The 288,358-nt window shown below is 38.7% G+C and overlaps 12 protein-coding genes across 22 annotated transcripts; 5 read left to right on the forward strand and 7 right to left on the reverse strand.

The window, feature by feature from the left end:
• The first annotated feature begins 7,544 nt into the window (after window positions 1-7,544).
• On the forward strand, window positions 7,545-28,902 carry zdhhc7 (zDHHC palmitoyltransferase 7). Its single transcript, XM_028474556.1, has 8 exons — window positions 7,545-7,708; window positions 11,298-11,399; window positions 17,938-18,288; window positions 20,404-20,528; window positions 21,478-21,574; window positions 23,345-23,426; window positions 24,140-24,270; window positions 25,807-28,902. Exons 3-8 carry the CDS (start codon window positions 17,944-17,946, stop codon window positions 25,987-25,989), a joined length of 963 nt encoding a protein of 320 aa, XP_028330357.1. The 5' UTR covers window positions 7,545-7,708; window positions 11,298-11,399; window positions 17,938-17,943; the 3' UTR covers window positions 25,990-28,902.
• A 2,428-nt stretch (window positions 28,903-31,330) lies between these two features.
• On the forward strand, window positions 31,331-41,240 carry terfa (telomeric repeat binding factor a). Of its 4 annotated transcripts, none has more exons than XM_028474528.1 (13): window positions 31,331-31,582; window positions 33,461-33,556; window positions 35,196-35,323; window positions 35,487-35,570; window positions 35,669-35,809; window positions 36,156-36,271; window positions 36,413-36,964; window positions 37,071-37,175; window positions 39,627-39,731; window positions 39,814-39,957; window positions 40,102-40,184; window positions 40,260-40,303; window positions 40,887-41,240. In XM_028474528.1, exons 1-13 carry the CDS (start codon window positions 31,432-31,434, stop codon window positions 41,043-41,045), a joined length of 1,908 nt encoding a protein of 635 aa, XP_028330329.1. In that variant the 5' UTR covers window positions 31,331-31,431; the 3' UTR covers window positions 41,046-41,240. The 4 variants fall into 4 exon arrangements, with proteins under 4 accessions (XP_028330329.1, XP_028330345.1, XP_028330337.1 ...); XM_028474536.1 differs by having other exon boundaries at window positions 31,333-31,582; window positions 36,416-36,964; XM_028474544.1 differs by lacking the exon at window positions 37,071-37,175 and having other exon boundaries at window positions 31,332-31,582.
• nip7 (NIP7 nucleolar pre-rRNA processing protein) lies at window positions 41,232-45,353 on the reverse strand. The gene is made up of 5 exons (XM_028474561.1): window positions 45,193-45,353; window positions 45,016-45,102; window positions 42,587-42,725; window positions 41,645-41,785; window positions 41,232-41,537 (listed from the first exon to the last, which is right to left on the reverse strand). Exons 1-5 carry the CDS (start codon window positions 45,246-45,248, stop codon window positions 41,418-41,420), a joined length of 543 nt encoding a protein of 180 aa, XP_028330362.1. The 5' UTR covers window positions 45,249-45,353; the 3' UTR covers window positions 41,232-41,417.
• LOC114480441 (CDC42 small effector protein 2-like) lies at window positions 45,340-56,243 on the forward strand. The gene is made up of 5 exons (XM_028474574.1): window positions 45,340-45,431; window positions 50,624-50,876; window positions 51,121-51,222; window positions 51,315-51,393; window positions 53,831-56,243. Exons 2-4 carry the CDS (start codon window positions 50,823-50,825, stop codon window positions 51,387-51,389), a joined length of 231 nt encoding a protein of 76 aa, XP_028330375.1. The 5' UTR covers window positions 45,340-45,431; window positions 50,624-50,822; the 3' UTR covers window positions 51,390-51,393; window positions 53,831-56,243.
• An 845-nt stretch (window positions 56,244-57,088) lies between these two features.
• LOC114458185 (interferon regulatory factor 2-like) lies at window positions 57,089-62,756 on the reverse strand. Its single transcript, XM_028440498.1, has 7 exons — window positions 62,386-62,756; window positions 62,162-62,261; window positions 59,943-60,122; window positions 59,742-59,864; window positions 59,614-59,666; window positions 58,473-58,560; window positions 57,089-57,568 (listed from the first exon to the last, which is right to left on the reverse strand). Exons 1-7 carry the CDS (start codon window positions 62,473-62,475, stop codon window positions 57,474-57,476), a joined length of 729 nt encoding a protein of 242 aa, XP_028296299.1. The 5' UTR covers window positions 62,476-62,756; the 3' UTR covers window positions 57,089-57,473.
• Window positions 62,757-64,707: 1,951 nt separating this feature from the next.
• On the reverse strand, window positions 64,708-74,194 carry LOC114461321 (uncharacterized). 5 transcript variants are annotated; one of them, XM_028443329.1, is made up of 10 exons: window positions 73,826-74,194; window positions 73,681-73,742; window positions 73,002-73,125; window positions 70,606-70,754; window positions 69,475-69,617; window positions 69,232-69,397; window positions 66,609-66,705; window positions 66,419-66,494; window positions 65,788-65,861; window positions 64,708-65,695 (listed from the first exon to the last, which is right to left on the reverse strand). In XM_028443329.1, exons 1-10 carry the CDS (start codon window positions 73,837-73,839, stop codon window positions 64,858-64,860), a joined length of 1,743 nt encoding a protein of 580 aa, XP_028299130.1. In that variant the 5' UTR covers window positions 73,840-74,194; the 3' UTR covers window positions 64,708-64,857. The 5 variants fall into 5 exon arrangements, with proteins under 5 accessions (XP_028299130.1, XP_028299127.1, XP_028299129.1 ...); XM_028443326.1 differs by having other exon boundaries at window positions 73,660-73,742; XM_028443328.1 differs by having other exon boundaries at window positions 73,681-73,745.
• Window positions 74,195-81,244: 7,050 nt separating this feature from the next.
• On the forward strand, window positions 81,245-87,455 carry ddias (DNA damage-induced apoptosis suppressor). Its single transcript, XM_028439467.1, has 5 exons — window positions 81,245-81,606; window positions 82,662-82,823; window positions 84,190-84,298; window positions 84,695-85,005; window positions 85,888-87,455. The coding sequence occupies exons 1-5, from the start codon at window positions 81,485-81,487 to the stop codon at window positions 87,218-87,220; spliced, it is 2,037 nt and encodes a 678-aa protein (XP_028295268.1). The 5' UTR covers window positions 81,245-81,484; the 3' UTR covers window positions 87,221-87,455.
• Window positions 87,456-93,397: 5,942 nt separating this feature from the next.
• Window positions 93,398-97,587, forward strand: LOC114480056 (uncharacterized). The gene is made up of 3 exons (XM_028473850.1): window positions 93,398-93,403; window positions 93,859-93,998; window positions 94,125-97,587. The coding sequence occupies exons 1-3, from the start codon at window positions 93,398-93,400 to the stop codon at window positions 96,238-96,240; spliced, it is 2,262 nt and encodes a 753-aa protein (XP_028329651.1). The 3' UTR covers window positions 96,241-97,587.
• A 2,598-nt stretch (window positions 97,588-100,185) lies between these two features.
• Window positions 100,186-105,626, reverse strand: LOC114460099 (uncharacterized). The gene is made up of 7 exons (XM_028442135.1): window positions 105,451-105,626; window positions 103,823-103,945; window positions 103,600-103,716; window positions 103,396-103,452; window positions 102,987-103,151; window positions 100,991-101,104; window positions 100,186-100,908 (listed from the first exon to the last, which is right to left on the reverse strand). The coding sequence occupies exons 2-7, from the start codon at window positions 103,943-103,945 to the stop codon at window positions 100,858-100,860; spliced, it is 627 nt and encodes a 208-aa protein (XP_028297936.1). The 5' UTR covers window positions 105,451-105,626; the 3' UTR covers window positions 100,186-100,857.
• Window positions 105,627-112,981: 7,355 nt separating this feature from the next.
• Window positions 112,982-128,162, reverse strand: LOC114459228 (uncharacterized). Its single transcript, XM_028441560.1, has 7 exons — window positions 128,036-128,162; window positions 122,846-122,968; window positions 122,638-122,754; window positions 119,929-119,985; window positions 115,072-115,233; window positions 114,107-114,220; window positions 112,982-114,024 (listed from the first exon to the last, which is right to left on the reverse strand). The coding sequence occupies exons 2-7, from the start codon at window positions 122,966-122,968 to the stop codon at window positions 113,974-113,976; spliced, it is 624 nt and encodes a 207-aa protein (XP_028297361.1). The 5' UTR covers window positions 128,036-128,162; the 3' UTR covers window positions 112,982-113,973.
• Window positions 128,163-133,843: 5,681 nt separating this feature from the next.
• On the reverse strand, window positions 133,844-156,245 carry lpin1a (lipin 1a). Of its 4 annotated transcripts, XM_028435349.1 has the most exons (24): window positions 156,056-156,245; window positions 151,302-151,332; window positions 149,139-149,339; window positions 148,467-148,562; window positions 146,198-146,294; window positions 145,894-146,104; window positions 144,258-144,305; window positions 144,004-144,096; window positions 143,172-143,283; window positions 142,823-143,024; window positions 142,112-142,255; window positions 141,924-142,017; window positions 141,625-141,824; window positions 140,636-140,729; window positions 140,201-140,270; window positions 138,634-138,726; window positions 138,466-138,530; window positions 136,893-137,031; window positions 136,001-136,149; window positions 135,831-135,917; window positions 135,595-135,747; window positions 135,300-135,414; window positions 134,284-134,387; window positions 133,844-134,211 (listed from the first exon to the last, which is right to left on the reverse strand). In XM_028435349.1, the coding sequence occupies exons 3-24, from the start codon at window positions 149,328-149,330 to the stop codon at window positions 134,040-134,042; spliced, it is 2,730 nt and encodes a 909-aa protein (XP_028291150.1). In that variant the 5' UTR covers window positions 149,331-149,339; window positions 151,302-151,332; window positions 156,056-156,245; the 3' UTR covers window positions 133,844-134,039. The 4 variants fall into 4 exon arrangements, with proteins under 4 accessions (XP_028291150.1, XP_028291158.1, XP_028291143.1 ...); XM_028435357.1 differs by lacking the exon at window positions 151,302-151,332 and having other exon boundaries at window positions 143,172-143,280; XM_028435342.1 differs by lacking the exon at window positions 151,302-151,332.
• Window positions 156,246-166,383: 10,138 nt separating this feature from the next.
• On the reverse strand, window positions 166,384-194,419 carry greb1 (growth regulating estrogen receptor binding 1). The gene is made up of 34 exons (XM_028437153.1): window positions 194,351-194,419; window positions 186,769-186,929; window positions 186,047-186,151; window positions 185,572-185,748; window positions 185,260-185,442; window positions 184,298-184,408; window positions 184,052-184,153; window positions 181,263-181,424; window positions 180,965-181,087; window positions 177,923-178,108; window positions 177,566-177,702; window positions 177,110-177,386; window positions 176,415-176,543; window positions 176,108-176,320; window positions 175,767-175,964; window positions 175,494-175,677; window positions 175,221-175,392; window positions 174,949-175,085; window positions 174,512-174,863; window positions 174,304-174,419; window positions 173,980-174,185; window positions 173,289-173,862; window positions 171,831-171,987; window positions 171,632-171,734; window positions 171,320-171,472; window positions 171,055-171,191; window positions 170,812-170,973; window positions 169,484-169,688; window positions 169,226-169,388; window positions 169,027-169,145; window positions 168,713-168,945; window positions 167,713-167,913; window positions 167,504-167,642; window positions 166,384-167,301 (listed from the first exon to the last, which is right to left on the reverse strand). Exons 2-34 carry the CDS (start codon window positions 186,920-186,922, stop codon window positions 167,138-167,140), a joined length of 5,934 nt encoding a protein of 1,977 aa, XP_028292954.1. The 5' UTR covers window positions 186,923-186,929; window positions 194,351-194,419; the 3' UTR covers window positions 166,384-167,137.
• Window positions 194,420-288,358: the final 93,939 nt, after the last annotated feature.

The following is a 288,358-nucleotide window of genomic DNA, read 5'->3' on the forward strand; positions in this document are numbered from 1 at the left end:
CCCTTTTGAATCAGTCTGCTCGGCCATTAGCTCAAAGCTAACCCTTCGACGAAGAAGATGGCGAAAAGAAAAAAAGATGATGAGTATCGTACATTTCAGGACGAATAGACTGAAGAATACGCCTTTGTGGAGAGAGCAGGTTCTGCGGTGTGCCTAATTTGCAAAATTTTTGACAAAATCGCATCGATGAAATGGTCGAATGTAAAGCGGCATTTCGACACATGCCATGCTACCTTTGCATCAAAATACTGGGAAGACAGCAGGAAGAAAGCGTGCCAAGAGCTACTGAGCAGGGTGCAAGCTAGCCAGCAGCAACTCCGCCTATGGACCCGGCAAGGTGAGGGGGTCGCCCCCTGGACTGCTGGGGGGTGTGGCTGGTGCCTGGCCGCGTCTGGGGGTGGGGGTGCCGCCGTGCCCCGTGGGGGCGACGTGGTCTGGGGGGTGCCGCGGGGTGGGTCTCCGGCCGTGCTGCTTGGCACGTCCCTGGGGTCCGCTGTGCCGCGTGCCCGTCTGCACCATCTACCCTCTCCGGTGGCCCGCCATGTGGACGGGCCGGGCTCGCACCAGACAGGCCTCCTAAAATGAACACCTCACGTCACTCCCAGCTGGTCTGGCTCACTCACTTGGTGCACCACCCACCAAGTGAGTGGCGGAGTGCGCCGGCTCCTTGGCTTCTGGGTGCTTTCTCGGGTGTGTATGTGGGGGGCGGTGGCTGCCTCTCGGCTTGGTGTCTTGAGGGCATCTGAGGGGTTGCTCGGCCGGGGGGGGGGTTGCCTGGGCTCCCTGGCCCCCGCTCTTTCTGCTATTCTGGCTGCGTACTCGAGTCCAGGGCAACGCTTGTGTTTACAGCGGCAGTATCTTGCACATACATCGGTCTACGATGCACTAGCATGCCTTGGACTGCGGGATAAAACTTGTAGTGGGCTTAACTTTAGACACTTTGATCCCAAATACCTGTTTCAGGTATTACTGGAAGTGAAGCGTTACACATTCTGAGATATGTTTAGCTCTGCAACACTTAGGAGTCTCTAAATCCTCCAAAATGTCCATGAGGAAGTTCTGTTCCCAACACCGGCTAAAGCGAAAAGGACACGTTTCGGATGCACAGTTGGAAGCAGTGATCTTGTCATGCCAAACTGCCGTTAGCATAACCGTTAGCGTCGGATGAGAGTACACTTCCGGGTCACGTACTTTGGCCAATCGGTAATGGAGAAAACGAATAAAGGTGTTTGTTTTTCGTTTTCTGTACCGAAGCAAAAGAGCTTGAATTTGAAAAACAAGGCATTTTCCGTTTTTTCATTTTGGTTTTGGAAACAAATATCAAATAATGAGTGTTTTTTTTTTCGTTTTTCGTGTTTTTGTTACATAATGAAAAACGACTGAACGAATGATACACGGATTACGGATACCATCAGTGACCCAAAAAGTGTTGAGCCTTTGACTCCTGCCACTTCCTCCTCCTAAATTTTTTGTCAGAGCAGATCTGTATTCCAGGGAAAGATGGAAGAGAGTCCAATTTCCGACAGAACAATTCTGGAACAGATGGCGCAAAGAATACTTGACTAACATAACAGAGGAGAGGTTCTCATCTATTTTGCTCTTACAGGTTTAGAAAAGCCTTAGATTGCCCTTCTCAGAAAATCCCCTTTAAAAGGCTTCAAGGTTGGATTTATGTGGGTGGAGGAAAGGTGGGTGCATCAGAGATAAGCTTGCATATAGTAGGTCAGAGGCCACTTTATCTTGTGCTATGCTGCTGTATTTTATTTTCTCATTTGTTGAGAAGTTGATGGTGTTATAGTTAGACTGAGTGCTTGTTCTTGGATAGTTATTGTGTTGACAGATGGTTAAGTACTGCCACCTTCCCAAGCCCAGTTGTGTGGGAAGCATTAACAGAATTACACTTTAAAAGGCCCTACATGCATCATGTGAGGTAATGCCATGGACAAATGCATAGATGTAGATTTAGAGACTGCTTCCTGTGCAAACACTGTTTTTCTAATCAAGGTAAAGAACAAGTCACACATCTCAAAAGTTATTCTATGCAAATTTTGTTCATACAAGGTCACTAAAACTGAGAAGTGTGAAATGATGGATTATATCAAGTAATAATTTAATTTTGATATTTACAATATTATACACATATAACAAAAGTTAAAAGATAACAAGATTCTAAAAACGAAGCACATTACAATCACAGTGCAGGAAAACCTTGTGATTGATTAAATAAAAGGCAGTGGCAAAGTGAAAAAGCTTCAGCCTTGATTTAAAGGGTTGATTGATTTGATGTTTAGCAGATTTACAGTTTTCTGGGAGTTTGCTTAGGAATGAGCAACATAAAAGCTGAATGCTGCTTACTCATTTTTAGTTTTGACTAGGGACAGGAAGTAGACCTGAGTGGTCTGGATTGTTCGTAATGTTGCATAAACTAACAGCAGTGGCCTACTTGAAAGTCAGTTTTTGACAAACAGAAGGCCAGAGTAAAGACACTGCAAGGAAACTGTTATTGTGACTGTTTCTGAATACTTAAAGTAGTCTGTGGTGGTGCAGGTGTGCAGCTCAATTGGTATATATACACAAGTTTTCAGAATATGCAGGGCTCGAAACTGCGACCAAATTTGTTTGGTATTTTGTCAATGTGTGCGAGTGAAAATTGAATCTGGTCGCATCCGTGCAAGTGTGTAGGATGACCTTATTTTGAAAATCCAAAAGGATTAAACGGGAAGTGCGTGCTGAAGTGTTCGGGCACACGTAGCAAGAGAGCGCATGGCGGGGCGCACCTAGCGAACGTGGAGTGGGGAGGGGGGTACAGTGCACGCTGATGACGGAGCGCATGTGGGGCGCACTTATTGGATCTGGGGCGGGGGTGGCGTGGAAGAGCGCGCCGAGCGAAGTATCAGAGAGCGTACACGCACAGCTTCCAATATCAGCTGCAGTCTGCGAGAGAGGCTTCTCAACACAAAATGGGATAAAGTCAGATATGAGGGCCAGTCTTCATTTACATGATCAATATAAATTAAATCAAACATTATTCTTTATAAATGTATAGAATTGAATACACTGTATTGTTTTAATTGAGAAAGTATTTTTTTCGGCTCCGGGAAGACTTTAATCCAAGTGAGATGAGGTTAAATGGCTCCTTTGAGAATAAAGATTGCAGACCTCTGTCCCATGGGAAGAGGGTTAGGAAACCCCGCTAAAAGAGCTGGCCCCTCTGAATCGAATTCCATGGGGTGAAGCAATGCAGATGCTAAGTTGGTTATACAACTGTTAAGTACAGCATTTCTGCATTAAAACACTTTTTGGTATGCCAGTAAAGTCAACTATTCATCAGCATGCATGTCTATGCTGGAGATTTCTTCCTGTTAAAAGAAAAATTGTTAGAAGGGAGTTTTTCTTCCCACTGTCACTTATGCTTGTTCATGTGGATTTTCTTGGGTTTTTTTTAAATTTTCCTTTTTATTACAAATGTAATGTTTTGATAGCACTTTGAAATTATTTTTGTTGTAATTAGCACTATATAAATAAAGTTGAATTGAATTAATTGGAATATTAATAAAACAAGGCTGGAACTGTTTATGCTTCCATGTTGGAGGAAAAACAAGCCCTAGAATGGGCCTTTCTACTGATTCATTCTTTTGCACTTCTTTTATTTGTGTAGTTGTATGTAATGTATTTTCCATGTTCTCTTGTGCTTTGTGCTCTAACTCAAACCCAGCATCATATTTTCTCCCTTTCTATTCTGCAGCACAGCAGACACAACCACGTGTACACAAACAGACATGGGGGACCAGCTTGAGTCACATCACATATTCTCTCCAAACCCCTCTGCTCTCAACTCAGCTTTGCAACACTTCACTTCACTCCAAAAATGTTGCATGTCGACAAAGGCTAGTGGAGGGGACAGCACTGAAATTACAATGCATATGAAAAACCAATGGTTGCCCCATTGGGAAACATTATTTGTTGCACGAGCACTTAGCCTTTATTATTTAATCTGACAAGACTCCTGATTACATAGAGATGATATCAAGCAACCTGCATGTCTTGGCTGCAGTTCACAAGTCTCTAATGCTTTTTCTAATTCATCCAATCAGGGATGAACCAGACAGGGGATATGCATCAGACTGGGAAAGCCTTTAGGACCTCAGTTGCTTCTTTGGCAGTCTGTCAGATGCTCATCTAGCCATAATGGACAAAGAAGCAGTTCTGGAAATGGAAAAGGCTTCAGTCCCCAGATTCAGCCTTTAAGCTGCTTTAGAGGATTGCTGGGTATTTTTTCTCTCCCTCCCTCTAAAACAGACAGCTGATATTGGCTCAGAATCAGAGTAGGGGGGTCAGGAGCCTTAAGCGTTCACTGCGCAGCTGCAGATGCAGAGCAAAGAAGATCCAAGCTGCTTGGTCTTGGCTTTATAATCTACTCTTGGGAGACACGTGACTGCAGAGATTGCTGCCAGGAAGGTCCTGCCGCTCCCTGCTGGGAATGTCCTACCATAACTGGGCAAGTTATCCTCAGCTGACCACAAGATTGTCAGTTCAGGTCAAATCAAATGGTTTTTTAAAAGTGTCTCTCATGGCATCACTTGGCCAAACCAGAAGTGTGCATTCAAAGTTTGTACCTTGCAAATCAGTTCTAGTAATCTAACTTGTTCTAATGAGACCACAAAGTTAATCGGAATATTTTCAACAGTATTCATTTTATTTGTTTGTTTATTAGCAGGATTACGTCAAAACTATTTAATGGATCTAGACAAAATTTTAATCAAAGATAGACCTGATGCCATTGAAGATTCCATTAAATGTTGGAGGGGATGAAGATCAATATACTGATTCTGGATCAGTTTGAAAAAGCAAATAAATCCCTATTCCACATTGATGGCCATGTTTTCATGGGAGCTCTAAATCCCCTTTAATTCAGAATAAAATTCAAATCCTCTTTAAACTGACCTTGTAAACACTTAATTCCAAATGCAATTGTAATTCTGAATTTAACTTCAATCTGAATTAAATGGCTGGTTTATTACGATTTTAATTTTAAATTAAATAATTCCTCTATCTTGTGAACACTTAACTTAATTTCGGTCGTTCTGTGCATGCTCCTCCTGTCGCAATAACACGCTGCTCATGACATAATCCAGGATGGCTGCCCAGACTCGGGCCGAGACTATTTATTTACTAGGAGCCTAAGCAGACATGGACATAATGAAAAGAGTGGATGGACAGAAGCATAAACATGCGGACATTCACACGGATTTATTACGCACACAGAGACATCAGCAAACAGAACAGGCTTCATCGGGGGTCATGGAGCCTTGCACCAGACTCACAGAGAGTCACTAATGACGAGCTGACCATCATAAAGTTCTCCTTTAGTTCTCAATGTCCTGTAGAGTGTAGGACGAGCAGCTGTTGCACTTACCGCTGGTTTGGATTGGCCAAAGCATGATGTTCTATCTGCCATCTCCTGCTCTGCTGACGAAATTGAAACCGTGTGTTATTGTCAAGCTGCCGTTTCAAAACTAAAAGTGAAAACAGTTGTTTTTATGTGGTCTTCTATGTTGTAGCTGAAAAGAAAAGGTTAGTTGTGTTTTTTCCCTAGAGACGTGATACGTCCCTTTAGAGGTGATACGTCCAATTGGGCCCTTCTCAACCCCAAGACTAAAGCTGAATTGAATAAAGGCGAATAAACCTGTTTTCCATGTAGACCTCAATTCGGAATACTATTTCCATGTAAACACAAAGCCGGACACTTCATCATCAATTACTCCTTTTTGAAAAATGTGAGGGTGACCATTCATTTGAACCTACTGCCCCCCAATTGATATGCATACTCTTTTTTGGGAGCAAGTCCACTGAGAAGTTTTTGTCCCATTGTGGACGTAAAATAGGTTTTGATATGTTTAAGCCTTGAGAAGCCCTGCTCTCAATGCATTATTTTGCACGTAAGTCTGCCGAGGACCCCGCCCCACTTTGCACACGGCACAAGTGCAGGTCAGGTCAGGTCCAAGCAGGGTGCTGCTAGGGTTTTTAAGACACATGAAAAAAAGACACTCACTGAACCGGCCGGCTGGAAATTTTGATACTGTTTTATTTAAAACTATGTATTTCAAAGTTATTTTTGACATTCATTAATTGGTAGGGGAAGCACTGAAAATACAATAAGATTTCTTTAGATTAAATTATTTGCTGCAACCCTGATACTCTGTAATCCAAAATCGATGTCTTTCTTTAAAAACAAAAACATATGTTTCATAATTTATTATTTTTTTAGATTTTGGTAAAAAAAAATTAAACAAACAAGTCATTATCAAAAAAATATATATAATTTCACATCTATACTTTGTGTTTTCAGGCTTTAGGGATTTTGAAATAATTCTGAAATAAATACAGACTATCATCTTATTTTTAACTTCAGTGACCAGCAAGGCGCCCACCAGGAGATGGTGGCCCTAAGCAACATACCCAGCTATACCCAGAAATGGTCCTGATGGGATAAGTATTTTACAATCATTTCAAGTGTGAATGATCAATGTAAAATAGCTGGGTTTCCATTGCAGATTTTTGTAAAATAAAAGCGATATTTCTAAATGACGACAAAGTATAATTGCGCTTTGAATGTGTTTCTATTGAACGTTGTTTTGGGCAGGAGCCTCGTAACTCCCGTGAAATCTCATCCCGCGAGACTTCAGCGCAGGAAGACGAACGCTCTAAACTTCTTTATAACATTTTTGTTGTTTCATGCCAACTGTGGCAGTAAGATCTTTTCAGGCGTAATGCTAAGAAATGTCCCGATCTCTCTCTCTCTCGCTTCTGTTTACACGTACCGCGTCATATTTTCTCGGAGAAAAGTGGTCATGTGACCACGTATTTGCGGAAAAAGTGTTTCCTTAGCGCTTTTGCGACACATTTCGTTATCAAAATGTCTGAAATACCTCCTCATGAGAGCGTAAAAACTTTTTTGCGATATTTGAGTGTGAGACAGCAGCAGGAAACCATGTCTTTCCTCAAGAGAAGATAACCAGAACAAAAACACAAGAAAAGGAAGGAGAGGGAGAGAAGGTGAAATTAGGGAAACAAGCTGCTTACTCAATTCTTCAGAGGTGAGCATTAAAATGCTCCCATTTTTTTGAAGGCAATACATTATTTTGATTCAATTTTTGTTTTGTTTTTTGGTTATATACTGTATATAAGATATGCACTTTATTAATTGAGAACATAATAGTAATTGACTTTCTGGGGATAAAAGAACAGGTACCATGGAATGTAAAAAAACTGCAAACAACACATCAGCCAAGACGATATAAGTAGAAGCTGCAAAACAAGGAAAAAACTGAAGTAAACTTTACAAAAAGACAAATAAATACATATAACCTCAGTTGAATATACACGTACAATCCTGATATTCTGATTTTTCACAATGAACTAACACCTCCCACTAGTGGATATCTGATCTTATCGCAGTTATGGTCATGTTTTTGTCCTTTTCGCCACACGGTGACGCTGTTGGAGTCCTTACATCCACGCCTTACTGCTTCCCGGACCTTTCCGAGGCACGACGGATAAACTCGAGGTGAACCCCGGAAACGTCATCACTGCCCACGGATCAGCCCGTTGTTCGAACGGACCCCGACACGGTCGCTCCCAGACACAATAAAGACGTCAAAATGCGTCACGACTGGGCTTCATAGAAGATGAATCAGTAACATTAAAGGTAAGTGACTATATTACCACTCGGCAGCACCTGTGTCTGTACCACTGGTTTGCACACAGTGCTTTTTAGCATGCTAGCTGTGTTAGCCCATTTGAGAAGCTAGTCGGAGAACGAGATTTTCTAGCCAGTTGTGTCGCATGTGAAAGCGCCATACAAACCTACTGCTGTGTGTTAATGTTGGTGTGATGAAGACTACCCTCGGTCACGACCACGACCTCTGCCCGTCCTCCTAACAACACCAGATACACTGATGGCGACTGATAACAAGGACAGGGATGTTTGGGACTAGGCAGTGAAGAAGAAGAAGAAGAAGAAGTTCTCCTTGCTCATGGTGGTGTGAGGAGAGACAATGCACTGAATGGGGAAGTCAGGAGTGATTTATGAGTCTGAAACCCGTGTAGAACTACAGTTAGGATCACCTTTGACTGATGTCATCTGTACACATGGACAGGTGGTCTATGATCATAAAACAGGGTGGAAATGAGAAAGTAATCAGACATGTCTGAAGTTATTAAAAGCAGAAAACTCTTGCTACAAATGAATACCAACAATCTCAAAATTTAGCTCAATTAAATAGCACTGAAAATACATTGTACTGGTTACTTTAAATCCACCACATTTATTTTTGGAAATAAATGTTGCCACGCTTCACTTGCTTACGGTAAACATGAATTTTTACTCTGATCAAGGTTATGGTTGCCACAACTTGATCGTCAACAATATTTACATTTAAAATACATACTCTGCACTCTGTTATATTGTATTTATTCAGTTAGCCTTTAGTACATTTAAAATTTTTGGGGTAATTGTTTTTTTGTTTTTTTTTTAATTCTTATTATTTTTCATTATAATTCCATTTAAAGCTTAATTTTGCACCGTAAACTGTACACATTATTTATTTAATTGTAGTGCAATAAGAACAGATTTTTCCCTCATGATAAATCATTTTGATTACAATATTGATAAAAAAAAATAATCGTGATTATCATTTTGGCCATAATCATGCAACACTAATCTCATGTATAAACTTAAAAAGGAAGAGGTTACATTTTGCACATTTGGAGCATAATTTATTTTCCACAAACGCATCTGTATAAAATAAAAGGTTTGTCAAAATGTACAATTGTTTTTATTTTATTTTATTTTAATAAAATAACACCAATGAATTAAATTCAAAATAATAAAACATTCTCCAGCTCTAATTATAGCTAAATTTATGAACTCTAAAACTGAGAAAATAACCAGCATTTAATGCTGTTTTTGTGCCGTGCATTATGTTTAATGTGATTGGTCGGCGATGATGTGATGCATTGGGTTGTTGTCTGGTCATTTTTTTTTTTAATTTTTAGTTTCACAATGTCCAATGATCATTTTGAAACAAAAATATAATAATTAACTTAGTAACGGTTGGGTGTAGAAATGTAACTAATTACTTATTTTAAAACATACTTAAAGTACAAGTAAAATTACTGATTTGGAAATATACTCAAAAGTACCCATAAAAGCAACTCTATTACAGTAACGTGAGTACTTCACCTCTGCAATTGAGCTATTAATAGCTGAAGAAGAAAAAAAATGAATTTGGGAAAGAAAGAAAAAAACAGATTTCATAGGGCCGTACTGTAAAGATTAATTTGATTTGTTCAGAGTTGCTTCTCAGCAGGTATCCCCTACCCAATAATAATTGGACCTGGTTCATGCTCTGATTTGCAAATGCTAGAGTGACAGACAACGTGCACAAAAGCCATCCCAGCGCACGCGGAGCTGCTGATTGTGTTACAGCAATGCTTAAAAAGAATTTCAGGGCTTCAGATGGTTCAATATAATCTGCATGGGTCATCAGGGATACAGTTACGTACTGGAGCAGCACTGCAACCAGGCTGCATGTGTATGTTCAGAAGTATCCTTGAACACACAATAGTTCTGCTAAAAGGCCGATGGCTGTGACTGTTCAAACTGAAAAAGTCTGCCCAGCTGTGAGTATGTCCAATTTTGTTGTACTCATTCACATTCTAAAGTGCATTAGTACGAACAAGTTAAGAACCAGTTCTATGCTGTGGACTTCTGAATTGACTTTAATCAATAAGTTCACGGATTTAAAAAAAAAATCAAATTCAATTATTTTTTTTAATATTTTTTACCAAAATGTCAGGAAAAAAATTCATAAATAGAATAAATTCTAAATTGCTGATACACAATACAGTTAAGGTGAGTGTGCTAAGATTATGAGAATCAGTGGAAAACACAGAAGTATCATTTTCAAATTGCTAAGTTGGCTTTTTATCAATTACTTTTGGGCTTATTTGAGGTCCTTGTGTTTTGTTTTTCTTATCAATGATGTCACTGTAAATACGTTGAAAAATTACTGAAAAGGTCTTGGCTTAAGGGGCAACGGCCAAAAATGTGCCACTTCATGTGCTACCAGTGGAAAGTTAGCGTTGAGCTCTATAACAAATTGATTAGTTTTCTCATACAGTACATATTGTTGTTCCTTGTTGGAGTAATACCACTTGATCAAGCCCTTTCTTACATTTCACACTACAAAAATAAGTAATAAATGTATTAATGATTCATGCTAGGGCTGGGCAATATATCAAGATTCAAGATATATCGAGTTTTCTATTTTGGCCAAAATTGCCAATATATCACTGTATATATTTTTATATCTTATTTTGTTTTAATACTTGGATTACGAGTCCCTGTTTTGCTACTTCTCAAAAGAGCATTAAAAGCACAGTTGGATGGATCACAGACCTTCCCCTAAACGAGCCACACTACAGAACTCACTCACATGTGCTGTCTCTTTAAATAGAAAAGGCCAAAAGTGGCACACAATGTGCAGCTGTTTATTAATAAATGTTCCTGTGTGGTATTTTGCATCAGAGAATTTAACCCAGAATTGTCTTCCTGGTCAGGCTTCATTTGATATAAAATTATTGAGATTTATATTGTATATCGCCATTTTGAGAAAAAATATGGAAATATGAGTTTCGGTCCATAATGCTCAGCCCTAATTTATGTTAATGATGTATTCGGTCAATTCAATATCAGCACTTCGCTTTTATATCAGAAGTGGAAAAAGTTGTTGGACACCCCTACAAGCAACCTTCAATAAAATGCCATGTATCATTTATAACTTCTTGACACACACACGCACACACACCAACATTAAGAGATGTTTTGGTTAAGACTTAAAGCAAAATTAGGCGTTTGGCGGAAGCCCACACATGTGCTGCAAGAAATGCAAAGCCAGCATTAAACAACCAGGGTGTGACCAAAGGGAATGCTGGCCCAGTCATTCTCTGCTCCACAGTGCAGCTTTCAAATTTAACTGGGGATTGTTGGTGGTGTACTGTACATATTGCTGTGCAGTGTAATACACCGATTATAACTGAGGCAATGACTCATCGATAATAAATCCATCCCCAAATTTTACATTAGTTGCTGTGCTAATTCTGTCTGCTTTTTAACTTTTCATAATTTTTGTTTTGCACATTTTTAAGCTAAAACAATTATATATTAATTTCAGAATCTATTCATCAGGTGCACGTGTACACATTTAAACCCCTGTGTGTGTTTTGTTTTGCAGGTCTCATCCCAGTCTGTAGTCTACATATGTTCTTCATCCTGACCGCAGGTCCAGGAGGCACACACCTCAGCATGCTGATGTTGTGAAGCTGATCCACATTAAGTATGTTGACTCCTTAGTTTATGAGTTCTCTGTCTGTATTTGCATTGTTTTCACAACCCAGCATGCCTGTATCGACAACTATTTGTCTTTCATGCAGAAGCAGGTGTAGCGGCATTCCTTTTTTTTTCAAAACCCTTGGAAAGAAGCTCTATTGTACCAGTCAACAAACATGTTTTTTTATCTACCTTCTGAATATTGTTGCCAAAGCAGGATATTTACTCGTGCAGAAAATGTTCAAAATTTCCTCCTGACTTTACTCTCAAGTTAGTTTTACTAGCATGTCTATCAAAGACAAAATCAGCTTTCTGAACTTCACACAGAATCTTTTGTCCTTAAACTAAGCAGTGGTATTGCCTAAAGCTAAAAATGTCTGTGGTTTTATTTCTAGTTTTGTGACGAGTTTGGTTTGAGTTCAGTTTTTGCGCAGTCCCATCTTTCAATGCCTAGGGTTTTCTGTGCTGACTTACAGGCTTATCAAGCTGTTAGCTTTAATATTTTTTCGAGAAAGTTTCTCTATGGTGTGTGTATTTCAATATTAAGTCAACAGAGAGCATCAGATCTTCTTCAGTAGTTTAGATTATTTACTGTATATATCAGCCTGTCAGTGCTCAGACCATACGCCGCACACTGCATCAAATTGGTCTGCATGGTTGTCGTCCCAGAAGGAAGCCTCTTCTAAAGATGATGCACAAGAAAGCCAGCAAACAGTTTGTTGATGACAAGCAGACTAAGGACATGGATTACTGGAACCATGTCCTGTGGTATGATTAGTCCAAGATCAACTTATTAGGTTCAGATGGTGTCAATTGTGTGTGTGGTGGCAAGCAGGTGAGAAGTACAAAGACAAGTGTGTCTTGGCTACAGTCAAGCACGGTGGTGGGACTGTCATGGTCTGAGGCTGTATGAGTGCTGCTGGCACTGGGGAGCTACAGTTCATTGAGGGAACCATGAATGCCCACATGTTCTGTGACATACTGAAGCAGAGCATGATCCCATTTCTTCGGAAACTGGGCCGCAGGACAGTATTCCAACATGATAACGACCCCAAACACACCTCCAAAGCGACCACTGCCTTGCTATAGAAGCTGAGGGTAAAGGTGATGGACTGGCCAGCCATGTCTCCAGACCTAAACCCTATTAAGCATCTGTGGGGCATCCACAAACGGAAGGTGGAGGAGCGCAAGGTCTCTAACATTCACCAGCTCCTTGATGTCGTCATGGAGGAGTGGAGGGGGATTCCAGTGGCAACCTGTGAAGCTCTGGTGAACTCTATGCCCAAGAGTGTTAAGGCAGTGCTGGAAAATAATGGTGACCACACCAATGCGGACATTTTTACTTAGGGGTGTACTATACTCACTTTTGTTGCCAGCAGTTTAGACATTAATGGCTGTGTGTTGAGTTAATGTGAGGAGACAGTACATTTACACAATTATACAAGCTGTACAGTGACTAATTTACATTGTATCAAAGTGTAATTTCTTCAGTGTTGTCCCATGAAAAGATATAATTAAATATTTGCAGAAATGGTAGGGGTGTACTCACTTTTGTGAGTAATATAACAGGTGTCCAAACAAAATAAAAAATAAAAAAAATCCTCTTTTACTCGAAGCTTGTTACCATGACATTATTGTGAAAACTGGCATGGATGGGGGTTATTTAGCTTGCTTTTATAAGCACCAACACCCACCATGATGGAGGGCTTTCAAATGGAAGCAGAGGCAAGCTTTGATGAGCAATCTGTCAGAGAGCCTGATTGTCTGTCAGTGTGCTAAAACCATCTTATTTACTCTAAAAGCTGAGTGAAAAGAAGCTCAAAAGCACTTAATCATGTTGGGTCAGTTCTTCATACCAGCAATAGATACTACTTTATTAGCTCAGGGCCAGTTTAGCTAAGAGATGTTTATCACCATTGGATTCTGTCTAGTTTGAAGGGTTGAATGGTTGTGGTTTCATTACAGATGGTTTCATAGTGACTCATGAGTCATTTCATAAAGCCTTTTCCGCTTCGCATATTGGAAGACTAAAATAGGCGCACTTACAGGAATCATACCCTTAGCATCACCAGAGTAAGCAATAAACTTGTGCAGACAATTTTTTGGAAATTTTATCTCAGTGTAATTTTCAAGATCTCAGGCCTTTGTGATTGAAATCAAGATGTGCATGCTGTGCTCTTTTAGCGCAATGGATCATTAATCTCTCATAAGTAGTGTAAATGTAAGGGTAGATCAGTGGTTCTCAAACCTTTTTGGCTCAAGTACCCCCTTTCTCTTATTTCTGAATCCAAGTACCGTCTTTGTCTGTCTACTACATTTTGCTGAGAATAATTTGGGGGGGAAAAACTCAAGAGCGTAATGATGGAATGAACGAGTGATAACACACATTTCAAAGAATCTTATTTGTAAAGTGGAATGAAATAGTATTTAGTACCTCATAAATTGATTTATTTTTATAGTGTTCATCATTTCTGGTCATCTCATGCCTGGTGTGGGACCAAGACTGACTGAGAATATTATCATCATCATTTTTGTGGTTATCATTTTAACTAAAAACAAACATTATAAAACCCCATCTTTTTAATGCTTTTATTTGTAAATTTTACACTTTCTCTCTCAAGTACCCCCTGTCAGGGTCCCCACGGACATGAAATTTGTGGACAAGTTATGGAATTTGAAAAAACGATTTTCCAGCTTTGGAAAGTCATGGAATATTTTAACTGGTTTGGAAATATAGCCTATTTCATTTTAATGTTTAAAATATGTTAAATCCCAAAGATGTTAAGCATTATCTCAAAGTGAAAATGCTGCATACCGGCAGCATAATTGAGCGGGAATCACAAGATCTCACAAATTCAGTCTCTGCCTCATTTATTAAACTGTGCGTAGGTAAGACCACTTCAGCTGGCGTATGCTAAAAACCAGGAAATGCGTACGCAAAAAAAAGATCTTAGGGCTTCAGAACTAAGTCATGGAATTTTGGTAAAATATTTTGGAAAAGTTTTGAAACCCTGCCCTGTAGTGCCATTGCGTACCCCCATTTGAAAAACACTAATCTAAAATATGTCTAACACACAAAATTGACTTTTAATATATATGAACGAAGAAGTGTTTCTTTCTTATCTTCCTTTACAGCAAATATACCTTTTTAATTTATAGTTAAATATTGATTGTTTAGATTTACATTTTGTATATCATAATGAAGCATAAGCAACATGGAAGTGGGTCCGAAGATTATTATTAGCCTGTAAGTTACATACATAGCTAGGCTACAGGATCAGTTCCCCAAAGGCACCGTGATAGCCATTGATTTTTGTCCCTCCAGATGGTCTTATCTCATGACCTTGACTTGAATACAGAATTCAAAAGCTCTATTTGAATCTTGTCTGGTTGTTACATGCTCTGCTGTCAGTCTGCCACTTTCCTGACCCAGCAGGCCATGGCCTTTTCCTTGCCCAGCTGAAGCAGGTCATCTCTTTCGATTGAAGACAGTTTGAATTATAATATATATAATTATATTCTTAAAAGTGCAATTTTAAGAGCCTGAGGCGTATAGGTAGCGTTTTTGCGGCCTGAAGAGGGTTTTTCGCAAACCTTTGTTGATTTTGCCAGGGAGAAATGTGTCACGTTTGATCAATGGTGTGCTGCCTGCAAAGTTGGTGATTTATCCTGACGAAGAGAGCTTGTTCTGATTGAGGAATTTAAGAATTGTTTTACCGATCGAATTGCAGTGTACTTAAACGAGAAGAAAATCTCCACCCTGCAACAGGCAGCAGTGCTAACTGATGAGTTTGTGCTTGCGTAATTTTATGAAGCGTGACACTCCATCCCATTGTGAGGTCCTTCCCAAAGATGGTGATCAGTAAAAGGTTGGGCAGGCATCTTTCCCTAGCAATAGGTCTGAAAGAAAATGTTTATATTGCCTCAAACCTGGACACAATTGCTGAAAGTGAGACAGGAAAAAGTGCTGGGTCCTGGGCATGGGATTGATCGAAATGGTGAAAGACCAGTCGCTAAAGTGTTGTTCCGCGATTCCTAATAGTGGTGAGATGGTTGGAAAACGGTCATTTTTTATTGATGGTGGGGTGCCATATGTTTTGTTTGCTGTACGTGATGCAAAACAGGAGTCGCTTGGTCTCGGTCCTGCTGAGTATGTGTTTGGCCACAATGTGCATGGCCTGCTAAAGGTGATGAAAGAGCAGTTGCTGCGCAAGTCCTCTAAAACTGAGCTGTCGAAAGTTAGTGACTCAATGTAAGGAGCGTCTGCGCTTTGCCACTTCCCATGCAAAAGAAGCCATTTTAGTCACCCAGGCTAAAGGAAGCAACATTTTGATGTGAAAGCGTCAATGCCAGCCTGGTGACCAGGTGCTTGTACTGTATTCAGCATGCAGTGCACGGTTCTCAGGTTCCTATAAAGTGATGGGAAGAGTCTAAAAAACAGGTTACGTCATCAGTACCCCTGAGCGTCGTCGAAAGACGCGCTTGTCACATTAACGTGTTGAAGCCAGAGCTGTGGAAAGGAGATGAAGCCGGAGGCTGTCACGTCTGCTTCTTCACCTTCAGCTATCTTGGCCTGTATGGCTACTGATGCGTCTATAAACATTGACGTTGTTTGGCTGCTCCCATCAAGCAGCATGCCTGTTGCTGCCCCCCATCGAAAAGGGAGCGAATGAAAAGAGGTCCAATACCACCATGTAGGTGGCATGACTTCAGGTAATGTTTGAGTTAAGTGATAAATATTGTTTCCAAACTGGGGTTTGGATTTTAAAGTCTGTGTAAAGCAGAAATACATTTGTTTTATGAGTTTGTCACACCACAGAAACATGTCATTGACCACTGAGCCAAATTTGAAAGATGAAAAAAAAAAAATTGCTAAGTATAAAAAATTAGGCCTCAAAACGCTGGGGGCGTGTCAGTTAGAGGAAGCGGCTCCAGCGTCGATGCTTCCAGAAGTTTTCGGATTGTGCCAAATGACGTATCAGTCAAAAAACAAAATTGCGGTGTATAAACATGCTCATTTCTTGGAAAATGTGGCACCAGCGGACTCGTTTTATTCCAGAGTCCAAATATGTGGTTTATTTTCAGCTAGGGGCCGAATTGCACCCGCTGGAGGCTGTGGAAGTTCGGTGTGCTTCAGCAGCAGGGTCGGGTTTATGCTAATGAGGGCTCCGTTACATAACACGGTCCTGATTTCTGACCCACCCAATAAATCCACAGAAACTGGGAACACAGTTTTTGAAGCTGAGCTCCACATTTAAATTATAAATGGTTGAATGGCTTTGTACATGTTTTAAGGAATGCATTTATGGCCTATTTAATGTGTTTAGAAGAAAATGGTCTTTAAGTTGGGGGGGTGTTACATGCTCTGCTGCCTGTCTGCTGCTTTCCTGACCCAGCAGGCCACGCCTTTTTCCCCGCTCAGCTAAAGCAGGTGCAGCTGATCAGCTGGTGTTTAAAGGCCAGCTGGATATCTCACTCAGCAGTGTGTGGCTAGTGAACGCTCAAGGGCCGTTCCTCAATCTGTGTACTTGTGCAGACTTGTGTGCTCGTGAACTCGTTAAACTTCATCACGCACGGCCCAAGTCCTGTCCCAATTCCATGTCCGCTTCTCAGCGAGTTCGCTGTAAATCCCCGGATGAGAACTTGCTCCGCCCGTTTTACCGAGCATGCATCAGAGGAGAGCCAGCTATATTTTCCAGCATGTACTTCGAACAAACACATTATTCCTTTATTATTATTACCATGTAAATTATTTGTTCCTTTTCTTCTTCACTTCTTATTGTTATTTTTCTATTATTATCATTAATCATTCAATTAGTACTCCACACTGTTGCTTTGTCCCAAAACGACAAGTATGCTAAGTTTGCGCACAACGCAAGTCCGTTCTCCAAGTTTGCTCCCACGAGTCCGTACCCAGAAGTTCACAAGTACGGAGTATGCATACTAATAATTGAGAAACGGCTAGGGTCTGTGGTCTGTCTGTCATCTTGTGAGCTTCTGTGCTTGTGATACTCCTGTGAGAGGAAGTTGTTTGTCGTCGACCTTTGTGGATTTTTAGTTGGTAGTTATTTGTTGGGTTTATGTTGGTTACGGTATGTTGTGTTTTATTGAAGATTTGTTGTAAACCTTTTTCTTTTAGTTCAACTGTGAATATTTAATTTGATGGAGTCTTTATTTTGTTATAACAAATAAACACAACCTTATTTCTGAATTACATCTGTTTCCTTGTCTTTTATCTTCGTTTTGTTATTCTTCCTTTTCCTTACTCCTCGATACCACCACAAAGAACAGAACACTGGTCTAATCACTAATCTGAATTGATAAGTGCACTGTTGAGTCAAATTGATGGTAGGTTACCTGGGCACTGCAGTGTTTATATCTGTTTAAGGTTTTGTTTGAAATGAGCTGTAAGAGCAGTTGGTCATGAAGCCAGAAATGACTACAAGTTGTTTAATTACATAATATTTTAAAAAGACATTAACTTTATATATAATCTTCTAAATGTCCCAATATGAATTCCTTCCTAATATGTCTCTCTCTTTCAGGGCAGGATGCAGTCTTCAAACCACAGACTACGAGACATGGAGCAGCACCACCCGCTGCTGTCAACAGGTGTAGATGTGGAGGCAGGCAGCCTGGCAGCCGAAGTGATGGGTGGAGGGCACCATGGCGGCCACACGGCAGGGAATCGCACTCTGTGGTTCATTCAGGATGGCTGCGGTATGGTGTGCGCGACCATCACCTGGTTCCTGGTGCTGTATGCGGAGTTTGTGGTGAACTTTGTCATGCTGCTGCCTGCAAAGAGCTTTTGGTACTCCCTGCTGAATGGTGCCACATTCAACTCCCTGGCTGTGCTCGCCCTGGCCTCCCACCTGCGTACCATGTTGACCGACCCGGTAAGGCTGTTGGAAACAAGGTGGAAAGGTTATAAAAGGAGAGTGAGTTTTGAAAAGTAGAGTTAGATAGAAGAACTATAGGACAAATGGCATCAGTGAGTTACACAAACTCATTACAAACAAGAGCACTCAGAGAGCACAAACCTCTGCTAAGGGCTAAATAGTACATTTTTATAAAAATCGGTTAATTACACACCAAGGTATGAATTTTCTAAATTTCACTGTTAATGAATAACTGATCCAGAATCAGTATATTGATCCATATCCCCTCCAAAATATCATGGAATTTTCCCAGGCATAAGGTTTATCCTTGGTTAAAGTTTGGTTCAAATCTGTTTAGTACTTTTGATGTAATCCTACTCACATGAAACAAATGAATAAATGCTGGTCAAAATTATACCGTACTTACATGGTAGAGATGGGAAAACAAGACTGGGCTTTGGGCATAATTTTACCTGAAAGAACATCAGTATTGTTGGTATGATCAAGTTTTTCCTTTCAACTATAATTTATTTTGTATTCTAACACTTTAAGAAATAACTTTGGTAGGTTTTTCCATTTCATGTAACTCCAGACAGACTTGTTGATGCCATTCCATCACTGCTGGCTGCACACACACATGTTTTCAAGCTCTTCTGCATTACTGGAACACAAGATCCTAAGAGCCCAGTTTACTGTAAAAACCAAACTAGACAGACAGACTACAGCGAATAATCAGGTCTGCAGAAAAGCTCATCGGTGTCGAACTGCCCCCCATCCAAGACTTATACCTATCCAGATTCAGAAAACGGGCAGGGAACATCACTGCTGACCCCTCTCACCCTGGACACAATCTGTTCAAACTCCTTCCCTCCGGCAGACGCTACAGATCACTGTACGCCAAAACAACAGTTTCTTCCCCCAGGCTGTCACTCTGATCAATGCTAAACAGAGTGTCAGAGCTGTTTGTGTGAAATAACCCTGGAACTTAACATGTCTCAACCCTTGAACAAACTGTCATTGTGAATGTACATGTATGTATAGTATTTAATTTAAATATTCACCTGCACTACTCATCAGTGCACTACTGCACTATTATTCTATTATTATTATTATTATTGTTATTGTGTTTATTATTGTCATAGTTATTATTATTATTATTTAGTTTAGCACATATTAGTCTTTAACCACTGTTTATATTTTTTCTAGTTGATTATTATTTAATTGATTTAATTAATTATTTAATTTACATTGTTAGAGAGAGCACAGTTCACCAAGTCAAATTTCCTGTGTATAACATACATTACATGGCCAATAAAGTTGATTCAGATTTTGAAATGTTGTCTTGATCAGAAATGCTGATGCTTGGAACCTACAGGAGAAGTTCAAGTGTTTAAAATAATAATAATGGCTTGGATTTATGCATCACTTTTTATAAATGGACAAAGCACGTACATAAACCATTATTCATTCAAACCAATCACTCACATCAGTCATACCGGTAGTGGTAAGCTACATTTTAGCCACAGCTGCCCTGGGGCATACTGGCAGAAGCTGCCATTTTGCGCCTACACTGACCATCACCAACATTTATGCAGAATTCATACCCATTCATACGAGGCAATGTGGGTAAAGTGCCTTGCACAAGGACACAGCGACAATGACTTGGATTGAACAGGATTAGAACCCCCAACCCTTTGGTTATTGGACGACCCACTCTACCACTAAGCCACGGTCGCCCCGATTGGCCGAGAGGTCAATCAAATACATAATTATAATCCTATGAAATACAACAATAGCTTGAATAGGTATTTATATGGCAAAATGTAGGAACTCTAAAAATGTATTTGATTTATTTCATCTTGAGTTGCATTTGTCATAAGTTAACAACAAATATTTTTCTCTGATTTTGTATAAACAAATATTTTGCTTGGAGGTAATTCTGTTGCGTTTCCCTCCTCTAATAGATTCTTCTATGTCTCAGTAACTGTTGTATGCCTGACGGCTGAATATTCCTTTTTTAAAGAAAATTAGATTTTTGGAATTGAATTTTTTCACCTGAGGAAGCAGCAGTCGTCTTAAATAATACTATGTCTTGCCTAACACTAACCTTTCCTGTTTATATTTTCCTATCAGGGTGCTGTTCCTAAGGGCAATGCCACTAAGGAGTATATGGAGAGCTTGCACCTAAAGCCTGGTGAAGTCATCTACAAGTGCCCCAAGTGCTGTAGCATCAAGCCTGAGAGGGCACACCACTGCAGGTCAGTGTGGATAGGTTTAGCTTTTTCATTTCCTCTGCCATCATGTGACATTGAAAACTTGCAGGACTCTGTCTCTCCAGGACCAGAATCCAACACTTTTATGTTGAAGCTACTTTATAGTCGAGTAGAGCCGAAACGATTCAATGATTAAACCGATTCACATGCAGCGTGTCGGAAATAGCAGCAAAAATCAAAGTTTACCGACAAGGAAAAGACGGCGACTGAAAGTGTGGGGTTATTACGCACTGAACAAAAAGAGAGCAGTGTGTAGTATAGCTGTAGATATGGGAGTTATCAACCCAACTTATAACAATGGAGCAACCAGTAAATAGAAGCTCTGAAGATTAGAATCAAATGCACCCTCTATAATTTGAATAGTTTCAAAACAAAAGGTTTGTTGATTTATTAACAATACAAATGGGAACATAAAAAGGGAAGTGTAACCGTATACCTGTTAATTAAAACAAAATAATGTTTTGTTATTTTTTTAATATTTAAAGGGAACTGTATTTGTTATTGAGGACACGCCTCTTAACAGATATTAGCATTATATTATTTCTTTTTGACTTACTTTTCAAGTTAAATACAGAATTTTATTGTTAAACTTTAAGGGAAAAAGCTTTGTTTTACCTATTTTTTGACCTAAACACTGTGGTTGTGTTTAAGTAATGCCTATATAAAATATCATGTACAAGTAATTCTTTATATTCTTCTTTTTTTTGTACAATAAGAAGAGCTGAAGGATTTTTGTGTTGTGTAATTTTGTTAGAGAATATTATATCATTAGGTCTTAACACTGAAGAACAGTCGTTTCAAAAGAAATGGATGGATTAATGGATTACAAAAATAATTGCTTACTACAGCCCTAAAGCAGTCATTTTTTATTGCCCCATGATGTCACATCAGAGTTATTTTTTTAATAATATTGATCTTTATCCTCTGCCTACAGTATTTGTAAACGATGCATCCGCAAGATGGATCATCACTGTCCCTGGGTGAATAACTGCGTTGGAGAGAAGAACCAGAGATTCTTTGTTCTTTTCACTGTAAGTACATATAGAGTGCACTGTGTCACGGCAAATTTGCGGTTGACCTCATTTGGAGACATGATTTATTGCTCTGATTGAATGATGGAGTCCAGTCGAAGCGTGATGATTTTATAAAAAAAGAAAGATTTATTATAAACTAAATTAAAAAGTGTACAAAAGAAGTGTCCCATCCTGTTGGGATTAAAGGCGGCAAGAAACAACGCAGGATAGTCAAAAAGCTCCGGCCAGAGGAAAAAAGCAAGACTGACCAACAGTTTCACAGTTTAAGCTTTATACAGATATGAGAAAAAGTCCCAACCCTGAAAAAAAGAAAAGGAGGGAGTCAGATGCTCCCAACAGTGGAAACATTGGAGGATGATGAAGACGTGTATATTATGAGGAAGGCCTGCGCCACTGGTATCTGTCCTTGATAGTGTGTGTGCGTGTATATCTGCATGTGAGTTTGAGTTTGGCCTTCAGACAGTCTTGTGTTGCACTGTGGATACAATACGATCTGTATTGTTAATCTAACATGACTCAGCTATTCAAAAGTGCAAAGAGTAATGCAGTCATCATGTATTAAAACATGACAAATTGTACACATGAACACACATTTGATGATATGATGATGAATATAATAATTGCCATAACAACTGTTTGTTTGCTTTATCCAGAAGTAGTAGTTATGTATGTTTGATATGCTGAAGGATTCTAGTTACTGCACACTGACGCAGTGACTATACACCTTAAACATATTTACAATCTATCTGTAAAAAAAAAAAGAAAAGCTATTCAATTACGTGTTTTACTATTTGAGCAGAAGTGTCTTCAAACATCAAACAAAGACTTGGGGGAACCTTTTTTTGATTATTGCATTCATTAACCTGAGTATTGGTGCTGATATTATCTATCCCTTTGACCACACTGACAACTCACAAGTTGTAGTTTTGTTTTTACTTCAGACTAGTCACCAGATCTCAATTAAGGCTGAATGATTAATTGCAAAAATTGCATCGCAATGGCTGCAATTTTTTAGCAATAATTTATTTTAATTTTGTTGGGAGTTTGATTTACCTAAAAAATGTCCAATTGGTTTAAGCAGATATTAGCTCTCCTTGCTTTTCCTGCACTTTAGTATGTTTGACGTTACTGACTGGATAATAGTAAGCTTTATTTTATTTTTTTATATCTGTTTATTTTATTTATTTATAGACTGTCCTGTTAAGTTCAGAGTGTGTTTAAGTAGTGCAGTCCACAAGTTAGTTAGATATGTTGAAGAAGTAAAGCCACAGATTTGTTTGTTTTATTGTTGTAATCTCTGCTTTAAAATGTAGATTCTATATTTATTTAAAGTTTAACTAAATCTGAAATAGTTCATTATAAAACGCTGATTTATTGTGTTCATTGAAAAATACATGACAACAGGCCCTTGGAAAGATTATTGCATATTTAATCGCAATATTGAGGAAAAAATTGCAATTATATGATTTTCCAAAATTGTTCAGCCCTAATCTCAATGCAAAGGCCCACCTTTAGTGGTTAGAAACATTTACTTGTTTGATAATCAGCTGACAAATCTGACCGTCTGTCAGAACCAAACTCTCCGAGGAGGTTTTCCAGCACCTTGTTGGATTGATGCCATGAAGAATTTAAACAGCTGTGATGCCACGTCTAGCCAAGCTTTTTACCATGATGAGTTTACATGTATCACTTAAAGGATGTGGTTAATAATACGTGTTAACATTACCTGTGCTGTGTGGTTTCTGACTTGTTTCACTCTTTCCACAGATGTACATTGCCTTGATTTCTGCTCATGCCCTTGGCCTCAGTGGGATGCACTTCTTCACCTGTATGAAGTCTCAGTGGAATGGTAAGATCTGTCTTTCAGCGATTAGATTAGTAAGTGTTAAAAACAGAATGGAAAAGTAGGTTCAGATCATTGGTAATGGAGGCTTATAATTGAATGTGTGTGGTCTTGGTTCCACTCTGTTGCTAAAATATAGAAGGTGAAACTGCTTTTATTGATTGGGTCCCCAGGGGCAACCGGAATCATCAATTAGTCTGGTTACAAACTGTGTCACCACAGCCAATATGACTCTTCCAGGCAAAATAGCTGCAAACATGTCTCACAAATTAAAGCGTTAATTTATCTCCTGCTGCTCTAGAAAGGCTTTTAAAGAACGTTACCTAACAAAACCTCTACTATGATCAACAACAGTATATGTAGCAAAAGTCACGAATATTCTTAAAGGAGAAGTACCACTTATTTTGGGATGTATTTTAGTAATTTTTTTATGAATGATGAATAGCAATTTTCCATTAATTTCACATAATTTTAAGGAAGAAATACTATATTGGGATATAGATAATTATCAGGATATAAATCTACCTATATCGTGATATTAAATGTTCTCCATATCTCACAGCACTAGCTGACAGTGTTATCAAGTACTTTAATAAAGTTTAAAAATGCATTTTACTGTTTTGGACATCATTTTACTGTTATCTTTTTTATTTCTTTTTTTAAATTTCGATCACTCATTCATGCATTCTAAAGTTATTGTAACTCCTCCCTATCACCAGAGTGCAGTGACTTCTCTCCTGGGGTGTCTGTGTTGCTACTGATCTTCCTTTGTCTGGAAGCCATCCTTTTCCTCACTTTCACAGCAGTGATGTTTGGAACACAGTTACACTCCATCTGCAATGATGAGACGGTCAGTAGCCACTCTAACCTCCCATTAATCTTTGTATGTCTACTATTAAGTATGATTGCACCTTTTGGGTGAAAATCTTTGCCGTAGCTCAGACAATATGATTGGAGATCTTCTTCAACTACAAACTGCATTTTCTCTCGTTTGAATGCTGTGGTTACATTATTGATACAGTTGCATGTATAACCCCGGGTTTCCACTGGATACGTCTCCACTGCGCCACGGCACAGATCTGGTTTTTCACTGTTGTCCGCCGTCCGGTAATTCCCACCGGTTGCGTTTTGAGTGAGCCACGGTGCACTCCGGTTGAACGACTGTGACGTCATGAGACAGAGCAGTTCTCACGATATTTATATAATCACTTGAGAACGCAGTTAAATGTATGTGTTTTAAATGCAACAATAAACAGATAAACAGGTCAGAGTTCCTAACAAAGGAGAACAAGAAGGTTGGACTCTCTGAATTTGTCAAAGCCACATTTTTTAGCAACAACCAACAGAGAAGAGATAAAACTGCACCAGTAAAATATGAACTAAATCAAAGTTGCCGCAGTTTACAGTGTAGTTACAGTATGAGAGGAATCAATATAGTGGATGTGATTTTTTTTTTACACATTATGATGTTTTGGTGATGTAGTTACTTGAAATATAATCTGAAGTGTTTTATTTTGAAAAGTAATCCGATTATTTATTGCGGAGTACGTGCTTAATTTCCTGTTCAGCTTAATTTGCTCTGAGCTGATTGATGCGTCGTGCTCCGGTGTCCGCCAGAAATAGAAGCCCTGTGTATATCTGGCGGAGGGCACCGGAATACCGCATCTGGGAAGGAGCAGACACGCACCGCAGCGGACCCGGTGGAAATTAACACATAGAATAAAGTGGAAACCTATCAGCTCCAGTGACGTGGCGGTGACGTAACGCAGCGGAGCAGCATCCAGTGGAAATTGGGGGTTAGTGCACCACATCTGTTGGTTTCAGAAATACTGGTATAAGTACATTTTAATATCAATCCTATCATATTTATGAAATTGATTATGATAAACTACCTTTTTGAGGTGACTTAGTCTAAAATTAATATTTTCAAGGGTAGATATACACATTATATGCATGTATACGAGATCTTCTAACATTATCCTGTAGGAACTTCCTGTGGTCTGAGGTAAGCTAAAAGTGAATTTGTCATGAGCTCTGAAACAGGTCAGGGCCGAAAATGGTAAATATTAAACTTGTTTGATATTTAACACTAAACTCCTGGTATGTGGGGAAAATTGATGATTCATGACCCTTTGATTTGTGACATGGTCCAAATGTAGTCAATCAAAAAGTGGAGAAACTGAAACACGGTAACTCGGTACGATCAATTCTATTTTTTTTATCTTCATGTGTTAGGTCTGTTCACATAATAATATCTTCAAATTTAGAAATGTCTATGTTTGTACCTCATTCAGGATCATCTGTGATGTGATGTGACTGTGACTTGAATGCAAAAATGTTAGAAAACCAAATCTAAGGCGATGTGATGTTTTTGTGCGTCTTGCAGGAGATTGAACGTCTTAAAAACGAGAAGCCTACATGGGAGCGTCGTATGAGATGGGATGGAATGAAAACTGTGTTCGGGGGTCCACCGTCCCTGCTGTGGTGCAATCCTTTCACGGGTCTTCGTCTGCGCCGTTTGTTGCTGTTGACACAGGGTCGCCGCAGCGGGTCAGAGTTTTCAGTCTGAAAACCTGGAATACTGGCGCAGTACACCGAAACTTGACCAATCTCAAGCCAGAGTTCTTGCATGCCTGCTATGGCTAAGAGGAACCTTTTTCAACCCAAAATCTCCTTTACTGATTGGGTGACGGGGAGACTTTCTGTTGCACCTCAGTGCATCACATTTATCACTGAAGTCGCTATTCTCTGCCTCCGATGCTGATGTAGACCCTATTTGGGGTTGTACTGCAGAACAGCTGCTATATATTTTGTTGACGTGCAGCTTTTTTTTGGCGTGCGTGCGTGTGTGTGTGTGTTTTAATTTATGATAGGAGGGCAGTATGTGTCTCAATCAAGTCTTTTTATTTCTGAAGGTGCTGTCAGACTAAAGTCATGCACCCTTGGTACATCGTTTTAGCCTTTTGGTTTCTTTTGCACACATGAGATTTAGGAGAAGAGTTTTCAAGGAAGGACCATCATCATCATCATCATGTCCTTTGTCATTACTGGGCCACAGCTCTAAACCAGGAGGGGCTTCAGACTTGTTTAGTGGGCCCAGCCAAAGGAGTCGCAGTGGAGTACACGTACTGCTTTCATGACACAAGTAAACGGGCCCAGATATTTAGAGCACAGCAGACATCCGGAGATTGAACTTTTACTGCATCAATCTGCATGAATAACAGGATAACACCACTCATGAATTGCAACAATCAGCCAGCATCTCGGCCTGGAAAGGAGGCTTTCATCAGTCAATTGATAAACAAGCTACTGTGAACATGGGCCTCATTTTTATTCAAGAGCACAAAGTGGCTCTTCCTTCTTTTGTTTCCCTCGGTCATATTTCTCTCTGTCAGAAGTTACCTTTAAAAGGAATTGGTTTCTCTTTTCCATCCTGATGAAACTACAGCTGTGAGTCCTCCTCCAGAGCACTTCATCATTAGTGATTCCTTTAGTTTGTTTCTGGTCTTTCCTATGGATGAACCTCGATTTGTACACATTGGTAATTGGTATTTGCCATGACTTTCACTCCTACATGCTGCTCAACACCTTAAAATCCACACCACTGATATGCCTCATTGTGTTTTTATATGAGTGACTTGTGTTAAAGACTGTGTTTGAGTCTGTAATGTTTGACACTACTTCTCAGTTTGGGCGGGAAAAGGGAGGTTAATTCTATTGCTGGAAGAAACTCTTGAAATCAGGGGTGTGGCTGCGTTGCATGATCTTTGACCTCTGTGGTGACACGTTTAAAATAGGAAGACCTGAAAGAATAATGTCATTACTCTGGCTCATTGGGATCTACGCAGTTGAGTGAAATCACAAAAGTCCACCTGTAGTTTTGATAAGTGCTTTGCTGATGAAGGCTAAGGAAAGCCACGGGAAGCTCTTGCTTACTTGAAGCAGTTGTCTTGAAGTCTTGTTTATCTTTTCCTTTCTAAAAACATCAGGCCCGTAGATTTTTGCAGTGGAACAGCAGCAGAACCTTTGCTGTAACTCTCTAAGCACTGAAATTAACCCGACCAAGGGATTTATACAATGAAAATTGCCATTTTTTATTACAAAAAAAGTATTGATTCTAAATGTGTTAGTTTGACTCTTTATGAGAACGTGCCAGTCACCACTGGTTAAATGTGGCGTTTTTAAACTACAGTTTAAATTTGAGGTCTTAATCAGTTTTTTTTTTTTTTTTTTTTTTTTTTTTTTCCCATCATCAAAGTATTGTACAATCTATGGTGGATGATGTGCTGCTGTTTGTTCCTTTCTGTGGTTGTCAAGAGATGAAACTCCCATCTTCACTATTTAAACTAACTTATGAATTTGTACATGTACTCTGTCTGTAATGCAGTGCTTCTTCTTCTGTTCCATTCTTGTGACACCCCACCTCACCCCGTTAAATCAGGGCATCCCGCTATTAAAGAGCTCTTATTGAAAGATTAGTTGATTTTTTTTATTTAGGGACTAAATGCCAGAGCACTGAAAGCTATCTGATATCAGGGGACGTTTTTGTGTTTTTTTAATCAAAGCTGGCCTAATATTTTTCTCTAAATGACAGCTTCACCTCAGCAGCTCTTTTCTGCTGTGATTTTTTTTTTTTTTTCATTGAACATTATGAAGTTTTCCTTTTTCCCCAGCCGTGGACAAGGTAAATCAAATGATTTATTTAACCTTTCAAAGGTTGGGTCTGTATAAACTAAATATGAGATTTGGGAAGTTGCTGCCTTTTAAATGTCTCCAAAAGCCCAAGCAGCTTGTATTAAATGGTAGCTGTGAGTATTTATGGCAGAAACACAAGCATCAATGAAATGTCCCTACAGTAGAAGCAGGACTTCTGGTCCAATAAACTAATGCAGTGTTAAGCTTTTAGAAAACATCTCCTCTGGTTCATGTGAACATGGTTGCTTGCTGTCCATAGGTGTTTTTTTTTTTTTGTTTTTTTTTGGGAACCTGCTTCATGTCCAAGCAGATCGAAATAATGTCTTCAGTTAATGTTTTGGGTTTTTTTAATCATGCACTATTACAAACACTGGCTTTTTTCTGACTACACTGCAATATGATATCAAGCTATAATCACAGCAGGAGAGAGACCTGTTGAACAGGTGGTTCAGGCAAAGCAACAAAGCACTGTTCTACCTAACTTTGTAGTTGTACCAAATGACAGATTAACATATTACCTATAGAAAGATGAGATCTTTGAGTTATAATAATGACATGCAATGCAACAGATGTTTTATTACTGATTTAACTTTTAACTCCACACAAGATTTTATCCTACCCTATCATATGAGAATGTTTCCCTGAGTCTGTTAGCGTTATAAACAAAGTATCATGGTTACTATAACCAATATAGTGTACAAATTGAATGTTTTATTCAAGTTCTTTTTTTATTGTCCTATTCTTATAATGTGTCGTCCTTTTACATAATAAACTTGATTAAATTGAAGCTTTAAATCGTGATCAATCATTTGATGTAAAGGTATTATGGTGGGTTTCTTTTCAGTGTGATGTAACGAGCTCTATTTGATTCTGAAGCAAAGAAGAAGTACAGTAATGGGTATTAGGTGGTATTTGGAACTGAGGGGTGATATACATTACCACGTAATTTCCAATAAAAATTAAAAAGTATGTTTCACATTCTTTGTGCAATATTAATGGATTTTTTTTTGTTACATCTTTAACACAGAATTTTACTTTAATTTAATACCAAAACCTCACTTATGGTCTAAACTGCAATGATGGGCTTGATTTGTCCTCACAGGCCATTATTTTGGCTCTTTTTGGTGACATGGATCAAGCATATGAGATTTGTTTTTTCAAGAATTTTGGATGCATAAACCATATAGGTCTATCCCCTTCTTTTTCCTTTTCTCTTGAACTCACTCCCTCCCTCCCTCCCTTTCCTACTGGTATCCTGGTTTGAGAGTTTACACTAGTGTCTAACCTGTGGTGGACCTCACCATCCAAGCCAGTTCTGTTCTGTTTTCTGTGGTGATAGGACACAGTATGACTCAGAGTGAGTAAACCAGACATGCAGGCTTGTGTATGTGGTATAGGTCAGTGGTTGTCGGTGGTTTGTGAATCCAAGTACCCTTTTTGTCCGACGACAACGTTTTGCTTAGAAAATTATTTAAAAACAACTATTGAAGATAATGATGGAAGGAACTAGTGATAACACACGTTAAACAATCTCGTTTTGTAAATAAGTGGAATAAAATGGTATTTAACGTAGTGGTTACCAACCCTTTTTTTTTTTTTTTTTTTGCATCGTGACCCCATTTTGATGTCAAGAATTTCTGGGAACCCCAAATTCTTTGTAGAATCAGTTTTTGATCTTGTTTGAGCTCAGATATTTATTTATTTTTAATTTATTTACTGCATTTTAGTTGAACTGCATTCACAAAGTGAGAGTATATAAATACAGTTGTTTAAGATTTTGTTGTTTTAATTAAAATAAAATAAAAATTACAAAATTCCTTAAATCTATTTTTTTTATTGTTATTATTTCTGACCCCAAGGTTGAAAAAAGAGTCATTTAGTGACTCCTGAATAGATTTATTTCTATTCTATTTTTGATCCTTACCAGACCTGAGTGTGTTTACCCCCGTTTTAGAAACACTGATGTAGGTGATGGATGAGGAGTGAATTATCGTGGGCCTTTGCCATTGATCGGTTGAGACAGTAGTTCAAAACAAGATAAATAATAGATTGTGTTGAGGGTGGATGGCCTGCATCATGTGTGCTTTGGATTTATTTATTTTTATAACTGATTACACACATTAAAGGCTTATCTGTATCAGGAAACATCTATCTATTATACCAATTATGTTCAATACCAATAAGGTGTGGACAAATGGTATTATCTTATTAATATGTATGACTGTATATCAAAGTTTCCTTTTTTATTTTGTCTTCTTAGTCATGGTTTGTTGGTTAACATGATATTAGGGAACTTAGACACAATAAGGCTGAGGCATTACAGATGAACCCATGGAGATAGAGGAGGGAACAAGCTGAGCAATGAATCATTGGACGCCATGCAGTCAAAGGCCCAAACATAACAGCAAAGTGACTCAAACATTGACCAACTGAATAAAAAAATTAGAATAATTAATTAGATAAAAACAACTTTATCCCAATTTGTACGCTGTCTAAATCTACTCCTGCCTCACCATGAGTGTCATGAAATAGTTTATATGTTCATATCCAAAACATGAGGTTCCCAACCTTTTTCGGGTCGTGACCCCATTTTTACATCACAAATTTCTGGCGACCTCAGAGACATTTTTTTAAATCATGTTTGTTATACAGGATTAGTGCACAGAGATGCACCAGCTCAGATTTATACAGTTTTTTTTTTTTTTTTGAGCTACAATTGAGAAAGTATATAATAATTCTGTTTGATAAAGAATAACAATCAAATAATAATTTATTAATATTTTAAAAATATACAATTTTAATTAGTATATTCTATATCCCATTTTAATTCCAGACGACCCCAAGGTTGAAAAACACTGTCTTAGTAAAGAAAATTACACCTCATATATTAAAATTCTTAATTTATTTATTTTTACATTATTTCTTATTTTTCTACTTTGATACATGAAATGATATTAAATATTTTTGGCGTTATATTAATAAAATCCACTAGATGTTATCTCGTCCAGTCCAGCAGAGGGCGGTGTCTGCTATAGCAGAAAGTTGTTACTATATTTCCTCAGTACAGCCTGTCAGGTAGACATTAGACAACCTTCTTGGTTATTCTTTATTTTTGCTGTGTTATAGATTCAATTTACACAAACCTCAATTTAATGTACTTGTCCCTGGTTGAATGTTCTTAAGTTAATGACTTACAACGCCCCGTAACGTGAGGTGGTGTCGCCTGTCAGGACAGACTGTGGGATTACAGCTCCAATAGCACAGCTCAGCCTAGGTAGAAGCAGAGGTCCTCCGCTTCAACCTAGTGTTTGTCATCATGGCGGCAAACACGGTTGTAAACATCGACGACTTGGAGGTAGAAGCACTGGTGAACCGCTGGTTGTCAGAGTACTTTGCTAGTTTAGCGGTGAAGCGTTTTAAGGAGAACAAATACGATGAGTTTGACGCCATTAGGTCACAACTTGACTGTAAGTAACTGATTTCCTGATTGTCTTCTGCTAAGCTAAAGTCGGCTAACTGTTAACTGCTAGATTCACTTTTGCGTTAGGATAAAAATGAATGAACCTGAAACACTGTCAGTCAAATAAATATACTTGATTTGTCTTGCGTTGCCAAGCAACCAATCTTCTTTGCAGTTAGTGATCAAGTTAAAAAAGTTTCAGCTTGAAAACAGAGGAGTGTTTATAATTAGCAATGAGCACATTAAAATGCGGTGAATTGCAGGCTAATGATAACAGCTTTTACGCTTTGTTAATGAGAAATTTCACTTATTTGCTAATTACAAAGTAATTATGTTGTTTTTTTATACAAATGTACAAGTCAGAAGTGCACATTAAACAAAGATACAGAAAGGGAACAAGCGAGCAATTTACAAACAGAATTGAAAAAAAAAACAATAACAGGGGTAAATCACTTCTAAAATATTGTTGTATATTCTCACAGTTTTGATGCTTTTCTTTGTATGAATAAGGGACAAAGTCTTGATGTATTCACACAGAAAGCTTACAAAGAGAGAAGAATATTTGTTGGATTTACACTTGTGTATGTAGAATTTACCACATAAAATAAAGACCGTGGCTATTGTTAGGGAAACGTATGAATAGACAGTATGTCTATTCATACGGAGCGCCCCTCATTGGCCAGTTTAGGTGACGTAATAGGTGGACCACGTCTGTTTTACTTTAGCTCATATTTATTTTTAGCTACACCGCTAACCCTTTCATTTAGGCCCTATTCCTAACCATAACCCAGGAAATACCTTAAAATGTAAAAAAAAAAAAAAATAATTGTATATGTATTTTTAAATGTGTTAAAATTAAAAAAACATATATGACAAAAGTGGGATTCGAACCGACGTTAGCGGAAGGAATAATTCTTGAGTCGGGCATCTTAGACCACTCGGCCATTACGATTATGTAGAAACTGTATCTTTCCGTATCAATAGACACTTTGTAAAATAAACCGGTTTACAATGGAATCAACTTGGATTTTCTTAGGTTCAAAGTACATAATAATATGTTTACAATCAAATTGAATATTATTAATCATGTGCTTCAAGTAATTTTCCATTTGAGCCCAGAAACCAATTGAATGAATACAGTAATAAAATAAATGTGTAAGGGATTCTAGTTTGTTATTGAACAAACTGCATTAATGGTCTGTTTCTAAAAATTTGGAGAAGTGCAAGTTGGTTGGATAAATATTGTGTAGGATTTTAATAGGATTTTTTAAATCCTATTGTTATTACAACATTTGTAAGGCAATGTAGATAAACATAGCTAAATAAATAAATCCGCTGCTCGGAAGGGAGTGGGATGAAGATTAGAGGATTACTTTTGCCACACCTCTCTGATAATCTGTCAGAGTTTGATATTGTGTTTGTCTATGTTTTTCTGTATAGCAGAGTTGGGCAACTTTTATCACAGCTGGGTAATTCAAATGTGTGTTAAATAAGATCCATATGAAGTCCATATTATCGACATTAAAGTCAGCATTTAGAATAATGACCAATCAGCATTAATACAGGAAAGCACAAAGCATGTTTGTGCTTTTGTTGTTGCCTATTTTTCATGTAGTTTTCTGTGCATTTGTTTTGTTTTTGCAATTATTTTGTTTATCTTTTTTCCAAGTTTACATTTTTTGTTATTAGTAGACCAATAATCTGCACACCAAAAAGGGCTCCCTTTGAAATATTTATTGAAAGAAGTGACGTTTCAGGCTCTATATTGTTTTTCTTTTTTTTTTAAATGTTCTCTGCAAATCATGAAAATATTATATATTGTTTTCATTGTCTGAGAATGTTGTCTGTTGTTCAAATGTGAATCAGGTGTACTTTTGTGTCACAGATGTCTTAACACTTCCTGTGGACATCACCTGCATCCTACCTTCAATGATTCAAGTTGTGCATTTCCTCTCTCGGATAAAGGGGGGTGAAAACCATGGTGAGATACAACATATGACACACCTTCACAAGCTTTACTCTGCTGTAAATGGACAGGTTGTTTCTCTGCATGTGAAGTATGAGAGTGCATTTTTTCTTAGTCCTTTGCATAGAAGTGTATTAAAGGTCTCATATTATGAAAAACATGTTTTTTTTGGTCTCTACATTTATAAACTGGTATTCCTTGAGCCTGCCAACTCCCAGAATGAGGAAAACAAGCGATTCCTGCGATTTCCTACAGGCTGTTCAGATTCAGCTCCAGTCGTGACGTAACCAAAGGTGTAATTTACATAGGCCAACATCCTCTGAGCAGTGATAGACTCCACCCCCAACCTGATGAAAACATTTGCGAAAGTCCGCCATTGTTTTTTTTTTGCTTGCAAAGGAGTGATGGCTACTGGTAAAACTAAATACAGAACTTTCCTGCTACCGGTGCTGCGCCTTCACAGTGAACGTAGACTGTACTGTATGCACTATTTGTTCATGCGGAGGTGTACTCTGCTCTTGTGGTTTCCAGCGCATCTTGTGGTTCGGTGCATTGGCTCAGTGATATGTGTTCAGGCACTTCTGTGTAGCCTGCCGTTCTAGTTAAAAGGAATATGTATTATAGTTTATTGTAGGGCTGGGCAAAAAAATCGATTTATCGAATTTGTAGATAAAAACTATTCTTATTTTGCAAATTTCAGTTTAAAAAAAAAAAAGAATTTACAATTTTTTTTTTATTTAAATATTTGATTTTATTTTTTCCACCACAGTTTTTTTTTCGTTCCATCCTTGTGCGTTACCATAGCGCGATGTGAGCCAGCCCCCTTTTTGTTTACCCTTTGAGTAGACTGTGTGCCACAGGCATTTTTTTACCACCACAGTTTTTTCGGACTTTGTTGCGTTCCATCCTTGTGTGTTACCGTAGCGTGATGTGAGCCAGCCCCCTCTTTGTTTACATGTGTTTACCCTTTGAGTAGGCTATATGTGTGCCACAGGCATGTTTAATTTTTTATTCACACTATGCTGAGATGCTAAGGGAAGAGTTTATTATTATTTTTAATTGTAATGTTATAAAATATGAAGTTATCTGATTTCTTAATCAGATAATTTTAAGCTACTGTGAAGTTGCTGTTGCACTTTTGCTTAAACCTGAGTTAAAGCTTGAAATTGTTGAATGACAGATGTTTTTTAGGCAAAATCACCCCGCCTTACTTTACTGTCATATATGTAAAGCTACATACACAAAATGTGTTCTCTGCATTTAACCCCTCCCTGGGGAGCAGTGGGCAGCCATGGTGTAGCTGGAGCAGACACATTTTTAGTACCTGTTATATTGCCTCGTATCGCTGATCTGACGTGTTTGTGACACAATGCGACGCAGCCGTTGGACTAAAACTCTGGAAAACCGGCGAGTTCGGGAAAATTAACCTCAAATACTATGTTGTTGTGGTTGTTAGAACAAATGGAGATGGGTGAAAGATAGCATGATATGGGACCTTTAATATTAAAAAGATCCTGTTGAAATGCTAGCTGCTGGTTGTTAGGGATAATTACAATGGGCTCCTATCACATTTTAGAAATCTCAAGATATTAAAAGTTAAACTTCAGCTGTGTTGGTTCGTTCCTCTTACCCCATGTTTTGTTTGTTTTTACAGATCTGGCTTTTGAGTCAGCAGATATTACTCCTTTGGAGTCTGCTTTAATGGTTTTGGAAGAAATAAGCCACAATTGTCATATTCCCGTTCAGGATTTAAAGGATGTGTCCACTTCAATTAAAGAGATGGTAGATTGTTTTTATACATACATATTTTTACAGCATTCTTACAAAGTTACAATCCTAAACTGAGCATTCTCACTGTAAACTATGATTTTGTGTTTTTATGTTTGTGTATAAGTAGCTAAATCATGACTGGAATTGTTTGTTTGAATTGTTTTTTTTTTTTTAGATTATTCGACTTTTCATAAAGAACGACAGGTTTGACAAAGCTCAGGAGATGCTCAACAAACATTTCCCAACATCAGTTGGCAAGGTGAGTTCATTCCATGAAACATCACATCCAGATGTTCAGAACGTTTTATTTATAGATATTAAAACTGAATCCTACATGCTTTTTAATGGCCACCATAGGAATCTGTATTCAGGAGTCTCATCAGGCAAAAGAGCAAAGCCCACGAAACCATCGAGCAACTGAACTTTCAACGGTTCGCAGAGGAGATGGTGGATTTTTGCCAAAAAAACTTACCATCCAGGGATCCATTTTTGCACAAGGTATGAAATAAGTGATGATTGTGGCTTTGTAATAATATTCAGACACCATAGGTTAAAATGGCACCACACAAGCAGCAGCCAGTCATGTCCTGTAAATATGTATATATCTATATTCTTATCGGATAAGAAAATATATCTATATTCTTTATACATATTATATTATTTTCTTATATGTATTTGGGTGTCTTTTGGGTATTCTGTGTGTTGCCTTCTGTTGTTCTTTTGTACTTTATCTGAGCTGTAATAACAGTACATTTCCCCACTGCGGGATCAACAAAGTTACTCTACTAAATTATATTCATGATTTTTAAAACTGGAATAAACAGCTGTGCACTTTATGTGACAGGCTGCAATGCAACTTCTTCAGGAGAGAAAGATCAGAGGACAAGCAACTGAATGCAGTGACAGAAATGATCCAGTACTGTCCTGCAGTCAGGTTCCTTCAGTTCAGGTGGCGACACGGTAGGCTCAGTCTTTCACATCACCACATCCTCTGTCATCATTGGTTTGTTTAAAATGGTTGTTATTGTGAATTTGCTGAAAATTTAAAGGTGTTTCCAAACCCTACTCAGCATTTTTTCCCCTCATCATTCTTTGCTGTAGCAGGTTTTCAGTTATCCAGAAGACCAGACTTGAGTTGGCCTACACAGCACTGGCTGCAGACATGGATAATAGAAAAACATTTACTCAGCTAGAGGAAGAAGTGGATCTAGAGCGGGAAGAAACAGAAGAACCTGGCTTGCAGCCCTCACCTGGACCTGAAAGACACATCAGTGTGTGCAATGAGCTGGAGTGCCGACTGCAGAGAGATGCTGGCAGCCCGATGGAAGCTTCTCCCGCAGACCAGCCACAGCAAACACACGCTCTCCCTGAAACGCAGGCAGGTTCACTCTCAAAGACCCCGCCTGTGCTGAGAAGCAGGAGGCCTTACAGTGTGGCTCGGCTGGTGATGGAACCAGACAGCCAGCCAAGCTCCCAGTGCACCATAGCCTCCGAAACACTGGTAGAGCTCTTTGGTTCTGAGATCAGCACTGAAGACCAACCTCAGCCACAAGCTACTGTTGATGAAACGCCTCTGGAGTGTTCAGAAGATGAAATAGAGGTCACCGTTCCCACACGCAAACGTCCCAGATCTACCAGGAAACCCCACACACGGTACTGGGAAAAATGGATGTTTTTCAAGTTTCAGTGTCCCATTGAACTTGGATCGTAGTAGCCCAGTATCATTGAGTATTGAAAGGCTTTTATTGATTTCAAACAGGGCTTCAGCTCACCAAGGTGTTTTGTCAACAGCCTCTGAGGAGGAATCTCCTGACTCCATGACCAACAGGGAACCTTTCAACCAGTCCACCAGTTCAATAAGGGGGTTAGTCTTTATGTAAAAGATGCAACAGGTTATGTTTTTGAAAGTAAATCCAAAAATTAGTTATAGAGTAACTAAACCCCTGCTTTCTCCTGACCTGCCACTAGGAGGGAAATTCAAATAATGCCTTGATTATGGGCGGGGCTCCTGGAGCAGTTAAGACAGTCTATACTAAAAAATCTCCAATCAACAAACCATGCTATGTTAACTAGCTACTCAATATACCTCTCTATTCACTCTTCTCTTAATCCAACTTACTCACCGGACTAAAAACGCCACTCACTTTGTTCTTGTTTTTCTTGTTCTTCTTGTTCTTCTTGTTCTTGTGTTCTAAAATCTGACACCAGATTCTGAAAGATTAAAGTCACTAGTTTCATCAGAAAAAATAATTTTGTTTCCAGCTTGTTTCGTTCTTCATTATCAGCAGTTGAATAGAGGCAGGTTTCACACAAATTGCCAGTTTGTGACAAAAAGCTGAGAAAAATGTCTTTTTCTGAAAAAACCTATTAGTGACTTTGAAGCATTATTTTTTTTTTTTTTTTTTTGCTTTAGTGACACCTCAACATTAGTTTCCTACTATCAAACTGCAATTACAACACAAACTGGGCTTTTGATGGCAAAATTATCATTATTTTGCTATCGAGGTCAGAGTTGAATGGATTTCTTACTGTATTTTGGTCATCTTCTAAGTCTCTCCCCCGCCATTCTCCACACACGCAACTTCCTCCTCATCCTGGACATGCCGAGTCTCATCACTTGCCCGTTTTTTGATCGTTTTCCTTCACCATCATGACACACTCAATTGTCCACTTAGTTCCACACATGCTCTGGTTGAGTGTGCGCTGCTGTGAGCTTTAGCATTAACTCTGGTAGCACCATTTTTTGTCTTGCAAACTCCTTTCCTCTCCCTCTGAGCTCTGCCCAACTCAGGTGATCTCTCATCCAAAGGTACGTTGCTGCCACCTACATGGCACCAGTTGGTCACTACATCATAATACAAGTTAGATATTCACAGGAGAGCTTCGTCACACTGTCTCCTAGCAACCCCAGCCGAAACACACAATAAACATCTTTGGCAGTCAAAACCAAAAAAACGTCTTTAGATGTTTTTAGCAAGCAATGAGTTAAAATCGCTGCTACTCTGTTATTTGTGAACGGATCGGGCTGAAATTTGGTAGGTATAATCTATAAAGGTGTACGCATCTATTCTCAGAGCCCGATTTTTTATTTGGGGCCCCAAAAGAAGAAAAAAAATGAAAGTCAATTTCTCATTTATTTTCGAGTCAAATATTACGACAGTTGGTGGTACCGAATCATTGGCACATACCAATATATAAATGGGGACCATTGCCTCGTGCGTGTCACGGGGGCACCAAATGACTACTCTATGAATGAATATGGTGAGACGCTTGGAGCCCATTTCCTGTAATTTCCAAATTTAGGGGAACATAGTCGTGTGATATGTCGTTTTAAAGGTAATTCAACGTAGATTATGATTGTGCCTCGCACAATTTGATTAGGGGACCGTGGGCCCACCCCCATTTCTTCTGCTATTTCCATGAAAATTGTTTTCTCATTTGTTTGAGTCAAATATTGTGACAGTTGGAGGTACTGAATCACTGACACATACCAATATATGAATGAGGCCCATTACTTCGTATGTGCCACGGGGGCGCCAGGGGGCCCCAACTTTAAATGACTACTCCTTCGTTAATGCTCGTTGAATAGGGTTGTAATTTGACATGGATATTCTATGAGCGGATGTCAAGAGCCTCTCGGAGGGGGGGTAACCTCTTTTTCCGGTATTTTTTTTTTTTTTAATTTATCAGAACATACGTAGTCGTGTGATATACTGTATTGTGTCAAAGGCAATTCAACGTAGATAACAATTTTACATCGCACAATTTGATTTGTTTTACTTAGTGGAACCAAGCCATTTGACTGAATTCTTGGGAAAGTGGTACGTGCTGTAGTTCATCAGAACTTGTTATCAAAGGCTAACAGTGCTTGTTTGTGATGCAAGATGGTTCCAAAACGTCACATGATCTTGTTCTCAGTTAATAGCAAAAATCTATTGTAATAGCCAGGTTTCAATAGAGGGTTGTCACTCTGACATTTTACAGCTAAATATGCTAAATTTAAATACTTTGACTAAAATGTTGAGAATTGAACCAAGATCACTCAATACCCAAATACATTTGTATACACCAGAAAAGTGGTTTTTGGGGTTTAGTTACTCTTTAAGTAACTTTGATTTTCTATTTCCAAAAGTGGTAAAAACAACCTAATCAAACGTCTGGTTTGAAAAACCCATTAAATCCTAACTGCAAAGCCAATAATGCAATGTAGATACATTGTTTATATGTGGAAACCAAATGATTAATATATAGTGAGTGATAAGCAGTAAAGCTTCGGAGCACATTTGTAAGTTTGACGTGTAATCTCCTCATGTAGAAACTCCAGGCAGACAGACTCATCGGTGGACGAGGAGGAAGACCCTCAGGAGATGGTCAGAACTCCAGAACAACCTAAAGAACCGACTGAAAATCCTCAAAACCAGTAAATCAATTCATATACGTTGTTGAAACTTTGAGCGTATTAATGTGATTTACATTTAATTTATTATTTTTTATTTCCACAGGAATCCCAGCACTACAGATGAAATGCATATCAGCGACTCCTCACTGGATAGTTCACCCAATGAAGACCAACCGTCAGTCCCTCAAAAGAGCTCCACACCTCACAAAGCCTCAGATCGAGGCAAAGGACCTAGCTGCTCTAAGTGGTTTGTAAACATGACGCCTGATTCAGCAAAGAATAACTCAATATGAAGCTTTTGTAGCACTTCAAAATAATTTGAGTTTTTTTTTTTAAACTTTCAATGTGTTATGTCTGATAAACAAAATGGAACTCATGCAATCTTCCATAGGAAAGTGTTGTACAACAGTGCAAAGGAGAGTAAGGAGACATGGAGTGATGAAGAATCTTATTTCACAAGCAAAAAGAGCAAAAGTAAGACGTCAAAGTTTTTGATCCTCATCAATTTTTCCCACACGTTGTAAAGCAGTTTGTTTTTTTTTCTTTCAGAATTAGACGAGACCACAAGTTCAGTCTCAGGCCATAAGAGGAGGGTAAGAATAGCAAAACTGAAACTCAACATAATTGTAATATTTTAATAGTTTTTGTTTCATGGGAGGTTTGGTGTAGGGCTGCACGATTGATTATCATGTTATGGAAAAAAAAAATCTGTTTATATTACACTACTTTTAAACAGTACGTGTACAGTTTACAGTGTAAAATGAAGCTTTAAATAAGAATTATTCTAAAAAAAAAAAAAAATTTAAAAGTTATCCCAAGAATGTATCAAAGGCCAATGAAATACATTAAAATGTAAATATTGAAGACAATCATATCTGTTTAATCGTCACAACCAAAATCATTTCCCGATTACAATTTGATCAATTGTGCAGCCCTAGTTTGGTGGCAAAATGAATGATTCTTTTGAAATTTGAAGTCTTTAAGTGAAAAGTGTTTTTTCTGTCACTGGTGCAATGAAAAGAAAAAGCAGTTGGAGCATTTAGTGATAGCATGGTCTGTTTAAAAAACTATTTTCCATCCATGGTTAATGTAGATCTGAAGCATGAGTTTAAACTCTGTTGCCACTAATAAGTTCCTGTACAAAAAGTTACATGTTAGGTGCCTGTTGTTTTGCAGATGTGGACTGAGAGTGAGACCCAGATGTTAAAAAAAGGTGTACAAAAATTTGGTGAAGGTAACTGGAGCAAGATCAATTCACATTACTCATTCAATGACCGCACCAATGTTAACCTGAAGGACAGATGGAGAACAATGCAAAAGCTGAAACTTGTGTAAACTAGATATAGACCAATCATTCATTTCATTACAGTTTTGACTTATGTTTTTGGTGATGTGGTAGAAGTGAGCCTCTGGTTGTTGCATTAATCATGTTTACAACTAGTTCAATAAATGCTAATGGTTCACAAATGTGTTGACTTCAATGTATCTTCATGACTCACATTAAAGGCAAAGCTGTCACAATTGAATTAATACAAAGTTAAGAATTTATTTGATGGATGAGACAAAGTTACTTAAACAATTGAAATGAGATTGAAGAGTTCCAAGCAAACAGTCCCACATTTGAACTTTTATGAGATGTTTGTTTACTGGTTTTAAATGGTGCAGGAGAATATTCAGAGTCCACTTTTCTTAAATTTTTCTACATCTTTATGTTAACGTGTCTTCACTCCTGATGAACTCTCCTATATCAGCTTGGTGGAAGACGACAATAGACATGGGATCCACTCTCCGACATTCCTGGGTCGTCTTGGCTGCCACTCCAAAACCCTAAGAAACAAGTAAAGGACCAAAGTGAATTTAGAAAAACTGCTCATCATAGAAGGAGCAACACAACCATGATACATGCTCATGTAGAATTCGCTTCTTAGGCTCACCAGGGGCACATCAGCCATGGAGTAAACAACCACTCCCTGGTACTGATTGGTGTTCTCAGTGATTCTTCCAAGGCCAGATTTTAGCACATGGTTCCCGTACAGGTAGGACTGCTCTGCTCCAGGCTTCACCCACACTTTGAACTGCACACAAACAGCATTAGGTTACGCTTATATTCAAGACAGCACCAAAGTCAATAGTGACATGAATTTACCAGTTGAGTGAGGGCAGACACAAACAGATGGATCAAAAAAGCCTCACTTAATTTGTTCAATTTATTTTAATCAGCTGCACCAACTTTAATTGATACCTTACAATCCTGATGTAATGAACTGACTGTTTAGAACACACCTTGAAACCTCTCATCTTTGACTGGAGGACCTTGATAATGCCGTGTAGCTTGTTGCCAAGCTTCGTTTGCAGTGATATGACTTTTTTAATAAAATACACTACATTAATTGATATAGCTGAATATATTTGTACGTTATCCTAGACTGCAGGTGCACAAAAAAAAAACATACTAATGGTAAAATATAGTAACAATACTGATTTGACTGCTTTATCTTGCTCATTCACTTTTCACTTTGATAATAAAAATTATTGTGAACAAATAAGCTTTTATTGTTTAGAGCCATATTAGTCATTGTGAGGGCTTTTACTTACCATTGTTTAAGTACTAGGCTATACATTTTGAAAGGTCCAAGTGTCTGGGATACCAAAGTTTGTCTATTCCTGGAAACGATAACCTTCACTCAATGTGGACTAAGAGGTGTGAACAAGACAAGTAGAAGATAGACATGTATAAACAGAGTGCAGCATGTATAAGTCCTTTCTTAGGTGCTCAGCCCTTACAGCTATCTTTATCCTACTACATCATCTTCTATGTTTGGATAACAATGTAGGCAGAGATGCACAGGACAGTAAACACGTGTACATGTTCTTACTTTAGCATAGGGCGCCAGAAAGTCCAAAGCTGTGATGTGCAAACGGAACTTGTTGGTCTTTGTAAACTTCCCAAAACACGTTCCCACTGAGATGAGCTTGTCTCGTGAAATATTGGTCGCCAGTTTAAGAATCTTCTCACTAAAGGGGAGAGAAAGAACAGTGAGAATGAACGCATCAAAGGACAGCCTGCAATAAAATAACCACTACTGGTAGTTAGGGGTGTCCCGATCCGACATTGATATCAGATATAGGTCCGATATCTGCCAGAAAATGAATATCAGATTTTATCGGACTGCATCTAAAATCTCCGATATAAGTGCTCCAGTAAGTTTTTGTTCCCGCCCTCAGTTGTTCCCATCATATACTGATAGTAAAAAAGAACTGAAGTGAACTTGAATTGTTGACTATTTTTCTCTGAGTAACATCACTTGATCAAGCCTTTTCTAACATTCCACACTACAAAATAAAGAATAAAAGTATGTATGATTCGTGCTGATATTGTATCGGATCGATATTGGTATCAGCCAATACTCAAGGCTGCAGTATCGTATCGAAAGTGAAAAAGTTGTATCGGGACATCCCTACAGGTAGTAGTGGGCAACTCTAACCTACCCCTCTCATCCTGCTAGTCTGGAGATTTGAACCAACAACTCCTTAACAACAGACCTGAAACCATCCAGGCTCTCCTGCACCAGTGTGCGATTGTCAACTGAGCATATAAATATTCAATACTAGAGCTGGGAGATATCTCGAGTTTTCTATTTTGGACATATAGAAAATTACAAAGCCTATATAAATATACTGTATATTATAGCTTGTTTTGTATCAAAATACTCATTTTAGGCGTCGTCGTTTTTGCTACTACTCAGAACAGCATGAAAAGCACAGATGGATTCCTGAGTGCATCCTAACCCAGACCTTGCCCTAAACAAGCCACTCTACAGAACTCACTCACACATGCTGTCCCTTAAAGGTAAAAAAGACGAGTGGCACATATTGTGCAGCTGTTTGTGTTTGTAAATGTGCCTGTGTAGCATTTTGCATCAACAAATTTAACCCAGAATTGTATTTCTGATCAGACTTTATTTGAAGTAAAATTAGCTAGATTTATATCGTATATTACCATTAGCAGAGAAAATATAGAGATGAGTTTTGGTCTATATCGCCCAGGCCTATTCAATACTACCCCATACGTATTACTTTACGGTCATACATGTTTTAACTCAAATGCATGCACCACAATTACAATTTCATTTCATTTCACAAACCACATTAGGGCTGGGCAATATATCTAGATTCAAGATATATCATGTTTTCTGTTTTAGCAATATAGAAAACGACAATATCGCTTATATTGTGATTTTTTTTTCCTTTTTTTTATATACAATTACACAATACAAAACATCATCATACTAGAATTTAATATTATTCTTAGCATACAGTCAAATAGTGTCCATAACAAATTTTCCATATTTCTGAGACATATTTTACAAAGTGTCTCTAGTTCCGGACCCGGAATTCAGACAAATCTGATTATTGTTCTGGTACTTCCTGTGCGCATGGGCAGTTCCATCACTGTCGGACCTTCTACCTAAGCGTAATGTGCCTGTGTTAACAACGTGTTAGTATAGCTGAGTGGTCCAGGATGCTAGACATAAGAATGTTTCCTTCCGCTGATGTGAGTTTGAATCCCACTTATGACATTTTTTTTTTCTTTTCATTTTAACATATTTAACATGCAAATTCCACCTTTAAGAATACATATACAAAAAAATAAGAAATAAATTTAGAGTATTTCCTCGGATAGGAATAGAGTTAGGATTAGGGCTAAAATAAGACTGACGAAATGAGAGCTAGAAGGATACGGGTCCGGCAGTGACGGAACTACCAGCATTTGGCGGACGCATGCGCACAGGAAGTGCCGGAACTATAGCCAAGATTGTCTGAGGTCTGGACCAATAGCAACAGCCTATATTTGATTGTCTATTTTGTAATAAAATAGTTGTTTTAGGAGTAGCTGCTTTCGTTACTTCTCAGAACACTATGAAAAGCACACTTAAATGGATTTTTAAATGCGTCCTAACCCAGACCTTCCCCTAAACCACCCACACTACAGAACTCACTCACACGTGCTGTCCCTGAGAGGAAAAAAAAGCCAAACGTGGCACATATTGTGTAGTTGTTTGTTTGTTAGTAAATGTGCCTGTATGGCATTTTGTATCAGCAAATTTTACCCAGAATTGTCTTTCTGGTAAAACTCTATTGAGGTAAAAAAAAAAAAAAATCGAGGTGTATCGTTTATCGCCATTTTGAGAAGACAAATCAATATATGAGTTTTTGTCCATATCGCCCAGCTCTAATCCACATCATAACAAATGCATACTAACTAATTAGAGGTTAACCTAAGCACTGTGTGTAGGTTGATCACCTCATATAGTAGACCCGGTCATTGTGTAGTCTGAAGCAGTACGATCCATCAGGTCTGTCCACCAACAGTTTTATATTTTCACCAATGCTGTTGAAAAAGGAAACCCAGTTTACACACAACACGTACACGGAGTATTGGTAAAATGCACACGTGCGAGCTCAGTTATCATTCACTTACTATTTTGACAGCTTTTCAAACATGGTTTTAGTCTCTTCTTCTGTTAGTGGCCTCATGTTGAGACTCAACGTAGTCACTTCGTGCCGGACGACGTTTTTTCTACGTCTCAAAAAACGTGGTCAAACCCGGAAGTTGTCACTCGTTAAAGTGGAAGTGGACTGACGTCATTGTGACCGCAGTTCCTGGTTTTTTCGTTCAGTCCAACGGGCGATTTTCTCTGTCAAACCGGACACAGTCTGGTAAGTTCATCCTCAAAATCCTCACTCGGGCTCAAACAATATTAGTTTATTAATTGACGGCTGTTATTAATAATACAAAGTGTGCTCGTGTTTGCGCTTGCTAGAAATGTAGGTTTCACTTTTCGTTACCTGTGTAAGCTAGCTGTCATTACGAGAAAAAATTGCTAGTGAGCATTAGCACAGGAGCTAAATATATTAGCAGCTGCTAATGCTAACTAGGTTTGGCTGCAGGGGACGACCTCGTTTCATTGAAGCTATTCAGCTGCAGTGAATTGAAAGGTGGAGGGAGTTGAGCTGCTTTTAACCAGGATAGCGTTTATTGTTCAGTCCAGCAAAGATTCACGGTGTGTCTGCCGCAGCGGAGCCAAGTTACATAACGCAAATTTGTTTGTAAATGCCGTTTACGCCCTAATTTAGAACCAGAGGCGCTATTCATTCATTGTCATTAAGATGGGTCTAAAACACGCTCAACGTAAACCTGCTGAAAATGACAGTTTTCCTGGAGCAGTTTCTGCCTTTGACACCTACTCATTATGGCCTCCTGTCACACAAGACCCCAACCCTGGAGTAGGGTTCGTGCTTCTTTCTTGTTTGCATTGTACAAGATCTTAACATTTTTATTTTTTTATTTTTTTTATTTTGGTATATAACCCCCCGAGATTTCTATTTTTATTTTAAGACTGAGTATACATGTTTAATCATTAAACATTGAAATATGTGCTGTTAGCTAATGTGTCAGTTTGATGGTACTTTCCCACGCAGAGCTCAGTACAGTATCTAACATATGGCTAATGAACCAAAATCTGATTTAAAAGTAAGTGTCTACATATTTGGTGGCACATCTTGTTAGTTTCTAACAAACTGTTTTTTTCTTAACTTCTGCTGGATTTTATTTTGAAGGGGGGAGGGAATTAATTTTGAAATCAACATGGCTAGAAATGGCAACATTTCTTCTCGTGCTTAGACTTTACATGTTTGTGATACATTATTTAGTGAAAATAAGCTATTTTAAAAAGTCTCCCTTCCTATCTAACCAAGAAAAACTGAGATTAATAAGGTAGTTGACCCAGGGCCAAGCCCAGCCGTCCATTGCACATGGATCTAGGGCTTCTCGATTATGGAAAATAATAATAATCACCATTATTTCAGTCATAATTGAAATCACGATTATTCAGTTATTTGTCAAACAAAACGTTGTTTCTTTTTTGTACAAAACAATGTAAAATATATTCTTTAAACATATATAAAATCCTTCAAACACTAAAATCAAGCATTTTTGCAGTGTTTCTCCTGCAGTGTTTCAAAACCACTAGCAACAACTTTCCTTGTGCAAGGTAGGCTAGCTTTAGCTTCAGTTTTGAGAGGGGTGGGCAGAGGAGCTAGCATGCACGTGCACTAAGCAACTCAAAGTTCATATTAATAATCTGTGTTTGCCAAACTTTGTTCTTTGTAGATATCCAAAATCATAGAAGTTTGTTTTATTTAGCAAATAAAACATGTAAAATTAAAAAATAAATTAATAAATAATAATAATAATAATAAGCGTTTATTCTTCTCTCGATTATGTTATTTTTGTAATCATTGAGTGTAATAATCGGATTTTGATTAACAGCCTTACTTGGTGTGTTCGGCTAGCCCCCTCATACCTCTCCTAATGTTGGATTATTGACAAATTTGTTAAAACGGTTCTTGATGCCTCAGATTTAGTGTTTTTCACATTCAATACATATCTGTTTTAATCCTACAGACTATACAATAATGGAAGAAGAAAAAAAATCAATGACTACATGCTAATGCTACCAACCATCTGAAGTTTTTTGGGTGCTGTCTCATCATCGTCATATATATATAATTTTCCTAAATTAATGACTATTTATGTAAAATAGTTAAGTGCAGCAAAGAAAACTGTACAGGGTTCCAATCAACTTCCAAAGGTTAGTGTTATGTAGGGCATATAATCTAATCTTGAGATTTTGTTTAAAAAACAAAACGTAAATTAATTACAGTATATCACTGGTCAAAAATGGTTATAACGTGTACATGTTACTGTTTTTTTTTTTTTTTTTTTTTTTTTTTTTTTTTTTTTTTTTTTTTTTTTTGAAAGCTCACCAAGAACATTGTGTTTTACCATCAAAAGCTACCAAAGTATATCAGTAGTTTTGTTGGGGTTATTGGCGTGTTCGCCTCAACTCTATTGTGTCTGCAGCAGCTAAGACTTAAATTAATGCATTAGTGTTTTCCTGACATTTTGGCTTATGACTAAATATTTATACAATTGATTTAATAATGGATTCTTTTGTCCAAATTAATTATTTTGTGAAAGATATCATAAAATAACTAGGAAAGGTGTATTGATCATTAGAAATCAAATTAACTAATTATTAATTTAGGGCTATATTCTTCCATGTGCGTAACTTCAAAAGCTGTACAGCAGCGCTGTTTTTGGCTGTGTGCTATTCTCACCCTGTACTTAAGTCAGTCGCTGCACGCCTTCATCCCAGTTACGCACTGTGGGTGGAGCAGCCCTGAAATGTGGGTCTTCCCATTCAAATCTGGCTTCACGTGCATTCTACGGTGTGCGTAAGTCCTTTCCCTCTTACGCGCTTCTAACCCTGGAATAAGTGCAGCGCCCCAATAAGGTGAAATATTATATTGCACTAGAAATATGGACTGGGTTACATTTGAAGCCACACGGACTCATGCGTCGCATCAACTGTGATCACTCAGCTGCTGCTGCGCGATGAATTAAAACTCTGACAGATGCAGACTTTTGTCCACGTTGGTCACAGTGATTCAACTTTTCATACTATGTCCAACGTAAAGTCACAGTTTGATTCACTACAGAGTCAAACAAGCTGTCATATGCAGATGAGGATTGACCAGAAACTGTTCCCAAACATATTTTAATGATGCTCAGCTCATGTCGCTTTAAACTATTTATATTTAAAACTATGTATTATGGAAGCCAATAGTTCTGTTTCACTGCAAACATCCCTCTGTATTAAAGCAGGATGCTCTGTGGCCGGGTTATTTCCTCATATCTCCAACGCATCTAACTCATTACTCTTTACAGCGATGATGATGATCATGATGATGATCATGATGATGATCAAGGAAAGAGATTTGGACTGTGACTCAGTCACACTGCAATAATCTGATCAAATCAACCTGTTATATTGTTTATCAAGGAAGGCGTTTCAAATTAAAAGTGAACGTTTATCATTTTCAAGGATTTCAATGACATTTATAAGCGTTGGGAAAACTCCATGTTCCGTGATTTCTAGACAGCCCCCAAAAAATGACATCACTGCCTCCTTTCCTTCAGCCCGCCTTCATTCACACAGATGCGCTTTTGGTCTACCTTACGTGTGGTGGGCGTGTCAGCATCCTACACACAGGAGAATACGCATAGGAGAGAAGCGCGTAACTGCAGGCGCACAAAAAAAAACGCTTAAGTCCAGATGGGAGAATAGACCCTTTAATATTGTAATATTGGCTGGTGAGTGACGGATGGTAACCGAGAGCTGACAAGAATTTTTTTAAACTATACATAACCAACATATTTCTGATTGTATAACTATAAAAACGGATGCATTTTAGGCCAATTTAAAAAACTCTTTATAAGAAATGAAAAAATGATACATTACAATCAATAAACTGTAAAAATAATACTTACCCGGTCTTTTATATTTGTGTTCTTTGTTTTTATTTATACAAATGATTCAGCAGAATAAATATCACTGAAAGTATTGATCAAATTAAACAAAACAAATTGGTACTAAGAAGTGGAACATTTTGTACTAGGTTGTACATCCGCCGATTCCCCCATCCACACAAAAACATAACCGTATGAAATTAAATCAAATACAGGTGCCTTGTGACACACGCCCCCTCCAGTGTCCACCAACCCCCATCTATGGACGGAAATGTCCGGTGTAAAAAAGAAGTAATATAAACTTAGAGTACATGGATAACCTGCTCTGAGCTTTGGGGCTCAGTACACATATAGTGGTTTGGTAAAAGTGAGCCCAAAAGTCCAGGTTCACTGCATCAGAGGCTCTAGATCAGCATGTAGTGCGACTAGAAAACTGAGTCACGTGAGAAAGCTAAAGTTCATAATTATTCATGACTGTATTATTATGTCATGTGAATAAATATTAAACCTTTGAAGTTGCGCTAATGCATGTATTTGAGGGATTTCAGTAAAACATGGCCCCTGAAATAGTTTGTTGAATTGCTAAATTTACTTCTACTTCTTTAGGTTTATATCCCTCTTTCTTATGCACTAAATGCAAACAGACAGGGTATTGGTTGTTTTTGTTAAATCTGTGGTAATGTGGTAAATAAGCCAACCAGAAGTAGTGTAAGTAGGAACTTTGGAAATGCCAATGTCAGTTCAGACTTCCTCATTAATATAGGTGGTATAAATCATTGTTAATGACTAAATGTAATACAGAATTACTCAACTTTCATCATGTAGTTGTCTGAAACCTAAAATAATTCTGATTGCAAAATTTAGATTGAAACTGCATTACATTTTTATTTACATTGTTAAATTTGACAATAGTACAGTTAAGTACTCATTTATTACCAAATTTAAAGAAAATTGGTGGGCCGATATTTGCCTGAACAATAATATAAAGGGTGGCAGTCCTTGGAACAAAAAAAAATCTCAATAATATTAACTTGAGGAAGATGGTGCTTAACATGACTCGTACTTGTTGAAAGAAATTGTGCAAACAGCCTGCGGAATACTGAAATATGGTGTGATCACATGCCTCTGAGTGCACAGGGAGATATTCAAAAACGCCATTGTTTACCCCAGGAAACAACAGCAAGAATGTCAATGTGCCACTGGACATGTTGACTTTAAATTGTGTCAGCATTCGCTCTTCTATTTATTCTCTTTATTTTTTTAACTTGTTTTACAACACTTTTATTGTTATGGTTTGTATTCATTACAGTTAGTAAGTTTTTACAATCTTGAAGGTAAAGCATCAGTAAATTTACTTTGAAAGTGAGTAACGGAGAGGGATATAAGACCCCAATAAAGGATCAGGTACACATACTTGTCCATGTCAGTACTCATGTGGTTAGTATCATAGATGTTTGATGAAAACAATAAAAGTAAATGAATTGAGTTCATACTGAGTTTTAATGTTCTGTTTTGTACTTGATAATTGTGTTTACAGGTGTGTGCTGCCTGCGCTGTGTTAGCAGAAGCTTTTTTGGCGACAGTTTTTCACCAGTGAAGCCAGCAGCAGCCTGTGTCTGTGCCTGTCAACAGTTTCCTGTGTTTCTTTGAGGCTTTGCTAGCGCAGGAAGACTAACACGGAGCAAGAAGTCTGAGCAGAGAGAGGAAACTGCTGTGGCTTCTCCGGCAGCCTCAGAATGACTGAGTTCTGGGTTTGTTTCAGCTGCTGCATTGCAGAGCAGCCACAGCCTGTAAGTATTAAGTAGGATTATTATCACCTTAGATTTATGCTGACTTTTGCTATAAAACATCTGGTTTTTTAAAGTTTTCAGACATTTTATGATTTAAGTAAACTGAGGCTAACCACAATTCAAGTGGAAATGGCTACCAGTGTTATTTAATCCTCATCACAAGGACATTGTTAAATGAAAGTGTTCATGATCCACACTGACTCATAACTTAATGGGTTAATAGACGCTTTGTTAACAATTTCAGAAACGACGACGACGTATTGACCGCTCCATGATCGGCGAGCCAACAAACTTTGTTCACACCACACACGTCGGCTCAGGAGACATGGGCATGGGTTTAGCATCGGTGTGTTTCCCCTTCTCAGAATTTAAAACCCAAAGAACCAACAGCTGTTTTTCACTTGATTAACATGTGCTGCTGTTTTTGTTTTGTTTTAGGTGGATCTTGTTCAAGCTCAGATGAAATCCAAAGGAGGCTATTCACACGGAGGGTCAGAAGGTTCTCAGTTGTGACGAGGTAAGATACGCTTTGTCATCTTTGTTACCACATACAATTAGTCAGAGATTTTACTCCTACTAAAGAGCACAAGCCACATTGAGACATTCTTTTAAAGAAGTTTAGGTGAAGATTTTACTTGGTTGTCTTTGTGGCTTATTGTTTTTGCTAAACAATATCATCAACACATTTGATTGGAAAACATGTTTTCTCTGAAGGAAAAATAGAATCAAAATGAGTAGTTTATGAATATGAACACATAACAAACATCTGTTGCTTAAGTTGCACATGATGACTCCACCCACGTTGGAATCAAACTTATCATGTTGACATCACCAGGCTAGTCTTATGTGGCTCAGAGCAAAGTACAGAGCACACATTGTTGTCTGTGCTCCTGTTTTTCAATGGAGTCGTTGCTTCCTGTATATATGGAGGAGTCTTCATCTTCTATTCTCAGCTGGCTTTGTTGTCTAAAAGACATTACCTCACTGTTTATAAATACAATTTAGCTTTCAAGTAGGGCTGCTCAATTAATCGAATTTTGATTGAGTTTGGTTATTACACCCAACAATTACAAAAATAACAATCGAGAAAAAACGATTATTAAAAGAAAATAATTTTTTTACGTTTTATTCACTAAATAAAACAAACCATCTACTAATAATAAAGCTATTACATATACATGCTATTAATACTTACTTTGAGTTGTTTAATCTACGCACATGCAAGCTCCTCCCCTCCGCCCCACCCCTCTCAAAGCTAAAGCTAGCCTGCAGGCCAACATGAGGAAAGTTGTTGCTTAGTGGTCTTTAAACATGGCAGGAGAAACGCAGCAAAAACGCTTGTTAAACAAGTGGCAAGTCAAATTCTCTGATATGGGAACATTGTGGGTTTGATGATGACGACCTAGAGCAAAGACGCATCACGTGCAAGAAGTGTTTTGTTTTGTGCAAAAGTGAACAGACTTGATTTTAGTGTTTGAAGGATTTTATTTATGTTTAAAGAATGAATTTTATGGGGGTTTTTTGTACAAAAAAATAAGTAACTTTTTGGTTGACGAATAATGATTTCAATTATGACTAAAATAATCGTGATTAATATTTTTTCTATAATCGAGCAGCCCTACTTTCAAGTGAATGGCTAACTTAAACGGACTTATTTATGAACCAGAACAAAGATTTACATTGAATTGAACAAACAAAATGAAAATAGTTAAGTCATTCCTCTGTACAAAAGTGGGAACAAACTCCACTTCACAAACTCTAGACCTGTTTCTTTACTCCCACAGTTTTCCAAAATACTCAAAAAAACTCTTCAACAATAGTTTAGACAAATTCATAGACAAACACAAATTACTCACTAATAGTTAATACGGGTTCAGGTCAAACATGTTAACAACACATGCATTAATAGAAAGAATTGAGGAAATCACACCATCAATGGATCACAAAAATATGCAGTGGGGGATTTTCATTGATCTTAAAAAAGCTTTTGATACAATTGATCATAATATACTTATTCATAAATTGGAATGGTATGGCACCATGGGAGTGGTTTTAAAGTGGGTACAAAACTATATAACTAACAGGCAGCAGTTTGTGAAGCTGGGATGGTCCTGTTCATGTCTGGACATTGTTTGTGGAGTCCCCCAGGGGTCAGTGTCGAGATTAGATCAGTGACATCACTGACTGTCACTATTGGCACCGCCCCTCCTATAAAATATGGGAGGAGGGACTAGGTTTCCTCCTCTCACAGCCCTCAGTGAGCATTGATTGACAGCTATTTGCAGAACTGTGCAGCGCTGTAGGGGCGGGGCTGCTGTGACTGGGCATGTTTTAACTACTCTAGGAGGAACGCCCATAATCAATTCTTTTTTTTTTTTAATTACTCTCTCGTGGCAGGTCAGCAAAAACCTGGAAGTACCCCTGACTGCAGTCCGCAGTTCGGGGCGGAGCTTAACGCTGCTCAACGTTGGCATGCTATTGGCTTTCAGTCCGCAGTTCCGGGCGGAGCTCAATACGGCATGCTATTGTGCTGTGTAATTCTTATACAGTTGAAAATAATCAACCTCAAAATAAATAAATCGTGCCATATAAATAATTGTATATGTTACATAATTCTATAGGCATACAAAACAGATATGGGTTAGGGTTTGAGTAAGTCTGAAGGCGATTGGTTTATTGATCGTTGAGCGCCGCCCCAAACTACAGGCTGCAGTTAGGGGCTTCTCAAAACCTGGGGGTGTACTTGCACTTTAAATCCCATGTGTCAAACTTAAGGCCCGGTGGACAAATCCGGTCCTTTAGAGCGTCAAATTCTAAATATATAAATTCAATGAATGTCTAAAATATTTGTCAGTATTTACAGTTTTCCCACGCTTTTATCACGACGTGAAAAAAAAACTATCTTTTCTAAAATCCTGCAATTTGTTAATCTCTTTCTCCTCCTCCTTCCACAGCTCTTCAGTTCTAAGGAAACTACTGTTTGTCAATATGAGGAAGAATTTTCACAAAAGCAGTCGTCTGTAACACAGGACCAAAAGATGAAACTACTGCTTCTCCATAATGTTGTATATTTTTTATTTTTCTTTATTTTTAAATGAGAGCACTGCTATCCGTTTGCTGCCATATTGCACTGTAAAGAGTATCGCATTTGGGAGGTTCAGAAAGCTCACATTCTCAGCCAAACGTATGCCTGTGTGTATGCATGAGGAAGATGTTGTCATAATAATTTGCTGTTGTAGCCTTTGGAATGCCTGTATTTATTATCTGATCGATAAACTGACCTCATGGTGGCTGGGCCACGCTGGAGATGTGGAACCTTTGGTTTCCTGCTTTATTTTCAGAGGTTCATCAGACGACAGGTCGAAGGTAGCAAAGCAAAAAATAAAAATAAAAATCAATATTTTCATTGTTTCATTCTGCAAAATGCTCTCCATCCTCTGAGCTTTCAGGGTTGAAGATTGCTGTTTTGTATTTAACTTGAAATGAGTAGAGGACACTGGACCACATATTGTATATTCACACGTGCTTAGGAATTTTGCATTAATTTCAACTGTTTTTATTAGTCATTTAAATAGTTTTAATAAACTACACGCGTTTTATCTGCCTTCTGTAGTAGCGTTTCTTATTTGCTTTAATAGTACTATTTAGAAGCTTATCGCTGCCAAGGGCTGAGCTAAGTGTTAATTAGAACATTGTATGTGCTTTTTGTGTTATTGAGGTTTGTGTACCGCCAACAGAAAGCCACGTGAAACCTAAATCATTTCTGCAAACACTGCCACAAACCTGTGGTTGGCAGATTTCCTCTTAATGTAGATCCCTCTTTCTTTGCTTTGTTGTTGAGCCTACAGTGTGATACCAGTAAATGTTTTTCTGTTTTTTTAAACTATTTGATGTTATCCTATGGAGTTACTTTTGCTGCATTTCATTACAAGTGTAGTTCCCAGGTGTATAGTTATACTCTATTCATACTTAATCAGGACTTTACCTTTTGAAAACTCTGACACATCTTAAATACAACACTGGTTATCAGAGCTAAAGCTACATTAAAATGTTATTAGGGCCGTGGTAATTATAATGTTTTGCATGTTAATTTGTTGAATGAGAATCATACATGGGAATTAGATTTTTTGCCCTTTTTTAACCACAGTCATGCCGTCTAATTGTGTGTGACAAACTGGTCATTTGGTTTTGCTAAAGTACAGTAAAAAATTTTCTTAGTCATGTTTTACTAATTCCTACGCCCAGTGAATGCAGCGTTAGTGCTCAGTAGTGAACTCTTAAGACTCTTTCCCTGAAAAATCCATCTTTGTCGCAGTTTTTGTGGTCGAGCTGATTGAATTTCACTGGCTGCTTTTATAAGATGCCAATGCTATGTATAAGACATTCGTATCAGCTTTGCACCCTCTACGAACATTATGTTATTCCCCGTTTGCCAATGTTTTGCTTTTTTTGTACAAAGGCTTTCTATTTTTCTTTAATCACGTAGTAAAGTTTTTCTCTCGGAAAAAGTGCAGCTTCGATTTTACCCATCAGCTGATTGTCAATCAGAGCCAAGATCTTTATTGATCAAAGCATTTTCATCTTTTTTTTGGTATTGTCACAGTGTTGTCCAAATGTTTTATGAACCAGGAAATTAGTCAAATATACGTATCAAATATGTTTTAGGTGGATAGCAAACCAGCAGGCCTGGATGTTTGAGAATGTGGTTGTCCTAAATGTAAAACCTATAAAGGATTTATTTCAACAAAGAGAATCTGTTGAATGTATTAGGTGGAGCATGTACATTGGTGTTAATGCGTGCTAATGTCAAACTGGTTATGGTACCAAGAGAATGACGTTGATCAGCTATAGAAAAACCCCATTGGATGTATAGTCACATTTGTAATATTAACAGCCTTAACACTATTTTTGCCCGTAGACAAGTTGATACTTCACAATGGTGTATTGTTGCTGTTGCTGTGCCGTATCTCTGTAGTTCCTCCTGTTGTAAAGTCAGACCCATTCATTATGTTCTCAGTCCTCTGTTTTCAACTCTTTGTTTAATGCTGCAATTGCTGGTTTTGCAGCAGTAATGTGACCAGCAGGCTGTGCTAGTAGACTTGGTTGAATGTGACTTAAACTGTTTCACCTTGAAATGTCTCTCAGAGGACTTATTTTGTGACAATGTTGTAAATATAAGCGATGGATCCATGCTTTGTATGTATTGAGATTTCTGGTTGCTTTTCTGTACAGCAGTACAGGGAAGGTACACGTTGGCACACTGTGTTTTTCCCCCTCCAACCTGCCTGATAAGTAGTTCCCACTTTGAAGGGAAACCCATCTGTCTTTTCTGCATTTTTTCAGAATAAAACGTATCTGTTCAACCATTATTGTGTTTATTGATTTTCGTCATGTTTTTTTTATTTTTATTTATTTTTTTATTTAACTGCACATTTATCTACACAACTTCTAACTCTTGTGCCTGTTAAGATACTGGTGCCAACACACAGATGTAAACAAACAACTTTGAGTGCATAATGGGAAATTGTCACGATTGCAGTTTTTCATTATTTTGTGAGACCACTATCGAGCCAGTTTATTTTTATTTAAATCACTTCTAGAGCCATCCCTGATTTTAAGTAACTTTTAACATGTTTTTTTTTTTTAAATCTCTGACCAAGACTGTATCTTTTCTTTTCTACATTTATCTGCCTTTGGAAAGCACTGTGTAACGTGTTTCGAAGCGTGCTATATAAATATACTTCTTAGATATGAATCTGGGAGGCAATAAGCTCAGGGAAAAGGTTTTCTTGGGTGAGAACATGTAGGAAGTAGAACTGTAAAAATATAAAAATGTCTAAAGGGGCAAACCACAGTGTGTAATTCACTAATACATTATTTCTGTTCGTCTTCACTGCTTTTGACAACATGTAATGTTGAGATAAACTGGAAACAGTAACAGTATTTCAAACTGAAGATTTATTCTGTAGCTTTAAAAAGAAGGCGGTTATATAAAAATCTAACATTGAAAAAGTGTAAATCTAGAGAAATCACACAAATGACAAACTATTATGGGAATTGTAACAGTTCATTTTACCATCCTTGTGTATGGGACTGAGATATGTTTTAACAGCATAAATTCTAAGATTTTCTTAAATGCGTTCTGTATATAACTGTTTTCTCAGTTCCTTACACATTCACACTGAAAATGTAAACTTTTCTGGCAAACCTGTAAACTGTCTGTGCTGCACTTTATTTCCTATCCATCAGACAAACATTCAGAGAAGCTACAGAGCATAGACATAGACTGATGCTTCACTGAGGCTCAATCAGATCACTTTACTGCTAACCATAGCCTTTTAGCCCACTGTCATGTATAGCAGAGGTTGAGTCATGAACTGAAGTGAAGCGTGGCTTGGAACTGAAGCTTCAGCAGGAAGGCTGACGCGTCGACAAACTGACAAAGCAGTATTTATTATCTAAACTTGTGTCATCTCATGTTTCTCTTGTTCTCAGCAGAAAGACAACATGAGTAATGGAAAAAAAAAGAGGAAGTGAAGCTTAGCCAGAAAGCCTAAAGACGTGAACATATCCCCAGTGGTCCCATAGACACAGAGGCTATGGGACCAGTGTCTGTTGGAGTGTGGTCCAGTCAGAAAAAAGATCTAAGTAGTTTTCAGAGGGAAGCGGGAGCACACAGTCATCTCCAGAACCTGAAGGAGAAAAACCAAAGTGTATGTAAGGACGAGCAGAGAACGGCTATAACGCATTTTATTAACTTTAGCTCCAAACCACTGAGTAAAGTGGGATTTTGTTCCTTTTCAAAATCTGCTGTGGATGGTTAAAAATAAAATGAGAGTGCATTTAATAATAGGATAGTCATGAGGGTGGTTCACAATATAATGGTATAAGTAAAAGTTTTCTAGATTTTGCCTTGTTCATATTGACATTTTGGATGTTTGTACCAAAAATGTAGCCAATATAAAAAAGTGTGGCACACTTTTTCACAATTGTTATTGCTCAACCGAAGAATGCATAACTTTTGACTTGAACGATATAAAGGTAAGTAATAAGTACGGTCATTGATAGTCTCTCCCTGTGTTTATACTAAACCAGTAAGAACATTAGAACAGTTCAAACACTAATCCTGAAAATAGAAAAAAACATCACCATTGTGAAAAAATGTGCTTTTTTGGTACTGATGTTTACTTTGAAGTGATCCAGCAAAATTTGGTGAAAATTATTTTTGTGAACCACCCTAATAGTCATACATAATATTACATTATTTTGATCTTTCTAATGCTTATATTTTCTTGTACAATGACTTTTAAACTGACAAATAACAGACTCCCAAGGTCATTCAATTACTGATGGTTGGAGGAAATCAGCAAATCCAGGATAAAGTGCCTACATGGGTGTTACATGCAAACCCTGCACAGAAATATAATCAGTCCTCTCAGTCGATCCCAGACAAAGGTGGAAACCACGGCGACATCTGTGCTGCCATGTTTCCTTCAGCTGCTCTTACTAAGTTCATTTCAAAGGTTGTGTGTGTGAGTGAGTGTGTGTGTGTGTGTGTTCTAAATATCATGTGTTGTACTGAGTCATGTGTCATACAGTTCCAGTGGTCCCACAGAGTGTGTGTCTTCCATCCTCTGGGCTCTGTTGGGTTCCAGACGTCAGCACTGCTCAGGTGATCCATCAGCTATGAGAACCAAAGCAGTAAAGACACGTCTGATGACAATATCAATGGGAAATCATCATCATGGTTGATCATTTTAAAGAGATCTGTTGAAGCAAGAGGGCTCTTATAATAGCACACAGCTAAAGTTGTCCAAACTCACACTTAAAGGTGCAGTCTGCAACTCTCATAAAAGTGACTTTTTGTCATATTTGCTAAAGCTGTCACTATGTAAGGACAGCTTTACATGAAACTAGTAGTTTGTGTGAAGAAAACAGGCTCATTGAGTCCCCCCTGCTGTTCCTGTAGCCTTTGGCAGACTGCCAGAATGCACCGCGACCAAGCAAAAAGAACCAATCAGAGCCAGGATTGCGTTTGATGGGCTGTCTGACAGCTGTTGCTCACTTGCCCCACCCCTTTCCCGGAGCTAGAGCGCCGTCTTTTTTACAGTGTATGGTCTGGAGGAGTAGAAGATGGAATTGGTGACAACAATGGCGCCTACCCCATATTCAATTATCACTATAAACATACAAATAGCAACATCAACAAGAGAAAAGTTTCAGTACATTTTGACATCACACAGTAATATCACAATCTACACACATTATATTGATGTTGATGATAAAGCATTTATATTGATTCCGTTCAACATTTACTAATGCCATCATCCCTGATAATCACCAAGCAATTGATCCTTTCACATTTTTGTACTATTTATGGAGATTATTTACTATGTAATTATTGATATTGTAATTATATCATAATCAAAGCTATAATCCTTGACTCATCATAATCATCACTTTTGTTATTGTTTCTATTATTAATTGTTAGTACCATACTATGCTATAATTTTATTAATATTAATAAACACTGTCCTAATCAGTTATAATCATCATTAATATTATCATATATTTTACATTTGTGGCCGTACTAGTTCCCTGTCATTGCCACAACCACTGCAGTGATTGAACATTTGATTCAGGACTTTACTGTATTTTATCTTTAAATCCTTGTTGGCCTCTGAACTCCTGACTGATCCATGTGATATTCCTCGTGTCATAAAGAAAACAAACGTACCTTAAATACAGCCTCAGTCTGTTCCTGCTCCTCACATGTGCTCTCCCATTGTCCTGCACAGTAAAAACAACCATTTGCTTGTTTCATTGTGTCACTCAGCACTAAATGACTTCAGCAGGACGTCTAACCAGTGCTTTGAGAGGTGCTGAGTGTGTGTCCTGCTGCAGTGTGTGACGTGGGTTTCCATGAGTGTATGGAGCTCACATCGTCACCAATTTGCCTCTTTCTGTTCTTGTTGAGCGCCTGTGCCCCTGTGAGGAGAGACAAAGCAGAACATTACTAACAGCCTATGTCGTAGGATATGTGAACGTATGAGTTGTGTTACTGACCCCTCCTGCCTTTGTGTGCCTGTGACCTGGGCAGCATCCTGTACACTCTGGAGGCATTACTGCCTCTCTTCCTGCTGTGCTCACGCAGCTCACTGATGTCAGGCAGGGAATTCAAGGCACAGCGGAAGTTCGCTTTCCACGTTTTGGGATCAGGTTTGTCTTTGCCAGGTTGGTATCGACCTAAAGTGCATAATACGTAAAGAGTGATGACATAAATGAATCATAACACAACCTAACCGCTCTCAGTTTGCTGGCCTCTAGAAGTAGAACAGGAGGAAGGGCTTTCAGCAACCAGGCCTCTCGCCTTTGGAACCAGCTTCCAGTCTCAGTACGGGAGGCTGCTACTCTCTCCATCTTTAAGGCTAAACTCAAAACCTACTTATATGCTGAAGCATATACCGTATAACAGCATTACCTTAACCACTAGAGCGGACATGGGCTCTTCTATAAACGGTTTCATCAATGATAAAAGGAGGAGGAGACGCTTGTATCAAAGAAGCCCTCTATCGACTCTCTGATGCTTAACAGAAAGTCCCGATTATAAGTCCGTAAAGCCAGGACACATCAATTTGTTATTAGGGCTCATATGATCACATATGCTGAAACAATGACCATTAAAAATCTACACAGCAGGAGACAAACTGTGGCACTGGCGCCATCTTTTCAGATGTCAAACATCTGACAAGATGGCATTATATTAAGTATTGACTAGGTCACTGGGAGTGAGGCCCAAGGCCAAGGCAGGCTGACTTGATGATAGTGTATCATGTTTTTCTGCAGTCAGTGCCTTCTCCTCACCCTTCTCTCTCTGCTCTGTTTCAGCTGTCGTGAAGCTGATGATGGCAGTTCCTGATCTGTGGTTCACAGCTCAACTAGTCTGGGACTCTGATGTTCTATCTCTCTATCCTGTTCTGTTGATCCTTCTGTCCACTAACCCCAACCAGTCACAGCAGATGGCTGCCACCTCTGAACCTGGTTCTGTTAAAACAGAGTTGTTTCTTTCCACTGTTGCTAAATGCTTGTTCATGTGGATCTTGTTGGGTTTTTTCTTTCTTATTATTCATTTTATATTTTGATAAGCGCATTGAGATGACTTTGTTGTAATTTGCGCTATAAAAATAAAGCTGAATTGAATTGAATTACATTAAGACTAAATTTAAATCCTGATATTTTACGTCCTACTTTTTTTCTCCTGTTGGATTAGATAAAGATAAACGCAGGTTTAACAAGCGCTCTCAGAGAGTGCAAACCTCCACCAAGCACCAAATATCCTCTTTTCCAGATACTCAGTTATCGGCATCAATGATCCTGATCATGTTACAATTATCATTCACACTTTAAAGGCTTGGTAGACGTTTCCGACTTTTTTCTGCTCCTTTTCATTCATTTTTTTCTCTTGAAGTTTTATACATAAGGCTGACATTACGCTGTCATTATTATGACATGACACCTGTCATTAGCATGAATACAGTTTCATGAAGGCTGTCATTAAGTGTTGTTCGTTACCCTAACCTGAATAGATCCCTCCACCTAACCCAAAAAATGCCAACATACTGTAGCTCCAAAGGCGAACGACACTTAATAACAGCCTTTATGACACCTTATTCATACTAATGAGAGTGTAATGGCAGCCTTATATATGTATAAAACTTCAAGTGTTACCAAAATTAGTTTTAATGTCTTGAATGGAATAAATAACATTTCTATTCCCAACCACTTTTCTTTTTTTTAAAAAATCACAGCTAAATATGCAGTCTGGATTTGATCTGGATGAAACTCAGTCAGATAATTGAGAAACCAACCTGACATAACGGAGTCAAATTTCATAAAGATCCATCAAATATTAACTTAGATATGAATTTTTTTAATTTGCCTACATTTCTGCTGGTGTCAATGGGCGTTAGGTTGGGGTGCACCCTGGACAGGGGGGCCAGTCCATCGCAGGACAACACACACACCACTGACATTCACTCCTGTGGGCAGTTTGGACACTCCAATCAACCTAACACACAGTTATGTTTTTGGATTGTGGGATGAAACTGGAGTACCCACGCATGTACAGGGAGAACATGCAAACTCCACACAGAAAGGGCCAAGGTGTCCACACCAGGGCCTTCTTGCTGCGAGGCAGACGTGTTAACCACTACATCACCGTGCATGCCCCCATGGATCACTCATGTGAAGTTTAAAGCCCATTTGAACATGTGGGTGACTCCCACCAGTGTGCATGGCCCAACTCCTGAAGAGCGTAGCGTCCCTGTCGATGCTCCAGCCATGACGAGCCGCATGCGTCCATGGGATTTGGAAGATCTGTGCCGACTGTAAGGAAAAACATCAGCGTGTAAACTGTCAGTCAGTCACACTGTCCTGTGATCTCATCCAGAGAATCTGATTTTACACACATTGGTGAGTGTGTGTGTGAGAGGATGGGTGCAGGGTTTACCTGATCCAGCCAGCTGACTCCAGGAAACTTCCCAGAGTGGATCTGCTGCTCCAGCCACGGCCTCAGCCTCAGTCGGACTGGTTGCTGCATGCTGCACAAACACCTTTAGAAGCTCAGCAGAGAACTGTCACCCACTGCACACCAGTGAGAACAGCAACCTGCTCAGATGTTTAGAGTAAATCACATGGTGAGCCTTCCTCCTTAGGTGTAATCCTCCAATCAAAGCCCTCACAGGTATAAGACATCCTCACCTCCTCCCATTAACCATCTTTACAGTTGAGCTAGTTCAGATCTCTCGTTACAGGAAATGCTGCTTAAAGTAAGCTAATGGTGATATGGTGATACATCTTCATTAGTTGGTAGAAGATGAGCAACGCAGCAAAAAAAAAATGGTTGAGTGTGTGAACTTGTTTGATCTGTATTCTCACATGTTGCATGGAGACAAAGCAATGAAAACTCCCACTTTAAACGTAGAAACAGGAGGGAAAAGGTTTGCATTTGTGTCCAATGACGGAGTGCAGTCGCTGAATACTTCCGTCATGTGTTGTGTCAACGTGTGTCGTAATGATAAACTGTTGCATCACATGAATATACTTTTAATTGTTCCAGACCATTTTTTATTTTATTTTTATTTAGTGCATCTTCTCCGTCTATATGTATGTAAAGATTCTAAAAAAATAATACAAAACCATTAGAACAAACACCACAACATTATTGTGTATAATGTGGAGACTGTATCGACACATTTCTTCATTCTCACTTGTGAAATGGACATTTTAAAGTTACCAATGTATTTACAGTCTATATCAGTGTCACAAATGTTTCAGTGGATATGAAAAAATAAACAAAGTAAAAAATAGGGAAATATTTCAAAAATAGTGAATTACCCCAGCTCTTTTAGACTGGTTTTAGTTTTTAGTTGTAGAATCCTATCCCACTTTACAGTTTGAAAGCATTTTTAATTGATAACCGCGACTTTGTTTTTTTTGCTGTTTGTCTGTTCTTTTTATTATTCAGTCTATTTTTCACTTATTTTGTCACGTTTTTGTCTGTTGTTGGTAGTATTGAAATTATTTTATCTCAGTGTGTGTGTTTTTTTAGTGTCCTTTGGTTGTTTTGTATGTATCTCTGTTATTTTTGTGTATTTTGTAGTGATCTTGTGTATTTTTCTCTCATTTAGTGTCTTTGTTGTTGGTAATAATTACAAGTTTTCTTTTTTAGTCCGTGTGTTTTTGGTGTCATTTATGTGTATTTTGCTGTTTGTTCTTTTTATCATCAAGTATATGTATCTCTTGTTTTGTGAGTTGCTGGTAATATTCAGTATGATGGATGTTATCATTTGTAACTAAAGATAAACATTCTAAAACCCCATATTTTTGAATGCTTTTGTTTGTAAATGTTCCTCTCGCTGAGGAAACTGAACTAGAGAACATGCAAACATCACACAAAAAGATCCTGCATCCATCCCGGGAGTCAAACCCAGGTACCCAAGCACTAATCACATTACTGTGGGTCTGATCTATCTATCTAAAAAGCAAGGAACGTCTGTGTGTGGAGCAAATATATCCCCGACGCGGTGCGAGTTCGACCAAATACCCCAAGTGTGTGTATCTGTTAATTGGAAGCTAAGCTCTGACCACTCGGTGAGAAGGTAAAAAATGATTGTTTTAAAAAAAAACGACAGCCGAATTGTACATAATACTTTAATTTACTTACTCATATGAGTAAAATAAAACACAAAAAAATGTACAAAAAGACAACTGAAAGATAAAAAAAATAAAAAAAAATACACGACTCCAAAAAATATACATTACAATGAGTAAAATAAAACACAAAAAATGCACAAAAAGACAACTGAAATATAAAAAAATACACAACTCCAAAAAATATACATTACAGAAAAATACAACAAAAATATGAAAATGACTCAAATAAAAATATACTAAATGAGTAAAATAAAAAAACTAAATATTTATACAAAAAGTACACAAAATGACTCCAGAATCACTCTATAATGGCGACCAAAAAACAGTTCTACAAAAAGACAACTGAAAGATTAAAAAAACACACATAATGACTCCAAAAAACATAGATTACAAAAAACATAAAAATGAGTTAAAAAAACAAACAATTTACACAAAAAATGCACAAAAACACAACAGAAAGATACACAAATACACATAATGACTCCAAAAAAACATACATTACAGAAAAATACACCAAACAAAAAAATATAAAAGTGAGTAAAAAAAAAACAACAAACACATTTATCATGTTCATGTCCCATAGAATTAAACCAGGGAAATCACACATGCTGTTTTATTTTGCACCCGCAAATAAATCCCTTTATAACACTACAGAGTACAGAGAACTTCAAACACATACTCATTTGGCCATAATTAACTCACATCAATGCATACTTCTGACGGGCACTGTACTAGTCTTCTTAAATACAAGACAACTGCCTTTGAGCTACACTCTGTGGTAGTCGTCAACAGTGATGAGTGGCCCAGGCTGACCAGTGGCGATAACTTGAAGAAAAGGTATTTGTTCAGTCTGTTGGTGGTTATTGAAGCCTATAAAGGAAAACACGTTGTGAGAAACATGTGGTGACGTGTCCTTTGTCAGACTGTGTGATGTCTTATTGTTGACATCCAGTGCAGAAAAGCTGTGTGACCCAACAGTTGGATTTTTAGCACACCCTGTAGTCTCTCTATCACTTTGCTTTTGATTGACAGATGTTTTACTCTCCAGGTTTGATGTGATGGCACTGTTGGTGGGACTAGAAAAGGATGAAGAGCTAGAGTCATTGGTAACCCTCCCAGAATCTACAGAGCACGGCTGATAGGACATGTCAGTCATCGCAGAGGATGAAAATAATGAAGATGAAATAAAATCTTGAGGAGCAGGAAGGGTGAAAGTCGATCCTTGTTGAAGACAACAGGCTGTTACATCACTGTCAGTAAGACGGTAGGCTGGGTCACAAAGCATCTCAGTCCTCCACTTTACCTCTGATGGATCCACAACCATGGGACGTGTGCAGCTGGTATTAGGGAGACTGCTTGAATATGTTTTATTAAGAATCTGACATGATCCAGAAGGCAAGCTCGGGACTTTGTTCTCTATCCGAAGGTCAGGATCCAGGGGTGACATCAGGTTGATGAGGGGAAATGCTTTCACTAGAGCTCTCTGCACACACTCTATAACATGAACATTATCTGTGCTTGAATCGCTGGGATGTGAAGACCCAGTGCTGATTCCACTGTGCTGAAAAATTCCACTACTATTTTCCGATACAGACACTTTGGACCTGGATGAAAGGAAAGTGACACTTTAAGCTAGAATGAAGGAAAAATCTTGTGCAGTAGACTACTTTAGATCCACCAGTGCAGTCATACTAACCATGGATGATAGTCTTCTGAATCTAAAGGATACACACAGACTGAAGAGATGAGAGGAGGCACAGGCTTCAAGACCTTTAAGAGGAATAAATTCACATCAAAACCAACAAACAGCTGGAAGCTTGTTCTGGCAAAAAAAGCTCTCATTCATCCTTCATCTGGTTATAATGTACAGCAGGGTCTTCATTCCTGTTCCTGTATTTTACTGAATCTAATGAAATCGTAACTAAATCCACATCAGATCCAGATGCAACTCCATGGGGTAATTGAGAAACCAACCCGACATAACTGAGTAAAAATTTCATAAACATCTGTCAATTACAAACAGAGATATGATTTTTTGGAAATTTCAACAATGATGATCGAGAGGGATATTCAGGAGTTCCTACTGATCCAGAATGACTATACAGTATTGAACCAGATCTCCATCAAAACAATTTTCTCCAGGCTTTTAACTTCAGGATCCACTCATACTGACCATCAGATTATTAGCTTTTGCATTGCATCCATTCATTCTTTCCCTATAATGCTTCGACCAGATGAGTCCCTCGAGACGCCAGCGAAGTAAAAGCCCTGGCAAGCAACACCATGTACATACAGCGTTCAACACTAATATGACTATTACAGCTCACCTCCTGCTTGCTTGAATGTAAAAGCAATAGTCCGGAAGTTGAATGGACCCCTGAGTACCACCAATTTGCTTTGAACCTAAACAGGAAAATAAGCAAAATAACAACAATGAAAGCAACAAAAAACAAAAAAAAAAAAGTTGTCTTTTTCTGATGAAGAGATACAGAGATGTGGTGACTGTGAGTGACTTACTTTACATAACAGAAATAAGCGCTGAAGATCACTGCAGCAACGCTGAGGCAGGAGGCAACAATTATGAGCAGGGAATCAGAAGAAGAAGAAGAAGAAGCTGTAACAGAAATACAAAAAAAGTTTAAAACTTCATTTTCGACATTGATTTAGATCAGTGTTTCTCAAATGGTGGTAAGTGTACCCCTAGGGGTACGCGATGGCACTACAGATGAATAAATTAAGTGTCAGTCTTGGTCCCATCCCAGGCGTGAGATGACCAGAAACGATAAAAACTATTGAAATAAATCTATTCAGGAGCCACTAAAGGTTGAAACCTTGGGGTCGGGACCCCATGAGGGGTTACCTGAAATTTCTGATTTAAATAGATTTTGGAAATGTTTTAATTATTAAATTATTATTATTTTTCTTAAATTAAAACAACACAATCTCAAACAACTGTATTTCTATACTTTCACTTTGTGAAATATAAATCTAGTTCAACAAAAATGCAGTAAAAAAATAAATATATATATATATCTGAGTAAAAAACATGACCAAAAACTAATTCTAGGGTCACGATCCAAAAAAGGTTGCAAACCACTGCACTAAATACTGTTTCTTTCCACTTATTTTCAAAATGACATTCTTTAAAATGTGTGTTATCACTTGTTCCATCCATCATTATGCTCTAGAGTTGTTTTTAAATAATTTTCTAAGCATAATGTTGTAGTCGGACGAAGGGGGTGTTTGAGCCAAAAAAGTTTGAGAAACACTGATTTAGAGAAAAGGCAACAGTTACACTATAAATGTACCTTATGGTGCCTCTCTGAATAGTCATTCAATATGAAAAATTAGCTAAAATGTGAAAGCCATAATGTTTTTCAGATACAGTATGTAAAGCCTTATGTCATATATCTACAGTATCTACATCTTACATATATTAATATAGAGCTGTACGTTATGACTAGGGGTGTGTATTGCCTGGCATCTGGCGATACGATTCATATCCCGATGCATAGGTCATGATACGATACGAAATATCTAGATATGAAAGTATGAGGCCATTATTTTTTATGACTTAAGAAACAACTAATCTGTAAATGTGTACACCTTCATGAGAACATTATGTATTAAATATATTTTATTGGCATATTTTACACTAAAAAAAAAGAAAAGAAAAGAAATAATGTATCTATTATCCTGATCCACTATCTATCCTTTATTTATCCTTTACGTTATCATTAGGGTCCGAAGGCCTAAAGGCCGTAGGAACCATCTTCTTGGGTATTATTATTACTTTTTGGAAATGCCCCTTAGGATACCTAAAGTCTCACCAAAATATGCACGCACCTCAGGCCTGCTGAAAAAAAGGTATTTTAGCAAAATGGAGAAAAAAAAAAAAAAAAAAAAAAAAAAATCGCTAAAAAAATGGCCGCACAGCGCGCATTATAGAAGCCAAAAATACGATGGAACCGCACGACCAGCAGGTTTGCCCGATTCATGCGAAATTCGCCACATGAATTCTTGACCCTAAGATGAGCAAAAAATTACATTTTGACCACGCCCAAAACCAAACAGGAAGTCGGCCATCTTTGATCAAAAAATGGCGAAAACGCATTTGCACGAAGTGGTCTGAGGGGCTCTAAGCGATTCGCTTCAAACTGGGCCAGAACACTTGAGACCCACTGAAGAATAAAAATCATTGAAATAATTTGCGTGTCTCTAACGGTTTGGTCGTGCACGCATTACAAACGCAACGCAAAAACGGGCACAAACTGTGATGGACCCGCACGACCAGCAGGTTTGTCCTATTCACACAAAATTTGCCACATGTATTGTTGACCCCAAGATGAGCAAAAAGTTACGGATGACTTCGCCCCAAAACCAAACAAGAAGTCGACCATCTTGGGTTAATGGTGTTTCGCTTTTGCGCAAACTATTCAGAGGAGCTTTACTCAATTCGCTTTTAGTGGCGTCCGACGCTAACAGACAAGACGATATGTTGTGTTGACTTCAAAATAGTGTTGGATGGAGCTTATAAGATGGGAGCAGGTCGAAAACCGCTATAACACTCAAATATGAAGTTCAAACAGTCTCATATTTGATACACATGGGTTACCGACCCCGGACGCTACGACGCCGCTCGCTTGTGTTTTGTTTTTTCTGTTCTGCGAACCGACTACCGACTCAAATTCCCTGTGCTGTTTTTAAAACTGTACTTAGCTAAATAAACTTTTCTAATTCTGAAAACATTGGCTTTAACATGCCGTGTGCCAACAACTTAAAATAAAAAAATAACATACAGTCTGCCTGTGGCTTTTAAACCAACTTTGACTTTAGTGCAACTTAACTGACGTACAGTATATGCCTCGAACAACAAATAAATGCAGAAAGTTAGTTCTTTTTAGATTCTATTGAAAAAACACAAGCTGGTCAACATGCCCAGGTTTCAGAGCACGTCTTTGTGCAGTTCCAATGTCTCCTGCAGTGGAAAAGACTTTCCTGGTTAAATAAAGGTTGAAAAAACGATATGGAGGCATTTTGAATCCAAGAATCACGCAACGTAATATCGCGATGTATCGCCAAATTGATTTTTTTTTCATCACCCCTAGTTATGATGATATGAAGAGGAGAGAGCACTAACAGGTGTTGAACTGCCACACTGGGCTGCTGTTGCTCATCTTGCCGCTCCAGTTTGAGATGCTTCTCACACTCAGCACGTACGTGGTGCCCGGCTCCAACTGTCGCCCAGGTAACTTGTAATAGTAAAGCCCGTTAACTGTGATGTGTTTCACAGGTATGTGGTTCTGCTTGGGGGAAAAAGAAGAGTCAATAATAGTTGATTAAATAGGGATTATTGATGACAAACTACCTGTGAGGTGAATACCTTTACTGTGTCTCCTTCTTTATAGTAGGTCAACTCTGATCTCAGACTGTCCTTGACGATGCCTCTCATATTGCTCTCCCACATGATGTCAAAGTTACCATTGGTTTCATTCACTGAAATAATTGTTGGCGTTTTGGGCTTCACTGTAGGAAACAATGATCTGATGAATGATTCGTTTAGGACAGATATGGGCAACAGACTGCCCGGGGGCCACATGTGGCCCTCTATCTAATTCTGTGCGGCCCCCAAAACAAATCCCCAAAAATTGTATCTCAAGAAGTTGGAAGGAATATAAAGCCCGACAAAATACACAGAATAACTTCCAAAACACACAAATCGACATAAAACAGAAAATGACAACAAAGACAGACGCAACAACCACTTAAAAAGACTAAATGACGTCAAAAAACACATTACAGAATAGCTCCAAACACGCACAAATCAAAAACAAAAATGCAGAAAATGACAGAAAAATACACATAATTACAACAATAACACAACAAAAAACAATAACACACAAAATGACTAAAAACTGATCACACAACAAAATCACTGACAAAGACAAAACCCTTTTTCCCCCTGTATTAATGCTCAGATTATTCTAAATGTTGACATGAATGTGGCCCTCGGAACAGATACAATCACATTTTTGTGGCCCCCGCTGTGATAGAGATAGGGCTGAGGAAAAAAATCGATTTAATAGATTAATCAAATTTGGCGATAAAAACTATTTTTATTTTGCAAATTCGAGTTTAAAAAAAAAGTGAGCCAGCCCCCTCTTTGTTTACATTTGTTTACCCTTTGAGTAGGCTATATGTGTGCATGTTCAATTTTTAATTCACACTATGATGAGATGCTAAGGGAAGAGTTTATTATTTATTTTAATGTAATGTTATATTATAGAATATGTAGTTGACAAAGCCTCATTTACTTTTTATTTTGGGATTGTTCTATGCATTTTAACTCTTGAGGACAATCTCAACAAAAAAGTTGCACTTTTGACGATATGTCTGCAGTCCTTTTTAAGTGCATTAAAAACATTTTTTTTTTTTAACGAAAATCAAATCGAAACTCAAATTTTCTTTAAAAAATCTGAGATTTGTTTTTTACACTCTTAACGTGACAACATACCACTCTGCTCGACTACAAAGGTCTTCGACCCCATTGGTCGTCCTCGTTCCCAGACTGTAACCACATGATCGTCTCCGTATAGCAGTTTCATTTGTACAGAGCAGCAGCACCAGCCACTACCGCACTGCTCTAGGCTGCAATTCTCTACCCTGTTGAGTACAACACAACATCATTTACAACATGCTATGATCAAATGATGATGTTACATGTGATATTTACCTTGGTTCATGTTTAATTGTTTGTCTGTTAGCAGGATTACATCAAAAGTACAGGACTGATTCTGACAAGACTTTAAACAAAGACAGACTTTACACCGTCGAAGACTTGGCTGCATTTTGGAGGAGATCCGGATCAGTACACTGATTCTGGATCAGGGTGAGAAATCTAAAAATCCCCATCTCTCATCATTGGCAAAATTTTATAAAATGCATATTTCAGTTTGTGATTTATGAACATTGACTCAGTTATGTTGGGTTAATTATCCTAAAGAGTTTCATCTGGATCAGATCCAGATTGCGCATTTCGACGCAATTTTTCAAAAAAAATTGAGGCGCTCATACATTTGGTCATACTGTATCGTTATTAATGGGGATACAAATGTATTCCTAGCCTTTAAAGTGTGAGTGATCATGGTACCATGATCAGGTTCATTGATCCAGATAACTGCCAATATCTGGCAAAGAGGAGATTTGGTTCCAAAGCAGAGGTTTGTGTTCTTTGAGTGCGAATGTTCTAAATAATTCTGTCTTAATGACATAACGACAACAAAAAACGCCTAAACACTCACTTCTTACTAAACTAAAAATCCTAATCCTGAATATTTCATGCCAATCAAACACAAGATTATGACAGCTCTGACTATGACAGAGAAGCTACAAATCCACTAGACCTTTAACTGTGTGCTGTGGTATCTGGTTTCCAAATATTTATGGTAGTCTTATTAAAGCTGCTGGAAAGGAATCTTTCATATCAATAAATCAATTATCGTTTCCTCTTAAAAAGATGTAAAAGGTTGAAATTGCAGCTCGAAAGTTTGCTTTGAGCTCCACCGTTTGTTGACATTGTCGGAAAAGTTTTGTGCATTGCATTGTGGGATATGAATAGCGGAGAGCATCCAAGTCGGCCCACAGGAAACAGTAAAAATGACAGAGAAAACATGCAAATAATTCACTTGTAGATATCTGAGCTCCTTCAAATACTCAAATTCAATGAAACTCTATAACAGCGATTCTCAACTGGTGGGTCGGGACCCAAAAGTGTGTCGCGGACCTTTACTGGGTGGGTCGGCAACAGTACAACTATGTCATTTCCAATATGATACCAATATTGCAGCCTTGTGTATCGGCCGATACTAATATTGAGCCGATATCAGCATGAATCATACATTTAAATTATTTTTATTTTTATTTACTTATTTTGTAGTGTAGAATGTTAGAAAAGGTTTGATCAAGTGATGTTACGCAAACAGAGAACAATAGTCAGCAACAGGAGGTATGAGAAAAACTGACCCATTTGTTATTAACCATTTGGTTACATAAGACTTAACCTTCAAAATAATATCTACAGTATTCTATCAGTAAATAAAATAAATAAAAATGGGAAAAAAATGTAAATAAATATCGATAAATCCAGAAATTTTAATCCGATATTCGTTTTAAGGCTAATATCGGATCGATATCGGATCGGGACACCCCTAAATTTTATCTTTGAAAATAAAAATAAATCAATAACTTTCATAATTGGTCTCATCATATTAATAGCCAAATTCCATATTCATACATTCAAATTCTCAAAATCCCTTCCAAATTTTTATTTTCTTCTTAATTGAGTGTAATTATTATATGAATTCTCTAAAGTTTTTGAAAAACAAACAAGGTGAAAGAATTCTGCTTTTATATAAAAAACTGTTTGCTTTATTCTAGTGATGTTTTCCCTGACCTTGTTTTTTCTTCCCTATATGATGTTTTACTGATCTGTAAACTATACTTGCAATTTGTCAATAAATTTGGAATAAAAGATTAAAAAAAAATCATAATAGTAGCATTTTTAATCACAAATTGTTGAAAGAACTCAAATTTCCAGCCATTTTACTCAAAATTTTCCTCAAATGATATAAAAAGCTGGAGCAAAATTAGGTAAATTTGAGTGAACATCCTACAGGGACTGATATCTGTCATGATGTTTGGTGCCTTACTTTACATGATCATTTATTTACTTTGAATCAAACTGGTTAATATTTGGCCCCGGAACTAAAATGAGTACGACACTCCTGATGAATGTGATTCCATTTGTTCAGAATCACACTCAATAATTAATTTCCTTGTTTTCGTCATAATCAACCAGCCATTAGCGGGTAATTGTGCATTATCAGATAGAGAATAAAGAAAGCATCTTACTCCAACCAGTTGTTCTGCAGAGTCAGGCTGTGTCCAGTACAGTTTGGATGTTCCAGCTGACATGAGATCAGCTCATTGAAGTCATTGGTGCAGTTCAGTTTAAAGCCTGCTGTGGTTTCATCTCCTGTACAACACAAACAGGACGACACTGATGTAATGGTGATGATGGGGAGTAGCTGGGCTCATTATAGGGTCAATTTTCTACATGTGGATGCCAGTGTTGGGAGTAACTAGTTCTTTTTTGTAATATATTACAGTAATATATTCATTTTTGAAGTAACTCAGTAGTGTAACTCACTACAAAGGTGAAAAGTGGTAATATATTATTACTAGTTACAATTAAAGTAACTCAAGTTACATGCATATTTAATTTAAGTGCACATTTGCTTTGTTTTCTCACTGTTTGCAGTTATTTGAGGGGAAAAAAAGATGATGATTATAGTTAAATATAACAAAAATAGAAGTATTTGAAACTAAACTTAGAACGATGTTATTAGAACACTATCAGTGTGATATAATTAGTGTTCTGGACCAAAAGTAACTCAAAAGTACTAAAAAAACCCAAAAAAAACCAACAGTAATATTGTAATACAAATATATTACATTTTGATCCCACTAACTAGTAAAATAAATATATGACAAGTTTAGAATAACTTACCCAACACTGGTGTATACACACCTAGGACACATGGAACAGTAAAAACATATGTGATGAGAAGCAGGAGAATCTTGTTGTGAAAACTGCTGTAACACAATAGAAGATGAGTTTACTGCTGCTAAAACAAAGCCTGTACACTACTACATTAGCATTAGCATTAGCATACCTGTTAAAGTCCATTATTTACCAAAAGCGTTAAACATTCGCGGTACTGAGTACTTTCGGTTGGCAGATCGATCTAAAAAAAAAAAATGAGAAGGGAAAACCCTATACACACGATAATATCGATACCAAGAATTTAACAGATTAATTATCCAAAAGAAAAAACCAGGAGAAACACTAAAATGTCACGAAAACGCTCTATTATCTATCAATATAACAATGCATTCACGGTCCCTAATTATTACAAAGTACTGGAAACAGATCGATATCGACGATAGTCCCCTAATTATTCGGGCTGATCTCGATCCTATACATTCTCCAGTATCGCACAGCGCACGCTCGCTCTTCCGGAAGTGCAGAAAGTTCTCTGGAAATGTTGCGCCACTGATTCTGTGGAAATTTAATTCCACTTCTATTTCCTGAAAGAGGCGGAGAAACACGCACAGAATCACACGGAGGTATTTCATCATGTGCGTGTGTGTGTTTTCTATACTACTATTACTACTGATAATAATAATAATAATAATAATAATAATAATAATAATAATAATAATAATAATAATAATAATAATAATAATAATAATAATATAACTTGAACAACAGTTATCAACATTATCATCATGTAAGGTACAAGTAATAAAAAAAAATGGCCTGGTGTATTTAATAACAATCAAGATACTACAATCCAATTAATAAAATAAGCATCAAATTCACTTAGGTATTATAAAAACATAATTAAATCACAATAAAAACATAATTAAATCACATGCTTGTCTGACTGCAACTTTCCACACTCATATAAAGACGTTCACACGTTTTTTTAGTCTTTTTTTTTATTTTAGTTATTTATTTAGGCTTGGTTCTACATTATTTTGAAAGTCTGACGTGTTTCCGGTGTTTAATAATCAGTCGCAGCTGCTGCTTGTCTCACAGAAATAAAATGTCGCTCCTTAATTCAGATAGATCACCTCCTGTCTCCAAAGTCTGGATCGCACTGAGACGACTTGACAAAAACGGTGTGTACTTTGAATTTCTTTTTTTTTTTTCTTTTCTTCTTTTTTTTTTTGAAAAACAACGATCTTTCTGAAGTATCACAGATAGGGCTAAGCGTCTGTATCCATGGTAACTGACTATATTTAACCCGCTGATGCAAGTATGAGGCGTTCACACTAATAACAAAGAATCAATCATTGTAATGTTTTACTTTCTTCTTTTTTGTTTGATGATGATTTTATTCTACATTAGGGTTCAGCAGTTTGAGGTTTCGTGTCAGCAGTTAATTGTTTTGTTTTAGTCAAATTAAACCACATTTATTCTGATTTACAACTGTTCAAGGGATTATTGTCTATGAAAGCTTTTTTTTTTTTTTTAGTCACATTTTCTAAGTCAGAAAAGTATATACCATAATGGGGCTGGTTTGAGTTCTAGTAGTCTTGAAATCTGGCCCAAATGTAAACATGATTGAATAGCACAACTCAAATGTATTAATGAATCACCACATTGATTTTTGTGCTGTACTGCATGTGTTTTTATATTGTTCTTTGATGAATGTGCTACTTGTTTAGGGCATATTTACTCTACATTCTGCCCTGGCTAATGATATGTTTTCCAACAATGACTCTGAACCATAATCCACACAAATAATGGTTGGCAGAAAACAAGGCAGTTTTACCACTTTTATGTTTAAAAAAAAAAAAAAAAAATATATATATATATATATATATATATATATATATTTTTTTTTTTTTTTAAATTTATTTATTTATTCATTATTTTTTCTATTGGATGCGTATCCAAAAAGTTATCCAACATATCATTCAGAAAATGTATCATGGCATAATTTTCGTGTTGTTGTTGCTGCAGATGAACGAGTAGTGGCTCTTCGAAATGTATCCATTCCTCAGGCTGATAGTACTACAATAATCCAGGCATGAAAGATTATTTTATCATTATTCTGTTGGCGCCATAATCTACCAAAATTATGAATTCATGACAATTTTTTTTTTTTCTTTGTGTCTACTTTTTAATTTTTTTTCTTTAATTTTTCTTTAGATTCTTTCCGATTCCTTTGGGTTGAACACTTCTAATGTCGTATTCAAGGTACACCTTACACACAACATTGTAGACAGTATGTGTCTGTGGTTAAAAAAAAAAAAAAAAAAAAGAAATAAATCAAGTTTCTACAAATAATTGGGAGGAATTGTTTATGTAGATTAGGAACCACCGTGGACGTCTGATCCCTATAAATAGCTCCATACCTGCCAACAGCAAGCACATGTACGTACAGTTGTGTGTGTGTGTGTGTGTCTTCTGTTGTACCCATACAGTGCACACACTGATTGTGTATTTTACACACTTTGTTTCCTACAGACCTCATGTGTTGGAGCTAACCCGAATCTTTCAGCATGGTAAGAGCATGAACACTACCAAACCAAACGTGCACATCATCATCTTCAATGATGAAATCCATTCAAACGTGCATCATTTTCATAGAAAATTATATTTTTGTGATGCATCCTTCAATAATGATTCCAGCCTGTTTTTCGAGCTATAAATAAGCTTCTTTTTCTGTCTCTCATAAAAAATAATTGATTGATTTGATTTGTCTTTAGTTTGATCATGTAAAATGATAAAAGAACAATAGTTTAGAAAACAAAACAAAAAAATGATGAAGTGTAAACTTACAGTATTTAATCCCCTTTAATCACTACCGATTTTTGCTTTTTTAGTACAACTAATAATACAATGAATTACCCATATATCATTAAACAAACAGTACATATTCAGAAATAGTCCAATCATCAAAACAGGAAAAAACAACTGGTGATTAGTGATCATTCATTCCTGTCCTTTGCGAAAATAATTCATTTACACCAGTTTTTATGTTTTGAACATTGTTTTAGCCCTACACTCATTCTGTTCCATAACTGTACTCCACAAATTGACGTACAAACACTTTTCAAAGTTGTTCAAACACTTAAAATCTATAAGTTTAACTTTCCGATTATTTCTGTCTGAGTAGCGTTTTCTGTTTAAACATATAGCAGACATTTTAAACTAGTGAGTGCATCTTTTATTCACGGTTGTGTTATTTATTCTTCAGTGCAACCTAAACCCAGGAGCATTCCCATGACTGTGATCAACACCAGTATGAAGACGCGTCTGCAGACCATTAACAGGAGGGTGAGCTGCTGTAGCCACGTACACGTAATGATTAGAGGACGAATATGAAAATTGGTAGAATTAAAAATAACTTTAATCAACATATCTCAGGACAAATGTGTGGTTGAATGATTTAACTCCATGGGGGGTCGCCTGAGATGTTTGGTAATTAATAGTATTGTTTTTCCTTTTGTAATTTTTTATTATTATTTTTTGTGCAGTGCATATTCACTCCTTACTTTCTTATTATTTCTGTTACTCTAAACCTTTTTAAAAGCCTCTTGTGGACATGGGTCGTAAATTAGCACATATGCTAACACACAATACATCTGGGTAACTAATGTAATTGTGATCAAATAAAGGGAATAATAAAGATAAAATACAATAAATTACTGAATAAAATTCTATTTATTTATCTTTTTTTTTAATTCTTATTGTTGTTCAAAGTAAAACGCAACACACAATGTAAAACAACTGTATTCTGTACTTTCACTTTCTCAAATATAAATCTAGTTTAAATAAGATACAATATAAAGAAAATAAGAAAGGGAGGGGGAAATAAACTGAATAAATAAATAAAAAAATAAATAAAATAAAAGTTGGGAATCACTGATTTAACATTTCCATGCTTTTCTCTCATGTACACTGTGATGGATTTTTTTAATATTTTTTAAATGCAGATCCAGAGACTGAGTGACCATCTGCCTCAGATTAAACTCCGGCACAATGAAAGACTAACGCAGGTATTGATAATTAAATTAAACACAATGCTACGTTGGTATGAGAAATATCAAAATAATACTAAAAATGTCTGGGGTTCCTAAAGATTTTCATTTTGTTGGAAAACAAGCCTAAATGTATAATATAATCTTGTGTCAGGAGATCGAATGCCTCAACCAGAAGTTGAGTTTTCTTCACAAGAGGATGCAAGTGAGTCTTTCTCATCAAATATTTAGATTTTGATCAATTCTGGTCAAACAAAATTGCATTTATTGTTAAGTTACATATTTAGTACCGTTACCATTTAACACGTTTTAATGTCTTGTCCATAAGAAGGAACATATGCTAAGGTCCTCCAGTTGATTCACTTTAAACATGGCTGACATGTTCCCAAAAATATATACTGTAATACTTGTTTATCTATTTGTTTAAATCTTCTCCTTTTTTTTTTTTTTGTAAAATACACACCATGTTTCTAGAGGTTCTGACTGATTTCTGTGACTGCAGGTTGCAGATTCCCACAGTTGGAAAGGAATGCTGACCAGAGCCCCTTTCTGGTAGAACAAGAAAACTGTTGAAATCATTTATTTATTAGAATGTTATTCTATTATTTAGTTGTTGTTTTTTGCCTAACAATTAATGAGTTATTCACTTGAAGTGTGATAATTTGTTACTATCTAGATTTAAGTTTAGCTTTATGGTGTTTCAATAAAATGTACAGTATGTTGTAAATGTTCGTATTATGACAACAAATTGTAGCATCCAGTGGTCTGTTGCTTCCTTTCAACGTTTAACTGTTGTTTTCACCTTGGAGCGTGACTCGTAACATTGATTGTACAAATGTAGCGTGTGTTATTAAAAACTATTTGTGACAACAACAAAAAAAATACTTTTTAGTGTTTGTTACATTATTAAAAATCACCTTTTTTTATGTTGTGAGGAATTACACATTGTAAGACAGGGATACATGCCTTGGTAAATAGACAGGGAATAGGTCTGTCACAGGAAGGAAGTGATGGACACTGACAGGATATGGAGGAGACACGTTGGAAAGAGTATTTTTTTGAAATGTTATTTATTAAAGTGATGATAAGTTGTATCAATTTACATAGATATTTAGTATATATTAAAAAAAGAATCCCCTCTTTTGCACCTACACACATACTGCACCTACACATGTACGCCCACACATGCCCCATTCACCTTCTCACCTGTACTCATTCCTGCATACACTCAGTCAGATTTGCACAGCAACCACTTCCCCCACTATATGTTAAAAAAACAGAAATAAAACAAGCAAACATGGGGGAAAAACAAATAATCAGACCATAAACAGATAGGCACAGTGCTGCCATTAATGGGCGATGCTGATCAATAACAGACCACAATATTGTTTGGATTAAAAATACAAAAAATTCCCACAACTCCCTTACAACCTCAACGTGCAAAGTTAACACTGGTTCATGCTGTAAACAACACATTATTAAATAAATACGTAAGTACGGGTCCCAGTGGCCCAAAGCCTTATTCCTTCAAAGCAATTTTTACAAATGTATTATGGAAAAAAAGTTCATTTGGCCAATTCTGGAAAAAAAAAAAGGTGTAACACATCCCTTCTGCAATAATAGTCCCCAATAAAGCAACTGTTTTATCTTTAGGAATTTCCAAAAGATTCAGTGAAGCTCCAAAAAGTCTCTGTCTAGGTTGATTGTCCTTTATCAGTCGTATCAGTTGTTCAACACATTGAACCAAAATGTTCAGCCCTTGGAAATAGTTTTCATACCAAAAAGAATATAATGAGGAAAACTTGTACTAGAGTTTTGACCTTGTTTTACCTAAAGTCAAATAGAAAGCTGAGCTCTATTCCCTTATCATATTATATACATTATTTATAAAGTAACTGTAGGGGTTAATGTAATATTTAGTGATTGTTGATCATATCTATGATGTACTCTGCTTTACCAGACTTTAATCCTCCTATTATCCTCAAATATGACTAACACATTTTACCCATGGGGTCAATCTGACCCCAGGGATATTTGCCTTCAGAAAAATTGTTGATCAAGGTTTTTGTGTCAGGCACTTTGTTTATTTGTTGAATACATTCATAACCCTTTGATAATGAAACCTCGACCTGTTCTCTAGCGCCATCATCAGGCTAAACTTTTAAATTAGAATGAATGCGTGTATTAACTACATTAATGACTGCAACAGTATGCATACACACACATTCGTGCCCATGGTGTACCCCTACATGTCATATGTGAGGCTGTGATGTCACACATGGGTCACACACAGACAGATGAGTTTTACAGAGATAAAACAGGTCAAATTGACCCCAGAGGAACACCAATGTGTGCAGTATGTATAGTAAGCATTAAAAAAAAAGTCAATTGTAACCATCAAATTAGGAAAAGTCATGAAATATGAAGCAAAAAAAAGAGGAAAAACTAGTATTATTTTAATAAACATTGGGGTCAAATTGACCCCAAGGATAATTGGAGGGTTAAAGCCCTAAAAATGTGAACAGGATGCATAATACATTATATATGTATGCTACATGGAGTTTTGTTCTCATATGAAAAATGTATTTTCTATAGCTTAAAGTCAACATTTATCCCATTTAGGGTCAATGTGTGTGCAACTTGTAACTGGAAATAAATGAACTCACTTCAACCTGTGGAAAAACCACCTGATATGTCTTATTGATCATTCTATAATCAGTTTTTGAATGTAATAAATCTAAGAAAAAATTATGATGATTACAGTATGTTAAATGTATATGTTTTAAAAAAAATGTTCTTGCTAACATTTCTGCTAAGATTAGCCATCAGTTATTTTTCTTCAAGGGGTCACAAATTTTGAGCTCAAGAAAATCCTAATATATGTGAATGAAATAAACCAATTATACAAAAATGTGCAAGTTTAAAATCACTACACGTGTAAATGACTACTGTGAGATCACAGGGGATCTATGGAGGACATACCAGGTATTGATCTCTGGGACATTGTATGGATTCTTTAATATTTCTCATTTATTTATTTATTCATTTTTACAAGTACAAATACAAGTAAATAGGCCCCTTTCACATTTCTACAGATTAGAATAAAGACAAGGCTAAACAAACTAAATAAATGAACCACGGGGCAAAACAATGTACTAACAATAAAACATCAAAGTGGGCGAAAAATATCAAGTTTTTAATAAATGAATCAAGTCTAGAGGCATTTCTGTCATGAAGAAAAGAGAAAGAAATGGGAAAGAATCTAAGTTTGTTCCTCCAGTGGGTTAAGTTAGGCTTGGATTTAAAGAAACAACATTTATGAATATAGTATCTTCCTAACAAAACAATATTGTTCACACCAAAATCAATTTTACATCAGCCACATTTTACATCTGCGTTTATATTCAACGTATGATCGTTTCAGCCTCAGATGTAATCATCACTTTATATATATATATATGTATGTATGTATGTATGTATGTATGTATGTATGTATGTGTCCAGTAGGGGGCGCTACTCATACCAGCGGCGCGTTAATGTCTTTAAATCAAAACATGAAGAAGACGCAGAAAGTCCCAACTTTTACAGTTTTATAATTATTTCACTTTTAAATGCTTTCGATCAAAGCTACTTTTGTATTTGTTCAACGTTGTTGCTCCTGAAACTAGGGGCTTTAGATTAGCTTTAGATAAGTAGCTAATGATACATTAGCTTTAGATAAGTAGCTAATACATTAGCATTAGCTAAGTAGCTAATGATACATTAACCGTTTGTTGATGTCGGTGAGACGGGTTCTAGTGGACTGTGCTGTGCTGTCTGTACAAGATTCCTGTGTGTTTTATCCAAACTGTAGAAGCTGCTTTTCTAGACTGGATATAGAACAAGAGGAGAACAACAGGTAAGAACATACTAAACACATTCAAGTAACCGAATGAGTGGATGTGGAGGCTGCGATGGAAACACTGTTGCTATTACCCATAAATAATATCATTTAGGATAGTGTGTAAATCATATTAGTACTTTAGGTATGTGCAGTAACGGGCAAATATCAACACTTTCATGAATTCAGGAATTAGACACATTGTATTTGATAGGCACACACATACTAGTGCTGGGCGATATGGACCAAAACTCATCTCAATAATTTTTTTTCTCAAAATGGCGATATACGATATAAATCTCGATAATTTGAATTCAAATGAAGTCTGACCAGAAAGACAATTCAGGGTTAAGTTTGCTGATGAAAAATGCCACACAGGCACATTTATTAACAAACAGTTGAACAAAATGTACCACTTTGGCTTCTAGTCCTCTAAGGGACAGCACGTGTGAGTGAGTTCTGTAGTGTGGATGTTTAGGGGAAGGTCTGGGTTAGGATGCACTCAGTAATCCATCTAACTGTGCTTTTCATGCTGTTCTGAAATAGTGAAAGCACCAACTCATAAAAAAAGTATTTTAAAGCAAAATGAGCTACATACACACACACACACTATATATATATATATATATATATATATATGAGTACACACACATAAATATGTTTTTGTACGATTAATGTTTGACTATTTGCATGTCTATACAGTTTTACATCAACCTGCCAAGGATCTAGAGAACTGATTATATAATTAGCCACAGGTTACAGTCTAACATATTTAAGCCAAAATGCTTCCACACTTCTGATTTAAAACACGGTGGTGCGTCCTGAATTTCAGCCCTCTGCTGTTAAAAACTAAAAATAAGTCAAAAAGTACTGTGATTCAATTTCAGAGTATCAATGTGAACCGTGACACCTTTGAATCGATTTTGAACTGCCTCACAATTCATCTTTACATTCCTACAGCACAGTAACTATTGTTACTTATATCATATTCATAGAGTTAACCTCAAACAGGTGACTGTGTTATACTTAAATGTTACAAACTTTATGTTTTTTTTTTTCTGTCTTCTCCACAGATGCAGATGTTCCAGATGTGGATACATGTGTGTGAGAGAACAGGTTGACTACAGATACCGCCTCTCACTGAAGGTGGAGCGGAGTAGCCGAATATTAGGGATTACGGTGTTCGGAAGCAGCTTAAATCAGTTCTTTGGTGTTCAGGCCCCTGCATTACAGAGGTGAGACATGACCTGAGTAGAAATATAATTTTCTAAGAAATACATCATTTACATCCTTATTCTGAGGCTATATATAGGACAGTTGGTCCGTTACCTTTAACTCCTTCCTGAGAGCAGGACTTCTTTTATTCGTACGATCATTGTGGGTGTCCCTGAGGAGGATAGTGGTACAATGCCCCGCAGACACATCCCCAACACAGTCAAAGCATGTATATTGGAAAAGACAGTGATTCAGTATATGCGACATAGGCCGTTAGCAAAAAACAGCACTTCCTTTGTTTACCCTCTCTCAGTTAAAACAAACCAAACGACAGGTGAAAAGCTGATTTCACCATTAACGGTGCTGACGGACCACCACCATGTGACTCACATCCCCATGTGTGTCCATACCGAAAACGAATAAACTATAAAAAACGATAGTTTTTTGGCTCTTTGGCCAAATCCAGGTGTTTAAATGAAATGATCATATTGTCTCTGCCCATGTGAGCTCACGTATCCTGGTGTAAAAGCAGCGTCATTTAAAGCTTAATAGACCTGTATGGGGACTTAGACAATACAAAAAATATATATATTGGTAATTAGGAGTGTAACGATATCTCAATACGGCAATATATCGCAATATTTTTTTCGCACAATCGATTATCGATATGCTCGCGCTATCGATTTAATTTTTTTTTTTCAAAACCTTTTCTGCTTTTTCACTAAAATGTGCAGGTAGGTTTTCACAGAAATTTTGTCACTTGTTTGTTGAAGAAACCAATATATTGTTTACTGGAGTACTGCACTATAATGGTGTCACTGGTAAGAAAGACCCTATTTTTCATTTACACAAAGCACTATTGGAGATACTTATTTGTTTACATTGGTATGTTGACACTTATTTACAGAAATGTTGTATTAAAATAGTGTCACTGTTCAGAGGACACTTTTTCAATTTATTGTCTTTCAGAGATAAAAAATAAAAATTGTATTTTTTCACTTAATCTTTTTTTTTCTTATGTCATAGATTATCGTAGACTGATTTCCGACCAATATGTCGATAATCGCAGTATCGTCATATTGTCAGACAATCGTAATCGTGAGCTTTGCGTCCTGTATCGTATCATATTGTGAGATACCCAGAGGTTCCCACCCCTATTGGTAATGTGTGTTTCTCATGAAAAGTTGAATATTTGTGTCACTACATTGAAAATTAAACTTTGATAATAAACACATAACTAATAAAAAAAAAAAAAAAAAAACGATCCTTGGTATTAACGACACAATAGACCAAAATAGCAGTGTATTGCGTTTATATAATGTGTATATGTATATATAATAATGTAGCTTTTATGCCTTGCTCTTGTTTGTATGGGTTTTATTGTAGAATAGTGGAACACCAGGACGGACCAATTGAACCATCAGCAAGAGTGAAATTGTTGCTGAAGGCGACTGAAGACTGCTTCATTGGAAGACACTTCATCTTTGGTTTAAAGGTAAACAGAACGTTATTTGTGCTTCTGGTTTCAGATCAGGTATCAGATGAGCTGCATGTAGTAAATACAGGGTGAAGATTTCAGTGGGTTTCTGTTCAGAACCCAAAGCTGCAAACCTGAGGGAAAACACTGTAGTGGGTATGGCCATGGATAGATACACATGATGTGAGGATTATTGGGTTTTGAAGCTTTTTTTGTTGTTGTTAATTTAAAGGACAATATTTAGAAATCACATATATAGCTACACAGAACTTTCAAAATGCATGTGTTTTTAAATCATAACTGTTTGTGTTATTCAAGGATTTGTATTAAGTGTAACATTACAGATGTGATAAATGTAGCTGTTTCTAAGCAGGTTTGTGTGTGTGTGTTTTGTTTGTTTGCACACTTTTTCAGCTCAATGACAGAGAGAATGGACTTTGGTCAGAAGGATCTTTACCCAACAATGGCTCTACAGACGTCACCCAGTTTGTTGCCAGTCAGATGATTCTTCCAGATGCTTCAGGCCTGGGGGGATCCACAGTGGTCAGGTATTATCAAGCTCTTCTTCACAAAGCTTCCCAGTACCAACTGGGATCCCCCTACTTGAGTAAAGGATCCAGGTTTCCAGACACACCCCTGTTGCTGGATCCTACCTGTTCTCCATCCTGGAGCCTGGATGATGTCAGACTGTCAGACTTCAGGCTTCTGTCACAGTCGTGTAAAAGGTATCTATGATTTTCTTTTTTTAAAACTGTATTTATATTTTACAGAGTTGGAAAAAAAAGGAACTAAATATCAGGGTTGGGGTCAATTGTACTTATAATTGTAATTTATTTATTTTTTTTTTCTGCACAGTAACATGGATTATCCTTATCTTTGATACATGGATTATGTAAATAGATTCGATGGGTCTCTTGCGTGCACTGCACCCCTGCTTGCTACCCGTGCGCTGATCTGATGTTGACATTAACAGTTTGTTAATAAAATCGGTGCTTACCACGAAAACAAACTACACAAAAACAATAAAATGAGGTGTTCACTGTTGGGTCGGACTCGGACGAGAAAATACGGCCCGATCTACACTCTAACTGTGACCCGGTTATTTATTTATTTACTCTCTGTTCATGTGACTGTTTACTGCAAGACCTGTGCACATGCCTCTGCATACATCTGTGGAACCAATCAGTAGTTTAGTCCACAGTGCTTGTCTTCTTTCAGTCTCCAAGTGTCTTCTTCTCTGTCTTTTTTATTTTCGGCAGAGTAGACTCTGCTCCTAGCTGTCGAGAACGCGCACCAGCGTCATTTGACGTCACGTCTGCAGAACTGTTCAGGAATAATGTGCTCAGAACAGCAGTACAAAATGTATCACACAATCAGTTTAGAGCTCTTCATCGCCCAGTAGTGTTAAAAGCCTTAAAATGAATGTCCTGCCCTATGCTTCTGTAAGTTGTAATGGAACATGGATGATTGAAGACGTAATTATGATAAAAATGATAATTGACCCTAACCTTGCTACATGTGGTCACAACAACAGCATGCCTCCAAATGCAGCTTTCCCATGACATGTTTCTATTTTTCTGAATACTGTATTTATGTGTCTATTGTAGAGCACTGAATCGTAGCTGCCCACTCAGTCCCACTCCTCCATGGCAGCAGTCACTGGGAGTGATCACTTCATCAGCAGAGCAGGAAGAAGAAGGTGAGGAGCAAAGAGAGGTGTTAGAGAGTCACAGCGTCCCAAAGCAGGAGCTCAACTTGTCTAAAAGTCAGTCCTTTTCCAAGAATCTGGACTCAGCTGTTGTTAACAGGATCATTTCCTCACAGCCTGTTTACAAAACAAACAGCTTTGGAGAAGTGTCTTCCAACAGTCTGACCAACTCCTTTTTGTCGAGCTCAGCAGCTCAGTGGGTAGATTTGCCTTTTTCTGAGAGTCTCACTGAGTTTATTGGTGAAAAAAATGAAAATACACCCAATTTTTTAAAGCAAACTGAGCACCATCTACATGTAATCTGTCAAAGAGAGACAGCAGGAAATAACCCAGGAGTGCATTCGCCTGCTGCGGGTCAGAAAAACTCCCAGATGTTACTGGACATCACAAACACACCTGCATCAACTGGAAACAATGGGTGCTATGATTTCCGCAACGATTCCAAACCATCTCCTCACAAGAACAAGAGTCAAGCTTTGAATACGTTTCACTGCAATCAGAAAGATGAAGAAAGTAACCTGACATTTGAAAGGAAACTGAAAGAGGACGCATACAACTGTTCAGCAGACTTATTCAGTGGCTCATTGATGTCCAGCACCAGTTATGATGTCATACGTTCATCTCCAGATAGTTCTGAGCCAATCAGCACTGAAGGAAACAAAACAGACAGTTTCATCCCACAACACGTGGACTTTGTTCCTCCTTCTCAGTCGACCCCTATCGTAAAACCTTCCAACTCCTATAAGCATGAATCCAGTTGTCGACGCAACAACACAAAACACAACCTGGAAGATTTTCGCAAAACTCTGTTTAAACGGAAAAAGAGAACTTCTTGGAAAGATCTAAACTCCGTTTGTTCCATCCAGCGGTTGAACTGTACACCAGTGAATAGGGTTTGGAAAACAATGAAGTATAAGAGGTCAGCAGGAGCGTGTGACGATAGCATGTGTGATGGTGACAACGGAGAAATGCTCGTCCCTCCAACTCCTGCTGGGAAAAAGGAAAGCAGTGAAATTAGACAGACTGGGTTTAGCAGTGGAGACCTGACTCCTTTTAAAGATAAACAACGGGACAATGATTACCGTGAGAAAACACCGTCCACTCACAGTAACACAGGTGTGGAATCAACAGGGAAAAGAGACATCAGAGCAGGTGATGATGATGATGATTTCATCACCAATGAAAATGTAGCTTTTGATGGGTCGAGAGATTTGTTCTCCGACTCACTCTGAGATCGTCATACTTTATTTATTATTTTATGTTCCGCAAAATGTTCCTTATTTTGTAAATTTGTGAAACATTTTAAAAAACACAACCTGAACACTGAAAACAGAAACTCACACAATGTGTTTAGATTCTTCCTCTTTATGCACCTATTTATAAATTAGACAGGAGATGTTATTGATTAACCATGTCTCAACACATTTACAAATACCACAACAAATTTACAGTTTTGAAAACAAATACTCATAATTATCTAAAAAAAAAAAAAAACTAATAGCAAAACACTTTTACTAATTTCACAACAAATTTACAATTTTGGAAACAAATTTACATAATTAGCCACAAAAAAAAAAGAATTCAAATAGCAAAACACTTTTTCAAATGTTGAAACAGATTTACAAAGGCAGTTTTACAGCTTGCTGCACCTACAGTACCTCCAACGTCTTGGACCCTCCCTTTCCTTATCGTTTCACGCTACAAATTAACAAACGACCTTAACACTTTTACTAAAAGGTCAAAACAAACGAACAAATATGGAAACACTTTTACACTGACAATGCACCATGTTAAATCTGTATCAACATTTGTAAAAGTGTTTGTTTTTAGCTAATTATGTAAATGTCTTTTCAAAATTGTAACTTTGTTGTGGTATTTGTAAAAGTATTTTGCTATTTGTCATTTTTTAGATATTAATGTAAATTTGTTTACAAATGTATAACTTTGTTTGCAGAATTTGTAAATGTGTTTTGCACTTCTCAGCCACCGTACTTAATACATTTAGATATTTTTGACCTTTAAGTTAAAAAAAATGCACTATAATCAATTCACATAAGATGCACTAATGACACTTTAACTGTGTGAGATTTCTTTGTTTTATATATCTTGCCTTAAATATCAACCCTCATTTTAACCATTGAAGCTTTTAACTAACCACTAGTATAAACAAAAAGGCTTTACTGGATGTTAATGTTTAGACCATCAATAGGGCTTCAGTGTGGTCTGTATTAGCCCAAATCTATTTGCCCTGTACAGTATGTTATAATTCTGTCCATTTGCAGCTGACTTTATGTGCATTAAAGTCATGTGACTGGATGATACCAAAGAGCTAAAAATAAATGTTGTGGATGTTTTCGTCATAGGGGTAGTTGGTAGTACCCTATGTGCTGCAGAGAATGGATGGTTGTAGAAATGCAAATACAATACTATGTAACAAAGTTTAGCATTAGCAAGCGTCAAAAAAGTGTTGTGAAAACGGTGACATAATAAAAAATAATGTTGAAATAAATATGGTTTTTGAATTTCTTTATTTGCAAAAATGGAAAGTGTGCAAAGCTTTTTGAAAAAGCTACCTGGCTGAGGCTATGGGAGATTTGATTTTTTTATTTACATCATTTTGAATTGTTTGATTAAAGTAGTTGAACATGTGCTTATAATTATAGGTAGCGATGGGTGATATTTATCGGCTGATATTGGTCATAAAATGTAATTGTTCTACATCAGTATCGGTTTTTCCACCTACTGTACGTTTAGTGTTTTTTGAGGCAATCCATTACTAAAGTTGAATATGTATTCTTGTTTTGCACAGATTGTTTTATGTGGTCTACATCTAGTGGGACATCACATTAAAAGTAGCCTTAACCTATTATTTCCATATAGAGATACTGTATTATGTGGCTTAAAATTAGGTGTGAGGGGAGGGGGTAGGGGGGTGTCTGTGTATATATCGGTCTCGGGTAATACCAGATATTGGGAAATATCGGATATCGGCAGAAAAGCTAATATCGAAGTATTTTTGGGTGAAATCACAAGTTAAGGAAATTGAGTATGTCTCAAAAAAAAGACAAGGTATTTACATTTGTTAGGTTACCTGAAAAAAACTGATGAAGTGGAGGAGGCCTAGACTAAATTGACTGAAGGTCACAGGTTAACTATCTATCCTAGATCCTCTGACACAGTGGTTCCCAAAGTGGGGTAAGGGTACGCAACTTGTCATGGGGGAACACGTGAATGGAAAATAAAAACAGCGTGACAACATTGGAAACTATAGCATGTAAATATAGCGGCAGTCAGGAGAATCCATGCATTGTCACTAATAACTACACATAGGCCTGTGTAAGCCTACACTTTAGTGGTGAGCAAATATATTAACATTGTTTATTGTTGTTTATTCTCACTGAAAATGCCAGTAAGCTATTTAATTACAGAAGCAGTGATGTGCATAAGCATTATTGGGTTACCGTAGTTCACCATAGCAACATGCTAAGTAACACAACCAATAGGAGAAATCTGGCTGTTCTCTGGGTTCGTTTGCTTCCTTATTAGTGTTCGTCATCAAACCGTACAGATAAATATCTCCTTGTGTCTCTGACTATTGTAACCCATGCAGATGCTACGTGCAGTAGCTACAGTCATTTCGATACATGATGTGTAGTTTCCAGAGAATGTTGGCTCAGTTTATGTACCTGGAAATAAAAATGTATATGTGATGTAAGGGAGGTTGAACTGGTCCTGGAACAAATGTGACATGCACGTGCAGTCCTAAAAGCTGCTGCAGTGTCTGTGCCCAGGAGAGACGCTCCTTCTATTGCATGCATGTGTAGTTACAGTAGCTACGTGATCTGAACCACTGCTCACGGACGGAAGGAAACATTCATGGCAGCGGTGTGCCAAGTGTTCAAGTGACACACGCATACTAACACATTTGAGGGCCACATGCCTGCATGGCTCACAATAGCTTTTTGTACTGGATAATTAGGATGAGATTATAGTTTGACTGTAGCATGACTTTAGATAACTGTGACAAATTACACCTGGGAAAGTAATTATTATTTGTATATTTATTTAGGAAATTTGAGAAGTACAGAATGACAGGGGACTAAATTTCAATTCATGATGGTTCAAACCTGCTGGTTAGTGTCACTGAATGTTCTCAGTGTTAATGTGTGAGCATCTACAAAGAGGGGAACCGACTTAGTGAAGAAGGACACAAACTGTCCAGAGTAGCACCTTTATTTTAGGGTTAAAACAAACAGGTCAGAACCTGTGTTTGTTGTAAATAACATTCACCTGCCCATACCATAACCCCACCATCACCATGGGCAACTCGATCAGCAAACCGCTGACCCACACAACGCCGCACACGCTGTCTGTACAGTGAAAACCAGGATCCATCCATAAAGAGAACACCTCTCCAACGTGCCAGACGCCATTGAATCCGAGCATTTGCCCACTCAAGACGGTTACGATGACAAACTGCAGTCAGGTCGAGACTCTGATGAGGACAACGAGCATGCAGATGAGCTTCTGACAGTTTATGCAGAATGTTTTTGGTTTTTGGCTGTCCGGGTGGCTGGTCTCAGAAGATCGTGGAGATGAACATGCTGGATGTGGAGGTCCTGGGCTGGTGTGGTTACAAGTGAAGCCACACCAGGATGTACTGCCAAATTCTCTGAAACGCCTTTGGAGACGACTTATGGTAGAGAAATGAACATTCAATTCACAGGCCACAGCTCTGGTGGACATTCCTGCAGTCAGCATGCCAATTACACACTCCCTCAGAACTTGTGACATCTGTTGCATCGTGCTGTGTGATTAAACTGAACATTTTTAGAGTGGCCTTTTATTGTGGCCAGCCTAAGGCGCACCTGTGCAACACTCATGCTGTCTAATCAGCCTCTTGCTATGTTACACCTGTGAGGTGGGATGGATTATCTCTGCAAAGGAGAAGTGCTCACTAACAGATTTAGACACATACTGTATGTGAGATCTTTGAGTTCAAAACGGGAGCGAAATAAAAGTATTGCATTTATATTTTATTTCAGTGTATATAATTGTGGCACAAAACATTTTTTTTTGTTTTTCACTTGTTTTTTAAAGTTATTTTAAATTTTTAGGTTCATAACCCTAATACCTTGACTATTAAACACGATGTATTGAATTAAACTACAACCCAAAGCTGAGTATACATAAGATACATGTAGGTTTTATTAATTTATTTTTTTCAAACCTTTTTTAGGAATTTTATTTAGTTTTAATTTTGGTAATCCTCAGACTTTTTAGGTTAGTTTAGCAGTTTATGTAGTTTAATATTAACACAAAATATTCTGCTATGCAATTATACATTTTAAACTGCTCTAATTGTTTGACTAAAAGTTTGAGTTTGTGTCTTAAATCTTTTTGAATGGTTCACTCTAATGTTTCCATTGTACAGTAACAGTCACCAGGGAAAATCTACCAGTGTGAGACGTACTGCTGTAATATTAGAGCGGGTGCAGAGAATAACGGGCATGACCAGCACATGGTGTGGAAGGGTGGAGAGATGACATAGTTTGTAGTAGTCAACAAAGCATCAGCTGATGCAGAACCGACTCATAGTAACACCGGAAAAGCTTCCACTGTAGATATACAACAGATAGAAAAGCTCATGACGGAACACATGCACTGGTACACTAAGTTCATATTTCTGTGGATTTCACCCAAATTACATTTTAAACTCCATGTGTCTCCAAACAGGCTATCGGTGGGTGACCTTTGACCTCCTTTAAGAAAAACACCGTAACTTTGGTAAAGCCCATCAAACAAAGTCTGAATAGCTGTTCACAATGGGGTTGAATTATTTGGCTTTTTTTTCTTAACTATAAAAACTAAATGAAAATGCTCTTTAAGACTTATTTATCACAACTAATATTGTTCAAATAGTGGGATAGGGTTTACACATGAGAATAAAAGTGTGGGAAATGGGTGATGAATGTAATTCGATGTATATTTCTGTCAATTATGGTAAATCGTCCACACATAAAATCTTGAAACTTCATTTGACTGAAACTTGATTATTGTTTTTTGTATGTGTTTTTGTTTTTTAAAGACCCAAAACAAAACAAAAAAAACTATTTTTAAGGCTAATATGCATTTCTTTCCAAAGTGTAAGACAGAGTCAAAATTTGCTGTAAAAAACAATGAATTAACAATTGTTTTTTCATATTGAATACATATTTATATATTTATGTGTATCTTAATGACGCTCTATTCAGACGTAGGAAAGCACACACGTCTATTTACCACAGCTCTGTGTTGGCTCACCCCAGTGATCCTCCATAACGGGCCATGGAGACTCTATCGTCAGACGCCCCGGCACTCCGTATAAGCACCTGTCCCACTACGTCATGTCACGCTCCCAATATGAACAGTGTCTGATTGCGAACCACAAGACACAGTGTGCACATTGGAAACTAGGGACATATAAACCTTCTCAGGAGTCCTCATCTTGTTCAACTGCAAAGGAAACCGTGAGAGTTGTCCCTGCTTAACATTGAGGTAAGAGAAGTTTGATTTCTACCTGTGTCTACCGTTAACTTTAACTGTGGGTTTGTCTTAATATGAGTTGTTTTTGGAGGGGGAGAAATTACAATGCAGTACAATACTGGAATAGATGGAAATGGTTACATTTGGTTATTTTGTTTAGTTGAGGAAAGCCTGCTGTAAATAATAACCTTTATGTGTACATGTATATGAAAAGATAGGGGGGAATTTAAGCATTTAAAAAAGGCTCAATTAATTTCTTCCTACTTATCATTACTCACAATTACTAAATGCACACCCAGAATACGGTTAGTTCGACTTCAAATCTCAATTATTAGATTAGTCTTTTTATTTTTTTTGTTTGCCTTCAGTGAATGTCCCTCAGTTTTCATTCATGTTATGCCAATTTGAAGGCTAAATCATTGGGTGATACCGGTGAAACATGCTTTTTGATGTAAGGCCATAAAGAAACAGTGCATATAATGACTTGGTTGTTTAGGTTAGTCAGGATTGGTCTCTAATGGTGAACTATTGAGTAAAATTTCATTTTCAATTCAGACTTCTAAATAGGCTATAGTGTCAAATGAAACAGAAGTCATGTCACAGTGGTGAGATTTCATTTTAGAGATAACATGTAGATGCATATGGAACTGAAAGACTGGCCATGACTCAGGAAGTTAAGCAGCTTTGCCTGTCAGTGTGTTGGAGCGCGTTGAGTATCTACAGCTATAGCTACAGGTGTGCTGATCAGAAAGTGTTTTATTTCCTTTTTAAAAAAGTGTGTTGGTCATGACAATAGTATTTCACTTACAAAATAAACAGGTTAAATTGATGTTGCATGAGTCAAATTGCTTTTCCATTACTTCATGTACTGCCGTGTTTCTCAGATGGCGGTACGCGAGAGAGAAAGTGGAAAATTAACAAAAGCATTAAATATATGGGGTTTTACGTTTGTTTATTTTTTTTTATTTAAAACTGCTAAGCGTAATAATGATGATGGAAACGATCTTGATTAGAACATGAACTGAAAATACAAGAGGTGTGGAGAGAAATGACTGGAAATGATCAGAACTGTAGTTATAATTATATTTAAGAGCCACTAAATACTGTTTAGTTCCACTTATTTACAAAATGAGATTCTTTAAAATGTGTGTTATCACTCATTCTTCCTTCATTATTCTCTATAGTTGTTTTTTCACAGTATTCTGGCCAAAATGTAGTTAGACAAAGGGGGTAATTGGATTCATAAATAAGAGAAAGGGGGTATAAGTTTGAGAACCACTGATGTACTGCACCTGTGTTGCTTCTATTTCTTTGTGTGATTAGCATAACTCTCATTCTTCTTCAGATGGCACTTAGTGCCCTGGAAGTAAGTCCTCACGCTGTATCGATGTTAGCCCGTCTGAACCTGCAGAGAAAAAGGGACGAGTTCTGTGACTGTGTGCTCAGACAGAAGGACAATCCTGACCAAGTCTTTCCTGCACACAGGTGAACTATACCACATGTACACACCCACTGTATTTCTATAAACTTCAAAATCATTGCTGATTTTATGTTGATAATTTGATGGCTCATCACAGACCGGGTGGTTTAATTAGTTTTTTGCTTCTACAGATGTGTTCTGGCAGCATCCAGCCCTGTGTTTGCTTCTATCTTATCCTCCTCTGGTGTCCTTGTGGACCTGCAGGATCCATGGTTGCCCGATTCTCTCCCATCGCTTTTGGATTACATTTACACTGGGGACTTGCCATACATTAAAAGCCAGCAACAGTACCACAGTCTGTTCACTGCTGCCTGCTACCTGCAGGTAGAAGAATTGAGAGAAGCTCTGAGAGCTTGGAAACATCCTGTGGTGGAAGCTGGAGAGTCTACAGCAAATCAACAAGACATTACTCAAATTCATAAATCCGGTGACCTGCCATTAGTAGCTATAACTGATGCACCCAGAGGTGTTGATGAAATAGTTCACTCAAGTGTTCAGAGCTATGGAGGTTTGCCTGTGAGCATGTTTCGCCACCACACAGCCCTGTTGGAAGCTTTGGATGAAGATAAAATCAGAAAGAGCTCAATGAAAGACCCCGAGACGTATCGAAATAGTTGCGAGTCAGGCTTGAAACACTGGAGTGAAACAGATGAATGCAAAATGAAACAAGAGGGAGAGAAACTCACAAAAGCAGCGGAGAGAGGGAGGAGGTCACCACGTGTATGCAGTGAGGCGGTGCCGGTCATTCGTCACAGCAGCACAGCAGCAAACCTGTGTCTGGCACCATCAGGAAGTTCTCAAAGGGACAGCTCTGCTGAGAGCATCATCACTCAACACAAATTTCATTACGGAAAACACAGTCAAGTTATCAGTGACGACATCAAATTTAATGTAACTCCAAGCCATGAGGGTGCTCTACAGGACATCTGCTACAAACCCAGAGTAGATCTCAGCAGATGCTCTAGATCGTCTTCTTTTGGCCACAGTCCCAATATTCACATTTACTCTGATTCCTTACAAAGCAGCACAAAACCACCAAGAGATTATTTTGTACTTCAGAATAATAAATCAGAACTCCCATTTTTAAAGGCTGAGAAGCACCCGCAGAAAGTGAGACTCGACATTGAACCCCAAAGTGACTCTGTTCCTGAGGTTCATCCTCTTGAAGGAGACGTGGAGGAGGAACACAGTGACTCTCTTGGCTGTGCAGCTGAATTAAATGTACAGGAAAGTAAGACAAACACAAGTGGGCCGTCCGCCTCCGTTCTGCATAAAAGTGATTTAGATATCACTGATACTGCTGTGGACATCAAACAACACACGGTGGTGGCCACACTAGGTCCAAGTCCAAGAAAAATCACAGGCTGCCTCTCGTCATTTAAATGTTATTCATCCCCCGAACCTGAAGAAATCACAGAAACACGTTTAACATTCCCAATGCCAACAGAACAGCACATGTCTGACCAGGCTGTGAGTCAGTCATACAGTGGACATGTACAGTATCACTGCCTTACAGAAGAAATGCATAAAGGCTGTGATAAGGAACACATCGATTATTCAAATGCATCAAGCAATGAAGAAGAGGAAGGGGCCTTCTCTCAACAGTTTGCTACAGGATCATCAGATCAGGTCGTCCTGCTGGACATCAGCACCAAACCCTCTGAGCATCATGTCTCGAGAGGGAGAAGTCTGAAGAGGAGAGCGACAACTGAAGTACAAGATGGAATAGAAATTGACATTAAGGGCAAGTTTCAGGCTAAAAGTTCTGTGGGTGCTTCAAGCAAACTGGACAAAACGACAAATATGAAAGACCAAAGCAGGTCAGAGGAGGAGGTGATTGAAAAGGTCAGCGTTGTTGGAACAGTTTCAAACTCCATTAGTCGTGGGACAGTTTCCTCTTCTGTGATTGTGTCAGACTCTCTCCATACTTCCATGTCATCCATCTCATCCGTCTGCACATCTCCGTCTTCTTCTTTTTCGTCTTCTTCCACCTGCTTAGCAGTAAATACAGCAGCTGTTTGTCCTTCTGTCAGCCACCCTTTCCAGTGCCATCTGTGTGTTCGCTCCTTCAGTCAGCGAGGGTCTCTCAATCGACACGTGCGGAGCCATCTAGGCGTTCGACCCTTCCCCTGCCCTCACTGCCCTATGACCTTTTCACGACAGTACCGTGTCGTGGAGCACATGCGTGTGCATCAGCGTTGCGTCCTCAGGAATGACTTTCAAATGACCTCAGACTCTTTGATATGAGACAAAGGAGAGAAGGAGAGATTGTGGCATTATTCAGAAAGATGAAATCATTTTTTATTAATTTTCTTTCAATAATATACACCTTATTACTGGGGCTGCTTCTGTAAGTATATTGGTGAGCCCAACTTCCTGTGTTATAACAGAAGGGCAAGATGGTGGGTGTCTAAGTAACTGGAATGGGAGGTGGACTGGGGCAAAAATTCAGCCCTGACATTTTCTGTAAAACCCATTTTTAACTATTACCTTTGTCCCATTTTTGAACCTTTTTTCAGACTTCAGCTACCTCTTGCCAATAAATACCCCTTTTGTTTGTCCATTTTTGCAAGTTCATTTTGACAATTTTATACAGTTTTTGTCTTTTCTTGAATTTTTTTGACCACTTTTCATTCAAATTAGCTAACTTTTGCCCAATAAATACCACTTGTTTCCTTTTTTCATACATTTAGCCTTTTTGTTCCATATTTTTACACCGTTTCACAATTTTTTGCCACATTTTGTACTTTTTTTTACAATTGTTTGCCACATATTGCTAATTAAAACTCCCCTTTGCCATTACCACCTGGTACCTCTTTATTTCCCACTTTTTTGACCACTCTCGACTGCTTTTGGCCTATTTTAGTTACCTTCCACTCTTTTCTGACCGGACCGGCCCACTTCAGGTCAATGGCCCACCGGGACGATGCCCAGTATGCCAGATGGCCAGTTCACCCCTGTCTGGAACTCTTGTTCTAAAATCTTTTGTTTCATTTTATGTTAAGCACAATCTATCTTTGCATTTATTAACTGTAAACAGTAGTTGAAGATGTTTTTCTACTTTTATTGCATATATTTTTCCAACTTAACAAAACTTCCATCCAAGCTCCAAAATTCATTGTTTCATCTGTGAGAAATAATGAAAAGCTATCAAATTGTGTGTACCATGTTGTGTGATTAATCATTGTTGATGTGGCGCATTATGAGTTGGATGAACGCGTCCTGTCGACCACGTGCAGGATGTTTGAGTGAGTGTGAAAACAGTTCCATAGTAATTCAGATGTCCAGTTGGAAATGCCAATCCATTTATTGTAACAAAGATGTGTTATGAAGATTGTAACGTACAGCTTGTATGGGTTATTGTCAACTACTTCCAAAGTACGCATGCTCGTATGCTCGCATGCACGTTTGCAGGGTCAAAACCATTTGCCTCTGTAACACCACACCTGGTGTTAGATTGCTGTAATTGGCTCCACCAATTTTTTTTAATAATAATTCATGACCCACTTGAAGAAGTTAATTATGGGCTTGTATTGTTTGGACCATCTACTCATTTAATATGATTCCCTATTTTGGCAGCTATTTACAAAAACAAAAAAGGAAATCATTGGATGATAAGGAAAGCTAATTAGTTGGCAGCTAAAGATAATATTTATGATTTTACTTTGTGTGTTTTCCATATCTTGTTTTCTTGCTGATTATTTATTCTCTGAGTTTGCAGAAAATATTGTGCACTCACTTTTAATAAAATACAGTTTTAATTCTGTATTAGAAATGTAAAGTGACTCCCATCTGAGTTCTGTGCTGTGAAGAGATCATTATTTTTTTTTGAACGTTTAAAAGTTGTACTGAAAGGAGTTTGGAACAGAGTAACATTTTATATCCTCAAAACTTGAAGCAGTAGCTTTAAAGATCAGTTGAGCCACATCGTGAATACAGGATCTTGGATTCTTTACATCTTAAAGTTCTTTGAAAAAAGTAAAGTAAGATGTACACGTGCACATGTAAGTGCAGGAAAATCTAATCTTTCAAGAGCTATACTTAAATTTTAAATAATGAAAGCACAAATGTAATATAATTACAAACACCCCAGACTAGATATTTAGAGTACCTTGTACTTTAGCCTCATTGGTTCCCAGTAAATCAAACTGAAGATTATGAGTTTACAAGTAGGTTATTGATGAGTCTGGTGACAAAGAGCCTGAACTGCCCTCAGCATCATTTATTACTATTGTTGTATACGTGCGTTCCTATTCCTGGTGGTCTATTGATCTCCTAACTCACAAGGCCTCTTCATAAGCTAAAAACAAGGTGTTTCTGAGGATGTGCAACAATTAAAAAGGTATAACAAGGGATTTCACTTTAAAAACATACTGTGAAGATGTGATTGCAGTGAAAACAGCAGTTAAGTGTCACATCAATGGATGTCGTACTTATCTGAGAATTGAAACGGGGTCATGATCTAAGTCAGGGGTGTCAAACGAATTAGCAGCTTGATCTCAAGTGGGCCACAAATTTTATGAGGGAAAAAAAGTCATATATTGCACTTCTATGTATACATAAAATACAAAATGTGTATGAAACCAACAATATCCAAGCAAGTGACAGATAGCAGTCCCAACAGGATCTTCCCTTTAAATTTCCTAGATTTTGCGACCAATTATCCTGTAGTGTGCCCCACACACTACAGGATAATTGGGCCGATTTTTGTCCCGATCTCCCCCTTGCGATCAAAGCCAGCAAAGGCCTGTCGGCTGTTTGCAAACGTCATTGTGTCTGATTTTCATGTGGTGTTGGGTGTGTTAAGAGTGCTTTTGTCCAGTCGGGTTCACTCAGAAGGGCTCCGACGGAGAGATTGTCCATAATGAACATGTTTAATATTTGCGACTGCAAATCTTGTCGTGTGTGGGGTGCTCTGAGAGGCGCAGACAAATACATTATATACGTAGACGCCTCATGACGCCCTGGAATGCATCAAACATTGCCACCATATTGGAGGGGTCTCCTCACTCTACGCTAGCATTAGAGAGCAACTGCAGTATGCTGGTGTTTTGTGCAGCTTGTGGTTGCAATAACTGGCGCAGCATTTTGATTGATTGTTTATTCCGAGTTCAATGTACATTACATATACAGTACACATGACTCTTTTCGATTTAACATACTTTCATGAATACATGAACTCGAAAAGGAGTGGGAGGAAGTAAACTTATAAAATCCCACCCCTGTAATTGTCATAATTCATATCAGTGGTTGCTTCCTTTCACAAAACAGTTAACATAACAGATAAACAGCTTACATGCAAGAAACATACATATGCACATGCACATACTTATATATTTCACTTTTTATATGTTATAAATAAATGAATACACACGTGAACAAACACACACACACACACTGTCTTTCTCTCTTTCTCATAGTCATGCTGCTGGCAGTGATATTTTGGGTAAGAAATTAAGAATGTGTGCCTGTGAAATAACCCTGGAACTAAACTGCCACTTTGAATGTACAGTACATATATTATTTAATGTAAATGTTCATCACACACACTCTAATGTAATTACTGGGAAAGATAATTACCTCATCATCCTTTTGCACAGCTCACCGCTGCACTATTAACTTATTATCTCATCTTATTTAGTCTTATATGTGAATGATCAGTTGTTGCTGTTTGGACTTCCTATAAGTGAGTCGGATTAAACCATTTTCTGTGCTGAAAAACCCCTTCCACTCACACTTTGGTGTATTTGCAGCAATTTCTGCATATGACAAGCCTTGTTTTGCCATTTAAAAATGATTATGGAGTACAATTCCAAAGACATTTTAAACAGCAGGGAAAATATAGAGATAATTCATATATTTTGACACCAGAAAAAAAGCAGCGTCCTCATATATGTGCTCTTATTTTGAAAAGAAAAATTTCCGGTGTCAGTCTGAGTTCACATCGTACTGAGATTGTATACGGGCATGCACGAACATGCGCACTACCGTAACATGATTTTTTTGCTAAAAAAAAAAAAATTCATTCATTTTTGTTTATTTTTGTTTCCAAAGTGAACGTACACATATTTTATTTGATTATGTTAGGGTTAGGGTTATAATCTCACCATAATGAAAAACTGACATATTTTAGTTTTGACCTCTATTTCTGTTTTTTGGTTTTAGAAACAAAAATTAAAAATCAACCCATGTTTAAATGTTTGTTTATCCCTTCTTGACATTGATAAAGAAATATGCCTTGAATTTCAATTTTAGTTTTTCAATTTGAAAACGAAAATCAAATAACCAGTGGTTTTTTTATTTCCTTTTCTGAACGGAATATGATGTGACCAGAACATACACTGACCCTGACACTCCGTCGATGCACGCTTTACTTCACTTTGTTCCTTTCTCACTGCTGCCTTCCATCTCTGGTCCATGTTGACCAACAGAAACATAGTTTCAGCTGTTGATGTTAAAATCTCGGAGGTGGATGGTGAATTAGTGGTCGGCTCTTGAATAGGCTTCACAGTAAGACTGTGTCCCATTAACAGGCAGAACACCCTTACTGTATATAGTGTGCGTTTCCCAGTACTTTCACACAGTTATTACAAAGTTATTCATTTCTTTTAAACACAAAAAGACACCAACAATTACGCAAGGAGTGGACCAGTTCATGCTGAGATGTATAAGTAGGGCGCTCTTATGGCTACTAGTCAGACTCTCTGCAGAAAAACACATAAATACATTCTGTGTTTTAACAAAAGTCATGAGTGCACACACAGACCGCAGGACAGTCATGAGAAGTGGTTAACACCATGTGGTATGCACATACAGTATTATCAAGTGTTTATGCTTGATGTTTCCTCCCCTCTTTCTCTGTTTTTAATTCCCAGCTGGTGTTTCAGTGAGTGCAGCAGTCGTCACTATAACGGCCTACAGAGAGGAAAGAATGGAGAAAGTGCTCAATAAACCAGAAAGTTTCACCGTGTGACGGGTCCAACATGAGTGTCCTTACTTGGGTTTTTGTGGAGCGCAGGGCGGCTCCAGCCAGGCATGACATTACGATCACAATAACTGCTCCAACCATGGTGTAAAACAACTCGACGGCCTCAAACGCAGCGATCATGTTCTGAGAAAACACAAACACGGTTGGATTTTAACAGTAAATATTAATTTGAGCAGTTTTACTCGCGGTTTACAGTATGTTTTCAGAGGTGAAAGTAACGGATTACATGTGCTAGTTAATTGAGTATAGCGGGAGTCTAGGCAGGTCGCGGACGTCAAGCCAGCCACACCCTTCATTCAAGAAAGTGTTTATTTGTACGGTTGCCGTATTGACAACCCCCTCCGGTGCTATTGATACGGTTATTGAAGTACAAGTACGTAGCGTCTTAGTGTTAGGGTTTCTGCTAACCGCTCTCCTTATTTTAGCCTTTAGCTAGGGCTCATGGATGGTCGAGAAAAATGCTCTCCTACCTCCCTACCATGCTTTACATGTAAGCACGCGTAAAGACCAAGGAGGTCCCGGAACAGACCCATAAGATGGCATGCACATCACTGTAAAGCGCTTGCAGGCGCTATATAAAAAACTAATGCATTTTCATGTTAATAAATCATTTATTATGACTAAAGTGGTCCTGACTGAAATTGAGCATAGCGGTGGTTCAGGCAGGTCGCTGACGTCAAGCCAGCCACACCCTTCAATCAACCAACAGCCTAGATTGGCTCCTCATTGACCAATGCATAGAGGACTACACTACTTGAAACGTGACAGCTGCCACATACTTCCTCAGCAAGCATCTCGCAACCCACCTCCAGCCCAACTCCTTCAGGTCAGTATGTATCCAACTAACTGGGTGTTATTTCGTTGTCATTAACATTTGCTCTGATCTGTTCCAGGGGGTTTCTGCTAACCGCTCTCCTTGCTTTAGCCTTTAGCTAGGGCTCATGGAAGGTCATGGAAGACTGCTCTCCCTACCTCCAGCTTTCCACTTAAGCATGCAGAAAGGGCAAGGAGGTACCAGAACAGACCCATACCGCCAAATACAAGATTGCATGCACATCACTGTAAAGCGCTTGCAAACGCTATATAAAAAACGAATGCATTTCATTGTTAATAAATCATGTATTTTGACTACAGCAGTCCTGACTGAACTGTAATTGAGTTTCTTTTATGGGTACTTGTACTTTTCGAGTATATTTCTAAATCAGTAATTTTACTTGTACTTAAGTACCTTTTAAAATACGTAAAGTAATTCATTACATTTCTACACCCAACCGTTACTGAGTAAATTATTATTTTTTGTTATAAAATGATCAACGGACATTATGATTATGAAATTACAAAAAAAAATGAAATGGCCAGACAACTATCAAATGCATCACATCATAGCCGACCAATCAGATTAAACATTATGCACCGCACTAAACCAGCATTGAATGTAAGTTATTTTTGTAGTTTTAGAGTTCATAAATGTATCTATACTTAGGGCCTGATAGTTTTTTTGTCATATTTTGAATTGAATTTACTGGCGTTATTATTATTTTTTTTTTAAATAATTGTACATTTTGACAAACCTTTTATTTTATACAGATGCCTTTGTGGAAAATAAATCAAGTTCCAATCGTGCAATATTTCATCTCTTCATTTTTAAGTTTATAAGTAAGATTGTATCTGTATGCAAGGGAAACATGTAACTCTTAACTTTTACTTTGAGTATTAATCAATGAGCTACTTTTTACTTGTAATGGAGTATTTTATGTATGACTTACTTTCACTTCAGTACAATTAAAATCAAGTAACAGTACTTCTACTTGAGTAGGAGATATCTTTACACCTCTATATGTTGTAACACGCCTCCTTCATCAGTCTTTAACACAGAAAATACCACATCTTCACGTATCAGCAAACATCAGGGACTTTAATGTATTTAATGATTTCATAATTTCAGTGTTTTACTTGGTGTAATGTGCGACACCACCGACATGACTGAAATATATACAATACTCACATCTAAGGGGTACTCTTGTGAGTCGATTTGTATGGTGCCGTTGTCTTCGTCATAAGTCTCATAATGCCTGTAGACATGGTAATGTGCTATTTGAGGCAAAATGCGTATGATTGTCCAAACTACTCCCAGTAGGGATGTGATGCTAAGAGCTAAGGACATGGTTACCTGCATGTGAACACAAGAGCAAATGGATCAAGAAACACAGTTAGAATGTTTATTTATTTTTGACCAGCTGTCCGCGACCCACCTAGTGCAGGTCCGCGACACACTTTTGGGTCCTGACCCACCAGTTGAGAATCGCTGATTTAGAGCAACATGCACATTAACTATATAATAAAAAGCATATTTTCTATTTTGACCAATAGGCAATATTTGATTTTTGGTTTTTAAACAATACAGAGTCACTCACTGTTTTCTTGGTGGGGTTGTGTTCTGTCAGAATATACAGGATCCCACATGCAATGAACTGAAAGACAACAGAATTGTATATATTTGAAAAGCTTATATGAAAATGTGTTTAAATACAGGCAGATATCAGAGCTGTTAGATCAAATATTCTGTCTTAATGCATACATAAATACTAATAATGTATACATATTGATGAACTACCTACTTGTATTCCCAGGAAGAGGGAGGGTGGAAGGTTTGGCCATATGCTCATAGAATAGAAGTCCATCATCGCTGCAACAGTGGTGACAAAGAATGATGTGCCCAGGACCAACATAGTGATCTAGAAAAAAAAGGTTTCTTTTTTAAGCTCAGGAAGCATTTTAAACAACTAATCCATATTATCTTTATATTGTTGTCGAGGCGTTTGTTGTTGTGTCAGTAATTACGCCAATAATCTTGGGTTGTCCCCTGAGGAAGCGATGTAAGGGTTTGCTGCCCCCTCGGGTGGTGGCTTGAACACCATCTTGGTTCAGTCCTGATCCACTCACAGAGCAGAGCTCAACAGACATCTGGTGCAAATATTGTAAACATTCTGTGTTAGTAGATTTAGGCAGCATGGAAAAAAGTCTATGCATTTTGTTAATTCAATGTTCCCTGTTCTACACAGACTGAGAAACAATACTTCTACAACTATTTGACGAATTTGCTTTTTGTGAAGTAACATTGGAGGTGGTGGATAGGGACAAGACAATATGTTGTTTTTTCTTAATGCAGTTCCATAAATTGTCATTACTTATTCCATTAAATATATGGTTAAGTAAAAATACGTACAACATAGATAATTTGGTATATAAGTTGGTACATGGTCCTTCGTTCACCAATGAGTAACTAATGTATCTATTTACAGAGATGACAAGTAATGAAGTACACATATTTCATTACTGTACTTTACTTGAGTTTTTTTTTTTTTGCCCCGCATCCCTAAAACACAGGAACAAGCGGGTCTGAAAATGGATGGATGGATTTATTTTTTAGGTGACTTTTTACTTTTAGTCCTTCATTTTTTAAAACAAACATCTGTAATTTCTACTCCTTACATTTAAAAAAAAATGACTTTGTTACTTTTAAAACCTTCAAAGATGACGTTTTATTAGTTTTATGGTGAACATTTTCAAGTTCTTATAAATTGTAAACTCTGGGTTTTATTGAGCATTGGCACTGTACCAGTATTCTATAATTTATTTTAAAAAATTAAAAAGATATGGAATTTGCTGATTTAAAAACCCTGTCGTATTACTGAAGGGAAATTTGTTTTACTTTTTACTTCTTTCTTTTTAGTACATGTACTAGCAAACACTAGCAAAGTACTTTTACTTATGTAATGAAGCAACTTCAACACTTTTACTTTTACCAGTTATTTAGTTATAGTATCTATACTTTTACTTGAGTACTGAATACAGTACTCTTCCTACCTCTGTCTATTTATACAGAAGGCCGTGGCTATCCGTACGGTTACCGTATCAATATACAAATATTCTATCCATACACAGCGCCCCACACTGGCCAGTTTAGGTCACGTGATAAGTCAGTCATTGGCCAGTTTAGGTCACGTGACTAAGACTAAACCTAACCGTAAACCTAATCCTCCTAACCCTTAAAATTGTTGCGATACAGGGTTATAAGTTATAACCTAAACCTAACTACGTACGTGCACTTCGGTAAACGTACCAATAGCACCGGGGGTTGTCCGTACGAATAGACACTTTCTCATGATAAAGTACATGGGCCGTTTACGTCGTTCTCCCTGACTCCTCATAAAGTTTCGAAAAGGCTCATGGGAGTTGTAGTTGTCTCATTGTGTGTGTGTTTTAAATGTCTAATAATGGTTCGGAGCGTCGTTCCCAGTGCAGCACGAACACGTAATACACACAAATACAGATGTTGTGCTACTACAGGCTGTGATAACATCTGTGCGAGTGACATTCAGTGGACACAACGAGCTGCAAAGCTAAAGATATACGCGGACACACCAGATGACGAGAAAAGAGTCAGAGAAAGAAGAGAACAGACAGACCTTTGTGCAGTGCAGCTGTAGTTCACCGTCTCACATCTGGATCCGTTTATACTGACGGTCGATCAGTGGCGGATACAGATACAGTTTGGGTTCAACTCTGAAAAAGCACCAAGATCCAATGAAATAAAGCTATTTTCTCACTTCCGCATGTAGAGAGGACCATTAAGGCTGGAATGGAGGAGGAGAAGAAACCAGATACTAAAAACATTGTGTAACTATTTTTTACTAATTTTACTTCAAAGCTGGAAACTTCCAGGTTTACAGTAATGGCTCTCCCACAATTCTCAGAATTATTAAAAATATGTCTTGATTTCTTTCTTTATGTATTTCGATCATGTAAATGACAACTTAAAATAGTTTAAAAATATAATATATAAATAAGGGAGGCACCGAAATTAAGATTCTTTCAAATGTATGGCTATATGAAAGTGTACTAACGTCACTTTTAAAGCATTGTCAAAATTATTGTTATTGGTTTCAAAGTATAAGTCACTTAAAAATAAACTGTGTGTAAATGAACCACAAAGCCATGCAGCCAATCACCCAGGGAGGGTAGAAAGCAGCTGGCTGGGTAGCATCCAATCCATTTGTGACATGTTTACATTTTCTGCATGAAAAAAATGACAATTATTATTATATCATGTCATTCTTGTGAATGCTATGTCTGTTTTTTCCTTTTTTTCATCAATTTTTTTTTGAGAGTGATCATACCTTCATCTCTAAAGAGGACTAACACTTATCCTGGGAATCTCCAGACCAACACTGTACAAGGTTATGCGAACATACAGCATAAGGCGTACCATAGTGTCACTATAAACTATAAACCCTGGACACAGTATCAGCACCTCATGCACATTACTCCTTTTGTTCTCTTCTTAATAATGGCAACAAGGGAAAACCATTATATCACAGAGTACTGGAATTATTCATTAGTATGGACATAACTATAGGGCACCGATTGTAAAGTTGTGCATGCTAAAAAAAAAAAAAAAAACAGCAACTTTTTACAACATTTAGCAACAAACCACATTTACAAAACATATGTGAATCCTCTTTATTTGACCAGATTTACAGCAATATTTGTGACATTTGTGATGATATTTTTTTGTGAAAAAAAATCATAAATCTAAATGTTAACTTTAGGGTTAGGTTAATCCAAATCTAAATGTTAAATACTAAATCTAAACTGTGAATTTGCACATTAGCTATAATATCTAGTTTAGTTATAATATTTAGTCTCACCCGTGACATTTAGATTTAACATTTAGATTTAAATTCAACATTTTTCTGAGGAAAAAAAAAAATCACAAATATTGCTGTAAATCTGGTCAAAAGTAAATTCATAAAAGTGGTTTGTTGCTCAATGTTGCTGTTTCTTTTAGTATCAACTTAATTGATGCCCCATACACAACAGTTACAATGTAATTCAATTCAAAAACAATATCCTTATTTATTTTTATTTTTTTACAGACAAATTTGATACGGACCGATTCGATACAAAACGATTCGATACAGTGTAGGAACTATACTATTTGTTTCCACGGTAAATATTTGTTGTAGATATTATATAAAATAAAGAAGCCAATTCATTCTAAAGTGACAGTACAATATTTTCTTTTCAAATATGTAAAATACTACATATCCCAAGCATTGTGGCTTTATGGCACTGGCAAAACAAAAACAGAACAACAAAATCACATGTTAATGTATTTATTTTGTACATTTTTTATTCATCATCACTGTCCTCTGTCTTTTTGGAGGGCAGAATGAGTCCGAATGCCTCGTCCTCTGATTCCTTATTCTTGAACCACAGACTGTCTGTTTTTTGTCAGTTATAACCTGATAATATGTCTTACATATAATAAGATATGTGTTTTAGATTGTTTATGTAAGATTGTTCAAAGCGCCATGAGCGCTTGGGTGTGCGTGTCCTTTTAATTATTGTCGCTGCAAGGAATTGTGGGTCAACATTGTTTTGTCTGCTTTGGTAAAGGATGCATCAGTGTTTCCTTGACTAAAGGAGGTAAAAAAATAGCCTCTTTTACTGAGCTTAACAAGAACTCGGACGTTCTTTATCAAGGCCATCACTTAAACACTTCCGAGGGTGAAGGAACAGTGGATAGGAAAGGAGATAGGAGGGACTATTCGAACGCAGCCTTGGATACCCATTCCATGCCTGTACAACCAATTAATCTAGGTATTTATGGCTAATTCCTGTCAATTGAGGAGGCTGCTACCGGTTAACACTCTGCAATTTTGTGTCTACTGCACACTAGACAGCATTTACACTTACATTCAAGTCTCAACTTACTTCAAAGTGCTTCAATCCCTCAACCAACTGATCGAGACAGCTTTGGCATTGAAGGAGTACATGGAAACGTATTGTAATCAGCACAAATGCATCTCTGTTGTCCATGGTCACTAGGTTAAGATGACCCTCGATTTGATGCCTCCATGAGTCACAGCATTCCTTGGCCTGCTCCAGTTGATGATTGGATGTTGCTTGGTCAACCTCCGATTGCATAGTGAAAATAGAAGGATAAAAGAGAGATGCACACGCCAGTTAAAATAAATAAAACAGATTGTAAAAGTTAATATAATTATTAATAATGCATTGGATTTTATATAGCACTTTATCATAGACACTCAAAACGCTTTACAGAATTAAGGCATTATTCTTTCACTCCACACTTAGTGGTGGTAAGCTACTATTGTAACCACAGCTGCCCTGGAGCAGCCTGATGGAAGCGAGGCTGCCATAGTGCGCCATCGGTCCCTCCGACCACCACCAACACTCACTCACACACTACATTCATACTAGGCATTCATACTGTCCAAGAGAGCCGCTCTGAACAGGAGGAGGACTGTGGACAGAGGCTCACAGTGAGGAAGATGCTAGCAATGCACCACAACTAACAAGCATATACTTTAGTTTTCAGTGCTTGGTCGCTTTTTAATGTAACGTAAAGTTGCACACACATGACTTCAGTAGTTCAATGTGTATAAAACAGTAATGCTACATAGCAGGCACAGCAGAAAGCACTCGATTGATACTAGTTAGCTAAAGTTAGTAGTTTTAGCTCAGGCTCGTGGTACAGGTACGATAAATTCAACAAGCCAACTTTCTGCTAACAAGCTAAGTAAAGATGAATAAACTGTGCAATAACACTAAACTAAAGCCTTCGTTTGTCTTACCATGAAAAAAGTACTAGCACCAGGTAGACATGTTAAGGTGAGAAAAACAACTGGAGTGGTTTCAGCCGTTTAACGGCTCTGCGGGACTGATAGCAACATAACTGTAGTCCCAATACGCAAACTTCCACCCTCGTGCTCCTCATTTGCGCATACCCAAGTGCGAGTGCCTAGGGCAGGTGTGTTGGACTGGCCATGAGAGTCTGGCTGCAGACCTGCACTGTCATGACCGACCTGCACTGAGATGTCCCCTCCACTGTGGTGACCCATTCGAGAAGCCCTTGACTGCAGTCCGCAGTTTGGGTGGCGCTCAACTTTTGGGGTGGCGCCAAACGTTCAATAAACCAATCGAGAAGCCCCTGACTGCAGCCTGCAAATGCGTTCAGTGTTCCAGAACCAAACATTAGGAACCGGTTCTCGGTGCCCAACCTTAGTCTTGATGTGATCAGACTGCTGATAACTCGATAAGCATGTCTGCAATACTGGAGTTTCCATATCCCATAGTGAGACATCTAACAAAATATTATGAAATAGAACTTTAGTTTATGGATATAACCCCGGTTCTATGAGTAATATAAGTGAGATGTCGCACCAGACTACCCTTCTTGCTCGAATGAGGAGAATAGGTGCTTATTTTGAATGGTGCGCTTCACCGGCCAATCAGGATTGGCAGATTGAAATAAATGCTTCTGTGGAATTCAGACAGAGCTTGCATCCCATATATATATATACATAACCTAAATATATGTACTTAAGTTGAATTGAATTGAACTAAGTACAAGTAAAATGACTGATTTAGAAATATAGTCAAAAAGGTACAAGTACCCACAGTAGCAACTCAATTACATTAACGTGAGTACTTGTAATCCATGACTCTGAGACATCATGTGCATTTATGAGTCTCGTCAGCGCAAGGATTTCACTAACCTTCCTGTTCAGTCTCTGCGACGGTGTCTGTCGCCATTATGATTTATGAGTTTAACGGAGACATATCATGCTTTTAAATCCTTCCTTTTTACATATAAATCATACAGTTGTGGTCTATATAAAGCGGAACTGCAATGCTTGGGTCTGAATTCCTCATTATTATAGCTCCACCCCTTTTCTGATGTGCTTCTGAGAGCAACTTGTTTTGGTGCGGTCTCTTTAAATGCAAATGAGACACTTCATACCCCGCCCCCTCTCCAGGTTGCAGAGGTGACACTCGGTTCAACTCCACCCTGTTCGGCCATTTTTGTAGTTTGATTGAAGACATACGATTATTTATTGGCGCAGAAAATGTTTATTCACACGTTATTTACAAAATGTCAACAATGGAAGACTTGTCCATCCAGCCTTACATGTTCGAGCCAGAGTCTGACCCGGCGGAGCGAGATGAAAATGATGATGATGAACCTGCAGAGCCCTAACAAGTGAGCTAACACAAGCACCGAGCTCACGCTAGCGCCAAGCTAACGTCACGAAATGCATTTTAATACAGTCTTTTCGGAGACAAAAACGGCAAAATGAAATGACTAATGAAAACTTCAGACTTAAATTAAATCCAGGCGACTATGGGCGTGGTTGTCGTCCCTGGGGGCGCTGCTCTTGGTGCTGCTTCCGTTCCGGGTCCTTCTGGCCTGGGGTCCGGACCCTGCTGGCTCTGGGCCCACCGGCGGGCGCCCGCCGGCTGCCCGTTCCGCGCGGCTCTGGCCGTCTGCTGGGCGGGGGCCTTGGCTCCTCTGCTGGGGTCTCGGGCGGGGGGCTCTCTGGGCCCTTCCCTCGGGGGGTTGGGTGCTTGGGGGGGGCTGGATGCTGGCGGGGGGCCTTGGGGTTGGGGGTTGGGGTCGGTGGGGGGATGCGCTGGGTGCTCGGCTGCTTGGGGCTTCCTCGGATGTGTGTATGGGGGGCGGTGGCTGCCTCTCGGCCTGGGATCTTGGGGGCATCTGGGGGGTTGCCTGGGGCTCCCTGGCCTCCGCTCTTTCTGCTGGCCTGGCTGCATCTGCGGGCCCAGGGCAGTTCCTGGGATTGCAGTAGCGGTTTTTTTTTTTTTTTTGCACATACACTGGTCTACGATGCACTGGCACGCCTTGGGATGTGGGATAAAACTCATACTGGGCTTAACCTTAGACACGTTAATCCCAAATACCTGCTTTAGGTACTACCATTCACTCATTCCCCCTGTTCACAGCCACCACCATTATAGCTAAGCCTCACACTTGTCACCATACTGGCTGGATTACACAACATAATAAGCACAATATATTCTACAACCTCACATCTCACCCTCACTGCAAAACAGTCTATTCTTCCCCACCTTTTCTATTTCCTGCCTTGAGTCTCTTCTCCCTGCTCCCTTTCCCCTCCCCTCCTCCTCCCCCTCCACTTAGGTGTAACACTGCTCTTCCTTTTTATATCCTCCCTCTAATAAAAGTTTTCTTACCCTTCCTTAGGGAGGGCTGGTGATGGTCACAATTAAGCAATAAAATAAATCAATGTATTTTATTGCAATAACAAAATATGCATTGCTGTCTCATAATGATTGCACTTCCTGTGAGGTTGACCTTTGACAGCATGTGCAGACAAGTAAAAAAAAAAAATAATTAAATCACATAGGCCATATCATCAAGGATCTAAAACGAGCACACAGCGCTAACATATGAAGACGGTGCAACTGCTAATGCTAACAAAACAATGACAGGGGCGTCTTATCATCACACTTTTTAGCGTTATTTACAGCTTACCGAAGTGCTCTGTTCGTCGTCTCCAAAGATAGAAGGAATTGAACCCTCAATCAGACAAAGTCTTTCGGCAAATCCTTCTTTATACTGGTGGAGGTTGCTGAAGCAGTCATCCTTGAAGTGCTTCGCGCACACAAAAATGACCTTACCCACAGATGTGGGTACATTTCCGTGAAAAATAAAACTCAACCAGGCACTTTGAAAAGGCTCTGATGCTGGGAGACGGTGTAATGAAGGGTGTGGGTTACTACATCCAACAACCAAACATTTTGACTTATCCTCTCGTAACTTCGGCATCCTTTAGCTTGGACTTCAAAATAAAAGCAAGAAATAAAAATGGCGGATTGCTCGAAGTGTTGGGCCTAGAGTCGATGTCCTAATTTGGCAGTTCCCCTGCAAATACTGTGACGTAATAGTTCAAAAAACGTAATAGAGAATAGAAAAATTGAAACAGATTGAAAAATATGACCAAAACAGAATATAAAGATATCAACGGAGCACCTGAAGAGACTAATTTGAACTTTCCTGTACTTCTAAATGCTCTAAATATACAACAAAATGCATTTAAGGGCTAAAAAAAGTGGATTTAGCATGATATGTCCCCTTTAATAAAAGCCTGCATGCAGTGTATGTGTGTAGCTCTGGGCCATACTGTCCCTTACAATCAGTCCGTTCACAGCCCCTCCCTCTCCTTGCATGGCTGACAGTAGCTGTGAATGAGGCTGTGAACGTACAAGTGTGTCCTTGTCACATTGGTGTCCTTGAGCGAGGTCACTATTGTTACTGCCAGTTTGTTAATTCCAAACTTGTCTTGATGTCCCTTTGAGGGACGCGGGGCACAAAACTAAATTACTGCTGCATAGTTTTGATGGAGACACGAGCCTGCAGTGTGTTTATGATGTGTGATGAGTGACTGACTGAGTGTGTGGTGGTGGTGGTGACTAAGTCTCTGTGCAGCTGGTGGCACATCTGTAGCACCAGCTCAGCAGAAAACAAGTCCAAAACTGAAAATTCAGCCCAACAACACATTTGTTTTAGTCACAAAACATACAATTGTTATTTAGGTAGACCTGAATATGTGCTGCAAAGTAATCCCACCTTTCCATTTCCCAAGTCAGGGATGGGTAACTTTTATCACAGCGAAGGCCACAAAAATGTGGTTGTCTGATCCAAGGGCCACATTATGGACATTTACGTCGACATGTAAGAATAACAAGCAAACAAAGCATTAATACAGGAAAGAACAAAGGGTTTTGTAAGTTTGTTATGTATTTTTATATATATATATATATATATATACTGAACATAAATATAAACTTTTGATTTTGCTCCCATTTTTCATGAGCTGAACTCAAAGATCTAAAACATTTTCGATATAAACAAATATCGTTCACAAATGTCAAAAAGTGTTAGTGAACACTTAATCCATCCTACCTCACAGGTGTGGCATATCAAGAGGCTGATTAGACAGCATGATTATTGCACAGGTGTGCTTCTGGGTGGTGACAATAAAAGGCCACTCTAAAAATGTTCAGTTTAATCACACAGTACAATGCCACAGATGTCACAAGTAATTGGTATGCTGACTGCAGGAATGTCCACCAGAGCTGTTGCCCGTGAATTGAATTTTCATTTCTCTACCATAAGTCGTCTCCAAAGGCGTTTCAGAGAATTTGGCAGTACATCCAACTGGCATCATGACCACGTGTAACCACACCAGCCCAGGATCTCCACACCCAGCATGTTCAACTCCATGATTGTCTGAGACCAGCCACCCAAAAAATTTCTGCACAAACTGTCAGAAACCATCTCAGGCATACTCATCTGCATGTTCGTTGTCCTCATTGGGGTCTCGACCTGACTGCAGTTTGTTGTCGTAACCGACTTGAGTTGGAAAATGCTCACATTTGATGGCATTTGGCACGTTGGAAAGGTTTTCTCTTCACAGATTTCACTGTTCAGGGCAGATGACAAACAGCATGTGTGGTGTCGTGCGCGTTGTGGATGGATTGGCCAATGGTGGCGGTGGGGTTATGGTATGGGCAGGCGTATGTTATGGACAATGAACACAGGTGCATTTTATTGATGGCATTTTGAATGCACAAAGATACCGTGACAAGATCCTGAGGCTCATTGTTGTGCCATTCATCCGCAACCATCACCTCATGTTGCAGCATGATAATGCACAGCCTCATGTTGCAAGGATCTGTACACAATTCCTGGAAGCTGCACACAGTTGTTATTTTTCTCATAAATTCTGGCTAAAGCAGATACAGATAATGAATGATTGTAGAAATCTGGGGCATCCAATAGGGTGAGTTCATAAATACTTAGTGATATTACAAAGTTATTCATTTCTTTTAAACACAAAAAGACACCAACAATTACACAAGGAGTGGACCAGTTCATGCTGAGATGTATAAGTAGGGCGCTCTTATGGCTACTAGTCAGACTCTCTGCAGAAAAACACGTAACAAATACATTTTTTAACAAAAGTCATGAGTGCACACACAGACCGCAGGACAGTCATGAGAAGTGGTTAACACCATATGGTCTGCACATACAGTATTAAGTGTTTATGCTTGATGTTTCCTCCCCTCTTTCTCTGTTTTTAAATCCCAGCTGGTGTTTCAGTGAGTGCAGCAGTCATCACTATAACGGCCTACAGAGAGGAAAGAATGGAGAAAGTGCTCAATAAACCAGAAAGTTTCACCGTGTGACGGGTCCAACATGAGTGTCCTTACTTGGGTTTTTGTGGAGCGCAGGGCGGCTCCAGCCAGGCATGACATTACAATCACAATAACTGCTCCAACCATGGTGTAAAACAACAGGATGGCCTCAAACACAGCGATCATGTTCTGAGAAAACACAAACACGGTTGGATTTTAACAGTAAATTAATTTGAGCAGTTTTACTCACAGTTTATGTTGGAGGAGGTTTAAGTAATAGATTACAAGGACTTATGTTACTGTAATTGAGTTTCTTTTATGGATACTTGTACTTTTTTGAGTATATTTCTTAATCAGTAATTGTAGGTTTTAGTAATTTGTTAGCAATTTCTACACCCAACCGTAAATCATTTTTTTTTGTTTTAAAATAATCAACCGACATTGTGAAACTACAAAAAAATAAAATAACCAGACAACATTCAAATGTATCACATCATCGCCAACCAATCAGATTAAACGTAACGCACTGCACGAAAACAGCATTGAATGGAGGTTATTTTCTCAGTTTTAGAATTCAGAAATGGAGAAATACTTAGAGCCTGAGAATTGTTTTTTTTTATTCTGAATTCAATTTATTGGTGTTTTTATTTTTTTCTAAAGAGTGTTTTATTATTATTAAGATGTATTAGCAAAAAATAAACATAGGGGGTGAAAGTAACTACCGTAGTAACTTTTACTTTGAGTACTATTTAATTTAGCTACTTTTTACTTGTACTTGAATATTTTATGTATGACTTACTTGTACTTGTACTTCAGTTCAATTTCAATCAAGTAACAGTACTTCTACTTGAGTAGGAGATATCAGTACTCTTTACACCTCTGTATGTTGTAACATGCCTCCATCAGTCTTTAAAATAGAAAATACCACATCTACACGTAACAGCAAACATCAGGGACTTTATTGTATTTCATGATTTCAATGTTTTACTTGGTGTGATGTGCGACACCACCGACATGACTGAAATATATACAATACTCACATTGAAGGGGTACTCTTGTGTGTTGATTTGTATGGTGCCGTTGTCATCGTCATAAGTCTCATAAGCCCTGTAGGCATGGTAATTGATTAGAGGCAAAATATCTATGAATGTCCAAACTACTCCCAGTAGAGATGTGATGCTAAGAGCTAAGGATATGGTTACCTGCATGTGAACACAAGAGCAAATGGATCAAGAAACACAGTTAGAATGTTTCACATTGTAAATCATTGTTTGTGTAGGATTTAGACCAGGGGTTCTTAACTGATCTCACCCTGGGACTCGCAATTTGCCTCGGTCATTAAACCACGAGAATTCAACCAACCTATTTTAAGTTTTCAAAAATAACAGTTGACTCAAACATAAATTGAAAGTTACGTATTTAACTACGGTTCTATAAATCCCGGATGACCGCCAGATGGCATTGCTGAAAGCACTGAATGTTCCCTTTGTGCATGCGCAGTTTGAGTAGTAATACAAACAAAGTCACACCTGTGACCCAGGATGATGCCACAGAATTAATATATCCCCGCGTCACCCGTGACTCTACAGAATTCATAGAACCGTAGTCACATACGTAACTTTTGTTCTATTTCATCCCTACTGACCTCCAGAGGGCGGTGCTGAAAGCACTGAATGACTAATATCGACGATGTCACCAAGAATCCTCAGTATATCCCTCACTGAGACGACCCAGGAGATCCTTGCAGAAGAACTCGGTCAAGAGGAGAAGGAGTGGCCACATTGACATTGTAGTATCTGGTGAATGTGCACGGCGAAGCCCACGATGCAGCAGCACAGATATCCGCCAAAGGAACCCTTCTCAAAACCACCCATGAAGTGGAGATGCTCCTGGTAAAATGGGCTTTAAGGCTGGACATTGGCGCACAACCTCCCGACCGATAGGCGTTGCGAATGATCTCCACAATCCAATGAGACAGACGCTGTTTGCAAAAAGGACATCCAATCTTAGGGCCACCATAACATAAAAAAAGCTGGTCTGAGCGGCACATACCATCCGTAGCCACAATGTATGCCTGCAGCGTCCGCACAGGACACAATGCCGACCTGTCTCCACCCTCTCCCGGAGGGGAATGAGACCGTGCCAAATGCAATGGCTGCATACCGTGAGATTGGGACAACACCTTAGACACAAACGCTGTGTTAGGCGTTAAGTGACACCAAAGCCGTCCGGACACTACCTGAGACATGAGGGACTGACAGAGAAGGCATATAACTCACTGACCCTTCTGGCAGAAACAATAGCCAACCAAAAAAGCAGTCTTACATGAAGCCACTTAAGCTCCACCTGCACCAAAGGCTCAAAAAGGGGGCTGCATAGGGACTCAAGAACTAAAGACAAGTCTCACACTGGAGCCTGTGGTGCCAACGAGTGCCCCGCAAAAAAAGAGAGACCAAATTATGACACCAACAGAACAATTGTTGACTATACCATGAGAACATGATTTAGCTGCAACATACACCTTTAGGGTGGAGGGAGACTGATCATCATCCAGGAGAGACTAAAAGAACTCCAGAACAACGGGAATTGAACAGGAGACTGGATCCTCACTGTGGGCAGAGCACCACTGGGAAAACAGCTTCCACCGATTCTCATATTGGTGGCAAGTAGAGACCGCCCTGGCATTCAAGATGGTCTAACCAACAAAATCACTCAACCACAGTGCGGGTCCTGCAGCGGCCAGAGCCACAGCTGAAGGCGGTAAGAAGTGGGGTGCCAAATCTGACTTCTCAATTTTGACAGCAGGTCTCTGGCAGAGACTGTGCAGTATCGGGACCCATAGCTGCCCCGGTCAGTACAGGGCCACCAACAACAACAACCCTAGAGAACTCTCTGAAGAGTTGACCAAATCAGAGGAAGAGGGGGAAAAGTATACAAGAGGCACTGAGGCCACGGCTGTGCCAACGAATCCCAGCCCAGAGGACCTGGTACCCCCTCGATGGAGAACCACAGAGGGCAATGAGTGGACTCCACTGAGGCAAACAAATCCCCTCCGCCCGACTGAACAAGCACCAAATATTGTGCATCCCCTGGTGCAAAGTCTGCAACCTGATTGCGGTCTCCTGGTAGATACACCACCCACAGGGTGGACAGACGAGGTGCAGCCCACGTCAAAAGGGCCTGAGACACCCACAGAAGTTGTGCTGACCGGGTGCCCCCTTGGTGATTGATGATGGTGGTAGACGGTCGAGGTGTTGTTTGACCGAACGAGAATGTGTTTCCCTTTTAGGTGAGGCAGAAAATGCTGCAGGGCCAAATGAATAGCACGCAGCTCAAGTACATTTATATGGTCGGAGCGGCCTCTCAGAGACCAGTCCCCTTGAACTGCCTTGTGCTGCCATAAAGTGCCCAAACCCGTGGGGAAGGCATACGTGGTGACCACCTCCCTGGGGCACACCACCACACTCATGAGAACCCCCCTGGACAGAAAATTCCTGTCCCTCCATGAGGCCAGTGCACGAAGACACTGCCATGTAACCCGAAGCATCGTTTTGCGTCGAGGCAGAAACTGTTCAGCCACCTCTGAAAAGGGCGCAGTGACAGCAAGTCGAGAGGCACAACACGTGTGACAGAGGTCAGCTTCCCCAGCAGCTGAAGGAAGGCAACAAAAGGGAGATGATTGCCAAGCTTGAAGCGTGAAGTCAGGCCGAGTTCATCATACACACGGCGAACCGATGGGCGAGCCTCCATTGCCACCATGTCCAAGGACAGCCCGAGGGGGTGAGGGAGAGCCCAAAGGGGAGCACTCTGAACTGCCAATGATGGCCTCGATAAGCAAACCTGAAGAAGCGTCGATGGTCTGGGGCAATTGGTACGTGAAAGTAGGCATCCTTCAAGTCTATTGATGTAAACCACTCCCCCTCTTTGAGTGACTGAAGGTGAGCATGATTGAGCCCCAGTAAGTCCAGAATGGGATGTAATCCGCCAGTTTTTTTTGGGTACGAGGAAGTGGCAACCACCCACGGGTCTGATGCATGAGCAGCCCAGTAACCGAGCTGCTGCTTGGAAAACCTCTGACGGCTGGCCTCGCGGCCTCACGGCCTCACTTTCTTGCTCCACGGCCCCTTGGAGCCAGAGTCAAAAACCTGAGGCTGCCACACAGGTTGGCGAGGAACATGTAATTCCCTGCCAGATCCCTGTTGATTATGGTGGTCACCACCAGACCAATCTCGAGGTGGTGGTCAAACATTTGGGCCAGCGGTCGAGCGCCTCAACCTCTGGGGAGGGGGCACAGCGCGACTGAGGCCTGAAAGCAGCTGTGATATTGTACTTGCAATGAGTGCAGTGGTTTTTTGGGCTTGGACAGTTGGCTGCTTACCCAAACAGGCATTGCCAGGGCCAGCCTGATCTGGCTGGGGAGCATCCAGCTTTAGGCAGCCCAGAGCCTGACGTAGTACATCCTGCATGGAACCATCTGTCTCATCAACCTGACTCTGACTGGATGAGAGCAAATCAGATGCAGAAGCATGAGAAGACTGTCAAACCATCATGAAAATGACAAGCTGGCGCTGCCAGAGAGAGAACATCTTCCTCCTGCTCCAGAGCAAGCATGCGCTGGGAAAAAAACCCAGCCTCAGAGACGGGTGCCTCCATGTGATGAGCCTGAAAAAAGGACTTCATCACATCCAAATCCGCAGACAGCTGCTCGACCTTAGAAGACAGATGTTTGTTCCCCCGGTTCTCTTTGGCTTAGGAGGAGCCGTCACTGTAGCAGACTCGTAAAGCTGCTTGGAGTGACTAGTCTGGCCCAACAGTACCTGTCCTGAGGGTGAAAGGTCAGCCACACTCGCCGCTGGGGACACCGGTGCCATTCTAGCCACCCTGACCACCCGTGGCATAAAACTGTAGTTCATGCAAGGGTTGTCTGACAATGCCTCCCTCAGACGGTCAGGCCCGAGGCAAGTGGGACAGAGGTCATGTCCATTGTTGGCTTGAAGTGCAGCCCCACAAGCTGCACAACAGTGAGCCGTCGATAACACTCCCCCAATTGGAACCACTGACAATAGCAGACACACTGCAGGCTGTACACCACAGTAGTCCAGTGGCAAGTCTTAGGCTAAATCTGGGAGAGGTGCAAACGCCGCCCCACCAGCTAGGACCAAAATGAACGAAAAGAAAGGGGGTGTTGGTTATGTGAACCAATATATCCAGTATGAAGCTAAAAATTGGGAGTGGTGGCGCGGGCGCTGCCTTCACCAAATAAAGCCACACAAAACAGACCACCAGCAGCGGTAGATCCTGGGAGAGGGAGCGCAGATGCTGCGTCCACCAATTAGAGCCGCACAAACCAGATCACCAAAAAACGGTAGCCCCTGGGAGAGGGAGTGCCGATGCTGCCTTCACCAGTGACAACACTAGCTGGCTTCAATTTGTCAGCTGGGGTCTTTTTTTGTTTTTTGTTTTTTACTACAGTAGTCCCTTGCTATATCGTGGTTCACCTTTCGTGGCCTCGGTGATTCCCGGATTTTTTTTACACAGCAATTATGGATGCATACGCATGCACAAAGGGTACGTTCAGTGCGTTGAACACCGCCCTCTAGCGGTCAGTAGGGATGAAATAGAACTATACATTTTCATGTGCAACATGCATTTCACAGCAAGTTTCTCATCAAAAATAAAAGACATGTCCCAACATTAGAGACATTGAGTATTCTTTTATTTTTGACCAGCTGTCCGCGACCCACCTAGGGCAGATCTACAACACACTTTTGGGTCCTGACCCACCAGAATCGCAGATTTAGAGAAACATGCATATTAAATATTAAAAAGCATATTTTCTATTTTGACCAATAGGCAATATTTGAATTTTGATTTTTAAACAATATAGCGTCACTCACTGTTTTCTTGGTGGGGTTGTATTCTGTCAGAATATACAGGATCCCACATGCAATGAACTGAAAGACAACAGAATTGTATATATTTGAAAACCTTATGGGAAAATGTGTTTAAATACAGGCAGATATCAGAGCTGTTAGATCAAATATTCTGTCTTATTAACGCCAATCATATTTGATACATGAGTTTTGGAACGCTCTACACGATCAGTGTGATGGTTTTTTCTCTTTATGTTATATACATGGGGCAGTAATTAGTTCAGCAGAGGCCTTTCGAGTAACTCTACAAGATTGTCATTTACACAGGTTGAAAAAATTAAGGTAAGGAAAACATTAATTTTTTTACTGAAACAGCAATAGGAAGAGTTAGTGGGTTGATGCAGTGTGATATTAGTAAACCAAGTTAAAAAAATAGTGTTTCAGATTTGATACAGCAGGTGTATATGAGGTCATGTAACTCTAAATCAGTTAATTGTCATTTTATTGCATTTCACTTATCTGCAGAATACATTTATTACTCTGTAGGGGAGATACAACAAATCTAGATTACCTTTTATCACACTAACTTCCAGGATTTAATCAGTGTGTGCGAGATTACAAACCTCGCTGGAGCTGAATCACCATGACAAATTATGCTGCACAGTTAACCTGCTCAGAACCAGGGCCGTTTCTCAGTCTATGTACTTGTGTGCTCGTGGACTCGTCATCACGCGCGTCCCAAGTCCTGTTCCAATTCAAAGTCCGCTTCCCAGCAAGTTCGCTGTAAATCCCCGGATGAGAACTTTCTCTGCCTGTTTTACCAAGCATGCATCAGAGGAGAACTGCGCGTACTCCGCCAGCTATATTTTGCAGCATGCACAAATTGCATGTATCGCCTATTTCCTGGTTGCTTCTTAGGATTTCTGTCACAGGTGTGTTTGGCCATCCAATTAGCCATGACCAAATTACCTATTTATAGTATTTGTCAATATATTAAACAAAATACACACAAACACGTTTATTGTATTTAATTTTTTTTTAAATTTATTTATCACCAAATGTTTTATTGGTTTAAAAAATATATGTTTACAGTGGAGCGCACATACTCCACACTGTTGCGCACAACGATGTCAGGAAGTTTGCTTTGTCCTAAAACGACGAGTATCCGCAAGTCCATTCTCCAAGTTTGCTCCCATGAGTCCGTGCCCAGAAGTTCACAAGTAAAGAGTATGCATACATATAATTGAGAAACGGACAGGGTTTTCTCTGGCTAGGATGTTAGTGAGTACTGAAGTCCCGCCTCCTGACCAATCAGATCTCTTAGAAAATGAGCTGTCCAATGAAAGGTGTTGTGTGAACACGTCACTGCGTGGATCTGATGTGACGCTGACAGGATAGAGAATATTTAACCAGTGGTTCCCAAACTTTTTGTGCCCAAGGCACACCAAAGGACAAGTAAAAATCTGAAAGCACATGTTGTGTGTTATCACTCATTGCAAGTACAATATCACAGGCGACTGTAGAAGCAAGCGCTCCACTTTCTGGAGCAGTGTGAGCGCACACGGAGCAGTATGAGCGTGTGCCGGCATGAGTTTGGAGCATCAAATGCACCCAGCATTACGCGCTCAGAGCACTCAGGCAGATCACCGCAACAGCATGGTTGTCACAAAATCCCATGGTACACCTGGACTTGCCCCAAGGCACACCAGTGGATAGACACTTTGTTAAATTAACGAGTTGTGATCGGCTTTTGTAACACGATTCCTACCTGACAGGGAATGTTTGGTTAGTTGAAGCCAGCTAACGGAGATTATTCCAGGATATACTAATCTAGATTTCAGTGGCGGATGCTTTAAGACTACAAGGGAACCTCAGCTTCCCCTAAAATCAGTGGTCAAATATGTAGTGTTGTGTGTACATTTCATTGACTAAATATATGACAGAACACATGTATGTTTAGTTCAGAATCAGCTTCTTATAACAGGAAACTGACAGTGACAGCGTGACGTTCTTCATTCATTACCGCAGCGTCACAGTGTTAATAAACAGTGGTGAAGTTCAGCTTCAATTGAAGTCAATGGGAGATGATTTAGGGGTTGATCCACTGCAGTCAAACTAGACGCTCATTGGATAAATGCTCGGTTATGACGCACTTAGTCCCGCCCATCGGACGCCGGGCTTCACAGGAGGTCTATGGAGCAGTGGGCTGGATCTGTCTGTTCCGGACGCTGGAATAATGGATGATGATTGGATGATCTGTCTCAGGCTAATTCAATTTTGATTGACAGCGAAATGAGCCAATCAGAGTATGACGTTGTAAGCACACAGGCGGGTTTTCAAATATTTCAGTCCGTTGCTCTGTGTTGACACGGAGACTTTGCTGATCCTCTCATAGCGAATCAACTTCTGACAAACCTAGTGTCTGTTTTTGGTGTTTGTGGAGACTGTTACTGCTTGTGTTGTGAGACTTTTGACCAAACACTCACACTCCAGCGCGCAGCAGCTACGCGCGTGCGTGCGTGATAATCTACAAATAGTTGTTGACAACAAAATGTGAATTCTACTAGAATTCACATTTAAATAAACAGATACATTTTCTGAAGTAGGCAGAAAATGAGCTTCCCCTGCATGAAAGACCAGCAGCCGCCACTGCTAGATTTGTAGTATAGGCCCTTAATGATTCAGGCTTTACAGGGTTAATATATACATAAATACCTTTGATGAACTACCTACTTGTATTCCCATGAAGAGGATGGGTGGAAGGTATGGCCATATGTCCATAGAGTGGAAGTCCATCATCACTGCAATGGTGATGATGAAGAACGATGTGCCCAAGACCAACATAGAGTTCTGGAAGAAAAATGTTTTTCAGCTCAGGAAACATTATAAACAACTAATCCATATATCTATTGTAGGCGTTTGTTGTTGTGTCAGTAATTACACCAGTAATCTTGGGTTGTCCCCTGAGGAAGCGATGTAAGGGTTTGCTGCCCCCGAGGGTGGTGGCTTGAACACCATCTTGATTCAGTCCTGATCCACTCACAGAGCAGAGCTCAACAGACATCTGGTGCAAATATTGTAAACATTCTGTTTTAGTAGATTTAGGCAGCATGGAAAAAAGTCTATACATTTTGTTAATTCATAGTCATCAGAATCAGAATCAGAATCAGAAGAGCTTTATTGACCAGGTACAGTTTAGAACAATACGAGGAATTTGACTTGGTAGTTGCAGTGAAAGAAGACACATCAACACACCGGAGCAGCCATTTGCGGCGCCCACATATTAAGGTGAAAAAGGTATCAACAACAGGAGGAGAGGACGGGTGAGGGGAAAAAAAACTGCCAGTTGGAAACTGATTTCCCTAAACAGAGAAAGCAGTGTGAAACCAGGAAAAAAACCGCCTCCGCAAACATAAATGTAAGCATGACACAGTCAAACAACTCGAGACAAGGCATGTGGGAAGGGTTGGGTGGGAGGTTGGCTGGGGGAGGGGGTCAGGTGGGAAGAACAGCAGGATTCCAGCCGTTTGGGGACATGGGCGTGCTGCCAATGGGCGCTGCAACCACGCCTCCATGCAGCTGCGGATGGGAGGTGGGGAAAGATGGCCAACGAGGCATTTGAAGTTGAAGACCTGTAGCTGCGTTACTGACAACCAGATGACGTGTGGAAAAGTTCAGCATCAACAGTTCCAGGTGGGAATGTAGGGAAGGAGCGGGGGGAGGGAGTGGGGGTAAGAGCCGCCGTCTGCAGAAACTTCCTGGTGATAAGAGATGAGACAACCTTGGCTTTAGCCTTGGCTGGCTGGGAAGCCGAAAGGGAGATAAGCAATGTGATTTGATACAGGCTATGTCAATTTCCAATAGCCTTCTGTCCTGGGTCTCTCTGCTGTAATCCAATGAGTGGCCTAGTTTCCACTTCCAAGCCGGGTCTCCAACTTCTCCCAGTTGTTATCCATAACGCGTAGACGATCCAAAAGCAGCTCTTGCTCTTGCTTGCATGAGTCTGAGTGTTCAGAGCCCTGCTACATCCTTCAGAAATCACTGGCAGCTTTTCCAAAACAGTCGCCAGCGTAGTACGGACTTTTCGATAGATTAGGAAGCCACCAGCTCCGATCAGCAGCATGCCTACTATCATTATTCCAATCATGTAGATGTCCTCCACGTCTTCCACGGAAAGGATGAACAGACACACAACTCGCCACTTGTTCCAAGGGTCAAGTGTGTATCCAGCCGCAAACGTCCCGCTTGGACATGCGGGTTCACCACCCCCGGTTCTTTTCGTCGAAAAATGTCTTCAATGTTCCCTGTTCTACACAGACTGAGCAACAATACTACTACAACTACTACTACTACTACTACTACAACTACAACTACAACTACAACTACAACTACTACTACTACTACTACTACTAATAATAATAATAACTATGCTACCAACCACCACATAGTACACAGGTTATGAATCACTTTAAAAGAAAAATTGTCAATTTGCTATTTATGAAGTAAAGCCCAAAAATAGCATGGTGATAAACAATGGTAACCCCCCCTCCTCCTAGTTTCACTTCTAGAATGAATTAAATGCTGCCCCAAGTATAAATTAATCTACAAATAGATTTTTTTTTTTTTATTTTGAAGGTATTTACGTCATTGAAATGTTGGTGGCTTCTGCTGGTTGTCACTGGACTGATATTGTTATATTGTTAATTCATTAGCCTCACAGTGATTTCTCATGATTTGGGATCTGCATGTTCAATAACAACATACCTTACGACCAGAGGTGGGTAGTAATGTTATAAGGTGGAAGTGCTATTTATTTTGTTTTATTTGTGCGCTGAATTGTGTTTTTAGACGTGAATGGATTTTAGTGTTGAGCATTATTTTACTCATTTTGCTGTGTTTTATTGGTGTGATGAATATCTGCATGTGTGACTTTTATTGAGTTTTATTATTATGCACTTCCCACTAGCAATGATTAATAATTGGATTCCCTCCGGGCTGCACGAGCCCCATTAGTGACACCATGTACAGCCAATCCGACAGCTGATCAGAGACTCTGATAGCCAATCGGCGGCCAAAGAAAGGAGACACCTAGAATAAAGGACACTTTTTTTTTAATAGTCTTAGCTCATTTTTAGACTGTGAGGACTCATTTTAACCTGTATTTATAGATCTTTTAGGCTGTGTGGGAGACACACATTTTAATGGTTTTAACGATATTTTAAATTAGGGTATTTTTATTGTTTCATTCATCTGTGTAGTTTTAATAAACCCTGGGCTGATTATAAAATGTTCACTATTGTTGTCTCACTTCCTTGATCACGGACAGAGTCGCTTTCCCCCTGGTAGAACTAACACTTTTTAATAACCGTAACAAGTTACATTTACTTCGTTACGTGTACATGAGTAACTTTTTTCTGGAAAAAAAAGTACTCAAGAGTAAATTTATTGAGGCATACTTCTACTTTTACTGGAGTAAATTTGTGATTCATTTTTTCTACTTTTACTCATTTGCAATTCGAGAGCGGTGATTTTTGTTTTATTGTCAGTCTATTTTTGTTTTATTTTTTTCAAAGAAAAAATATCAGTTATATATTATATCCTGCTCTCAGAGAAGCTGTTTCATTAGCAGTATCCGAGTCATTCATTGGTCTATGGCTCTCCTGCATCATCCTATACAACAGGGAACAACCAGTCAAGCGCGAGAATTCCACCCATGGGAAAACACCCAGCATATTTTATTATGCTGCGTTCACACCTAATGCGTTACTAAGTGTTTGAGTCCAGATAACATACAAAGTCAACGTCCCAGATGCAAAATCTTTCTTGCGTGACGGTGCGGTCCGATCCGCGCGTCAAGAGCGTTGACCGTGCGCGCGTGCTCCCCATTTTTTGTCATATCCGCACATTTGCAAGAGTAGAAAATATTGAACTCCTGCGACTGTTTCGCATGACGAAAGCCAATCAGAGTCTTTGTTGACAATGACGTCAGGCCTTCAACACTAACACTGGTCTGTTCACCCATTCAACCAGCGCTTTGAGATAACTTTGTATTTTGCGCTATATAAACAAAGTGAAGGGAAATTGAACTGAGAGTTCTCTCTGTAGCACTGAGCTAGGATTGCATTAGCCGCTAATCGCTCCGGCTTTTTTCACTGGTGGTTTATGTTTTGTGAGAGGAGAAAAAGGAGTGCAGCTCCTCGCTTCAACAGGCTGTGAAACTCACCGAGTTGGATGTGTCGCTAGTGGGCGGTGCTTCACTTCAAACGCGCATATGAAGCGAATGGGGACATATTTTGATCCTGCGGACCTGCAAAACGTTTTGTGCGACAGATGCCTCCGGTGCCGCAGTAGATGCATTTGGTGTGAACGCAGCATGAATGTGACCATGGCGGACTATGAGCAGCCATCGACAAGGTCATCGGAGACAGTCCACCTCTGGCGTCATATACAGTCCTCGTTTTCTTTTGCCGCCTTTGCCAGCCGAAAAAGGTCGACGTTTCTGCATATAAGAGCTCCACTTCTAATCTACGGAAGCATGTTGCTGTGAGTTTATTTACCAAGCTAGCGCTAGCTTCAGTCAGTCAACAGTTTTTTGCCATCTGCTAAATTTAAACTAACTGAAAGATGGAATAATTGCAAGGCCTTGCACTTTTGGTGTTGAAACCAAACTGGTTTGTTCATAAGTAATACTATACTGTTCACTTTAGGTAAGAATAAAACCATACACATCATTGCACTGACTTCAAACTAACAAAGTCTACGCACTTGAACACCGCTTATAGAGCACCAGCTCAGGCGTCACCTTCAATAAGCATATACAGAGTGAGAATCCATTTCTAGGAAGATAATGGTGAAAAATAATTAAACATGTATAATTTTAACAATTTTGCTGTTATGTTTGCCTCTATATTTTAAATCAGAGCTGCCAACTTTGGTAGAAAAATAACCTTCATGTGGGGCATACAAATGTATGGTCACATTTGGCAATATATTGTGTTTGAATAAATAAGATGTAACTCAGTACTTCAGTACTTTTTCACTCTTACTCAAGTAAGTATTTGGGATGACTACTTTTACTTGAGTAAATTTAATTCACATGTAACAGTACTTTTACTTGAGTACTGTTTTTGAACACCCACGTCTGCTTACGACACAGTTCTACTTTTTGCTTTGCATGCCCTGGGTTGTGAGTTTGATTCCCGCAAGATTGATTTACTGTTCAGTTTTAATTTTTGCTCTGATATTAATATCTCACCCAAGGAGATAATATTTTCACCGACATTTATTTATTTATTTATCTATTTATTTGTTTTTCTGTTAGAAGGATTACATCTAAGCGCTTAACGGATTTCGATAACATTTTAACCATTGTTGTACTACTGAAGTAATCAAAGATGGGTTTTTTTTTCTTCTTAATGCACTTACATAAATTATCATTACTTATTCACATCAATATATGGTTGAGTAAAAATGCGTAAAGCATGGGTAAATAGATATATAAAATGGTACATGGTCCTTCGTTCACGAATGACTAATTAATGTATTTTATTGAATTTCAGTAACCAACAATGAATGGAAGCATTTTACAGAAAGATGAAAGAAATGAAATGCAGGAATCAATAAATACATATTTCAGATGAAACAATTCAATAAATCGAATGAGTCAATAGTTTTTACAGCTTTGGGGTTTAATGAAGGCCGAATGGATTGTTGTAACTCTATTAAAAAATAGTTCAAATTCAATTTCAAACATTGTAGAATCTTAACTGTGCATTCATATTCAGGATATGCGATTGTACTAAAGTGTTTGCGTCGTTCCACTTGCGCTCCTACGCTCATGAAGTTTCGAAGAGGCTCATGGGAGTTGTAGTTGTCTCATTACGTGTGTTTTAAATGACCAATTGGCGCAGCACGAACACGTAATACACACAAATACAGATGTTGTGCTACTATAGGCTGTGATAACATCTGTGCGAGTGACATTCAGTGGACACAACGAGCTGCAAAGCTAAAGATATACGCGGACACACCAGTGAATAATAAAAGTCGTCTGTAGTGAAGCAAAGAGAACAAATTAAGTCTGTCTTTAGATGACGAGAAAAGAGTCAGAGAAAGAAGAGAACAGACAGACCTTTGTGCAGTGCAGCTGTAGTTCACCGTCTCACATCTGGATCCGTTTATACTGACGGTCGATCAGTGGCCGATACAGATACAGTTTGGGTTCAACTCTGAAAAAGATCCAATGAAATAAAGGCAGTGGCGGTTCTGACGTGAATGATTCCCTGGGCGGACAATCTCACTAACGCCCCCTCCCCCACCAACACCACCCACACCCCCAAACCAACTTACCAAGAACTGGGCCAAAATGAAATGCCAATTATTTATTATGGTTTTCTTTCTTCTTCACAATAAAAAAAACAAACAAAAAAAACAAAACAATAACAAGTAGTGTAACGTGAGGTTTGTAAACTGTGCATAGCTTAGTTATAGACTAAATTATACACATTTGAGGTTTAACATTTCCAACTAAAAACATTCAAGAAAACTATATACAAAACAAGTTTAAAAACTGTATTTTACAAAGTAGTGCAATTTAAAGGGTGTAAACTCTGTATGGCTTAGAGAACTGTCATAAAAGGTTGAATAAAGATAATAATAAAATAAATAGTTATGGAAATAAAAAAACAATTCTTATAAGAGTAAGATTAAACAAATAAAACAATAATTAAAAAAAAAGGTGTTTTGTACACAACTACAACTGCAAATCAACCCAAAAACACACCGTAAACTGGGTTTCACTTTTGTCTTGCCTTGGTGCGGCAAAGTCATGAATCATGTCCTCATATGTAAGTTTTTCATGGTTTGTGCTTATCACTGCCAAACTGCTTCACCCAAAAACGTTTTATTTATATGGATAATAGTTAAATAAATAAATACAATAATAGTTTGGACGCATTTGATGACAGTTTATCTGATTATTTGTTCAATAATAATTACATTATTGCAAAGCTGTAAAGGAGAAAATGACATAATGAACCCCTTGTTTAGGGACATTATTTGCATATTACACTTAGCTTCACATAAAGCAAGCCACATGCAACTCGGTGCACACCCGTTCACACACATAGATTACTGGCACAGAATAGAACCGTGGGAGGTGAGGCCCAGCGAACGAGGAGCAACAAGGCAGATAAAAGCCGGGGGAAGGCAACACATCTTTCTCTTTGTCGTCTGGACCTCGTGGGGGTTGAGGATGTCACTGGGCCAGCGCTGTAAAGATAGTCTCTTTCTCACTTATAAACCATGTCTGTAATAAAATAGTGTCAACTCTATTCCTTGACTTCAGTTTCATTGTATGTGTAAGAGTGTAAGTGTCAGTCCTCCTCTAGCATTAAAGAACCGGGCGGGACCAGAGCACATGTAAAGATTAGAATCCAACAAGTCGAATAAAAAAAGGTTATTTTCAAAGAGTGAAGCATGTATAATAAATAGAAAACTGAGAGGAAAGCACAAGTATAAAGAGTCAAATATTGGAGCCGACTTCTTCACTCGGACCAGAGGATCACTGAGAAACGTTCAACTCACACACACGGTGCACTGCGGGTGTGTCGTACTAACTTCAAAGCTCAAAACTTCTGCCTTTGTTTACTTGACATTTCAATTCTTCCTGTAACATCTTCCAAGTTTTTCCATTTTTTCCAAGTACCCATAACCAGGCCCAATACTTGTTTTTTTATTGCTTGAATAAATGCTTAGCTCACTGTTTGACAATTCTTACAAAATTTCCTCCACGTTGCACAAGATGTCTTCCTGTGCCACGGATATGCAGAAGTAGCCCCTTTGGTTTCCTCTCAGCCTCTTATATCACGAGCTCTATGCAAAGTATTTGTAGTACTTAGACCAGGGGTGTCAAACTCATTTTAGTTCAGGGGCCAAATACGGAGCAGTTTGATCTCAAGTAGACCGCAGGGTGAGGATTTGTGGGTAAAACGAGTAATTTCAACATTACTGTGCCCTAGTTTGGACTTTTACATATACGTAAAATAGAAAATATGTGAGAAACCAACAATATCCAGGGTAATAAGTGATAAACATCAGTCCCAACAAGATATTCACTTTAAATTTCCTAGATTTTGTGACCAATTTCTATTTAATTAAGGGAAATATTATGTAATAATTTGAGGAAAATTGAAGGATTTTGTAATATAGTTTTTTCAGCAGTTTAACATTAAAAATGACTGCAATCATGCAGTATGAGCACCATTAGTGTTGAGTTTCATGTACACAATGATTCATGTTGTCTCCTGCGGGCTGAATTAGATGGTCCAAAGGGCCGGATTTGGCCCCTGGGCCATGAGTTTGACAAATGTGACTTAGACCCTGCAGACTGGAGAGAGACTGGTGTTGTGTTGTGTTTGTTTGTGTTCAGATGTGTAGCACAGTGAGCAAAATAATTAGCAAAAAGAGTTCATGCAATCAAAATCGAAGTTGTAATTAACCATTAAGAGCATTTTAAAGCCCAAACACAACACAGACACAATGCAAAAATAAGACAGATTTTTTTATTAAATCTTTCACAGAAAGAATTCAATTATTTTTCATCTGAGGATGATTATGACATTTTGAAATAAAACATTACAACAAAAATCAATCATTTACAAGCAGCATAAAATACAATATCTCAAATAGCAGGACAGTGACCATCCATGTACATTAATATCTTGTCCTTCCAATATCATGTTTTATGTGTTTCTCACGTTAACTACATGTGAGGTGAACAGCCAAAGCTTCACAATGAAGAAAATGTTAATTCCTGAAATACATTTCAATCACAGTACAGCATCAGAGCCAAATACAGAGTTAAAACAGCACGACAGGCAGTCGGTCTAAACAAGTGTGCACTTAACTCAAATATAACAAATCATAGCACAGGAGGGTTTATGAGCAACTGTATGTTGATCTATTGTTTCCATGGCCACATGCTGAACATGCTTTAAGAAAGAGATTTAGAACAGAGATATTTGTAAAAAGCACCACTAACAACATATTCTGAGACAGTTAAATAAAAAAAAATTAAAAAAAACCTTCATACTATATGTTAATAAAAATCAATGCTATCATCGTGGTTTTCCCAGTTTAAGTGCTAAAACTTATTCAACAGGATAAAGCCTGTGATTAATAGATCAAAGGATGATAAATATATGACGAGAAGTCGAAGAAATATAAACAAACTTTAGAAAAACTTCCTTTTTTTGTTCTTTTTTCTTGAAGAACATTAAATGTCTCCTTTAAAGGATAGATTAGTGCTGTGCATAAGTAAACTGATGTGTGCCGTCACAACAATACACACTGAAACTGTACTGCCTTTGCATTGATGAGCATTTGTTATTATTATTATTATTATTATTATTATTATTACTACTACAGTAAAAAGCCATTTCTACCGTGTTTTACATTCTAGCATATCACTGGAGTTCCTTTTTTGGGAACGACAACACACACTGAAGTTATTTGCATTGTTTTGCATTTGTCTTAAATTCAAACACGAACATGATTAAGAAAAGCCATGTTTCACAGTAGCGTGGTCACACACACACACACACACATTTGGCTGAACCTGCAGTGAGGTTTGGCAGAGAAAGTACCGGTACATGATACCTGTGGTGGCTGTGTGAGAAAGTGTGTTGTAATTGAGGTAAGATAATGACTTCTTATATTGTACATGAAAAGTGACCCTCCCAACCCCCCCAAAAAAGAACAATCTGTGCAAAACTGTATAAAAAATAAAGATGCATTAACGTGTTTCACATCACAACATCTGGATTCTGAAACATGATGACCAAAAGAAATGTCCCAAAGAGTTAAAAGGGTTTTTCCACTTCAGCTCTGTGCTGTTGTTGTGTGCCATATGTGGATATGTGTGATGCATTTACAGGTTTTAAGTGAGTCAGTGCACCTGTAATGTGAGTCAGTGGCCCTTGTGTTAAAAGCACAACAGAAGGAATCTTCATTACATTTGACTCCAAAACACTTTAGCTGGACACTTTAGGTCCTTGTTCATTAGTAGTGAACCTGAAGACATTATTACCATAAGCTCTAAATAGTAACTGAAGTAGATAGTGTAAGAACATTGAGTTACTTTAACTCAGTGGTCACAGCCATGTTCATTCGCCTGTTGCCTGGTGAAACTGAGGACAGTTTTCCACTCAGTGCTTCGTTCAGATCTTCTTTGCAGCTCTGGCTATGTTCGAAATGTCATACTAACGTACTACTACTCATACTAAATCTGATGTCAACATTAGTATACAGTGCAATCACATTAGGTAGTATGGAAAGATTGAATACGCAAGAAATACCCGGATGTATACTGTATTGTGTTTTTTAAAGGGCCCATGTTAAGCTAAATGGACTTTTCTGTGCTTTAAACATGATAAAGTACTATTAGGGCTTCATACACATGCCCAAAGTGTTTTTTTCATTGATTCCCTCAATAGTTAGTTAGAGGATGATTTGCTCCTTTCTTACTGCAGGGTGAGCCCAAACACCTCGCTCCAATTTGATGACGCGTTCCCACTTTGATGACGAATTTGACAAAGCACTGAGCTGGAGAAGCCGCGCCTCCAGGAAGCTCTCTGCCGTGATTGACATGTAAACAGAGACGCCCACGAAGGTGAGCATTTCAGCGTCCTTCGTGCCCTGTGTGTATTTTACAGTCTATGTATGTACCAGTGAACGCCCCGCCCCCACGCTCTGGCTCGTGTTTATAAAGTAGCACGAGCTCGGCTACGGAGTGGGCGGGAGGAGGGCGGGCCGTCCTCTGGCCCTACATCACCGTTAGTTCCTGACGCTTTTGTAAATAGGGCTCTTGTTTTGAAGTTAACCGGAAGTTTTCTCAGTAGCACAATGGCGGATCTCTGAAATGTCGGCATGAAATGTGTTTCCGTGAGTTTTATGGATCAAATGACCATATGTTGATATTCTACTTGGTCACTTTCTCACTTAAAATGCTTTCAGAACTTTCCAATGTGGACATATAGAGTCATTTAGGAGACATTTAGCCTCAAGCTGTGTTTCCATAACAGATTTTTGCAAAATAAAAGCGATGTTTTTAAATGTCCACAAAGTATAATTGCGCTTTGATTGTGTTTCCATTGAAGGTTGTTTTGGGGAGGAGCCTCTATTTTATACTTGTTGTCACATCATTGTGTAATTTTTATGATGAAAATTGAGGGAGCAAAAGTAGAATCAGCTCAAATTATCGGCTGAAGAAAATCGGCAGTCTGTATCGGTAGGGATGTAACGATTCACTCAACTCCCGATACCATTCGATTCACGATACAGGGTTCACGATACGATTCTCTCACGATTTATTTTACAAAATGGGACTGTAGAAAAAAAACTACACTGTTTTCATTTTATTTTTCATTGTCAAAAGAATCCCTTGATAAACTATTCAAAACAATGCAATTTAACTAAAAATAAATCTTGAATGAAATAAATAAAGGAATAATACAAATAAAGAAGAAGCCTATTCATTTAAATTCTGGTTTTATAGTGAACAATGCAAAACTGCATAATAGTTCTTTTTAAAAGTGCAACTGAAAATGTATTTTGTGCCTTAACAATTAGACTTAAAAAAAAAAACAGTAATTTCACTGTATTTAGGTCAGATATTTGTTTGCACCAGCAGAGGGCGCTGGTAACCCAGTAGTCGGTTGGCATGCAGATATCTTGCAGTGAAGAAGAGATGCTATGCTCGCAGACAGAGCTAATAGAAAAATGTGACTTTTACAGATATTCACGTAATATTACAGATATTCTTTTGGTGCTAAAGGGGTAAGGAATCATTTATGAACATGTTTAAAACTAGAAGGCGGCCAGAAAGAAAGTATTAGCAGATTCCGCCCGCCGCCAACACTTCTGGTTAAAAAAAGTACTGCGATTCAATTTTCACAGCATCGATGTGAATCGTGATACCTATGAATCGATTTTTAACTGCCTTACGATTAATCGTTACATCCCTACGCATCGGTCATCGGCTAAGGCTGATGGAAAAAAAATCAGCATCCCTAATTGAGTGTGTAGTTTATAGTACGTTAGTATGCGATTTTGAACACAGCCAGGGTTTCCTTTCCTCAGTATGTCTTAGGAGGGTGAGGTACATCCTCTTCCTCGTTGTTTCCTTCAGGAAGTTCTCTGCTCCAGTAGTTACACTGATCGAAGGACCTGGAGCGAAGGTGGCCTGCTTCCTTATCTTGCTCCAACATAGGAAAAACATGGTCTACCATCTCACACAGGTGGATATATCTGAAAAAAGGAGATTGATGTTACGTTTTTGATGAAGTGATCACCGGCTCCGAAACAGAGAGCGTAGCTTACGAGGAGATGTTGCTCTTGGCGTGCTCCTGAGTCAGCTCTCCTTTTGGATTGACGGTAAAAATGCGGTTTAAAGGAACACCCACTTCCTTGTAGGAATACACATCCTGAAGACACACACACACACACACGCACACACAAAGTCAGTACCAGAATCAGTCAGTGTGTGTCCACAATGGCCCTCATTTATCAACCGAGCTTGAAAACGGGTGCAAATTTGGTCGTACGACAGGACCAACGTGTGATGCATGAAACATTCGTATTTAACCAATCCCAGCGTACAAATGATTGGGTGTTGAAATCTGTGCTTTTTGACAGTGTGAAAACAGGACCTAAAGGCATAGTTTTGCAGCATTCTTGTGTTAGCAGCGATTTGCTATTTGTTGCGTGTTTGTCCCTGTCAGTCACCGTATTATAAAGGAGCTCATAGGTGATGTCTGCCCCCCTGTGTGCACTGCGTACAACTTAATAGCAGAGATCCTGGAGAGTCACACGGAAATATACCGTTTATATCAGTATCAGTTGTCCGCACGCATTAGGCAATAAATAACACATTAAAAGAAATGAACAAAACCCCTTAAATAAAGTTTTAAAATGACTAAATGTTGTCCCTTGACTGTGGTTTTTATGCCTTCAGCCAATTTCACCTCTAATTCATCATATTACTGATGAATTTTAAGGTATACATTACATTTTAAAAGCATGAATGATCCACAGCAGCGTTCCCCCGGTCCAATATAGAGCAGAAGCAGTGCTGCACTCCCGTGTGTGTGTGCACGCATCATTAAACCACTCCTGCTCAGACGGTATAGCAATATGCAGCACAAATCCACACACTCCAATTTGCGTACACGAGGTCAGACCTGACGTGAGATCTGATCGTCGTGTACGATCATGTCAGAATTGATAAATACTGACGTTTGCGTGAATATGGTCGAACGCACGTCGTACACTCAGACCTGAAAGTATGAACGGTTGATAAATGAGGGCCTATGTGTGTGTATGGGTGTGTGTCTCACCGTAGCTCTGTTGCCAAACGCGGCGTAGAATGGCTCAGTGTTTGGGTAGAAAAGGTGTTTAATGTCATTAAGACACTTGATCTTGAACTTCTCTGGTTTCTTTTCTATCACTTCTCTGTAAAACAAACATTTAACTATATTTTCTGCAGCTCACTAAAAAATAAAAAATACATTATTATCATAATCTATTATAAAACAGTCTTAAACATTCCTTAAAACTGATTGTCAAATCCTATCCAAAAATAGCTTGTACTGGTGCGATCTCTCAGGTGGTGAGTGCATGTTGAGCATTAACCTGTGTAAGGCAGAGAACAGGCTGCTGGGACTGAGCAGCACTGGTCCCATTGGCAACATGGTTCCACGCTCATTGACCCAGTGCAGGTATCCTCGTGTCATATCAGCCATGCCAATGGCTCTCGCTGAGCAGTACATGAATTTATATCCATTCCTACAAAAGAAAAGAGAAGAAATGGACACATAACAGTGAGTAAAGCTAAATAAACATTGCAGCACACATGGGGCAGAACTCACAGGTGGACACGGTGGTAAAGACGTGCGATGCCCTGATGGGTCCAGTCTTTTCCCAGCGTGGGCAGGATATGACCCAGAGTATCAGATCTAAATCATGAAATACCAAGGCAGGTGATCAAATACCTTATATCTGATACAAATCAGCATGCAGGTAAGTCTCTGCCTCTTACCTGGTGATGGTTCCATCGATGTCAGAGATGATGATCTTGTCATCCCAGCTCCACAGATAGATGGTGCCGTGGCATCTACAGGTGCCTTGATACTGCGTGGTCACACTGAAGACCACGTCATTGGGCCCCTCTTTGAGCTGCAGGCTCGCCTGTTAGCAGACAATAACACAATGACTCAGCATATTCATGTAAGAATAGAAATATTTCATATATCCTTGTCTTGGATGCCAACGGCCGTAAAACTACACAGAAGAAGAAGACATATACACGCTTTACACTTTTAGGTTTATTTTGTAAAAGTACTTTGAAAAGAGTTCACTTAAACCAACTCAACTCAAGTAACTCAAATCCAGACCCTTAGAGCATCTAGTTGGGCCCGCACAAGAAAGTGAAAAAGTCAGAGAAACCATGAATCATTGTGTAAATTACCAACTAATTCAGTTGTAGATAGATGGCTCCAAAATACCTAAATTCAATGAAACTTCACAATATTAGCAGGGCGCACATTTTTGCCCATGCTTATATCACAAGATGGCAGCCATTTTTAATCTGAAATTGTAAAAAGAACTCTCAATTTTTCCAAAATCCTGTAATTTTCTTCAAAGTATTCCACAAAACTTCCCAAAATGACAAAAAAATTGGCTGCAAAATCTAAAAAAATGAAAGTGAAGATCCTGCAGAGACTGAAATCTGTCATCTTTTCTAATTTACTCATATGTGGAAGTGCAAACTACAGCACGATAATGATTTAATTACTCATTTTCTGGCCTCAGATCTGTGGCACCCCTGTTGACACCCCTGACTTAAACACTGAAGGCTTTGTGTTATGTCATATAAGCAGATTTTCTTTGCTTTGTCCGTTCAAACAATGTGATGAAGAAACATTGTGTACCAGCTGCTCTGAGGTGAGACGAAGAGTCTTCTTATAACAGACACTGCCAGGAGTCAGGAACAGCTCAGACTCACAGGATCCTGACTCCTGCATGGTGGACCGGTGGTCTTCATCACTGGAGGAGGAGTCATCCTTCAGCCTGAAATAGTGATACATGTGATTTTAAAAAATAGGTGTATTAATATATCAGCTGACTTGTTTGTGCTGAAATCATTACATAGATGTTACTTTTTTGGTTTTTAGTGTATAAATATTTCAGTGATGTCAACATGTTAAAGAATGTATTTATTTTTAACCAATTAAAAACAAAATTGAGCATGAAAATAACATTTATTATAACATTAGGACAGCCTGAAGTGTTTTTTTTCCTTTTTCTCATTTGTAAATAATAACGTTCCTCCACAGCCATACTGTGTGCAATATTAATCAGTACTAAACTCACTTAGGGCTTATTTGTAGTTATCTTGACCAATATCTATTATTCATGATATACACCACAGGTCAAAAGTTTTAGAACAGTGGGAAGAAAAAACTCTCTCTTTTTTATAGGAATAAACCCCCTGATGCTCATGAGGGTCTGGTACCACAGTGTGTTCCAACACTGCTTTTATACAGACAGAGGGGGTTGGAAGTAACCGAGAAAAGTTGGAACACCTGTAGGAATTAATAGCAGCAGCTTTCAAGGCTGATTCAACCTTCATTGCTGCAGAACAGTTTTACATTGTTAACCCACTTCATGTTCCCTGGAAAAGGCCTGTTTGTATAATTCTGAAATGTACATTATTTTTCGGTTTTGGGGAATCAAACCTTTTTTTTAAACCTCTGGCTGTTCAGTTCTTACCTTTGTACCATTTCAAGCTATTCATTGGACTTGCACGACTTGAACTGCAATAAAAAACTGGAAAAATATGTGTTCTAAAACTTTTGACCGGTAGTGTGTATATTATTATCATAATCATTTTTTTTTTTTTTTCCTTCATTTTTCCTTTCTGTATTTGTATTTATCTTTCTTGTTTGCTTGTTCTTTTGTGTCTTTGGCAGCTGTAGAGTTTGAATTTCCCACTGTGGGATAAAATAAAGGATAATCTAATCAAATGTAGGTTATTCGAACTACAATGAGCTGGACAATAAATAAGAATAATAAATCACATCCATATACCTTCATATACCAAAATGTGAAAAAAAGTTTGACAGAAGAAATAAACTACTTGTAAATTACAGTATTCTTTAGCAGATTACATGCAAGCTAGTGTGAAACCAAAGCTAAATTGCTTTCTATTAGCTCGCAAGAATTTTAAACCTGCAGCACTTTGGGAAGTTGTATTTTATTATTATATCACACAACTAAAGTTCTGATCAACACAAATAGGTCACTTTTTTTTTTTTAATGCATTTTCTTGTTTTCACAAGTGGCTGAAATTTAGAAAACTACAAATTATTTATGCTACAATTTAAAAAATAAAGTTAATAAAGTGTTGAGCTTTAACATTTTAGGTTGGTTTGTATTCGAGAGTTGTGATGTCAATCAAATGATTTTCATGTCGGTACAAATTTCAAGATTGTTTATCGTCACCTGTTGTCTTCAGTCATTGTAATGGAACTCTCTGCTCTGTCTCCTCCAGCCTCTGCTGCAGATTCCTGTTCAGGGATGGATTTACAAACATTTTAATGTTAATGATACAGTCACATTTATTACAGTCACACTAATGCATCAGTGTTATCCATGTGTTTGCTCACGCACCGACTTTGAATCACTGTTTCGGCTTCTCCATGAAAACCACCATCGTCCTCCTTTCTTAGGCATTTTCTCCTTCATGATGTTCTCCACTGAAGCCTGGACACAACCATGCACATACAACTCAAAACTGACTGAAAATGTAACTCAAAGGTGAAAAAATGCACAACACGGGTAAGGCACATAAAAAAATGGAATATGAAAGGTAGTAAAAGGTGACATGCAAATAGAAAAAGAAGGATTGGGGCTTTGGATGTGTTGACAGAAGGCCTGATTTAAAGAAACATACAGGCTGTGAAGGGCTGGAGCCAAACAGACCAGGGAGGCAGTATGAGAAGAGGCCAAAGACAGAAAACACATAACTCAGACACCAACACTTGGATGGAGGGATGAGGAAGAACAAGTGGAAATGAAAAAGTGAAGCAAAAAAAGAGGATAAAGACATGACATTACTGAAGTGTTAGGACAACAGATTCAAATCATTCACTGTGATGTGTGTGAAGGACCAACGGTGCCAAAGAACCTCCTCCAGTGGTCCAGTGGAACTCACAAAAATGTATTATTATTATTGTTTTTTTTAATAACTATCACCAGGTCAAGTTTTCAGAAATCTATACCACCAGATGTCAGTGATAAAATGTCCACACAAAGCAAAGTGGAACCATCAGATTGAGGAGAGTGGGACAATGCTAGTCAGGCTTTGAAGAGAAGGAACGCAGCAATTAAAATGATCCGATTAGTGCAGAACCAAAATCAATCAATTTGTGAATAAAAATAAAACAAAACAACTGTGGATGTTCATAACTTTTTAGCTCAAAATGCTAAAAATGTGCTTGTCTTCTGAGCTATTCATTTTGTTCTTCAACTTCTAATTACCTAACAGCATTTCAACATTTTTTTTTACTTAATTTAATATGCAAATATTGCGTTTGCTGGTTTACCTATATGATCATTTATTGAATGTTTTTGGTCTTTTAGGTTGCACAGCAAATTTAGGGCTCATATAATGAAATAATATAAAACAGACAATGCAACTGGCGGCTCTCGGTCCAATTTTGTGCAGCGCTCAAAGTAAATGCACAAAGTAAAAAGCAAAACGCACAAAATTAAACAAAAATGACTCAAAAAAACCCACAAAATGAATTGTAACACAAAAAAACAACAGAGATATTCTGAATGACAGACAAAAACCTGCAAAATGTTAACAATAATAAGCAAAATGATAACAAAAACACATAAAACATGAACAAAAACACACAAACTCGTTGTTCTTTGCTGTATTAATGCTCAGATTGGTCAATATTCTAAATGCTGAGATGAATGTTGATAATGTTGCTCTCAGATGAGACAATCACATCGTTGTGGTCCCTGCTGTGATGAAGATTACCCATATCTGGTACACAGCAATGCAGTGAATAGCCCAGAATTGATTTTTGAATTAAAAAAAGACACTGTTCCAAGTCTATGTTGTGCTTAATGCAATATCTAATCACAACTCTTCTTATGTAAAACTTCAACTTTCACAAAGATATGTTTCATTAACAGGGCTGACTTTTGTTTCGTACTGTCCTACCTGTGGCAGTGGTTTCTGATAGACCTGCATGGCCAGCATGACGGGGGCTGCTGTGCTCCAGTTGTAGTATCTACAACACACAGCACCAAAAAATATTAACATATACTGTATACAGATACACCAATGTAAGCCATAGTATATGAACCACTGATTTGGCACCTGTTTGGTGGGAAGAATTTAAAGAAAGGAAGCAATGGAATTTTCCAGATAACCATAAATCAAATACTTTAAGAACTTAAAGTTTGTATTAGTTTGTGAGTTTTACATAGAGTATTCTATTCTTAATAAAGTATATTTTATTAATAGAGTATTTTTCAAGTTTTCTTCGTATGAAGAAATTCAAAGGAAATGGTGACACGTCAGCGTCCTCTATGGACATTAGATAAAAAGCAGAATGCAGATTGCAAATGAAAATATAATGTGTGAGTAACGTACTTGTTTCCGATCTTGACCACCAGGTTAGGGTCATCGATAAGAGAAGGGTTTGCTGAAAACTCCTGGTAGGAAATGGCTCTCTGCACAAACTGCGCTGTGGGATCAAACACACACACACACACACACACCGTCAATACGACAGTAAGGATGCTCACACAACCAAAGAAACATAGAGTTCAACCTTTTTGGAAAAGAAATTAGGGCTGGGCAATATGGACCAAAACACATAACTCGATATTTTTCCTCAAAATGGTGATATACGATAAACATCTAACCAGAAAGACAATTCTGGGCTAAATTTTCTGATGCAAAATGCCACACAGACACATTTATTAACAAACAGCTGATTTAGTTGATTGATTAAGGAAACCTAGATCTATGATGTCAGGCTTTTGACCGTAAATGTTCAATGTAAATGTTCTCAGGCGGCCATATTGGATTTTCCAATATGGCGATGCCAGTCAAGGTTACTGTCAAATTTGTCATATTTAGAATCCCTGTGGTCCAGAACCTTAGAAATGTATTTTTTATTTTAATTATGTGACTTTTGTTTGGCTAGTAACAGAAAAACCTGTTTTTGGATGGTCATCATTTTGAATTGTCCAATATGGTGACCCCTATTAAAATTGGCTCCGGCTCCTGCCAGATTTGAATTCAGCAGGTATGCCAAATTTCATGATAACAGACCAGACTACTGTAAGTGACAGCACGTGTGAGTGAGTTCTTTAGTGTGGATGTTTAGGGAAAGGTTAAGAAGCACTGAGAAATCCATCTAAATGTGCTTTTCATGCTGCTCTGACAAGTAGCAAAAGCGGCAACTACTAAAACTAGTATTTTAATACAAAATAAGCTAAAATATGATAACTGATATAGGCAATATCTAATTTTCGATATTGCCAAAATAGAAAACTCGATATATCTTTGATCTCAATATGTCGCCCAGCCCTAAGAAATGTATTGATAAAGTGAATGAGCATCACATGCTCTACCTCTTGTGATTTCCTTGTTGTCAGTGAGTCCTCCACACAAAGAGATGGCCACATGTGGCAGGTCGCTCATATGGTCGGACATACTGTCCACTCCACTGTCAGCTCCACTGCTGCCCATAGACTGGGGCGACTGGTTACATCTCTGCACGCTCATCACCATCACATCTGTGTCTCCCTTCACTGAGCTGCTGCCTTCATCACTGATGAAAACACACACAGATCACCTCATGCTTTTGTGCATCATCACATACTTTAATTAGGAAAGTCCATGCTTTGTGCATTTATGAGTAACTGCTTACCTCTTTGGAAAGTACAGAGCTGCTACCTCAGGCTCCAGCTCTGTGATGTCATCCAGGTACACACCATCAGCACCCAGATGTTGGCTTCTCTTTTCTACAAATTAGGTAGATACAAACAACACTTAAATACACACACACACACACACCAGCTCATAGTATTTTCAAACAAAAATAAGATAAACCAGTACCTTTCCTCTTTGAGGGTGAATCTGTTTTTCTGATGGGACTTCCTCCACTTCTGCTTTCATCTAAATGATGGAAGTGAGAAGCCGAGCACGCTGCCAAAGCCTCCATGTCTGCAGAAGACGGGCCGACACTTTCCACCTCTCTTCCTACAGACACGGTTAAAGAAACAAGCGCATGTGTAATATAATCTGCTACAGATATTGTCGGTGAATTAAGGTCAAAGGCCTTGTGAGTTAATGCAGAAAAATAGGCTTTCATTAGATCACCAGTAGGGGGCGTTAGTCAGCCAGTTCAAAAGAGAAAGTTAGGAAATAACTTTATAGTGGGAAAGAGTTTCTTAAAGAGACAGAGACGAAATCGAAGCGTCATGAACAGTGATGCTAAAGATTCTTTAAGTTATTTTTTATATTTGCTGCATTTTCCAAACAATTTTGGGTAGTATAATTATTTGAGTATGATATAGAATGGTACTATGTGCCTGAAAAAAACATGATCCCCCCCTTCCCCTTTAAGGCTGCTTTAAAATGATCACCAGGATGCATATAAAGTAAATCTTTGGCCACTTTGTGAGCATTTCCATACACTTAATGTTAAACAATTTTAAATTGTGCTTCGCTTATAATGTGTTCTTCTAGTCATCTTTTCATATTCTTGCTTGTAGCAGGTGTTGTTTGGTATTGTTTCTGGTTCCTCCAGAGGCTAAATATGTATACCTTGTGTCGTAGCACAAAAACCATTTTCACTCCTTTTTCCTTGAACGTCCTTGTCCACGACCAGAGAGCTGTCTCCTGGCTGCTGTGTGTAAAGTGTGAGGGATGGAGTTCCTGTGTCCATGATGGCTCTGAAGTGAGTGCTGTCAGACACCGGGATGGAGACCGTGGAGTTCTGGTTCTGATGAGGAGTCAGGAAGGACGGCTGGTGACGGCACAGACAGAAAGATAAACCAAACATCTGAGACAGAAGTCTCCGTTTGTTTATTGTTCTTAAATAACTTCAAATGGCATAAACTGCAGTTGAAATCATGCACTGGTATTTGAGTTGGATGTGTGTGGGTGTTGGTACCTGTGCAGCCTGAGGCAGCTCCCCCCACGTCCACAGCATCTCAGGGTTGTCCTTATTCCTCGATAGCTCAGAGTCACTCTTTGGTGTTGATGAGCCTGAATCATCTGGACTACTGGGAACATAATGGGAAAGATAAACTACTCAAATGTGATGAAGCAAAACATAAAACTCCTCCTTTATTTATTAAACATATTTATATACATATTAAGGGTGTAAGAAAAAAAACTGATTCCGTGATATATCACAATATTTCACAGTACAATTATCTTGTTAATCCAAATGTATCTATTTGAATCGTGTTTTTTACAGAAAAAAACATTTATTTGTGCTAACACCTGATCACAAGGTGTCAGTAAATGCATTTTAGCTTGGAAGGTGATTGCACTTTATTTGCATATAACATACTTTATAAAGAACTTCACAGAATCAGAATTTGTTGTAGAAGCAAAATTTTGATAAACATTGTTTTTGATATTTGTACTTGTATTACAGTTGGTTACCATTTACTTGTTCTCCCATTTAAAAAAAGAATATATATATATATATATATATATATATATATATATATATATATATATATATATATATATATATATATATATATATATATATATATATATATATATCATAGCCTTTTATACTTGTGAAGGTGAAACTTGTCATTATTGATATCTAGTGTATATCGTGTTGTTTAGTATCTGGAAGGGATATGCAAATAATATTGAATAGTCAGATTCATGGCAATGCACACCCCTAATAATATACATATATATATGTTTTTTTTAAATTTATTGATTTATTATGTTTTCACAGAGGAATAGTTCAGTGTTACCGAACAATAGAAGAGAACTGGGAGGTGGGCTGCGGACAAGAGATGGACAGGCCACAAGGAGGAGGGATGGAGAGGGCGTCCTTTAACGCAGCACTACAGAAGCAGTGACAGAGGAAGCAAATAACGTCAGTCAACATACCATCTATTTACGTGGACAAAAGTTTACATCCATTGTTTTTTTTAACAAGTTGTGTATGTACAGTATGTGAGCATAAGTGTATGCGTGTGTGCAACAGTTGATGGTTGATGATCACCTGGTTCTCTGGTGTGTGTGAATATTGTCTGAAGATCCTTGAAGCGCTCTGATTACAAACACACAACAAAGGAACATGTCATCTCTACAAGCCTGATGACAAACAGGAAGTGAACTCACATAAATATCCCAATATTGTTAATATTAATTTTGAGTGCTCATCTTAAGCTTGTTTGGGACAAAACACCAAAAGGCTTTTGCCAAGTCCAGTTTGAGGCACGCACACATTCCTTTGTGTGAACAAATGTGTCTTTAAAAGGCAGCAGCGACGCACAACGACCCTGCACAGCCTCTATTTCAAAGAGAAGCAAACACTGTGGGAACAGGTCGAATCTCTGGAATGCCTCCAACAAGTGGCTGGTTTTCCAAGAGCTTTTAACACACACACACACAGATACACACACACACACGGATACACACAAATCGCCTCTGCCTAAACTGTTTACGAGTGGGAGATTTGACTGAACTGAAACAGGAGGAGGGAGGGGGTTGTGATCGCTGACTAAAGCTATCTTAGAAGCTCCTGGAACTGAGAGTACGAGCACAGTGTTTATTTTTCTGAAGAACTATTGTTATTTGAGCTCAGTGTTGCTCTGTCACAGAAAGACGTCCTGTAATGACAGAAGCATTTAAATCTAATGACAGCTGAGCAAAGTCCTGATAAAAGGGCTAATCTTGTCATTTGCTCCATTTTGGCACAATTTGTAAACTTTGATTTTTTTTTAAAACAGTTTTGAAATGATTAATACCCTACAAAAGGCCTTATGGATCGTATTATAGTCTAATGCCTAATGCCTTAAAAATGATCTTAGGCAAGTGTTTTCCAAACTTGGGGTCGCGATCCCATGTGTTAAAGCATAACACACAATCTTAAACAACTTTATTCTATACTTTCACTTTCAATATAAATCTAGTTCAAATAAAATGCATTATTAAAAAAAAATGGGGGAAAAAAACAGCATAATATTTCTGAGCTGGTGAATCTTGTCACTTTGTGCTCTAATCCTGGTCTATTTGTTACACAGCATAACAAACAAATTATTATTGAAAAAATAATTTGGGGTCGCAATAATATAATATATATATATATATATATATATATATATATATATATATATATATATATATATACCCCATATATATATATATATATATATGGGGTCACAATCCAAAAAACATTGGGAACCACTGTTTTAGGCTATAATATACAGTATAAATAGGAATAAAATTAATTCACAGTTTTTTTAACCAGCTGGATATAACAAGTTATAAGTAAAGTGTAAGACGTAATATTCCTTGCACTATATCTGTTTATTGAATGTTGGCAGGACAATTCGTCCCACAGTCTATAATAGCTGTGCTGACATTTAATGAAGGAATGGAGTGCTAGTTCCATGTTTCACATAATGAAAGAGACATAATGTTCTGAGTTCTGAGTGTTTTCTCAGTATCTGTGATGCCCTGAGACATGAGGTGCAGACACAGGAACATGATGACTGGAACCATTGGCGATGGTTAATCTGCTACACTGAGAACAATGTGTTGTTTTCGTGGTGAAAAAAAGAAGACACTGAAATTTAATAATGTCAGTGAGTCTCTCTCTCTCTCTCACTATCCCACACTACTTTTTCACACACCTGCCACCATCCGTCTCCTTCTCCTCATCCGAGCTCAAGTCGATGGTGAACATGTCCTCCTCCTCAGAGAACTCCTCTCCACTCTCCTCCCGCCTCCCTCCTCCATCCGGTCGTGACTTCCTCCTCCTCTTCCTCCTCTTCTTCGACGCCCCTCCTTCACTCTGCTGCAGCCCCATGTTCTGGACGGGTAGCGAGCCACAAGGGATGCCATCTGTGTTAGGAAGGAATGGCAGGGTACACTGAATAAACGGTTAAGAATCAAACATTTGGTTCCATATTCAACCATCTTCTGCTTTTAGCTAACCATGGAGGCGAAAACTCGCCCTGCTCAGCTGAGACTTCATCAGCTCCTCCCCGGTTGATAGGATAGGGGATGTAGCAAGGTAGGAAGGAACCACCTCCTGTTGATAGATGAACATAGGAGCACAAGTATTAGTCCATCAATGAGTTCATTCATAAAATTGTTCTAAAAATTGAGTTTAACTGTCACCAGTCATTGACAACTAATATTGAGTCCCTAAGACCTAATGTTTATGGTCTCAGGTAAGATTAGACCTGACATTGGCAAATTTTAATACAGTGCCACAAATAAGTGATTGTTCAACCCAAGGCAAACATATCAACATTGATTCATGCCATTTATCATAAAGACACATCCAAGCATTATTACAGGGGCAAACAAAGGCTTTGTGTGTGTTTTTGTCATTGTTTTGTGTGTGTTTTGAGCCATCGTGTGTGTTTCTGTTGTTGTTTTGTGTATTAAGAGTAATCATGTGTATATTTGTTGTCATTTTGTACATTTTTGTGTATTATTTTAGTGGTTTTGTGCATTTTTATGGTTCTTTTGGGTATTTTTTTTAATGGTTTTTGTGTGTCTAGTGTGTATTTCTGCTGTTGTTTTGTGTGTTATTTGCCATTTTGTGTCTTTTGGGGCTTGTACCAAGATGGATTTCCTCTTATCGCGCTAACTTCGGGGATTTCCAGGAATATTGTATAGTCTCACAAATGTATGCATTAACAGCCATCAATGATCTGCCAGCGTTCATTCATTCCTGCTTTTGCTGCAGCTACAGTGTTGTTTTTGGTCTGTGGATTTTAATTCTTCATATTTCTTAAGAATCATTCCTCAATTGTGACGTAAGTTGCTCTGCACGATTTTTCCATGACAGTGAATGCAGTCCATCCACATGGGGGAGGAAAATGATCAAGTGTTCAGTATACACTACTCAAGGTCACAACACATCAGTTTGGCTCTCCACTCATGACCAATGAGGAAAACAAGACTAGATTTAAATCCTGGACACTCACTGGCATCAAGTGAAATTATCACATTTAAATAATGAGGGGATTATAACCCCTCCCCTCAATGAGGAACAAAGATGGAAGCACAATGGGCACAATGGCAGGCCATTGTTTCAAAAGATTTCAGGTATGTTTACATGCCAGGTTAGGGGAAATAACTTTAAATAAAACAGTGACAAAGAAAAATGTCAAATATTCATTATTTCTAGAAACTTGTCCTATTTTGTATTTTTTCATTGAAGAGAGAGGAAAACTCTGTGTTCTTTACATTTGTGCTTGTTCTGGCAAAAAGCTGGTTTCTGTGCATGGATCAGTATGGAGGGGGATCTGTGCACAGCTATGAATATGTCCCTATTGGCCGGGGTTGGATTTATCACACAGACTAGAAAAGACTGAAAATAGCCCTAGAGACGTCAGGCTGTGAAATCAAAGGTTGTCCCATAAAAACGGTATTGTTATTGTACTATAGCAAGGAGATAAACCCAATGGTTCAGATTATAGCCCACCTATTCAGCTCTTTTGTTACGCCCTCTGGCTCAGAGGCCAGGTAGTGCAGTCTCTGTTCCCTCTAGGTGGGTGGCAGCTTGGCAGGTGGATTGTCTTCCAATCAGCTGATGAAGTGCACCTGGGTCTGATCTTCTCCACTGAATAAAGCTTCACTCTGGACTTCAGTTCCTCGTCGGACTGTAAAGCTGAATCTTGGAACTCTGCACACCCTGACCTCCAAACCCTCCTCTACCCTCTGTGGACAAGAACGGGACAAACGCTGGATTTCATTCCCCTCTGCCCCCCTGCAAACTCCCTGGATCCCTACACCAGGACTTCCGCAGCTTCACCACTCACCCTCCATCACCCCATCAGCAATCCACCTGCCACTGCCATCCGCCGGACTTCCTTTCCCTCACACTCTGCTGCACCCCAGTTAAGCTTTTTATTCAGTTGTTACTTTTCGCTCATTGAAGTTGTTTTTTGTTAGGATATTTTAGTGTAGTATGGCATTTGTTTTGTTTCCGTTTGCTTTTGTATTTTGCTGGTTGTTTATTGAAACTTATTTTATGCAATTTTGAGTCGCGTCTTGTTGACCTGCACCTGAGTCTCACCATTCGTAACATCTTTAGTCCTTTTGTATATCTTATGATCGCACACATTTGAATGTAATTGGGTTTCAAGGTTTACAAAACAGCTTTACAATGACAGTGGGAAGTGCCACAAAGACTTCATGTCTCTGAAGTGATGTGACTGGAAGTGTAGACTACAGAGCTGTCACTCACCAGTTTGTCCTCAGTCTCTTTGACAAAGAAAGCTTCTCCATTCTCTCCCAGCTTCATGTGCAGACTGGCAGGTTCTCCATTGATCTCAATGTCCACCTGAACATTAGAAAGAGCAAAACGTTTGGAAGATCTCCACTCAGAACAGACAACGTTTTTAATGGGTGACTTTAAGGGAAAATGCCATTTTTATAGTAAATAAAAACTTTTAAAAAATTGTAATTATTAAAACAAAAAAGAAATAAATAGTAACGTGTATGACTGTGTACAGCAGAAATGGGCAACTTCTATCATATGTGATTGTCTGATCCAAGGGCCATATTTTCAACATTCATGACAGCATTTAGGATAAAGACCAATCTGAGCATTAATACATTAAAAAAAAATGATTTCTATATATTTTTGTCATTTTGTTTGTGATTGTTTTTGTTTTTCAGATTCATTTTGTGTATTTTTTTTTTTTGTATATTTTTTTCCCACATTATACGAGTTTTGTGTGTATTTTCAATTGTTCTGTGTATTTTTCCGTCATTTAGTTTGTTTTTGAGTCAGTCTTTAGTGTTTACTTTCACAAAATTAGACTGAGGGCCACATGTGGCTCCCCAGGCTGTGGTTGCCCATGTCTGATGAACATGTTTTTTCTGCACTGCTGGAAAAAAAGGAGGGAACTCTTACCACTTTCTCACGAGAACGCAGCACACCCATCTTTCCAAAGCGGACATGGAAGGGCGAGCACTGAAGGGAGCCATCGGGCTGTCGCACAACGATCACGTCTATGCACCCTGACAGGGTGGCAGGGTTGAGTCCTCTGTAGAGCTCCTTGACCTGCACAAACACCTGGCCCGCCAGCTGACCCACATAGTTCATGGTCTGTAACTGGAAACACAGATTGGGATATATATTATATTCATATCTTCAGTGTAGAACCAATGTACAACCACCTGATTGTACAGCCATTATTATAGTAGCTGTAATAATAATCCTCTGAATTTAGTGTAGCTGCACAAACACATTAGTTGATAACACATGAAACTAGTGATGCACCAAAATTCCAGCCACCAAAAATGTTAAAAATCCAAAAATGCACTTTTGGCCCATTTTCGGCCGAAACACTTTTCCCACCATATGTTGTGTGTGGTTTTGACGCGCGCGCTTGTCTGGAAACAGGCCAAGTTGTTTACGAACTGACGGAGCGGCTGTATTTCAATAGGCAGTGGCTATCCATACGGTTGCCGTAATCTACCAATATTCTATTCGTACGCAGCGCCCCTGTTTGGCCAGTTCAGGTCACGTGACTAAGACTAAACCTTACCCTAACCCTAACCCTAAAAAATGTTGCAATATTGGGTTGTAACCGAAACCTAACCCTAAGACACTACGTACTTGTACTTCGGTAACCGTACCAATAAACCTAACCCTAAGACACTACATATCGGGGGTTGTTCGTAAGACAACCGTACGAATAGACACTTTCATTTCGATACATGAGCAAAGCTTTTTCTTGAGCAGAGTTGACGCTCAGAAAATGCATAATAAATACAAATGATCACACAGTTCTGTGTGTTTTATGTTTCTGTGTCACATTCACACTGTAGCTACGTGTAACCCTCCGTTAACATGGACCCCTACACGAAAGCGTGTAGGGGTCTGTCAGAGCATGTTTCTCTGGATCCTCTGGATGTTATCACGACTGTAAATGGTTCACGTTACAAAGATCATTACGTGGATGGAGTTAAAACTAAACCAGCACAAGAAATGATGCACTGCACGCTGCAATCAAAGCATACTGAGCACACGCTCTGTGTGCGTCCCCAAGAACATGCTTGGATAATAAATAAAGCTACAAAGCTGAAAATAATGTACTTAATATGACTCTCTTCCAGCACCTCAGTTATAGTTCTGTACAATATTATTTAACGTGTGAGTGGGGACAAGTAAAACATTTTATTTTATATTGTGCATTGTTGGAATGTCAGTGCTAAATAAATGTTTTCATATTTTGAATTGATTTATTCTTTGAAGCATTTATATTAATTTATACAATTGAAATGTTTTAATTTTAGTGAGGGTAGTACACATTCAGAGCCATAAATGCAATGTGTTTTGGTTTTTTCCCTTGGTTTTCTAATTTTCGGTCAAGAATTATCATTTCGGTGCATCCCTACAACAAACAGAGACAGTTTCCACATAGTCTGTCTTAAGCTGTTTCCTAAATACCGGTAGTTATTTTAAAGGTTTGGTTTCACGTGCTGGTCAGTCACAGAAGCACCTTCAGCACCAGGCTGATCCAACCACGGTGCTCCACAGAACGCCACAGGAAATCATTCCTGCCTGTGCTGATCAAACTTTATAATTCATCTCTGTAACCTCATAACTTGACTGTTGTAAATATCTAAATCATATTTGTATATTTGTGTTATTTTTGTAAATATCTGTATCTTATTTGTATATAATTTGTATAATCTATCCTACTTTATTTTCTACTACTGTAATGTGTGTGTATCTGATCCCTATTTTTAACAGTCTTTTACTTAATCATACACTTATTTAACGTTTATTCTTTCTTTCATCTTTGTTAAACGTTTTATTCTTTTATTTGTGATTTTTTTTTTTTTTTCTCTCTCTGTGGCTGTGACGAAGCAATTTCCCCCTGGGATTAATTAAGGAATTCTGATTCTGGTTAAGTCAGTCAGATAAACACAGCCCTCAATGACACAGGACCAGCCACGTAGAGCTACGCCAGTCTCACTGATCCACAGGCTGTAAAGCACTATGCCCTGAATGCTAAGCATGAGTCAGGACAGGGACACAAACAAACAGGGAAACACATTCACTCACTGTGAAATTGATGGCAGTTAATTCTGGGAGGCTAAAAGGAGAAAGGAACAACATTTTAAGTGTTTTAATACTGAATGGAGCTGTTATTTGATTTCTCAGTTCAGATTTGGTGAAATGATGTGGTTCGTATCCACATGTACTGCTCTCGTTTTACTGAGCACCACATTAGCTCAGAGCCTCACAGCAACAACGTCTTATTTATGAGAGCAACCATGTTTTTAGTTAGAGAGCGAGCAGAGGACACCACAAAGGACACACGCTCACTAACTGAACAGTACACATTATGACTAACTCTAATCTCGTCTGTAACTTTAGATTAGTCTCAGCTGTGTCTGTCTTTCACCCTAATAAGTGGGTCTGTGGTACACTTGGACAGTACGTGTGAACTTTTATTTGCCATGGTTACATGAGGGGACACATCACCCTATAGCCATCACTGCCTAAACCAGTGCTTCCCAACCTTTTTTGGATCATGACCCCATTTTAATATCAAGGATTTCTGGCAACACTAAGACATGTTTTCTAGGGATGTCCCGATACAACTTTTTCATTTCCGATATGACACCGATTTTGCCGCCTTGCGTATCGGCCGATACCGATATTGATCCAATATCAGCATGAATCATACATACTTAATTGTTTTTTTCTGTCTTTAAAAAAATTATCGTAATGACTTATTTTGTAGCGTGGAATGTTATAAAAGGTTTGATCAAGTGATGTCACTCAGACAGAGAACAATAGTCAAAAAAACTGACCCATTTATTATTAACCAATTGGTTACATACATTTTAACCTTCAACATAATATCTACAGTATTCTACAATTGAATAGAATAAATAAAATCAAAAATTCGGCAATTTGAATCCGATATTTGTTTTCAGCCTGATATCGTACCGATATCGATATTTGATCAGGACCCCCCTAATGTTTTCCCTCTAGAATTAGTTTTTGGTCATGTTTGTTATATTGTATTACAAATACAGAGTAGTCAGGATTAGTGACAAATTGTGTGTTTTTTTTTTTGTTTTTTTGCTGCATTTTAAACAAAAACTTCATTTAATATTTGACACAATGAAAGTGTTGAATACAGTTTGTCTGTAGAAGCATAACAAAAAAATCAGGGTTTTACTGTTTTACTAATTACTAGACGTTTCAGGCGATCCCAGTTAAACTCCATTTAAAAACCTGACCTAAGCCCTGGTCTGGGTTGAAAATAATAATAATTGACAGTTTTCCTAATTTGGACATTTCACTTACATTATACAACGCTGAAGGTGCTGTGAGGTGAGATCAACAATATTAAAAAATGTAAAAAACGTTAATAATCAAAAATCACTTTCTAATTGAATCGAGGCTATAACAATGGGAATAGAATGGAATAGGGAAGTTGGGCAGATTAATAATCTATCACTGGTTACATGAATCATTAGTTACATTAGTTAATTCAGCCCTGGAGTGAATATTATTTGATCTAAAGTGATTCTACAAGAAAGTAGGCCTGGGCGATATGGACCAACACTCATATCTCAATATATTTTCTCCAAATGGCGATATACAATATTTAGCTCGATATTTCTAATTCATATGAAGTCTTATCAGTGAGACAATTAATTTCTTAGTTAAATTTGCTGATGCAAAATGTCACATAGGCACATTTATTAACAAACACCTGGACAATATGTGTCTTTTTCTCCTCTAAGTCACTGGTTCCCAACCTTTCTTTTCTTGTGTTCCCCTTGAGCCTTTTTGTCACACCATGAGTACCCCCTCACTCATACGTGTTCATGATTCTCCAAAAGTAGAACATAACACAACTAAATATTTAACGCAAGTCATTTTATTTCATCTTCATAAACTAAACAATTAATATTCAGGTTTTCTCTCCTTATTTCACTAAAATTAAACATAAAATGATGTTGCCTTCAAGGCAATAAAAATGATAAATATGAAAAATAATATTATAGTAAAAGTTTGTATTATTAATACTGTATTATAAGAAATAAGAATAAACAAGAATAAGTAATATAAATAAATAAATACAAAACAACTAATTAACCTGCCTGTGTTATATGTAAGTTTTATGACATTTACCACAAAAGTCCCGTTTAAACAGGCATTTTACTGACAGACTTGTGAAATGACTGAGAATATTTTTTATTATCTTGGAAATAAATTCTTAATTTTTCCACGTACCCCCTGCAATGTGCTTGCGTACCGTACCCCTGGTTGGGAAACACTGCTCTAAGTGACAGCACGTGTGAGTGAGTTCTGTGGTGTGGTTTGTTTAGGGGAAGGTCTGCGTTAGGACGCACTCAGAAATCCATATAACTGTGCTTTTCATGCTGTTAAATGCAAGTTATTTTAATACAAAATCATCTGTACAAATACATATATCTCCCTATAGGCAATATTGTCATTTTTCATATCGCCAAAATAGAAAACTCGATATATTGCCCAGCCCTACAAGAAGAAAGTGTGTAGGTGTTTTGTGCTCATGTCCATCACTGGGCTATGATGATATACAGAGATGGAGGAAAACCCTGAACCCAATGCAACTACACAGACAGGCTGAGACTTGGATTTCAGACACTGAAACTATACACTGTATATTCTCACAATGAAATGTGTTTAAGCCTGCGAGATTTAACATGTTCATTACCACCAGGTAGAAGTTAAACATTTCTATGAAGCTCACAGCTTCTGAACACGACTCTAACATAAACTCTGCATAAATGTGCTATAAACAGTTTCCATTGAAGTGCACCCAAATCTGCAAAACATCTAATTATCTGGCATGTTCGACAACGTATTGCCATCTAGTGAAATCTTCAGTGAAAATAGTAATAATTATGCATAAAAAAACAATACAATACAGTTCAGTTTTAGTTATGAATGACTGACTCATTTTTACCAGGAATTTATGCGTGTTTTCAAATCATTCATTCAGTGTGTTTACTCTAGGGATGTCCCAATAAAACTTTTTCACTTCCGATACGATACCGATATTGCATCCTTGCATATCAGCCGATACAGATATCGGACCGATACGATATCAGCACAAATCATTCATACTTTTATGACTTATTTTGTAGTGTGGAATGTTAGAAAAGGCTTGATTAAGTGATGTTACTCAAACACAGAACAACAGTAAACCACAGTAGGTATGAGAAAAAAATGACCTATTTATTATTAACCAATTGGTTACATACATTTTAACCTTCAACCAACGTATCTACAGTATTCTTATCTACAATTGAATAAAATAAATAAAAAATAAATTATAGGACCCTAAAAAATAACCTAAATAAATCAAATCAAAACGAATTATACTTTTAAAGTACAAACAATTCACGTTAACTTCAGGTATATTTTGCCGTCAGTTTATGGTGGGAACAACTGAGGGCGGGGACAAAAACAACAACACAATATTGTCAATAATGTCTACTGCTCAAAGTTATGAGTTCACAGCTCCAGTTTCACTGACTGGGCCCAAAACAATGTGATTATTGCTCTTAGTCTTCACAAAAAATAAATCAATAGTCTAAACAAAATAAACATATTAATCTAATAACATGAGCAATGATCTGTCATTTAACTAAACTGCTGAAAATTTTATCGGAGTGCTTATATCGGTGATTTTTGATGCAGTCCGATAAAATTCGATAATCTTTATTTATTTATTTTTTTTGGCTGATATCGGATCGATATCCGATACCTCTCGTTTTCTTGCCCAATCCTGTACAGGGTTGTGGTCTATCTGTCCCCAGGCACATCTGCTACAAGGCATGGATGTTTTTTACACACACACACAAAACCACAGCTAGTATTTCATTATGAATTATTTGGTAATGGCTTATTAATGAATAAAATAAAGGAGCAAGCGGGTGGTAAAATGGATGGATGGGTTTGTTAATTGGTTAGCATTGGATCAATGGATACAGGCAATAATCACAGCAGGAGAACAATATGCTTTTATGTGTTTATTGTGCTCTTCATGATATGGATGTGTTCGCTTTAGACAGCACGGCACTTGTTATTCTCTGCTACTGCCAATATGTCGACAGAGATCTATGATCAAAACCCTTACAGGCTTTATCCTGTAGTTTTCTGTCTCAGACCAGCTTTAAGTCAACAACACAGGACCACGTGTTCACACACTCACACTGCTCAGCCTGTTGGGGGTATTTCAGCTGAGCAGCCAATCAAAACGCTCCTCCGTGATGTCATAACAAATTAATAATAATAATAATAATAATAATAATAATAATAATAATAATAATAATGACAATAATCATAATAATGACAATAATAATAATAATAATAATAATACGATGATATTTGGATATTTAACCAAAATGAAAATAAATGCAGGGAATAAAAAGGAAATGAACCATTAGTTAAACGAAAGGTGAAAAACACAATCATAAGTAGAGGATAGAACAACACGTAATCATCATTTTTAAAAATGCGATTATCCAATAAATCCAATTATGAACACCATTAAATATGAATAAAAAGGGAATGATTGCCCCATTAGTGATGTTAATAACTGTCTAGTTACAGTATTCTATCTGATCCAGGTTCATTTAGTGGAGATGTACGTCAGTAAAAACACACACACACGCACACGCACACACACACACACACACACACACACACACACACACACACACACACTGCGCTAACATAAATGAACATTACACATGATATGTATAATAATGTCCATTGAAGCCCCACATCGTGTATTATCTTACATTATATTCACGTCCTCAGAGCTTCGGGATCTCTCGGTCGTCCGTCGGACCCACCGAGCGTCCTCTGCGGTGTGTCCGTGTTACGTGTTAGTCCTCCGGTCACTCATCTTCCGTCACATTCATACAGTTATTCCATTCAGACGTGTTGACACCTGATCCAGGAGCCTTTACATCTCACAATGCTATTTAAAAACAGGGGAGTCCACCGTCCTCCCCCGCCCCTCAGCCCGGATACCGAGACAGCTGATTGGCTGTCACTGTGGTGACGTCATATGCACGGTTCCCTCTCAAAAAACTGGTTGTTTTTCTGATATGGCAGAATGCGTCTGTTAGAGTTAGTGTGAGATATATTTAGTTACTATTCTCCTCAAAGCTGAAGTACAGGAGGAAAAATGATCATGAATTATAATTTCTGATTAGGTCAGTGAAGAGTGGGAGCTTTATTTACATGAGGGGTGTCAAACACTTCATTTCAGAGACCATTAATGACCCAGTTTGATCTCATGTGGACCGAACCAGATAAATACAGATTCCTTTAAGGAAAAAAGTGCAGTCAAATCAATATTGTGCCCTAATCTGATCGTAACTGTGTAAACAATGTATGCAGTTCACTGAGAAAACCCCTAAGCATAAATCATTGACGCTGATGTCTAGACTACCAGCTATTTCACTTTAAAAATGGTTGAAATTGCATCATTGCTCTTTTTTTTTTTTTTTTTTTTTTTTTTTTTAGAATTTTTTTATGTGACCATTCATCCATCCATACATCCATTGTCTACCAGTTACAGTATCTATAGTGGATAGAGGGGACAGCATCCTTAGCAGGGAAGCCCAGACTCCCCTCTCCCCAGCCACACTTCATCCAGTTTTTCTCGGTCAATCCAGAGGCATTCCCAGGCCACAGACATAGTGACTACTTGTGGAAAAGTGCATGGTTTTGAAAGGGGGGGGGGGGATATAAATATTGCAAACTTTTTTTTATTTCACATCAGGTGAAATGACTGAATTTGGGAATTTAGTGGATTTCAAATATTGGAAACTGAACTATATAGTAGTGGTGTAACGAAATAGTCAATTCATGATGTGATAGGATATGAAATACGATAAGGCTCACAATACAATATAGAAAATGAAAGAAAAAAATCTTTGTAAGTAAAAAAAAAAAAAATACAATTTCACTGCAAAAGTTGTAGACCGAGTGTGGGAGTGTTATGCTTCACAAATTAAAAATGAAAACAAATTTTCCAATCTAACTTTTTCTAATTTCTCATTTCTGTTACATACAAGTTTTGAAAGCTTTTGTTTTCAGGCCTTTATACTCATATCGACCACGGTGTTTGCTTGCTCGCTCTTTTAGCCTGGTTGTTTTTGTGGTGCATCACGACACACAACCAACTTATGAGTTGACGGAGCATCCACTATCTACACATTGTCGCTCATCTAGTGAACACTGCAGCATCTAAGCAGCTGGAGGGTCAAATGTCTTCAGGTTCTTTAAACTTTTTTTTTAATTTAATTTATTTTGTGCACCATTGAATTTTATTATTATTTTTTATTTTTGCTAAATTTCATCAGACAAAATTTCTTCATATTCTTACTATGTAGTGACAATGATTTTCATTCATGTTTTCTCTTTAACTTCTATTATAAATTCATTATCTTGCGGGCCGATTAGAAAGCTCTGACAGGCCGGATTTGGCCCACGAGCCTTGAGTTTGATAGCACAGGTTTACATGAAAACTGAGTGATCTAAATAAATGCCAACTACTAAATACCTGGAACATCTCAATCAATTAGATCTATGAGTACAAGTATGTGTAAAACCACCCTATATCTCATCGTATCGTATCTCCTGACATCACAATGGTAGCCTATTGGTAAACCTATTGTCCAATCAGACAAAAAAACATATCATTTACAGCTAAAAACATCCACGGATTGTTTAGCAGGTCAACAGACCTGTGTGCAATCCTGTGGTTTGTTTACACATGAAAAGACAAACTCAGCTGTGTAACTTTAAATTCGGTTTGACTCTGCAGCTTTCTTCAAAATGACAACACCCAAAAGTTGAGTTTACAAGCATAATTGTTTTTAAAACAAGACGCCTGCGGAAAGAGTGTGTAACTGCTATTTACTGGGGCCCGATTCAAATCATGACTGCAGATGAACTGTTTGACTGATGATGTCAGGCTTCTATGTGTACACAAAGTAGGAAGCAGGTGGTAGAGAATTGGAAAGGTTTGAGAGCTTTTAAGGGGAAAAAAATTAAAGTAAATAATAAATATTGATTAACCTAGATCAAGGGTCACCAACCTTTCTGAAACTATGAGCTACTTCAAAGCTAGTGAATAGTCCAAAGGGCTACCAGTTTAAAAAGCACTTAGTAAATACTACATTTTCACGTTTTCACTTCAGGTTTCAAAATGCAACATTTTTTTTCTCCTAATTTATGCAATTGTTTGATTTTCATTTCGTTTCACAGAAAATCCTCATGTTCCTATTTCACTAACAACTTTAAATAATCGTAAAACACGTGGCGTGTTTGAACAAGTACGCGGAGCCCCTGTGGGTTTGAAGCCTGGCAAGTAAATCAGATTTTAGATGGAACTCATTGTTGACGAGAGCTCCAGAACAGGCCTGAGGGCACCTTACATGTTCCATGCGGGCACCATGTTGGTGACCCCTGGCCTAGATTATATTCAAAGTAGCAGAAAAACATATTGTTCTCTGTATGACAGACTGGACTAATCATTGTTATTACATGTTAACACTAGGAGCCCATGCACTCACAGGGTGCAGCAGCTTTTTTTTAAAAACATTTATTTTGAAACTTTCTTTCTAGGAATTCCGAATGAACTCAGGGTTCTCAGTAAATATCTCCCCGTGTCTCTGTTGGCTGCTTCATGTGGGAGGACCATGGGGCCTCACAATGCTTCAAAGAATCAGCAAGTGAATAAACTTTCGCTGCAACAATTGTTGCTCAGGTGCTCAGTGCGTATGTTTGTGTATGTGGTGCAGTCTCAACATGTGATCAGTTTCATGACTCCTCCTGTTCTGCTATCAGTGCACACATACTTTGGATTGCTAAGCTGGAGGCCATGTGACTATATTCATTTACCACTGACACACACACACACACACACACTGGAGGGAACAGGGAAACACGTGTTGGATTTCTAAGAACTGAGTCGTTTATCAATGTGAAGTTGCCAAGTCGAGCAATAGCTGCAGGCAGGAGAGAGAAAAGAGTGGAGCTGTGGAAAGTTACAATACTACTGTTATAAACCACTGGAGATAATGAGTTCAAGTGTAAAGTGAAAATATGGATAATTACTTATGGTTTCTTTTCTTTTTAACACACTATAATTAAATGTCCAATAGCTCTTATTTACCCATAATAAAATATATTCAGGTCAACTTTCTCAAAGCCTATTTTTTTTGGAACAAACAGTTTTAGAACATTTGATTTCAACCTAATTTAAATCTAAATAACACAAGCAAGTACGTAAGCAAAGAAACAAACCAGATATAAATAACTAGGACATTCAGATTAACACTAAAAAAGACAGTTTGAACAAAATGCACAAAATCTAAATCAAGGAATCTCAACTGGTGGGCCGGGACCCAAAAGTGTGTCGCAGACCTCTACTGGGTGGGTCACGGACAGCTGGTCAAAAATGAATTAATACTTAATATCTCTCATGTTGGACTTGTCTTTTATTTTGAAAGAAACTTTTTCTTTTGACAGGCATGCTGTGAAACGCATGTTACACAGAAAAATATAGAAATGTATGTTTTAAAAAAAGATTATATACGTGTGTATTTTCAACAGCTAATTGAGAAAAAAATGAATTTGTGGTTGAATTCTAAAAAAAAATTGGGTCACAATTTAATGACCGTGGTAAAATGTGGGTCCCAGGGTTAGACCAAATAAGAAGCCCTGATCTAAATTATTAACAAATAAGAATAATTCTATTTAAATACTAAACTTAATACACATTAACAACTCATATACATATACCTAATAAATCACATAAAGCAGACACAATAGACCCCTATGATAAATAACAATGAATCAATCAATGATCTTGAACATAATTTGTATTTATTTATATCAGCAGTAAATTTCCTCCTTAACTCACTACAATAACTGATAGTTTGATTTCTAAATGCAAAATATTTTCTAATTAAAAGAATACTGTTAGATATAAACTTTTTAAATCTATGCTTTGACCAATAATTTATGTATGTCTATCTTTGATGAGGAGTGATGTTGAAAAACTAATCCATGCATTTGTTACATCTAAACTGGGTTATTATAACTCCCTACTGTCAGGATGTCCCAGTAACTCCAGTTAATCCAGAGTGCTGCAGCTAGAATACTAACAGGTACTAACTCATTGACTTCCTGTAAAATCTAGAATAGAGTGTAAAATCCTCCAGTTTGCATACAAAGCTCTACATGATCAAGTTCCTGTATACCTTAGAGACCTGTTAGTGCCCTATCATCCGGGCAGATCACTCCGCTCTCAGTTTGCTGGTCTACTGAAAGTTCCTAAAGTGTCCATAAGTAGAACAGGAGACAGAACGTTTAGCTACCAGGCTCCTCGCCATTGGAACCAGCTCCCAGTCTTAGTATGGGAGGCTGCTACTCTCTAGTCTCCACCTTTGAAAATAAACTCAGAACACACTTATTTGCTAAAGCTTATATCGTTTAATAGCAATAACCTAAAACGGACGTGGTCTCGTCGTTTTGGTCACAATCACAGACCATTACCCGTGAATGGTCAACACCTCAGACCATTGCGAGAGACGATTACTGTACATTCAAAACCTACTTATTTACTAAAACGTACACTGTATAATTGCGATAATTCAAAACGGACAAGGTCCCCTCTGTAGTGATCGCTGAGATCACTACGTGCGTCCAGTACAAGATGAAACCTTGTCTGTAATAGCATTTCAGAGAATGGCGGAGATGGCAAGACGTTTAATATTAATATTAACCTAACCACTAGGAATGAGTGTATTATAGTGTATCATGTTTTTCCTGCGGTCTGTGCCTTCTCCTCGCCCTGTGAGGGCTCTCTTTTCTGTTTCAGGTGTCTTGATGTTAGAGCTGGCGGTTCCTGGTCAATGGTTCACGGCTCAACTAGTCTGGGACACTCTGATGATTTATCCCTCTATCTTCCTGTTATAAAAAAAATAAAAAAGGGAGTTTTTTCTTCCCACTGTGGCTAAATGCTCGTTCATGTGGATCTTGTTGGATTCTTTCTTTCTTATTATGAATTTTATACTGTTAAGCGCTTTGAGATGACTTTGTTGTGTTTTGCGCTCTATAAATAAAGTTGAATTGAATTGTACGCATGCTATGTATATATATATATATATATATATATATATATATATCTTTTTAGTTTACACTAACTGCATGTTTACAACTTAATGGGTTACTTCATGCCAAACACTTGAAAGGAAGAGGACAGTTTGCTGTTGGTTGCCTAATCTCCCCTTGGAACACCCTCTGAGGTCAACAATATATGTGTGTGTGTGTGTGTGTGTGTGTGTGTGTGTAGAGGGAGGTAACTTTCTAGGGGCTGGGCTAGGGGAACCAATCAGAGCCCCTCACAGCAGTTGAACTACTGAACCTACAGTGTAAGTAAATCTATGCTACCGAAGAAGTGTTTTTTAAGGACAAACAATGACAGAATATCATTTTTCTTTCAGCACCATTAAAACAACCAAGCCGTCTAAATAGGTTACATAGTGCATGCAGTTACTGTTTCTATGCAAGAATTGACATAATAATGAAATTCAAAGTTCTACTGTATAACATGACTTTGTTGTCCTGCAGAAGGTCTTTAAACTGTCATAACTACAACTGATAGATATCAGAGGTTAAAAGTACAGTAGATAGTGCAGAGGGAATACACTGTGGTGTGGTGGGACATGTCCTTCCAAGTATTTATGTGGGCTAAGGGTGAACCAAGCCTGGTCATTGTGCATGCCCTCATTGGAAATGTAATAAAAAACCTGTGCAGAGAAGTAAACCATGTAATTATGCAACAGGTTCAGAATAGCCCATAAAATGACTGTACAAATGCAAGACAAGCATGTTTTTAAACACACACTCTTGCTCAACCTCATGCTGTTCCTACACAGGCCCACACGTGGAGCTCTGTGTTGCAAAACACAACTCTCCTTTTAACCCTCTGCTTTTTACATTTATGGGAATCCTTTTCACCTTTCTGTTTTCCCTGCATGTCTACCTGTGTGTTTATGTATTCCAGTGGTTTGATTTCATAACGTTCTGCCACTGTACTATGGGATGCTAAAATAAAACGGCAATTTTTAGCAACAAACCATGTTTAAAAAACGTGTTACTTTTGACCACATTTACAGCAATATTTATTCATATTAAATCTAAATGTTAAATATTAAATCTAAATGTCAAATCTAAATCTAAATGTTAAATCTAAATCTAAATGTTAAATCTAAATCTAAATGTTAAATCTAAATCTAAATGTTAAATGTTAAATATAAAATTTTAATCTAAATATTAAATCTAAATGTCAATGTGCTTTCATTTTGGTACCCCCGGTGAATTAACAAATATTTCGTTTCACCCAAGATATTTGGCTTGGTGAAATGTAGTTTGTTGCTAAATTTTGCAAAAACGTTGCCGTTTATTTTAGTGTACAACTTTACAATCAGCACTCTATACTTAAGGAGTTATTGTCTTGAATATAAATGTTTTAAGCATGCAAACTTTGTGGTCATTATGTCATTGTGTATCTGTCAAGTGTAAAAAAATAAAAAAATAATCTTATATGCGAAATGTTAAATCTAAATCTAAATTTTAAATGTTCAATCTAAATGTCAAGGGTGAAACGAAATATTTATTATTAATAAAAGAATTCTGATTCTGATTTAGATTTAACGTTTAGGTTTAACATTGACATTATATTTTTACGAAATATTGCTGTAAATCTGGTCAAAAGTTTTTTAAACGTGGTTTGTTGCTAAATCTTGCAAAAAGCTGCTTTTTTATTTTAGCATGTGCCATTTTAAAATCAGCACCCCATACTGAACTAAACAAGGAGTTATTATCATGAACATAAATATCTTAAGCATGCAAACTTGGCAGTCATTGTGCAAGTGTCAAGTGTAAAAAAAAAAAACTAAAAAAAAAAAAGGGAATTGAAAACAGAAAAACAAGCAAATACAGAAAACAAAACCAGCAAAGTGTTTACCTAAATCAAGTAAAATTATTCCATTTTTTTTTTTTTTTTTTTTTTGCTAAATAATTCAGTTTTGTTATTCAGTTGTTGTAAATACTTCAGTACTCAGCTACTTTTACTGTTATTGGAGTTGTTTTTGACAAGGTGTATAAAAGTAATAAAGGGGAGTACTTTGTCCACTTCTGTGCATATCTTACAGATGTGAGTCATGGTATATTACCTCCAAAGCAAAACTATTTGTGACTCAGAACATCTACAAAAATGGTTTAAAAATAAAACAACAATAAGCCATTTATTTATTTATTTTTTGGTGAACTGAAGTCGCCCTAAAGTTGTGCGAGTAGTTGTGGCTGAACCCTGCCTTGCTGAAGGGCTCGTTTAAGGAAGCTGTTACGCTCATCATGTGTATTATGATCAAAGTTACCAACAAGTGTGTTCTAGGAAAGGCTAGTGGAGGAAACCTGAGAGGATCCAGTGGCCAAACTGTCCTGCAGCCTCAAGTGTTGGCTGCCATGAGACAGTAGATCACAAAATTACACACCAGGAGCTTTTCTAAAATCTATTATATTTATCATTTTACCTTGTTGTTGTTGTTTTTTTAGGTATTCTACCGAATCGTCATCCTTGTCTTATCTTACTGCAAAACTGTGTGTTATGTAACACAACATGAACATCAACCTTTGACCCCTCATTGCTTCATTGGAATCATTTCTTTCCTGAGTACAGGTAGGTACTGTTGGCAGAGGTGAAAGTAATTGATTACAAGTACAGTGCTCATGTTACTGTATATCATTTGCTTTTATGGGTAATTGTACTTTTTTTTGAGTACATTTCTAAATCAGTAATTTTACTTGTTTAAGTTTTAAAAGAAGTAATTAGTAACATCTTTACACCCAACCAATACTTAGTAAATTATGAATTATTTTCGTTTCATGGTCTCACATTGAACATAATCCATATGTATATATAAAAAATTAACCATATATATACAGGAAGTACACAAAACATCAGAAATGCACAAAAATATACAAAATGCCTGCAAAAAAACACACAAAATGACTCCAAAAAACATATATTATAGAAAAATACAGCAAACGACAACAGAAGTATGAAATTGACACAAAACTCACAAAACTACACCAAAACAAAAATACACAATGACTACAGATTCACACTACAATGGCAACAAAAAACAATAATTATACAAAAAATGCACAAAGACAACAGAAAGATACAAAATGACACATAATGACTCCAAAAAACGACGAAAAAAATATAAAAATGAGTAAAGAAAAAACAACACATTCAACATGCGCATCTCTCATAGAATTAAACCAGGGAATTTGCACACGCCATTTTACTTTGCACCTGCAAATATACCCCTTTATAATGCTACAGAGTATGTTGTTATTATTATGCCCATAATTGACAACTCTACTTAAGCTCCCACTATATGAATACATACTTCCAACAGGCACTGTACTGGTAATTATATAATTTAGGGTAAACACAATTATAAACTAATTTTAACTGATTGTTTTATTATTTGAAATTACTGTGCCACCTTAATCTGAGTCCCCGCAGTAGCCCCCTGATCAAAATTTCCGAGACACGCTCCTGGTGAGGACACACTCGCACACACACAGTCTTAGTTGAGTTTGAAAACCACACTGACTCAAAGTTTTTAAAATATCTGTACATTTATACAATTGAAGTAATACACAACTGTACATTGCTCAAAGTACACAGTCAACTCGAATTCGGTAGCTTTGAAAACAAAACTATCGGTCAACACGTTACACATTTTACACAATCAAATCGATTAACAGCAGCAAATTACTTTTTTTTTGGTACACCATTGAGAAAAGTGGGTTTTACTGTAAATCTAAAAAAGTAAGAAAATATATGTATTATATCTAAACAAAACAACAAGCAACTTAAACTTGCCAAAAATTGGCTACTGCAGCACAAATAATAGTGTGAAATTTAGAAAAAACTTCACAACGCTGTGTGCACTGACCGAGAAGCCTGAACACTTTGTTATTTTGGTGTTAGCATGCACCAATCAACATCTAGGAAATATTTTAAAAAAAACATGACCACTGAAAGATACAATGCATACCTGTACATGTCATTTCGATTTTCTTTTTATCGGTGCACTGCAGATTGTCTGTATTTGTTTAAAAAACAAAAAAGAAAAGAAAAAATCCCTGCACAACATGTATGATTGGACGACTGATATAACCTCATTTGGAGCCACAGCTGGATTTGACCTTTATCATAGTTGATGTAACATCTGCTCAGCAGTATTCCCTCCAAAATAATTTCCCTCAAATGAAATGAAGTGAGATATTCACATGAAAGCTCCCCTTAAAATCCTCTACACACTATAATGTGCAATGTTTGTTGATTATATGAATTATTTCCCTTTCTGAGGTATAACCTGAAATGTACATTCACACAAACATGTTAGTGTTTACTGCCATGCTAATAATATATGCTAAGGCTGTGCGGTTAATCGATATTAAATCAAAATTGGATGATTTATTGATAGTCTGGTGCGGTATGTCATTTTGGCCATTTCTGTTGCCAATATTTATTTTATTGTTTTTCTTGACTTAGTTGGTGTTCAAATAAGACACAAATATTGGGGTTCAAATTTTCCATTTTCAAATTTTACTCTTTCTAATTACTGTATATTCTTACCAGCTACATTAAAAATAAAAAGTCAAAAAGGAAAAAATCTGCATGCCCACTTGCAATATTGAAAAATTGCCAGTGGGCATGCAATTTTCATATAATAGCTAATAATTTGACAATATAAATATTAAAATCATTAGAGATAAACCTGAACATTACTATAGGTTATTGAGTGCAGTCAAAAAACTAATTCTAGACAAATATGTATCCATAACAACACTTGTTAATTGAAAACGATGGAAAACTTTATTTTCTAACAGCCATATTAGATTTTCAAGATAGCAGCCACTCCATAATCAATTTAATATATACCATGATATTACTTATATAGGTTGAGACACCATGTGTATAATTTTATGTAACTTAAAAGGGTCATTATGTGGCATATTCAACCATTTTGAAAATGGTGTCCTAAAATGAGGTTGAGGGACAGGAAAAAATTAAGCCAGATATTTCAGGCTTATTTGAACCCTAAACAAGCCAAAAAAACCCCAATAAAATCAATTTTGCCAAGAACTCTTCATTTTAGGTGTATTTCTGACATACCGTACCAGACTATGAGGAGGATTTTAAAAAGTCAAAATCAGAAAATCAATTTTTTTTCTTTAATCATGTGTAATCACGGCACGAGCCTCTCTAACCGGGCCGTCTTTGGGCTGCGCTCCTGGGAGCAATGCACTGCATTGTGAAAGGATTACAGATGTGGCACTAAGGATATGGTCTCTCTATAAACTATTGAAAAACAAGTGATAGACTCCCGCTGCAACCTCCAACCCGCTACAACCTGTGTGAGTTTTTTTTTTTCTAATGCAAGGTTCTCTTTTTTAAAAATGCTAAGGGGTTCATTTTTGGCTGGGCAGGTTGTTGTTTTATCAATCCCACAGGGTATTCAACGTTCTTTGTTCAAGCTTTGCAGTTGCACTTTATTCCCAAATACGGAAATTTGTTTTACTTTTTCAATTAAAAGAACATACTTGCAATAGTTAAATCCAGTGTCAAAACTGGAATCAAAGTAAAAAATTGGGATTTTGTTTAGAGGTATAAATCGTGCAGCCTTACATGGATCAGAGTGCATTCTCTGTCCTGGCCGGTTTAAATGATTTCAGTCACTGTGTGGTGGCTCATTATAAACCTCCATCAGTCAGATGTGCTTCCCAGTGAGGAAGAAGAGCGGCCGGTCCTCTTTGGTGTTCGCGGTCTGGAACTCATCGCTAAGCCTGAACCTCCATTCTTCCTCTAGCTCCAGCCGTCCCACCGTCTGCCTCAGTGAGCTGCGATCTGCACCGATCACACACAGAGTGGCTCCTGTAGGGAGGACGACCTTGTGTTAGTTTTCACATCTTTTATTTGCTTGATTGATCAGTGGCGGGTATTTCATCAAACCAAGCTCAGGGTTATTTCTAAGTTGAACCTGATTTACCAACATCCCTAACAGCCCCTCTCTCTTATTTTGAATTGAATACATTGCGTTGTATGGATCACCTCTGTGTTTGCTCTGCTGTTGTACCTTTGAGGAAGGCAAACTTCTTAAGGAACCCAGCAGTCACAAAAGCATCAGGAAAACAAAGCAGCAGGCCGCTGAAGAGAAGCCCTGTGGTGCTGATGTTGACCGAATGAGGCCTGGAGCTCACGAAACACACCGTCACCTACAGGAGAGCGAGACACTGTCAGAGTTAACTGTCTAACTGTGCATGTGTGTGGTTCACATGTGTGTACCTCAGGTCCCAGATTGAGATAGCAGTCCACTGACAGAACGGGATGTGTGTAGTTCTTGGCACTGAGTGGAAACAGCTTCAGGCTGGTGTGCTGCAGGTATTTCTCCAAGAGGAGCTGAGCCGGTGTGGCCAATAGGAGGTGCTTACTGTCTGGGGCGCAGATGTACTGTGATGGCCCCACTGAGGTGGGAACATCAGTCATCTGGAAGATTTATAAAATACATGATTATTTCAGAGTAAATATAGCACAATCAGTTATAATAAACAGGCTGATGATTTTAATAAACTGGCTTTTATCTCATAAAGTTCAAATATCAAAAATAACATTCACTCATTTTTTTAAAGATAGTGTTGAATCACTGAATGTATACTCTACATTTTAAACAATTGTGAAACTGTTTTTTATTATGCAGCCAAAATAAATTCTCCTTGTTCGGATGGTTGTATGGCACCAGATATTTACTTTAAAAATGCTTCTGTAAACACTATCCATCTGCAGCAGATGGAACGAAAGTAAATATGGAGGCGTCCAGTGTAGGACTGTGTGTCGCGCTGTGAAAATGTATTTTCAACAGAAGTCAGCACTACATTAAGGAGACTGAAAAAGAAGAGAGCCAGTATTTTATTTATTCTCCTGGGACTTAGAATTATGACGTTTTCGCATGGTGATGACGTATTAGTCGGATAGAAAGCACCTCGACCTTCCAGACTGAAATCGCCTTGCAAAAAATCGGATACATATCAGATTTAAGACCACATATGAAAAGGACCTGGGTCGGATTTGAACAAATCGTAACTGGGTTGTTCAGACTGTCTTTAACAGATCGAATGCAGGTCGCATATGGGCAAAAAGATCGTATTTGGGTCGCATTTGCCAGTAGTGTGAACGTAGCCAAAGAGGCTTTTTAACTGAAGTGTCTCAACTTTCTTTGAGTAATTCTTCATCTATTAGAGTTAGTTTGGTCGTGTTTAGTAAAGAGACAAATGTGTTTTAAACCTACCTTGGTTTTGATAATAAATGTTCGGTATCCTCCAATGGCGATCTGTTTTTTCATGACGCTGAAGCTGTTAAACCTGCAGACGAGTAGCCCAGCGCTGTGCAGCCTCAGGACGAAGTCCACATCATGGCAAGTGAAGCGGTTCTGGTCGTACTGCACGTTCTGACTGCGGTCGACGTTGAGCAGGAGAAAGTCATGCAGGTGACCTCTGGAGAACGGCTCTCTGGGATTGTTACCTGTAGGAAAAGGAACGTGTTGGTAGAATCTGGTGTTATATTGTGATAATGAAAATGATTATCAGAATCCTCTTCTCTGACCTGGGCTTCCACGACTGCTCCACTTCCTGATGCCACACAGACCAAAATGCATGAGATCTTGACAGGCCTCCATGTGATGCAGAACTTGTTTGAGAGAAACCGCATGCTCCACTGAACCGCTGTCAAACAAACAAACAAACCGTTTTCTCTCACACAAAGGACAACTTGTATATGCTGGAGAGAATGTATTGACACTCACTTGCGTGCGTCCAGATCTACTGCATTCCACATCACACAGGAGTCATCAGCCAGGATGATGAAGGGCCAGACATCACCTGCCGGGCCTCCTCCCTCTAAACGCCGACTACGTTCAAGCTCCAAGTTGTGATATGAAAGCTCTTTGATCAGGAAATGAGCAGCACCTGCATCAAAATTATTCATAAAAAAGCATCTGATCATCAGTCACGGCTCTTAAAAATCGGAAATGATTGAAATTACTGCTAGGATCTTTACAAACCTATTCCTGCTCCATTGAAGACAGTGGGCAGCACCAGCATGATGTGGTTAGGCCAGTACTTCTTGTAGACGGCCATCTCGTACTCTTTAACCACCAGGATGTGCAGATGTGAAGCTCCATCCATGGCGTGATAAAGGTTAAACAAGCCATGCTCATGACGACCGGTGGTCGGGGTGAAAATTGGACTCTTGATGCAGTCTGGGCTCTGTGAAAAGACAAGCAGGACTACAATAAGAAAATATAAGGATAACAATCATTGATGCACATGGTTATTTTAACACTATGTGGAAACTTGGATATAACGTTACAGTGTCCATGGACAGCATTAAATGTAAAAGAAAAACCATAATGAAACAGTATCACTATCTTTCTTCAGTCAATAAAGATAGAGATTAAGACCAAAATAACTCTAACATAAATAGACTTGTGGGAGCACAACAAAAATCAGAAGCGTAAGCTGTGCAAGGCAGAGCAAAGATTTGGCCACTGACTCCACCTAGTGGTTAACTTGGGAATAGCACAAGGTAGTTTAATACGTTATTATATTTATTGGAAAAGTCTTTCCAATCAAAAAAAACTCTTATATAACACTTTTCCTATTATATAAATATTTAGAAAATTAAAGGAAGTTGAAATAAACATGAAAAATTAGCATAATTTAACATAAATGCCTTTGTAGTATTGTATACAGGAATCATTGTTAATAATTATTATTATTGCTAATAATTGCTTGGAATTTAAATGTCTGTTTGAAACCATTTTCTTTTAACGCACACTGAAGTAATTTTTTCCAGACAGAAGCCTGGCTCCCTCTCTGACCACCCCTAAACATTCATATTGAAAACAGACAAGGCGTTTAAGGTATTTAACTTGGATGTGTTGAATATTAGCTTATTTTTGAGATATCCAATATTGTCCAGCATTTTAGGTGACATGATATATTTCTCCATAGAATGAACACGGCAAGCCTACTGGATGTATAAAACACGACATGAGGACATTAAACATTATAAAGAATATTCAGTATTAGAGGAAAATAAACTATGATAATTTTTCCCCAAATTAAGTTTTTCATAACCTTGCCTATGGCGGTTTAGTTTGGTGGTTTTTGCAAATAAAAATAATAAATATTTGTCAAGAAATGATGACATTACATGTAGTGTAAACAGACATCAAATGCAGACATGGGGGAAAATAAAATGAAAGAAATGTATCGACCATCTTTTACCCACTGACGTTAGTGCAATGACTGACAAGCTGAATGTGACTAATATTTGTAGACATTTGGAGAACTCATCCCATTTTTTCCAGACAAAACCAAAACACACCCAATCAGAAGAGAGAGGCAGGCGCATTCCCTCCAGTTGGCCTCCTGGTTGGCTGAAGCTGAAGTAGTGCTCTTTAGATTTTGGGATGATGAAGTAAAGCTGGATTTCCTCCCCAAGCACCAGATGGGTGAATGTGAAGGCATAGAGCGTTGACTCATACATCTGAACAGGATTCAATATAACTGTCACATTCACAGACTACGGTCGGTCGTCTTGTATCTGCGTAGTAGCTGGAGTACTGACCTGATATCTGGGGTTGAAGCCCAAATACTGGTGGCACTGCTCACAGTGATGGTAGGTGTTGTAGGCTGCATACTTTGACAGCTTAATCCTTGATGTGCGTCTGCGGAGGAAAACGTCTTCTTGCCGAGTAGGAAATCCTAAAGGAGACAGGAGAGAAAATGAATTGATTACAACAAAACACAGAAAAAGCACAAAGTGGTTTCAGTGGGAAAAATGTATCAGAACTACATCTCTGCAAAGAGCATGCATTTCTGGTATTGCTCACCCTCTGCACTGGGCTTAAAGCCAGGGCAGTACACAGAGCTGATATCATCATATTTGGGGTGATGGATGGTGTAGTCAAAGGGCATCGTCCTCATGATGTCCGGGTTGGGCCATAGAGCATTGGGTGGGTGCTTTAAGGCGTCTGCCTGGGCATCTGAAAACATGGGTGTAAAGGATGTACGCACACATTTATAGCACAACAGAAGGAACTCTTTCACAGTAGCAAAAACACCCAAAAAACAAACAACTTTTTGATTAGAAGGCAAATACTGGATCATTTGTTACTGTATAAATAACATTATTGAATACTGACTGTTGCTGATGTCTTCTTCATCATAGATATCCACCTCCATCAGCCTGATCAGCATCCGAGACAATATACCCAAAAAGTGCAGATACGCTCCTGTCTTGCCCACCTGACCACAATTAGAAAACCCAGTGGGAAATAAAAACCAAAAAATGCAGTGCAGCAGGAGGTTGAGTTCCAATAAAACATGATGAGAATAAAACACCTGAGGGGGTCCACTGAGCAGCAACCTACGAGGGTGGAAGTTGTCACTTCGTCCTTCGGTGCGATTGCTGCTGTCCATGTGGTGAGAGCGAGGAACCGTCCACTGGCGATAGTAAAGTGATTGTTCTGTGCATGTCATCATTTTACTCAGCAATGGTCTGCACACAAAACACATCCTCTTCATCATCATCATCATCATCATCATGTCAACACAGATTCACAGATAATATTTTCTAAAAAAGACAAAAAGTAAAACAGGTGTGGTTTGAGAAATTACAGTAAAAATGTGTGTTGAATTTCAAATCTTTAGAAGAAATACTATACGTAACTAAAATATTTGCAATTCCTAAAGAAAATGTAAGTGAAGATACAGGTGCTGACCTGTGTTGCACTGCATTAGCTTACCTTAGCTAGTATTAGCATTAGCCTATCATTAGTGTCACTACCCAATCTTTTCACGGACCATCTGGTGGGCCTATTTTATGGCAGTTCATTTACTATTTAAAACCCTGCTATTATTTTCTGTCTGGTTTTTGATTGTCAATGTGGTGTATTGTGTTTGTAAGTTTTGTTTTTTTTTAAATTAACAATAAAAACACCACAAAACAGTCACATATTTAAATGTATACTATTCAAATATTTAACAAATATTGTATGGTTGGTTTACATTCAAACATCACGTCCCAGCAGCTCTGTCATAAGGATTGCGTGTGAAGAATGTGACGTAGTCTACGAGCATGCGTTTAAAGTATCTGAAATCGTGAAAAGATTAGGTCGTGACAATTAGCATTAACCTAACAATAACATTAGACTAGCATTAGCACTAACTTAGCATTTACATTAGCCTACCAATAACATTAACCTTGCATTAGCACTAATCTAGCATTAGCATCATCCTAGCGATAGCATAAGGCTAGGATTAGCACTAACCTAGCATTAGCATTAACCTACCAATAGCATTTACCTAGCATTAGCTAAGCATTAACCTAGCAATAGTTTAGCATTGGCATCGGTCTAAAATTAGCATAGTATTAGCAATGGCAATAGCGTAGTTTTAGCTTAGCCAATGAACCCTCTGTGAAATAATGTAGAAAATATGATTAACATTTTGAAATAGGTTGAAGGATCTGAAACAATCTAAATTTGGTTAAAAAAAAAAAAAAAGCTGAAGAAAGATGTAAAAGGTTGAAAAGGTTGATAAATGCAGTAGTAAAAGCAAGACGAAAGCACAAAAACAATAATAATAAAAACAATAATAATAAAGTACAAGGATAACAATAGTCAGGATGCTTCCTGTATCCCTACTAATTAAAATGTTTTCAGGAATAATATTCAAGATATAAAGTCTCATTTGTTAATATTGTATTTTATTTGATAACTGAATATTTTTACGAGATGCATCATTATCTTATTCTGTCTATTCTACCTACAGCTTTGGTAGAATAAAGGTTTCTTCTACCTGAAGCTGCTTGCCCATGCAACAGACATGTGTGGGAGGAATGAGGTGCATCGTGGAAGCCCACTGCTGTCGCTGGCTGTTATGATGTCATAGAGAGCACGAGGAAGGAGCACAGAAGGAGGACGGCTCACTCCTCTGGCCCAGGAGCAGCTCAGTAGAGGGGAGGAAGATCTTGGGGATAAGGAAGCTGACGAAGTGGATTTGGAGTGCTGCCGAGTCGACTGAGCCGGAGGATTTGGGTGGAGAGAATGGGACGGCTGGTGTGTTTGAGTGTGAAGTTGGGAGTTTGTTTGAGAGAATGGCTGAAAGTGACCCTGCGGTGGGAGCTGTTGCTGCTGGTGGTGGAGTGTGTGGATCTGGGAGTAAGCTTGAGCAGGAGGTTGGTTTGGATTTAGTGGTGCAGGGTGAGGATGAGGAAGGGACTGAAATGAGTAGTGTTGTTGAGTCTGGGATTGTGATGGAGGATGGATCGCTTCTGCAGTTCCTTTTTGGACACTCTGAGCAGGGTGGGGATCTGGGACACCACTATCTGAGCAGGACTGGACTGGCTGGCTTGAAGACACGGGGGAGTCACCTACAAATAAAAACAAAATAAAACTTACATCAACTGGAGCCTTTCTTGAATTATCGAAACCTCTCTTTTGGATAACATGCTTATTTTGTATCATATAAAATACATTAATGATGTTACCATGCTGTCGTCTCTCCTCCTCCTCATTGTCAGTGCTGCTGAGTTTTTCTGGATCACTCTCAAGCTGGTCACTTTCTGGTCCAGGGTTGAGCAGGACCCGTGACTCTGCCTTTACCAGGTACGCTGCTAATCCCAACTCTTGTTCCAGCGTGGTGCGCTGCAGGTAGCAGCAGTTTATCAGGCGAAGGTCGCAGTACTTCAATGACCTGTTTGGCAAGAGCAAATCTCACTTGAACCATTAAAACAATTCGCTTTCTGTAAAAAACAGCTGTCCAGACACATTTCAAATCCAGTTTTTAAATGTATTCACATCAGTCTGTGTACCTTGGCAGTGATTCTCCCAGAGGCTCAGAACCTGAAAGGATCAGGATGCAGGGAAGTGCTTCCAGCTCTAAGTAAGTACGTGGAACCCATTCAGCATCTTGGATCTTAAGCCACGTCTTTGAACGGATAAGCGTATAAACACAAGAGTTCTCAGAGTACGTCTCAGCAGTCTATGTGTATTTATTTTAATGAAAAATTGCTACCTCACCTTGATTTGATCTGTGAACGTCTGTGCAACATTCAGGGCCTGGTTAGGATTACCCAGTATAATTTCAAAACTATCCTCCAGTCCCAGCTGCTTCCTCACTCTGGACAGCCGCCGGTGTGCCCATGCAGCCAAAGCCAAACAAGGGATCCGTAGAAGAATCATGTGACCGTGATGCGCTGGGCACTGCTGGGCTGCAGTGAGGAGTGATTGAACTAATTCCATAGTTTCCACAGAAGTGTGTTTTTGCAGATTGTGGGAACTGCTTAATCTTCCAGATGCAGCCATCAGGGCCACACTGTAGTGTTGGATCAAAACTGTAGTCCGTATCACCGCACTGTGGAGCTTTGGAAACCTTAAATCAAGATATAATCAGTTAGCTTCATCCTGTCTTACAGCTGTAAAGCATATTGTATTGACAGACAATACAAAATATTGACCTTTCTTCCAGCATAGAGGTCATACTTTCAAAGGAGGAATCATAACGCATCAGCGGTAGGCTGTTTCCTGAACAGGTGGAGTCCAAAAGCTCAGATGCACCAAAATACCGAGTCTTTTCATGATACAAGTCCACATCCTGTTCACACAAACATTATTGGTGGTAAACACAAGAACAATGTGTTCGGGAGCTACCTGTCTTTATTTGTGGCTCAACCTATACTCGATAACAGTGTGTTAAAGGGAAAGTCAAAGTTCAGTTAGGTTAGCTTACATTGCTGTATGCGGATGGCCAGTGAATCTCATTGTAGGGGCTGATGCGAGTGCACTGAGTCTGAAGAGCAAAGGGGAACGATGTGACGTGGAGGATCAGGATGTTAGTTGCTTCCCTGACCTGTCGGGAGTTCAGGAGCTGGTCAACCAGACCCAAACTGCTCTCTGAGCTGCTGTAAGTGGCAATAAAACAAACAAACAACAACAAAAAAATCAAAAAGTCCCTATTGTGAATTACTATACGTGTTTGTGTATTTTCTCTTTCCTCACACACCTGCTAACATCCCAGTGAGCATGGTCATGGACCAGGATGTAGAGTGTATATGAGTTGCTGTGGGCTTCTCGGATGAGGCTGTCAATGCGTGCTTCAGCGCTCTGGTCTATCTTAACCACATAGCGCTCAGCCTCTCGTTGGGATGCACATTCCTGGTCCAAACTGCCAAGTTCCCGCAGAACACCTGAGAATACAACAATGAAAATTGAAGTCCAGCAGGCAGACATGCACACAAGCATTTCTTCTTTTTTTTAGCAAAACACAAAAACTAACCAGAGCTCCAGAGGTGAAACACTGTCTGTTGAAATGTGACCTCAGAGGGTGGGACCAAGATGAGGAAACTGACTCGGTCAAAAGAACCAAGGTCCAGGTTCTGTGTGCTGGAGTCTGCTATAGCACAAACGTGGGATAACAGCTTCCTGGCCACTGCCAGCTGGATGGGACGAATCTCACGCCACTCTACAAAGTATTCTATACACAGAAAAATGACAGAACTCATAGTGAGTGGGATCAAAGATGTTCAAGGTTTACAACTTACAGTATACACTTTCAACTAGGAACACAGAACAATGTTCAAATTCTACATGTGTAATATTTTTTTCCTTGTTGCTAACCTGAGCATGTGTCTTTGGGGCTTGTTGTTCTGCCTTTAGGGCTGACTGAGTCTTTTGAACACTGTGTTTGTGAACCGCTAGGACTGTGTGTAGCTTTGGGGCTCCGCGTGCTGTGAACGCTCTTTTCTTCAGGGGAATCCTGGCTGCTGGATAAAGGAGAAGCCTCACTGCTGTACACACTGGAAATGTCCAGAATATTATCCATGTCACCATCTGACAAGCGCATTTAGAAGGTTAGTGAAATTTTGAAGGATATGTAATCAGGACAAGTCACCATATCAAACTACCCTCGGACCCTTCCACAGACCTTGTCCGAGAGAATTGCAGAAGTTCATGAGGTCTTGAGCAGCTCCAGTCGACAGCTGGTGGCTGATTTCTTTGAGGCCTTCACTTGGAGAAAACATGCTCTCTGCTAAAGCTCGGCATTGGTGTTTACCTGCAGTACACACACACACACACACACACACACACACACACACACACACACACACACACACACACACACACACACACACACATGCCATAGGGGAAAATTGCCTTGATAATGGGCGGGGCTCCAGGAACATTTAAGACACGCTTAGTCAATGTATACTATAAAATCTTCCAAAAACAATCTATGCTATGCTAACTACCTACTCAATACTCCCTCTCCTTCTCTATAAGCAATTCCTTCAATCCAACCTACTTGCCACATATTGCAGAGTCTACAGGTGTTTGTTTTTTTAGGAGGGGCGGAGCCAACAGTGCCGGCTAGTGATGTAAGAATCCACCAAAACTTCACAAACCACCATTCTCAGCCCACAGCAAAATTTTATTACAATAGCCGGGTTTCAACCCATACAGGGCTTAATACTTCCACTAAAATGTCAAGAGTTGGACTAGGATCAAACAACTACACCACTTCATACACAAATACATTTGTTTTTCAGCATAAAAAAGTGGTTTGTGGTTTAGCTACTCTTTAAAATCAAAGCAAGTTTACCACAATCTGTATTCTCTTACCTGTGACGACCACGCACGACTGTGTTTCTTGTCTCGCTGCAGTTACGATGATCACTACATAGTTGGTGTTTTCAAGCCGCCCTTCCATTAACCTGCTGAACATTTGCTGGAGGCCTTGAGCTAAAGATTCTACATTTTCCGCTAACAACAACACGCTCTCTCCACAGGAAGATGCAGCAAGTTGAGCGAGCCAAGGAAGCTGGCTGGAAGTCAGCGGCTGTTGGCTTTGGGAAGGCAAAGAGAGGTGCTGAGGGAGCCCAGGAAAGGTCGAGGTGGTCTGGAAACAAAGTCAACAATTAGTTGGAAAGTGTTTTGGTCATAACCTGTCGCCTTTCAGTATTTTTCTTTTAAGAAACCGAGCTTCACTGTATAACTTAAGCTGAAACAAACTTGTTTCGACTTCTATTCTAGAAATGTATGTATTAGATTGGAACATTTTCTCTTGTCATATCTGACCTCTATGCCATAGTGCCTCCCCTGGATTCCTGATGTTTGAGGCTGCTGATACTGTCTGATCTCACTGAGATGGGACTCCCTCCAGGACCGCATGAATATTTGCTCCAAATCTTCGATCAGAGGGACCTGATCAGGGCCTTGGGAGAAACAATATACTTTAAAATGTAAGTATTAAAAATGTGGCAGCTATTAAACCTTGAATCTTTCACATTTATTTCTAATCAATAGGATTTAAAACATCAAATGTGGTGCTCGCTGTTGATAGATCACTTTATCTATTATTATAACAATGATGACTCTGTTTCAATGATGATTATTTCATATATCATGACTTGCAATAATAGTTTGAACACTGACCCAGTTGAACAAGGTAGTAAACAGTGAGCAGAATCTGCATCTCTGTGGACAGCGGTTGAATAGGTGATGGTCCATAATGCTGGTAGACTCTGGGGAGTGTCTGTGCGCTCAAGTAACAGCTCTGAAGCAGAGAACTAATGAGCACTTCACCCACATTGCCTGTTAACTGTGGAAGAGGGCCGTGACCTGTTTAAAAGAAAGAGTCAATGAGGAATGAGCCCATTTAGGTTCAACAGTAAATACTTTACAACAGATTCACATGACATTTTTTTCAAATATAGAATCTGATCAAAGTTAATTTGTGTGAACTGTGTAAAATTGGCATGTGACATATAATTTCAACAAATCTTTCCTTCTCTCTATTACAGTGGTTCCCAGTAGGGTTGAGCCGGATACTCGGCTGAAACGAGTATCCGATACGGATAAAGCACTTTTGCATAGTACAAGTTATATACAAGTAATACGAGTCAAGATTGAGTGACAATCCTCATCGGCGCTGACTGTGTCTACGTTCTGTAGACTAATCAGAGCACCCCTCCCCTACACACACACACGCTCTGCTCACTGACATACACTCACACAGCTTTGTCTCTGCTCAGTCACTCAGGTTTGTGGGTCTTTTCCGTTAACGTTTAGGGTTTCTTCAGCTCCAGGTTTGTTTTGACTTCTGTTTGTACATATTTATCAACCAGTAGAGTTCTGGTAAACATGGGTTCGTTCAGACGTGGTGCTTGGTAGAGCACGTTGTGTCTGTCTGTCTGAGATGTATCTTTTTTTAACTGTCAGCGACTTCACTGAGTGTCTGACACTTTCTTGCTGTATTTCATTAAAAAAAAATAAAGGTAGTATTGGTATACATATTATAACCTAATTAAGCTTGTACCCCTGGTTGGAATCACTGCTCTAATACACTAACTCCCTGTTAGCATGCCCACCAAATATTTAGCACTCTGGGGAGCGCGGGAGTGTCGCAAATCATGACAATAAATACATGCACAAAGACACCCAGGGGTTAATCAGAAATTAGAGGGCATAGTGAAGAGTGTTTCCACATCCTCTGGAGCAACCTAAGCAACGGTTTAGTGCTGTATGTATTAAAATGATGTCAGAACATGTCTGGAAACATGTCTGCTGTGGATATGCAGACAGACTAGCAAGGCAAATGATGCAGTCGAGATGAAGAGGACTGATAAAATATGACGTGTAATTGCAGGTTGCTTGTAATCTCTTAGATCAGAAATTATTTCATTTTTTATGTACTCCGTCTTGTTTTATTGGAGGTGTGGGAGAAAATGTGAAGATATTGTTCATACGCGGAGTTTGCGGCGGGGTTGGGGGGATTTAACATTAATTCGACAAAATAACATTCTTAATATAATGTACATAATATACACATGTGTCAAGTGCCAAAAACACAGTGACTCGGGAATTATAAAACTGACAATATCAAATTCAAAGGTTTACAAAATAAAAGCCAGTAAAAACGTTTTAAAGGACCAGCAGCCTATGATATTTGACCCTCTTGCTTCCCGTAGCAGCTCAGAGCTTTGTTTGTTTACAACATGGTGGACACCGCGGGTGGTCTGTAGACCCATAAGTCGGTTGTTTGTAGCGATGCATCGAGAAAAGCAGTGGTTGGAACAAAGAACGAGCAAACCCTGCGCTCAGTGTGCGCTTGTCTGGATATAAAGCGTTGGATTGAGCGGTTGTTGTGATAATCTACTCGCCCTCCTCCCCGCAACAACATTGGCTTCCACCGGCCACGGGAACACAGACAATCAGCAAAGGTGGAGTAACGTTGTTAGAGACTTTAAATGCCATAAACTACATTGTTGGACTTTAAAATGCTTTTAATCCATATGAATCCTTTTCTCCTATCTGACCTGTTGTTTAACTTAGTGATTTACAACTGCCAGCAAGTCTGTCCCTCAACTTCAAAATAAAAATGCTAATTATCTTTAGATAATCATTGGTCACAATTCTTACCACAAACCAGGAAATATTATTGTTTAGGGCTGCAGTAAACCATTATTTTGGCAATCAATTTCTTAATCAATTAATTATGTAAGAGAAATTGCACATTTTGCAGTCTTTTTTGGCTGTAATAATGGCCACGTTAACATGGGAGCTTTAATTCCTTTTTAAAGCCGAATTAGGTGGCTGGTTTATTCCAATTTTAATTCCGAATTAGATAATTCTTCTTTCTTGTAAACACTTAGTTACCCTTTAAGTTAATTCCGGTTGTTCTGTGCATGCGCGATTTACTGCGATGATGACATAATCCAGGATGGCCGCCCAGACTCCAACTGAGACTATTTAATAAGAATTTTAGAATACATGGATATCATGAAAAGAGTGGATGAATGGAAGCATTAGCATGCAAACTTTCACATGGACACACACAAACTTATTAAACACACACGGACCTCGGTAAACGTGGTAAATGGAACAGGCTTCACCAAGCGGTGGTAAATTCTGCCCCGTACTGCATCCATAGGCTGTAAACCTCAATTCGGGAATTACTATTTCCATGTAAACATGAAGCAGAACACTTTAATTCCGAATTATTTAATTAAGAATAACTAATTCCAAATTTAAAAAAAACACAATGTAATTGTGGCCAATGTGCAATGCTTGTAGCTATGAGTGTCATTCCAAAATAGTTTAATAACAAATATAGCTTCCTTTAAATATTTAGCAGAATAATAGTACATTATTTTCAAGTAATCATTGCTATCATTTTCTAAGCAACAGTTCAACAGTGAAAATAAGGGCAGTGATGCTTCAAAAAATATAATAATTTGCATCAACTCATTTTCTTAATCGATTTATTGTTGAATCATTTCATGCCTGTTATAGTTGACTCTTGCTTGCAATTTGTGCCCTCAATGTTTGTTTCCTTTTTATTCTTTATAAGAGCGATAAACTACACCTGTATATTCTGTTGTAGTCCCTGTGTAACTGTTCGATTTAAACAGATTAACAAAAAAAAAAAAAAAAGACAATGTTACAATACATTAGTCAAATATTAAGTTTTCCAACCTTTAAAAATGACAGGTTGCAATCTACAGGTCTGTAGGAGCAGATCAGGCACTGATACAGTCAGCTGTGGAGGTGGAAGAGATGTGGAGGACCCCTGTGATGAATTCGGCACAACTCCAGTCTCTGATTTTGAAAATTAAAAGAAACACGGAAATGTTTTTACAACTTACAAGACACCCCTAGACTGCAAAACAACACAGTATCTCTCCATCAAAGAAGCTAAAACAGACAATCTCCTACAAACACATTTACAACTTTGCTTGATTTCGAATCAGTGACAAATTTAACGCGTGTGTACCTGATCTGACTCCGTTAGTGATGACAGAGGACACTGGTAAAAATGATGAAATCGATGAAGATGAAGGCGTCTTTATCGTGCTCTCAGGCTGATTGGTGGCTGACGATTCAGGTGACCAGCCTTTGTGTCTCTTTTTAGGAGGTGCAGCATTAGAATGAGGCCCTGCAGGGAACAAATAGATATATTATTAGACTTTTTTTTAGACAGCACTACATTTTCCAAAACCCTTAAAATAATAACCCTAAAATAAAATTATATCATACACAAATTCCTTTGCGTTTACTGAAGAACAAACATAATAGGTATTCAAATATAACCATAAAGTGAAAGTTTCTAAAGTTAAAAAGTTGTTGTTGTTTTTTTTTTTATTATTATTGTTTCACAGAGAGAGGAGCAGATTAACCAGTGAGTGCTGTTTAGGAGGGTGTTGATAAAGTGACTAGACTAGTGTCGTATTTTAGTCAAGCATTAATCTGCCTCTTCCTCTGAAGTTGCTGTTGAAATGGGTAAATCACATGAAAGGCCCCGTTGTTAAAAGGGCCATGTTTAAAAAAAAGAAGAACACAGACAGGAAGGAAACCTTTTATTCAGACAGAAAAGGACGAGACAGTGAGGGAATTTTACAACCTTGGTTTATGGAGGTGACAGGTTGAGGAAGAGGGAGGGAGACAGACATGGGGGAGTAGCGGGAAGCAAAGCTTTAGTGCCCCCAGTGTGGGCAAAACAAAGACGACATACAATGCATTCTTGTATAGCAGGGGTGTTATAACACACACTCACACACACTGTGTTGGCTGCTGGTGGCAGGAGCTTGTCCTTTCAAAGGTGTGAAAGAATAAAACATGGGAGGGGCTTCATGAGAACAGACACGGCAGTCAGTTTACTCTGCAACGCCGTTTTGGTGCTTGAAAACTGAACTTTTAAAAAATGGACTGCATAGTGAAAGTTTTTGAAAACTCTTCGTCTACGTGTAAACAGGGAACCAACACTTTCTGTCACGGGCAGCACTGTTCATGTGCATCACTCTTTGAAATTTAACTGAACTTCTCCAACAAAGTGTTGATTTACTTCATCATTACTTGGTTCAGCAGAGACGTATTTCATGCCAGCACCATATTCTGACCACAATCACAGTGCTGCACTCGTACTTAGAGCTTTAAATATTTGCCCGAACCCGGGGTCCGGCTTAATTTCTATCTTTTTAACACAGACACTGGTTGGATTGGACGCTGCGCGGTAAATGAACGGTCAGGTGATGTGTTTCGATTAGCGGGAGAAATATGCACAAATGGATGCTGATGGGCTTAATGGAGGCTGGAATGACAGGGTTGACTCATTCTTGTCAGGCTAGGTCCGATTAAAGCTCTACTCTTACTAGTGTTTGGGGGAAGTGCCTCTATGCATGTGCTTATTTTGGTTCATTGTGAAATCACACTACCATCTATTGATCTGGCATGTATATATCATTTTGGGTGTTTCCCAGGGTCTGATGTAAATGGAGATCGTTTTAAAAAATGTTGCTGTGTGAATGTGGAACTTCTTGGAAACAAAAAGGGAAAAAGAAGCAAAACGTTGTGTAAACAGGGCCTAACCTAGACAAGAATCAGATGGAAAAGCTGTAGTGTAAAGTCTTAAAAAAACACATACAACTTATATCTGCCTCTTAATGGCATCCTATTGTTGTAATTAGGTATGTCAGAATTTATAACTGCAGTAGTTCTCACTTGGAAGAACTGTAAAAGGAGCAGTATTATGAAAAGAAATCCTTAATAATGGTTTTTCTACAGTCATATACATTCCTTTTAGCCTCATTCAGAGGGCTAAGGTTGAAAAAGTTCTGTTTCCGCCCTCCTTGCTAGTCCACATTTTGTAAAAATGGGCGAGTTGGATTTTTCTTGCGTTGTGATGTCATAACGCGGAAACTCTTCCTCTTGACAATCCTAGCTCCTCCTACCTTATAAGAATGTGAGCTCCTCCCTCCCAAACTATCTCACAGGTAAAACAAACATGGCAAAGAAAGGTTGATATCACAGTTAATATCTTTATGTTCAGTAGATAATCCAGTATACAGATAAGTGGGGATGAGTGGGGAGTGGTGGCCAAGTGGTTAAGGAAGAGTGCTTGTAATCGCAGGGTCACTGGTTTGAATCTCACCCGCAACATCACTGTGGGATGTTGAGCAAGTCCCTTAGCAACCAACTGCCACACTGTGGCTGCCCACTGCTCCTATGTGTATAACATATATGTATATATATATTTAATTTATTCATTTAAACCAAAGAGCGCTAACAATCAGTTTCATTTTTAGTTGGCATAATTCCACCTTGTATCACCTTTATGGAATGATCTGACGTGTTTCTGACCCAATGTGACACAGCGGTCAGACAAAACCGTGGACTATCGTCTTAAATTGACTATTCCTGTGGGTCAGAATAGGTAAGGAGGAGCTAGTAGTATTGCTGCGGTGATAAACGCCCACTCATCCTTATGCATGCAGGCCCAAAAAACAGCCTGTTTTAGGAGCGCTATGAAAGTGACTTTTCAGAACTCCAGAAAACAGGTGAGTTTGGGAAAACAAACCTCAAATACTATGTTGTTGGGGTTCTTAGAACAAAAGGAGAAGGGTGAAAAATAGCATAATACTGGACCTTTAATATCTAAAACACTGTAAAAGCTGTAAGCAGTGCAATAATTGCTGGAAACATGTCATACAATCTCTTAAGATTTTCAACTCACACTGATGAAAATCCCATCTATGCATATAAACAAAATGAAACATGTCTGTGTACCTGAGGGTCTGCCTGGTCCTGACTGGGAAGGAGGTTGAGCTACAGAACTAGCAGCATGGCTGCCATTTGTCAGAGTGGGTGGGATGTCAGATAGTTGTAGTCCTGGAACAGTCAGGGATACAGAAAAACTTTCAAACACATATTTCTTTCTTTTCCTATTTGTAAAAGCTACATATTTATTAAAAACAGATTTAACTAATCCTGTACTAACACTTTTCAAATCAAATGAGTATTGTGATCTGCTACCGTTGTTGCCCTGTGGGTTTGGAGGGAGAGTCGACGTCAGGTTTGGTTGCAATTCGTTTGATGACAAGTGGTTTTCTGAGAGACTGGAGGCCGTCTGCCTCATCCTGCCGTCTGAAAAACAATTCAGGGGATAGACAAATATTTGACTTACAGATCAAATTTGTGTGTGGGTTAACACTTAACGTATTGTTTGACTAAATATTAGAAACAGAGTTAAACCTTAAACCAAAGAAGCTAAAAAATTATCTAGTATTTCTAGTATTTTCTTATTTTTTATGTTTGCATGGACCAAAACACGTAACCAAATGATTACACACTTGGACTATCTGCATTGTCAGCATAGATTAAATTAAATTAATCCAAATTTTTCAGTTACAATTAAATGTTTAATTACCCATGTTAAATTACAATTCAATTACAATTACAGTGACCAGCTTTTTTTCCAATTACAATTGAATCACAATATTTTTTTTATTCTCAAAGTAAATTACAATTATGTTCTCAATTACTAAAGTTAAATTACAATTGCGTTCTCAATTACCAAAGTTAAATTACAATTAATCACAATTACTGAGCCTGAAATAAATAATGAAAGTTAATCTTCCTCTTGTGTTAGCGTCTGTTATGATAATGGGTCCTAAATTTTAAATGATAGTTTTAATAGAATTTTCATGGCAATGACAATTATAAAGTCAATTATTTAAACTAAATTACAATCTAATTACAATTGCGACAGCAACAGATTAAAAAAAAAAAATACAATTACAATTATATTTACGCCATAATTGTATTTCATTATTAATTACAAGGTTACAAATATAACTGATCCCAATCCTGCTGACACCACATATTCATCTTTTGAAAACAGGAAATACAGACATCCACTAAACACCGAGAAACAGTGTTTTTTTTTTTTATAACTTTAATGACTTCAGAATTCCATTGATGACTAGCAGTCCTACCATTTCCACGCCAGTAGATGGGAGCCCCTCTCACCAGCACACCCTGGTTGTTTCGGCACAGGTGGTACTTCAAGTGCTTCTGCTTTTTGGGCTGAGTGCTGAGCTTCAGGTTAATGTGGTTGGAAAATTCTGTGAAGTAGCGGAAACCTTTTTCTCCACAACCCAAACAGTTTCCTGAAAATCCTGGAGGGAGAAAACCCTGACATGTCAGTGATAACCACATACACTTCAGAAGATAACTGTTCATCCATATGCAAACTAACTAGATTATCTGAATAATTAAAATAACAAACATCAGTCATTTGTCTATACCTAACAGTGCATTGTGTCCCCGTTCATCAGGCAGGAAGCGTCGGTCTACGGCACAAACCAGCAGGTTGTCAGGGATGGAGGATGATTTTATTCCAACAAGGGAAAAGCCCGGCGGCAAATCCAGTGGATCAGAGGCAAGAGAGGACAAACGCAGGTCTTTTCCTGCCTGACAAAAGCCTGCATGAAACAAATTTTCAACAAAGATGGTGAAAAGAAATTGAAGGACACAGGGCCCTAACAGAACAGAAACACGCAAACCCCATCCATATCGAAAAGTCACCAAAATACACCAAAATACATTTTGTACCATACTGGGAAATCATGTTTTATACAGTTCCAAATGCAATGGTCTTAAACAGGCTATAAAAAAACCCCAAAATAAATACAATTAAACTACAGTTTAAACAAATCATAGAAACATTGTGTTATATTGTATGTGGACTGTATATATCTGCATTCAAATTAAAATACACACCATCTGTGGTGCAGCATCCCTCAGGTGGGGGTTTCATCTGGTAAGGTATGGGGGGACTGTTAGATTCAGAACTCTTCTCTTCTTCTTCATCATTCTCTGTGCGACCTGTAGGAAATACACCCACGCACGCACACGCACACTTGTATTTTTCTCGGGATTTAGCACCTGTGACCCACACAGCAGAACTTAAAGCTGATATGCAGAGTTTCTGAGAGGACGTCTCGATGTCTCGCCCTCAACAGCTCCACTTTCTCCCCCTGCAATCTACCAGAAGCCACGCCTCTACTTTTTTACATGCGCATCGCAGAACATAATAAGGTTGCATCAGGTCGCATTGATAAAGGACTATGGGTCAGGTAAGAGCCAAAATCATATTTATCTGTTTGCTGTTGTGACGCGCGGCACAGTTCAGTATTCACTTTGATTGACAGTTTCAAAAACAGGAAGTCAAAGCCTATTGGCTGGGCGCACTCATTTGTATAGGAGTCTATAGGATGAAGGAGGGACTTATATATATTAATGTATATGAATGACCACCAGCACTAGACCATAGTAAAAGACTAGTTAGCTATTTTTTCGCATTTCAAAAGAATCATACACAAACATAGATTTCTCCGAAACTCCGGATATCAGCTTTAATAATACGTTTGTCTGAAATCACAATGCTCAGCTTCAAACATACAAATCACTCATTGAACCCACCATGTGTCCATCCCACCCACCATTAGGAGCCAAAGGCTGGTCTGTCTCCAGGTAAAGCTGAGAGAAGACTGGACGAGGCACGACTGTATTCGATCGTAGAGATGCCTCAATGGAGTTATGGAGGACCTCCTCGAACCGTGTGGTGCGCAGCTGGCCTGCATAAGAGTTCCCCATTGGAGTCCTGCAAGAAAGTCCTTATTCTTCAGTTGGTCTTTAGTCAACTTCAGCCTTACATTGCATTGCAGCTTCTGAAAAAGATCAGATGTTACCACCTAGCCTTTAGCCCACGTCGTCATTATGTGTGTAGAATTTGATCTTGATTTAATAAATGTGTTTTTCCTTGATTTGTCTGTGACTTTTGGATAAACGTTCATCTCATTAACCAGAATGAAATCAGACAGAAACTGGACAGAAACTGGACAGATGGACCTCATAAGTCTGAAAGTTGTCAGAAGCCATCAGATTTAGAATGAGAATCCATTCAAGGTGATAGTCCACTGTTTTCTCCAACCGCTGCGTCGCATTGTGTCACAAAGACGTCTGATCTCAAAGGCGAAACAAGGAATAGTTCCTGGTGTGTGACGTCACGAGATGGGGAAAATCTAACTTGCCCCTTTGGAGCTGACTTTTTACAAAATGTGGAATAACAAGGGGCGGAAACAGAACTTTTTCAACTTTGGCCCTCTGAATGAGGCTAAAGGGATGTATATCACTGTAGCAAAACCATTATAAAGTGATGTTTTTCATAATACGGGCCCTTTTATCATTATACCTCCTCTTTAAAATAACCCAATAGTACAATAACTGAATTAAGGTAATCCTGCAGATTGTGAGTTAACATGAAAATAATTTACGAGTTATAGCTCAATTTGAAGTTGCACACAGACATCTAAACATTTAAAAACACATATCAAGCCTTAACTCAATGAGTTGTTAAAGGTGCAGTCCGCAACTCTCAGATCCCTCTCTCGCCGTCCCTCCCCGCTGCTCTCTTGCCCTGCCTCCAAACTTCCTAAAGTCCCCCGCTAACGTTAGTCAGACAACAACATCACGGTAATATAACATGCACTGTTAAAAGCATATTACTGCAGTGCTTCTCTCTCTCAATGTGCACACACCTCAGCAGCAGCAGCAACAACACAGTGTCACTTACAGCAGCCCACGCGGAGGCTGCTGCGCGAGTTGCAGACTGCACCTTTAAGAGCTGGATGGCCTTCGTGGACGCTTTGGAATGCACAGATAATGGTTAGTGGAGATGGTAGCAAGTAAAAATGATTCTCTTGATTTCTTGGTACGAAATCCTCTTTCATAGTACATCTTCAGATTGTTGCCCAAAATTTAAAATAGCCTGATGATCACATTTAGTTGAACATTCAACAGGTTAAAGTGAAAAGGTGGCAGTGCCAGCGATTATTGAAAGTGTCACCTTAAACCTTAGGTAGACCTATACCCCTCACCAGTTGCCAGAGATTCCCAGCAACCCCATTAAATGTCTCCTTTTCTCTCTCTTTGTATAACAGCAGTGGTGCGGATAGTCCTCAAGCATTTATTTAGATGTCAATATAACAGAAAACCACACACATCTGGTCCACTGACCACAACAATATCATTCATCATGTTGACTGGCTCCCTTCACCCAAACCCTAGTTGTAACAGCAGTGATGTTGAGGGGAAAAAAGTCAACAACAAGAACAAATGGCAAATGTAAAAAACAGAGTGTGTAGTGGAACACAATATCCACACTTGATGATCAACAGGCACGAAATGTCTGAGACACTTTGAATCACGCAGAAGCACACAGTTCCACACACACGCACACACACGCACGCACGCACGCACGCACGCACGCACACACACACACACACACACACACACACACACACACACACACACACACAGAGAGAGAGAGACAGTGGCATGCATCCAGACAGCATAATATAACATCAGCTGCACTGACAGTGTCAGGGCAACCTGACCTGGACGCTACTCCCTCACTCAGTTTTTCCTACTTTCTCTCCTGTATTTCTGTCTCTGCTCCACTTGTCTCATTTACTTCTAAAATAATGTTAAATGTTTTTTAAGGACTGGGTCACAGTAAATCTTAACTTATGAAAGACGAAGAAGACGTATGCAGTAAACCGGGCCAGGAAGCAGGGAAATAACACAGTGGGATTATAAATGCCAAACTAATCCCCTTTCTCTAAACCTGCTACTTCCCATATGCTATTACTCACACACACACACACACACACACACACACACACACACACACACACACACACACACACACACACACACACACACACACACACACACACACACACACACACACACGCACACAGACACATGCGCACACACAAGCACACACAGCCACACAAAAGAAGCCATACATGACTGACTGACAACCCTGGTAGCATTAGGGTTCTTGACCAGTCAGCAACCTGCAGGTCAGGCTTAATGTGACAAGTCCATCAGATTTCAGACTTAAAGCTCACTCGCTCAGTGTGTTGTCTTCACTATAGTTTGATTTCAACCAAGACAGTCAAAGACAAGACTGGCATCCATACTTTAAGTTGGGCAAATCTTTGTGTCTCTTGTGTTACACTCCTTTACAATAGCAAAAAAAAAACAAAAATACATCCATCCATCCATTTTCTGACCCGCTTGTTCCAGTTTTTAAGGGTCGCGGGGGTCACACTGGGCGTTAGGCAAGGGTACACCCCGGACAGGGCGCCAATCCATCGGAGGGCAACACAGACAGACAACTACTCACACACACATTCAGTCCCAATTTAGAGACTTCAATCAACCTAACAGTCATGGTTTTTTAAATTATGTGTGTGGGAAAAACTTATAGTTTTGTGTCTTTCATTTTGTATCTTTCAAATCCTAGTTGTCTCAATTAGCTGGAAAAACATGTCAGACTCAATATTCCCAGTATAAAATAAAAAAATACATAGACGCTATGATCTATTAGACTAAAGTTTTAGTTAATTGCCTAATCAAAAAGGCTTCATTCATTCTTAAGTCTTGAAGCACAAATCAAAAAGAAAAGAAAAAAACATCAGAAACCACTTAAGGAAATCAAACTGACAAGAGATTCTGATAATCTATCAAGAAAAGATGCAGGAAACGCCTTTTAAAAGATGACATTTCACATTCGTTCTTAAAGGACTGTGTTTAACACGCAAACACAACCTACAAGAGCATTCAGAGAGCGCAAACCTCAGCCAAGCACCAGATATCATCAATCTTTGCCAGATTTTCACAATTATCTGGCTCAACGCTGTAGTTGCTATATTATTGCTGAAATGTGTTTCTTTTTTAGTTTTACTTTCTCTCCTGCACATTCCCTCCATCTGATAACTGGGAACTCGTGCTGGAAACATAGAAACAGTCCCTTTCTCTTGGATACACACAACGGATACTTTTGTGCTTTCATATGTAAAGAAGCGGGAGGTTTAATGGCTTGCATCACCTTGCTGAGAAAGTAATAGGGTAAAAAAACAAAAAAAGCCCTGTCATAACATGGCTTTAGCAAAGAGGAAGTAATCACACCTCGTACCAAAGGGCAGATTGAACTTTTTAAAGCCACTGAAAGAGGAGACAGAGGGAAAAAGAGGTTCCAAAGCATCATTACAAAATCCCCAGACTGATGAATTTGTCTCTTTTTGGGCAGCTACGGAGAAGAAAACTTTCATTTTCATGATTCATATTGTACAGACTTTTGGCAGTATTTAGGATGTTGGACAGAAATTGATTGTGTGTTTCGACCAAATGTGTCAATCAGTGTTTCAAACTCACAATGGGTCTTTGTGTAGGGATTTTGTATTGTTCAGTCTATATGTATACTTGTCAATCTGCAACAAATGCGTCACACAAAACAAAAAAGGCCAACAACATACAAAGGCAGATGTGTGATAAAAATGTAACCTAAAACCCAACTAAAAACAGATTTTTAAGAAGGCAACTTTGCCAATCGTCCTTCCTCACTACCCCCTCTTCCTTTTCATCTCCTTGACATGGAAGTGGGAGACCCTTTCATCCCCCACCTCTTCCTTCCCCGCCTCTTTCTCTTCTGTCTCTCTTTCACCCTGGGGAGAGGGACACTATTGTGGTGTTTTACAACACCTCGGACCCCCTTCACACAACCACCCTCAAACACACCACCTCACACAAACCTGTAGTGTAGCTTCATCACCAAAGTTTTATTTTCTTCCAATTATTCGAACCACTCTGGGGACCTGAGTTTTTATCTTCACTCGCTGAAATGTATAAACCCATTTTCAGGCATACCACCCAAGAACACTTGCTACGTCTTTGTCTAATGAATGCAAACTCATCTATAATCTCTTTTTTGAGGGGATGAGCGTTTTTGCTTGATGGATGTCTCATGACCGGAGGGTCAAAGGTCGGTCTAGATAACAATGATTAAGTAAGACTTTGATGTGGCCTATGCTTCTGATACACACACACACACACACACACACACACTCTCTCTCTCTCCCTCTCCTATGAGCTCTTGCTCAGTGGACACAAAAGGCCTGTCCTGCAGGGTCAAAGGTCATCCCGGGAGAGGTTAGATAAGAAGCCCAGGCTTTTTCTCTGCAACAAGGCCCACATACCAATCCCAAACACCCATGCTCATCCCTTCTACTCTTTACACACACACTCACAGCTGAAGGTGTGATTTTACGTGTATTATTGGTCGTGTGCGAGAGAAAGAGACGGATTAGATCGACAGTGCCAGCAGTCTCTCCATGGACTCAACATCAACAGAGGGAGAACAAGAAAAACATCCAGCTTCGTAGATGCAGACCTGCAGCTACACACACACACACACACACATGCTTTCTGGTGGGTGCGCCAATGACCAGTGACCCGCAGCAAATGCTCTCATTCACTGTTTGCTCAACACACACTGGATCGATAGCCGGCTGGGCCAACTGGTGAGACACGCCTCCAGTGAGCCATTCAGATGCACATCCCAACCAAACACTCATCCACCCACAGCACATGCTCTACCCCGTTGAAGAGAAAAATCCTTGCCAAACCCCTCATCCAGTCGCTCCCTGTAGTTTTTTTTTTTTTTTTTACCTCTGTGCATGCCTAACACACCAAAACAAAATCCTTTTGAGCAAGTATTGATGTCACAGACACACACATCCTGTGTCCGTCTCTGTACTGTACACATGAGAGAGAATGTTCAGCTTCTGTTCTGGCGGTGCTATCTCACTGCATGTCCTTGAGTAGTTTTTGTTTCTTCTGTTCTCTCTATCTGCACAAATCCAGGGAACTTTGTGTTGTCTAGGTGCACACACTCTGACAGGAGTCTCTCTTTTAGATATAAACTGTTGATTTAAGCTCCCTAACCTAAGTGATAGCCATGGATGATGTAAAAAAAAAAAAAAAAGAAAAGAAAAAACAAGTCAAATATGTCTCAACAACAACAACAACAGACTCTCTGTCATCCCTTTACTTGAAACATGGACAGATACGATAAAACGTCTAAACCGATGAAGAAAATGGGTCGATGCCAATTATCTGAGTCAATTTATTGTTAAGTTAGTGTTGCCAAAGCTACTGGGGCTCATTTTCACTCTTTGGCACACAGCTGCCCTTATTTGCACTCTTGAACTGTTGCCATGGTTACTAAAAGAATAATGGAGCAGTCAGATTAGCCTGGCGAAAGTAGTGACAAAAGTTTACCGAAAAGAAAAAGAGTGAGACTGTTTAACGTGTGTTCATTGTCATGGAGCTTTAGCTTTTCATAGCAGCACCTCAACATTATCAGAATCAGAAAAAAATGTATTTATCAATGAGGGGTCACTAGAAAGGCAAAGAGCGGCATATTTAAAACAGCAATAATACGCACACAAAACAAGGAGCAAGACTACACAAAGGAGGTAGGACAAGGTGCAAATGAATTATAAGGTGCAACAATGGCTATGAATCTGCCAAATGCTTATGTATAAGATATTGTATATACTGTACATATGTAGAAATATTTGTTTAAGGTCTGTGACAGGCTAGCTACTAGAAACTCTGAGTGGTGAAAATGAGTACAGTAATATCAACGTTTCTCTGCAAAACACATTCAATCTAAATCAAGGCAAGAGATATTTCTGTAATTATGTGTCAAAAACAGGACCTATCGGAGCCGAAAAAAATACCTTCTCAAACAACACATTGTATTGATTTCTATACAGTTAAAATGATATAGAATAATGTTTGTTTTAATTTGATTCATATTGATCATGTAAATGGCATCTTAAAACAGTTTAAAATAAAATAACACTTTATTTCAGTTTTTTTTTTAAAGCTATAGGGAGCCACTGCAAAAGAGTCAAAGAGCCACATGAGGCTCCAGAGCCGCAGGTTGCAGACCCCTGTTTTAAGGAACCTATATTTGCTATTTAATTAGTTTGTGATTGGACACGCCCCTAACAGATACTGACGTTAAAACACTGTAGCTACAAGCGTTGCACTTTATCACAGCCAAAAATGTCAAATTTAAGTTGTTGTGTTAATAACATTAAGTTGTTGTGTAATTTACAAGTTAAATTATATTATTTTTTTCTATTTTTCTTATTGTTGAACAAATGGTTTTACCTAAATTTTGCACTGTGGTTGTGTTTATTTCGGCAATGTTGATTATTAAGCATTTATTTAAAAGGTAATATGAAATTATTTTGTTAGATTCTTGAATGTTTATTTGTTTTTTTTCATTAAAAAGGACTCAAGAGGATTTCTGTGTCATGTAAATCTGTTAGTTATGGAATAATAGCAAGAAGCATACAGACTGCAAAAACTGATTAATCAATTAATTTCATTTATTTTATTCATTTATTTTTATTATTAATATATAGATAATTTATTACTAAAATAATCATTGACTGAAGCTACTTGAAGGAATTGAATGTGATTTGGGAAAATAAGTTAAGAGAAGGTTTAGACAAACTACTTTAAATTCATTTATTTTTTTTAATTTTTTATTTTAAAAAAGCAAACGAAAGCAGTAAAACCTTTAAGGAAAATACAAGTTTTCCTGCTGATTTGTTTTCTTTCTTTCTTTTACAACAACTGATGATATATTTTAAGATGTTTTTTTTTTTTTTTTTTTTAATATAAGTTGATATTGTTGAGTTTGACATTTAGTAAAGGACTTAAGCTTACATATTCAGATATTTTAAACACAAAGGTGTGAAATTGGAGAATTTCAAAGTGTGGCTGTAGCCATGAAAACCAACACATAAAGTGCGTCACAAAGTGATATAAGACATTTTTGTGTTAATACATTACACAGAGAGCCGATATCAACGCGTAATAAGCATATACCGTATATTTTAAAAAAAAAATAAATAAAAAAAAAAACTTTAAAGAAGGTTTATTTGGGGTGTAATAATAACCTGCTTCTATAGATTAAGCTACACACTAAACATAACCACGCAACACTTTTAACAGTGTTAATTACAAATAAAATGTACATGTAACTGTCCAATACGTCAGGAAAGCTCAAAAGAGTTACATTTTAAGTCTGCAAATTGATAAAAAAAATAAATGTAACAGTGTGAGAGAGAAAAAAGCCCAACAAAGACTCACCAACGGGCGAACAGAGCCGTGTGTTGAGTAGAAGCAGCGCTGAGTCCTAGTGTGCTGTCACCATGTCTCAGATCATCACCTCTGATCCTCAGACCCTCCCCCTCCTTCCTCCCTACAATGGTACAGTCCGCCCAGGGGCCACATCACTGATCATTACCATAGACCATCACAGTCATCAGTCAAAGACTCTAGAAATCTTATTATGACATTTTAGATAAGCAGCTTTGGGAGAATTTTCTCAATTTCCAGGATATGTTTTAGCATTTGAATGTTAATATATTGATGGTTTAAAAAGGGGCAATTCATATTAATAAACAGACAAGCTGTAAATGAGCCAGAGTCAGACAAAAGAGGCTAGTTTTCATCTGGTGTCCCTGCCAGCCACATTATAAAAGGCAACCTAGAATGTAAAAGGTATTAAATACAGAGAACATACAACATGACAAATAATAATAATTACTGATAAAACTCTCAGATGTCCCACACATGTTAGAACAGGAACACAGTTCAAAGAAAAATAGTTAGTCCATACTTGACACAAGAGAAACGATGTACAAAAAAATAAATAAAAATATAATAATAAAATAAAAGGCTGTCAGTGTTTTTTTCATTCAATATTCTGGAGGATCTGTAAAAAAGCAATTTCCCCCTGGGATGAATAAAGTAGATCTGATTCAGATTCTGATCATTTTAACAGCTGTATTATTGCAGCAAAACTGTCATATCAAAGCAAGGGCTTTAGAATAATGTAGTGTGTATTTTGTGTGTTTGTGTAGTTCTGATCTTATTTTGTGTGTCACTTTCTATGTTTTAATGTCATTGTTGTGTATTCTTTTTTTTGTTATTTTAGGTATTTTTCTGTAATTTTGTATGTTTTAGGAGTCATTTTGTGCATTTGCTTTGGGGGCCGCACAATATTAAACCAAGGGCCACATGTGGACCCCGGGCCGCCAGTAGCTAATGTCAGACTTAGGTCAGCATTTAGAATGATGCCCAGTCTGAGCTTTAATACAGGGAGGAACACAGGATATTTGTTGTCGTTTGGTAAATTTTTTTCTTGTCATTTTGACTATTTTTATTCATTTCACTCATGTTATGTTTTTGGTGTTCTTTGGTGTATTTTTGATATCATTTTGTATATTTTTCTGTCATTTTGGGTGATTTTGAGTTCATTTTGTGCCTCTGGGGATGCTCAAAAGGGCACCCGGCTGCCTATATCTAACCTTGTTATTCTAAACATATACAGTATATGTCAAATGTATTGTTTTTACTGTAATGTTTTATAACATAGGTATTTTGGCTTAATCCTGCATAGCCCTATCTCTCTAAATAGGATATTAAAGATAAAATGAGATAGCACATTATCTGTCTCACTATGGGGAAATGTACGAGTTACAGCAGTATACATATGTATATACTGTATATACAATGGATAGAAAAAGTTTACACACCCCTGTTCAAATGCCAGGTTTTTGTGATGTAAAAAAACTTTTTCCACCTTTAATGTGACCTATAACATGTACAATGCAATTGAAAAACGAACTGAAACCTTTCAGGGAGGTGAAGTAAAAATAAAAAAATCTGAGAATGAGGTAGGAAAAGTGTGCACACCCTCTTATAACTGGGGACGGGGCTGTGTTTAGATTTAACCAATCACATTCAAAATCATGTTAAATTGGAATCAGCACACACCTGTCACCATTTCAAGTGTCTCTGATTAACCCCAAATAAAGTTCATCTGTTCTAGTCGGCTTTTCCTAACATTTTTGTAGCCAAGTCTTCCAGCACAAGCCATGGTCTGCAGAGAGCTTCCAAAGCATCAGAGGGATCTCAGTGTTCAAAGATATCAGTCAGGTGAAGGGTACAAAAGATGTTCCAAGGAATGAAATATAACATGGAACACAGTGAAGACAGTCATCATCAAGTGGAGAAAATATGGCACCAGAGTGACTTTACCAAGAACAGGACGTCCGTCCAAAATTGATGACAAGACGAGAAGAAAACTGGTCAGGGAGGCTGCCAAGAGGCAAACAGCAACATTGAAGGAGCTGCAGGAATTTCTGGCAAGTACTGGCTGTGTAGTCTAGAGTATCTTACGAAGAAAAACATCCAAGCACGATGTCAGGGTCTGAGTTTACATTCGTGCTCAGATTATAACCCTAATCCTAACATAATCCAATAAACATTCAGTCCGTTTGTTTTGAAAACAAAAAGAAACATAAATGAATGATTTTTTTTTTTAAGCAAAAAATAATTTTTCAGTAGTGCGCATGTGCACGCATGTGCATATATACACATGTACAATCTTAGTACGATGTGAACTCAGTACAGGACACCGGCTTCATTTTGCAAAAACTCATTTGAAGTCTTTCAAACGAATGTGGGAAAATGTGTTATGGTCTGATGAAACCAAGGTTGAACTTTTTGGCCATAATTCCAAAAGGTATAATTGATGCAAAAACAACACTTTTCATCACCAAAAGAACACCATACCTACAGTGAAGCATGGTGGTGGCAGCATCATGCTTTGGGCTGTTTTTCTTCAGCTGGAACTATGGGCTTAGTCAGAGTGGAGGGAATTATGAACAATTCCAAATACCAGGCAGTGTTGGCACAAAACCTTCAGGCTTCTGTTAGAAAGCTGAAGAGTAAGTTTATCTTTGATTTGATTTTTTTTTTTGATTTTTTTTTTTTTTTTTTTTTTGAGCAGTTTACATTTTACATTCCTACAACATTCACATTCACATTATTCTGTTACAGTAGCTCAAAAAGGGAATAGGCTGAAGCCAAAAGCTTATATAGGCCTATCCCATAATCAATATAATAAACGGTTACATTTCCTGGTGATATTGCACAATCCGCTTATATTCTAAATAATAATTAAAAAGGAAGAAAAAAAAAAAACTCAATTCCAGTGGCGGGAAGTACTCAATTACATTTACTCACGTACATGAACTTGAGTAACTTTTGAAAATAATTTTACTTCTTAGAGTATTTTATCCATACAGTACTTTCACAGTTTTACTATACTCTTCCATAAACAAAAATAGTGGTTACATTTTCCATCCGAAGAAATAATCAAGCAACAGAATGATATCCATAACCAGGCGCATGTACAGCTTCTGCATCATGCAACTGTTTACGTAGCAAATAGAATTTAAATCCTTTCATCGGCACTATATTCAAGTAAAACTTTTTCTTTATACTTTTTCTTGAATTTGAAAAGAGTTGGGCACTGCTTAAGATCTTCCTCTAACCTATTCCAAAGCCAGACCCCTAGCACAGAAATGCACATCTTTCAACACGACAATGACCCTAATCACACAGACAAATCAACAAAAGAATGGCTTCACCAGAATAAGATTGAGGTTTTGTAATGAACCAGCCAGTGGTGCTGCAACAAAGTATTAGTTTAAGGGTATGCAACCATTTTATCTTAAGTTTTTTCTTTTTTCAGTTTGTTTTTCAATTGCATTGTACAGGTTATAGGTCGAATGAGTGTGGTTTGCTGCTCATTTTATTTTTTTAATCTTTCAAAAAAATGTATTGTTTATTGGTCACCTTCTGAATGTGTATGTTTGTTCATTAGTTGTTTTTCTTATTGTTTGATTGCTCATTGCTGATTTGCTTTTCGTCTCTTCTTGAGTTTCAAATCTTTCTTGTTTATTTGTTAGTTTATTTGATTCTGGTTTATTTGTTAATCATAACACATTAAATACACATTTTTGATATGTATTTATTTAGAGTCATGTGAAACACAGCCTTTACGATTATATATATATATATATATATATATATATATATATATATATATATAGACTGATAATTGCAATAAAATGTCAGCTCAAATGGGAGTGGGAAGAAGAAAGATTCATTTAATCCCACCCTCATTTCTTAATCATACAATTTATTCTATTCTATATAATTCTTCTGTTTTATTTGCACATTATGTTCTTTGGTTTTAACATTTTTGTCACTGACTAGTAAAACCAAACGGGAAAGTAGAAATTGCATTGCACTGAAACTTTTATTTCAACTTTTGATTGCACTGTTTTGCATTGCTTTTGGGTTTTGCACCATTGTTGTTGTTGTTGTTGTTGTTCCCTCAGGACATTTGCACTATACCTGTAGGTGTTATATTGTATTATAGTGTATTATTCTAATTTGGTCACAGTTCTTATTAGAAACAGTTACAATGAATGACCTCCAGTCAACACCAGGTGTGGAAAAATAATCTGCATTTTTCTGCCAAAAAAAAACAAAAAAAAAAACTTGGATTTAAATTGAACTTCTTTACACTTTAATGTCTCAGCGTACTGTGTACATCACAATTAAAGGCAAATATCAAACAAAGAGCAGCTGCAAAGTTTGTGTACTTTGTAAATATACTATTTTGTCTCTGTGTCTTTGTGTTATGGTTTGATTCTGCTTCTTGTTTTGTCTTTGAGGACATTTTGCACATTTGTGTCAATCTATGTGTTTTTGTGCCTCTTTGGTTGTTCTGTGGGCTCGTGGTGATATTTTGAATGATTTTTCTCTTTTGTCTCTTGCAGAAAATCACTTTTTAAACGCTTGCATGAAGGTAGAAGGCGCCCTCTAGCGACTATGTATATGTATACATATAATACGATATTGACAGTAACTAGCTGATTTGTGTAACAGGGCTATATACTCTGTTGTTTATAATACTTGATTATTAAAGAAAGTTTTCTTGTAATATTATTTTTTTTTAAAAACTCAATATGTGGAACCTTTTATTTTATATTTTTTTTAACCTCTGAACTTGTACGTCAGTTTTTAGGTTCCCCTTCCTCCCTAATGCTTCCTGCCTGACATCGTTCATTCCTGTGTTCTCTGTGTGAGAGGTATGTTATTGTTGTTTTATTCTTGTTAAAGTATTCATTCAGTTTTATTTTACTTTATTGAATGTGAAGTGAGTGAGTTGGGCTTTAATAAAGAAACACAGGACAGCTGTCACAATTGCATTCCCTGAAGTAAATGCAACACAACCACTGATTGAAAAGTAATAAACAGCAACTATTTTTTTTTTTTGCAACATTTAGCAACAAACCACGTTTGCAAAACGTATGAGATTTTTTTTGTGTGTTACTTTTGACTCTATATGTTAAATCTAAATATTACATTTATATATGAATGTTACATTTAAATATTAATGATAAATCTAAATGCTAAACGTTGAATCTAAATGTTAAATTCTGAATCGAAACAGTGCAATGGCATATTAGCTTAATATTTGATTTAACATTTATATTTAATGTTTAGATTTAACATTTAGATTCAACATTTAGATTTAATATTAACATTTAGATTTAACATTGACATTATATTTTTACGAGAAAAAAATATAAAAAATTTCACAAATATTTCTGTAAATATAACATAAAAAAAAAAAAAAATCACAAACGTTTATTAAACGTGGTTTGTTGCTTAAACATTGCAAAAAGTTGCTCTTTATTTTAGCATGAGCAACTTTACAATCGGCACCCCATAACTCACTGCATGTATCTATCTGGCTTTGGAACCAGTAAAAGGACGTAACACATTTGGTAGGCTATCTTAAAATGATTTAATTTGATCTCCAGTTTATTCATTGCTTGTCACTGTGAAAGATTTGCTCACTGCTCTCCCAGAGACATATCTGCAGAAGGGAATGGGTGTGTGAGGATCAGGTTGATGTGAGAAAACTAAAATACTGTGTAAAATACCTTCAGATTAACATAAACATCATATAGTATAAGATGTCTGTGTTATTTTCTTTTTTTTTCTGGCAGCCTGCATGGTCCCATTACCGCCACCTTCTGGAGCCTAACTCTCACTACGCTCACTTTTTATATTCTCCATCAAAAGCTTTCTAGCTTTCCCAGCTTCACCACTTCAATCTTCGTCCTCCAAGTCATTCTTTCCTCATCTCCTCCAACACGTCTGTTCCTCTGTGCACTTAGCCAACTGCATTTTCTATTTACATGTTCCACCATTTCCAGCTCATGGCAAACAGTTATCAAACCACTTTTCATCCTTTTGTGTTGTGTCCATTTAAGGTTACTGTGTCTAATTCCAAGACTTGTCATCAGTGTCTCGTTTTCAAAATGAAACAGAGGAAAACATGCAAAAAATATAACAGAAAAATATGCAAAAAGATAAACAAAACGGAAAAAAAAATTACTTTTGTTTTATTTTTATTTTTTTTACAAAATCATATGGTGAGACATGGTGAGTTCTTTTCAGGAGATCCGACTTCCTCCCACATTCATATCTAAGATTATTTTATTTAAGTTTAGTCCTCCAATAGAATTCTGTGTGTGTGTTCTTAGCTCTCCTGCATGAGTTTTCTATTTCGGCGATTAAGCCATAAAAAGCATGAAAACACCAAAAGTAGCACAGATTGTGCAGCTGTTTGTTAATAAATGTGCCTGTGTGACATTTTTCAGCAAATGTAACCTAGAATTGTCCTTCTGGTAAGACTTTATTGAGTTAAAATATAATATAATATAACATATTTACTGTATATTGTATATCTTCATTTTGAGAAAAAAATATTGAGGTATGAATTTTTCTCCATCTCACCCAGCCCTAGGTTTAGGGTTAGACCAAAGAACTAAAAATGAGTGGCTTTCCTGCTCGGGCTTTCATCCACAGTCCGTGGTGTCCAGCAGCTTGCAGATGTTTCTGCTCCAACACAGCTAACAGGCTTCTTAGCAGACTGTCCACAGAGCTGTTAGGTGTCATTTATTCACAGCCACAAGCGCTGGAGCAAAGACACATCTAAGTTTTGACAGGGATCTTTGTCCTCCTCTGGTCCAGGCAGACGTTCTCCACCTGGGAGTCTACTGCTTCTACAGCCCTCTTCATGTTTGAAGTCAGTTCTTCCTCTCCATCCATTAGAAGGCAGTGTTGTTGTTGCATTTGAGAGTATAGACTGTAAAAAAGATGATTGAGACCAATCCACAGTCTGCCTTCTGTTAGCACATGTAGAGAGGTGAACAGGCCATTTGGGCAAACCTTGTTCAACCATGGTTGCTTAAGAGTACCTAAACTCCAAAACGACTTTTTTCTGCTGAAAACAAATGTTTTTAAGTATGAATACTATAAAGACTAGAACCTTTGGTCTCTGCAATCTGTGTTGAGTAGGTGGAATTGAGAAAATTGTGAATATAGAGGCATAGCGAGTATTCAGTAGGTAGTTAGCATGGATCGTTCTTTAGAGATTTTATTGTATAGATCGGGTGTGTCTTAACTGTTCCAAGAGCATTGGTGGCTTAACGATCAAGTAAGCAGGCCTGTAATCCGAGAGTCACTGGGTTGAATCCAAACTGGGCCATCACTGTGGGATGTTGAGCAAGTCCCATGTCATGCTATTTTTCACCCATCTCCATTTGTTCTAAGAACCCCAAAAACATAGTATTTGAGGTTTATTTTCCCAAACTCGCCTGTTTTCCAGAGTTTTTAGCCTCTGAAAAGTCACTTTCTGAGCAATTCTTCACAAACAGGCTGATTTGCGGCCTACTTATGCATATTCATGAGTGGGCGTGTCTATAGACGGGACACCTCCTCCCCGCACGGTGAGGTAGGGCCAGAGGACGGCAAGCCCTCCTCCCACCCACTCCATAGCCGAGCTCATGCTGCTTTATAAGCATGAGACAGAGTGTGGGGGCGGGGCGTTCGCCGGTACATACATAGACTATATAAGGTACATACATAGCCCTGCGCGAAAGTCATCAAATTGGAGCGAGGTGTTTGGGCTCGCCCTGTAGTAAGAAAGGAGCAAATCACCTTCTAACTAACGATTGACGGAATCAATGAAAACACTTTGGGCATGTGTATGAAGCCCAAATAGCACTTTATGATGTTTAAAGCACAGACAAGTCGATTTAGCGTAACATGGGCCCTTTGGATAAAAGCATCCGCTACATGAAATTTAGAATTGTAGGAGCCCCGCCCATAATCAAGGTATTTTTTGAATTACCCCCCCAGTGGCTCTTCAGCCAAAACCTGGGATTTCGTTACTCTTTAAATGCCAGCGCTGCCTGACACCCAGTAAAATAAAGTACCGGTACAGTCATCAACGTAGATGGCAACACTGCCCCCTAGTGGGTGCAGAGGAAGGGGTGGGGCTTTCCACTTGTGGATTGTTTGTGACCATGTCATCAAACTGCATTACCGACTGGCGGACATTGTTCCGTGTGTCTGTAAACAACAATAACAACATGACCAGCAACATGCATGCTTCAACAAGTACAAGAAAAACTCTTATAGAGTGACTGAATGAGCCAGTCCCATGCTGTTTCACCGTGTGTACTTAAACTTTCATGGCCTAATCTCCAATGCAGTTTTTTTTGAATTTCACGTATTTTTTTAATTTTCGCAAGTATTTTTCAGATCCACAATATACACATGTTTTTTCATTTACTGTATGTGTGTGTATTAATTGTTGCGGCGGTTTTGAATGAAATGAGACGGAGTCAAGTTGAAGGGTTACAGGTGAAATGCGGACACGGTTTATTTGGTCAAGTGGTTTTTTGGGGTGGATCGGTCTGGGATTCAAAGGTTTTTGTGTTTGTGTCTAATGCATCTGTAGTTGTTCTGTGCTCTCAGGGTTTTTGTATGCTGCTGATAGTGCTAGCCATAACAATGATGGAGCCTCTGAGAAGAGGCCTTGGTAAATGTTATCAGTATGACAGTATCTGGCCTGCTTAGGGCAGTTTGACTATAACTGACCAGGAGAGATTCTGTAATCACATATCATTTGTCATGTGTACATTTTCAGTTGTGCTTGTGGATTGAGCAAAGTGCGTTTGTGGATCGGAAGGCGTGTGAATTTGTTTTTGAGACAAACGTAACGCAGCTTCGCTCAGATTCAAACACATAGAGCTGCTGACCCACGTGTGTAGAGCACCACCATCCACTAGGGGGCAGTAACGAGGTATCTACGACACAAAAACAGATGCTACAAGAATGTCTAATAATGTTATCGGTATTCAATGCAGTGTCACCAAAATCGCTGCAGCCTTCCCTTGTCTCCTGATGATCATAGTATAACACTTGGCTTGACAAAAAATACTTTTTTATTAATGTGTATGGATTTTTATTAGTTAAAAAAAATTAATAATTTCACTCTAATGTACTGTATACTAATGACATAACTCTCTCCAACCGTCAAATTAGTTCTGTTGATCACACTACAACACTTGATTTGTCAAAAAATACTTTTTCATAATTTTAATGGATTTTTATTAAAAAAAAATAAATAAATAAAAAAAATGTAAAAATCTATTTAATCAAATTAAACATTCTGGTTTTCAATAATCAATCAACACTAAAACAGTTTAAGAAGTTGTCTTTTTTTTCTCCTATTTGTCATACTTGAGGTGCAGCCTGAATTGATTGGAGTCTGATTCTCTGTGTGGTGAGGATTCTAAGTTTAATTAATATACACTGTTATTTATTTGGCCAAACTGGTGCACTGGGGACCTATGCCATTTTACTCTGTGTACATCAAGAGAAGTGTCATCAAAAACATTTTTACTAATAAAAATCCATTAAAATATTTTTTGTTAAACCAAGTGTTGTACTATGATCAGCAGGAGACACGTGAAGGCTGCAGTGATTGTGGTGACAGTGCAGTGAATACTAGTGATGTTATTAGATATTCTTGTGTTGGTAAATGGAATTAACCTTCAGTAGATACCTCATTACTGCCCCCTATGGATGGTGGTGCTCTACACACATATGGATCAGCAGCTCTCTATGTGTGAGACCACTGGCTGATCACTTCACTTATCATAAACAGTGCTGTTTTTACGGTATAAATGGTCAACTTACTGAGTTACTAAATGATGAAGTCACTCAGAATGTAGGCTTATTCAAGATAAACCGCTTTAATTTTGCCCCGGTACATTTAGGAAGCCTCCCGCTGCCCGTCTCACTGAAGCGGGAAGGAGGAGCTGCTGCCTCAGGTGTGCGGAGTGTTTACGACAGTGACATAACCAAAAGGGACCTTTAGGGGGAGCGCTAAGTGCAAGTTACTTAGTTCTGCTTTAACAGAACTTCTTGGGAAAGTTCTCCGATGCAGAGGTAGTGGGGGTAAAATAATTGCCCACATGAATAGTTGATCCCTTCATTTATTTATGATTCAGGCAGGGGGGCCAAAATCAATTTCTTGCTTATCCAGCATGTTTAGGGTTAGGTTTAGGCCTTTGGAAAGACAAGGACAGAGCCCTATTCATATCAGAAAACCTTTCTTTTTGTATGCACCAGAATTACTGTATGTATGAATCACAAAAATATGCCCCCTCCCCTCTCAATGAACCATTGCCCCAAAACAGGTGCACAAATGTTCATTCTTTGTTCAGATCCTCCCCTTTCTCAAAGGCAATCTGTCACACTGATGGGACAAAAGAGTCTCTGCTCAACCTCCCAGTGCTAAATGTCCCTGTGGTGTCAACAGACCAACACACAGACACGTGAACATGTTGGCTTTTTAATGTCACTTTGCTTCAAAGGAACATTGACATTAATTCATATTCTCAATGTAATAACTGTTTGTAAGTCAGAAGCTGTAGTTTCTGTGTCACACTACTACATAGTAACTAGCAAAGTGTATTCCAGATTAGATGGCCCTCCCATCTAATCACAGCTAACAATTTCTTACTGGAAATATCATACTTCATCCTCTCCCCTGCCCCAACTGGGCAGTGCCAATCTGTGCGGTGCCATAGCAATGCCACAGTAACACAACATCCCCTGATGGGAGAACAGGTGTTGGACAGGGTCCAGTGGAGCAAAGCGGAGCAGGCTGTCGTCATATATCGGATGAACTGGCCAGCACTCTTCTTCTCTGGCCCTTTAGGGAGGGGGACCCAGACATTTTTCAACTGTGTGTTTGTGTGTGTGTGTGTGTGTGTTTGCATGTTTTGTGAGAGTAGCAGCAGTATAAAAACAAAGCCCAACATAACGGAGTGCTGCTCAGCTGGAAGGGAAAACACCCTCTACAAAACTATCTCTTGAGGTGTGGATGAGCAAAAATATTAGGACAGCAGGACACACGGGGCGTTATCAGGCTGTGGTGGTTCTGATTAACCTTTACATTACCTTTACAGGTTTTTCACAAGGGAATTTCCAACATTACCCATTCAAATCTGGTTCCAATGTAACTTCCTGTACTACGAAGTTAGATCATTATATCCTGGATTTATCTCCATTAGCGGGCTTCACCTAACCAAACATTCTCAGCCAGACAGAAGCTGTCCTACAAATGTTGATTACAACTCGCTAAGTTAAGAGAGTTGATTTCAGCCTGGCTACGTGCGCACCCCTGTGACAGAGGTGGAGATTACAGTGTCAGACCAATCACAATCACAGAGAAAGTGGAGAGCAATTTACGTCACAATTAAGGAATAATTAATTAAGAATGTGAAGAATTCAAATCCATAATTCAGACCAAAAACAGCACTGTTGCTGCAGTAAAAGCAGCAAGTAATTAATTCACAAATTGATAAGTGTTAATACTTAAATTACTAAGATTATAAACGAAAAATGAACAGACTGATTGTTTTCACTTTTATTTTGTCTGTGGCTCTGATGCTGCTTTCATACAGCTCAGCCTACATCATAAGTGGACAATATTTATATTTTATACTATTTTACAGGACTGAGGCTCTCTGCATCACCACAGAATACATGACTTAATTAATTAATTTGTTTATCCGTCTCAAAGCGTCCGTCGCACTCAGGCTTTATCAGCTGACTAATGTAGATTAGTAGATATTCTCTCTCTTGTCAGCGTCACATCAGATCCACACAGAGACGTGTTCACAATGACCCTCCTTTTATTGGACAGGTTGTTCTCCAAGAGAACTCTTTGGTCAGGAGGCGGGACTCAGTACTCGCTCAGATCCCGGCAAGAACAAAACCTGGTCCCGACCAGGTTAGTCTTTCAGCCTAAGGTACCATGGTGATTTAGACCCATAAGACGTTAGCCAGCTTTGTGTAGCACACATCAATTAAATCCTGTAAGTAGGCGCAATAATAGGAAATCTGGCTTTGTAGTACAGGCTCCTGATGTTCAGATCTTATCTTTATTTTATTTTTTATTTGGTTAAGAATTGGGTCTCATGAACAGAAGTGGTATGGTTAGGCATGTTTTAAATGTAATAGTGAGTGCAAGGCATAAAAAAGACTTAAATAGTGTTGACAATATTGAAAAATAAACTTGTATTAAGAATATGTGCTTGAGCTATAACTTTGACAAGATTAATGATACTGAAGTTTTGCTATGATCCTATCTTTATAATCTCATCACAGCGTATTGTTTTACATATTTGAGCTGCTTTAAAACCGGTCCCAATTTGCCCATTTTTGTTTCCCCAACTCTGACTTTAAAAAGCAGTTTATTAGGTTTTGGAGATTGGTTTATCATGTCTCTTTACTGCATATTTTACAGCCAAAATGACACTATGTAATGAGTACCTAAGTCGCTGTGGAGTCATATTGGCCTGTGCAAGGGTTCTAGTTCCTGTTAATGAGGGGGGTGTAATGTTTTAATCCCATTGCTATCACCACAGTGCTTTATTTTTTATGCGTAAACAGTGAGGCCCATTCATTTTAGTATAAATACTTCACTTGGTTTCATGACACAGACTGAGCTCTATGTAAAACATGTCTATGTGAATAGCTGTTTTACATTATGATGACGTCCCAGGTCGTTTGGTTGAGAATAATGGTGGTTTGGCTGTAAAGCATATCACTCTCATTAGGTTTTTACACACTGGTTGTGCATATAGATAGAGATGCACTTGAATGAATACATGCACGCACAAACACACACACACACACACACACACACACACCCACCCACACACATCTCCAAAGTCATTAAATCCCTTTCAAAAGAGGCCTCATTTGAGAGAGGCAATAAAATTTTTAATCATTTTATTACCAAAAGAGTATTTAACAAGTGGGTAATGAAACGCCAAAGGCAGGTTAGCTGAGTTTAACCTTCATAGAGGAAGCCATGTATCACATGCTGCCCCCAGGCATGGTGGGACAGAAATGTCATCCTCCATTATCCACCATACCTGAAGTGTGGCGTTGCGCGGCTGGCAGGCAGGCCGTCTCGCTCTGCAAGGCAAGGACTGACGGGAAATTAGGGAGAATTCAATTAATGGACATTTTTTACGCGCCAGGGAGACGACACACACACACTCACTCACCACACACACACACACATGCACTAAATATATCTCAAAGCATACAAAGCTCATCCCACACTGTCTGATGGGACAGACTGGACAGTAGCGGGAACACATGTTAACAGCCATTGTTCTTCACCCTCCTGGCGTGTCCACACTTTTTGCACATACGTTTTCATCCTTTGCAAGTGTATGAATATGATCATCTTTATCCTCTTCTCTGATTTGATAGTTTGGCATGGCTGCTGCAGTGGCTCCCTCTGTGGGTCACTTAAGGAGAAAATGAGGCAAAGGGGGACACTCGCAGCCTGTCTAGAATCATACCTTTCCAACATGCTTGTGACTTCCTCCTATAAGATACAATTTAACTGCTTAGTCATGAAAGTTTCACTGTCAGTGTGAGTATTCAATAAAAACGTGTGCATATGAGGCTCTTAAACAAAGAAAAAAGATCCAGGGTGCATCAGGGAGGGTTACAAAAATAATGTCACCTCCATACACACCAAACACAGGTCACACACAGTGTGCAGCGTCTTTGACACAAGGAATAATTTATGACTGATAACAAAAAAAGGTGTATTTTTTAATAACAAGCTTTGATGGGACTTGGAGGGACTGGCTCCCAAAGTTAATTGAAAAGTGTCCTGGATCTAATTTGCATGGGAAACACATTTAAAGGTGAGGAATTATAAATAAATATGTGGCCACCTGTGAAATATGGCTTTTGGCCTGCTGGTCATTTATAACTTTGCCTTTAATTATGTGACAGGACGGGGCTCTGCAGCTGTAATGAGAGGCTGGAGTGATGGAGAGGAGTGTGTAAGAGACACAGGGCTATGGGTCACCGAGTGTATGAACAGACAAACATGCCAAGCAGTCACACACGGATGGACTGACACACAAGTGGATGATTTCATAAAAGCATGAGGACAAACACACCTTGGTTTTTATATATGAATGAGTGGCCCCTGCAGCACAGAAAAATCACTTTTGTCCATTATTTGATGCCACCGAGCACGTTATTAGTTCACAACTTCATACCTATCTAATGCATGCAAGGCGTTTCTTAACTCTAAATATTCTTGTATGAGTTATGACTTTACAGTTTTTTTTTAAAAACATTTTCTTTTTAAAAGGATTTATCATCTTCACACACTGGGTGCAGTTCAGAGGCGAGACAGAGATTCATGGTCTGGACCAAAACAATCATACTCACACTATGGAAGAACTGACATTAAACACCTCCTACAGAGACATCCATCGTCAGCAGCAACTCTGTTTCGAGTTCCTCACAGATCTGAACTCACAATCATCATGTGCTAGAAAGTCTTTTCTCCTTCCTGCTTCTATCTGCTAACTAGTTCATTACCTTGTCATTGTGCAACATAGTAACTATTAATGTTAACAACAGAAACCACATTCAAAACTTCAAAACATTTCTTTTGTTTTTGTTGTTTTAATGGAAAGTACAACTTAGTGTTCCAGGGAAATATACTTGACAAAAGACATTGGTAGACTGTAAAATACTTTACCCTTTTATATATTCTATTTCCACTTTAGGTTTGGCCTCTTTCTGGCCTAATCAGACCCCCTGGCTGGTTTTGGCCCCCAGGCCTAATGTTGCTCATGTATTTGTGTTTTTAGGTCGACATTATTAATGTTAATAATATTGCAGCTTGAGAGTGGTGCCTCATCTAAGCTCCACCCCCTTCTCCTCCAAAGCCACGCCCCCACAAACTTGAATACGCATCTGACAGTATGGGATTCAGCAGGACAGAGAAGAGGCGACTCAGCCAATCCACCACATTTTGGACATCAACCGAACTACGTCATGTCTCAGTCACCTGTAAGTAAACTATACTATTATTGTAATTGGTTTATTAAAAAAAGAAGCACAATAATGTGTCAATGGACGAGACAATAATTCATCTGATTGGTTCTTTCCACTTGGACTGAATGATTGACAGGGATTGGTCAGATCCTCCACTGTTTTTACAAATGTGGCCCAAAACTTAAAATGAAGACAACCGACCCTGAGAATAATAAGTCCTGTTGGGTGGGAATCCTTCAACAGTCTGTGATTACTCCTTTAAACTTCAGCCATCAGAGCATCAGCCGCGCACAGTTTAAGGGGAAGTTAAGGCCCCTTAGGTAAGGCCCCTCTTCTCTGCTTCATTGTCTACTATCAAACTGCAGAGTTGGAATTGTTGCCCTCTGTGGTCACACAGAGGGCAACAATTCTCGGGTCACAACTGTTTTTATTCTCTTTCGGTAAACTAAAGAGGGTTACATCGGCATCTTTAATTTTTCCTAATTATTTAGAGCAAACAAAAGCAGCACAAATTGGCATTTTGACTGAAAAAGCTGCTAAATTATCTAAAAAGCAGGCTAAATGCTTACCTCCAATAGGAAACAATGGAATGTTTACATGCGAATGAGGCTGTGTGACATCATCAATCATGTGATTTCAAGATGGCGGAACACAGGCTCTAAAACGGTAAAGTAGTCCCATTTTTAAAAGTTAAAAAAACAAATATGGTGCAAAAATGATGCGTTTTGTTAGGAATGGATCATTTCAAAGGTTTTAGGCCACATTTGTAAAAAGAATGGAGGATCCCTTTAAAGGATTTCAGCTCCAACAGAGCTCTGACTCTTTTCCTTGTATTGACTACTCTCTGGACTATTTCACCCAGTATAACACAAAGTGTTTCTGAATAGGATTAACTATAGCTTTAACAGACAAGAAAAAATAATTAAAATTGTGTGATGTTTTTGTTAATAATCAGGTTACAGTAAGTAGCCGTCTGGTATTAATGTTTCCACTGCCATTGAAATATAAACCATGTTTAAAGAATTTACAATAATTTTCCCGCATGATGCACTTTATTAGATCTTGGTGACAAGCAGACAGCTCAATAGAAAGGATCAAATAAGTTAAAGGAGACGTCAGGACTTTGTCCACCACATCTACAGCCATGTACGAGATAAAGTTCCAGTACAGGAAAATATTCACTAATATTACCACAGACCTGCTTGTATCTTATGCCTATCCCATAATGAAACACTATACTGATAAAGCTTGGCGGTGGATCTGCAGTGTGCCACATTTATGTCTCCCTCTCTCCTTCTTTTCTAACCACCTTCTCCTTTATGCATAAAGAAAACAGCTTGCATTGCCCTGCAGGTATACTGCCAGAGTGCTGTGCTGTTATGCCTCGCGTTCACTTTCACCTTCACTACTTCTCTGCGGTCACTTCCCAGTAGAGTTAGCGTCGTAACAGCGGCACTTCCCTCTTTCTACCTTCATCTACTTTAAAAAAAAAAAAAAAAAAAAAAAAACGGTCCTTCTGCATTTGTGAATAGCAGTGAGGAGGGGGGCGAGATAGAGGGAGGGGGCAGAGGCACGAGGCCTGGCTCAGCCCCCTAAGTCCTATTATAAGTAGAAGAAAGCAAAAATTTCACCATTTCACCCTCCAGAAATATTACAAGATAGACAAGCAAGCGGGGGCTAATCCCTGGGATGAAATTAGCAATGGAGGGGTTAGCGGCAGGATGGAGGGATGATAGAATGGAGGGGAAGGGGTGGGTGGCTGAACCCAGCTAGAGGCAACTAGTCCACAGGGATAATTACAACATACTCCTGGGTATATCTGCCTGTGTTGCTGTGGTGGCCTTCATTTTTGATGGCTCATTTTCAGGAAGAGGGACAATAGTCCTCTGCTTTACTTCATGTGTGTTGCACCTTTATTCCATGTCACCAGTGCTTCAGATACGCAGTAGTAAAAGCTATTAAATTGAAATTGTTTTTAGGGCAGTGAGCACAGGAGAAATCGAGACGACACACTCAACGCCGCATGACGGACTGTTTGATAATTGGTCTGTGTGCGTGTGTGTGTGCGTGTGTGTGTGTTTGTGTACGTGTGTGTACACATAGGAAGAGTGCACTGAATATTTTCCTTTTTACATGGACTGTTACAAATCTGCATCTGGAATGAAACTTCTCCATATTATTTCACCAATAATCGTGCTTTAACAGTAAGTTGAATATAGACAATGAACCAGATTGCAGGAAAAAAAGAAAGTCCTGTATGATCCAATAGAAGGAAGCTAATGTTTAGCTTTGTGTCCTTAATAACTAACTTTGTGACAAATACAACACAGGCATGAGTTCATATCCCTTTAGGCTCGCCTTTTTTTGGCCAGTGGCGAGAGGTGAGCAAAGCAAAAAGCTTTGACCAGCACACTGACCTCTCTCTGGGGAAACAATGACTTTGAGGGAACACACACACACACACACACACACACACGCACACAGGAATGTGCAAACTCATTTATCACTCAAACAAATACAGCAGCCTTTTGTAGGCGTTTGCAGAAAAGACGACAAGAAGCTAAAACAGTTGCACTTCCGTTGGTGGCTGCAATCAGTCACTCTTCTTCTACAATTAGCACAGCTGCACACAATGTGCTATCAAAGTGTATTTCAGCACGGCCCCTCATTTAAAACGATTCACTTCATCACTTCCCCTGTTTTGATTTGATGGTTCAATTGGTATTAATTTGACATGGATGAACATAAGACGTGTTTCAAGTACAGATTTTGAAGGACATGGAAACAACAAATCTCACCTAAAATACATTTTTGGTTGAGAACGGTAGAGCAAACTTAAATAACATAAAACATTAAACATTAGAGATAACTTGCAAAAAAATGGATAAAATGCACTCTGAAAATAGACTTAGTAGACTGTACAATTACGTTATTTCAACAAAAGGTGTGTGACAAAAAGGCACTTCCACTTTTTATTTATTTATCCTCAATTTCCTTTTATGTATGTTTTCTTTGTTCATTGTTTTTTTTTTTTGGTTTGTTCTGTTCTGGTTTATATATATATATATATATATATATATATATATATATATATATATATATATATATATTTTTTTTTTTTAAAAGCAGTGTACATTTGATGACAGCTGTCTGTGAAAATAACATTTTAGTTTAATTAATGCAATAAAGTATTAATAAAAAAGCACAGATTTTACACAAAGCAAAGTGGAAAGCAGTGGATCCCAAATAGCTGCTTATATCTGCAACTACGGAATTATTAGATGCGAAATTTACTTATAGTTTTGTTTTTTCAGGTTGATATACAACTTAAATTTCTTCAATATTCTGAAATAATTCAAATAAAATGGTATTCATCTTTTATGTCGGACAATGTATTTTCCTCTTTAAATTATGAAATACGTTTAATATGTAACTAGAAGATTAGTCTGATTTGAAGGAGATGTTTTTGCAGATTTGAAGTGAAACTTAAATAATTACATTTGACACTAAATGGTAGGGAGTATCCGCTCTGAGCATTTTGCTGAGTGGAATAAATGTGTTTTTTAGTGGTGAGGGAGACCTGTAGATGGAGCTCTATACCAGTAAATAACTGGGATGCTGCCGAGGCTCAAACTGTGGAAGTGAGCGTTAAAGCTGGAGAAAAAGAAAAATAGAGCAGGGGAGATGAAAAGTGTGTGGGACTTGGAAAAAAAGGATGGATGGGCTGTGAGAAACAGGGGCTGTGCAGTACCTGATGTCACACTATAGTCTAATGACCGTCCTTCTTTGTCTTTGGGATGGAGGACAGGGTCACCCAACACTTTCAGCACGCGCAACAAAGTGAGGATGTAAACAAAACACAAGAAAAAGAGCACAAAGCAGCAGTTCCTGGAAGCTTCATACCTTTAACTTTGGCCTACTTTTAAAATTAGGACATGCACATGTGCAAGTAAAGAATGTGTGCAGAAAAACATGATTTAAGAACAGAGTTGTTAGTTGTCCTTTTAAGTTCCAAAAAAATGTGTTTAATGGAAACCAAAGCCTTTTATTTTTAGTTCTTTTCTTCATCTTTTTGCTGAAATGACCCTGCATTCTAATAAAAACAAAGCCATAGAAATATAATCAATTGGTTGCTCTATAAAATGAGCTTTAGTTTCCTTTTTACAATGAAGAATACAAAGTGTGAATAACCACTGAAATCATTGTAAACTCGGTGTCACACTTGGTGGTTTCATGACCATAACGATTCACTCAACTCCTGATACGATTCGATTCACGATACGATTCTCTCGTTTTTTTTTCTTCAAAAAATAAAAATAAAAATACTGTACTATTTTCTTTGTCAAAAGAATCCCTTTATAAACTATGCAAAACAATGCATTTTAATTAAAAATAAATCCTGAATGAAGTCAATACAGAAATAATACAAATGAAGAGCAAGCCTATTCATTTAAATTCTGGCTCTACGTAAACTATGCAAAACTGTATAATAGTTCCTTTTTTTTAAAAGTACAACTGAAAGTGTATTTTGTGCCTTAATAATTGGACTTTAAAACAAATCCCATATCAAAGAAATAACATCAATAAACAAACTAGGGCTGTCATTCTCTCTCTCTTGTTTCTACCGTTCCGCTCTTCAACCTCTTTCATTTTGTCTTGGCGAAGACAAAATGCTTCCACACTACTGATTTAAAACACGGTGGTGCGTCCTGATTTTCAATTAGTTGGCGTCCTTAATAAAAAAATAAAATAAATAAAATAAACAAACATATATATATATATATATATATATATATATATATATTATATATATATTTTAAAATACTGCAATTTCAATTCCAGAGTATTGATTGAAACATGACACTTTTGAATCCATTTTTAACTGCCTCATGATTAATCTTTACATCCTACATTTGAGGGTAAAAAGTGTTTTTCCTGCATTGGTTGCAATAATAAAGCATTAGATTTATATATAATATAAATGAGGTGAAGGAAGAGCTTGACATTCATGACATTCATCTGTAAGGGATTCCAGTCTAAAAATAGGAAACCTGTTCATATAGCTATATTTCCTTTACATATTAGATTAACACTTAAAACACTAAAACTTTAGAAATTATTTCAAAAAAAGGCAAACATACGTATCAGAAGTGTATCCTTGCACATTTTAAGCAGGTGTTATTCTGTTTCAAAAGTCTATTTGTTACAGTTTTATTTAAGAGCATGTTAGAAATGTTCACCGTGTACATTTTTTTTGTATTTTTAGCTGACGTTTGTCTTTTGTGCAGCTCATTGAAATCACTTCATGCTCTGATGTCTAGCTGGTAATTCGTGCACAGATTGCTGGAAACAAGAGAAAAGAGCTGGGATGAGTCTTAATCAAAGCTAACCTTAAAAATGTTGCAAACATTTAAGAAAAGAAAAGAAAAAATAAATTCTACATATGCAAACATGAGAAATGTCAGATATTTTGTATTTTGAGTGGTAAAACATTCGGACCATATGTTCTCTTGCTAAACAATTTATACACGTGTGGTACTCTGTAATGAATGTAAAAAATATGATGTCCTTGACAATGACTCAGCCTTTCTTTATTGAAGCGTTCTATCATCATTTAAATAAATTATTCTTAGATTTATTTTTGTGCTAAAGCGGAGGATAGTGGGAATTCTGATGCACACATTGTGAAAAAGCTTAAACCTTCTCCTAAATGCAGTTATTACAGGAGGGGTGCAATATTGAAACCTTGAAGGATTTTAATGAAATTAACACATGCATTGATCATCCGGTGATTTCTTTCTTTCTCTTTTTGTTGCCGTTCACTGAATTAATGTAGGATGTTATTTATTTAATTTTTTTTGGGGGGGGGGAGCTTCTGTTTTTTGTTTTTTTTTTTATCACTAAAGAATCTTTATTTGTCACCTGCAGCAGTAAGGGGATTAAAGGGTTATCTATAAACGACACCCATGGGAAACACCAAAGGTCCAGAGTCTGGCACAAGGACACCTTAACTGGGATAAGATAGGAAACACTGTTTAGTTGTACCTCATTGTCTTGAAATCTACTACACTTTTAAAGTAAAACCTCCCACAAATCAATGGCTTTGATGTAAAGTGAGTAGTTCTTCTGTAATACATTCTGAACACAAATGTACATTTATTACGCTCAAAATATCTCCTTTTCTGTTGTAAAGGTTATATTAGGGCTTTTATAAAATAAGTATTATTTTTTTTTAATATATTTATGTTAATGGTTAATGGATTGTTATTTGATTTATTGGTTATATTTCTTTAATGTTGTTTTTAGTTTAGACAAGCTGTGACTTAACCATCATCACCTTCATACCCCCTCAAGGTGTCTCTCACTCACACGCACGCGCACACACACACGCAGACGCGCGCATCTCTTTAGTACTCCCCATTTCACTATTCTACATGTCCCAGTCAGCAGTGTATGAAAATAACAGCAGTGTCCTTGACAAAGACACCCCAATGCTGTGAATCTGCCCCCCCTCGTCAAGTTTTCCTGTTAGATTCCTTAACGTGCGCTCTTTGTTAAATGTGAAAAGTGATTTTTTATCTTTTGGTTGTTGTTACAACGATTGGACATTAAATGAATCTGGAAACAATTCATCAGAGAAACCTACTCCCTTGTCTTACATTTGTATTTTGTAGAACTCTTCTAGCTTAAACATGGTAAATTTGAATCAAATTACAGTAAAATAATCATACTTTTTTTTTTTTCTAGATTAATATAATTGGTGCACTCGCTGTAGCTGTTGTGTCAGAATACATTCAAATTAAAAATGAACACTAAGTAGAGGCCAAGAAATCATGGGATACAACAGTGCACAGGAAAAGACTAATCTTTGTATTGTAATTACCAAAATGTAACATTTTACTGTAATTGGTTCATTTCGGGCTTGTTCATTATGCGAGACGGACTCGTCCTCTGTTGCTTTCAGTCTTCATGCTCTGACTTTGTTGTGCGCGTAGGATTTCCTATCTGTTAAAACTAATGAAGTGACCAGCCTGGGGGAGGTATATATAAACCTATTAACTTTGATAAAGTCTGAAGGTATGAAATCACTCTCAGAGGTATTTCACTATACACTAAGTACTCTCTTCAACTCAGTAATACCAGCCACTTTTTCAACTACACTATAGTGGTCTTTGATTGCATTCTGGGGGGCCGTCTGGACCATTATTTTCAATTCAACCACTTAAAGGACAGTGGAGAGAGAAGGAGAGAGTGGAGAGGCTTTTTAAAAAAATTATATATATATATATATACTGTATAACCTCTGAGGTTACCGAGTGCCTGAAATAATTGAATAAAGAAGCAAACAAGCAAAGAAGAAGTAAAGGAATGTGTGGAGCCGGATCACACAGGGATAGATCAGGAGAGAAGATTCTTTAAAAAACAAAAAAGTTTAGAAGGAGATACAGTCAGCCGAGTGTGCCTTTGCGCTCATTTGGTTTCCACTTAATCCCTGAGTACATTTCCAGCCTTTAAACACGATGAATTACATTCTTGTCCTCATCTAATGCTTTTAACACATCCCTATAAGAAGCCTTAATCAGGTGAGATGGGCCCCAATGCTGCTGAGTGCACACACACACACGCACGGACACACACTTGTGTACGACGTACTAATGACTGTGCACATATCTGGGGGTGCACACACCCACAAACACGCACACACACTGGCTTATTAGCCAAGCTGCGGTGCTAGCCACCCTGGATAAGCCACCAGGTGGATAATGTGCTGCTTTAGCGCCTTAATTACGCCATAATCTGTTCAGCGCCTCAACCCCCTGTGCAGAAGGACAGAGAGAGAGCGAGAAGAGGTAGGGCAGGAGGTATAGGTGTGCGTTAGTGGGAGGCAGAGGGATGCAAAACACAGGAGGGGGTGGTGGGAGAGGTTGGGGTAATAATAAGGAAAAAACCAGAGCCCTGAGGTCCTGTGTTTCTTTAGCTAAATCTTTCCCACATTATCTCATGTCTGGACTCTTACTGGTCCTGCTGTGCCACACCTGCCACTTTCTTCCAGTCCCCGGTCATTCTTTTTCTGCTTCCTTGCTTCCTAAATTCCTTCACTTTCCCCCAGACATGCACGTTTTGTTGCCTAACTCACTGCTGTCCCTTTGGTCAGTTTCACTGTCTTGTGCTGTTATCTTTGCACTCCGAGGCTCCCTTTCTTTTCCTCACCTCACCTCTCCCAGCCTCTCACCCTCCCCTCTTTTCACTGTTCTCTTCTCCCACCTCTCTCCTTTAGTTGCTGTGTGTCTCAGTATCTCGGGCCCTCCTGTAATACCTGCCACTGTGCGCGGCCCTTTGACAAATCACGTGAAGGGCAGACTGAGTTTTGTAGGACGAGACAAAGCTTAAACATATGGCCACCTTGTCCCTGGGTGCTCTGCTGTGTGCTGTATGATCCCTGGGAGTTCTTATACACAACATTAGCTTCTTGTCTGTCCACCACTGCAGCCCATTATTCATTTATACAATCTTAATGGAATTATGTATATAAAAAAAAACAGTGACTATAAACTCATAAATGGTAATGCATAAAATGTTGCTTTGAAAAGGCTTTAATGCAATTTACAGATAAATCTGACTTTATTGATTGAATACCAAGAGGAGAAACTGACCAGTTAACCAGCAAGGAAGGATCACACATGAATATATACCATCAGTGTTAATGTAAATGAATTGTTTAATTGGTAACATCTAAATGAAGTTCATGAGTTTGATTAACACAGTTGATTTAATTCACATGAACTTAATAATTGAATTGTTCTCAAATCAATGTTCTGCATTAGTCCAACTTAAGTCAAATGTAAGTATAATATTTTTCTAATTTTTGCAACTCAAAAGTTAAATATTGCTCCTATCAAACCTGATATTATATTGATTGATATCCTTCTGCCCCATTGAGGCTGCAGCACATACAGTAGGAGCAGTTAGGATAAAGAGCCTTGCTCAAGGGTCCATATCAATTACCCACAGGGAGCATTGAACCAGCAACTCTCCCGTTACATGTTGGCTTCCTCAAACCATTAGGCCACAACTCCGCTTCTCACATGATAATATAGTTTAATGAAAATCATTTTTGTAACCTTAAGTTACAATTTTATTTTGCTTAAAAACTAAATAGCAATTTTAAGTTGTCAGAAAATATAAACTTAAAATATCAAACTCACTCAGAACTTTGAGTTTCTTTAACTTTTCTTTTTTTAAGTGTGGCTTTGAGGCTGTGCTTTAAGAACTATTAAAAATACCAGCATATGTCTTTTTTACCCCCTTTTTCTTATTTTAAACAATTACAATATTTTTATACATTTTAAGTTACTCTGCCAGGTTTTACACAAGTCTAGTGTTCATTTAAAAACAACTAAAATCACTTTATTCTGTGTTAGTCATAGTGTTCTATTCAGTAACAATGTAAACTTGAGAGGAGGTTTATCATTATTATTTACCCAAATAATAAAACCACTTATTCAGTGTTATTTAACTGTATTGTGAATACTGCCTTATTTTCACATGTTGAATCAAACTTGTGTGGAAAGTGACATTCAAATATTTGATGTGATGGTAATTTTTATTGATCTGATTATATGATCAGTAAGCCATTACATTATTATTTAAAAAAACTAAAATTGATGTTTAGGGCCATATTTCATTGGTGTTTATTGTGCACATGCACATGTCCAAAGACATCACCCATCTATGGTGAACAATAAAATATCCATATATACAGTAGTTACAAAAGGCAACACATATCTCAGGAGAAGGCTTATATAGGGTGCAACTGATATACACAAAGCTATTCTAAAGACACAAAGGCAAGTGTTCAGACATTTTACTACACACTTGTGACGTAATTCTAATCAAAGGATAGTGAAAACAACAAAAAAAGTTTTTCTATTGAGCAGCATTAATGTAGCAGGTGAAATGTAAACTAGTGCCCACAGGGAAACTGATGTCTAGTGAATCTGGCTGAGACGTGAGTACTGAAAAGTAGGGATGTCCCGATACAACTTTTTCCACTTCCGATACAATACCAATATTGCTGCCTTGAGTATTGTCTGATACCGATATCAATCTGATACAATATCAACACGGATCATACATAATTTTATGACTTATTTTGTAGTGTGGAATGTTAGAAAAGGCTTGATCAAGTGATGTCACTCAATAGTCAGTATTTTAAATTCACTTCAGTTATTTTTTACTGTCAGTAAATGGTGGGAATAACTGAGGGCGGGGACAAAAACAACAACAACAACTTATCGGAGCATGTATATCTGAGATTTTACATGCAGTCCGCTAAAATCCAATTTTCGTTTTCTGGCTGATATCGGACCTATATCCGATATCAATATCGGATCTGGACACCTCTACTGAAAAGCAGTTTGTATGGGTTTAGCCATTTGATCCCCTCTAATAATGCAGCCCCTAATATTCCAATAGTGATCAAACAGATATAACTTCAGGGCATGTGTTATTATCACTGAGATAAACCAGAGTCCAAACCCTGCCCCTGCAACTATGATTGGGATAGGTCGGTATAGTGGATAGATGTATGGATTATCACTTTTTAAGTACACACAGTCAAGCACACACACACGCACGCACGCACGCACACACACACACACGCACGCACACACACACACACACACACACACACACTCAAAGCAAACCACATCACATCAGTTTACCCAGCTAATGAAGATAAAGTGAAATATGAGTGTTTTCTCACCACGCTCGATGCCAATTACGGGCCCTATTTAATGCTAATTAGCTAAAGAACCTCATTTGTGTTGTGTAATTTATTCTTTTCTGCTTTTATTTCATACTTCTCTCAGTCGAGTCAACAAATCATAAAAAATGTCCTCTTCTTGTTCAACACAAGCATTGTGTTTGGACAAGGCTTAATTTTAGTTGAACATTGTTATAAGAAAGAAATGCCACGCAAAGAAAAGAACATGGTGTGCAGATGTATAGAGAGAGAGAGAAAACTTGAGCCATGATGCGTTTAGGAATGTCCTTCAAAGTTTGAAAGTTTCTTCCTTTTTAAACTTGGTGTGAATTGGCTGGCATGCAGAATAATTTGGGGCTCTGCTTGTCGCTGGGGCAATGGCCTCGAGGGCAGGCAGACACCTATAGGGAACAGGTGTGTGTGTGTGTGTGTGTATTCGTGTGAGTGTGTGTGTGTGTCAGTGAGTAATGGCGCTATCAACTGGCCTCCACGATCCATCATGCGCGTCCCTGGCCTTACACCTTAAGGCCACAGAACAGGTGCAAATGAGTGCTCTCACACACAGCTTTACAGTACAGTATATGTATTTTATATGTATATATACAGTATATACATATACAGACATACATATTTCAATATTTGTGAACGAACTTGAACATGATGAGGTGGAATGAATATTGAACACTTTTATAACATTTTATTTGTCTAGACCAGTGTTTCTCAAATGGGAGTACGTGTACCTCTAGGGGTACGCGATGGTACTAAAGGGGGTACTTGAGAGAGAGAGAGAGGAAAATCAACAAATTAAAGCATAAAAATATGGAGTTTTATAATGTTTATTTTTAGTTAAAAATAATAATCATATTGAATATTACCAGCAACTCAACACACATAATAAGAGAAAAATATGCTGAATAATAAAAAGAACAGACAAACAACAACAAAATACACAATATGACACTGAAAAAACACACACACTGAGAGAAACATGCTTACCAGCAACACACAAAACAACATTATAGACATATAGACTAAATGAGAGAAAAATACACAAGATCACTACAAAATAAACAAAAATAACAGATAAACATACAAAAAGACATAAGAAACAACCAAATTATCCTGGTGCGGGTGCAGACTTCTTTGCTGCACGGCCGCTCCATGTTGCGGCGGGGCAGGCTGCTCGGGGACGGCATGCAGCAGGGGTCGCCCCATGGACCGATGGGGGGTGTGGCCTGTGCCCCTCTGTGCCGGGGGGGTGGGGGTGCCGGCCGTGCTCCGTGGGGCTGACATGGTTTGGGGGGTGCCGCGGGGTGGTTTTCCAGCTGTGCTGCTCAGTGTGTCCCTGGGGCGCTTGGTGCTGCATGCCTGTCTGCGCCATCTACCCTCTCCGGTGGCCTGCTGCCGGGCTCACACCAGACAGGCCTCCTACATGGACACTTCACTTCACTCCCTGGCTCACTCACTTTGTGATCCACACCCCAGCTCGGGCTGCAAATCCGGTCACCTCTGTCGCCTCCATGGAGGGAGATGAGGGGAGCACCGTGAGGCTATGGAGAACCTGGGCCTACTCCGCATGCCCCCGGTAGAACCGCTGGTCGTAGCACACCTGCTCCCCCGGCCGTCTGTTGTGTCCCCCTGGAAACCGAGCCTGCCCGCCAAGTCTAACCGTTTGCAGTCAGCCCTGACGGAGCGCTCCTACAAAGCTCTCGGCCAAAGCACTCAACGTGTTGTGCTCACGGCAGATCAGGCGGAGCTGTGTGAGATATGAGATGGAAGTGTATATCCAATAGTGAGACATCTCACTCATATTACTCAGAGAACCGGGGTTATGTAAAAAGCCTAAAGTTTAATTAACTTATTTACAAAATAAGATTATTTAAAATGTGTGTTATCACTCATTCATCATTCATTCCATTATTGTGCTCTATAGTTGTTGTTTTTACCAAATTCTGAGTAAAATATTGTAGTTGGACAAATGGGGGGTACTTGGAAATAAAAGAAAGGGGGTGCTTGAGCCAAAAAGTGTGAGAACCACTGATATACTTTCCACAACAATGCACCTAATAGTATTAGTAGATTAAACCTATTTTATATTGCCTTCTTTTTTGTATTATTTGTATTAGTAAAATATACACATATACAGGTATGTACACGTAACATAAATCCCCCCGAGTGCCATGGACTGGATGAAAAAGTAAGCTGATGTTATTTTATCTTAGCCAAAGTGGCTTCAGTTAGCTTTGTAAGATCAAGATAAACTTATCTGGAAATAGACAATTACGCATAATGAACTATAATGAATGACTTCATTCCTATCACCCGACCAATTATTCCTGTTCAGCATCACAGGAGTCTGCTGATGTCTATCTCCAGCTCTCAGCAAGCTTGAGGCAGGGGTACACCCTGGACTGGGTGCCAGTCCATTGCAGGGAGAAGACAACAGACAATCACTCACTCTCTTATTCACTCCTATGTAGGGTTGGGCATCGTTTGGATTTTAACGATTCTGATCTCGATTCTCAATTTCGATTCCTGTTCTAGACGATTCTTGATTCCGATTCTTTGAGTCACAGGCCATTTTTAATTTATTTTAATTCACTTAGTTGATACAGTTTAATTTGGTTGCTGTAATGTAACTAGGGTATTCAATTACAAAGGTCCCCAAATGTAACTGTAAAAGTGAAACTTGCTGAAATAAAACTACAAACAAGTTGGCAGCTGTCTAAAAAACAAAGAGATGCAGCCCAGGTAGATGTGAAACAAAATAAAACAAACTCAAACCCTGGAGCAATCGTGACAAATCAATCAACAGTTATTGTGTGTATTATTATTATTCTGGATACAGTCGAAACAGAAACTATAAAAAATAGTTATATTTTGAACCTGTTTATATTGTAGGCAAGATATTATATAGATAAATGTAATTGGAGTCTAAAGACACAAAAATTGAATCACTTTAAAAAGAAAATAGACTAGTATAAGACCTCTTTACATGGAGTATAAAACAAAAGAGCAGTGGAAACTTTGGACATTTTTGAATCCTTAAATCTGTTGATTAAAGTAAAAGTACCACTTTAAGTTAATTTGGGTCATTCTGCGCTTGTGCGACTTGTGGCGATGACGCGCTGGTGACAACATAGTCCACGATGGCGGCAGCCCGGACTCCAGTGAGACTATTTAATAAACAGGTTTCACTGGACGCATGGCACTAGGACCCGGAGGCGGAGTAAATGCGCCCCCGTACTGCATTCACAGGCTGTAAGATCACCAAGTTTATAATTTTACCAGTTGTTAGAGTTACTATCTTTACCAGAGAGCAAATATTTATTCCTGGTGATTGTTTTCCAGAGTTTTACTGGGCTTTATTTACTGGTGATTAGTTCCTCTACCGCTCCTAGGTCCAAACTGAAACTGTAGCCAGACACACACACACACACACACACACACACACACACACACACACACACACACACACACACACACACACACACACACACACAGTATGGGGGGTGGATCGCTTCTAAATTCATGCACACCAGTCTAACGCACGCGTACCTGCCTAACTTTCACTAAACTTACCTAATTTCAGTAGTTAGGTGTAGTGGCAGGTGTGGCGTGAGTGAAGCTATAGTGATCAGGTGACCTTCACTATGTAGCACCGTCTACGTGACATGTAAACACTGAGAAAAAATTGTTAGGTGTCTAGGCGAGCAGGCCTATACACGCGTGCAAGTCAGTAAGTGTGTGTGAATTTTGAGCCTTGTATCCTGTCCAATCACAGCAACGATCTGACTCAGAGCGTAACACTACAGTCACTACCACTCTATGGACGGGGGTCGTGAGACAGACTGTAACCGGACTAAATGGTGGTCCGTTATACACTCACACACACACTTACTGAATTGTACGCGTGTATACATACACCTGCTCGCCTGGACACCCAACATTTTTTTACATGTCACGTAGACGGTGCTACATAGTGAAGCGCGCCTGATCGCTATAGCTTCACTCACGCCACACCTGCGTCTACGTGTGACTGATATATTTATGTTTGTTAGGTGCACATCCAGGTGTGGCATAGGTGTGCATACGCTTTATTGTGTATGCACATTAAAGCGTCTGCAAGCACACATGCGGACGTGACTTGCGCATTGTGCCCGTGTACCCATTCTAATTCTATGGGAAATGTAAATTAGACGTGCAAGCGCAGGGTACGCGTTTGATAGACTGGTGCGCATGAATTTAGAAGCGATCTACCCCCCACACACACACACACACACACACACACACACACACACACACACACCCCCACACACACACAGACTGCAGTTACTACAGTCGCGTTCTGAACGCACCTTATACAAATCCCGTGTAAACAGACAGAGCAAGCCGTGGAAACAAACTAGTGCGAGCATTTAGGAACTGACAAAAAGAATCGAAATTCAAACATCTTGGTAACGATTCTGGAACCGGATGTTAGGAACTGGTTCCTATTTGGAACCTACATGTACACCTCAGGACTTAAACCACGAACTTTAACTTTAACTTTAAACATTCCTTTCAAATACTATTGGCAATATATTGTCCATATATTGATTTTGAAAACAGACAACTAGTGAGATATGGAGATGCATAAATAATACCCTAAGTTAACATAAAGTTGTCTTACCTCAGTACATTTACAATAAGAGACTTTTAGAAATAAATCATTGTAAAAGAAAGGAAAGCAAAACACATTTGAGTGATGCTTTTCATGGATTGTAGTGAATGAACCAGCGTGAATCAGCATACATACAGAATAAAATATTTATGAAAGATTAATCTTACAATAATTTGCAAAGCCAGTGTTGAAAGGACTGAGACTTACATAATTACCTTTTGTCAGGGCAGTTAATGTTACACTATTGACGAAGGTTTTAAAGGAAAGTTATTGATGTTGTAAGGGTAGTAGTAGTCTGATTGATTAACCACTTGCTTAGTGCTGACATGCTTAAGAACATGATGGAACCTTCTCCTCAGGAGGCATTCAACAAATATGCACACACACACTCACACACACTTACTTTGGGTAGAGGCTGCTGCTGCGTCGTCTCTACAGTTTTTTTTAAAGCGGGAGATGGCGTTTCTCTGTTTTTAAATGTTGAAAAGAAGTTTTCACAGGTGACTGTCGATGCTTCAAAGGTTAAAGGAAGGCAGTAGGTTGTTAAAACCGTCGGCATTGCCTGAAGTGCACTGTTAAATGTGCTGAGGACATTGGCGATTGTCCATTTGTCATCTTTGTGGGGAGGTGGGATGTCACTCATCTTCCTCATCAGGAATTCACACGCTACAGTAAATTATCATATCTGTTGCTGGCTGTGCTCACTTTAGGTATGACAAAAGCACGTTGGTGTGAGCCCTCCCGGAACCCATAAGACATGCATTGTAATGACTGAAATTAGAAAAAAACTGATTTTACATGAGAGTTAAAAAGATTTTCGATTGGCAGTGGCTATCCGTACGGTTGCCGTATCAATATACCAACATTCTATCCGTACGCAGCACCCCTCATCGGCCAGTTTAGGTCATGTGATAGGTCAGTCATTGGCCAGTTTAGGTCACGTGATGAAGACTAAACCTAACTGTTAACCTAACCCGAACCAAAAACCTAATCGTAACCCTAAAAGTTGTTGCAATATAGGGTTATAACCTAACACTAACCCTAACCCTATAACAACAACCAGAAAAAGTCAGGGCCCTATGGAGTTAATGCAGCTTCTTTAATTCCTGTGGTGACAGGTAACACAGGTAAAATTGTGAAATTAAAGAAAAGCAAAAAGCTTTATAGAGATAAAAATTTGACTCCTATAACATGTCATCCAAAAAGTCCACCAGTGTCTCCAGTAAAGTCTTTAAAATTAGCTCTTCTTAATGTTAGATCTCTTGTTAACAAGTCACTAATAATTAATGATTTTATTTTGACACATCACTTGGACTTTTTATTTCTTAATGAAACATGGTTGAATGATGGTATCAGTAATACTGTTCTCAATGAAAGTTCACCACAAGACTTTATTTATTTAAATAAGTGTCGTACTTGCAGGAAAGGTGGTGGAGTTGCTGCCATTTTTAAATCAATATTTCAGTGCAAAGAAATAACATTTGGTGATTTTATCTCCTTTGAATATATGTCATTCTTACTGAAGGGTGATTCAAGAGTTCTGTTTTTAGTCGTTTATAGACCCCCAAAATATTCTGGAGAATTCATGGATGAGTTTGCTGAACTGCTGTCAGTTGTATGCACTGAATACAACTTTTTAATAATAACAGGTGACTTAAATATTCATGTAGACAATAACATGGACAATACTGCCAAAGAACTGTATGCTTTAATGGATACTTTTGGTCTTACACAACATGTGACTGGTCCGACACACACTCAAGGTCACACTTTGGATCTGGTTATCTCTAAAGGTGTTGATATCTCTGCTGTTGATGTAAGAGACTTAGCTCTATCTGATCATTTCTGTGTCTTTTTTGACCTAGAGACTCTAACATCTGTTCCCCCTACTTCTGTGTGTTTAAAGAAAAGGTACATAAATGAGAACACAAGTGCACAGTTTATGGAAGCCATAGCAATGACACCAACATTGAGTGCTGAGACAGTTGATGATCTTCTGGATGAGTATAATAGAAACGTCTGTAATGTCATAGATGTGGTGGCTCCAATCAAAACTAAGAGAAAACCAAACACACAGAAAACACCTTGGAGGAGGACTGAGATAATGCAGAATTTGAAATCTGACTGTAGAAGAGCTGAGCGTAAATGGAGATCAACAAAACTCCAAATTCATCTAGAACTGTACAAAATAAGTCTGCGAAAATTCAATGATGGCTTGTTCAAAGCAAGGCAGCAATACTTTTCTGAAATTATTGCCAAAAATGTCAACAACTCTCGCACGTTGTTTTCTGTAATTGAAAAGCTCACAACCCCCCCAGATCAGATAGCCCCTGAATTACTGTCAGCTGGAAAATGCAATGAATTTGCTGTATATTTCAATGAAAAAATACAATCAATAAGGTCAAACATCAGAACAAACCAGCAAAATCACAAAAAGCTTGAACAGCTTCAACCACTGAGGGATGAGTCAACTACAATGTTAGAGTTTATTACAGTGAACCCAAAAACAATAGAGGAGACTGTTCAGCAGCTGAATCCATCAACGTGTTGCCTTGACACAATACCCTCAAACTTCTTTAAAACTGTTGTAAAGTCAATTGTCACTGATTTGTGTCAGATAATTAACTGCTCATTCCAATCAGGCACCGTACCAAAATCCCTGAAAGTAGCTGCTGTGAAACCGCTGTTAAAAAAAGAGAACACTGGATGCCTCTATACTGGCTAACTATAGACCAATCAGCAACCTTCCATTCATGGCCAAGATCATTGAGAAGGTGGTCTTCAACCAACTGAGTCAATTCTTAACATTCAACAAAATATTTGATAAATTTCAGTCAGGTTTTCGTTCTCATCACAGCACTGAAACTGCTCTTATCAAAGTGATCAATGACATAAGGTTGAACACTGATTCAGGAAAAGTATCTGTTCTCATTCTGTTGGATCTAAGTGCTGCATTTGACACTGTAGATCATGCAATTTTGTTGCACAGATTGCAAACATGGGTTGGACTAAATGGAAAAGTAATGCAATGGTTTAAGTCATACTTGGAGGAGCGAAGATATTTTGTAAGCATTGGAAACTTTGAATCTGACAGATTACCAATGTCCTGTGGGGTTCCTCAGGGATCTGTTCTTGGACCCCTTCTGTTTAACCTTTACATGCTTCCTTTAGGACAAATTTTACAGAACTGTAAGGTTGATTATCAGAGCTACGCAGATGACACACAACTATATCTATCACTGAACCCAGATGACCATGGTCCCATTGAGGTGTTGTGTGACTGTTTAGAAAAAGTAAACTGCTGGATGAGTGAAAACTTCCTTCAACTAAACCATGACAAGATGGAGGTGATTGTCTTTGGTAACAAGGAAAAGAGGACAGCTGTCAGCAATTATCTTGAGTCTCGATCTTTAAAAGCTAAAGAACAAGTCAAAAACCTTGGTGTTCTGATTGACTCAGATCTTACATTCAGCAGTCAGATCAAATCTATCACAAAAACAGCCTTCTACCACCTAAAGAACATCTCCAGAGTGAGAGGTTTAATGGCTCAGAAAGATCAGGAGAAACTGGTCCATGCTTTTATCTCCAGCAGACTGGACTATTGTAATGGTCTTCTGACAGGAATCCCCCAAAAGAGCATCAAACAGCTACAGCTGGTTCAGAACGCTGCAGCTCGGGTCTTAACCAGAACAAAGAGGTCAGAGCACATTACTCCAGTTTTAAAGTCTTTACACTGGCTCCCAGTCAGCCTCAGAATAGACTTTAAAGTTCTGCTGCTGGTGTATAAATCTGTGAATGGGTTTGGTCCAGAATACATCAGTGACATGTTAGTCAGGTATGAACCCAGCAGGTCTCTCAGATCTATGGACACAGATCAGATAGTGGAGCCCAGAGTTCACAGTAAACATGGTGATGCTGCTTTTAGTTGTTATGCTGCAAAGAAGTGGAACAAACTGCCAGCGGAGCTGTCAACATTTTTAAATCAAAGTTAAAGGCACTTTTTTTCTCTACTGCATATGATTGAGAGAGAGATTTTTTGTCATGTTGTTGATGTAATGATGATTTTACTGATGATTTTAATTGATTTTACTGATGATTTTAAATGTTCTTATTGATTTTAAACAATTGAATGTTTTATCATGTAAAGCACATTGAGTTGCCTTGAGTATGAAATGCGCTATATAAATAAATTTGCCTTGCCTTGCCTTGCCTTGCCTATAACTAACCCTAACCCTATGACGCTACGTACGTGTACTTTGGTAAACGTACCAATAGCACCGGCGGTTGCTCGTACGACAACCTTACGAATAGACATTTTCTTTTCAATTTGACTGAAATCGCCAAAAAATGGGTGTTACTTAATGGAGTACAGCCCTGTGCTGATTGGACAACGACATAGAGAGCAGCTCAAAATGTCTGTGGAAGAATATAAGAATATAATAGAAAAAAAAATTACTTCTTTTTCTTCTTTGGTAGGGCATCGCCCTTATGAGGAAACCACCCATGACACACATACACAAAAGGCTGCAGTGGGCCTTTGTATTGGATCACCTTCACTCACAACCTTTTATGGTTTCTACATTTTGATAAGTACATTTATCTGTATTCAGATGTTCACTAAATGCAACGGATTAAAAATGTAAATTTCAACAGAAAAGTGTTAAAAATTGACATTATTGACAGGGGATTTAATATTGTATCAAACAACTATAATACATTAGCACAGAGTTCCTCAAATGAGGGTACACAAGGGTTAGTCTTACACCAGGCGGGAAATGAGCAGAAATGATGAAAACTATAGAAATAAATTCATTCAGGAGGCACTAAATACTGTTTTGTTCTATTTACTTACAATGTGATTCTTTCAAACTTGTGTTATCACTCATTCATTCCATCATTATGTGTTTTTTCATAGAATTCTGAGCAAAATGTTGTCGTTGGACAAAGGGGGTTTTTGGATTCAGAAATAAGAGCAAGGGGGTACTTGGTTTGAGAACCACTGCATTAGCACATTCTGAGTTGGAACATTAACACAACTGGAATGGGAATTCTAAATCTGAACGTGTCAGATGTTGTCAACAGAAGTTGTGGTTTGGGGTGAGGACTGATACTGTGTAGTTCACATGATTTCCCAAAATACTTTTTGGGAGTTTTTGCTCCACTTTCCTGATAAAGTTTAAAAAAAATCTGCATGCACTGCCTGTTTGGGATCATCAAATAAGGCTCATTAAAATATACAATCTAATTAATATAATAATACATTCAAACCCAACTGGTCCCATTCTGCTGTCCTTCGGTCTTCCTGAAATGCCAACAGTAGTGGCAGTGCCAGGCAGGTGACGGTGATCCCAAGCTAGAATGACACACACACACTCACACATACACTAACGTACTCAAACACATCCCTACAGGCTCTCTTAATTAGACTCCATCCGTCCCCAGCGTTCCCTGTGGCAGAGAAGACAAAGGGAGCTTTACTCGTTTGGACATGTGAGTGTTCCTGTGTGTGTGTGTGCACTTGTGTATGCATGTCCATGTGTGTGTGTGTTGTGTGTTTGTGTCTGAGGGGCCTATGTTTAGCAGATGCTCATACCTCTCCCATCTCTCTGTGTGCAGAACAGCGGTGCTATCATTAAAGTGTCATTGAGAAGTGGCACCACTTAATTTTAGCTGCTCACACTGGGGGCACTGAGGGAGACGTTGGAGACTGAGAATGAGAGGAGATGGAGACAGAGTGGGGAGCTGGAAGAGAGATACAAAGGTTAGATAAAAAGGATTAGGAGGGAAAAGGCACAAAGGTTATAGAGAGGAAAAATACACTGATAACAACATTTTAAGCTTGGCCCACACGAGCAACACAGAATGAAGTGTTGCTTACTTTCATCACATCAGATAAGCGTTAGCCAAGCAGCTGCCTTATGTAACATCTTGTACGTTATGTTAGAAAGACTGTAATGTATAAATGTAGAGTGTAAATGCACAGTAAGGCAATTTTTGGGGTGTGATTTCAAACAGCTGTCTAAAATTCAGTTATTAGGATAAAGTTCCAAAAATTGCATTTAGATGGCATGAAGATGTTGGTAATTGGTTTTTGACAATGATTTAGAAAAAGTCATTTTTTTTTATTGACTTCAGTTGTTAGCTTGAGAGCGGAAAAAAAAACAAAAACTTTTTTTTATAGTAAAATTACGATACTTTCCAAACATCATGTACAATAACTTAAAAATGTGTTATTTTTTGTAATCAATTATGTTGCAATACATTGAAAATGGATTTAGCAAGAATTTACAAGTATACTGTATGTTTATAGTACCATTTGCAAACATTTTGATGCACTGTCGGCTCAATTTTTAATAAACGGACTTCATAGTTTAGATGTACAAATGTTTCTTTGGTATTGGGTCCACATTTTGCAAAACACAGCAAGATGATGGAAGTCAACATTCAAGAGGAGGGAAGAATGGTGATTTCGGGCACAATTCACTCAACTCCCGATACGATTCAGTTCACAATACTGGGTTCACGATATGATTCTCTCACGATTTATTTTAAAAAATGGGACTGTTCTTTATTTTTTTTGGGAAAAACTAAAAAATATTGCACTATTTTCCTTTTATTTTTCATTGTCAAAAGAATCCCTTGATAAACTATTCAAAAAAATGCAATTTTACTTTAATATCTTGAATGAATTAAATAAAGGAATTATACAAAGTGCAACTGAAAATGTTATTTGTGCCTTAACAAAAAAAAAACAGTCATTGCACTGTATTTACATCAGATATTTGTTTGGACCATCAGAGGGCGCTGGTAACCCAGTGGTCGGTTAGCATGCAGATATTCTTGCAATGAAGAAGAGATGCTATGCGCTAGCAGACAGAGCTAATAGAAAAATGTGACTTTTACAGATATTCACGTAATATTACAGATATTCTTTTGGTGCTAAAATCATTCATAATCATTTATGAACATGTTTAAGAGTAGAAGGCGGCTAGAAAGAGAGTAGTAAGAGATTCGTCCCGCTGTTAAAAAAAAAGTACTGCGATTCAATTTTCACAATATCGATATGAACCGTGATACCTATGAATTGATTTTTAACTGCCTTACGATTAATCGTTACATCCCTACTAGCAGTTCTTTCATGAATTTCACCCCCTTTGCCATATGATTGTGAATATTGGTAATCCTTTTAAATCATAGCTAAAAAAAATCAATACCATTAGCTGTTACCAAGTGACCTCAATGCAGCAAAAGTGGTGATGAGTAGACAAACAATGAATGATAGTGAAAGTTTTCATTGAATGTTTGGAAGTGCCTTATATACATGAATTTATTGTGGTCCTGTGGGAAGTTTTAAGCTAGTTTTTTATTACAGTCTCACCCTGTTGTCTGAACCTGTCAAAGACAAAGAATATACTGTTTGACCTGAGATTAGTTATATGAGATGTACACATGGAGTCTCCTGGTGGCGTCAGTCTCAGTAATATATCCATGTCTCGTCGATGTCAGGTGAGAAGCAGCACTTCCTATAGACAACCCAAAATAACTGAGTAGTCGAAGACTTGGAAGAGGAAACAGACAGATGGAGAGTTAGCAATACAGTGTACCGTAGAGGGTATATGTGTGCATTGTTTCATTGCCTGATGTGTAGGACAGCTAATGTATATTAGGCTTTCATGGGTTTTTACGACCTTTTTTTTCCAATTTTCTTTGACCTTGACCCTGCATGGTTTTCTCATTAGTTTCATCTGTCTGCCTGATGTGTCAGTGAAATTATTGTTAGCGCATTGTCGTTGTTTTCCATAGCAGGTATAGACTTGTTAATTCTGCCTCCATCTGATATCTGCTATTTAGATTTTGTCTTGAAGGCTAATGCGTTTTCACAAAGCAGTTGCCAACACGTACATCACATTCCTCACCATTCTTTTGTAACTGTCACTTTTACTGGAGGGACTTTTAAAACATTGTCTTTAACGGGGTCTCTCCAATATTTCCCTGATATTATTCTTTCTCACCTCTCCAGTCTGCCATCACCTCCACTTCAATTCCCTTCAAGGTCTCTCAGATTTAAACACAACTAACTTTGAGCTGTTCAAACACATTATACATCATCTGCTTTGTATTTTGGCACTGTAGAGGTCAAAACCAAAGCATTAGAAGACATTCTGGAAATTCATCAGATTTGGTCAATTTAGTGAAAATTAACCTCATGATGTCAAGGTTCGCCAAGCTCCACATAAATGTTCCTCTTTTTAAAGTGATTCTTTTCTGATTGTGTCTATTTGCATATCAATTGATTGCAATTATGTCGCTTTAAACCAATTTAAGTTTTGCTAGCTACTAAAGTTTTAAGCACAAACATTTTAAGCATAAGGATTCATGGTACACAACTAATTATTGTTTAAAAGGGGAGGAGTCTCTTAAAACATTTCCAATATCGCTCCAAAAAATGTTGGTTTAAAGTCAAAACTGTATTATAGGAGTTTTTTGCTTGCCTTAATGTACCCTTTGCCTATGTCAGTGTTCATTTTGACAACAAATTTTGATGTAGTTAAAAGCCCTATTCGCATGGGTTTTACCTAGGGTCCACATGTAATAAATAAATGACCCGCTTTTTATATGGCGCATTCGCACGAGATAACCGAAGCCTGGGATTTTGCTGAAATTTACGGACATCTGAAAACGTGAAACAGTGTGTGAGATGATGTTAAAACAACTTTGCAGGCTTTTGACCACAGCCAGGTGCTGTGTTACTGCTAGCTCTAGCTAGCTGTTTTAAAAAGAAGGCTACAAACAGAAAAAAAAAAAAAAAAGAAGATTCTTACCGCACAGTGCAAAGCACGACATGATCCACCATTTGCTTCTGATATTGCTCCTTCTCTTCTGCCTTCTCTTTTTGTTGACGTACGTTACGGGCCGATAAGGTTTTGCTGGCCCGGGACCCAAAAGGTTTTTTAAACACTCCAATGCAGCCTCCATTCTTCACCAAAAGTGAATAAACATGGGCACCGGAAACAAAACAATGCGTAATTATGCATCAGATCCCGCCCATTTCTGTCCAAATCACAGAGATGCCTATTAGCATTGGATTAGTATTATCACAGGACCTCGGAGTTCGGCAAAATATAGTAGGTAATTTGCGGGGAAGTTTTTACTTTACAAATTACTGACATGGCTGATTTGCACGAGATTAACGTCACAGACATCCTCCACAATTATTACTAATCACATGTGCTGCCTAGGTAAAACTAATCTCGTGCAAATAGGGCTTTCGACAGTCTTTCGACTGAAATGCTAGATCTGTTACAGATGTAGTAAACTAAAATATAAAGCACAAGATTTTATGCAATTTTTTAAAGATTCAATTACCATTTACCAAACTGATATGGGATGGTATTAGCATTTGTAAATAAACAGACAGATTTGATGTGATCAATACATAAGACCGCATGGTCACAAGAGTTTTACTTGGATTTCATCACTTGTGACTCATTCATAGTTTAGTTTTTATTAGTCGAGAGGAATATCAATATATTTCAATTTAGTTTTTGCTCACATGTGTCTTTTTAAATAAGTCATAGTCTAATTATTGTCAACTAAAATATTATAGTCAACAAAAACGGTAACAACACTGGCCTATAAGATACCTTTGGAAAGCACACAAAAGGCCCGATCTCATAACTTTGCAAATGGGATGTAACTTGTGGAGGCCAATACTATTAAAATTCCTTTGAACATTGACACAAATTAACAATATTCTACAATGGGTAAAACTTTCATACAGGTCATATTCAGTGTGGAGAACCACAGCCTTAACCCTTCTCACAGATACAATGCTGTTTGCTTCCACTTCATGACACACTTTCTATTGTCTCCTTTCACTCACCTCTCCTCACAGCCACCCACTGCTACCTCCACCTTCGCTCCCTTCTTGTTTGACACTTCCTGTCATACAGTGCTCGCATCAGCTCCCCATGCTACTTTCCACATGTCTTCCCACGTCATCCTACTTATTAGAGTCCCATTACATATCCTAGTCCTCCGCTTACATCCCTGTCCTTATTTTTTTGTTATTCTCCATTGACGTGCTGCGTCTGTGTCTCGTCTCTTACCAGGAGGTGTATTTGATAGGGCAGCGCACTCCACACTTCTCAAAGCATGTGGTATGCTTCTTGGCTGGAAACTGCATGGTGAGTACTTTGTGTTTTGAGGGCATGTCTTGAAAGTTTATTCCCACTATATGTAATCCTCCTCTGTAAGTAACCTTCTGACGCCACTATACACCAGTTTCTGGGTAAGAATCAAAACTTTTAAAACAGTTATTTCCCATTTTACTATATTACAAACCATTTTTTTTTTTTGTTTTTTTATCCATTCAATTTGACCTTCATTTAGCACTTCAAGAGTGTAACTTACAGGTTATATATTCAATTGCATTTTTAAAAAAATACCCTTAATATGTGTGATTGTAAAATATTAACTGCAGGTTGAACCTTCTGCATGGTAATTTCCTGAAAGAGCTTCCTCTATTATGGATAGCATCGTACAGTGATGACTTGAAGAGGCGTAATGTGATGAGTCCTCAGTTGCTGTTTTCGGACCTCTAATTAATGGGCCAACACGTTTCCATTGCACTGATGGTAAACCACCATTTAATCACAGAGAGTCATTTGTCATGACTGTAACATCTGTCCTGTACAAGAATTTCTGTGCGCTACATCCGTTTGGTGCTTGTCATTTAGAAAGTAGGGTTTCAAGCTATGGATGGAGCACGATGTATCAAAAAGTTGGTTAAATGATAGGACACAGTTCCTAAAGTGGAAAGGAAGTAGAACGGATGAAAAGAGGACTACAGATAAAAAGATGAGTAAAGCAAGTGAGGGGAAAAAAGGGATGAAAAAGGAGAGGATGAGGAGGAAAAGGAGTGAGGCCCTCTTCATTTATTGCTCCACTGGAGAAGAACGTAGAGCTCTCTAATGGCGCTGCTGTGGTAATAACAATAAAAACCCAGAGAACAAGAAAAAAATGAAAACGGAGAACCTAAGAGGTAAAAAGACAGAGGTTAGAGCAGAGAAGGAAACATAAAGTGTAATTGTTTTCTTTCTACATTTCCATATTTTCCCATCTGCTTACGCTCTCTTTCTCTCTCCCTTTTCTTTTTCCTGGATCGACCTCATGCACACACACAATTTCGCACTCTTTCTCTTTTCTAATTTTTAGCTGTTGGCGCTGTGTGTCCTTGCTCTATGCTTTGTTAGGCAGGGCAGTGGCACTGCTGTAGCTGCTGTGTCAGGGCTTTCTATTGGTGGTGATTAATGTATGGAGATGTACTGATCGTCACCATCCACCAACAATATTCTCACCACTGGCACCCTAAGGTAAAGGTACATACGGGTAGTAGGGGACACAGAGGATGTCAATTGCTCTAAATCGTGATAACATTAGGGAACTTTGTACAAACTGTGTATGAAAGCCTAAATACAGCAGCAAGAGAGTATGTGTATATGGTCGGAGCTCAACACAATGTTCCAATGTCTCAATGTCTGACAATGTAAGAACAAGGAAATGGCCGAGTTATTAGCTAGAGAGAAGTAGAGGAAGAGGAGTGAGGTTGCATGGTGAAGGACTTTGGGAGACAGAACAGGTCGGGTACATATGGATGTTCCTAATGAGATAAGAGCCGCACAGCTAGAGCAAGTTCTCAATCATGGGCTTACTATGGTAGAGGCTGGTCATCGAAGGGCGCAACCGAATGTTGGGAGAACAACTTTGTCCTCAATCATCAACTGCAAACTAGAGCCCTGTATGTATATTTTCCTTAGGGAGAATGTCCTTATGTTCACATTTCTATTTAAAGTTTTTTCCTTTGTGCTATGCAGTGCCATCTTTCCCTTTCTGTATCACAATGACCTGGTCCATCAACAGATTACAGCACAAACAGTAAAAGAGTAAATGTGAATATTGTCCAGTCTCTTACAATCAATATTCCACATGCACTAACCTGTAGCTTGCAATTTAAATTCAAATTTTATTCGTAGTTTACATCAGAATGTCTCTTACAAAGTACACTGTTATATTGACAACATGACTAAGCATTTTGACTGTCTTATCTGTACACAATGATACAAGGACTTATCATTCTGATGGGACTGTTGTTCATTGACAGATAATTACTTTTTAAAGATGAACAAAGGATTTTGGGCAAGAGACTTGCTTTTGCAGGTGATCCTTCATGGTGTTTGGCTATTTTTACAAATTGTTCTAAAAAATGCACTTATTGTTACGCAAATGGTGAGGATGATTCAAGACATGCAGCAAACCGACTGAGAAAAAGTGTAAAACACTTAAAGGATATTAGCATGTATTTTTAAAGGTTTGTCATTCATCATAACAGTCTTCAGTACAGAATGAGCTGTTTGTGTTTTAAAAATGTAAATCGTCTGAGTAAGATTTGCTGATAGTCTAAAGCCCATATTCAGCCACGTACATATTTTCCATATTCATTTACTGTAAACATGAAACAAATTGCTTAGGATGAGTGGACGACCAGAATGGGAGCATTTAGTGTTGTTGAGGAACCAACAATGGTACTTGGAGCAGTTGGTGTCATCCATGTATTCTTCTACCAAGTTCTCCCGTCAGTCGTAGGATTCAATTTGGGAATCCTCCAGTTACAATTCAACTTCTCTAACCTTTAGACCACAACCGCCCGAAGAGAACCAAATCCAAACCCAAACAAGTGCTAGATAGCCATCAAGCAGATGTCTATCTATTATACGCATTGGCATACCAGATAGCCATGTGTGTCTGATGGAGTGAAAAACATAATAATAATAATAATAATAATAATAATAATAATAATAATAATAATAATGTATCCTTTCTTAATCACCTAGTGAAATTCTTTCTCTGCATTTTCCCAAAGGGGTAGCAGTGGGCTGCCAATAAGCCTTTTCGCACTCTGGAACTACGCATGCGCCACCTGGGGGGGGGGGGGTCATAGGTCAAGAGGGATAAAAACGTCAACAAGCTTGTTCACTCTGTTGATATTTCCAACCTTACAGCTTTTGTAATTTCATTCCAGTGATGTTTAGTGTTTTAATAGTGTTTGTTATTAAAATTACACGTATTTGGACTCGAGGAGGTGACCATGGTTTTCCGCTGATGCCACTTTTGGCCAATCCGAGCACTTTTAAAAACCAATGGGAGCAGCTCAGCAGCAGTGTGCAAGGGCAGTCCTCTCGCTTCTACACACCTGGTGCACAAAAACACTGACTACAGTACCTGGGTCTCCAGCGGGCAGAATTCGGACTCCCAGGAATAACCCTAACCCTAACCCTAACCCTGGAATGATACACGTATCCAAGCACTTTTGTAAAACCGATGAGAGAAGCAGTATTAAAGCGACAGACCTCCTCTGCTTCCTACTCCTGTATTTTCTGTATTTACCTTTATTGTTGGTAGTTTTTGTTTTTATTTTGACATTTGTAGATGTTTTAACAACTGTAAAGTGTCTGAGTTTTTGAAAAGTGCTTATAAATAAAATGTATTATTATTATTGGTGGGACAATCGAGTGTGAAAAGGACAGTATGAGTTCTCACTTTGAAAAGGTAAATTCATGAGGTACACCATTCACTAACCAGGCCTATGATTATTTTTATTAAGCTATTATTTTAATTCAATTTACAAATTTGAAGGAAGTGCACAAGATGGACAGGTTAATAAGTGAAACAGCTCTGTTAAGCTGATTGGTCACTGTTGAAAAGCCCGGACCTTTGACCACATGTGCGAGAACTGAACGAGAGCGAGATTTCCGAGAGTGTGAAAAGGCTTATTGGAGGCGCCCGGGGAGCTGTTGGGTTAAGGGACTTGCTCAACATCTCACTGTGATGGCCCAGGTGAGATTGGTACCAGTGACCCTCTGATTACCAGCCCATACCTTAACCACTAGACCACCACAGCTTTCTTTCAAAGATAAGGCCAGAGCCACAAAGAATGGAGCAGAAACACTAATCCGGCCATGATTTGTGCAGCTTCTGCACTGGCACCCTATCCTCAGAAGAATTTGCTCAAATCATACACCCACAAAGTTTGCCATCTGAGAGAACCACAGAGTCTGTCAATCAGTCAGCACCATTTGAAGATGATCTACTGAGCATCATCCAGCAGGTCTGAGCTCCCGAGTAGTGACGCACACACTCATTTGTGAATATTGTGCCATCGCTGCGTTAGTTACGCATGCTGCTCAGATGATTCTGGCCTGACGCTCCTGCAATCAACACGATACGAGAGTTTTACGGTCAAAACATGGAGAGAAAGACACAGGAGCTCATTGGAGCTGTGCATCCTTAGCGACATCCATAGATCTCCGCACACAGCGTCCTCCACACGCGCCGCCATGGGTGCACGTCCAGCTTTTTCTCTCTCTCTCTCACACACACTTTACTCTGTATTTTCTTATTCAGTGGCTGTTAATATTGACTATTGTTTTATTTAAATTATTGTCTTATACTAGAAAGGTTAACTGGAGTCTGTTTTTCCATCTCAGCTGTTTCTTGTGTCAACATTTACTGCAGCTCATTTCAGTCGTACTATTTTCCTGTGCTAAAACAATCACTTCAAACAGTTCCAGATTCTATGAATTGCATTGTGCCCACTGCATTGATTTATTTGCATTTCCTCCTCCCATTTTTTTGTGCCCCTTATGAGATCCGCCTACTTTACATATTTATCAGAGGGAAACTCGCTTAAATGGATTGTGGGCACATTGTGACGCGCTGAAGACACGCATTCCTGATTCCCTGGGGTTTGTACCCCTTATTAGCGCGTGGAGTGACGTTTGCACACGTTTCATTACCCCTAAACCTTTAGTGAATCTGCCCCAGAGTGTACCCAACTGAGGCCCTAAATAATGAGGAATTTTGGGAAGTTTGAGGAAGATGGGCCAGAAAAAGTCCCGGTATGCAGCATATGCTGGAAATAACTCCAGGTATGCATACCGGCTCACTGAAAGCACTGTATTTCTGTGAGTGAGAGAGGGTGAAGGTGAAATTGCGCCGATAATAATACACTGGTCTCACGGCAGTATACGCTGGTGTTTGTGGATGAGGTGCTATTTGCCTTGAGGCCTATTTCCATACGAGAGAGGCAAATTTGCACAGGAGTTATGAGTATTTTCTCAATTACACACATTAAAATCACTACTAGTGGTGGCGGCACAGTTTGCGTCCATATCACGGTTTGCGTATGTTCTGTGGATTACACAATCAGCGCAATCCTTTAGAGGATCTGACCTATACAGTTTTTGCGTAGTGAAGTTCATTTGGGATAATCAATCCTATGATGGGGGATTAGTAAGAATCTAGAAAATTTACAACAAACTATACCAGTTCAGAATTATCAGGCCATAGGGAATAACTTTAATTTAGATTTGATTATAATTAATCACAAGTTAGTTTTTTTCTGGAAAATTAGGAACACAAGCAATGATGAAACAACCAAAACAAGTATTATTTAATGACTGTAATTACCCAAAAATATTCTTTGCAACAATGGACCAAATGTTGTGCCAGCTTGGCATTTCTTCCCATAACAGCATGTAACTATCAGCCTGCAGTAGCAGTAGATAAATTGACTTTTGGAAAAAAATGAAAGGTGAAAATATACTGCATTGCCCTATGAGAATTCATATTGTAAGATGTTACCCACATGCCCACTACCCCTTACCCCAAACACACACTACGGAGAGTCATGGACACACAATAACCCACTAAACCTTTCCACATTCAGGCGATTCCTCCCTATCCACCTTCCCATCCATCAGACCATCTCAGGGAGCTGCCCGCAGTTCCACTGGCTGGTTTAATTGTTAATGCTAATTGCTATTTATTGGCTCAGATGCAAATGATAGGCTGGCCAAAGTGAAATTTTATGAGGAGTGAACTCCCCCTCTCACACAAATTGAAAAAGTGAAACAAGAGGAAGAGGGAAATGAGGCGAGAAGAGCTTAATGGCAGATCTTTAATAGCACAGAGCAAAAATTAAGACTGATTTAAGACACAGAGCTAAAATCCCTCCAAAATCCTTAGTGATCCCAAGGAAGGGAGACACCCATTTGGCACAGGACGAGCAGAACATAGAAAGCAGAAGAGTGTGGGGAGACGAGCTTCAAAACTTTAAAATGGATGTGACAACATCTGTTATTTCCATTTTGATTTAAGTACTTCTTCAAATGAAGTTTAAGTTGGGGTAAAAACAGGAAAAGGTCTATTCTGCTCGATAGATAGATATATAGATAGATAGATAGATAGATAGATAGATAGATAGATAGATAGAAAGAACAATCGCATGGGACAAACAGGGCAAACGGACAGAGAACGACACCAGGCTGAGGTCAAACCTTGCTGGCGGCAGCCCCTCAATTGCTCCTTTTGTATCAACAGAGCTTGCTCTTGAATATCCGCCACCTTCTAATACACTCTAAAAGGTTGAGCAGAATTTGCACAGCACATTACCTTAATGCAGGCCCAACAATAAGTGTGTATGTGAGAGTTGTCCACAGGCCAGGCACACCACGGGCTCGTTGCCCCGTGTCACACACCAACGTGCTCCATTCAGGCTCACTCATTTGCTTTCCATCCATCCATTACTCCCTTCCTCCCTCCTGTCCATGCCTCGCTTCATCACTTCATCTGATTGAAGGATCTTCTCTCCATCTTCAAGGTGCGATCGCCCTGCCAATTAAAGACCAATCCAATCGCTTCTGTGCGTATGTGTGTGTGTGGGGGAGCAGTGTGGGTAGGTGTGTCTGCATGTATTCACTTATATGTATGAGAATGGATGCATGTGCATGAGTGTGCGGGTGTGTATTAGTTTAGAGATCTGGGAGGTTAATGCAGTTAGGGTTATTTCACAGTCCATTAAGAAGCTTATGTTGACCCCCTGACCCTAAAGCCAACAACAGAGAAGCCATTATCATGACAATAGAAACCTGTGTGTGACTGTTTGCTTTATTTGACATGGATGTGGTATGTGAAACATTTGGATTCTGGAAAGTAAAGATTAGCGAAGAAGAGAAGTGGGAAAAGAGCAAATATTTATAGAAACATGTCTTTGTTTTAGTTTCAGAGTGGTTAAATAATTGGTGCAGTTACTGTATAGATAAATGTACTGATGCCTTCGTTCTTAATCAAATCAATCTTTATTTATAAAAAAGCATTTTTCATACAATGAGTGCAGCTCAAAGTGCTCTCACAAAATAAAATAGTAAACACCCACCCCTTTCAAACCCCTTTCACCACACACACATACATATATATATATATATATATATATATATATATATATACAGGTTAAAATAAAGACAAGGGCACATGGCACATCTTAACCTTTTTTCATTATGTAACTCTTCAAATTTGTACATGTCTAAAATGTCTTATATATTTTTTCATACACAAATGCACCACCATCGGTAAATTGAAATCACATTTCTTAATAAAATAAGAATTTAGAGTCGATTGACATTGGTATCAGTTTTTCTACTGAAAAATACTTTGGCACTTTTTCCATTACTGACTGTTATGTAATGAGTATTCTTATTTTGCACAGATAGTACATCTCTGAAATTAGGTCGGGGGTGGGGGTGGGGTGGGGGGGGATTGCGTGTAATAATAATCATTCATTTTATTTAAAAGGACATTTCAGGCCACCCAAGGGCACTTTACAGTAAAAACAGAATAATAAAAACAGTGCAATACGTTATAAAACAGAATGAGGAAAGAAAAGGAAAAAGAACGTTTTAGTATTTATGAAACAGAGGTTGTCAACAATTTAATAAAAAACCTGTAGATTATCAATTGTTCATAGATCAGAACAGACATAGAAAAATCTAAAAAGTTTCAATTGATAAATAAATCCTCCTCCGCATGTCTCCTGTAATAGATTTATCTCATCCAGCCTCACTGTTCATCCACTTATGTCCCTAACACTGGGTAGCTCTCTCTGACCCTCACCTTTCCCCCTCATCTCCACACCTCTAGGACGGTTATTGATCTGCACACGGACACGCTCAGAAACCAGCGAAGGCCAGGGTTCTCGGCCACTGCGCTCGCCGCTAATGAGACAGACGAGTCTGCTCGGTGTCTGGCTGGGTTACAGTGTGAGGACCTATAACTACATGTACAAAGCCTGGGGGACCTAAAGATTGAACCGACTACATTTTTGGTCACACCTTGAAAAACAGTCAATGGGTAACAATGTTAGTGGGACACTCCACAGTGAAGAGACTGTGAAGTAAGCAACTCACAAGAAAAACAAATACGTGCAATGAAAACAGTAAACCCCAGCCTATTTAGACACTTATGTTTGACATATTTTTTTTTGTGTCAATGCTGGTTTTAACAAATTTTTATACAGTGTAGTACAGTGTGTGATTATGCTTTGTGTGCAGCGACAACAGGAGAGGTTAAGTCAAATGTTTTACGCCTCACCGAGCCTGCGTGTTGCATGTTTGAAGGCAAATTAAAATGAAAAATGTGTATGTCTATAAAATTAAAATGCTAGCAAACACAGCATGAATAGAAAAAACATAACATTTGACATTATTCTTTCTACAGGAAAAAACTAAACAAATATGTTTAAGCAGTCACATAATTCATGTAAAATGAATTCATATATGAGTAAAACTGTTTAATTGCTGTGCAAGTAATATATATAATATTTTGAATATTTCTTGAATTAAGCATATATTATAGTTACTTTCAACATGTTAGTTATAGCACACGTTATATATACGTATACACGTATATATACACACGTATATATATATACGTGAACACGCACGCACGCTCACAAAAGGCTGCAGTCGGCCTTTGTATTGCATCACATTCTAAATAAATCTTTACGTAATTTTAATTTGATTGAGAAAATTACATTTCAGCAGTACATTAGTCGCTGATTAAATTTGTATCTGAATTATTTGTCTTTGGACCCGTATAGTTTCACCTTTCAGCATCGGACCATCTCTGATTGTGTGTAGACGAGCTTGTGTATATGCACACAAAATCTGTTTTAATGACTGTGGAAGCTGTTTATCAGTGAAGGGTACACAATGCTCTGTTGTCATTACTGTCCAAAAAACATGCAGGACAGGACAAAGAACACTCGCACACTTGCATATATGATGATGCTCTCCAAATTGTCCTTCACACAGCTCTATTGACTGTGTGTCTTTTTTCTCAAGCTGATGTTATTGTCAAATTGTTTCTCAAACGGGACACAATTGAAAAGGCGGACAGTTGTTCAATGGCTGGAGTTTTACCATTGATTCCCAATAGGGCCGTCTATTCATCTGTCGGCTGGAGGACTGGAGAGAAACTCTGCACCGCACTCATCCTTCAGCCGTTCTTGTTTTATTTCAACATACACACAGATGCGCGCGCACACATGCACCCACACACTCACAATTGACTTTTTGCGTGTACGCACATGCACTCACATCCACTTTCATGTAAATAATGCCCCTGTCCAGGTGCATTCTGGATACAGTATGATACCCACACTGATCAATGGAAGCCAAGGGCGGACACACACACACACACACACACACACACACGCACACACACACACACACACGCACACACACACGCACACTGCTTATAGCCCACAGGCAGATGGTATCAGCTATAGACACTTGTTATTCTGATATAGAGATCATTAGCAGCTGGAAAACAACAACAAAAAAAAAATACATTGAAGGACACAGAGCAAACATAAAAATGTAACTTTTATTCTACAGATTATCATATTAAAGCAGCCAGTGTGTGCTTTCCACTGCTAATACAGTAATACATACTCTGGAAACAGCTCTTAAAGAATAAACACTGATATGTAGATCACTGCGATGCTCCATGGTGCATTTTAATGTACGGAAATCCTATCCATAGTAAAAAAAATTTCTTTTCTTCTTTTACAAACCTTTTTAAAAAATTCAACAACAAAAAGAAAAATATTGGTATAATATAGTGCAGTGTCACCTGAATCTGAAATATAACCAGTGAAAAAACTATCGAAGCATTATTTCATTTCCATTAACACCTTTTTTTCGTCTTGTGTATTCAAAATAAAAAACTTTAAAAATCGTAATCTACTTTGAATTGCCTTTGAAACGATATATCACACAACTATGTTTCGATAAATTTTGAAGTTACCGGAAATGGGGGTGGGCCCAGTCCCCCCCCTTTCAAAAAGGTTTTCGAGAGGCTCTTGACATCCACTCATAGAATATCCATGAATGTCAAATTACATCCCGATTCAACGAGCATTAACGGAGAAGTAGCCATTGGAAAAATGGGCCCCCCGCCGTGGCACATACGGAGTAATGGGCCCCATTCATAAATTGGTATGTGTCAATAATTTGTTACCACTAACTGTCTCAATATTCGACTCACTAATAAATGTGAAATAAACGACTTTAATGGAAATTCCCTAAAAAAGGAGAGTGGGCCCCTAATCAAATTGCGTGAGGCATCATTGTGATCTTTAATTACCTTTAAAACGACATATCACACAACTATGTTCCCATAAATTTGGAAATTACCGGAAATGGGCTCCGAGCGTCTCATCACATTCATTCATACCAAACTGTATTCCGATCTAACTAGAACTAACGGAGGAGTAGTCATTTGAAAAATAGGGCCCCCGGGGGCTTCCTGGCACCCCGTGACATATACGGAGTAATAGGCCTCATTTATATATTGGTATGTGCCGATGATTTGGTACCACCAACCGTTGTAATATTTGACTTTCATTTTTTTTATTGGGGCCCCTCGAGGCCCCAAATCGAAAATCGGGCTCACATCCATAGATTATACCTACCAAATTTCAGCCCGATCCGTTGACAAATAACAGAGGAGTAGCGATTTTAACTAGTGTACACAAGAAGAACAAGAAGAACAACAAAGTGAGCGGCGTTTTGAGTCCAGTAGCCCAGCCTTAAAATATGAAAAATGTATTTGTTCTACACATTTACTGTAACACTATAACTCATGGGATGCAAACACCATTTCACACACAGGCCTGTTTATTGAAACACAATCACACACACGTATCAGTATCAGCAATTGTAAATGCAGCCATTATGAAACTTTTTCTATGCATTGTTTTTGAAAATAATAATAAACTGCCTTAAAAAAAACATGCTTATATGTTTTTAAATATTTTATTAAACCTAAGGTGGAACTACAAACACAGCTAACCCATGTGTACACATCAGGAACTAACTACTTTATTAATGAACATATTAATTTCACTATGGTGATAGTAGGTGGAGTAAACATTATTATTAATAAAGCCTGTACTGCAGGTTGGAGTTCAGGGAAACAGATGTCTCAGCCTGATGGAGTTTGATGACATCCCTTGTTTCTGTTTGTGATTTTGTCCTGCTTTCTTATCTGCTACTGCTGTTTATTGGGCCTTTGCTGGTCCACGACCTTCTGGTTGGGAACCCGTGCATGGTTTGATCAGAGCTTGGGAGCTCTTTACCCTTGCTGCGTTAACCTTTAGCCCCAGGGCTGAGGCTGCATGGCTCTGATGTCCACGTAGCAGCAGTGAGGACACTGAACTTTATTGTCATTGCACATCCTTTGTTAATACGGCAAATAATGACTGTACAGAAACTTTATCCTTGTCATGACTCGTACTAATAACCTCTCCTGCTCTGACCTAACTCTCATTCATTCAGACTCCGTAATGGTCCTCTCTCTGACAGAACACACCAGGGTTGGGGTCAATTATAATTGTAATTGTAATTACTGTTATAATCATAATGGAATTGTAATTTAGTTCAGATAATTGACTTTGTAATTGTAATTGGGATTAAAATTATTTCAAAACTGTCAATTACAATTTAATCAAAGGCAAACCTGGGGAACCATGTTTCAGTTCTATGTCTTACACACACATACAGTACGTAGTTAACAATCATTAAAATAGATTTCATATTTCATATCAAGTTTTCCCACTACCTGTCAATTCTCTTCCGGATTAATGGGTATACTGACAGATTAAATGAGGTTATTCATGAAAGGCTCAGTAATTGTGATTAATTGTAATTGAAATTTAGTAACTGAGAATGTAATTGTGATTGACTTTCAGGGGAAAAATGATCTTTGCAATTTTAATTGTATTTTGTAAAAAGGCTGGTCAACGTGAACGTAATTGAGTTTTAACTGAACGTGGATAATTGAAGGAGGAATTGGAATTAAAAAAAAAATGTAATTGAGCCCATCCCTGGCTCACACCAGTTAACAAACATTAAAATAGAAAATTACTGGCACTATGAGATTGAAGTCGTAAAAGTTTGAGAATGCATTTGTGATATTTTGAGAATAAAATCATAATTTTATGAGAATAAAATTGAAATATAAACAGGATCTTGTCTGCATTCAGTGAGATTATGTTTCTCTTTAGGTTTCACACATGATGAAATACTGAACCTTTTGGCCCATCATCACCTCACTGTTATCAGTTTAAAGATGTTAAAGCTGATATCCAGAGTTTCTGAGAAATCTATGTTTATGTATGATTCTTTTGAAATGCGAAAAAAATACCTAACTAGTCTTTTACTATGATCTAGTGTCATTGGTCATTTATATACATTAATGTATATAAGTCCCTTCTTCGTCCTATAGACCCTAGACAAATGGAAACGATCGCCGACTACAGAAAAGTGAGGAAGTGAGGCTGTTTAGGGCGGGACATTGAGACGTTTCTCAGAAACTCTGGATATCAGCTTTAAGACTGATTTGGTGCAAAAAGCCTCTTTTGTGGAGGAGAAACTGGATGGAAGTGGTTGATTTCAGGGCTATCGGTGTTAGTTGCGTTCACTTCAACAGGGAATTCTGAGCGCTATACGACCATCTTTTTAAGCTACGGCTTTATTCTCATAAAATTACAGCTCTTTTCCCAAAATATTATTTGTTTAACCTCGAAATATTACGACTTTAAGATACAAATACAAATTTTCACTTAGGTCTATACTTACATGTTGCAATCATGGGATCAGATGTGCATGTAAACACGCCTGCAGACTCACAACAAAAAAGTTGGATTAAAGTATGTGGAAGTGAGGAGAAGAAAAAAACTGACTAAAGCACAAACGACGAGTGGGATGAACATTATTTTTCCTTCTCTCTCTGTCCCTTTCTCCTTGGCAGCACTTTCCAACAGTAAATAAATTCAACTCTCTCTCTGTGTGTGTGTGTGTGTGTGTGTGTGTGTGTGTGAGTGTGTGTGTGTGAGAAACAAAAGCAAGGGAAAGAGAGGACCATGGATCAGGAAACACAGCAGCAGATACATTACAAGGCCTGTGGTGTGTTTATGTATGTGTTTGTACAAAAACCCTCACTGCTCTGTGCCGTTGCTTCCTCTCACATCCCTTGTGTTTGTGCATGTGTGTGTGTGTGTGTGTGTGTGTGTGTGTAAGAGACAGTATCTGAGGGAGAGCTCTTCTCTAGATTGATGTATACCTCCGGCGTGGCCGTTTCTGCAGAGAACGGCCACACTCCTCTGCCTAATGATGCCACATCCATCCTGGAGCTCCGAGCACTACACACTAAAGGTGTGTGTGTGTGTGTGTGTGTGTCCACAAGGCGCCTATCCTTGGGGCTACATCGCAGCACCTGACACTGCCTCTGATCACTCTTTATTTGGCACCGAGCTTCATACAGAGTGTCCGTACCTGTTGTGAGACTGAGAGGTCCTACATACCCATTAATTATAAATATAGATATCCTTGTCAGGGAATTACATCCTCTGATCCTGTATTCTCTCTCTGGGAGAAGAGGAGGGAGGAGTCGTGGCAGGTGAAGGTAGAAAAAGATGAAGTGAGAGAGGAAAAGACTAAAGGAAAGAAATTGGGAGTGACAGTGGAAGAGAAGGCGGATGCATGGAAGCTTAGAGCGAAATGTAGAGTTTATAAAGAAAAGATATGATGTGAGTTAAAGACTCCCTATTAGTTGGATTAATTTTAATGAATAAATAAATCCTTTCAATTTGCTGCCCTGTATATAAGACGGGAAGATTTAAACTGAATGAGTTGTTCTCCTTAAATGCTTTCAATGCCATTTTTTTTTAAATTACACACGGTAAAAAAATAAAAATAAAAAAAAAAAAAAAAAATAAATATATATATAAATGTACATATAAAACAGATTTTTAAGCAGTTGCTGAGCATGAATATCACAGCACTGAGGCAGTAAATAAGAAAAGTAATGAAAAGGTTTTGTAACAAAGACATAATTTACTGAGAAGAATAAAAGCTTTACTATATTAATATAATATTAATATATTGTTAGTTTTGCCTTTTTTCCTTTCCTTTTTTGTGTAGGCCTACCGTTACAATACAATACTTTGTAAAAACAACACATGTTGTCAAAAAGCCAACAGCTAGACTTCACATGCAGCTTCTTGCTTTCTTTTTGGTGTATTCCATGTTGGCCCAACCCCTTATAAAAGCCTGTAATTGATATTTTAGATTGTTTTTGGGGCCAAATTTGTGCACAGAACACTTTTAGAAACAATGGGAACCACGTAAAAAAAAATGTTAGGGTAAGATTTGTGACATAAGTTTGGATGGGTAGACAGCAGCTGGGAGAGAAGGAGGTCTCACAGATTTGTGGTTACAGGGACTACAGATGGGACGAGGGGATTTAGGACTGGAGAGGTGGGGGGAGGAGGGACCGGCTGATTAATTGTGCAGTGTTGGAGACCTTGAGAAAAGAAGGATGACGAGAGGTGGAAGGGGAAAAGAAAGCAGAGGACCGAATCCATCACTCAGATGGAGAAAGTAAAAGAATGCAAAGGTACAAGAAGGAGGTACAGTATAAGCAACAAAGGGGAAAAAAAAGGTGATGAAATGAGGAAAAGAATAAAATCGTACAAATGAAACGATGGCCACGGCGGATAGAGACGCAGCAACGATATCAGGAGCTCCATTGGATGGAGATATTTAAAAGTAGGAGGTGATTGAGTGATGACAGGTGGAGGAAAACACAGAGTGAACAGTGGCAGCTTTGACCTGTCATCAGTCTATAATGAAGGAGAAAAAGGAGGAAGAGAGGAAAGGAGGAGTGACAGTTTGATTTTCCTCGGCGGGCGTTCATTCCCATATTCCCTGGCAAGCTCTCACCTGATGGAAAGATGGCAGGAAATCAATAGTCCATGTGCGTAATGGAGTAATGACTCTGAGTGTATGTGTATGTGTGGATAATGATAAGTGTGTGTGTATCTGCCCGATCCCTAAGCAATCACACACAGCTTAAGTCAGTCCCAAGGGGTGGGGAAGTGGGGGGGCACTTTAACTAACAACTTCATTACGGCAGCCTCACACACGCACACACACACACACACACACACACACACACACGACCAAAAACTCTGTTGATTCTAGCCTGTAGACTTTAAACAAGTCTTACTCAAGCAAAAATGTTTTACAACTTTGTGTTTTTTTTAACAAACCGTTATTGTGACATTTGAATAAGGGAATCAGTGTGTTCAAAGAAACGGAACAAAGTAGCAGCTTCAGCCAAAGCTGAAAGTCCGAGGCATTTCTGAGGTGTAAGAAATCCTTTATTGAAACAGGGATGTCATATAGTCACAGAGTCTTCATCAGGACATGATGAGAGCAAGTAAAATCAGGTGCTTAAGTGCTGTGCAAGAGAGGTCATGTGGCAAAATGACATAAAAAAAAAAAAAAAACATACATAGACATATATAATAGCATTAAATTACAAAGACATTGTCAAGAGCTATTTAAAAGATAGGTATCCAATTCATAATACTAATATATTGTATTTATCGTTGTGTAAAGATTATACTGCTATTTTGTTAAAAAGCTATTTAAAATATAGGTATCTTTTTAATAATACTAATGTATGATAGTCATCCATTATATTTATCATTGTGAATTTTTTTTCAATATTAATAAATGTAGATTAAGTAGCTCATTAAAAAGTTCATTTAAATATATTATATTTATCATCATAAAAATATATATATATATATATATATATATATATATATATATATATATATATATATGTTCATTAAATTACTCGTCAAATAGTTCCCATAAGTGTATTTTATTTACCACTATGAAGAATGTTATACATATCATTGTGGACTAAATAGCTCATTATATTTATCATTATAGAAAAGTTGTTGTATATATCATTAGCTGCGTTTCGATTACCCTTGCAGATGCACAAAATATAAATAGCGCAATAAAAACTGGTAATGGATACACCTGAATTTTAAAAAGAACAGTGAAATATCGCTAAAAAGTTTTTACACTTTCACGGGGAGGTTTTTCAGGCGTTTTAATCTTCAACTGTGTCGTGAAAGCACTATGGAAACACCTTTTTTTGCAAATACACGACAGAACGTGACGTACTTGGTCACATGACCACTTCTCCCCGAGAAAACATGGCGTAGTACGTGTAAAGAGAAGAGAAGACCGGGACATTTCTTAGCAGTATACTTAAAAACATTTTAGTGCCACATTAGACGTGGAACAACAAAGAAATACGGGAATGTTATAAAGAGCGTTCGTCTTTCTGGAGCAAAGTCCCGTGGGATGAGATTTAACGGGAGTTACGAGGCTCCTGCCCAAAACAACGTTCAATGGAAACGCATTCAAAGGGCAATTTTACTTTGTCTACATTTAGAAACGTCGCTTTTATTTTTCGACAATCTGTAATGGAAACACAGCTAATGTAAGTTAATTCATCACAAGGAGACATTAAGAAAAAAGGAAAAACAACACATCTGAAGAACGGCTATAACGATGATAGGTCTAAGACTAAAGTAAACCAAGTTATTGTGAAACTTTTGTCATTGTAATTGATACATCAAAACACAACAGTGATTGGCTACATATGATATAATACATCACATTTATTTAAAAGCGTTACAGGCGCAGCCCGAGTGTATCACCATGGTGTCCTTTGTGTGCTTATCCAAGCAGCGCTCAAACTGGTTCCAATCTCTGCCAAGTTGTCTAGAGGCTGTGAAAACATTCCCAGCTTTGGGAATCCTCTGGCACACACACACACACACACACACACACACACAGGCATGCACAAACGTACTTTGCACCTCAATCAACCAATTAGGTCATCAAGGATCAGGAGACAGGTTTGTTGCTACATATAAATGATTAAATGATCAGGGCCCTGCACGCGCGCCCAAACACACGCATCATTCTCCACTATTTGCAAACTCAGGAGACACGAGAACATGTGCAGACCTTTCCACACACGCTGCATATAGGGCTCCCCTAACTCTGCTCTCATTATGGATACGCTGATCAAAAAGAATGATGCCACCCTAAACTGTCTACCAAAGAGGAAGGAGCGAAAAGAGGGAATTTGGACAAAAGGCAACCCGTCGTGGCGTCGCGTCGGCACAGACCAGCAGCCCATGGCGGCAGCCCCCTCTGTTTACTAGCGGCTAATTAATTCGCCACATATGCTGAGAACATCTGTCGCTAGTGACCTGCCGGGAGAGCAGAGGACGCACTGCTGCGACAGCCACGCTCTTCCCCCCCCCCCCCCCCCCCCCCCCCCCCCCCGAACTCTCATTAGCACACACACATACGGCTACGAACACTCATACACACACAGTCGTACACTGTGTGCAGCTGCGAGCCCAGACATAAAGGTTCACATGCTTATGTGAAGAAAAAAAAGATGTCGCTTAGTTTGAGACAAAGACTAACTTTTAGTCCAAAGCTCGTCTCAGTTTCACTGTTTACTGACACACGCCTTCACTCCTGCTGCAATGCAGAGCAGTTGTTTTTAACGTCCCAATAACAGTTAATGCTGGACAAAACACCACTTCTGTAAACGGATGCACTAGTTGGAATAGTCAAAGTCAAAGTCAGCTTTATTGTGGAATCCACTACATGTACGAGACATGTCGAGATTTCAAATTATTGTCTCCGCCCCAAACATTTACAAACACAAGAACGCAACAATGTAGATTATATAAATTATAAAGACAGGACAACAACAACACAAGTATTTACAGTGAGAGTGCAGCTACGACTACAGTCGTCCAATCACTTTTCAAGACTGTTCCACCTTTACAGCTTTTAAAAAATAGCTGCAAAAATGGTTAAAAGCAAATCAGTCATGTGTTCATCTATAGAAGTATTTTTTTTCAATAAGAAATTGCTTGGTTGGTTGTAAATAATATATATATTATGTCCAAGTCTGTACATTTTGTTGTCATTGTCTTAAATGTATGAGAATGGAAGGTAGCTCATGGTCAAATCTGGCACATTTACACAAAGTATTGCGCTTGTGTTCACTGTCCTCTCCAAATAAATAAATAAATAAATAAATAAATAAAGTAAGTAATACACAAATTCACACCCAGCTTAATGAGGTATAATTTCTTACATCTAAAACTAATATGGTGAAATGTTCAAACGTGTTTTAACAAGCATGTTTTTTGGGATGAGAAAAAAAAAAATAGTTTGTTAGAGAAAACGCGCTCGCGTTAGACAGAACAAATCTTACTTTCATTTGTGAGGGAAGCAGAGAAAGGCAAAACATTGAATTAGTAATTATCCACATATAATTTGAAGGTCAGCCAACTTTTAAACGTGCCGTCTTATTTTTACCAGACGAGGAAAGAAGCCCCGTGTATTCACAAAGCTTTTATTTATCTTTTTAATGATTCACAAATATCCAGAATTAAAGAAAAAGAAAGGACGTCACCAAACTGTGAAAAATGTGCCCACCTGGCTCTTCCTCTATTTGTGCGCGTAAACATTCAGTCGCAATATTTAGGCACGTAGAAATGTTCCTACTTTCAAACTTTAGTTTTTTTCCACTACCTCAGCACTCATGTTATACTAAAATTTCCACTCAGTAAAATCCAATCCACATTTTGTTTGTTTCATTGTCCTTCATGCAGCGCTGTGTCCAAGCTAAAGTTGGAGAAATAAAAAAAAAAAAAGTGAAGCTGTGTGAGTGTGCAAACCGCAGCACCAGCACAAAAAACTCCGAGCAGCCAATCAGATTCATTAACCTCCACTGTATCCCACAATCCCCTGGAGGAACTCACAAAGACAAAGACCAAACTCTCGACCACTGGTGTCCTGCTTCTCTTTCTTCCCTCACTCTCCTCTTTCTGCTTCCCACACACCCTTTTTTTTTTTGCAGGTCCAGTCCTCCCACCTTCCCTCATAGCATAGACATTACTGAAACCCATAGAAGCATGACACCAGCTTCTGTTGGAGTTACTGGATGTAGAGAAGGCCAGGCCAATCAAAGTGGCCAACAATTAATGAAATACTTTCTAGTCTATTGGGGATTGTTGCGGCTTTACAATAACATAAAGATATCATGGGTTAAAAAGTACAAATATGTTTTTTTACGTATTGCATCTGAATGAATAATTTACTGAAATATAAAGTGTGAAGCAAATCATTTACATGTAGAATGAAATCCACTTCCCTTTAACCTGATTTTAATTGTTTGAAAAATCATGATTTGGTTTGAATTTGAATAAAACAAAAGAATATCACAAAAAAAATCTAAAATAAAGCCGAAAAGAATTATATGATAGCATTTAAATCTTAGTTACACCCTATTATTATTTAAAGTGAAGAAACAACCACAATTATCAAATTAAATTGAACATGTTAATATTAAAGAAGGCCGATATTAGCCTTAAAAATGTAATATCCGCCGTCATCGGTTTTTCCACTTACATTGAAAAACCCATATGTGCTGTTGTTTGAAATACATATTGAAAATGGAATATGGCACTTTTTCCATTACTGAAGTTGAATAAGTATTCATATTTTGCACAATGTTTATTTGTGGAATACCTTACCATAACCTCTTATTTCCATGGTGATTTATATTACGGGAACTAATATTAGGTTGGGTGGAGGGGGTCTGTATATCAGTGTCAGTTAAAATTGGAAATCGGAAAACCTAGTGAAGGGCAGTGGTTCTCAAACTTTTTTGGTTATTGCCCACTTTGAACGAAGGTCAACTATTAAGCCTCCTGCGCCCATTGCCCCCCAAATAATCCTGACAAATTACACATTTTCAAATGCATTGAAGTAATGGAAAAAAGTGACGTCATGTTCCATAATGAATCAAAAATCAAAAACTAAATTAAACTAATCACCTGCATGAAAAACAAAGGTAAAAGTGCAGTAGTCAAAAATACAGGAAATAAAGAAACATTGTTTGCTATCTGTGACAAAAAGCTAATAATAATAATAATAATAATAATAATAATAATAATAATAATAATAAACTAACTGGGAACAAGTAACATCATGTTTCATAATGCAACTTTCATGAATAAATTAAAACTCAAAAACTAAAGTAAACTAATCACCTGCATGAAAACCAAATTTAAAAGTTAATGAAAAATAGTTAATTAGTCAAAAATACAGGAAATAAAGGAACATTGTTTGTAATCTGTGGCAAAAAGCTTGAGAAATCCAAAGAGGACATTTTTTCAGCTATTTCAAATACATATTTAGTTCCACGTTACATTTTGTTCCAGGTCACATATCTAATTTAGTCTAATAATTTAATATTCTTTTAATTTCTGCTACATTTTTAGGCTTCCCGTTATTACTTCCTTTGTGTGTATAGGCGTTTTATTTAGTGTTATTGATCTCAGAAACGTATTTGGCATGAAATTGAAAAGTTTGTCGCGCCACAGACACAAGCACTGGTGTAGGACAGTAACGACATATCGGATATCGCAAAAAGCTAATAATAAACATCCCTGTGAATAAAGATAGATGAGCTGCATTTATTTAAAAATACTTATATCTGTTGGGTTTTTTACAATGCCCCACTTTCCCAAATATGCGCACTATTAAAGATTCCGTAGCCAGTCACTCAGTCACTCCTTCATTCTGCTGGTAAGCAGGTCATTTAGGTTATAATTGTTATTGGAATTTTAAAAGTATGTTGGCGTCTTAATCATAATTAAATTGTAATTGAGTTCATATCATTTAATTTGTAATTGTAATTGCCACAAAAAAATCAATAAAATTTTATGCAAAACTGAGGAACCGTGTTACAGTTCTATGTACAGTTCTACACATGTAGTTAGCAATTATTAAAATAAGCTTCATATCAAGCTTTCCCACATTTTACCATTTAAAAAAAAAATGAAATCTAGTGGTATACTGACACAAAAAAGGCTTAGACGCCCACACCAAAAATATTAAAACCTATATTTTCATTGATCACGAAGCTTAACAATGTAACCAATAATAATAATAATAATAATAATGAAATTAGATATTTGTTTTTAGTGTATTTTACAGCTGATTTAGGACCTGTTATCATAAGAGATACTAACAGAAAGCTAACACAAGAGTAAGGTTAACTTTTATTAGGTCCGGTAATTGTGATTAATTATAATTGATTATATTGATTAATTTTTAGTAATTGAGAGCGTAATTGTAAATGACTTTCTTAGGATAAAAAATAATTGTATTTAAATTGTAATGGGGAAAAAATGCTGGTCACTGTAATCGTAATTGGATTGTAATTGAACATGGGTAATTGAAAACGTAATTGTAACTGAAAAATGTAATTCACCCCAACCCTGGTGGTGGCATTCCACGTTGCTAAGGACATGGTCCCTTTACAAACTGTTGAAAAAACAGGTTTCAAACACGGTTAAAGTGATAGACCCCCACTACAACCTCTTCTTTTTAAATGTGAATTTTGTGTGAGGTTCTTTAATGTCAGTTTTTTTCTCTAATGCAAGTTTCTCTTTTTAAAAATCCCAAAGGATTCATTTTTGGTTGAGCAGGTTGTTATTTTATTAATTCCACAGGGGATCTAACATTCTTTATAGCTGCACTTTATTCCCAATACAGAAATGTGTTTTCACTTTCTTTAATTAAAAAAAAATACTTGAAATAATTTAATCCAGTGTCTTTTTCTTTAAAGGGGAAAAAATATCAAAATCGAGTTTTCAAAGTACAAAAAAAAAATCAGGATTTTGTTTTGAGCTAAAATCGTGCAGCCTTACCACTCACCCAATCACTCCTTCATTCAGCCAGTGAGCAGGTCATTCAGGTTGTCAGCTCAACCATACTTTTAAATGAGTGAGGTCGTGTCTTGAGCTTTGTTAACCTCCAGCGTTGCTGCAGAACTGTAATTTAACTAGTAAACTAATCACTCAGACAACTTATCCTGCCATAACTTAGTCAACCTGCTGCCAAACAAGCCAACAAGTCACTGGCTCAGTGACGCAGTCGACCAAACATCCAGCAGTCGAGCCTCCACCCATCCAGTGAGCCCCCCACCTGTCCCTGCTAATTTGGTGAGGAATCAATTAAGGCTGTGTTTGCTGAGTTCTCCTTGCCTTCAGCTCATCTGCTCCTCTCTAATGCAATTGTCCTGTGTGCTGCGTGCAGAGCGGCATAATAAAGTGATAAGGCTAATCAGGTTGGCTGCTCCTCTCCTCTCCCATACGCACACTACACTTATTCTATTAGATGTGTAATGAGATTCTGCACTCCATCAACACGATGCCGCTATGTGTGTGTATGAAAGTATAAAAGTGTGTGTGTGTGTGTGTGTGTGTTTGAGTGAGAGAGCTTCTGTTCTTGCAGAGGAAATTTGCTCCATTTACATTCTATCATTAGCTTGAAACAAATGTGCCCTTGAGCTTAGCGCCCCTGTCTCTCTGCTGCAAACACTTTACTTTGGCAGGAGATCATAGTAACACACACACACACACACACACACATAGGCACACGCATGCATGTGAAAGAGACGCGTAATTGAATGCATACGTTTGCAAACACACACTTAAATAAAAGAACAAGCACGAAGTATTAGTTTAACGATTGTGCTCCGTGCATGTTTGGGTGACATCATCAGCTTAGGAATCATCTAACTTTTAATTAGTAAACAAGCATTTTACGCACACGCAAGCACTCACACACGCACACACACATACACACACACACACACACACACTGAGACACACGTACATTAGACCCCACCTATTCAGACAAGCAGAGAGAGTGATGGTCCAGTAGATGTAGAGGACACGGAGGTCTATGATGTGTAGAACAGTTCTGGTCAATGGGCCAGATAATGAGTTGCCATAAACAGCAGCAGCAGTCTTCCACTGTCCAGCTCAGCTCATTACCATAGCTAGCATATGTAATCAGTGTGTTGCTGGGGCGTGTCTTAATGTACTACACTCTGCTGTTTCTCAAAGACAGGGTTGGGCCCTTAGGGTGGGTCACAAGCAGGTAAAAGAAAAAAAGAGAAACGGTTGTCAAAAAATATCAAATTATGACGTTTTTATAAATGTTCATTCCTGGATTCTGTAAATGCATCCAAGACGAGAGATATTTTGGTTTGTTCATTGCAGTTAATATTGAATTAATAAGCAATAGACGTAATTTAGTTGATTGAGTTCATCGATAGAGTTAAAGTGGTTACACTTTACTTGAAGTTTTATGCATAATGCTGACATTACACTGTCATTATTAGGACATGACACCTGTCATTAGCATGAATAAGGTGTCATGAAGGCTGTCATTAAGAGTCGTTTGTTACCCTAACCCTAACCCTTCATTACCCTAATCCTAACCTTAACCCTAACCCTTCATTACCCTAATCCTAACCTTAACCCTAACCCTAACCCTAACCCTAACCTCAACTGCTACCACCTTCACTTCCGGGCCAAGTTTGAGGTTGCTCCCCCAACCACTACCCCTCCCTAATGCCAACCACTAGAGGGAACCCATACAAAAATATAAGTATAAATTCAACATCTAAAATCAAACACCACAAAATTAAACTAGAAGGAAGAGGCAGGAATGCACCAAAACACTTCCACCTCCACCCATACCCACAGGGTAGGAGGGAGGGAGGCTGGAAGCTGGGAGATGTCCAAACACTGTGGTGAAGCCCAAACAAGCTCCCAACTCTGAAGCTTGGCCAACAGTTCTATGAACCCTAATACCACATGATACATAAACTTACGACTGGGTGACTAAACAGACACAGAATGTTCCCTGTCCCATTTTTACACCACAGCACTGACACCCCATATACTTTTTTTGATGAAGGACACAAGGAAGAGGGGAACATAAATGACAAGCGTCGGCCCGTGCCTGCCTTTGATTACCCTATCCAACTGGGAGAGGCTCTGAACTCCTCTGAGGGTCTTATCGAGAAAACACATTCCCCTACGTAACCCTTTGTTAACCTAACCCATAACCCTACCTAACCCATAACCCTACCTAACCCATAACCCTACTTAACCCATAACCCTACTTAACCCATAACCCTACCTAACCCATAACCCTACCTAACCCATAACCCTACCTAACCCATAACCCTACCTAACCCATAACCCTACTTAACCCATAACCCTACTTAACCCATAACCCTACCTAACCCATAACCCTACCTAACCCATAACCCTACTTAACCCATAACCCTACCTAACCCATAACCCTACCTAACCCATAACCCTACTTAACCCATAATCCTAACCTTAACCCTAATCCTTCGTTACCCTAAACTCTAACCCCCAATTTCCACTGGATGCGGCTCCTCTGCGTTACGTGACCACTGCGCCACTGGAGCTGATAGGTTTCCACCTTAGTCTATGTGTTATTTTCCACTGCGGTGCGTGTCTGCTCCTTCCCAGATGCGGTAGTCCGGTGCCCTCCGCCAGATATACACAGGGCTTCTATTTCTGGCGGACACCGGAGCACGACGCATCAATCAGCTCAGAGCAAATGAAGCTAAACTGGAAATTAAGCACATACGCCGCAATAAAATATCGGGTTACTTTTCAAAATAAAACACTTCAGATTATATTTCAAGTAACTACATCACCAAAACATCATAATGTGTAAAAACAAAATCACATCCACTATATTGATTCCTCTCATACTGTAACTACACTGTAAACTGCAGCAACTTTGATTTAGTTCATATTTTACTGGTGCAGTTTTATCTCTTCTCTGTTGGTTGTTGCTAAAAAATGTGGCTATGACAAATTCAGAGAGTCCAACCTTCTTGTTCTCCTGTGTTAGCAACTCTGACCTGTTTATCTGTTTATTGTTGCATTTATAACACATACATTTAACTGCGTTCTCACACGATTATATAAATATCGTGAGAACTGCTCTGTCTCGTAACGTCACAGTCGTCCAACCGGAGTGCACCGTGGCTCACTCAAAACGCAACCGGTGGGGATTACCGGACGGCGGACAGCGGGGAAAAACCGGATCTGTGCCGTGGAGCAGTGGAGACGTATCCACTGGAGACGTATCCAGTGGAAACCCCCAGTAACCCTCTAACCCTAACCCTAACCCTAATCCTAACCATAACCCTGCTTTTAATCACGTTTTCACGCTTCCCAGAGAATTTTAATTGTTTTAATTTAATTTGGTTTTAAAATGAAAATATTTATACTGTATACACATTTAAGAGGACATTTCAAACAGAATAGAAGGTTTTTTTGAAACAGTAAAGATGTACTGGTGCCTGTTCCTTGCCTTTTAGTCCCTAACCCTACCTAGCGGCTCTAGATTCCTCCACCTAACCCAAAAAATGCCAACATAACTCCAAAGGTTTAGCAAAAGGTGTCATAATTTAGCAAAAGGTGTCATAATTTAGCGAACGGCACTTAATGACAGCCTTCATGACACATTATTCATGCTAATGACAGATAATGACAGCGTAATGTCAGGCTTATGTATAAAACTTCAAGTAAAGTGTTACCGTTAAAGCTTAAAATGCACATTCCCTCATCTGTGACTGACTTAATTAACATGAATTAGTAGGAAAACAAATCTTCACAGTTGCAGTGTATGACTACTTTGGAGTCCAGAAAGCTGTCACAGAGAAGTAATTAGAAAACACACACATGCCCTCACACACACAGAAATACAATATCAAGCTGTGCACACCCTCATTAACTCCTCGAGTATGATAAAACATGATTCTCTCTCATCCCACCCAAGATTCCATGAAGAGGAGATAGTATTTCAAGCTGCCGACACCAAATCTCTAATTATGACTTTATTTGAAGAAAACAAGGGAGCACTTAATAAGCAAATGAATGTGATAATAACTTGCAATAAGGATCGGACCAAACAGACTAGATTATAGGGTTGAACCCTGGCTGAGATGGAGAGACGGTTGTAAATAATGTGACAGAATGGGTAACTCATGAGAGTAATGGCTCAAAGCTTTAATTATATCTTTACTTTGAAGAGAATCAGATGAGATGATGGATTTTTAAACGTTAACTTAGTTACTGAGTTTCTCTCTTTTCCCAAATAGCTTACACCCACTCACATCTAGGGCCATTTTTTCCCTCTATTTCTTTTTTCTTTCTTCTTTTTTTTTTAAACTTTTTTTTTTCTTCTTTTTTTTTGGGAGAGGGACCCTGGCATGTCATTGTATTTGTTTAGCTTGGAACTATTGTCGGTAAACTCAAGAGACTCAATTGATCAGAAGTAGTAAATGTCCTCCTGGTTTATTTAAACCAAAGTAAAGGTTCCTGTGTGCTCATTAAGCAGTAGGTTCACATTTACACTGTAGCATGTTTTCTAAGGGTGTCCCGATCTAATAATGACATCGGATCTGGGTCCGATAACAGCAAAAAAACCCCAAAAAGACATGTAAAATCTTGGATATAATATAAAATGTTTTGTCTTTATCAAAATTCTTTTTCAAGGTCTTCTAATTTATTTATTTATTTAATCGTAGAATAATCTGATGTTTAAGGTTAAAATGTATGTAACCCATTGGTTAATAATAAATGGGTCTGCTTTTCTCATACATATTGTTCGAGTACTGTAATATCTCTTGATCAAGCCTTTTCGAACATTCCACACCACAAAATAAGTCATAAAATATTGCACGATTCATGCTGATATATCAGATCAATATCGGTATTGATCGGTGTCCTGTGTGTTTGGTTTTAAACTTATGGGTTAAAGACTCAATATTTGTAAAATCACCAGAATGTATTTTGTGAAGGTTGATCCATACAAGAAAACAGTTTATTCTAAAAACTCTACACTCAGACAGGTATGACCTATAAAGTTCTTAGTTTGTTCTGTTAGACCAAAAGGGCTCAAATATGATTGAGCACCTGCGAATCTTGAGATAAACACTGATTTCAGGAGACATCATTTCTAACTTTTAAATCTCTGTTTCTCAATAATCTGCAGTACAAAACTCAAAAACCTCAATAATAGTTCATCATGGTGCACTGTCTCTACTACTTTGCTCTGCAATCTCTTTTTCCACCACTGTCTCTACTTTCTCTGAGTTACCCTTCATTTTCCTTCAAATCTTCTGGCAGTTTCTACATCCCTCCCAAACCTCTTTAGGGTTGTCTTGAGCTAGAGGATGTGAAATTGACTTGTAAAGTGAAGACAAGTATTCACAGAGGATTTATCCATTCAAGGTTGGTTTCATTTTATTTGCTATCAGAGCTGTCCGTCTTTATGCATGTTAAAAATATGAGATGTGAGCGTGTGTGTGTGCGTGTGTGTGTGCGTGTGCGTGCACCTCTGCGCTTTGTCTGCCATTCAGCCAGCTGTACATGTGTCACACAATCTCACTTTCTATACATTGTTATATTTGACATATGCTTAACGGGAGCTGAGGGGATTCCTCGCAGCATTGTACACTTTAGGTAGTTGTGTAAATGAGTGTGTGGGTCTGAGCAGCAGCCTGTGTGTGTGTGTGTGTGTGTGTGTGTGTGTGTGTGTGTGTGTGTGTGTGTGTGTGTGTGTGTGTGTGCCTGAGCAGCAGCCTGTGCTCATGTACCAAACCAATGAAGTTGTCTCAGATTGACAGCTTCATTATCTTGTGTGAAAGTGGGACAAATACAGGCGTGTCCATCGATGACTTGTGTTTAAGGAAGAAGAGATGAGAAAAACAAACACACAAACACACACTCAGCTTTCAGTGTGTTGTGCTTGTGCTGACAACTGGCGGCAAAAATGATGACTGTGTCTAAATGTTGATCACTGGGCGATAGTTTAGGGGATGTTCGTGCACACCAGCATCTGTTTTTGTGTGTGTGTGTGTGCATGTTTTTTTTGCTTTTTGTCTCTGGCGTTGTTGGCAGATGTCAAACAGTGGAGGCTTCCCACAGACATGATGACAACTCTCTTAGTAACTGGGCACCTTAGGAGGGCAGGGCAGGTGTGTGTGTGTGTGTGTGAGAGAGGGTGAGAAATAGGAACAGATGTGACCTACCCCCTTCATCCCGTTCCATCTGCATCTCGACATCTGACAGAGGCATCACACCAGGACAACCCACCCCATCTACTGTGTGTGTGAGATGCCTTATAGGCAGTAGGAAGGTAGACGTATGTAAATGACCCTGCATATGTCTTCTATGAGACGAGGGGGATGGACACACACACGCCTTTCATGCACACACTTTAATGCCCTGAGGGTTGGAGGGGCCTTGGCTTCTGTCTCATTTCTTTGGGTCAGTTTCTCGCACTTCTGACAGGGTCACACACCTTTCCACTTATTATTAACCCCTAGTAAAATGGCATACACTCAAAGCGTCCGTGTGTGTGTGTTTGTGTGTGTGTGTGTTTCAGTCAAGAGGAGAGTGCAGGAACATACACAATGATTTCATGTGTGTTATAGAAGTAAAAGGCATAATGTATAGATAGCTAGTCACCCTGAAGTGTGTGTGTGTGTGTCCTCCAGGCATTACCTATTAAAAACATGACAAACTCTCCAGCCTTCTCTTTTATTTCCTGTCACTCAACAACATACACAGTTGCCTTCTTTTGCAGAGAAAAAAAACATCCAATTACAGTTTCATACAGTTTATTTTGGGTTCTTTGTTGTTGCTTTTAGACGGTTTATTTTAGATCCACAGACATTCAACATCCTTATCAGCTGTTATTTGCAGTTGTATGCACATCTGTCACCTTAAATAATGATGACAATTTTTGGAAGTTTTGAGAAGTTTGATTTGATTTGATTTCAAACGTGAACATAACAGCAGTGTATCTACCACAATGAAAAAAAAAGACGTTAATATTAATAGTAATTTAAAAAAAAAAGAAAATAAATCAAACAAAGCAAGGAGAGAACAAATGGTACAAAATCCTGCCCGTGAAGCCTGTACATGTCCAAAGTAATCATGAAATGTGTTGTTTTGTTCCCCCCTTTTTTCATAAAACAAATATATATGCTGTATATTTTTCTGTTTGTGTTTGTTTTTCTATTGTTTCCCATCAGGCCTTTTTACTCTTACTGCATCCTGTCAAAATTGTGTAAGATCAGATCCTTTCCAAACTCTATCACAGTAACTGAGAGGATTACTGTGTCTGTGCCAGTGTGTTCATGAGGTGACAGGTGATGAGGGTCACACAATGTGGTCACCGTGACACAATAGGATTACCACCAACACCTACAGTCGCTGTAAGCAGTGCAATGCTCATCAATGCCTGCTCCGAATGATACACACTGTCTTTTGTTTGTTTTGTGTCTGTTTCTCTGCAGTGACCTGGACACTCCTGGTCTGGAACCATAAAACAATTTCAAACAAAAATGTAACAAACCTAATAATACACAACGTATAAACATTATTGTATGAATACAATATTGTTCATAAACAAAGTAAAGATAAATGTGTTTCATTTGTTAAAAAGGCAAGGCAGATTTATTTGTACAGCGCGTTTCTTACACAAGGCAACTCAATGTGCTTTACATGTTCAAAAATTGCAAGAGATGACATCTTAATAAGAACATTAAAGTACGCAACAAAACATTTCAAATCATCAGTAAAATCAATTAAAATCATCAACAAACACATGACATCAACAACATAACCAAAAATCTCTCTCTCAATCATATGCAGTAGAGAAAAAAAGTGTCTGTGAGTTCTGGCCTCCACTATCTGACCTGTGTCCATAGATCTGAGAGACCTGCTGGGTTCATACCTGACTATCATGTCACTGATGTATTCTGGACCAAACCCATTCACAGATTTATACACCAGCAGCAGAACTTTAAAGTCTATTCTGAGGCTGACTGGGAGCCAGTGTAAAGACTTTAAAACTGGACTAATGTGCTCTGACCTCTTTGTTCTGGTTCAGACCCGAGCTGCAGCGTTCTGAACCAGCTGTAGCTGTTTGATGCTCTTTTGGGGGATTCCTGTCAGAAGACCATTACAATAGTCCAGTCTGCTGGAGATAAAAGCATGGACCAGTTTCTCCTGATCTTTCTGAGTCATTAAACCTTTCACTCTAAAGATGTTCTTTAGGTGGTAGAAGCTGTTTTTGTGATAGATTTGATCTGACTGCTCAATGTTAGATCTGAGTCAATCAGAACACCAAGGTTTTTGACTTGGTCTTTAGCTTTTAAAGATTGAGACTCAAGGTACTCGTTAACAGCAGTCCTCTTTTCCTTGTTACCAAAGACAATCACCTCCATCTTGTCATGATTTAGTTGAAGGAAGTTTTCACTCATCCAGCAGTTTACTTTTTCTAAACAGTCACACAACACCTCAATGGGACCTTAGTCATCTGGGTTCAGTGATAGATATAGTTGTGTGTAATCTGCATAGCTCTGATAATCAACCTTACAGTTCTGTAAAATTTGTCCTAAAGGAAACATGTAAAGGCTAAACAGAAGGGGTCCAAGAACAGAGCCCTGAGGAACCCCACAGGACATTGATAATCTGTCAGATTCAGAGTTTCCAATGTTTACAAAATAACTTCGCTCCTCCAAGTAGGACTTAAACCATTGCATTACTTTTCCATTTAGTCCAACCCATGTTTGCAATCTGTGCAACAAAATTGTACGGTCTACAGTGTCAAATGCAGCACTTAGATCCAATAGAATGAGAACAGATACTTTTCCTGAATCAGTGTTCAACCTTATGTCATTGATCACTTTGATCAGAACAGTTTCTGTGCTGTGATGAGAACAAAAGCCTGGCTGAAATGTATCAAATATTTTGTTGAATGTTAAGAATTGACTCAGTTGGTTGAAGACCACCTTCTCAATGTATGTTACAGTAATTTTAGTCTCCAAATTGGTTGTGAGAGGGAATGTGTGTGTGAAGGTTTATAGACTCTCGTGTGTGTCTACTGGATAAGATTGTATGTGTGGAGAATGTGATTGGTATTACTATAGGAAGAAGATACAGAGATCAAAGCTCAGTTCTAAGCCAAACAATTTAAAGCTGCAGACGATGATCCCCATCACCTCTTTTAACACAGATAAAGACGTAGGCTTTATAACATACGCAGAGTTTGCGGGGGAGCAGGTGGGGCATAGCCCCCCCCAGTGATCAAAAGTTTTCATTTAAGCTTCCCCAAATTCATTAGAAAAAATTTAATTCTTAATATAATGTAGATAATATACAAACATTTTAAGTGCAAAAAACACAGTCACTAGGAAATTATAAAAATGGAGATATAAAATTAAAAGGTTCACAAAATAAAATCAAGTGAAAAAGTTTTAAAGGACCAGCAGCTGATGACATTTGACCCTCCTGCTTCCCGTAGCAGCTCAGAGCTGTGTTTACGACATGGGGGACATTGCTGAGCTACGTAGACAATATCAGTGCCCAATCCTCTCACGGGCCTGATTGTCCCAGATACTTTCAAAAAAGTAGAACTTAAGGGAGACGGGCCTCTACCACGGCTCAGGGGAGCTGGAGAAGGCGGTCCCTCCATGACTTATGCACAGAGGCGCACAGAGTATGGGCAGTTCATGCAGATTTATACAGGGGTTGTATAGACCCATTTCGTGTGACGTATGCATACTAAATTAGGTGCATGCGTACGCAGGCTCGGTACAAAACAACCGGAGGACTGCTAAGGCGATGGTGCACGGCAGCGGATGGAGCGTTATCTCAGTCTGGATCCAGTAAAAAAGTGACCATCCGGAAACTCATCTGTTGAAACTGATCAGAATACGTGGAAATACACAGAAACCTCCGTTACCAGGAGTACAGCAGCCTGTCTACCTGCCCATTCATAACAGTTCTAATCATCTAGAGACTTAATGCTTTTAGGTTTTCCTTCATATATACACTGGGTTTTTCCATCAGATATGTATAAGTAACTGGCCAGGAGCGCACATCAGATAGCCACTTGTTTTCAGGAATGCTGCATGTGTCCTACAATCGTTCACCAGTACTTAAAGTGAGTTTCCTTAAATAAGCGGCCACGTCCTCGGGTGACAAGCTTTCTACATATTACAAACTATTTATGAACCTAAACAGCAGTTCATTCATTGCCATTTTTCAATTTTTCAAGTGTCACATATGTAAACAACATGGTTTCTGCACAGCGTATGCCTGCGCACGTCAGTCACATGTTAAAAGTCATTAAAAACCAGTTGAGGAGCACAGTGGGACAAGAGAGACTGAGTGGACTTGCCATGATGTCCATAGAGAATGAGAGAGCAAAGAAAATGGACAGAGAGCATCGTGGACAAGTTTGCAGAGCCCAAGGCTCTTCGTATGCTCTTCAAATAGTGGTGAGTATTTCTATAGGACTTCATATTGAAATGGTGTTTGTGAACATGTGGGCGGCTGTGCCAGTTTTACTAAACTTTATAGCTACTGATACAGGCTCTGAGTTGAAATGGTTAAAGTTGGTGTCAAAATGATGCGGGCGCTCTCCGTGGTGCTGAACTGCTTTGAATTAGTGACCATCCTAATGTTTTTGTTGTTCTTTTGTTTTGTTATACTTCATGTCCATTTGATGGACATCAAAATGACATATAGTCGCTCTCAGTGGTATTGAAGCTTGTAAGCCCCGCTGTTGCGGGCATGTGTATGTTGTAAAATTATGTTATCATGAGCTTTATTATTTGGGTTTAAAGGGCCTAGTCATTTGCCCCGCCCCCGGCCCACTCTGATTTGTTCCACGACTGGGCAGGTCCATAATACAGCTTTAGAAACTTATGTTACAGAAATGAAAAATGATGATAATTAAAACAGTTAGATTGGTACATTTGTTTTAATTCATTATTTGTGAAGCTAAACTTGAGACGTTTTATAAACTCTGCCTTTGATTTTAAAATATTTTCACTATTTCATGCTGTGTTTTTGCTCCTTATATTACATTTTCCCACTTCTATCACTTCTCTATCAAATTTCAATGCATTTTCTGCACAATTGTTTAAACTTTCACGACATTTTCTGCATTTATAGAACCTTTCCACCACTTTTCCCACCTAATGCCACATATATTGACTCATTATTGTCACTTTTTACCTCTTTTCACCATATTTCATGATCATTCTAAGTTATACTCATTGAATGGATTGGAGTTCCCCTGTTTATAAAAACAGGCAGCACGGTGGCGTAGTACAGTGGTTCTCAAATTTGTTTTGTTCAAGTGCCCCTCTTATTATTTGTAAATCCAAGTACCCCCTTTAACCAGCTACAACATTTTACTGCAGAATACTATAAAAAAACAATGTCTTTTGAGCACAATTATGGAATTAATGAGTGATAACACAAATTTTTAATGATCTAACTTTGTAAATAAGTGGAAAAAAACAATATTTACTCCCTCATGAGTAGATTTTTATCATGTCCTGTCATCTGCCACCTGGTGTGGGGCCAAGACTGACCTTTGAATTTTCAGTTTATGTTCTAATCAAGATATTTTTCATCATTACGATTATAATTTTAAACCAGAAATACACATTTTTAAATCCCCATATTTTTCATGGTTTTATTTGTTCATTATCTCTCTCTCTTTGTTAGGTACTCCCTGTAGTGCCATCATGTACCCCTAGGGGTACACTTACCCCCATTTGAGAAACACCGGCTTGGTTGATAAGCAGGAAGAATGCCTGAGTTTGATTACCAGGTGACAAACCTTCTTGTGAACTTTCTCTGTGTAGTTTGCATTGTTTACACCGGCTCCTCCCCACAACCAATAGCATCTATGCTAGGTTAACGTGTGAGGCTGAGGGAATAAGTGTGTAAATGGTTGTTTGTCTTTACCCGCCTTCCTCCCAGTGGCCCTCATTTATCAACCGTTTGTATGTTCGACCAAATTCACACAAGCTTCATATCAATTCTGACGTAATCGTACGCTGTGATCAGATCTCACGTCAGGTCTGACCTCCTGTACACAAATCTGTGTGTGGATTTGTGGTTCAGCAGCAAAATGTGAGTGAGTCTGAAAATAAAATATTAAACTTAGTCGAGCTCATTCTTTGTTATGCTCACAGTATGACTGTCTGTCATACCAATAGGGGACAGCAAAGGGCATTAGGTTAAGGCACAGAATCGAAAAATAATTCAAATTCATGAGATCTCAATTTGTGCTGAATGGGTGTAAGAATCTATGGTGAAGTAGCTGATATTGAGATGCAGCAGTACAAAGCAAGAAACGAAGATAGGAGGGAGAACTTCCAGACAGTGAAGAACAGACCAACAGGAAAAACAAGACGTGATGACAGACTATAGAAGATATAATGTATTAAATTCCACACAAACAGATATATTACCTTGTAATTGTAGATAGTGTTTTCGGTTTTGTATATAACGAATCACTTAAAGTCATCTTTGTTGTCTTTGTACTTTTTACTTGTTGTTCTTGTTGTTCCTGAATGGAATTCAAGAATGTTATGCTGTTGTAAAATATCGTCTCAGATTAATGTGGTGTAGAGCATAGAGGAGTGACACTGTTATTAAATAAGTGCAGCTCATCTAGATTCTTGCCGTTCTTATTAGAGTGTTTTATGGGTTATTTAAATGGTACTCTAATGCACATGAGGGCTAAATCTTGCCCTTAAGAGCATCTGAAACTGCCACGCTTAAAGGTAGGATAGGTGATTTTTGAAAGCGAGCATGATTTTGAATGTAGCTTCCCCGACGGCTCCGTCTTTACCCTCCTCTCCTCTGTGCTCCGTCTCACTCACATGCATGCACACAGCTGCTGCAGAAGTGGAGCTCAGCTTATCACTTGTATTGTGTAGAAACTTTGTTGTCTCATGTCTCATTCAGCAGTAAGTAAACAATAAACTTTACCATTACATAAGTTAAAAAACGGAACCAAAAACTCTCTTTTCACTCTATCAGCGGTGATGCGCTTTCAGGAGATCATGCTGCCAAGTCAGAGTTTGGAATTAGTTTTAGGTGCTGACATGGTAATGGGCAATGCCATCACCACTACTGACTTATGAAAAATGAACACAGTTTCTTTTTATTTTGATCCAGGACATTCAGCAGCTCTCCAGAACTTTTAGCACACTACAACACAATATCAGGGACTTCCCCTAAAAGTTTCAAAATATTTTGGAAAAAAGTGTCAAAACTACGAAAACATTGACAAAGCAGGTAAGTCATGAAGTGTGTTTATTTACGAACATATACACAGACACAAATACACAGAGCGACAGTTGTCCCAGGTTGGATAGGACAGGAGAGCAAGAGGAATGGAGAGAAGAGAGGCAGAAATTACTCCTGCACGGAGGGAAAGAACATGGTAATAAATGGATGCTGAAGAGCCTCAGTGGGAGAGATTCGCTTCCCCCCATCCGTATGCAGTACTTGCTTGAGGAAGTCAATGAACACTCCTGTCCTTAAACTCCTCAGCATCCTCTTCCTCAAAGATCTGGATTTAAAAAAAAAAAAAGAGTTCGGTCCGTGCACAAGTTCAAACCTCTCTTGCTCATAACGTGATAAGTTTTAACAAAAAAATAAATCGTTAGTAATTTCAGCTTATAAACACATGTATAAAATATGTTACATTTTAAAGAAGAGACAGCTGCTAAGTATTTGAACTCAAATATCGTAGAGAACACTTACACAGAGCAGGTCATCCCATGAGTTGAAATGACAGCACCATGCGGGCCATTCCTTAGCTTCCGTTGTGTTAATAGCAGAATATTCTTCTGGTGTCTGAGGAAACACAATGACAATGACAAGGGTTTAGGATAATTTTAAGGCAGCAGTCAAGGTTCAACAACAATAAAAACTATGTTTTACCAGGAGCCTCCATCCTGAGCCAAACTCATCCTCCTTCTGACTGAAGAATCTCTTGGTATGCACACCACTATTGAGCTGGTAGTCCTCTGGCATTCCAAGAAACTCCACCATGGATTTCATCTGCAGAAAAAACACACAATTACACACATTAGGGGCATTTCTTCAAGACTTTATATACATGTGTATAAAACAGCCACAACCCTGAGAAAGAACACATGCGTCACTAAATGGATGGAGGGATGGTGTATAAAAAAAGATGACTTACCATGAGATATTCACAGTTGACAGGAAAGTGGCTATAATTCAGGTACAGGAAGGCCAGCGTACAGCCCAGCCCCCACATGTCAATGGCCTCTGTGAATGGTAGGCCAAGACACACCTCTGGGGCCCTGTGAAGCAAAATGAATGAGATACGCTTTAGAAATCTGTTGCTTAGCACTAAGTATCAACAATATAATGACTAAGCATGTAACGATTCATCTATTAGATCGATTCATCGATTTATTGTATATTCCTACGATCCAACTACATTGATCTGTGCTCGGCAAGTTGGCCTTCCGGATGACATTAATCAATATAAAATGAGTTCTAAAAGGTAATCAATCGATTGTATTGATACAAGGAAACTTAGCGTTAGCTATTTAGCATTAGCTAATTGTGAATACTTTTGCCATTAAATGTGGTTTACTTATTTGTTTATGACCATAATTAATTTATAGATGATTCCAATACAATAATCATCAGAAATCTATGAAACCTAACTTGTACTGTACAATATTCAGGGATTTATTTCTGTCACACAGAAATCATTCAGATTGACACCCTCATACCTGGAGCCGATGGGCTGAAGCTTCATCCCGCACCTGGCGGCAGACGATGGAAGAGCCAGTCCAAAGTCAATGAGCTTGACTTTGTATGAATTCTCCTCATTGTTTGCCAGCATTACATTGTCAACCTTGATGTCAGTATGGATGATCCAACGAGATTGGAGTCCTTGTAATGCTACCAACATCTGCAGGGACACGATGAGAAAAGACAGGATTGTGATCAGATGTGAAAGTAAGGGATTACAAGTACTCACGTTACTGTAATCGAGTTGCTTTTATGGGTTCTTGTACTTTTTTGAGAAAATTTCTATATCAGTCATTTCACTTGTACTTAAATATGTTTTAAAAGAAGTACAGTAATTTGTACTGTAGTTTGTAACATTTCTACACCCAACCGTTAATGAGTAAATTATTATTTTTCAATCGTTAAACAACAAAAAAATTAAATGACCAGACAACAATCAAATGCATCACATCATAGTCGAATCAACCAGATTGAATGTAATGCTTGGCCAAAACAGCATTGAATGTTGTATATTTCAGTCTGAGAGATTTTTATTTTGAATTTAATTAATTGATGTTATTTTACTTTTAAAAAAGATAGTACAGCACCATGAGTAGCGCTGTGTCACCACACTCTCATATTGTGCCATCACTGCGTAAATTACGCATCTGATCAGCTGATTCAGGCCCGATGCTCCTTCCATCAATGCGACTCGAGAGTTTAACGGTAAAAACATCAGCGACATCCATGCAGCTCTGCGCACAGCATCATCTCTGCACCACATCGTGTCACACACACACTAGACTACACACACGCACGGCACCGCTGCCATTTTAGTCAAACTATAAAAAGGATCATACCTGCTTTGCAATGGGGCGGATTTGGTGCACATACATGGAAGAACACAGGTCAGTATTCAGGAACTGGAATGAGTTCTTCACAAGCAGCTCGAAGACGAGGCAGGTGTAGCCAAAATATTCAAACCTCTCGTACAATTTGACCACGTTGAAGTGGTCTGGATCCAGCGTGCTGATTCTACTCAACATAGACAGCTGGAGGGGAAAAAAGGACAATTACTCATCTTTCTGTCACTATTCCATAAACAGTTCATAGTTAAAGTCCAGTTGGAGGCACCAAAACTACAGGAGAGATCCAAACACTCACCTCATGCTGCACGCCCTGCACAACCTCGTCCTTCACGATTTTCACTGCCACTAATTCACAGGTGGAATTAACCTGGCACTTGGCCACTTTACCAAAGCGAACTTCTCCAATAAACTCAATTATAGTGTATTTGGTTGAGTTGCTGCACAGAACCTGCCCTACCATTGGTTGAGACACTGTCAAAAACTCACATAAACAAGGAAATCTTGTCCTGTTCTGTCATTTTGAAATTTGGGTTTAACCCCCCCTCCCCAAAAAATAAAAATAAAAAACAAAATAAAAATACAGTCTGCCAATCCACTTCACATGTGAAGTCCTGTCTCTGTACTGACTGCATGTGTAGGACATCCTGATCTTCTGTACACACAGTATGCATCGTGTTACTTTACTTACAGGTATTAAATAGTAAGTAAAAAGTCTCCTCCTGCTATATCTCATCTATTATGTGAACACTGAGGTCAAACACTCTTATTTTATTTAGTACATTTGGCTCTGAAAGACTCTCAAACTGTTCTAAATCATCTACATAAAATATCAAACTGATTTTTTTCTTCCAAGAAATAATATTTACATATATTAAAACCAGATTGAAATATTTTTTTAATGATAATTTGTAAAATAAATTTAAGTAAATCTACTGATTTACTAAAGTCTCCTTCATCTTAGCAGATCAGAGTTCATCCTCATAATTTGTCTGTAAAGTCTCTTACCCACAGCAGCCATTTCTTACTCAGGTCTTCAGAATTTAAGCTTTCAAAATGCTTGTTGTGGGGGGGGGGGACATCATCATAAACAATAACACTGCTTAATTTGATCAACTTTACTCTCTCCTTACGTTACAGTGGGTGCTGAACATTTCAAGGTGCATTTTGGATTTATTTTGGCAGGTCCATAACAGCTTTCAAAACTTATGTTAAAGGTATTGTAGACGATGTTTAGCTTCCGGGTGGATCATCAAGACTATTGGTCCTCCTAATTGTCAGTCATGTTTACGAAAGGCCGTCGTACGTGCTCGTGCGCACCGGGTCCTTTGAAAATAGATTTTCACTTACCGGTGGCGAGTCTGACATAGTGGGAAAAGTGCAAATCTTCTTTTGTAAGATAAGCTTGTATGACCGATGTCCACACCAACTTGTAAACAGAGCTGTGCACGAGGAAAACGGGGCTCATGCACGCTCTCCCGCACATGTAGGCGTGTTGCGCATGCGCTTTTTTTTTCAAAATGTGGAGAGGGCGTTTCTTTTTTAAACATCGTCCACAATACCTTTAAAGAAATAAGAAATGATTATAATAAAAACAGATTGGTAAATTTGTTTTCATTCCTTTTTTGTGACCCGACACTTGAGATGTTTATTTATTTATTTATTTATTTATTTATTTATAAGTAGGCTAATTTCCATCTGTTGTCCCGAGACAGGCTGATGTAATAAAATGTTACACTTAACAATGAGACATGGCGTTGCGGAAACCCGGTGGCCGGGAAGTGTCACGTGAATGCATTTAAAGAAATGAACACAAATGCAAAAAGGTCACAACACGGAAGTGTTTCCGACGGACCGGTATTACAGACGGACACATTTCTGGCAGATGTTTTTAACCCACCAGAACAGTTAAGAACAAGAAGAAGACATCGAAACGCGTATGAATGTCACGAGACAGAACTGAGGCTCAAGCGCAGACAGCACAACAGGAGGCACAAATACAAGTAACTGATTTATTTCACAAAACAGAATTCAACATAAAACCAACCAGCGCCCTAAGTGGGGTAGTGGAGAACTAAGGAAGTGCTGAGCAAACTGAGGGAGACCTAATACTAAGGTTAAATAAGAACAATCAGGAAACTACTGACGAAACCAAAATTCTAGGCCTAAAGGCATAAACTAAGAAAGGGCAAAAACTAACAAAAGAAAACCTCTGAACCCCGAATGGGCAGGAACACTGAGACGCTCGAGCTGCAGCCAACACAGACGAAAGGAAGGAGCCTGGCACAGGAGTGGGGAGGAACCAGCTGAAGGGTGGAGAGAGCAGAGAGATTCCAGAGATGAAGGAGGCAGAAGGGATCCCAGCGGCGGAGAGGGTCTGAGTGAGCAATGTTTTATGGTTTGGCGTCGGTTTGTGGTCTGCCAGTGTCTTAAGTAGTGGTGTGAATACTTGCAGGTGGGGAGACCACTCCCCGCCGCAGCTGGAAGCAATCCTGAAGATTAGAGGTGAGTAGTCCGGACAGTGAGGCCTGGAGACCACCAGATGGTGCCAACGGACCACTTCAGGAGATGCCAGAAGTAGAGGACATGACAGTACCCCCCCTCCTACGTGCGCCTCCAGGCGCACGACCAAAACGTTCAGGACGCCGCCGCTTGAGGTCCCTGATCAGGTCTGGGCAAAGGATCCGACTGCGGGGGACCCAGCTCCTCTCCTCAGGCCCGTATCCCTCCCAGTCCACGAGAAACTGGAGGCCGCGACCCCTGCGGCGAACATCCAGCAAGCGCCGAACCGAGTAGGCGGGTGAGTCATCCACCATCCTGGGAGGAGGGGGGGGGGGAACAGGAGGAGCCAGGGGGGAGTCCCTGGAGGGCTTGACCTGCGAGACATGGAACGTGGGGTGAATTTTCATAGTTCGGGGAAGGGTGAGACGTACCGCTGTCGGACTGATGATCCTCTCCACGGGGAAGGGGCCGATGAACCGAGGCGCTAGCTTCCTGGATTCAACCTTCAGAGGGAGGTCCTTGGCCCTCAACCAGACTCGTTGGCCCACAGAGTAGGTTGGTGCCGGGCAGCGACGGCGGTTGGCCTGCCGCTCCATCCTCTCAGTTGATTGTATAAGTCTGGCCCTGGCCCTGTCCCAGACCCTTTTGATCTGACTGACGAAGGTTTGTACAGAGGGAACGGAGAGTTCTTGTTCCTGGGAGGGGAACAGCGGAGGTTGATAGCCGAGGGAGCACTGAAAAGGAGACATCCCCAGAGAAGAGTTTATCTGTGAATTGTGTGCATACTCCACCCAGGTCAGATGCTCACCCCAGGAAGTGGGGTTGGAGGAGACCAGACACCGGAGGTACGTCTCCAGAGACTGATTGGCCCGCTCCGCTTGGCCATTAGACTGAGGGTGAAAGCCAGAGGTGAGACTGAGGGTGGCTCCTAGAGCAGCGCAGAAGGCCTTCCAGACTCCGGAGATGAACTGTGGACCCCGGTCCGAGACAATGTCTGCTGGTATCCCGTGCAACCGGAAGACGTGGTCAACTAGGAGGGATGCCGTCTCCCTGGCTGAGGGGAGTTTGGGAAGGGCGACGAAGTGTGCTGCTTTGGAAAAACGATCAACAATGGTGAGGATGACCGTGTTACCTCCAGAGGGGGGTAGCCCCGTGACGAAATCTACAGCGATGTGTGACCAAGGCCGAGTGGGCACTGGGAGTGGTTGAAGGAGGCCCGAGCTGGGTCTATAAGGGGTCTTGCCCCGGGAGCAGGTGGGACAAGCGGCGACAAAGTCCCGAGTGTCTCTTTCGAGAGAGGGCCACCAAAACCTCTGCCGCAGGATGGCTGTGGTCCGGAAGCCCCCAGGGTGGCAGGCGAAGCGAGAGGTATGAGCCCACTGGAGCACCTGGGTACGCACAGACTCAGGAACATAGAGAACATTAGGCGGGCAGTTACCTGGGATTGGCTGTTGGGGCTGTGCTTGACGGACCTGATCCTCCACTTGCCAGGTTAGAGAGGCGACAAGACGAGCAGGGGGAAGGATAGATTCTGGGTCACCAGAGGGTTCGTCGCAGGAGAACTGACGAGACAGGGCATCCGGCTTGATGTTACGGGACCCCGGGCGATACGTGAGGGAAAACTGGAAGCGACAAAAAAACAGCGCCCAGCGGGCCTGCCGAGAGTTCAATCTCCTGGCTGAACGAATGTACTCCAAGTTCTTATGGTCCGTCCAGACAATGAATGGGTGCTCTGCCCCCTCCAGCCCGTGACGCCACTCCTCTAGAGCGAGCTTGACCGCCAGCAGTTCCCGGTTCCCCACATCGTAGTTCCGTTCTGCTGGGGTCAGGCGGCGAGAGAAGAAGGCACAGGGATGCAGCTTTTGGTCAGATGGGGTCCTCTGGGAGAGCACGGCCCCAACCCCGGAGTCCGAGGCATCCACCTCGACCACAAACTGAAGGTGGGGATCTGGCTGAACAAGGATAGGAGCAGAGGTAAAGCGTACCTTGAGGGACTGGAATGCTTGCTCGGCCTTGGGGGTCCACTGGAAGGGGATTGAGGTGGAGGTCAGGGCTGTGAGAGGGGCTGCCACCCTACTATAATCACGGATGAAGCGGCGGTAAAAGTTAGCGAAGCCCAAAAAACGCTGTAACTGTTTCCGGGTCTCTGGCTGGGGCCACTCGGTGACAGCCGACAGCTTGGCCGGATCCATCATAACACGTCCTGGGGAGATGACAAAACCCAAGAATGATACAGTAGTAACGTGAAACTCACACTTCTCCGCTTTAGCAAAAAGGCGGTTCTTCCACAGGCGCTCCAAAACCAAGCGGACATGGCTGACGTGTTCCTCCTGGTCTCTGGAATAAATCAGGATATCGTCTATGTAGACAAACACAAAGCGGTTAATCATATCCCGGAGCACATCGTTAACCAGGTTCTGGAAGACGGCGGGGGCATTCGTGAGGCCAAAGGGCATTACTAAGTACTCAAAGTGTCCCAGGGGGGTATTAAAACCCGTCTTCCACTCATCTCCCTCTCTTATTCTCACCAAATGATAAGCATTTCTCAGGTCTAGTTTGGAGAACACTTTGGCCCCGTGGAGAAGGGTGAAGGCAGAGTTTATCAGAGGTAGAGGGTACTTGTTCTTCACAGTTATATTATTTAGGCCCCGAAAGTCAATACAGGGTCGCAGGGACCCGTCCTTCTTATTTACAAAAAAGAATCCCGCACCTACCGGAGAAGTGGAGGGCCGAATGATACCTGCTGCCAGGGCGTCCCTAATGTAAGTCTCCATGGCGGCCTGCTCGGGTTTCGAGAGGTTGTACAGACGGCCAGAGGGCAAGGTGGCTCCGGGCAGGAGCTCGATGGCACAGTCGTAGGGCCGGTGAGGAGGCAAGGATAGGGCATCCTCCTTACTGAAGACTGGAACTAGGTCATGGTAAACCTCAGGAACGCCGGACAGGTCTGGAGGCCGAGGATCTGGCTTGGGATTTACAGGAGCAGGGGATGGGGCTGAACGGAGACAGTTAGCATGACACCCAGTACTCCAGGACTTAACCTGGCTGCCGCACCAGTCAATAGAGGGGTTATGTTTAATCAACCAGGGGTGCCCCAGCACCAACTGTGGGCGCGAATGTTCCATCAAGTGAAAGGTTAGTGTTTCATGATGGTTACCTGCTAACCGGAGGGAGACAGGAACTGTTTTCCGGCGGATCGTGGCCAGGGAGAGGCCGTTGAGAGAACGGGCCTCCACGGGAGAATCCAGTGGCACCGATGGGATGTGGAGCTGCCTGGCGAGGTCCGAGTCAAGGAAGTTCTCCTCGGCCCCAGAATCCACCAGCACGGTCACAGAAAGTGAGTGGTTCTGGAAGCTGAGTGTGGCGGGTAGCTGTAGCAGATGAGGGGAGGTGGAAGCAGTCCGGCTCACTCGTAGACTCCCCGTCACGAGTGAGCCCTCTCTTTTGCTGGTCTCTTGGGGCAGGAAGCAATGAAGTGCCCGGAACCCCCACAGTAGAAACAGGTGTTAGTAGCCCGCCTCTGCTCCCTCTCTTGCTGAGTCAGCGGTGCCCCACTGATCCTACCAACCTCCATGGCCTCGGGGGCAGCCTCAGGGAACGGTGCGGGCGTAGCAGACTGGAGAGTGGGACTCAGTCGGCGGGAGGGTGCTGAGTCCCTCCAGTGTGAGCGCTCTCTGCGCCTCTCCCTCAACCGATTGTCAAGCCGGATGGCGAGGGAGATTAGGGCCTCCAGGCTGGCCACCTCCTCCTTGGTGGCGAGTTCATCCTTCAGAGCCTCGGACAGTCCCCTATAGAATGACCTCTGGAGGGCCGGATCGTTGAACCCACTGGTAGCTGCAAGGGCCTGGAACTCCACGGAGTACTCTGCAACACTGCGGGCCCCCTGCCTCAAGGCCATGAGGCGATCTCCAGCGTCTCGGCCCCGAACTGGGTGATCGAAGACGCGCCTCATGTCTGCAGAGAAGCGGGAGTAGGAGGAGCAGACCTCCCCCTGTTTCTCCCACACAGCTGTTCCCCAGTCCCGTGCAGGTCCCCGTAGAAGGCCAATTAGATATGCGATTTTAGCCCTATCGGACGCGTAGGAAGTCGGTTGTAACTCAAAGACGAGTGAAACCTGAGTCAGGAAGGCCTGGCAAGAACCGAGATCCCCAGCATAGCGCTCAGGAACCGGAACCGTGGGTTCACGGCCTACCGTGGCCAGAGCCGAGGGAGAACCTACAACCGTCGTCTCGTGGGCATTAGTGGGGGTAGGCTGGCTACCTGACGCAGCTATGGAAGATGCTAACACGGACTGCTGACCAGTAAGGTGAGACATTTGACTGATTAAAGCATTAACGCTAGACGCAAGAGTCCTGAGTAGCTCCTCATGCCGGCCTAGAATTGCGTCATGACTAACTACAGCCTGATGAGCGGCTGAGCCCTCATCTGTCGTGCGATCTGCTGAGCTCATTATGGCCAAACCATACTGTCACGAGACAGAACTGAGGCTCAAGCGCAGACAGCACAACAGGAGGCACAAATACAAGTAACTGATTTATTTCACAAAACAGAATTCAACATAAAACCAACCAGCGCCCTAAGTGGGGTAGTGGAGAACTAAGGAAGTGCTGAGCAAACTGAGGGAGACCTAATACTAAGGTTAAATAAGAACAATCAGGAAACTACTGACGAAACCAAAATTCTAGGCCTAAAGGCATAAACTAAGAAAGGGCAAAAACTAACAAAAGAAAACCTCTGAACCCCGAATGGGCAGGAACACTGAGACGCTCGAGCTGCAGCCAACACAGACGAAAGGAAGGAGCCTGGCACAGGAGTGGGGAGGAACCAGCTGAAGGGTGGAGAGAGCAGAGAGATTCCAGAGATGAAGGAGGCAGAAGGGATCCCAGCGGCGGAGAGGGTCTGAGTGAGCAATGTTTTATGGTTTGGCGTCGGTTTGTGGTCTGCCAGTGTCTTAAGTAGTGGTGTGAATACTTGCAGGTGGGGAGACCACTCCCCGCCGCAGCTGGAAGCAATCCTGAAGATTAGAGGTGAGTAGTCCGGACAGTGAGGCCTGGAGACCACCAGATGGTGCCAACGGACCACTTCAGGAGATGCCAGAAGTAGAGGACATGACAATGAAAGTAAGTGAAAGTTGATTAGGATACTCTTATATTTTTCATATCAGGCTATCATATCATAATACCTGTCCGACTGTAATACCGGTTTGCATTCGTGTTGTGACCTGTTTGCATTTGTGTTCGTTTTTGTAAATGCATGTCAACTTGCATAAGAAACACCTCATGTTATCATGCTAAATTTACTTTAGACGGTTATAATGCATTGTTTGAAGTTACATTTCTGATATTTGAGAAATGATTTACTTAATTCGTAACATGATAACTTAAATTTTTTTGCCAGACAATTAGGACAATGATTCACTTGATGTCAATTTTGCTTAGGTATGTTTTCCCCGCGATATGAGACATTACATTTTGGCCGTATTCAGGTGCTTCCCTGGAAAATCCACAAAATAAACTACCGTCATGGTTTTGACGCAAGTTTCAATCCATGAAAACACCAGAAATGTGTTGAAAAGTCACTTTAGCAGTGTGTTTGGGATCACGCTGGCATCAGTAGTGGATGAGAGCAATGTTTGGATGAAATACAAGTACAGGTATTAAAATGTTAGGAATCGTTGTTGGCAGCTTTAACGGTGAAGTTCCTTTGTCTCATAGCCCAACAGACGTACACTGATCATTACTAAACTGTTACTACATCTTTAGAGGTTAGTTTAGCTTTTGTGGACTTTAGCTTAAGGTTGCATTAAGAGCAAAACACACTTTGGGCCCTTCCTGTTGCTATGCTGTCATTGTCTTGCCAATTGTCTGTTGGCATGAAAGCTTTTTGTGTATTTTTCATAGACAGTATCGTTTGAACGTTGCTGTTTAGATTTTCATCATAAGAAGTTCTCCTACAATACCTCAGATGAACTTATTGAGACCCAGTTTAGAACACTTTTTTCCACTTTTTAACATAACCTTGGAGATTTCCATCTGTCCCAGTTCTGAAGCGCATCAGTGGCCTCTTTTTCCCTTTTATCTCCTCTGCCCCTCCACCAGTACTGCTTCTTTTTGTTTTGTCCTCCATCTCCCTGTCAGCAATTCCCGTCCATCAATACAGAAGTGTCAGTCACTGAAGTGACAATTGGCAGCTGTCGATACAGGGTAGTGGGTCGTTGGTTCGCACATAGGCTTCAGGTCCTAAAATGCTATCAGCTGCCAATACATAAACACACCCAAACAAATGGATGTGCACAGTTTGACACACACACACAGACGTGTGACAATACCCGTCCACACACACACACACTCTTTCTCTCTGTATCCCCATCACACTTGATCATCGCTGACAAAGTAAAATTTGGTTGGTGGCAATGAGATCAAATCAGACCAGGAAACAAAGAATCACCTTCTGCCTATTCATTGTGTAACACACACACACACACACACACACACACACACACACACACACACACACACACACACACACACCCACACACACACACACACACACACACACGCACACACACAGTGCTGAAGTGAAGGTCCATGGTACAAAGTATCTGACACATGGCTCCCCCTACTGGAGACCTATAAGACCTTTCTGGACTGAGGCAGCACTTTTTTTTTTTTAATCAACTGCTTTTCTCTCACTTTTACAAACTTTACCTCATCTTTTCATACAGTTTTATGGAAGCTATAACCCAACGTGAGATCTATTCCTATATCTTATTGTTTCAAATGCACATTTCTGCACTTTTTTTTTTTTGTTTTTTTTTTTTTAATTTGTTCAAGCAATTCTTCTTACAAATGAAACCATTTCAAATGCCAGCACTGGTCATTTAAAACTCAATCATTACTGATTTTATCCAACAGCATGCAGTGAACTGTTGCATCGTGACCCCATTTTCATATCACAAAATTCTGGTGATTCGAGAGATGTTTTTTTTAATCATGTTTGCCGTACATCTTTGTTATTACTGCACAAAGTGACAAAATACTGCATTTTATTTTAATTAGAATTATATTTAAGAAAGTGAAAATATAGAATATTTTTGTTTGAGATTGTGTGTGGTAAATAACAAAAAAACAAACAATAAAAGAAATACAAAAATATATATAAATATATAATTTATTAATTATATTTTCCATCAATTACTAGACATTTAAGGTGACATTTAGGTTGAAAAAACAAACCTGCAATAGGGTGACACAGTAAATCCACCAAAATTTCCACTTAAAAAAAAAACTTAAGAGTAGAAAAATATTCAGTAACAGATGCTACATTTATTCTCCTCATCATTCTCAGAAACAAGTACTACTTAGAGGTAAAACTATAAACTATTAACCTTTATCCTGACAGTTTTACAAACTTATTTCATTTTTCAACAAACACAATGAGCACACATTTGGCACAGAGTTGATTAGGGTGATACAACACATCCAGAACGACAGAGTTGGGGGAAAAAAAGAGATGCAAACATGAGACAAGCCTGTCTGCGCTCTCTTCCTTACACACATGGCATCCACCCATATTAGAAATGTGATTACAAATGAGTATATGAGAGAGAGAGAGGAGTGCCACAGCTGGCACGGCATCTGGCTTGGCATATCGTTGCCCGGCCTCGCCCGCTGCCTGAGCTATTTAATGTGGCTGTCGACAAGCCCATTAAGAAGCCATTACTAAATGCTCTGTCTCAGCTCCTCTTCCACGCTTTACAGCACAGGCCCAGGGGAAATGCCAGCGACATGAAGGAAAGAAAGAGATTAGACGCAAAAAAACAGCAGAACAAACAGTTGAGATGAAGCAGGAGAAAGGAGGAACGCAAGCACAGCTATCAATGATAAAGCTGTCATGGCTGTGGCAGAAGGTGAGGGACTGAAACTCACTTCAGGTTTCCTCATCAAATCAGGTGACAGAGTTCTGCCAAGAACAAAGTAAGAACAGGTAGCAGAGCGACACGTCCTCACATCCAGAAAGTGTTGGAGAAGCTCTGAATGATTTATTTAAATCAAATTTCCCCCCTGAGAGAATGCATAGATATAGATGGCAGTTGTGTACAGTATGTCTGCCATGTGATTTTGTGGTGTCTGGATGAGAGAGTTCCATGGTTTGCCCTGACTTTGTCTCTGAACAGACGGTGTAGAAGGGGAGTGAATGAATGAATGAATGAAGGAATGGCAAAAAGACAGATTATTCACTTTTAAATGTAGTGTCTTAAATTTAGTTTGAGTTGCGGTATAACAATGTTCAGAACTTCATGTAGTTGTCACTTTGGTCAGTGTTTTAAATCCCTGTGCTTTCCTACAGTAGTGTGTCACCAGTGACGTGTGGTTCATGGTATGTGGGTGTGATCAGAGCCCTTTAGACAGAGAGTTGCAGACAACAAAAGTCCAAAATGCTTGACCGTCATGTGATTCACGTAAGACTGAATTTGTTCCCGGAAGTTAGTGGCGGGCCATTCAAATCCATTAATTCCTAGTGACATAAGTGGGATTTTTGGTTATTTGTCATCAATAACTGAATTGATTGACAATACTTATACAGTACACCGTCATATGTGTGTATATACAATATGTTTAAGTAGTTCCATAAATATTTTTTTTTCCTAACGTTAACTCATATTAATCATTCGTGTAAACAGCTTACCTGCTTTTTTTTGACATAGTTAAGGTCAACATTAATTTGGTTTTAAAAAAGTGTTAATAAGTATTGTATACAGGATGTATTGCTTTGAATTTTCTTTAATTTTCTTAAAAAACGGGGTCATTAAAAACACCGCATCCAGACAGGACACATTGAAAACATATTTATTATGTTCATACATATATAAAAATAGACATTAGATTTTTTACTATGCACTTATGTACCAAGATAAATTCATTAAATAAAAGTCAGAAACATTAATAACTGGTCATGCAGTTTGCTGTGCTGTATGGGGATGCTCCACTTGTTCTGAAAAAGGAGTGAAAATGTTTGGCTACCCAGCCATACCAGAGAGGAGAAAGAAATGGTTAGACACAGTCAGCAGGAGAGATCTAAAATAAATAAATAAAAATAATTCAATAAAAATCAGGATTATAACAATAAAAAAAAAATATGTGAGGCAATCATATTCAATTAAATTTGCACTTTTTCCACAAATAACACAATCGAAAAGCTTATTGTTTGATAATAAAAAAAAAGAAGATATGTAACCTATAGATAAAACTGTGTGAAATAAAATGCTGTGTATCTACTGATGATCCCTTAATTTTCTAAGAATTAAGAATTTTTTCTTTTTCTTTTGAACATGAAAACAGCAGTAGTATATCTCACAATGGAAAAAAAAACATGATAATGATTATAGTAATAAAAAATGAAAATACACAAAATTGAAAAAAAATGTACTAGTTTAGTGGGGGATAATTACAGTACATGCCTTAATGCACACGTTAATGGGTTTAGATATGCTGATAATAATAATAACGTCTTACTGTTCAAAAGTGCATCACAAACTGTCTAATCCGCTCCAGCTTCATTGGCTACAGTAGTAAACTGATCACTTCCGGGAACAAATGTGAGGCTCCATTGCTGTAAAAAAATGAACCATTGGAGTGAAGGGAGTTGACACAGCTCTCTCTCTATACGCTCTGGGTGTGATGCCCATGGTATCATCATGTGCTGATCAGTGTTCTCGCCTGCTGCTTAGGTAATATCACACACCTGAGCACACTGAAGCTCCCAGACTCCTCCACTCACTTTCTCCTCTGGCCTCCACACAGGTACACACCACACCTTGCTTTGACTGACATATGTCAGGTTAGATTAGGTTTTAGTTTAGTCCAGAGCCGTATAGAGAGAGAGTTGCATAAACTCTGTTCACTCCAATGGTTCGTTTTTTACAGCAATGGCGGCTCGTGGAGCCTCACATTTGTTCCCGGAAGGAATCAGTTTACTATTGTAGGCAATGGAGCTAGAGCACTTTTGAACAGTATGAAGTTATTATCGTTATTATTATCATTACCATGTTTTTTTTCATTGTGAGATACACTACTGCTGTTTTCATGTTCAAAAGAAACAGAAAAAAATTCTAAATTCTTCTTAGAAAATTAAGGGATCATGAGCAGATACACAGCGTTTACTTCACACAGTTTTATCTACCCACATAGGTTACATATCTCCTTTTTTTATCAAACAATAAGCTTTTCAATTGTGTCATTTGTGGAAAAAGTACAAATTAAGTGTTTGAATATGATCGCCTTACAGATTTTTTTTTATAGTTATAATCCTGATTTATTTTTTTTAGATTGCTCCTGCTGACTTTGGCTAACCATTTCTTTCTCCTCTCTGTTTTTTTTTTTTCACTTTTTCAGAACAAGTGGAGCATCCCCATACAGCACAGCAAACTGCATGACAAGTTATTAATGTTTCTGACATTTATTTAATGAATTTATCTTGGTACATAAGTGCATAGTACAAAATCTAATGTCTATTTTTATATATGTATGAACATTATAAATATGTTTTCAATGTGTCCTGTCTGGATGCGGTGTTTTTAATGACTCCTTTTCTCAAGAAAATTAAAGAAAATTCAAAGCAATACATCCTGTATATAATACATATTAACACATTTTTAAAACCAAATTAATGTTTGCCTTAACTATGTAAAAAAAAAAAAAAAAAAAAAAAGCAGTTAAGCTGTTTACACTAATGATTAATATGAATTTATGTTAGGAATAAAAACTATTAATGGAACTAATAATACATCAGTAGACAAAGTTCTATTATTAAATATTTTTTTCTTTATAGTCAAGTGTCAATCATTAAGAAAATCTAAATTTGGTCATATTTACTTTGGATAAAAATGATATTGTGGCAGTAAAACATTCACAAAGAATTTTAATTTAGAGTAATTTGGCCAGGAAAAGACACAACTGGACTAACACCAATGAAACAATATGGTAAAGCTGCCACTCACCAAGATGTTGTGTGTGTGTGTGTGTGCGCGTGTGTGTGTGCGCGTGCGTGTATTGTCGTGAATTGCTCTTTTCATGAGTGACTGTGACAGGTTTCTCATCAGGCCCTGAAGCCTTTTCGCAGTTAGAAACCGTGCTCAGCACAGTGCACGGCAAACAAACCCGTGAGCGCACGGTGAACCGGAAGATAATATAATAGAGACTTTTTGCTCAGACTACAGCAGTACCATAACATATGCATACATGTGTGTCCCTCCACCAGCTGCTGGAACTAAGCGAGGCTCTTAATCATGGCAGTAACAGGCAGCTTTATAAGCAGCAGGGTAATAATGAATACTCTTCATCAAAACCCTGACCTCCATATCAGCTGCATTGCCAATAAATAAAAGAAAAATAAAGTAAAAAATTAAGATAAAATATTTAACTAATAATAATGAATTTTACTTTTTTTTTTGGGGGGGGGGGGGGGATACATTCCACACAATTAAGCAACAAAATAAAAATATAAAGCAAAAAAACTTTTACAATATTTTAGTGTAAAGTAGTTGCTGGATTCTTGGTTTTTAAAGTCAAGAGAACCTCGTATCATATTTCATTTCTGTAGCAAATCAATTAAAATCATGTAAGACATTTATATCCCCATTAATAACAATACAGTAGGTCCAAATAGATAGGCACCCCCATTTTTTTTTTTTTTTTTTTAAAAAGTGCGATGAAATGCGCAATCTGGATCCGATCCAGATGAAATTTGGTGGAGTCATAGAGGAACAAACTCGACCAATAAGTTTGACGTGATTCGTGCTAACAGAGAAATAATGAAATGCCGGTGAAAATATAACCTTCTTGGCGTAGGTAACTAGTACCTGGTAACTGGTTTCATGTCTCGAGAACAGGGGTCGCCAACCTTTCTGAAACCACGAGCTACTTCAAAGAGCCACCAGTTTGATATGCACTGAAATAGTAAAATGTCACAGTTTCACTTTAATTAGAGGGAAAGATAATGGAGGATAACTTGCATTTACTTAAAAAGGTCGGACAAATACTTACGTTTCTCTTAATGTATGCAGTTCTTTCATTTTTAATGACCACATTTTGATAGGAAATCATAATATTCCTATTATACAAGCCAATAACTAATGTGAAAAGTTGGAAATTGTTTAGAAAACGTTTTTTCAATTTAACAATCATGTTGAATAAAAATGTTAAACTCTCCTTTTGTGTATTTTAAAACATCACAATGTAAACACCAAATCTGCAGCATCTTTTCCAAAATCCTATCTGTGATACTTAAACACATTTGTAAAAATGTTTCAGTGAAAATAAACATTGAAAGATGGTTAATTTAATATGAAATCTATTTGAAGTGCAGCAGTATTTAACTCTAGACTACAACAGGCCTGAGGGCCCATCCAGTGCTCTATATGGACAACCTGGAGCCCACTGGCACCATGTTGGTGACCCCTGCTCGAGAAAATCACTCAAAAAAATAAAACAAGACAAATTAGTAATACTGACAAATGACGCGAAGGAGTGATTAAGTCAAATGAAGGATGGAAATGAGAGAATTGACATTTGAAATGACTGGATAAAAAAAATATTGAAAAGGAAGTTAGACACTGGACAAAAATAGACGTGAAGAAGATCTAGCGGCGCAGGGAGTGAGTAGTTACATATGAGAGTAAAGTTTTGATGAAGGACAAACTAATGTCAGGGATTGGGGCGGTTCGGGCCTCCTGCTCCCCGGCTACCACATGTGATCCCGCCTGTCACTCACACTCCAACGCCATGACAATCATCATAATGCCAGCGCCTGGAGCCGGGAACAAGCCTGTCCTTGTAATAAACTGAACCCCTCCGCGATCTGACGCCAACAACTGCCGAGAAGATCAAACACACACATATAAAGCTGCACACACACACAGTGATGCTGCATAAACAAAAGCACAAAAAATGAAGAAACTCCAAGATCAGAAGTAAAAGAAATTGCAGTTTTTTTTTAGTAAGAGTGATGTGACGTGAAATGTTATCGTCACCTCTCACAATATTGCATTACCTTTATTATTTATCATCATATGTACTACCACTATATGGTTTGGTTGTTTTTTACTTGTGTGTGTGTGTGTGTGTGTGTGTGTGTGTGTGCGTGCGTGCGTGTGTGTGCGCGCTACACAATTTCAAATCTATGCATTCAAACGCCCTACATGTGATTGATGTGTTCACATATCATATGTGTGTGACAAGTGAGATAGAGACACAAAGGATGTGTGTGTGTGTATGTGTGTGTGTGCGTGTGT

This window comes from Gouania willdenowi, chromosome 3 (assembly GCF_900634775.1).
Source record: "Gouania willdenowi chromosome 3, fGouWil2.1, whole genome shotgun sequence".
Taxonomy (NCBI): Eukaryota; Metazoa; Chordata; class Actinopteri; order Blenniiformes; family Gobiesocidae; genus Gouania; species Gouania willdenowi.

What these genes read in the sequence shown, in the direction of transcription:
- zdhhc7 (XM_028474556.1), top strand. Translation starts at nt 17,944, where the DNA reads ATGCAGTCTTCAAACCACAGACTACGAGACATGGAGCAGCACCACCCG. An exon ending in GTACCATGTTGACCGACCCG is followed by an intron (nt 18,289 to 20,403) that starts GTAAGGCTGTTG and finishes TTTTCCTATCAG; the next exon opens with GGTGCTGTTCCTAAGGGCAA. An exon ending in TATGAAGTCTCAGTGGAATG is followed by an intron (nt 23,427 to 24,139) that starts GTAAGATCTGTC and finishes CCCTATCACCAG; the next exon opens with AGTGCAGTGACTTCTCTCCT.
- terfa (XM_028474528.1), top strand. Translation starts at nt 31,432, where the DNA reads ATGGCGGCAAACACGGTTGTAAACATCGACGACTTGGAGGTAGAAGCA. An exon ending in TCCACCAGTTCAATAAGGGG is followed by an intron (nt 37,176 to 39,626) that starts GTTAGTCTTTAT and finishes CTCCTCATGTAG; the next exon opens with AAACTCCAGGCAGACAGACT. An exon ending in TCTCAGGCCATAAGAGGAGG is followed by an intron (nt 40,304 to 40,886) that starts GTAAGAATAGCA and finishes GTTGTTTTGCAG; the next exon opens with ATGTGGACTGAGAGTGAGAC.
- nip7 (XM_028474561.1), bottom strand. Translation starts at nt 45,248, where the DNA reads ATGAGGCCACTAACAGAAGAAGAGACTAAAACCATGTTTGAAAAGCTG. An exon ending in TTCTGGCGCCCTATGCTAAA is followed by an intron (nt 41,786 to 42,586) that starts GTAAGAACATGT and finishes GTTTGTGTGCAG; the next exon opens with TTCAAAGTGTGGGTGAAGCC. An exon ending in CCATGGCTGATGTGCCCCTG is followed by an intron (nt 41,538 to 41,644) that starts GTGAGCCTAAGA and finishes CTTGTTTCTTAG; the next exon opens with GGTTTTGGAGTGGCAGCCAA.
- LOC114480441 (XM_028474574.1), top strand. Translation starts at nt 50,823, where the DNA reads ATGACTGAGTTCTGGGTTTGTTTCAGCTGCTGCATTGCAGAGCAGCCA. An exon ending in TTGCAGAGCAGCCACAGCCT is followed by an intron (nt 50,877 to 51,120) that starts GTAAGTATTAAG and finishes TAACAATTTCAG; the next exon opens with AAACGACGACGACGTATTGA. An exon ending in TGGGCATGGGTTTAGCATCG is followed by an intron (nt 51,223 to 51,314) that starts GTGTGTTTCCCC and finishes GTTTTGTTTTAG; the next exon opens with GTGGATCTTGTTCAAGCTCA.
- LOC114458185 (XM_028440498.1), bottom strand. Translation starts at nt 62,475, where the DNA reads ATGCAGCAACCAGTCCGACTGAGGCTGAGGCCGTGGCTGGAGCAGCAG. An exon ending in CAGCACCTCTCAAAGCACTG is followed by an intron (nt 59,667 to 59,741) that starts GTTAGACGTCCT and finishes TTTACTGTGCAG; the next exon opens with GACAATGGGAGAGCACATGT. An exon ending in TCTGTGGGACCACTGGAACT is followed by an intron (nt 57,569 to 58,472) that starts GTATGACACATG and finishes TTTCTCCTTCAG; the next exon opens with GTTCTGGAGATGACTGTGTG.
- LOC114461321 (XM_028443324.1), bottom strand. An exon ending in AAGAAGGAGACACAGTAAAG is followed by an intron (nt 69,398 to 69,474) that starts GTATTCACCTCA and finishes TTTTCCCCCAAG; the next exon opens with CAGAACCACATACCTGTGAA. An exon ending in TACATTCAAGCAAGCAGGAG is followed by an intron (nt 65,862 to 66,418) that starts GTGAGCTGTAAT and finishes TTCCTCTTAAAG; the next exon opens with GTCTTGAAGCCTGTGCCTCC.
- ddias (XM_028439467.1), top strand. Translation starts at nt 81,485, where the DNA reads ATGTCGGTGAGACGGGTTCTAGTGGACTGTGCTGTGCTGTCTGTACAA. An exon ending in CAGGCCCCTGCATTACAGAG is followed by an intron (nt 82,824 to 84,189) that starts GTGAGACATGAC and finishes GTTTTATTGTAG; the next exon opens with AATAGTGGAACACCAGGACG. An exon ending in CTGTCACAGTCGTGTAAAAG is followed by an intron (nt 85,006 to 85,887) that starts GTATCTATGATT and finishes TGTCTATTGTAG; the next exon opens with AGCACTGAATCGTAGCTGCC.
- LOC114480056 (XM_028473850.1), top strand. An exon ending in CAAGTCTTTCCTGCACACAG is followed by an intron (nt 93,999 to 94,124) that starts GTGAACTATACC and finishes TTGCTTCTACAG; the next exon opens with ATGTGTTCTGGCAGCATCCA.
- LOC114460099 (XM_028442135.1), bottom strand. Translation starts at nt 103,945, where the DNA reads ATGTCTGTTGAGCTCTGCTCTGTGAGTGGATCAGGACTGAACCAAGAT. An exon ending in CCCTCTTCCTGGGAATACAA is followed by an intron (nt 103,453 to 103,599) that starts GTAGGTAGTTCA and finishes GTTGTCTTTCAG; the next exon opens with TTCATTGCATGTGGGATCCT. An exon ending in TGCGCTCCACAAAAACCCAA is followed by an intron (nt 100,909 to 100,990) that starts GTAAGGACACTC and finishes TCCTCTCTGTAG; the next exon opens with GCCGTTATAGTGACGACTGC.
- LOC114459228 (XM_028441560.1), bottom strand. Translation starts at nt 122,968, where the DNA reads ATGTCTGTTGAGCTCTGCTCTGTGAGTGGATCAGGACTGAATCAAGAT. An exon ending in GACAACCCAAGATTACTGGT is followed by an intron (nt 122,755 to 122,845) that starts GTAATTACTGAC and finishes TTTTTCTTCCAG; the next exon opens with AACTCTATGTTGGTCTTGGG. An exon ending in TGCGCTCCACAAAAACCCAA is followed by an intron (nt 114,025 to 114,106) that starts GTAAGGACACTC and finishes TCCTCTCTGTAG; the next exon opens with GCCGTTATAGTGATGACTGC.
- lpin1a (XM_028435342.1), bottom strand. Translation starts at nt 149,330, where the DNA reads ATGAACTATGTGGGTCAGCTGGCGGGCCAGGTGTTTGTGCAGGTCAAG. An exon ending in GTGGTCAAGATCGGAAACAA is followed by an intron (nt 140,271 to 140,635) that starts GTACGTTACTCA and finishes TGTGTGTTGTAG; the next exon opens with ATACTACAACTGGAGCACAG. An exon ending in CTTTACCACCGTGTCCACCT is followed by an intron (nt 135,748 to 135,830) that starts GTGAGTTCTGCC and finishes TTTCTTTTGTAG; the next exon opens with GAATGGATATAAATTCATGT.
- greb1 (XM_028437153.1), bottom strand. Translation starts at nt 186,922, where the DNA reads ATGGGGAACTCTTATGCAGGCCAGCTGCGCACCACACGGTTCGAGGAG. An exon ending in ACCTCTATGCTGGAAGAAAG is followed by an intron (nt 174,864 to 174,948) that starts GTCAATATTTTG and finishes TCTTGATTTAAG; the next exon opens with GTTTCCAAAGCTCCACAGTG. An exon ending in GAGCAGTCGTGGAAGCCCAG is followed by an intron (nt 168,946 to 169,026) that starts GTCAGAGAAGAG and finishes CTTTTCCTACAG; the next exon opens with GTAACAATCCCAGAGAGCCG.